The following is a 279,472-nucleotide window of genomic DNA, read 5'->3' on the forward strand; positions in this document are numbered from 1 at the left end:
CACTTTTTACTTTTTGTGTTTTTAATGTATCCTAAATCAGTTTAGTTTTTTTTGTTTCTTTTAAGTATGTTTTTTTATTAGTTTTTTATTTAGTTATTTTATTGTTTTGGTGATATGTTAAACAAAGTTAACTACCAATGTGAAGTTGGCATCGATAGAAATTTAAATATTGTACCTTATGTTTTAGATAAAATTTGAATATCTATGCTATTGTATACACCTCTGCTCAATTAATTATTATTAATTATTAATTGTTATTTAGAAACTGAGGTTCATAATCACATGAAGAATGTAGATTAAAGAATTTTACTTTTGGCTTTAACATTTCAATACTCTTTTTTAAAACTAGGATTGGCTAGCTCATTAAGGCTTTTGTATCCCTAATTGTAAGTACGTCACGGGTTTTTGTCTGTACTTAATCTAGCGAAGTGTTAATAAATAAATATAAGTCCTTTGATAAACAGAACATTTCTTTTATTTAATAGGCATACATGTGTTTGTTCGTTTTGTTTTGTTTTGACTCAAGAATAAAATTCGTCAATTGTATTTGTATATCTATAACTATCTATATATTATATACTCCAACCAACACGAAAATAAGATGTGGTTAAGACATCAAATCAATTATTGGTTTCCGAGTGGAGTCATCTTTAGAGTTATTTTACCATTATGATTTCAATCAAAAAAGGAATAAAAGTCGGAATAACTTATTTATCGGGTGCAAGGGAGAAACGGCCTTATGGTATAGAAAGAGGTTCACAAATCAGATACACATTGCTCATGTGGTGCTTGGAGCGATTTCGAATAACGCTGAGACCACACTGCCGGTTTAGCCGCCGCGTTTGCACAAAATTATTCAGGCGGTCGTCAATACCTTTCGGGTCGAATTTTACTGTGATAGAAAATTGTGTCTGGCCGTGTTATAGGACTTCAGAACAAAGGAATTATTAAAGGTTTTAGTACAGAACAGAAGCTAATTTTTTTTAGTGTATAAAGGCGTTTGACCACACCAAGTCTAATCCACACCACCAAATCAAATTTCATCCGCATCGCCTTGATGGCTGGAGCTCTTCCATGGTCCGTTTCAAAAGTCATTTTGAACTGTGGAATTGATGAGTGGTGGTTCCCTGGAGATACGACCTGCAACTGTTCAGATACATAGCATACTTTTCCCTCAAAGGCCGGCAACTCAGCCACTAGAATGCACTTCCATGGGATGTGATGGGCCCTTTTTGGGCGTCCTGTCAGATTGTTTGACCCTATGCTATAAAAAAAAATAACCGTCATTTTTTTAATAAGCAAAAACTTATCCGATAGCACGTTTTTAATGAGGCTTGTGAAGACGAGCTAAGGAACCGTAGGATCTGAGCGTGCGGCCTGGCGTTTATTCGCGGGTAATCACCGCAGTGCGGCCATCCTCTAAGGATATATGAATGCGTGCAAAGGATTTGGACTGTTTACGACTTCGTGGGTGGTTATGGGCGTGGTGTCTTCTATCCCTTTCCCGCAAATGGACCCTGGGTATAGGCGTTTCAACTGTGGCCGCTCCCACAGGACCCCTCGTTAACTTTTTGCCCCTCACGCTTTAAGACGTGGTCACGCAGGCAAATATTTACTCACGATTTTGGAAATCTTATTATCGAACGTACTACCGCATTTACATCTAAAGAAGATTATAGCATATATATAAATTTAGATTTACTTGACATTTTTCAAATCTTTAGTTGAAATTTGTACGTTCGACCCCGGACTACGCACTAATAAATTATCGTTACACATTACAAGTAGTAAAAATAAACTTACTAATATTTCATTTTCTAGAATTAAATAAGAAGAATATCCTAATAATTTAAGATGGTGTAATATGAATGACTGATTAGTTTTTATTATTATTCAATTCGACTAGGGTTCTTAAAGCAAACAAATTCTTAAAAGGACAGCAACGCACTCGAGCTATCTGCCATTGACAGTGTCTTTATCACTTACGATGTGAGCCTCTTGCCCGTTTGACCCCAGTTATAAAAAAGTTGGAATATTGATGCAACTGTAAATTGTAATTTCTATATCCTCATAATTCATGTCAATTCGTGTCATATTTACTTGTATTTTCTAGGTACATTGTTCTAGAACCTTATAAATAAACAAACAAATCCGCAGCAGGTAGTCATCTGCATCATCTACTCATAACAAGTAGTTTTTGCTACTTTGCCTATATTTCTGTTCCTAGCTTGTAGTTTCTATATCCTAATAATTAATGTGAATTTGTGTCATATAGTCTTGTATTATATATAACTTATAAATAAACAAACAAATACTTAACCAAAAAATCCTCAGCGGGTATTACATTCATTCTAACAAGTTTAATTATTAGAAACTATGAATCCGACATACTTATGAACCTACCTATGTAAAGTTACAAATCAATAAAAATTTCATATGGAATGTATATTTATAGTTTTTAGTCTGTCGGCATGTAAACGTGAGGACCTCACACAGGACTACACAGATAAAGAAATTATCTTTTTTCAAACTAACGAGTTCTCATCTTCACGTATCTAATTGGTGCCTGCCGAACTCTGATTCATTTTATGCCTTCCACTTTAGACTATAATAAAAGGGTTGTTCGTTTGAGTAACAGTAGGTGTATTGGAAATCGGGGCGAGGTTATTTAATAGTAGATATAAAATTTATTTCTTACATGATGATTGTTTCCGAGTTATTAAAATGGCAAAGAACGCTCGCATTTAAGGGTAAACTCCACTCAGAAAGTATGTGTACATATAATCGGCATGACTTGTATTCTTTGGTGACTAAGTAAGTAATATAATACATATTGTAAAAAGTTGTGTAGGGTTGTACATTTGGACTATATATGTGTTTGCTAATAACTCCAAAATTGAGAAACAAATTTATGGTACCACAGATACTTAATTAACTTAAGAAATTAATTAAAAATAAATTTAAACTCTCCATGCTACGCGAACCGATCCATAAAAAATGTATGTAATAAATAACGCGTATTACAAAATTTATCGAGAACCGATATATTCCTGTGATTTTTGCGATTCGATCTTTGTTTTTAAGATTAGAATTACCTTCTATGCCAATCTAAAACATTCTTCTCCGGGTGCCAAGACAACTAGGATACGTGGCACGTAGAAGTAATCCGAAAAGGTGCTTCAAAAATTAATCAATTTTACGTGTTATCCTTTGTTTAGTAGATAACTGCTAGCGGCATCCGTGAAGGTGCCTCTTCTCACAAATTATCTCGCTAAAAGGAATCTGTTAAGGGTCTTAAAGTATAAAAAGTCGTGAGTCATCCGAGTATGAATCATGAACACCGCTACCTTCTAACGTTTCACTGATAAGACTAATGCAAAGAAAACTATACCTTTTATTTAGCCCTATTAAATCCGGCCAAATTTAAGAGTCATAGCACAGTTGGTATGGTTTTAATTATGTTATAATAAATAGGTATGCAAGCGAGCCGCAAGAAAAAAGCGTGCCGAGTACATTTTGAGTGTATCTAATACTAGAGTCATAAAATATAAAAAAATACGTTTATTTTGGAACATAAGATCATCAAGGTATAACTTATTCCACGTCATTAAATTTGAACCTGTAGGTATCCCATATTGGCAACATTGGTACAATATTGGACTATCCAAACTAATTTATATTCTCTTGTTTAAAATCATATCGTTTAACACGTCCACGTTCTGAGTCAAATTTATTGAATCGTAATGGTTAATGGTTGGTGGACTCAGTTTCTGTATTTAGACTCTCATTTAGCGTGAAAAAGACCAATAATTTAATATTGCGTACGCTGCGAAAACTATTGACAATAGAGCGAATTGATTTTGACTACATTTTTATAGAGTACATCAATAGCTACATCGAAGTACGCGATTCCATATGTCTAAAACAACAGTTTTGCGTCTCGTCACTTAGATCAATTGTTCAAATTTTTGTTCATAAACAATGAACCGTAAAAATCCATATCGCTAAAACATCGTATATTGAAAGTGACATTGTACATCAAACACAAGAATTCGAAGCATCTCAACAAGGATTTGGACATTGTGAATAAACAATTGTAAATGATTCCAAGTACAGAAGCGGTGCTCTGTGATAGATGCCGCTGGCGCTAGCAGTACAATGGCGATTAAGCGCAGACAGACCAACAAACACTGTTCGTCATTACACCAGTGAAAAAGTGACACTCGAAAGTCTCAGGGTTTTAAGATAAAGTATATTACGGTACGTATTGTTTAATGAAACAGTTGTTAAGTATACAGTTATACTTTTTTCGATTAGAAATTTTAGTTGAATGTAATCTGAGATTGTCTTGCAGTTAACATTGGGAAATGAATTGTTTTAACCGTTAAGCTTTTCATTATCTCATATGGGGCCAAGGATTGCTGGGATTCATCATTTGAACCACATATTTAAGATATAACTGTTCCGTTATCTTTTTAAAGGGCGGGAATCATTATGTTAAGTATTAGCTATTTTTAACTTATGTAGTATCTTTTTGCTAATATTGAAAATAGATTATTAGTGATAAGATCTTGATAAATCTGAAGGTAAGAAATATGATTTTAACTCTTATTATAAAGAGGTAAGATTTGATTCCTTGCATTGAATAGGCTCCAAAGCTACACGACTGATTTGAGAAATTATTCAAAAAGAACCATACGTCCCTGGTGAACATAGGCTATGGAATATTTTTGCTAGGGTATCAAAGAGACAAATATTTCTAAATCGCGTACTCTGTGGAAACTATTGACAATAGAGCAAAGTGATGTTGACTATAGTTTTGAAGAAGACGTCAATATCTAATAAAAGGCGACATCTCTAACAAAACAATGTTTTTTTCATTTTAAGGTGTATTTTATCATTCAATAGTCTATTAACTGAGATAAGCTATTGAAGATCGGAATAATTGATGGCAAACCACAAGGCACACATAGACATTCGACGTTCAAATTGTTTTACACTCTCTAATAAGTTTCCGTTGACGCAGTTGTTATATTTTAAAGGATTTACTTCGATTCTTGAATTAAATATGTTCTATAATACAGAAGTATTTCTGTTCTGCAGTGTGCGATATAATAAACGCGCCATGTTAAAGCCACTTGGTCCTTAATATAAATTATACTCATAAACAAATGAGGTAACATAATCCTCAATCTGATAATTTTAATATCGTTTGATTAAAGTCATATAATTAATTCACAGCTGCGAGTGGCATAAATAATATGATATACCTATATTTTCCATTGTGTGAATTCATGAATACAGCCGATAAACATAGTAATAAATTAATTGGTATTCATTATACTGTGAATTCCAACATAGTGTCATAGAGTAATTTCCATGAATGAACTATTCATGTTTTCCTTGATAATCAAGCGCAGTACACCCAGAGCAAAGATTCCACTAGACACTACTTGTTTATTGCATCACAAGCATTTCGAGTATTGGGAGAATTTGTAAGAACGCAAAACGTACACGAAGCAAATATGTCTTCATAATATAAATTACATTACAGTAAAACAATTTTTATAGAACGAGGCAAACGGCAGGAGGCTCATCTGATGTTAATTGATAAAGCTGCCCATTACCAGGTCAATACCAGGATTCGAAGGCTTCTTATAGAATAATAACCATTGCGTTATCAATGGTCAATCAATTGACAACAACGAAATCTTTGAAAATACATGTATATAGATATTTTATCTACGCATAGCAAAGTTTTAAATGCATAAATTCATTTAGAACTAAAAATTAATTTAGTTACAATCTATATAATGTGGAATTAGACCAAAATACTACGACAGCATTACGTAGCATTGAAAAGTAGAAAGTTCCCAAAATGGCTAGCTTTTTCTCCTACAAGGTGCGGATTTTTTGATTGCAAGCGACGCCAACGTCAACACTGAAGCAACACATCTTTATAAAGGGAACTCTAAAAAGTGTTACTAGATTGTCAGAGACATTTAGGTTACTAAATACTACGAAAAACAAGGTAGCCGAAATTAAAAATCTAACTATACATAGATTGTTATACTATGCAAATAATTTTACATACATATTACACATCTACCCTTCAATTAGTTTTCTTAATTAAATTGTGTTGCGCAGTTTAAAAATCTACACAAATCAACATTGTTTTATAAAGATTTCGAGACTATTGTTTCAGAATAACTGAAACAAATTAAACAAAGGTTACGCAATCAAAAGTTTGTATGACGAACGTTTTAGCACATCCATAAAAACAAACGAAACGGTCAATAAATTAATAACTCATCGTCAAATGCCTCCAATTACCGAACAATATAAAGCAAAGTCAAGCAGGTAAACAAAATAGAGCTGTTATAAATTTTACAAGAGCGCTCGAAGCCCACACTGCCTCTCGACCGCATTATGCAGTTTTTTTCTTTGATTTTTTGCTCGCTGGCATTCGCATTGTAGGCCTACTTCCGTCGGTACGGTTTTTATGGTGGCGCTTAGCTTGGACAAAGGCTAAACCAAATAGTGCACACTTGATGGAGATGTGACATGAGTGCGTCATCGCGTTGGCATTTGTTTTACTTTATTATATAAACTAATAAGGATGGAAAACAGTTTTCTTGTAACGATAATAATTTTACATTTTACATATATCGCTTTCAAAATTATCATTGAAAAAAAAAGTCAGTGGCGTTACAACCTCTTTAGGCCTCAGATTTCTGAATCTGTTTCATGACCGTTTTTTAAATCTAATAGGCAAGTAGGATCAGCCTCCAGTGCCTGACACACGCCGTCGACGTTTTGGGTCTAAGACATATCGGTTTTATCACGATGTTTTCCTTCACCGTTCTAGCGAATTGTAAATGCGCATACAGAAAGAAAGTCCATTGGTGCACAGCCGGGGATCGAACCTACGACCTCAAGGACTTTTCGACCTTGGATTTTATTAATTCAAGTACTCTATAGGGGCATTTTTTGCACATTTGAGTGTCCGTTTTATTTATACTTAATGAGACATCAGACTTCATTCAGTACCTTCATCTCAATATTTGATCAAATGATCTTCAAGAGATTATCCTATTTTTAGTCTTATAGAATGATGCAGAATTTATTCTTTATATTTTACAGTTAAGCGATGGATTCAATTGGAATGTGTAGCAGGAAACGAAACTGTTATTTGTTATATTACAATATAATATTGTTAAGTAAAACAATATTATATTTATTTGTTCGAGAAATTCAGAACGTGTAGCAAATGGGAAACAATGTATGAAAAAAGGCCCTGGGTTATAAAAAGATCAGTGTAATGGACAAGGTTATTGCGTATAAAACAGATTTAAATGTCTATTGAACTATTTTTTTAGCATCAAATTTTACAGAACATTAACACTGAGAATTGGAAGCGTCTATAGCGTGTAAGCGATCTAAGCGATCTATAGCGTGAACCACTGATCTACGTCTATAAAAGTGTCTAGTATTCGGCTGTGTTTATCTTGTAACAAAACATACGTGATTGATTTCAGGGGGGTAGGGGGGTGATGCTTAGCGGCAGTGACCGCTGCAGCCAGGTGCGTCCGGCCATCGACACCATAAAATTAATAACCCGTCGAGCCTCCTAACCGATGCACTCTTGAATCATGACCACTTCATATAAGTGCACTTGGACGCTGCGTTTGTAATAAGCGTTAGGTTAGATAGTATGATTTTCAAATAATTACGTTTCAGTTGTCTATGATATATCAAGCGGTTAATTCTGGAATATCAATATAAATATTTAGCAATTCTAATTACTAAAATATAATGTAGGCCTGAAAGCGTATTTTTAAAGCGAAATACGTAAAAATGTGTCGTGTTTTTGCCTCAGTATGTTTCGTAACGTCCAAACGTTTATTTAGTGTGAAGCAACTTTAACTCTCATCGAATTGAATATGTTACGGCGTTCCCAGAGTTATGTCTCGGTATCATACGGAATGTAATTGAATTTTTTCTACATTTTAAATTCCTCTTATAGGTAGCTACCGGCTACCTAGCCAGTGAATGAACAACATTACACAGTATTGAAACATCAATGGTATTATCTCTTATGGCTGTTTGTAATAGCCCTTTCATAACTTGTTAATAGAATTAACGGCGTACAATAAAATGTTCCATTTGTTAAGTCGCATCAAAAATCGGAAATGAACCTTTTCAACGCCACGCTCCATTCAACTTTGGTTTTGTATTTAATTTTATACTTAATGGCTGTTGTGGATTGATGTGATCCAGCGAGGCCGCGGGGAGGGGCAAGGGGCAAGGGGCACGAACGTATTCCACCGAGACGGTGAGTCTGTCTGATAAAAGAGGATTTTATCCGCCCGATTTAGCATGAAATTGGACTACAAAGTGAATAAAGCTACATGATTGTAAACATTATGTGTATCCTCTTTTTTACAGCGGACATTCGGCTTATTTAGGTACGGTTTTTTTGACTATATTCGTTACGAAGTCTCTGTTTAATACCTTGTTAACCCTAGTTAACGAAATGAGGTTTCTTTCAGGTTCGGTGAGCGATCACGCCGGTAAGTTTATTGCTTTTGCCTTCAAGTATAATTGATTTGCGGTATTCAAGATTACAAAGACGATTCGTGTGGTTCACTCCTAATCGGCGCGACTCAAAAGGATAACGTAAGTACTTCGGAGGGAATTTTAAAAGCTCGTAAAGACATCGTGGGTGTAACGCATGAGAGGCGCGCGTTCCCACGCGAGAGCGTCGCAGCAGCAGAATGAATGACTCACTGAACTCGAAGCTCCATTTCCACAAGTCATAGTGCAATTAATAATATACGGCATCCTGTCGAATTATCTCTCGTCGTGGCAGGGGTCCGGGCGGCTTTAATTTACCACAATGGATGATGGTTCTGAGAAGCGTCGGTCGGCTAGGCGGGCCGATTCTTCGACGAAAACAAACAGAAAATAATTATCATAAAGATGAAGAGCGGCCGCGAGGCTCGCTGCTAATGGGAGCCCACCTGGCACACTCGCGCACACTCGCGCAACGCGTACACTCGCGCAACGCGCACACTCGCGCAACGCGTACACTCACACATTCCACGCCACATGTAACCTGCCAGATACAACCGTCATCCCGACAAGTCATCTCCGCTTTGCCTACGTGATTGACTTTTGATACAGGATTTTTACTACACTAATCCAATGTTAACACTGCCGCTGTCGGTAATTAGAAACTTAACAAAGCCCATAAATTTAAGGGTTTAATCTTGTTTATAGACAAAAAATGCACTGGAAATTCAATTGTTTCTAAACGCGCATCCGAGATATGATTAGGAATATATGTATTTAAAGATGGCGATCGTGTAGGTTTCTACAATAAAAAATGATGAAATACACATCTTAGTTAAAAACTTTAAGTATGGAACAAGTTTTATTTTCAATCGAATTCTACGCAGGTTAATTTTTTTAAGCATATAATTAAGTCGGCTCGCCGATACGTCATCTCAACAACTTAATCCATAATTTTTCATAGGCATGTGGAAAATTCTACGCCTTAGGTAATTAACAGCGATCGTGTTTATCAAAAGAATGCGTAATGCGTACAATTAAAGGTCTACAGAGAAGCTTACGGTGTCTTTACTGTTATTGAATTAGTAGTGACTTACTTTTCTAGACGTGAGCAAAAGTAAACAAATTTAATTATTATCGTGAGTTATGTAAACTAGTATAGTTAAGTTGCATATATATTATATATATTTTATTTCACAATTAGAATTGCAAACCAAATGTTGGCAATTAACTTACTCTAGCAGCGAAATTATTTTAATATCAATTAAGTAGTTTTTCATACATTGTAAAATTGTAATATAACATTCCCGTTTTCGATAATGACCTAGGTTTCTATTAATTAATTATTAATATCTCATAAATTCTTAATGAGTAACAGATTTCAAATCAAATCAAGAATCATTTATTTATATAGGTAACATAATGTACACTTATGAACGTCAAAAAAAAAGAAAGAATACTTAAGAATCCTTAAAGAAGTTATATTAGTTTGTTCATAGCAACCACACAACCTCTCATTTTATTTTAGGTAAAAGTTCATGTTGTAAACGATTAGAACCAGTTGACATCTAGCTTCAAAGAGTTTGTTTAATTTGAACATCCCTCCAACAACAGACAATTAACTTATCTCGCGTTAGCAACAAAATTATTTAAAGCATTGAAAATAATAGAATTCAGAAATTTATCTTGGAACTATGTGTGATAGCTCCTAGCGAATCATTTCAAACAATTGCATTCCATACAAAAATAGTTACATTCGCCGCCAAATGAAATTTAAGTATTGTCCTGTAAAACATAGCTGGTCAAGGAATGTCTTTCTACGTTCATCTTAATCAGTTAAGCCCTTTGTAATGAACTTAAAACAGTTCTAATTGTTATGTTTCGAAGTTTTGAAAGGGTCTCACTTTAGCGATAAGGCTGTGTTGTCAACGATTTAACACTGCGGCCGCTATCATACTGTGAAAGCCGAAGATAACTTGAGGAATTCGAGGGTCCGAGTCGGAATACGGTTTTTCTCATTCTTTTTTCGGCATCCACATTTCAGACGTTTTTGCGAAGATTCCAAATATCGGGTGGTCCATTAATGTTGGAACAATGGCTCGCTCAGTTTCTATTATCGTTTTTTTTTACATTCGACCGCTACAAAAATTAGTCTATTTAATTGCAGATTTAATGTGTCGGGGCTAATTGTTGACAAATGGTAGTTCTGTGATAGATAAAATAAAAATCTATGTCAAATGTCACTTAAGGGGTTTAACGTGACTCGAATATGGATTGTAGAGAGGACAGTGCAATATAATCAACCTTAATATAGGTTAGAAATTACGGCATTATAGGACGTACGCAGATAATAAAATTAAAGAGTAAATAACAGAATAATTTGAATTGGATCAACATACAAGGTTATTGGGAATTCGAGCTGCTGTCGTATTTTTCTAAGGGGAGGTAACTGTTGCTAATCATAGATCATAGAGGTGTGTAATGTGTCTATTTAGCAACACTCTATAGATATCTGTTAGCGATATGCAACTCTTGACACAAATGAAAAATATAGAAATCTTAGTTATTTTAATAGAAAGTGATAACCTAAGTGAATTTTTCTATTCAACATTTTTATGTCAGATTTTTTATTTATAGCTAAAGAACAATTGTTCATTATTATGTTTGTTTTTTTTGTTTAGGTGTCTTATATCACTCCATATCGAAAGTTTGGCCTTCTATTTTGGACTGCGGCACCTTTAACATTATGAGCAAAATTAAGACAAATTATTGGAAATAATTCTTTCCAAATACAACCAGTTAACCTAATAAAATTAGAACAAAACATCAAAATTCACGCGATGATATAATATCTCAGAGAATGCCTTTATGGGGCGTATTTCAAATTTTTATCAATTATGATATTCCATAGCCGCAGGCACACTCAACGGGGAGTCGGGCAGGTTAACATGAAAACAGTTTCTATACCTACATTTATAAATGTAAATGCTTACACGTCTTTGTAATTATTATTTTTATGACTTTCAAGATCGGAATACAGATATCAAATGGTTAATAACGATATCCTTTCGCCGATACATTCGGGACTGTTTGAATGAAATTTTAATATTTTAGAACCGACGAACCGATGAGAACTCGAATCCTTTAATATGTCCTATATGTTGAATGGAATTAATATCGATTCGAAAGATTATTAGTAGATTACTGTGATTCTAGATTTTTTAGACAATATAGGTGTGAAAGTCTGGGTCGCTTTTTTAACCAAAATAAGCTACCATCACTGATTATTCAAATGCTCTGTTAAGTTATATACAAAACTATACACGCATAAAGGAAAAAAACACTACATAACTACACACAAATATATAAAAAAGACTATTTCTTACAGTAGAAATTGCGAACGAGACTTTTGATAGTTCACTCAACGGAAAATTTAAATCAAACAAATTAATTTATTAATATAAATTTCCATACATTGTGTGATGTGTATATGTAAGACTAGAGGACGGAGAAGAGAATGTAAGGAACGTAGTGAGTGGTGGTTTGTCGTCTATTAATCCACTCAGTCTTAGTCTTAAAGACTTTGGGAAACGTGATTTATAGGAACGAATAAAGTAAATAAAAAATCCTTATTTCTGACAGATTTGATTACAAACTCTTTGGTACATTCGATTTTCAAATTAAAATTTAAAATAAAAAATTCTGTAAAATACTGCCACAAACGGAGAAAAACTTTATGATTTTGTTGATTTGAAGAAAATACTTTTTGCTTACATTTTGTCTAGACTGCCAGAGACTAAAAATAAAATAAACAAACCCATCACTGTCAAACAAAACTAAGTAATTAAGTAAACCTGCGCACGCAAAGCTGCAGTATATTGTTGCTGATATAATATACCCCTGCTTATATATTTTATTATAATAGTTTCCTGATTACAGTTAGACAATATTAATTTAATCATACAGTAAACTGTCCCTCAGGCGAATTATACCAAGCGAAAACTGGAAATTATACTTCACTCTTATCTAGGCGTTGTTTTTAACCTAGATAACCTATTTCTTAAACATTCTAACTTTACTATAAGCGTAGTAGTAATGTTTTCCAATACAAAACTATCACGATGTTTTTAAAGGCATTAATTTTTTAATTTAGTATGGAGTAGAACTAGAGGACTTAATTCCAGTTTTTGCAAATTAATTGTCTTTGGGTAATCGACACACACATACAACAGTACAATCGTTTAAATAAAGCTGTTTCAGTGAACACCAAATATTTATTTGCTACTAATCAAGAGAAACCGCGTTATGAATACACAACCACAGAATTACCACACAAAGTAAATCTCGGTTATGAATTGCGGCATAATGTTTATTTTCAATAATATTATTTAATGTTACGTGCGAAACGAAAAACAGTGTTATGTTTGTAAACGAAACGGAAAACGGCCAGAGCCTTGAGAAGTGCAGCTAACATATTCCATCTTAACCCATTTACGAGGTGAATTAAGCTTTCATCACACCACGATAAACTCAAACTTCAAAAGCAGTTTTGTGGCAATTGATAATCCGTACATAGATACATTAACGTGCGAATATAAACTCTAATTACTTTTAATAAGGATTAAAATTTTATTTTATTGGCAACTATACACAAACATGCCCCTGGAAGCTTCGATCTGTTTACTCGTAAATCACGCTCATTGTTTAATTAATAATAATAATAATAATAATAATAATAATTTATTTATTGCACGAATATGGTATAAAATGTCAAGGTGGTACAATTGTCAGTCGTTCGCATATTCTGCCACACACAGTGGCGCGCAAATTAATCTTAGTTTAGATTTTACATTATTAGTCAGATTCATATAAATTAAGTCAATTATCATACATAATTAAATTTATATAAATTACCATGTCTCACACAAATAATCGTTTATTGAGTAGTACGTTTTTTCTAAAAGTAATGCACTAAGTCGCTTTTTAAAGATTCTTGTCGGAAGATCTTTAAGTTCTTTCGGTAATCTATTGTAAATTTTAATTGCCATACAGAAGGCGTTTTTCCGAAATAATTCTAAATTTATTTTTGGCACAGCCAATTTCTCCCCATGTCTACTACTTACTACATTCGATTTAAAAATATGTATATTTCTGTGTACGAACAGGGACATTTCTAATATATAAATACATGGAAGAGATAACACTTTGAGTCTCTTAAATAGAGGCACGCAACTATCGATGCAATTTGCTCCACAAATTGCTCTAATACATTTTTTTTGGGCCTTAAATACCCTATTCACTTCGACTGAATTTCCCCAAATTATAATTCCATATCTAATTATAGATGCAATATATGCATGATAAGCAGCTAATACCGCAGCATGGTTAACAGTTTCCCTTAGTCGTTTTAACACAAAAACAAAACGGTCTATTTTGTTCTGTAATTTTTCAATATGTGATTTCCAATTACAAAATTTATCTATCGTTATACCTAAAAATACACACTCGTTCATTATGTCCAGTTTATTGTGTTTATATTGTACGTCTATTAGTGTTTTAGAGTTATATGTCTGAAAATGAATTATGTTAGTTTTGGTCATGTTTATTTGTAGGTTATTTGAATTCATCCAGTTGATGGCGTCGTCTAGAGATTTAATTAAGTTGTTTTTTAAATCTTGGTCGTTTTTGCCTTTTATTATAAGTGTAGTGTCATCAGCGAATAGTATACAGTTCTGGTGTATAGCATCTGGGAGGTCATTTATGTATGTTAGAAAGAGTAGTGGGGCCAAAATACTGCCCTGAGGTGTTCCGTACTCATTTTTCTTATAGTTGGATCTATAGGTTTTTTGTTTTAGTTTACAAATCTTTGTTATTTCCACATATTGCATTCTATTTTCAAGGTAACTTTTCACCCAGTTATAGGCATTACCTCTTATTCCGTAGCATTCTAATTTTTTTAAAAGTCTTTCATGGCATACAAAGTCAAAAGCCTTTGTCATGTCTAAAAAGATGCAACCTACAAGCATTTTATGATTTAAGCATTCAGTAATTTGTTTAACTAGGGTAAAGCACGCAAGGGTAGTGGAACGATTTTTCCTGAAGCCAAATTGTTCTTTTTTTAGAATATCGTATGATAAAAAGAAATTAAACTTCTATTTCGAAGCGTTGGCTTGAAGTCGGAGGATTCGCGCTAATTTTAATAATTTCACGTAAAGTGTGGGATGTAACTGCGCATTTAACTTTCGAATAATAACACGTTGCATTGTAATATATTGTTGGCGTGGCACGTGATTGTTATAATTTTGACTTTTGACAAAATGCAGAAGCGAATTTAGCGAGACTAAAATAAGTGTTGGTCTTATTACTTTATCACAATCAAATTTTTTTTCGGAAAAATTATTATCCAATGCAGAAATGTCATATCCTGTTTAGAGCAGGCTTGAGCGAGCGACTCTCATCATTGTACGTAGGTTCGAATCCAACTTTGCACAAATGGTTATTTTTTGTGCGCAATCGTACGATGACCTATTAGAAAAAAACAAATCGATCACGAAACAGATACAAACAATCTGGGACCCAAACCTAAACACCCCTGGATTTTATTTTTATAGTTTTTTTTTAAATTAAATTGGAAGAATAAAAGTCTGTTATGTTATGATTCTTTTATTTAATTTTTTAATACACTTATATAATATATTTTTTGTCTACTTATTTTTCTATACGTACGTTATATACGTATATTTTTTTGGTATCGCTGAAACAGTTCTAGGATATAATACAGATTGAGGAATTTTTTTTCGTTTCATTATCTACTTTAATATAAAGTTAGTTTCAGTCTTGCTCAACCGTTCATTTTTGTTGAAGAAAATTTGCAAAATAATATGCAGTGTTCACGGTCTTTTCTTAATTAAAATTGAAGAATGTTTTGACTACTTTTTTTTACACGAAATTCAATTTTTATACTTTAAATTCTAAAAATGGTTCATTGACTGAAAAGTTTCATCTGTCAATTTACGTTTCAAATATAAATTAAACATTTTTTATGCTCACACACTAAAAACATAGAATATAGGTGAAATGAAACAAATAGATTTTATATTAATATTTAATACTTACTACAGATAACTTGACTTCATTATAATTTGGTATATCAGTATGTTTCTTCTATTAAAAATTCTTTGAGTACTTTATCGTATCTTTGTGGCAAAAATTCACTCATTTCATTCCTCGTCAACCATTTTGATTTTGTGTTTTTACTAACGGTGCCATCTTTGAAATTTGCGTAATAGAAGAAAACCTAAAATACACATTGTATGTAGCGACATCTATTGAAGGCTTAAAGAAACATTTTTGAAGCAGGAACATCTGCGGTTACAAAAATTACTGTTCAAAATACATATATGTATGTAATAATTGGCACTATAGATCTTTATATAGATAAGATCGAATTCACTTATGGCAGAATAACACTATATATAGGCAAAACCATTTATTTGTATTAAGAATGCACAGCCTCAACCCCAACATTTATTATTCTAAAGAAACAACAATTAAACAGTGTAATCTTTCATAAATTGTTCAGTTAAAATGATAAAAAATGACAGTTTTTTCACATGAGGCATAGAGAAACTTCTACTGTAGCAATCTTATTACACATTAGCGCCTGGCACAAAAATGGGTAACAGATTGTATTGTCTTTTATTAACATAACTTCTACACATTTAAAGAAAACACTTTTTTTCGTATTAAAGTTATGTATTATTGTATTTAAACTTATAATTATTATACGCACGCTGTAAAGCACGCGAAACGTCGGTTTAAATTTAAAATTATGTCTAAATAATTATAAGTTTAAATACAATAACACATAACTATAATCCGTAAAAAAGTGTTTTCTTTAAATGGGTAACAGATTAGTAAAGTATGAAAGAAGTTTTTAAAAAAAGATGGAGTTGCAAGCAATAGCTGTGCTGATTTTCTATAACTGTTGTCTTTGAAAATTAATAGTATTTCTGTTTAAATGATACTACTAAAAGTTTATTCCGAGAAGATATTCTATATAATAATTTTACCTTAGCTCCAACCTTGCCATCTAATTCAGAAGGATATTTGTATTTATAAAAACCGCAAGGTGCATTTGATAGGAATGTAACTTTTAATTCTTGTCCACATTGCTCTTGCAACACTCGTTCAGCTGTCTAAAAATTAAAGAAATATGCTTATCACACCACATATTCTGACTAGGATATTGTATATTATTTTTATATTAAATTAATTAAAGATTCAAAGAAGTTCTTTTATTTTTTATTGTCCCTCATTGTTGATTTTTGTATATAAGCCTTGTAAACTTTGGAAGCATGAAGAATGAAGATACACAGTCTGAAATGTGCAGGGCATATCCCATTGGTACGACGAGAGCAGTTATATGAATAAGTTTTGTCTTAATTATTTTTATCTATATATAATTTTTTTAATAATTTTAAGTGCAAAAGTGAAAATAAATACTATGTATTCACTTGTCTTAAAGTCTCTCCCTCTTTCCAATGACCTTGAGGCAAGATAGTCTTTATATCATTGCCTAATTTCTGTTCAGTGACAAGAACAAGATGGCGCTGCAAACATCGATCTGAAGTTGTGTTATCTCCCTTTTTATCTGCATCTGTAATGTTAAATTTAATAAATGGTTTGCTTACTATATTTAATATTTACTTTCGAAATGATTGCTAGAGATTATTTATAAGAAACACTGAAAACATAAAAATTTATGTATAATGTGTAATGTGTACTATGTAGCTAAATCAAATGTTTTATTATTTACAGTCACCACAGAAGTTACTTGTAATGATTACCTATTCTTTTAATATTTAGGAACATATTTACGTAAGCTGGTTAATGATTTTTCACATACTATTTTAACTTAAGGTAGTAATAGTTTACCTGTTTCAATGGGGGCAAATGGAAACTTAGCCAATTCTTCATTTGCTGCATCTTCATAATCTTGGGCAGTTATTTTACTTACAGTATCCAAATCTACTTCTACTGAGTCATTTTTAAGGAGCTCTGCCTGTTTTCTACACACAAGAGATTGTAGAAGTAAGCATATTTATTAAAAAATGTAACATTAAAAATATAATTGATTAGACTACTAATAAATTATATAACTTAATTTTTCTTTTGTTTAATTATATTAGAATTACAGTTATTAAAAAGTTTCTTACTTATCATTTTCATGTCTTAATTCATGATCTGATTTTAAACTGTTTTCTACTTCTACAGTCCATAAGAGGTCCTTGAATTTCTGTTGTATTTCATTTAAAGGTGGTGAAACTATGGGTAAGCGTTCAACACAAACACTTGCAACAATATTCCATGATGAGTTAGCTGAAATATAACGATCATAAATGAATAAGTAGCTCTGTTCTTTAGTATTTTTTTAAATAAAGAATAAATTATTTTTTAACTCATTAAGAAATTAGTTAATAGGAAAACCTGGCGGCATTAAATGTTTAATGCCGTGTTATATATGTATATAACACTTTGGTTGGGTTAAAAAAATATACAAACATTTAATTTCTTTTAATATTATGATAAAACTACACTTATTTATAAATAGGTTATTCAAAATATACACAAACCTCGAGTTAGAATTCTGTGACAAATATACTTTTCTGAGCGTAGAATGTTCTTTAAAAACATTGTCTTAGTCTCTTCGTCTTTTTCTATTGATGCAATTACTGAATAATGCTTTAGTATAATTTAAAGTTATTTTAAATAATCAGTTTTTAAAAATGTTATTTGTAATGGAATCAATCTGTCAATTGTCAACTGTCAACTATAAAAGGATAAGTGTCAAAAATTCGTCCACACCACTAAAAACCACTGACTATTATCCACATAAATGATCAAAGACTTGAGACAAAATCACTTTACAACAGGCGTGACCCACTACCGATGAAATGAAGAATTTGTATAAGAATGACATTATCTCACGGCCGATTACCCTATGACCAGGATTTCCTTATACTTACCTTTCTTTTGGTCAATAGCTTAAGGACAAGAATTAGCATACAGAGCTAAAATACCAAATGAAAGTATTAATTAATTCTTTATTTCCTACCACCATCCAAGGAGTAAAATTAAAATTAAACTAATATATTTTGTCATATTTTATTCTAAGATAGAAACGTGAACTAGGATAAAAAAGTCACAAAAAAAATATGAATTTGTAATAATTAGATTTTTTAAATAAACACACTTATGCGTAAAATGATATCAAACTATACATTTTGTCTTAAATAGATTTCCATCATATTTATATATTATGATGAAATAATAAAAAACTGCTAATGTTTTCAGTGAAATCAAGTATAGCTTATATCGACTTTATTTGACAATGGGGTTTGTTTGTTATTATTTATTCGAACTCTTTATTAAACAAGCATAGCATATTTGTGGTTTTTAAGAAAATACTTCACTACATCAAATGCATGACCTCTTTTTTATTTATAGAATACCAATAAAATGACAAAAACGTAAAGACACATTCTTTTTCTTTATTCGTAAGTTGACTTTTTTTTCTTTACAACATGTTATGGGATTTCCGTCTAATTACACACCTTATCAAATTTTACCTAAAAGTATAACGAACAAAGATTATTTTTACTTTGTATGGGTTAAATAAATACATTTAAAAAGTAGTTTCGAAAATTATCTTATTATTATGATGTGATTAACTAACACTCGTAATTTAAAATGCTCAAAAGCATTAAGAATACAGAATAATAAATGACGATATTACTACCAATCAATAAAACACATGAGTAAGGCGACTCGTTCACCTATACAGATACGTCATAATATTTCGAGCTAAGTAGCTTATTTAGAGTTTTAAAGTTTTATCTCTTTGCTAATTTATTTAAATTGTGCTACAACTTACTCTACAATATGTAATTTATAATTATCTAATTATTAATTAAATTTAATCAGTGTTCTTTCGTAATGTAGAGACTAGAGCCACAGTCCATACCATAAATTAAATTTGACATATGCATAATGCAATGCTTCGACGCATTTGTCTACAGTCTACACTTTAATAAGAATCCAACAATATTTAATCTCTTGTTTCGTCGTCAAAATTCTCATAATTTATTTTTTATTTACCGCAAGTTGTCGTAATTCGTAAATAATCGGTGTCAATTAATATTTTATTTTAAAATTATTATCAAATTTTACGTAAGATTTTTTTTGTGTATTGAATTTATTTTTTATTAATTATAAACTACTTTATGTTAAGAAAAAATATAAGTATGAATTATATGATTCGGATTATGTTTAAAATGCGAATATGTAAAATTGATACAGCGTATCCGTTTATTATTAAATCAGGCTAAACAATTTTGTTGTATTTTAAACTCTTACAGACTTGCTAGGAATGGAAGCAACAGGGGATAGCACCTTGGATCTTGATGAACCATCAAAATGGGGACTGAAATTGCTTCTCAATCATGAATATCCTCTGCAGACAAAACAGCTACTTATACCAAAACCAAATCAGATTCTTGATTTGGTGCCGCTTTCTGCAAGGTCTGTATAAAGGTTATACACTAGAGATCTGTACTATTTCTTTAAATCTATAATTTGTTTTAATAAAAGAAAATTGTAGATATGTGAAGTATTACTGTGCAAAAAGAATGCAAAAGAAGCGGCCCATAATGGATTATTTTAATACCATTAATGCTCAAAGGATACATGGTAAGCCATATAAAGCAATTTGTTGTATAGAAATCATTCAAAATAATTAATTATATTTTTTTTTATTTATTTATATTTCTTTCCATTTTAAATAAATTTCTATTATATTTCTAGGTTGCCCTATTGGTGGAATTGGTGGTGGAACTATAGGTAGAGGATTCAAAGGAGAATTCTGTAGATTTCAGTTGTATCCCGGTATATATGAATACATAACTATACCAGAATGCCAGTTTATAGTAAATATAAGAAATGAACAGAATGTAACAATATTTCAGTCAGTTTTGTCTACATATAAGTAAGTAACAATATTTTTACATTTATGAAATTAGTAATGTTACATTAAATACAATTGACTTTAACAAAATGTTATAAACCATATAACATTTTGTTAAAGTCAAATATATAGTGATAACAAAAGAACAATAGTTACTATGTGCCCTGATATTTAACAGAAATATCAGGGAAATTTTTAGGAAATTTTTATAATTTTCCTAAAAATTTCTTCAGTATTTATGAAAGTTTCCTCTGGAAATCACAGTAATGTAAGCCAATGTATCAAGAATTATCTGATATATTTAGGGTTGATTTGCTAACATAATAAATAAAACATGATAAATGAATTAGATATGTTTCACCATTCTCAGTAGAAAATTTACAAAAGTTAATAAATCTTCAATGTTTATAGCAAACCAAAGAAAGCACCGACGTCTTGGGAATGGAATCTAGACAGTTCTCAATGTGAATATACTGCATTGTATCCAAGAGCGTGGACCACTTATGACCTTTCCAAATATGGAATAAAATTAGTCTGTCGCCAAATATCACCGATTATACCTCATAACTATAAGGTGAGTATGTTATAGAATTTTATTATTGTCTTTTGTATGATCTTAAATGCAGACAGATACATTTTATTAATTACATAATACAGCATACTATTGTCTCTTGACCACCATTGTCGAAAAGCATCATAATGTTGTTTTCAGTAAATAACGTATGTATTTTTAAGCCTCAAATTTCGGTTTACATGCATGAATGAAGGCATATAAGTTCTTAAATTGAAAGTTTGACGGGTTTAGTGATACCAGCTTAAAAACAAAAATTGTTATAATTGAATCTCTAAGCTTAAATTTTACAAAAATGCAAGCGAAAATATACTTGATGTAATATGGAACTATCCATTTACTCATAATTTTAATGTCTGGCAAGGAATATATTTCCGATGCCCTAGTTCTTCTGTAACCTATCCATTTACAATCTAATTAAAGAATTTTATAAAATTTTATTTTATAATAATCGTAATTGCTAATTCTTCATCATACACACTAAGAACATAACAAGCTTATGAGATTACCTTTGTCTTATATTTAATTGGTATTTATAGTCATATTATCAGTAATAAATTGAACGCAACAAATAGAAGTCAAGATACTTACGTCCCTGTGCCCTTTTAAAAATTATATACATATATAGAATTATAGTCATAAAATCTAATTTAAAGCGATAACAATTGAAATCTTAAAATGAAGATAATCGAGCTTTAGGATTATCTTGATAAGGAAGTGTAACAATGTGTCATAAAATCAATGTATATCATCAATTACAGTTATAAAAACTCAAAGATTCACTGCATTGATATGATGAATTATTCAATTCAATCAAGGATGTCAATTTTTTAAAGAATTCATTGAATACAAAAATTTTCAATAAGGCAAAAGAGAATGATATAATAAAAACAGAAAGCCACGAATGTTTTTGTTAATATGTACCACTCGTTTAACACACACAAAAAAATTCGTCAAAATCGGTCCAGTCGTTTGAAAGAAGTTCAGTGACATACACACTCACAGAAGATTATATATATAAAGATTTATTCCAGGACTCGAGTCTACCCTGTGCAGTTTTCGTTTTTACCGCCAAAAATGTGTGTAAGGAACGTCGCACAGTAAATATAACGTTTACATGGACCGAAATACCAGTTGGTTTAAATAAACGCAAAAATAATGGTAAGTTATATAATTTGTAGCTTAATACGTGTCACTTAAAGGTCCTCGGTTCGAAGTCAGACGAAAATGTAATTTTTAGCATTAAATTGTCGCTAAACTTTGTATCACGTAGTAAGCTGTCAGAACACTGCCCGTGAGAGTGGATTTGATCTCTCATATTCCCTAAAGGAGGGAAAGAATAACGCAGCTGCAATAACTGTTTATTTCTGAAATGCTTTCGAATTATACACACACACATAAATTGTGCATCACAGATTCGAAATTGCGTTTGAATACTGAAATTTGAAATAAATGTGACAAATTCTGTTGATCTATTGTGTTTACTCGATCACCATATTAATTATGGTTACGAATGATGCTGAGGAAACAATAATTTTCTAACTACCAATCGAAATACAACATATTTCGCGATTGCTAAGCCCAAAACTCAAAGACGGCTAGACTAATTACAGTATTTTTTTTAAATTTATTCCTTAAACTCTGAAGTAATTTTCAAAGAATATTTATTATTTAGGTGTTTATTCCGTAAAAGCGACCAGTCTCTATGGAATAGCATAGCAAAATATTCCATACGCAGCTACTAAAAAGATAGGCTAAGTAAAAAAAATATAGGCAAAACGAAGTTCGCTGGCGCAGCTAGGATTTAATAAATATCAATCTACCTCTGTATAGCCTTAAAGTAATAAACAGGCTTCTTAATTGATATAGCTTTAGTAGTCGAATTTCCATTGTTATTTGACGAGTGATATTTAATATCAATCGAGTTACAACGCGTTCTTCTATTGTTTTTTTTAAACATTTTATCTATTAACACTACGATAAAATGATTTACACGATTGATGAAGATAATTAATACGTTAATTAATGGTTGTACGGACCATTGTTACTATAATGTTGATCAAGGCCATTTGAATCAATCAATCTTTATCGTGGCGTATATTTGTTACTAGCGGCCTGATCACTTCTTTGATATTTGTGAATATTATTGTATTCGAGATATACAATTAATTGATTCAATCTGTTCAAAACGAATTTTTTCAAATCTACAAAAGGACAAGTATTTTTTCTTCATGAGTTTCATTAGCGGCTAAGCATTTAACTAAAACCTCTTTGCCTAAATAAAAATGTATGTAAGAGCAGTGTTGGCCTAGTGGCTTCAGCGGCTACATCGTCAACCGACAACTGCTGCATTGCATGTCGGGAAGCGGTAAGGCTCTGCTGTTAACGCATCCCGCATAAGGCGATTGTTGATGGGGCCTTGGGGATTTAGTGGGTATGCGCATAACCCTTCCGCATCAAGCCTAGTGTTGCCCAAATGCAAGACCAAGACGAGACTTAGACCAGTCTTGGTATTGGTCTTGCGTCAATACACCTGGTCTTGATCTTGGTATTGGTATTGCGCTCTCAGTCTTGGTCTTGGTCTTGATCTTGCAGCAAGAGTCTCGCAAGTCTCGCAAGACTTGTAAATACCTATTAGCCTATTGCTATTTGTTCGTCACTCATGTCAAATTGTAAACATTCACTCCGAAAGCAATAAGAATTTAGAGTACCTAGCTAGGTAAATGGGCGAGAATAATAAATAAGATAGACTCGAAGCGGATCTCAATTAGAAATGACTGAAATTGAAATAAAAACTCATATTTATAAGCACACAAGCCGAAGACCGACAAAGAAAAATGCGGCATTCTTTGATAGATAGAATAAATCTTTGAAAGATTAAAAAACAGAAGTATCAGAATGAAAATCAAATTGGTTTTGTGCCTACGCAAAAATAAAGTGTAGATAATTATGCAAATAATATTGTTTATTATGTTCCTTTTTTATTGGAACTATACGTTGCCTGCTGTTTTTATGGAGGTTACTAGCTACTAGAGTAGATACGATAGAAGTTGATAAACCGACACTGCAAATCTCGATTTTTGGAAATGTGTGATTTTAAAACCAAATGCGTAAAGCAATATGACGTCGCTCATATTTGGAGTTTTTCCACGTTTCAAATTTGTTTAAATCACCCACTATCGAGACAGCGTGTCAAATGCTGTGATACACTTGTTCAAACCGCGGCGTCTTTGTCGGTAAATTATCAAATATGTAGGTATATAATACACCGACCGACCAACAGTTTATTCGCAGAACGTCACATTTTCCCAATCAACCTTGAACCTTATTTCTCTAGTGATAAAGTTGAAAATTTGATAACGCCCAAATCTCAGTTTGTCCTAACTGCAAGACGCAAGAGTATTGCAGGCTTAAGTATTGTCTTGCTCAAGTCTTGCAGGCTTCAGTCTTGGTATTGGTCTTGCTACGATAAGGCGGTCTTGGTATTGGTATTGGTCTTGCAAAAATGCAAGAACAAGACCGAGACTGCAAGACCAAGACCGATTTTGGGCAACACTAATCAAGCCGTCGTGCCGCGGAATGCGCAATGCATTTCCCCAAGTAAAAAAAAAAAAAAGTGGCTTCAGCGTGCGACTCTCATCCCTCAAGTAGGTTCGATCCCCGGCTGTGCACCAATGGACTTTCTGTCTATGTCCGCATTTAACATTTGCTCGTACGGTGATCGGAAACGTGAGGAACATGTATTAGACCCAAAATGTCTACAGCGTGCCAGATACAGGATGCTCATCACCTACTACTATTTTTCTACGTTGCAATGTCTTCGTATATTTTTTTACATTTTAGTTTCTAAGGAATTTGTACTGTAGTGTAATCTTTTACACACAAAACGCATAGTGATTTTTGGGTTTTATGTATTTATCCTTATAATTAAAAATAAATTTACTTTCAGGAAAGCTAGACTTGGAGAGATATTCAGAAGATAATACGTGCGGTGTGACATTAGAACAAAGAGTGTCAGACACTCCACTAACGTTCACAATAGCCAAGAATAAATCGGAGAACGAGACAATACACGAGGGTTACTGCTTGTGGAATTCGTTGAAGACGTCCAGTTATGTATGGGATTGTATTAAGAAGAAAGGCAAACTTGAACCAGATCCTAGTCAAACTGCAACTCCTCCCAAAGGCGAAAATAAAATTGATGACAGCGATAAACCAAAGAAAATATATAAAAGTAAGTTGTAGTCTTCTTCTGCCACTTTATTACTATTGGTTGGTTGGGTATCCTACGCTTAACAGTAACTCGGTGGATTTGATGGGTTTCTGTATTTTCCGCAACCACGATTTCTACCAGTCCGACTATTGCATTAAATTTTGCCCATAATTATGTGCTGCAACAAGTCGTTTTTAGGATCAAACTGAGTCAGTATGCAACAGATTTTAACAGTTTCCATAAGCTATCGTGTCGTTCGTTCAAAGACTCTATCATTGGGTACAGCTAATGCGAAATTAGTAGTAACAGTTCATACTTGTATGTGTTAATTTTGAAAGTTGGACAAATGAAAGGATTTAGAGGAGGCCTTCACTCCACTGTATCATAAAAAAAAAACAAAATGTTTTGTCTAGAAAATGAAAAATAAAATAAATTTATCACATATCACAATTATCACTTCATGTTGAAATCCTTATGTTCTACACTGTAATACAGGGTACTAATATAGGGTCTTTTTTATTAAAGTTTAATGTTAGTTTTCTTCATTCATCGTATTTAGTGAGTCAAATCGTAAATTGGCATATGTAGTTAAAAATTTTAACTTAGATTCATTCGTTGTAGTGCCATTCATTTATTGGCAATGAAACAGCAAATATCGGTGTCATTGTGGATTTGTTCGCGTACCAGCGCTATATGGACCAGTCCGAACCAATTCGACTTAGGGTCGTATAAAAAAAAATGTGAGCCGTCACGGGACGCCTGGTAGATGTGAAACATCGACATTATTTTGTAAAAGTAATGTGCAGAAAAGAACAGACTGATAGGAACTAAATATGTCATAATGATAAAATAAAATATTATGATTTTTTTTCCAGATAACGATGACTATTGTAAACATTATTTTCATTAAATATTTTTAATGTGAAATTTACTGCTGCATTTAGAATTAATATCGTATAGCGTGGCGACGCGTCGCCACGGCATGCGTCGCCACGCCAGAAATCGGTTTTACGTGCGGCTATATGATGTTTCACATCAAAAAGAACGTGCCACTTCATAAAATCCTGGCAACTTGCCAGCAAAGCAAATACCGTCACTTAAATGATGCTTTCTGCACATTTGCCATTCGCTCTATATATTTTTTAACAATAATTTAATTTAAAAGTTTTTCTGGTTTTACAAATGGCGGAAATTGATTGAATTTGAATTGCAGATGATTCCATTGGTCTGTCGAACTCCATATCATTGGATCCTGGTGGATGTGACGTTGCAGAGTTCTGCCTTGTTTGGGATATGCCTACAATAAAATACAAGAAAGACAGAAAGGTGCATAAACGGTTAGTATTTAAAAATATATAATTATGTTTTCAAAGTACATATATATATTACGAATTGAAGATTCTGTGGAAAAAATTGTGTCATTTGACGATGAATAAGTATGTCTTTAATTGTTAAAAGGCCGGCAACGCACTTATCACTGACTGCTTTTCCCTTGTTCTGTAAAAAATGTTGCTGTGTTTATGTTGAATGATGTACATACTTTCTAATTATTTTTTATTTTGGATCTAATCAGAATTTTTGTGAAGATCTGGTATGTACTTATTGAGGTACTCAACAGGCTATTTGATTGTATGAAAAATAAAGAGTTATTCTGAGTTATCTATAATAATAAATTAATAAAATAATCTATAATTTAAAATATTATAATAATTTTTATACGTGAGTCAGTGACCGGTCACAGATTATCGACGGTGACGTAGAATGTTAATAATGTCTTAGTCAATCCTATCCTGCAGTGTTTTAGTCGTAAAATAATATTCATTTATTTGTAAGTAATTACAGCTACACATTTACATATTACATATAAAAAAATTAATTACAAAATACACGTAACAGAAAATATGTCAATGTTAAATACGAGAAATAATGAAAACTGAAATTAAACATTAAACAAAGTATAATAATTAAAATGTATCAACAATGTGGACGAATAAATACATTTTAATTTAAAATTATCAAGATAGTTTGCTCCACAAATTGCTCTAATCATTAAAGTTATTAGAAAAGATCGTAATTCACATTTAATTTTAGTTTAATACAAAATTTTCAGATTTTACACAAAGTATTTCGGTAGTGACGGCATAGCGGGTGCGAGCATTGCTGCATACGCGCTTCGGAATTATAGGAGCTGGGAGAAGCAACTCGCAGAGTGGCAGGACCCAATTCTTAATAACAGGTAAGGTTTCTTAATTATAAGTACTCGATTATATCTTTTTAAAGATTTAATCTTGGGAAATATTAACAGCTATAAAAATAGTTTAGTAAGAAGTTTTTACTTCAAACAGTATTTTTATATGTGATGAAATTAAATAAAATTTATTGATCTAATTTTATAATTTAATTAAATTATTCTCTTATTATTTTTTTGCATATATATTTAATTCAGAAAATGATCAAATACACACTAATTTAAAGTTTACATGAAATCATTTAGGTAGTACAATGTACACTTATGAACGTCAAAAAAGAAATACATATTAAATGCTTTTAATTTTGCATTTACTGATAATAAATCAAGGGCGTAGAACGAAAGAGTATTGTATCATATGTTATTTTCACCCACGTTAAGTATTATATTTATGTGTCTGTCTCTCACTTCGTTTTAGTGATTTTTCCTAGGTTTATAAGCTTTATTTTTAAGGTTTAGGTAGGTTTTTTAGTTTATAGTGTACAGAAACTCTTGCTTAAAACCAACTATAGTAAATACGATTATTTACATCCTATTAAATTTCAAAATGTAAATAAATAGGAAATATATTAAAAATCGGAGTTAATTACGGCATACTTTATGATAAACACGAAAATACTAGAAGCACAATAAATATCTTAAATTATCTTTAAATTGGAAAACACAAAAGAATATATTTTTGAAACAATTTCAGCGTCATGTATGGTTTAAAACGCGTTAGAAGCATGTTGAATCAATTAGTTAAGCATATTACATGGGTAATTAAACCTTCGCCGCATGAAAGTGTATCAGGGCCATTGTCGAACAGCACTAGCATATCACTAGTCTGGCCATAAATACTGTTACATAAAAACTTTTATTTTTTCAACTTTTTAATTATTTTAAATTTGGAACACATATATTATTTTGATAACGTCTTTCTAGTACGAGATCCGGCTGCGGGATTAGCGCGTTCATCGGTTATTTGCAATTTTGATTTATATTTATAATTAAGAGAATATATATCAACCGGCCGCTAGTATTTTTAATTTATTTTTGGGAAAAAATTTCGTTCACTTGTACAATGTACATATCACGGTAGATTTATACGTTTATACGTCATCGATACGTTTATTTATTAATTATATATCAAATTGAAGTTATTTTTTTGTATTCAGTATCATATATGATTGCCAAGATTTATAGAATTCTAGAAAAATACCAAGAACAGATACTTAAGTGCGGATATAGTTCAATAAGAATTTATTTGACAAAGATTGAATACAAGTTTAAAAAAAAAATGCCGATGGACGAAAGTATTTAATGGAAAGAGCGGATATAGTTTGTGCCAGAGTCTATTAATACATCATTTATTATATCGATTGTACCTATCCCGTTATGTATATGCACCCCTGCAATTCTTACCTCTCCAAAAGACCTATAAGTGCGAGCGAGACAGACAGATACATAGACTTATGACCCGAAGCCTCAGTTCATAATGCGTCGTACTACATATTATTTTTATTTGCAGCAATATACCGGATTGGTTAAAAAGTGCCTTAATGAATGAGCTTTACTTTGTGGCGGACGGTGGGACTATTTGGTTTGACGTCAGCGAAGACTTTCCTGAGACTGATCCTAGGTTAATAATCTGCATATATAATATAGTACCTTTAAGTCATATAACAAGCACGGATAATTGTGGATAATAAATAAATAAATAGATATAAGTAGAGAAAAAAAATCTCTATTCGTCTCTTCTCTCGGCGGGATCTAACGCCAAAGGAATTTGTATGAGAAAGATATTAAATTGGTTTTATTTCAAGTACCTGAACATTACTCAACTGTCATTTGTGAATTATTAACCTATAGTCTATGTCCTGAAATATATTCCTTTATATATATATTTTTTTTAATTAATTTTTGACGTTTTCAGACATGATTTCGGTGTATTTGGTTATTTGGAGGGTCATGAATATAGAATGTATAATACATACGATGTACATTTCTATGCTTCGTTTGCCTTAGCACAATTGTGGCCTAATTTACAAGTAAGTATATTTACGTATTCAATATTCATTTAAATTTGAAACACTTTGATATTTATTGTGTCAGATGATCACGCATGGTTTTACAACTAATTAATTATGCAGGAATTGGTGTTGCCAGCTACATTTTATTATTTATGACTAATTGTTGTATGGGTAAATAATGAATATGAATATAATATGTTGAGCTAGTGGTTTTGTGTTTGAACCCTGGCTAAGCACCAATGGACGAAGAATTATGAATGTAGTTTCCTTCATGAGACAATCGGGGAATGCTAAGGGTGTGTCCACATCTGGCGAATATGCCGCGAAAGTGCAGCTTGCTCGCGCGCGTGTTTTTTTGTTCGTGCGCCGCTACTGCGCCGCCCGCGCGCACGTGTGGACGCACCCTTAGACCCGGAAAGTCGACCGCGTGTTTCAGGCACAAAAGCCTGATCACTTACCTATTATAAAAAATCACGAAATAGATCAAATATGCGTGACGAACTTCAACATTTTTTTTAATTGACAGTAAAATCTTTACCTATGTTTTTGTAGGTTGTATTACAATATATGTATCGAGACGCGATAGCTCTGGAGACCACTCAATGCCGACAATCTCTATATGATGGGAAATATGTAAAATTCAAAATAAAGGAATCCATTCCGCATGATTTGGGCGATCCAGGTCAGTCTTAAAAGTCTACAAATATAACGCCCAAACCCAATAACCTATCTCAATCAGTTTTTGACCATCTGAGATATACATCTTAATCCAAATATTGATAAAAGTATGCCAATAACCAATCGACGGATTTTAATAGTAGATAGACCTTTGTATGGAAATGACAGTTCAAGTGTGCCAATATCCTATCTTAAAATAATTAAAAAGCCATTTGATATGTTTTAAACATAGACATGTATATTTTAATATTATTTGTACGGTTTTATTTACTTTATTTGGTTTATATTGATTATCAAATATGAGTGTAAAGAGCGAAGAGATTGCATTCTATCCGTCGCCAAAAATGCTTTGTCTTCGTAGGGTTTGGTTATTGGGATGCAGATAGGAGATCGAGCGACTGTCACAGTCTGATTGGAAACAATCTGAGATTGTGGATTAATTATTGGGTTCGGGCGTAAGTCGTCACGCTCAAAAGATTTTTGCATATTAAGATTATCGTAGCAGAACTATATAATATTTCAATAACTAAATTTTCTAGGCGTTTAAAATGTTTGAATAAAACTTCTTCAACGAATCAAAATAGGTATTTCTACATTATTTTTATAGTACTTAACCATAGACAATATTACAGAGGACATCCCATTCACGAACATAAACGCGTACAACATACATGACGTGTCCGAATGGCGCGATCTAAATCTCAAATACATCCTTCAAGTCATGCGTGATTATCGTCTCTTAAGGGCCTATAGTGCCCCATTCCCCAACGAGCGTTACTATTCCATGGCGTACATTGATGACGTCAGAGAAGGCACAGAAAACGATCTCTACACACGATCAACGGAACAACCGGATGAGAAATCACCGGATCTATCCGTCGACTTATCTCTAGACCCTTCACCCGTACCCAACAAGGAGGTCCCTGACATTCTGGACCTCCTTTATCGCAGCTCAGAAGTGGTGCAAGAGTGTCAGGAGATAGAAGATCCCAAAGAAACGGTTACGACTTGGAATGCTAAGCAGTATTTGATGGATATGTACCCGTCGTGTGCGGCGTTGCTTAGGAAGGGATTGTTGTGGGACAAGGATGGTGATGGGTTGATTGAAAATGGTGGATTCCCCGATCAGACCTATGATGCGTGGGTTATGTCTGGACCTAGGTGAGTTTTAATTTCGGATTGATAATGGAGGATTTTTTTTATAAATATATTTTAAGTTTCATTCGTAAATGGAAGCTGAGATATTAGACATATTCTGACGAAATATTAACCGACTAGATCTTTATCTATTCTTTAATATGAGACAAAAATTCAGGAGGTATTTTAGACATTACAAATAACAATATGCAGATTGGATACGGGGTAACGAATTTTCAACAGAGTATATAAATCTGTTATAAAAACTGTTTTTAGTGCTTATTGTGGTAGTCTCTGGGTGGCTTCAATAAGTGTAGTCCGAGCGATGGCACACATACTCGGACAAGAAGAAGATGAAAGAGAGTTCTCGAAACTTCTGGAACAGGCCAAAACGTCGTTTGGTGATAAATTGTGGAATGGAAGCTTCTACAAGTTCGATACTAAGCCCTCGAATAAGAATGTCGTGATGGCGGACCAGTTGGCTGGACAGTGGTATGTGTTTACTGTTTGATTACCCTAACTTTTTACAGAAAATCATTGTCGCTTTGGCGAGCCTTTTAATCCTGTCATTGCTAGAATTTTATTTAGGCAAGTAGGTGATCAGTCTCTGCTTGTCACACTTTTGGGCCAAAAGAAATAACGTACCTCGGAATCTCTCTCCTAACAATTAATTCTGCAGAGGAATTACTATATCTTTTGACATGACTTTCCAAAAGCTACCAAGGTTACAGCGCACGCGTATGACATCTCTCAGCCACACCCAAATACAGAGATTATTATAGAGACACCTATTCACATACTAATTCACACATACTTAAGATCATTGTACGACTTTTGTTTGATTAGATGAAAAACTTTTTCTTTATACAAAGTGCAATTTTTTTTTACATTTATTCCGTATACGCATTACCCTCACGCACCTAAAGGAGATTCACTTCAAAAATAGTTTTGAATTATACCTTAACACAAAATAAATTAATAATGTAACAGGTTCCTGCGCGCGTCTGACTGGAACGAGGAAGTGTTCCCCGAAGCAAACGTACGGAAGGCACTTCAGACCATATACGACAATAATTGCCAGAAATTCTTGAATGGAAGATGTGGGGCTGTCAACGGATTCGTGACGGGTCGTCGGAGTAGAATTGATACCACAGCGCTGCAGAGTATGGAAGTGTGGCCTGGTGTCACATTTGGGCTTGCCTCGCTCATGATATATGAAGGTATTTGGCATTTATATATTATAGACATCGGCGTGTTATGCAAACTTCAAATAATAGGCGACATTTTATTGATTCACAAATTTTTTTTTCATATTAAGTATTAAATTAAGGTTACTCTTGAACAGATAATGACGTTATTTCAACATATTTTTTGTATTTATTAAAGTAAATATGTTACAATCTAACTCTTCATCTATATATGTAAATATATATGTGTGGTGAACGTATACTTTACAAAAAAAAAATAAACATGTACTTCCAATCTCAAATTATAATGGTCGTAATAACCTTTTTTCGGGTGACACTTACCCGGTCTCAAAACTTTTATTACAATGTACAAACAAAAAAATCGCTAGCATAAAAATTTATTTTTCAGAATTTCTTGACTATGTCAGCTCTATGTAGAATTTGGGGATTCCCGCACAAGAGCCAAACGCTGTCGAGGGGGATTCCCCGTCCCATACTCGGCATCTTTAAATAAATTATCCATGTCCTTTATCATATAAAATTTATTCCTCACCTGGTGCCACCCAAGGTAGAGCTACGCGACTGTACATAGGTCCAGACCTGATTAAATGACTTTATTATTCCAGGTATGCATGAACAAGCATTTGCAATGGCCGGTGGACTCTACAACACATTAACTAAAATGGGCTTAGCGTTCGAGACACCCGAAGCTTTATATGAAAATGGTAACCACAGGTCCATAGCGTATATGCGACCTCTTTCGATATGGTCAATGTATCAGGCGATAATTGCTAGGCCGCCGCGAATCAACCACATTAATGGTCAAATACATGGAAAACATTTATAGTGATGCCACGGTAAAGGCGGATGATTTTGCAAAAAATAATGCTTTTCGGAAAATAGTTTTGCTCGAAAGTGGATAAAATTATCGACAATAGCTTTAATGTCACGCGATGAGTCATAGACAATTGTTTTTGTGCAATATTGATTTGCGATGGTCACACCTGTCGCAGAGTTTGTATTGTCTAGACTCTAGAGGACCTGGTCCTAGACATGTGTAAGCAGCGACATTTGATATGTCGCTTGCATTGGGTTCGTGATGCCTATAATAAAAAAGTGCCTAAAGGATACATCGATTTAATTAAAATTAATAATAATATTTAAAGTCATCCGCCTTTGTGACATTGTCGTGGAATGTTTTACTCTAAGTGAATGTTACCCACGTGTCAAAATGTGTAATTTATTAACACTTGTTTAGCACTGCACAAAGATATTTTAAACAAATCACTTATGAGCATTCTTTACGTTTGATATTAATAATTGTTTACGGTAAATAATATATTCATATGTAATTAAAATTGATAATAGTCAACTACTTACTAACATAACTACTTACTAGTCCACAAATTCTGCAAACGAATTAAAAAAAAAAAACTCACTATCGTTTCTAGACTAGTATTTTGTAAACCGATTACCAAAACTATGTTTTATCGATGACTCCTCAGTTAGTCGATAAATATATCGAACATGAAAATCATAAATTGAATTAAATATCGATCGTGAAGTTTGCTCCATACTAAATGCAATAAAATTGCGAGTTGACATTACCACTTATTGTGCCATTAAAAATGTTATCTACGTGCTACAGCGAGCTTACCATGCAACTTCAATACAGCTTTCACTGCTTGACTGCATAATTTATTAAATCTTTTGATTAGATCATCTTGGCGTTAGTAACAATACTCATTATTGAAATCGTTATTAAACTCGGTAAGAGTTACAACTATTGCCATTAAAAAAAAACTTGGTAAGCTTGCAGTTTTTTGCATATCTAAAGTGTTTAATTAAATCTATAGTTTTCGAAAAGTTGGAACGGAGCTGTGTATTTCCAAAGATAATATAATCAATTATTTATTTAAATAAAACGCGCAAAAATTATCCTAAAAAGGCGGCAAATTGAAGATTTTACTGATATTTTATGCATGCAATGCGCATTCAATATAATTGAACTATATCCATCCTAAATGGTCAATCACGGTTCTTGATCTAGTAAAATATTTTTATCAATATATACCACACCGAACACTACCTGTAAACGGCATTAGTTTAGTTCCATCCTAAGTAGGCACATTGATAGCGTCTTATTATATTTCAGTAATTAATTTAATACCCGTAGCACAAAAAAACGTAAATCTAAAAGTATTATAAGATTTTGTAACTTGTTGAAATCACAAATATCCTTCAAAAGGTATTCGTTTTATATCAAATGTGATTTGTCAGAAACTGACATAATCGTATTGACGTATACTTGACAAATGAAAGGTTTGTGCTAAGGGTAACAACATTTGAAAGTCGAATCGGCTGATGGAGTTTGCTTAGCCTGGCTTTCGACCAATCATAATCGAGCTGAGAGATTTGATGTTTTTTTTTATTAAGCTCAGGTAGATGTATATTACCACCATTTCTATAATCTATAATTTTTTTTAAATATAATTTCTACAATTCTAAATAAACTTCGATTATATCTGCATCCAATTTCGCAATACTACGGCACGATAATTTTGACTTTATATGTAAAAATATATGGGCTAATCAAACATCACGGTAATGTTTGTTGATTGGCCCAAGTATTAATAACGAGGCTTTTGTATATTAATTTCTTAACTTTGACATCTACACAAAGTCTTGCTCTCTTAAAAAGTATAAAAATTGTATTGAAATACTAATTAAACTATACTCCTGTGTTAAAATATTTTATAAAATATGCAGCATATATGTAATCAATTTACATTTTTTTACGACTATCATAATATTAACGTACCAGTGCAATAGGATTAAACATAATCTATGAATTGAGGTCTATGGTTAGATTCAGAAACGAGACGCATATGACTGACGTATGTCATAATTCAATATGTTTTTGACATATGAGGGTCACACTTGGCGCTCATTTCTATTTCCTTAGACCGCATTCACAGACTTAAAGTTATTTGGGATAGTTCTTAGCCTCTTATGAAAGAGGTCATTAAAAAGATAGAAGTAGTTTATTTTATAGAAAATATATGCTTAACTATTTTGCAATTTTAACTTTACATAATGCTGGTCACTAACAATTATGATGTAATAAGGATTATTTTGAAGTTATATAACTTTGAATAGCATTTTATTTGGAGTAATTTATAAATAAAATTTTATTTAATAAAGGAATTTTTAAATGCAGGAGAAATGAATAAATTCCTTGCTTAATTAAATTAATGGTAAGCAGCCAATATGCAACAGTGTTTTACGATATAGTCGATGTTTTATAAAAGCCCATACGTTAAACAAAGATCAAGTGACGAATTTGTATAAGTGGAGGGTATATTAAAAGACGACTATCATTTATTTATACGTATATTTGTATCATAAATGCATTTTGGGAAAGTTATTATAAAAGTATGAATAAAATATTTTGTTTTTATTTATTCCTAAAATCCTAATGGTATAAAGTAACTATTATTTTGTACCGTAAAAGCATTCCAAATAAATAAAAATTTCACTAACAGTAGTTATTTACAAGTATTTACATTGTTGTAATTTTCAGTCTTGATTTAAAAAATGAATCAAATCGGGCGTTAAAGGAAACAATTTTCAATAATCTGTAGCTCTAACAATTACTCTATGTCAAATATATTTAGTTTTCTTACGAAAAGGTGCACAGACTAGTGCTTGAGACAAAATCACGCCAAATTTTAATAAAATTGGTCACATGACGAATCGTGAGCGAATGTAAATTGTCATATACATTCTTTTGCCGGTAGTGGGTCACGCCTGTCGTTAAGTGATTTTGTCTCAAGCCCCTGGTTTTTATAAAATAAGATGTTATCTTTGTTAGAGTTGCTCTGTAATCAATACATTTTCATAGCCCTCGAAGCATAAATCTTAACTATTATAATAATGCCCAAATGTCTCTTAAACTAATTGACACTCGCTGTGGCAGCCCAATTTATTTTCATCAATGTCCAATATTTTGTTACAGGCCTCAGAAGGAATATGATTTTCCTTTAAATATGTTTACCAGGAAAAACAATACAAAATGCAACTAAGCCTCTTAAGGCTCTAGTAAATTTGTTTTCTGGAAACAATCAAACTCTACCATACACAACATCTCAACACATCTCTTAATGATTAGGTGGGGACATAATTATTAAGTGGTTGGCAGAAAACATTTTACCTCGTAGCAATATTAATGTATCATTATTTTTAATAAGTTTGATAAATGTTCCTAATAACTGTTTAAGAATGAGTAGCAGATATATTCATGTACATGTGGGCCCCATCGCGGTCGTCACAACGAAGTCGGTCGCGGGCACCAAACGTCATTCGTAAGTGCGTCGCATCTGAGTCGCAGTCAAGTCGCTCGCGGGACGCAGATGTCTCCCTTTCTACTATTGTAGCCATGTGTGTTCTGTGGAATAATGTAAAGATATAGTATTGTTGTATTTATGTCCTAGACAATCTAATATCAAAATATTTGAAATCTTCATAAATTAGAAACGTCAACACAGACTACGTAGATAACCGGTTTTGTGCTTGTCTATTCATCCTATAAAATTGGGTGTAACATAGAGAAATTCAAAATAAAAACTTGTATAAATATATATAGCACTGTCTCTAGTTAGTCATCGAACCGACATAATACAAAAAAAGATAATTATATTCCACATTTGCTTACTGTTACGTAGTGTTACTAAGAATAGACGTGTTAACTAGCTTGTTAAAATTGAGTTAAATTAGTGAATTCCTGTAGTTAATGACAATTACATGTGCTTTACCTATCTTGTTTGGGATGTCCAAATGTTGTGAATTGAGTACATCCGTTGACAGGGCGAGGTGGGGGCGGAATCAGATAATCATCTAAGCGATTGTCGCCGTCGCAAGAGTTCATTGTTAGTGTACTTGACGATATCTGAAATACAATATTTATTAATCCTATATATAAAATTTTTTTGACACAACGTTAGTTACTCCTCCGAAACGGTTTTACAGATTTTTATCAAATTTTATAAGCGTATGCAGTAGGTCTGAGAATAGGCTACTATCTATTTTTTCATACCCCTAAGATCGATAGGGCGTTCACCTCAAGATTTTTTTTGTTTTTTTTATGATGCAACCCTTAATTTTCACCCTCTACAATTAAACCCTATTTTTTATTTGATACTTAAGGATTTTGAGGTTTGTCGCTAGGTTAGCGTAGCAAAATGTTCCATTTTGGTGTGTACTAAAAGCCAGACTAGGCATAAAGGAGAAACAAAGTTCGCGGGGGCAGCTACTTAGTAGCTTTTTAGTCGATGTGAAACAGTTTTGGATGCCTTTGAAAAGTAGTCTAGGTTTTAGGGTTTGTCTAGGCGCGTTATTTAATCCTTAAAAATCCTTAAAATATAGAACATATGGAGGGTGCTTGCTACATTTGCAAAATTTGTACAGTGTATGTAGACCACAGGCTAGGCGTTGTTTGTTTCTAAATTGATTTCTGAATGCTCGTAAACATTTGCGCTAACACAACTTCTAGGGTACTTACAATAGATCTGGCCTTATCATCATGGCATTCTGATTGCACACTATTAGTCTCTCCTACACTTCCGCCGCTCACTGTGCTCAGACGACCTGATGATGATGAACCTAAAAAGAAAACTCTTTAAAAAAACTGTATATTCATAATTGAATTCAAAACTTTAAAAAAACAATCTCATTTATGTGTCTACAGATATAAAAGCTTTATACTTTGAGACATTGCTAAGAAAATAGCTAAAAGTACGTCCAACATAAGTTAGACAATGTATTAAATATATTCCATAGCTTTTGTAACTGTAGTCATGAAAAATTTGTATGAAATATCTTACAACATCCACAAATGGTAACGCGTAAAAATAAGACGCAACGCATCATAATATATAATGACCAAAGCGGACTTACTTTCACTCAGGCTACTGTTAGGTCTAGTACTCCCATTTCGTTTCTCAATAGTGCCTGTATTACTGTTACTCCCATCGTTATCTAAAAAATAATTAATATATTTATTTGGTTTCACTTGACTTACATTATTTAGAAGTTCATAATATATATACGTACGTTTATTTTTACTCTTAGAAAACATCTTTTTAACTCTCTCGAATGGTGTAGGCCTTTTAAGCTTATCTTTTATTTTCTGTTGAATCTTATCGTATTCCTCACGCATTTTATTTAACTGTTCTTGCTTTTCTTTAAGTGACTGTTGCGTTTCGTTTCTATTCCGCCATTCCATGACTAGCTTTTCCACTTCGGATATTGAGAAAACGTTGTTTTTGAAATCATTGATTATTTCAGCTAATTCTTCTTGTCCAGTTGCATCTTTACCGGATTTTACTGAATTACCACTATTGCGGTTATCTTTGGTACTCAATGTAATCTGACTTATATCAGATGTTGGAGTCTCTATCAGAAATGATTTGCACTCTTCGGTGGGAGAGTATAAGAATATATCTGATTGGTGGGGGATTAATCTCGAGCTGTTCGCGTACAAGTTGTTTGGACGAAATTTGGGACTTTCTACTTTGATGTTCGATGGTTGTACTAAATAGTCGTGTTCGATTGCTTGTTGGATTCGGTCTGCAGTGTCGTCGCGAAGTTGGAAATCGTTTTGGTATAATTGCTCGCTAGGTTTGGGTATTTTGAGGCTTGGTCGTCTTTTCTTTGTGATATCGTCTGGTTTTTCGAAGTTATCCTCCAAATTTTGTGTACACGTCTCGCTGAATGGATCGGAGCCATTGACAGCGGTTTCACGCGTTGGTGAATCGATGACGTCAGTGGACTCAACGATTTGTAGTTCTTGTTTGCCCTCTTCCTGCCCTTCCTTATCGGGGTCAGACATGTTTTTAAGATAGTAGTACATGTTCGAGAATTCGTTTATTTTCTGAAAGAGAAATGTTCATTAGAATTGATGAACTTTGGATTTGTTATAAATGCTTTGTAAATGATTGGCTGGTGAAAGTTTTATTCATTAATTTTTTTTCTTAGACAAACACATGCATTACAGCTACGAATTGTTCTATTTAAATAGTAAAATTAAATTATTGGTTATGCTAATTGAATCTAATTGAAGTAGATGTTTTTTTTTCAGTTCTTGAAAAAATATTTTGGAATATCAATATTATAATGACTTACGAGATGATCAGCTAACATATCAGCTAGTTTGTAATGTTTATGGTCGCGTGCAAGGTCCGCTGGTGTGCGTCTACGTGCGTTCATCAATGCCACCGCAGCCCCACCACCGGGACATTCGAGGAGTTGCCAACAAACTCTTTCTAGACCGAACCGAGCTGCCCAGTGGAGTAACGTTGGGTATTCTTCACCACCTAGTAATGTCAGTAGACTATAAATGTATGAACTTATTATATACATATTTAAAATATACTGGCGCATTTGCAGTGCGCTCAATGTTAGGTCGTGAATTGGAACTGTGACAGGATTGGTTTTTCTTTACGTAGGAAAAGTTTAAGCCAGTATGGATAAAGGAAATAGATAAAAGATAACCAAAGAGAAAGAGAAAAGATAACCAATGATGCACTTTAAAAGTAAGTAAATATAATATATTTTAATGAATAGTCTTAGAATTTTTGGATACCTTTTGGTATGTTATTTTATTTTTAGTAATTATAAGAGATACTTACTCGATACATCAGCTTTCGGATTGTACTGTTCAGTGGATGACAGAAGATTGAAATGAGGCGGAATATTCTTCTGAAAGGCATTGAGCATCCAACTATCCAGTTGTTCTTTGCTAGTTGTCTTAAAACCTAATGTCTAAAACAAAATAACATTTTAATTTAATATGAAGTTTTTTACAAGTAGTTACAAACCTCAGTACTTCAACCAAACAATTCTAGAATTAAACTTAACTTACAAAATGATCAATTTCACATCTTACACAAATATTTGCTGGAATTGCATTATTAAACGCAAAACGCTATCCGATGGGCCCGATAAATTTATTAATTTTACGATAAAATTCTTAAAATGTGAATATGAATTATGATGCAAACCTACCTGGCACATAAATTCTAAAGGATGGTCGGAAGCACGAAGCAACTGGTCCAATTCTCTGAGTCGACTCTCGCATTTGATTTGTCTTCGGCCTAAGGATTGTCCGTTCTTGCTTACACGCACCCAAACTAACATAGACACTTCCAAGCATGACTCTGTAAAAAGTTTTCTAGTTACAAACTACGATAAAAACCAATTAAATGTAATCACAGGACGCTTTTCAAATATTCTTTTTGGGGGATTGGGAGACGCCAACCCTCTATGTTAATAATGTAAGTACCTTTTTAGGAAAGGGGAGATTTCGAATAGGCTAGGATGTAGGGGGCCCTCAAGAAAAAAATAAATTTTTTATTACAATTAAGTTTATTACTTATCGCTTCATATGAAATGTATATAATAAGGGTGTAGTTCAGAAACGAAAGTAAGCATCATAACTCCAGTATGTCAAAATCCAAAATCCAAGAACATAGCACTAAGTCTCGTTTCATCACAAGAAATAGTATCTCTCTCTCAAAAAGACAAACATAGTAAGTATAGTCGAAAAATTTTTGTTTACCCGCTAAATTACTGATAATTTAAGCAGGTAGAACGTTCCGGAATTTTTTGGTATGCTTCGTACAAACTTGTACTAGTGATCAACAATCACTACAATTTGGGTTACGCATATAAATTATATTAAATAAATATTATTGTTATTCATATACCTGGTATATCAAATTGTAATGTATAAGGGTTCCTCTTCTTGAAAGTAGGTATATGAATGACCTCGCCTTTCTTGTCGACCATTATCTTGATACTGTCTTCCTCTCTAATGGGGTCGTTCAGTAGCGCTATCACTCGACTTTGACCCTACGAAAATGATAGTTATTAGGGAAATTCTTTGTTTAGATGATGACGGTGTGTGGTACATAAATGTTTGTCAGAGTTTCGCACTACATTGTACAAGATGTATTTTTTTAAAATTAATTATGTTTCTTTAGTCATTACTAATAAAATATTTTTAAATTAAAACGTCTATAAGATTTGAATATTGTCTATAGATAGATCCATAGACTAAAAGAGCAAAAAGTTTTCATGAGCTTACAGATGACATTTCGTAACATTTAAACGAATTTAACTGTCTAAAAATTACAGCAGTCGTCAAATGGTCTCTTGAATTGTAATTCATTAATAGTTGAATAGTTTATTTTGAATAGGTATATAATTACACCCACTTACAATTTTAACTTTCTTTGGCACAATGGAGAAGCTTGTTCTGTCTGTGGCTGTGTCTTTGCAGTCCTTTGTACGGAGTATACCCACTGCTGCTGTCAGGAATGTGTCCACAAATGACGTGTCCTTCTCCCGAACTGACATCATCTGCCATTCGTCCACGGTTGGATAGTCTGTGTTAAAAAACGTAGCTATAGAAATACATCAATCCTCAAGAGAATATTTTGCATAATATAGTGTATGAAATACATTTAGAGCTGTGTTGGCTTAGTGGCGTCAGTGTGGACTCAGATCCCTAATGTGGTAGGTTCGATCCCCGGCTGTGCCATAATGGACTTACTTTTTATGTGCGCATTTAACATTCGCTTGAATGGTGAAGAAAAACTTCGTGAAGAAACCATGCATTACACCCAAAGAGTTGACGGCGTCTGTCAGACACAATAGATTGATCACCTACATGCATATTAGATTGACAAATGATCATGACACAGATAAGGATATCTGGGCCCTAAAATATTTGATTTTTATTTTATACTGTATTTGTACTGTTTTATAATACCGCAAAATGTAGAGATCAGTGTGTCGAGACTGAAATATTATAATAATAATAAAAAAATAATTACCATCACAATTTTGCGCGATAACACTGTTCCTTTCTACTCCCAGCAGCATGACAAGAACTTTCTCGGACTTAAATATGTCATCACAGTGGAGGTCCCGCTTTAAATCTGCCATTTTTGTCGCAAGTATCGGACATAGAATAACGATTTGCAACTGAGCTTTTGCCAACTTATCCAATTTTTCTTGAGAGTCTGGTGACATCAATTCTTCAGCCTTTATTGGTGTTACTCTGAAAGAAAATATTTTTTAGTCTATAGTAGTGTCAATACCGCGCATTCGTCGAAACGTAATTAATTGTTCGATGTCTAGCAATACGAATTCGAAAAACTATACAAACGCGCACTTGTCTGACCTTTTTTTTAATAATAGCATCACATTAATTTTTGTTTTCCCGAGAATGCAACTAAGCATCGCCGTTTTGACCAAAATTACAGTTAACTTCTCTACCAATTAACCTATTAATTAAATAAATAACAAATTACCTGTAATGGTGCCTTGCTCTTTGTGACATGATTTTGTCAAAGCTGGCCACCAGATAATTGGACCATAATGCGCTCTCAGGTGAACCCGAACTCCACAGGATCGCGATATCTTCCATTTCTAAAAAAATATTATGACATTTCATTTAAAAGAATATACAAATCCGTACTAAAGCTTTATCAAGAACTAATTAAACCGACAACCATACTCATTGTCGTCCTTAAAATTATCTTTATTTAAGAGTGTGCACCAATCGTTAATGTCTAATTAGTTAACGATTGATTTAAGGTTATTGGTCAGTAAAGCCTTATTGGTATACGATTGGTGGAAATCTTTACTAATTGGCTAGTTACCGTTTAATCTAATGAAAGACTCTGAGTATATAAAAATAACTGTATACTTATACAATTTTGAATTTTGGATTGTATAAACAAACCATTCCATTTCTACTCAGTTATATACAGTCCCAGATTTACAAGAAGGCAACCGACAGCCACGGGGCATCAACAAAAGAGGTCCTCTTGAGACATCTCCATTTTTCTACCGTTAATTTTCTAAGAAAAATTTCAGAGCTAGGTGTAGCAATGGCTTAAAATTGCTTTGCGAATTTCATTGTTTTTGATGGTATCATCAATTGCATTAGTGATCGCAAATTTTCCAAAAATAAAATCATATAAATGGTCTTCGAACCAAGGTTGGGACAAAACCCGACTATCAAAGCTTTGTCTCCTAAGCATTGAAAGTAATTTACTTCAGGAAAAAGAGTCGACGAAATCATCAAGGATAGTTCGGTGCTCAGAAAGTTACATTCGTTAATTCTAAAATTTAATTTCAGATAATTGGAAATAAAACAAGTAACATTCATGCAGTGTCGAGTTGCTAATCTCAATGAAGATTAAAACTGAAAGGAAGTGGAGGGATAATCAAGGCATAAGCGATGGTCACCCGATATCCCATAGGTCATTGGCTGGACCAAAGTTCACGGATTCAGTCATAAACGCTCGGCGTTACTACTGAGCTTTATGTACGAAATGGACATATGGTAACTATTTAAAGTCATTGTTGTTCTTGAACTTGTTGTTAATGTTAGTGCGAGTTCTTTTACGTGTAAACTAAAACGCGTAGTTATATATCAAATTGTCTATAAAAATACCATGTGGAATTTATGCTCGATAGCAGAGAACTGTCTGAGAACTACTGTCATAATTAATTTAATTCTTATATTCTTCTATATGAAGCCAACCGCTATAAGTCATACCAAGATGATCTTATATTCCAAATAAACGTATATTCGAAGACAGCTGAAACAATTCGAGTACTTTTTTATAAATTAGTTGAACTTTGAGGATGGTTTTAATGGAGAGATTATTATATATATTAAGGGGACGTATTAACTAATATTATAATGTACCTACTGCATTGCTAAAATACGTTTATTATGGAACATAAGATATACAGGTATCACTTATTCCACGTCATGAAATTTGAACCTGTAGGCATCCCTACTCATCGGCAAAGAAGACAGAGTTGTAGGCCAAGAGAAAAATCCGACGTAAAAAACTCTCGGCACTCTTTTAAAAGCAAATCTTCAAACAATACTTATTATATAGCAAATTAATTAGGTAAAAAATAAGCTAGCGTGTTACTTTAATGGATCAACAGATGGCATTCAAGTAAACCTCAACCGGCCAGCTCTTGTCTGTCCATTAACCAATCTTAAATGGTACTTGAAATCAATTAAACAGAATTTAAGTCAGACATATTGCACTTAAAAGATAAGGATTCATTTACTCATACTGAAATAATTAAAGAACAATTAAAAAGAATGTTGTCGAACCTTTTGTGTTCAGTTCTCTGAGTACTATGCCGATTTTAAAAAGGATCAATTAATGAAGTTCTTTGACGTTATTTTGTATAATGCATATATGACATACTGCCGATTCTAACACTATTATTATCTAAACCATGTGCAAATTCAAAAATCATTTATTCATGTAGGTAACATATTGTACACTTATGAACGTCAAAAAAGAAATATGTATATATTAAATGCTTCAAATTTTACATTTACTGCCAGTTCTTAAATCAAGGGCGTAGAACGGAAGAGAATAACTGGCAATAAACTCTCAGTACAAGCCACTAGTAAGAACGAAAAAAAAAATAGCCTCCTATCAAAATATGGCAAGTCCAAAAAAGTACGGATGGCCTAAAAACACATTTCCAAGTGTTAAAGAAAACAAACGAGTGTTTAAGATTTTATTGCAGGGTGCGCTGTGCTTACAAAATATTCTATGCATCGCGCGCGCCGGAAACCGTACGGATTTATATATACCTTTGCCGCCAAATGAAGACTAAATGTAATATCCGTTTCCTAAATAGACAAACGTCTATCAGAAACGCCCGGAATAACTTATGCATCTGTGTTTTTAGCCCATCAGCTGTGTATGGATAACAATTATTTACAGATAAGCTTTTAATCTATTGTTTATTAAAATAGAATTTATATGAATAATAAGTTTCAATATCGGATGACCATGCGATGAGGATTTTAATTTTCATGTCGTGGATGAAACAATTTATCGAAAACACCAGCCTTCAGGATCCGTGTTAAATGTAATAGGCCACCTACGCTACGCGATATTACACTCACAGTTAAAAGTATTAGTTTAAAAATTTAAATACAGATAAAAATTTTCAGACCAAGCATTATCATATAACAATTAATGTTATGGAACAAATGCATTATGAAACATCTATTTTCGGAATAAAAATACTCAGGAGCATCCCGCCCCGTAATGCATTTCCATGTAATTCAATTACTCCAAGTACCTACAAACTAATTGTAAATCATTCCTGCTCAGTCGAAATTTAGGACGGAGGGCTTTAGTTTTCAGTTCATTAACCTCTCGCTTTGAAGTACCGAATGAGATATTGCAGTTTCCTACCAGTCAGGTGGCTTTTGATCTATTCGATTGGGAATAGGTCATCATTTGTTTATGCACATTTCCTTAAAAACTGGAACAATATAACCACATCCGGTTGCTTCTAGTAAATTGTATTACGAACTTTATCTATCAAGTTACTGAACTCCATTTAAAGTTAAGGCATTTCCCGTGAATATTTAACATGACCGAGATCTGCAGATACATTTCTGCGTTACTATAGGAGTTTAAAAAACTCGAAGCTTAGTAAACAAATAAGTGTTTTAGTCAGTTTTTTTTTACGAATTTAGTATATTCTAGAAATACGACAAATCCTAACGAGTAGAAAACTCGTGCACAAGAAGAGAAGTAAAGAATCATATGACTCTTATTTTATACGTAGTGGTACGTATGCGTTACGTATGTACGTAATAGCGATATGGAAATCTAGCGAAATTTGTTTTGTCACTTTTCGTTTGAAAGATAAATCGTTGTTCGATTAAATTCATGTTCTTTATAATTTAAAAATTTCTGTATGTCTCAACAAACAAATGACAATGTTGACTCTCGAGTAATTTACTACACAAATAAATTATTGTAGCCCCGGGAATCGAAGCTGGGATTTGGATATACGCCCTATGATGAGATGACGTCATGAGGTTAATGATTAAGCCGGTAAGGCGGTCATGTTTTCATATTTAGTTGATTCTAAAAACAATGAGTTTAGTGAGAAGTGTGAGCTGGCCGTCATGATTCATCATGTTAAAATAAACATCCCTCTTTTTACCACTTTCTGTCTGCTAAATCATTTTTAGGTCGCGTTAATATTGTACTCATATTAATTAGAAAATTACCAAATTTTAGTTAATCATACTAATTTGTGAAATTATAAATAGGTCCAAAAAATTGATATATATTGTATTATTAAAATGAGTCACCTAAATAATTTTAAATCATTTTAGTTATAGTAGTTAGTTAATAGTGTACCATATATTTGGTATATAAAAATATATTAAAACAAATATAGCAATAGGAAAATAAATATGAAATCTGTTTAATCATAATTAAGAGACGTTTAAAACTTACAAAAAACAAACATTGACTTAAATTTGGGTGAATTCAAATTCAAACAATGTTCACTCAATAGCGATAAAAATTACGATAATTTTATTGAACAAAACATCAAAAGCTTTAAGTAGCACCATTAAAGGAAATATGCGATAATGTGGCGCTACTTGCGTATGGCGACGTCTGGCACATATTAATTAGCTGGCTATTTAGCACGAGTAAACAGTTAAATCAGTTAAGAGTCCTCTTGATAAAGTTGATGTCCTGTTCAATAATACTATCATACAATATTGAGAAATTTATGAAGTGCAAACTGTGAGTCATCAGAACCAGTACAAAGTAATTTTTGTTCTAAATTCAATTTTCTTAAAACCGAAACTTATTCGGTAGAGAAAAAAAATCTAATTCCGTTCGGAACTGTGAACCATTTGTAAAAACTAGAACCAGTACAAAATATTTTTTGTTCTTAATTCAAATTATTAAACCGAAACTTATTCGGTAGAGAAAATAATTCTAATTCCGTGGAAGTAGTATTTTAATACACCAATTTTAAGTGTTTGACATTGGGGAAACCTGGCAGATATCTGTAGCAAATCGAAAGAAATTATTTTTTTAAATCATTATTTAATAAACGAATTTCTTCCCTAAAATCCTCTGCGCTAGAAATATCACAATAGGTCACAAAGGAAATATAATGTATGCAGTCAAGGAGTAAGTATCTCGTGATGTTAAGACAAAATAGGCGTCGGTGCATTTACATTCCCACAGCGAGTACATTACGAGAGACGCTCTTATGCATGTAAAGTACACCATGTTTATTCTGCTGGTCTTGCTACCCTGCATAACTAATGTGCCCTCAGAGAAGTTCTTAATATTGTCACGCAATTATTAGCCTTATGTCTAGTAGCATAAGGTTGTTATTTTCATAATACGGCGGTTAAAAAGATAGGTTGAGCTACTCTTTGACATTGATTTGGGCGGTCTTCGGATTTCAAGAAGGACTAAGGTCGTCTCATCTGTTTCAAATGTTTCTTAGAATTAATATTTATGAACGTATTTTTAAGTCCTACGCCGCATAATTTTCGCAAAAACTTAACAATAGTTTAAATAATAATGATATATGTATATTATATATTATTTAGGTTTGAAATATATTGGTAAATATGTAATAATAATTTTAATTTAGCAATTTAAAAGTGCAATGAAACGTATGTTTTTAGTCATTTCCAAAATATAAACAATCGTAATAATAAATAATGCTAAATTTTTTTAATGTTCTAATGGCAAATTGAACCCAAATAACTCACTCATATTAAGATCCGCCATTGTCCTCAAATTGATCAGACCGATTCACTTATAAAACTTAAAGATACATTGCACTGAAATGCATCTAAGCACTACAAATTATATGTTCGAAGGCTGCGAAGAGCAGTTCAAAGTGTCGGTCGGAACTCCGGCGCAATGTTCACTGGCGTCAGCCAACTCACGCGCACGCACTTCGCATACTAAAAGCGCTAAAACGCAAGCTCGCGAACACTATCGCAACTCCTCTAATCTTATTTGTCAAGACCCAACGTAAATATTCCCGAAACGTTATCGACCATCAAATAGACTCTAAACACGTATTGATTGTCATGAGGAAAAAAATCGTCTCCGTCGATAAGCTTTATTAGAATCGATATTTTGCTTATTTTGTCACTAGATTAAATTGTCGTTTTAAGATAACACTTTTAACACTAACAAAACATGTCACGCGTATTTCTGTAGGTGTAGAATTATTTACTAATTACATATTCAATAATTTATTACGGTCATATGTTGACTACCAAGTGATATTTAGTTCTCATAGCGAAGGTTCACATAAAAAGGTTAATATATGCACGGATATCGATGCACGCTTATGCAATAGTAATGTCGGTGTTCCTATAAAGAGTGATATCTATTGCGAAACGCTAAAAACAAAAGCGCCGACCGCTTTCTAATATTTAGGGAGAGACGTTTATCAAAATGGGTTCGAAGGGCCTGAGTGCAACGCTCTTAGATAATGTGTATGTTCCCTACGTCTTCGTATTGTTTATGACCATTTATCAGTCGTGTGTACATAAATTATCTTATAATAGAATTAAATTATGTCATGTTCCTGGAATCACAATAAAATTGCCCTTCCAATCACTATTGATTCTGTATACATAGCTTGTATAATTAGGGACTGTTGAACGAGCTGTGATTTCCATTGTTACATTTTTTGGATGATTCTATGTAATTTGGTAAAATAACTAACCTTTAAATGAGAAATTTCTTGGACGTCTTCTCCTAACTTCATCGTCCTGTTGATTGAATCTTGGAGGTGGCATTTTGGGGACTTCACTAGGCACAGTTGTAACTTCACCCGCACCGCTTGCGCCTGTGGCAAGATAGCCCCCAACTGAGTGTCGCCGGCGGCCTTGTTGGGGTACAGTATAGAAAACCTCTTCATGCTCCTTTGTCCCATCTAATGTGACTATAGTTGTACTGATTTTGCCTTTCCTGTGCGACAAAAGGACATATTACAAATTTGAATATTTTGCATTATTATAAACAAAAGTGACCACAGTATAATACTTTAATACCTATTATATATTTGTTAGTTTAAGGCATTTAACCTGATTTTGATGATTTGAAATAATAGCTAGTACTTTGTCTTATTCAGAAGACAAAACAAAGGGGTCTAGTCAAGACAGCTTAACAGTACAGACCCCAAGGTCATTAACAAAAAGTGTTACACTTACTTTATCCTTGGCGCAGTAAATGTATGTCTCATGTCACCAGGGGCACAGTCCCCAGGTCTTGGCTGTCCTTTGAGAAAAGCTTCTGCCTTCTCAGGTTCCTTCGCTGACAGCGACCTAAGCAGAGCCCTGAACTCCTTTCTTCTTGGGCTTTCGGGCTCTCTTCTCCTTGGTGATTGAAGTGGTCTTCCACCATCTGCCCATGCTCGTGCAGGAGCAGAACGGGAATACTGCTCGGGCCCACTGACCGTTGAACTGGCATTGTCTGGGACATCTTTTTCCGGAAATGCAAAGTATGATGGATTATCTAGAAAAAAGAGAATTCAAATTTGGAATCAGGAATATAAAACATACATTCATTAGTCAATTACAATACTCGTTTGGATTCTTACCGACGGTCATAATATATAGGAAGAGTATCGCACGATGGCTACCGCCGTCCGAGGCAGACTGCGCCTTGAGGGAATTATTCAATAACGACAATGAAGTAACGGCTCTCGATTACGACCAGTATGGGCGCGGAGAGCAACCTACTTTTGTACCTAAGCCGGAAAATGCGAATTGAAAGCAATCTTCATCCAGCACCGTGATACTTAAACCACTGTTCTCGTATGTTGATGATATGGTTAGATAAGAGAAGCTAATGTTGTGACCTATTTTAAAGAAGGATTTTATTGTTCCTGTTTTGAATGAATGACTCAGTAGCTTTATATGGAATTTAACAGTTAATGAGTTTAATTCGGCGAATTAATTTGTACTAGAATTGACGTGTTGTTTAGTTGTGATCAAATATAAAACAGATACGTTTTTATTATAAATTTTAATTTCCATTATGTTTATAAATTAAACTCTACTTCGAAAACATTATAGCAGAAAATAATTTGCTTTCTGATAATCAATAAATATATTTTCGTTGTGTTTGATTCTTTTTTAATTTGGCGGATGTATGCTGTAAATAAATATGAAGCTACACTCGGCATCTGTTTTAATACAAAGACGAACTTATTCACATAGGAAATCACTTAAGTAATTTAATTTTAAAAATCTCTAGTATCCTGCACTAAAGGTTTTTTGTGGACCCGCATGCTGGGCGTATCCCATTCATCTCTAAGGGGCGGAAAGAATGCACCCTGAGGACACATGGTGCTCATCAGGTCTCTGTACTCACAAATTAGTATACAATCGTATCTAATCTTAATGTTTTTACACATCAAGTACCGTGAGAACTACAAAATAACAACAAAATATATATATATACATAATATGTATAGTAGTTATTAATATTCAATTAATCATTAACATTAGGACAGTTCATTACATATAAAATACCTTTCTAAGCATCTAATGGTGTTGAATTAGTAACTAATTATAGGAATATTTGAATAACAAAATCAACGATTCGATCGTTAGAGATGAATCAATCTAATTTCTTGGAAATTTTGTTAACTGATTCGTAGAATATGTACATATTGTTAGAAAAACAAATGAAAATTTCAGTGAATGCTGAATAATTATTTTTAGACGAACACATCAATAACTAATTAGGTATCATTTAAATTACCTCGACATTGGCGGAATTATACAGCAGTGTGTACTGTGTAGTATAACAAATTCATATATAAAATATACAATAATAAAATCACGTTATATATTCGCGCTTTCCTTTAATAATAGGAATTTCATATACATTAAAAAATATAATAATACATATATATTTTCGTTTGGTATTAACGTAATCTTCAATCAAAAATTCAATAAGATATAAACTTGTGAACGCGGTGCATCGAATATTAAAAAACACTTACTTGTCGCTCGTAAACAAAAATCGAACTGGGGTCCCATGATTGTACGATAAACGTTAAGCACGACACATCCCGTCGACAGCGTAGCGGGCTCTGCGCTATCACAAACTTAAAGCAACGCTTGCGCAGGTGGAAGCTTCAGCACACGTGCGAGCTTTTAGGAAGGGAAGCTTTCTTAGCACGCGCGAACAGGAAACGAACCCCAACATACGTTTATGAAGGGGCCTGCGAGATTTAATTTTGGTCGGCGTCCGTTTTGGTAGCACACGCCACGCTTCAATGTTTGTAAATATAATTGTTGACGTTTCATATTTGAACCAATCGTATTTGATTAATTCTATAATTATAAGTCAAGCTTACTTCCTGGTGTCGACATATGTGAGATGGAGACAATGATTATTTGTAGTAGATTATATAACTTAGTACCAAAATTGTTGCGCGTGACATACATATACAGTCCAAATCTCAGCATTTCACTGGAGACGTTTGTAAAACGAGAAGTGTTGGGGGCGACATCTTGCAATCGTTTGCAGCTGTTGCATGCAAAATATTAATAACCGAATTCCTCTTGAATGTTACTACAATTTTGAGTAAATGTGAGATTTGTTTTAAAGTATATTGACTCGGTTTTTAGCAAGTCTTATTAAGAAAAGTTTCCCCAATAAAGTTAAACATTAAAAACAAACAGTACTGTAAAATCCTCGGAGTAGGTATAATAAATTACCACGTTTTCTGTGATGTAATTAAATCAGATAAAAATAAAACAATACAGATTTCTACAAAACAGGTATCGTTGCAAAGGTATAGCAGAATATATTTGACAGCGACTAAGATTTCAACATTAACAGTTTTATATAAAGGGCTGGATGCTCATCCGATGTAAAGTGATAGACCATAGACATAGTCACATCACATTGCTAGAAGGTTCCCAAGTGCGTTGCCGGAATTTTAAGATTTTCATGAAGGACCCTACGCCTAATAGGTTTGTATATCGGTGAGCAGCTGTTTCCACATATTGGTGGTGCGTGACATAGTCGACAAAATCAGTTATGCCGAAACGACAATGTGATACGGGTGACATTTCGTATTCTGCCTCGACGACCGATGATGAAACTCAGCTGCAGTATTAATCTGTACAAATCCTAAACTAAAATTTAACAATAGACAAATCTTAATTGCTGGGGTCTGCTATCGGCTGCTACGCTTCGTAGACGCTAAAATACTTAGAATAATATTGATACATTTAACATTCGAAGCCTAAAGCGAAATTCGTTCTTGTTAATACCTAATACATACAGACATGTAACTTAATACTATACGAAGTCTTCAAATGTAAAAAGATCTAGGTAAAGCGTCTTAAATCTGTTGTTTTATCACTGACCGCTGCGACAAAAAAAACCTAAACCAGATGTGGATGCGACTGTGTTTACAGATGCATCTGTTTTTAAATAAAGGTCACTTTTGTCTTAACGCATTTACAAAGAATCGACACAGAATGACACTTGACAGTAATTTATTTTTAACACTATTAATCAATTTAACTTTATCTGTATTGAATCCTACTAATTGAATGAAAAAGAGTTTATTGGCGTATTCCGTTCTACGCTTTTGATTTGAGAACTGGCAGTAAATGTAAAATTAGAATTCATTCAATGTATATTTATTTTTTGACATTCATAAGTGTACATTGTGTTACCTATATGAATAAATGATTTTTATTTTATTTAGGTTGCACCAGTTTGTATAATTTATTTAATCGAAAAATAATAATATGTAAGATGTGTCCCTCAAATATAACAAGTAGTTGAGGTTTAAAAGGCAAATAAGAATGTCAAATAATGAATAAAAATTAATTCTTATTATTTTAATAAAAAATTTGTACTTACAAATTTCAACTCAATCAAAACTTTTTCGTTTAAATATACCGGTAAGCAATACAGCAGAAGCAATCTATAGACCTTGAATATTTTTTTTATTTCTTATATTTCTATAAAACTCTTATACTATAACTTTTTCAGGAATCGCATTTTCTATATTGTATGCTTAATTCGATGGGTGTATGTTCCAAATCAGTTTGTTATTTATGGAATGCACACTCGGGTTTATTTAAGTGCAATGCGCTAACGCACCTACGAAACAAAACGAGATTAAATCGCGCATTACTCACCAACTTGTACATCATTAATATAAATGTTAAGAGATGACTTTATTTAAATTGATATGCTCCATTTATTATCTTTATATACAAGTTGTGACTTACACATCTGCCAAATTACTCGTGTTACCAAGTTATTTTGGTCTTACTTAGTCATACATAAAAGTTCTTAATTTAAAATGTATAGTGTTTCTTTAATGAAGACATCCATAGAATACAGAATAAGGGTCAATAGACAAAGATGGGCATTATGGGATAGACGTCGCGACATGCGCCGTCCACAGCTTAGATACAATTGGCTACTTCCGTTTGTATCGAATTAATTCAAAGTGCTCACATAGAATATATGTATACATCCGCGACTCCCTTTCATAACTATATTGTTTATTTCTTACGACGTTCTTCTGTCAGCTGCTTTAATAGTAGGTATTATTTTTTTCTTATAGACGTTTAGTTTTTGAGTTTTACAGATTTGGATCTATCAATTTTGGAAACCAATTATCGACAGCTATACTCAGTACTAATACAGTACCCAATAAAATATTAATCAAGCAAATTTATTAATATATACCGTGGCTAAGTTCAAGCATACGACGACTGGAATAAAATATATATTTCCCTAAATTAATTTTCCGTTCTATTTATTAGCAGGTACAAAGTTCAACGACCACTCCAGTTTATTAGAGAGATTCCAGAAGCACGCATGTTTTAGATCATCGCGGCAATATAAAGACACACGGTCCGAGGTAGAACACAAAACCCGTGAACTAATTTGAATTTCTCAGTAATGACTAAAATAATTTAACGAGAAATACTTTACAGTGACATCACTATGAATTTAAAATTTTGTTTAAATTACTCTTATTTATCATAATGAATCTTGCATATATTCTTGTTAACGTACAAAAACATACCTCAATCCGTTAAACACCATGCACCGTTTTAACTAAACTCTCTCTCTTTCCAACGAAAACACGACGAAGACAAAGAGAAGAAAGAGTATTTTAGTTCAGAATTCAATTAAGCTGATCTAGTATTGGGTTCTAGTCTTCTATGAAGGGGGGTCTTATACTGTTTATTTATATAAATAAAATAGTTCTAAATAGAACTTCGAGGATTCGTCCTGGGTTCAATAATCGATTCACGTGAGCTTAATAAACTCAAACTCAAAAATATCTTTATTCATATAGGTAAACATGTACACTTATGAACGTCAAAAAAACAAATAAAATGAATTGTAAATTTACATTTACTACCAATTCGCAAGTCAAGGGCGAAGAGCGGGTAAGAAGAACTGGCACGAAAGTTTCCGCCAATCTTTTCAATCGCCAACTTTTTAATACAAATTATTTGATCTGGAGCAAATCAATCCCAAGGATTAGGATCATTTAAGTATTCGTCACATTTATAAAAGGCTTTATTAATTAATTTACTTTTAACGAGGGCTTTGAATTTATTTAGTGATAATTCTCTAATTTCGCTTCGGAGTTTGTTGCAATATATCTTAATGGTCCTTTTGGAAAAGGGTGACGTAACTTTAATTATTACAAGCTAGTAGCTAAAATTACTCACACCCTTCAATTTCCCTTACATTTTATTACAGATAAAATATTTTATGTCACAAGGCAGCGAAACCAGATCTTTTCCTGAACACATCTGAAGCTTTGAACTAACCAAGTATTTGTACTGAGTTACGGAGGGTGGTAGTTGGAATATAAATGGAAAATTTGTTTCCTCGATAAATTTATTCATCAAATCTAAATAGGTAATTGCTAGTAGTTTTAGTAGTTTTAATTAAAACCTTTTCCCCACAGCGTAAACTCTATTTCATCATAATTTGATAAAAATACTTATCTTTACAAATTATTTGTGTATCTTTGATTCATTTTTAGTTTAGTTTTTTTATCAAGACTGTTTTGTATTTAAAAATAAATCGTTTATTTGCAAAGAAAGTGGTCATTTAGATCGATTAATCGTAAAAAATCGCACAATCCATAATATGAAAGTAGGCAAATGTCATAATTATAAGAACACTAACTTATGGTCTAAATACTCGCCCACGCAATAAAGGCACCTTGCCTTTTAAACAATTATAAATCTTAATTTGTATAATTATTTACTCGTAGTTTTGAGCCTTATAAGTATATATTATAAATACATAAGCAATATTGTAAAAACAGTGTAATAATAAACCATTATATAATCCTTTTTATAAGTTCCTTCACAAGCGTTTTCTCATTACATATATTCTGGTATTAAACTAAGATCGTCTCCAGACAAAGAATAATAACGAATAATCGTTGCATTGTTGTAACCGAGACTCCAAGTGTGATATATGTTTGGCACGCATACCTAACAGTACCTAAGTTATTCAATGTCACAAAATTAGTAGGCTAATGGTATACAAAGTATAATTAATTAGGCGTTTGCATGCTTATCATCTTAACGTATTAGTTTAGCTGAATTATGGACATGTTATTCTTAACGGAGAAAGCATAGCTACTTTTCTTTCAGGACAATGATGTATTACTTCTATACATTGTAATTCAAGAGACGATTGACTAAAATTCAAGAGACTGCTATTGAAAATGAAATGTAGCTAATTATTTAGTTATTTTACACATTTGTTTACATAATTAATCTACTAATGAATTATATTGACGCTAATGGTAAATGTATATGTAGATTTATATATTTATGTAGATTTCTCATATGTATGCAAATCAAGTCTTGGTAGCACGTATGTGTTGATTTAATTACGCTGTTAATAATAATTATTATATGTGGATACTATGATGTAACACAGAAACAAAAACTTAAAATCCACTATAAAACAATAGACACTTATGTATAAACATTTACGTTGTAGCGTTTGTTATGATTCAAATTTCATAGGCCATAACATCTATTTTCGTACGAACAAAATCCAGAAGAACGAGAGCTACGTGTATAGATAATTAAAATAAACACCACCATACACATATTAAACGCATCTCGACAAAAAATTAAAGGTTGAACAAACTTTTGGCGGGACACGGGGCGCATAGAGAATGTGGGAACGAGGCGATTGTTGTTAAGCATTCATATGGTACTCTACTCACCCATGCCGGGACATCCGCCGCTACTTCCGCTGCCAAAGATGGTGGATCTTCGAACGACTAGTTCGTTGACGCGCGATGGCCCCGATAACAGCTCATAACAACGGCATCGCGATTATTTACGAGTAACAAATACGCGCGCACGTCTCGGAAAACTCATGGCAAGGTTATATTAATTTTCACAAGCGTAGCACACAGCCGCTGCGGCCGATGAGCTGCGTAAACTTGCGTTTAGAACGTCTTGGGGAGCTATTTTTGATGCAAAATCGATGTGTGTTTGTTGAAACACCAATGTCTAGAGCATGCACGGAATATGCAATGTCGTCAGCCTTGATGTTTATATTGAGTGTACGATTCCCTACCCTTTTATATTTTTTGTAGAATTGTTGAGATTTATTGTTTAATTTTTTTATTCTTCGTTGTATGCGATACGTGTAGCATCCCACATGAGGAGCATAATATCCAAGATGGTTTTCTTATTTTATTTATGTTGCGAGTATGTTACTCAAACAATTCATTGTTTTGGAGCTTGCACCTCAGTAACCTTTGTCCTTGAATTCGTAACATACTTTAGAGTAGCACGATAGGTACTTGTATTTAAAAGATCTATACATATATTTATTGTATATAGCTTTGATCTGTTCTTATTGTTGACTATATACTCTTATTATTTTTAAGATTGTTTTTTGTAACTTTTCCCTATAATACATTATTATATTATTTACATATAGTTTATAATATAAAATAAATATTTTCTGATAATACTGGCTCTTAAAAGTAGGGGATACCACGATGCTAAATGGGGATTTACTCGAGCTTATTAGAGACCTATTGAGTTGTGAAGCTAAGATAATAATAAGGATAATTAATGTATAGGTTTTTACATCGGTGGGGGGAGCGACTATAGATTTTCAAAAATGTAAAAAAAGAACTGTGCCATGGACATACTCGAGTGCGTCAGATATTGATAGCATCCATATCCTACGTATGTATTTAGAATAATGTACTTATGTGAATCAGATTTTTTGCATGGCGGGGGTGGTCGTATGTAAGGGTCGAAAATGAAAAAAAAAATAATCGAGCGTGTCAGATTTAGCCATTCTGAAATACTCAAGCGCGTCAGATTAAGATATACATAGATACCTATATGGTTCATATTTATATGTGTATACGTAATGTTACTGACATTTAATTTTACTTGTATCTGGCGATTATCTGGATTTGGATCGGATCCTTTATCCCTGACGGGCGGCCTCTACCAAATATGACCCCCATATATCTACCGTATTTAACCGGGTACAAGGTGTCCCCCTGTATATTAATCTGCCACGTAACAGCGTGTTAGAGTTTAGTACACTGAATCCCAGAATCCCCACTCGGGATCCCTCTATAAGATTATGTCGGTTCCGCTTTTGTTTATCAATCTATTAATTGACTTTTTATGCATATACCATTAAATATAAAACGAAGTACATATCATATTGCGTGTGGTGCGCGCAAAATAATAGAAACCAAAAAAAAAAATGTATTGTATTGAATTGCAAGGACAAGCTGCCTCGTAAGTTTTTCTTTGCTCTAGTGATCGCCACTATATATTTTTGTGTGCAATTTGATGTAGTTCTCTATTAAGAGAAGAGACGGATATTATCCGTAGCTCTGATATAGCAACTCGCAATCTTGGTATTGCTCAAAAACTTTACAACATTTAAACATTAAAATCGGTATCGCTATTGAAAAATACAGGGCGCCGGTGTTGATTCTATACTTATATTTATACACAAAGGAAGCCCCGGTCAATAGTTATGTAGTTAGATATATGTACTTACAAGATTATTAACACGAATGAGTAGCAAACCGCTCAGGTTTAGTTTGGGTGCAAGGTTTTGTCGATAACTTAAAATATCAAAATCCAAGACATTTGTTGTCTCGTACGATATAGTCAGACTACGACGTATGTATATAGTAGACTTAACGCTATCGATTCTGAATCTTAGCCTTAGAAGTAAATAAAAAAACTCCAAACTCGCATTACCTAATTTGAGCGACATTCACTTTTCGATTAGGACTTGGGCAAACTTTGACGAAATGACTGTAGTCACCAAGGTCAGGTCACCAAAGAATTAAGAAAGGACAAAGATGGGATATTTTTTTTTGCATAAAAATAAAGGCTCTATTTGTTGTCAATCTAGTCAGAGGTTAAAGTAAGCTGTCACGAGAAAATGTCAGTTATCAAAGTCGTACATGTTGACGTCAATTATCACTTTTGACTTAGCACTTTACAGTCACAACAATCATGATTCAATACAAAAAAGGGAAATCCCAAATCCCAATGTCCAAACAAATAGGTAAGAATAAAAATTCTATAAAAGGAAATGTGCAAATTGAATATGGGAAAATCTTGTGATTAACAAAATGTTATATACAGCTTTATATAAGTAACCTACCCTAGAAGCATGCGCAAGGAATCAGAACTCGGAGTAAAATCATTTGCTTCTTTCCTATATCCAGTTAGAGTCGAAAGTTGTTTGTAGTGTTCAAACACTAATGTAATTCGCACAATCAGTAGCGTGCTGTATCACAATATTCAACAATCAATTACAGGTTCAACGTAGAACGTATAAAGCCAGTTTCCGCTAGGGTGTTGTAAGGGTGGGTTGTTACGATGACTGGAGTGGATGAAATCCTGAATTATCAAAAAAACCCGGACGACGATTTTTACGGGCTGCTAGGATGCGACGAAAGCTCCACGGTAAGTTGGTTTTTCGCTAATTTACAAGAAATCACGAACTATTGATTTGCTGTTTGACCTTAATCTCACGTCATAAATTGACCTACATTCTGTAGTTACATACTTTTATATTGTAATAGCCTAGACTTGAGTAATGAGAACCATTCTTATTATGAGGTCTTAATATATTCTTGGTAGTTTACCTAATTGCTAAACTGCTAATAATGAATGAATCAGATCTGTGTCAGAAAACCAAATAATTTATTTTCTCATAGAAACTTAAACCTTACAGGTTGAACAAATAAATGCAGAATATAAAGTGCGAGCCTTGCAATACCACCCTGACAAAAATGCTGGAGATAAAGATGCTGAGGCCAAATTTCAAAAACTGAAGGTAATTTATTTATTATCCAATAAAGTAATGAAGTTACAACTTTTTTTTTGACATTTACATCTATAATGATCTGTGTGTTATTTTAAGTTTGTCACACATCCATGATTTATGCAAAAGTTATAAATAAGTATGTGTTTCTTTAGGAAGCAAAGGAGACCCTTTGTGACCCCTCAAAGAGGGCCTTGTATGACAAGTGGAGGATGAGTGGAATATCAATGGGATATAAACAGTGGTTTGGGATGAAAGACCACATTCAACAGTCTATGCATTGGTCCAAGCCTAACACCAAGGATCGTATGTTGGAAGATGACTCTGGTCGTGCCTCAGGACCTTCCAGCCTAGGGCCAACCAATGCTGCAGCCAGACGAGCATCTGAAGGAGGAGCTAATCTTTGGGGACGATGGGGAGGTGGAAACCAAGAACCACCAACTGAAGTTATCTCCAAATTCCGCAATTATGAAATCTAAATATTACCAGTTTGATGATGATAGTACCTATTACCAACGGTATTTCTTCAACACAATATGGCTTGCCATTTTAACTTTTGTTTAATATAAGTAGAGATAGTGAACAACCTTAGTATATTTATCAGGTCAGCTCAATAATTAAGTGTTCTCGAATGTAACTCGATTATTGGTGTTTAATGTTTTATTAAATGTCGGTGTTAGCTGGCCCCATTAAATGTTAAATGTAGACTTCCTTTAGCTTTAATCTGTGCACATTCCTAACAAATATGAGTCTGAGAATGACATTTCAGATATAGTACAATATGTATTCTAAGAATCTATTTTATATTTTGAGATCTTATATTTTTGATCCTCTTTTTATCGCTGCAATGTTTTTATTGTATATTCCTACTGATTGTGAGGGTGGGATCAAGCGAGTTGTGACTACAGGGTATTGTTTGGATGAAAGGATGGATTTTGTTTACAAATTTTTACATAACCTAAGTATTTACATCTACATATTCCTGTTTTCTTCTTATACCTATTGATGTTGTGTTACCCGGTAGGGATAATTAGATTAATATGTTACAATTTTAATCAGTATTTATTGATGTTTTAAATGTTCTATAAATGTTATTTACATAGAGTAGTAATTTTATGTCTACAAGAATCTCAATATGGAATTGTAATTTAATTTTGATGTAAAATCTGCGATTAAATAAAGGATATAAACTGTGTTTTTATGTTACCTGCATATTTAAGTTACATAAATCAAAAGCAAGGCTAATTGTTGGAAAGTTCCGGAACCACCTGGACAAACTCATTTCTGCATCTTTGATTATTATGGGGACTTCTGTGCCTCTGTTCTCTTTGATTCTAAAACATAAACAATGTGTTGTCGTGTGTTAATTAAACCACAGATTCACAGTTAATGCATAGCCCTAAGAGTGACTCAAGGATGTCAAAAACATATTATTGTATTTGACGTACCGGAGTCGTACTTTGCGTGCTAAGTCTTTCCTGAATCTTACCCTAAGATAACCCAACTAAAACTAGACTCAAAATGTAATCGCAGGAAATAGAAAGGTTCTCTATAACCACAATAAGGTTTAGGGCCTGTTTTACAATGTCCGGATAAGTTCGAAATAAGCTATTTATTACTTATTGGTAGGATAAATAATATTTTTCCGTTTCACGACTGTCAGATAGCGCTATACGTCATGAAATTCGAAGTATCTTATTTGGAACTTTTATCTTTCGAATAATTTATGTGTTGCATAGCTATTTGGCACTTTATCCATACATTGTGAAACAGGCCCTTAATCTTACATAATTATTAAATTCTTCAGTTCTACTAAACATTTTAAGCCCCTTGGTCAGTAAATGTAAGGCAGAACAGTTTTATCGAATTACGAACTGAGCACTTTCCGTAATTGATAACATAACTGCATACTAGGCAGGCATGAGTAATTGATAGACCTATAAAGAATAGTACGTATTTTGCTAATAGCGTATCTGAAGTTGTTTTTTACTAGTTGTCTTCGGCCTCAATGTTGTTGTTGTGTATTGAAACGCCTATATGATTATTACTACATATTTTGATTCTATTAGGTACCTGCTGAAAATAAATAAGGAATATAATAGAAATCTAGCGGCCTATTTTAAGCCAAACAAAATTGTAAATATACATAAACGTTGCTACCATGTTGATTAATTCCAAAGATATTTGGCGGAAAATGCGCGCGTGCCGTTAACATCAACATCTTTTGTGAAAAAATGTCAAACAGGATAAGGCACAAATAACTTAGTTAAACACATGGTGTTTCGTAAAATGCGGTGAAATATATTGTATCTATCGTAGCCCTCCTCCTAAGTTTGATTTGTCTAAAAGACTGGCCAGTATCAGAATTTGGTGCCTTTACTAGAAGCAAAATTTTCGAAGTCATTATTTATACTTAAAGATAATGTTATTAGGCCATCACCACCTGACATGCGTTAATTTTTCCTAGCGCAATATATAATTTTTAGGATAAACATCTAATCTCAACACAATATGTTTTATAGTAAGTACTTAGCAATAATAATCCTTACTCATGGTACAAATCGCAAAAAAATAAGTATGTACTATAATGGTAAACGTAAGTCTAAACTGAAATCTACATTTAGAAGCTGACATTGTTTGTTCTATGTAAAGTACTATTGATAAGGCTTAATAGTAACATGTTTTACAAATATACCTATTCTAATAAAGTAAACTGATTCAAAATAAGATTCCCTATAATTACTAAGGAATTAGCGTAAATGTTATCTAATCAAATCAAATTAAAATATCTTTATTCATATAGGTAAACATGTACACTTATGAACTTAATGAAGAAAGACAGGTCAGGGAAATAGTTCTATAATTACTTTAAAGACCTCACCTTAATTATCAAAACGAAAATAAATTGTTTATGTTTCTAAGCTCAAAAAAGTTACGAATGTTTTATTTTTTTTAAGTTAACAAGACCTCCATGAAGGTCTTGTTAATTTATGGGTCAAGCACTTGGATATACGAGAATTTAAATGCCCTATGCTTGGATTCCAGTCAGTGGATGTTTATACTGCAAGCTCCGGTTTCATTGACGACAACTCATTTGCTACCATCAGTGTCTTGGTGGCTCTTTTAAAAGAAAGTGTGTGATGTGGTTTAGTTTTGTGTATTTTCAGATTGGTTTAATGCTATTATTTAGACCCAAAAGGAAGCTGGAAAATATAATGGCAATCAATAAATATAGGCCAATACGGTAGTAATTAATTTTTAACAAAATTTGTTTAGAGTTTTCAATGATTTTTTCAACTAAAATTGTGGTTACGAAACATGTTCGTTATTAGAAAACCCACTATTTTATAAATGCTAAGTCAACTAAGTAAAAGGTAAGTTTATAGATATTTATAAATGCAAATTACGTGTTTTAATCTGGCACAAAAGTCTACAGGCTGTTTAAATTCTGACACGCTTGGACAATCATTTTTTAAATAGTAATCAGATAGAGATCATATTATTTAGAAATACATTTTAAAATCCTATCATACAAACGTTTTTTTTACAAATCGTTAAGAGAAGTGTATCTCAGTAAGTAGAAGTCCACGTATTTATTTGCAACGTTACATTTCCCAGTTCAGGCCTTACATCCTTTTAGCCTTTCCATGAATAATGTTTTAAGGGTTACATAGGATATAAAGATGTAAAAGGAAATGAAAAAATCTCTCCTATACGACTGTATCTTTAGCTAATTTAAATATATACTAATTTATTTTTAATCTTGGGTACTAAGCAATTTATGCAAAAAATATTTATTTACTAACACTTCGTTGCAGAAACATTATACAACTGACACAAAACTGAAAAGGAGGGCAACTGGCGGGATTATCACTTTGAGCGACCTATTTCAGGCAACCATGACTCACAATTAATCAGCGACAATTTAATTATCGAATCGAACCTTTTAATCCAGATAGCACACGTATTTAAATTGATAGCATTAGACATTTAGAATAGAAATTATTTAAAGTCAAATTCGCTTTCAACGGATTCCTATAGGCTTTTGTTACTGATAACGACGTATGAAGCATCATATGGGGCTTTCCGTGAAAATGTATTGAAGTAACTCGAGATACGATCGCACTTCCTGACCTCGAAACAAAGAGTCATTATGCATTTTGCATAGCTTTTTCAGTATTCGTAATTTGCGATTCTTTATCTATTACGCAGAAAGCATTTATTGTTGCCTGTTAATTAATTTAAAGAATTCTTTCGAATGCGCGCGTTTTATCCTTTTCGGCTCTTTTCATAGTATTCGCCACATGTAGAATTATTTAGATTTGGCGATAATGTTACATAAGATATTCATTATGTAGCATTGATCTATTTTTATAATAAATTACACATCTACATAGGAGTGTATTGTGCACGTCATTGATATGATAAGGTGAGGTCGTTGCTTCGTTTGAATCACTGCTTAAGCGAAATATATTTCGAGAGCTTTCATAATTGTCGTATCAGCAAAAAGAATTGTTTGGTTTAATGTTTTAATGCTATCTCTACATCACCACCAATAGTTTTTAATTTTTAACTCCGGTAAACAATTGCGTCTACTTCCTTTTGCCACAATGATTGGGTTTGTGTTTTAAACAATCGCACAGGAATTGTTATGACATATATATACAATCCAAGGGGGAATACCTTGGGTTATACGCTATATGCGTGTCACGATAGCATTATTGGTAGATATTTTATATTATACAACTTCTTCTTATCTATTAAGTATCAAGACGAGAAGAACTATTTGAGTGTCTCATAGCAAACAAAGTAATGTGCAATGCTAAAGTTCCATGCATGTACTTACTTTATTTGTTCTGAAACACCCAAACTATCAACAGTGTTTTAAAACGATGAAAGAAGACATTGAGTAATGTATAACAACAGGAATCTTATGTACAGTATACTATTTATTCTATATGTAACATTTTTGTTGTCTTAAATTACTCTACAATCGATCTTTGAGTTGAAATTTGGATTTTCATGTGTTATTTTTAGATTATCTATAAATCGTAGCGTTACATACGAGACAAACTATTATTGGTTTTTAAATTGACCTAAAAAGTTGTGTCGACAGTCAGGGGCGGTCCAGCTTTGGCGCCAGGATGGGGTCAAATAGTCGTTGTCAAGTCAAGAACTTATACGTTTGACATCATACAAAGTTATTATATTAATTAAATATTGAAGGTATGGAGTTACATAAAAATGGTGACAAAATATTGAAATAAAATCATTATGTTCAATTAGTGGTCCAAAGTTTTGGAACCAGCTCAGAGGGGGGTCCTGACCCCATGCCATGGATACACCGTTGTCGACAGTTGATGCCTAAAAACTGACGAGTTTATTGAAGGAATAAGCGATGGAGGTTAGTATCAGGTTGTCAATAGTCCCACACGAGGTCACGCCCAGGTAAGATTTTAGATTGTTTCCCTTTCCAAGATACCCCCTGTTCAGATGCAGACTGATCCCTCATGCATACAGCGTCGCAACTTAAAAACACTATACTAATGACTTGTTGAACCATCTAATAAATAAAAATGTAAAGTAAATCCAACCAGAAATAGGGAGCATAGTTATCAATAGAAACCAGTAAAATTTAGTTGTAAATAATAATTAAAAAGAGAAATAATAATTTTTATATTGATATTCCACGGCCGGAGATGACCTCGTCCGGGGGGTAGGCCAAGTAGGGAAAAAAATAAAAATAAATAAAAATAAATTTATTGATATAAAGGTTAAAATAAAAGATATTTTTATTCTCATTATATTTTTTATTCTTATTATTATTACATTATCATTTTCATTAGTAGATTCATTTGAACACAATACAACACTGGAATACAAATATTTTAAAAATAACATAATCTTTTCAATCAATGAAAAAAGCAATATTCAATATATTAATTCGTTTAATTATCACATATCCTAATCAAATAAATGCTTTAATATGGCTTTAAAAATATTCTTGAAATATATGTAAAGCCTCATTTTATATACTAATTGAGGCAAGAAATTTGTATTATTCAGTTTTTATGTGTTTCAAACCTAACTATCAGATAGATTAAGATACCAAATATTAATCCATATAATAATTAGGTAATTTTTTATGTATGGCTTTCTTAATAAACTTTGTAATTATATATTTTTTTCTTTAAGAATATACAGGGCGTAAGACGTGGGACGCCTTGTAGAGCACATGACAAAATGTCAGTCAGTAATCAGTTAGTTTGATAAATCATAGATACAATCACACAGATAAAACATAGGACGACGAAAAAATAGTAGATAATAAAAACTTTTTGTTACATAAATGCTAATTTGAACTCATACTTTGTATAATTACGTATAGTATTGTCGTTTTGATATGACAACATTGACACCCCCAACAACCATTTCCCCAGTAAAATGTTTTAATTAAAGCACTAACGACATGGAATCGGGCGGACAACACACTGAGGGATTCAAGTCACATTGCCAGCTTTCCACTGGAATAACCAGACATGAAGAATCGGAGAAATCCAAAACAGACTAAAGAAGCTAGAATGACCTTTACTTCTACGATGGAAACATTCCCCGCATAGGACTTGTAAGTCAAGTGACAACCAAATTTCAGTACTTTAATTAAACCAGTTTAACTGATTTAATTGATTTACTTATTTTTGTATTCATTAAATATAAAGTAATAAAGCTACGTTCATACTTGTTGCCCTCTGCTAACTAATGACTAAAATAGTACAATAACATATAAAATAATTTGTGTTTATTAATCTAAATATTTGTATCAGTTCTGCTAATAGTTAAACTAAGACTGTCAAGTATATGTCGGCAATTAGTGTGGGAGACACTCAAATGTCAAAAGTTTTGGAAAGTCTTATAAGTAGGGATGCATCCAATACCGATACGGATATATCGGCGATACTTTGGGTTTGCCGATATCCATCGTTAAATTTCGCACTTTAAAAAATTAATATAAAACTATATATATATACTAGCTTGTACAAAAACCTTTATTTGCAACAATGCTACAGGAATTATTATATCCAGCAAATGTCTTGTAAACTACGCTGTGGGACTCATGTCGATAAACTTTTGTTGACGCCAATACAAAGACGAACTATTCAATACGCACATTAACTTGACAAAATTATATGTATTTTGGGTTGTAATTAGACGAAAAAGACAGAAAATGTTTGCTTTTGCATTTAGGTCGATCTTATTCGTATATTAGAACTATCATAAAAGCGAAGTTAACATCAAAACAGCTATTTTCTTTATATAATAAACCGAAAAATGATAACATAAACAAGATTTTTTGCAGTCATGTTATAAAACATTTAAAAATGGCGTCTTATTGCTGTATCCTTAATACTTACAGTTCTTATATAAATCTTATGTTTTTATGTTAAGGAAACAACAAAGTATAAAATCGCGAATGGCGCAGAGCAGGGTCTGAATGTAGTTTTACCTATCTCGATGATTTTGGAATCGGTCGCGGGATTTTACGTCGCATACTTTCGGGTTGGTACTCCAGATTGCATGGATGTATTAATTCCTGACCACCTTGGTGAATCCATTTGTTGCACACTGAAAGAGGTTTGATATATTAAACTTATTAAAGTCTATCGCTATTTCAATTTGTATGACCTAGTTTGTTTGTGCTTCTGCCTGGAAAATTGAGATCAGTAACAGAAAAGAAAGATATCAAGAAATTCTACTTCTAGATGGGAAAACTAAATTACTACGGGATTACAACGTCGTTTTTCGAACGAATTTTTAAAATTATTAGTTCTAACTGAAAATATAAAATATGTTTTTACTATGAATTCACATATTTGGATTACATATACACAGATGATATTTATATATGTAATTATATTCATATCAATAGTACCAGTAAGATAACACACAGATTTGCAAAAAACCAGCAAGATACAAATATTAGAATAGTTTTTTTTTCTTAACTTTCTAATACTTAGTTTAATGAAATCTATGTTTATATGTGTACCTAAAGAGTTGTACTGAATAAAAGGCTATATTATATAATTACAGTACACATAAAAGTATGTACAAAAAAAGTATACTTAAACATCACACGCTGTACCAAAAAAGGGGATAATAATAAATATTGTGTAAAAAACATTACCCCATTTAGATCCAGTGAGGACGGGACAAGCTGCGTGGCGTGTTGCCAGATCCCCTTCACCAGACGGATGCAAGTTGAGCCAGTAAACAGCAGCGCCCCGGACGGGGAAAACGCTAAGACCCAGTTCCGTGAAGACTGTGGCGCCACCTTGAGCCACGTTCGACATCTGGAGAAAAAGTTTATTCTCAAATTTCTTCACTAAACTATATTTCCTAATCTTTTTATTATATATTAATAAATAGGAAATAATAATAATAAATTAACGCTAGACGCATATAGTAGTCGAAAAAGTTAAGTTACTGGTTAAAACTAAATAATCGAGATAATTACGAAATTATATTAAACTATTTCAGATTTAAACGTCTTTTCCTTTCTAGAATGTTCTAGAATTTACCATTGGTAAACGATATTGTTATAGTGTAACAATCAAGAAGCCTGTCATGAGGTTTTTATGTTATCTCTCAAAAAGGAAAAATAATATTTCATAACAGTAAATTATTATCTGTTGCTCTATAGCTTCTGATGGTCTGTGTAACCTCAAATCGAAACATAATAATAATTAAATTTTAATGTTAGTTATTAGATATATTTTTATGTATTATGTTATTTCTGTATTAAATATATTCTTTTTAATAATTATGTAGGCTAAGATTATACATTATCTAAATTAGCTTTTATCTATTCACTTCATATGTAAGTCAAAGCATTATATTTGTAGCTCTGTTTTTATAAAATAGCTTATTAATAATAATAACGATTATACAATAACTTACATAGAATAAAACTGTAGCAATTCTATTCCCATTGGCCTTTCCAAATGCAGTTTCTTGTTTCTGAAAAAAAAAAAAACAATTTATACGAGTACATGCGTTAATGTGATAAGGATAATTAATACGTACAAACGTAGACGTACACATTTTATTTAATAAAATTTTGGTTCGTTGTATGAGTAGGTCATAATATCTATCTATATATATATATATATATAAAAGAAAGTCGTGTTAGTTACACCACTTATAACTCAAGAACGGCAGAACAGATTTGGGTGAAAATTGGTATGGAGGTAGCTTAGAGCCAGGAGACGGACATAAGATAATTTTTAACCCGTTCGACAGCGTTCCCGTGTGACTTGACATGAAACGTCAGTCAGTAAAACGTGGTATAACAAAAAAGAATCAGACTTGGAATAACAAAACGCAAATGATAGCTATGTAATTGACATATAGATGACTATTTGATATTTGTAAGAAATCAATATTCAAACTATTTCTATTAAATAAATAATAAATAATTATAATGTAATGATAATGCCATTGCCCATTCGTATAATGAATGATTAATGTAGGTATTTAATTTTTTTGTATTTTTTCCAATAAAAAAACAATGCTTATTAATTGCCATTATGGCGGAACAATGTTCGCCGGGTCAGCTAGTTTATATATAAAAGAAAAACAGGATAGCAAAAGAATAACATATATTAATTAAAACTTTGTAATATATCTATGACTATGTCTTTAAATGTACAATACTATGTTCTGTTATGAACAATATTGTAGATTTGTTTTTATGAAAATTAAAAAAATTGTAATTTAATCTTGCTATTATTTTAAATACCCTAGTTAACTTTTGTACTATATTATTAACACAAAACATTTTTATTCTATTTTAAAATCTTGACCCTAGTTACAAATGCCTAATAACAATATAAATATAATTTTATTTTGCTAATTTATATAAACTTACCCTCGCAAAATCGAAATGGGGTTCATAATGTCCCCCAATCCCATAGTTAACGACCTGAAGTTCTTCAGCAGACGTCATATCGAGTCCTGTGAAGTGAGCCACGCGGCGGGACACGCGAGCCACTATGGAAGACTCTTCATCCTTCAGCCACCCCGACTTGCTGATGCGGTAATGGGCTGGAACTAGTTCACCCGTTTTTGGATCGTGGACCGTAGCACGTTTGAACTGTTGAGAAATTTTACATAAAAAAAAATCCTCTCAATTTTCAATTTAAATTTTTTATTCAAAGTATATCTTTTATTATTATAATATAAACCTTAATAAAATACAAAATACTTTTTTTCTATTGTTGGTTTTTTTTACAAACAGAATGAAATTTTTAGAATGATTTTATCTTCTCCCGCCTGACGCTTGTACATAGTACAAACACATTTTTTTGAATATATGTATACCAAAATAAATTTTAAAACAAAATATTCACCCTTGGCTTAGCCATCCTCTTGATATGATCTATTTCCTGGTCGCTGAGTACGTCATAGAAAACAACAATATCGGGATTCCGATACATATATTCCATCTTCACGGCTGCCAATTGCAAGAACGGGTGGGCTTCTGTTAAATATCTGCAGGTTAGCCTGAAAGTATTTGAACGTTTCATTAAAATTATAATTTCTGAAACGTCAATCAAAGTTAATCTTTAAAGAATTTTATTTCTCATTACAATTTTTTTATTTACATGAGAAACTTAATATGTACGTACATGTAATATGTACGAGCGAGATAGAAGTCGCCATTAGTCGGCACAAATTTAGTCTACTATGTTTACTCTAACATGCATCTTAATGCGTTTTTGAATTTGTCCATCGCACCGATATTGCGAATTTCAGATGGTAATTGATTAAATAATTGCACACCTCATACCTAATAGACTTCTTCAAATAATTCGAAATTTAAATCTACTTTCAAGAACTGTCGTTTTTTATGCATGAAGTTTGACAATTGACAGCGCTTAAGACGACATTGTATCTCGTGATACGAATTTGAATATGGAATATTACGATGGCAACATTTATTCCTACCAAGCGATTTCTTTAAGGCAATCTTTCTAAGATGAACAAAATAGAATCTCATTAGCTTCTATTTCTAAGGATGGAAAAATTATTATTCATAAAAACAAAATCAGTGTTATTGCACTATTCGAAAGATAGCTTTTGTCTCTTTTTGTCAAATTGTGTTTTTGCTTTGTTTTAAATTTTATTTTAAAGCATAGTTAACTTAAACCGACATTTTATAGTTTGGTTGTTAAAGCATAGTTATATTATATCCATTTTTTGAAAACATATGCCTCTAATACACATTTTGCTTACGTTTTAGTTATTTCTTGTGGAATGTCCACTTCGCCACGGCAGAGTTTTTCATAAACCTTTCTCTCTTTCGCGTATGGAGTGAGTGTTGGCGGCTTATTTGTGGTTTCTTCCTCTAATTCTTTCCCAACGTCCTAAAAATTGTATTATGTAAGTAACAAGAAGTTATACGCAATCAATACACACAATACAAAAACAAATATTGTTTTTTTTGTCAAGGTCTTACTAATAACTAAAGTCAAAACAGGGTTAGACTATTATTAATTACGCCATTATCATCGTTTTGAATGGATGAAATGGAAATCACAATAACATTGTTCCAGTTACATTCATTTGTACGCATAAATACAATTATGTCAATTTTTAACGAACACTTTGTCGCTCGTTCCACGCCCTCGCTTGCACTTTAAGCTTTAAATGGAACGCCTCAGATCGAAGTAACGCCGCATGCGTTTTGTTTTTTGGTGCTTGCTGCTGGCTCCATCGAATTATAAGACGTTGTCACGTCAAAAAATATAATAATTTAAAATATAAATTATAGTTTTAGCGTACATTAATACCTACCCCGCGCCTTCGTCTACGTAGTTTTTCTTCATCTTCTGATATAATTTTGTTGTAATGAGGAACATTACCGCGTGCGCGCTCGTGTTTCGGATCCAGAGCTATCATCTTTTTTGTCCATTCTAGTGCAGACTTGACATCACCTATAAATATTTTTAATTTTAGGAAATGATTCGAAATTTAATAAGGTGTATTATAAAAAGTCTTCATTCTGTCTTTGACCAAGTTGCCGTTTCAAACATATATTTACTTTTACTTTATTTTTTTCCGAGTTTGTACACATTTTTTTAATTTTATGGCAATAACTTTATGCCACTTTCAAGTAAAGAGTAGGGAAACTACAAATATATCAAAAGGAAACAAAGGGATAAGCTAGTAATAATACATATTAATATTTACATAAATATTATTATTGATTATGAAAGAAGATAATACATTAAAATACAATAAAGGATAAACCAAAAGGCAGAAGATTCAGTCGGAAACTACACAAATTTTAAATATACCTTTAAAATTATTCGAAACTAAAAAAAAAGGAATTTTAAATAGTTGACACTATTAAATTTTGTCTTTGACGGGGTTGTCACGTCAAAAAATGTAATTACTGTTTTAATTTGTTTTACATATTTTTTGCGAGATCATCATCATTTATTACATGAGGTTGATATGCAACCCTAACCCATCATAGAAAGTTATCTAGATATGTTTTATACTACAAATTATACGTATAAATTTACCTAATAAATAGTGAGCGAATCCAATATATTCCATGATATCGATTTCTTTAAACAAATAAGGCTGGTTTTCCTCTTTATATTTTCGCATAGCCTGTGTCATCCATGCGAGAGCGTTTGTGTAATCTTTCTCGTTGTAGAGAGCTTTACCAAGTTCATAACAATCGCCCGCACTCATTGGTGCACTGTAATTTAAATATTTTATACATTACTGAAGTAATATGTTGGTAAAAAAAAAACATTTATGGTTGGGTAAATTAATTAAAACATTTATCAGGTGTAATCATTCTTAATAAATCTGAAAAAGAACTGAAATAGGTTCTAAAATGAAGTTCAAAACTATAAAAATTCTTTTAAATATATTTTTCTTTCTTATTTTTTATAATGTATTTGTCACCTTAAACAATATTCAAACAATTACACTACACACAAAAGCCAAAACGGAATACACATTGAAACAGAAACATAAAGCACGGTTTTACAAAGATTTCTAAGTTAAGTGCAATTCTAAGATTGATTGATTGGTAGATTATAATATATATTTAATATGAAAGAACAAATAAAGCCATTATTAGTTTGGGTTTTTTAATTTTTTTTAGTCACAATAAATATATCGATTTGCTGGTAATAACCGAGTTTCGTAAATAGTTGGTCTTAGATCGATGATTTTCGAATAATATAAAGAACATAAATTGTTGGAATTTTCTAGTCCAATCATTTGTTCTTTAATAGATTTTCGATTTAGCAAACGTAAACGTTTAATAGTAAACATTCGACGTTCCTTGCACCATCGTGTAACGACTTACGCAACATTATATAGACCATGTGATGATACGTCTTTGTAAAACAGAGAGAGAACGGTAAAATTTGTGTATTAGAGCGAGATAAACATATGGCGTTACCTTCCCTTTGTGGTATGTGAACGCTCTACTCACAGGAGGAACATAAACTAAGCAAAACGAACTACGACCTCTAGTCCAAAATATGGTCAAGTTGAAAAAACATAAGACTGTATAAACATTTAAAACTTAATAGATTAATCATATTTGCAATAACTGTAATTTAAATGAACACGAGTCGTAGCGTATTGCATTATACAAGTGACACGCAAATGTAAATAAAAAGGACCTTGATTACGATGGAAATAAAACGAAAGCATAAAAAATATCTTTGGACCTTCGTTACTAACATATCGGTCGATCAATTCTCAGTAAAATACTTGTTTTACTTTCAATAGCGATTTTACCTATGAAGAGCATAAAAAATTGGTGATTAAAAAGATTGGGGTAGAGTTTATTGCCAGTTCTCTTCCGTTCTACACCTTTGATTTGAGAACTGGCAGTAAATGTAAAATTAGAAGCATTTAATGTTTTATTTGAACACTCACTTCTACTTAACTTTGAGAATTACGAAAACCACATATTGTCCTAATTGATCAATAGATTTAAATATCAGCTGAGAAATATGCTTACGAGGCTAAAATTCTTTTCAGACAAAATAACTAACTAATAAATAAAAATTAAAGTTCGAGAATTTTCTACACAAGTTTGCATATTTAATCTACGCGATTGATTTTTGTTATACCTGTAGTTGACTCCATTAAGTCTTCCTTCAGCCAATTCAGAGACTTCGAGATGGTACGTTTCTTGTAATCTCGTGAGAGCTTGGGCGGCGCCGGCAAGGTCTTCCAACGTTGGGTATTTAACATCAGCATGGTTCACTGTCAAGTTCTTTATATAATCTGAAATTGCAGTAATGATTTTTAATTATTTATATTTTGGCAGACAAGTAACCCGGTAATAATTACACACGGGAATAAAAAAAAAGCTGAGACAACTGGTAACCTGTGTCAAAAGAGAGTTAAGGGTGTTAAGGGAAAAAAGGGAGAATCGACTAAAGAGTAACCGGAAGTGGAAAAAAAATAACCTAAATAATTATAACCTACTACCATAGAAAACTTTCAAGGACGCAAGTTTCAGGGCGCAATTCCTGTGCGCGGAATTGAAAAAATGCGGGGAATTGCACCCTGGCTCGCCCATGAATATTGTAAATAAAAATATTACTGATGTTACCGGGGAGTATTTCCCGACGCGTAGCACGTCATTCGTGAAATAGTGTATTGGAAGCAATGATATGTATAATTTTTTTTGAAAATAAATATAAATAATATAAATATAAATTCGCACGTTCATACAAGGCGATGAATATTCTTCGTAATAACATCATGTATGACAAAATTACGTCAATATTTGAATTCTCCGGTACAACAGTTATGCTAAAAATGCGTATTTTTTCAACAATTTTGCTACCGGATCTAAAGCAAATATCGTGATGTGCTAATCACTGCATCATATGTTTCGTAAGTTATGTTTGCCTAGAACTCATTGACATTTATTACCCAATTGACATTTAGCTAATAACTTTGCATGCGTTTGTTATCTTAAGTTTTAATATAAGTTGCGAGGTACAACTTAGTGATTATTTTACGATGAATTGAATATTTAAGATTTATTTTAGTATGATTTTTGATTAAGTGATGGCTTATTGGTTTCAGCTACTCTCTAGCTACTCAAAGGTTATCTTATGATTTTTAAATTTTCGGTTAAATATAAAAAAGGATATCTTTTTTCGTATAAAGGATGCGTTTCTGATAGTTATAACACTAGATAGATAATACTCCATTTGGTATTTATTGAGAGAAATAATTTATAAAAGAAATAGTGAAAGCATTTAAGATTTGATAGTAAAACTTAAATAACTAACTTCATGAAATATCTTTTTTTGCTTAAAATTCAAAGTATTTGTGTTACTTCGTGTTATTAATGTAATAATAAATTACTTAAATCCAAGTATATTTAGGTATCATAAATGTAAAACAATAAACAATATTAGTCGCTCTTACCTAACTTAGAAAATGTATGATAATTAAATGTGAGTAAATTGTGTAAATAAAATCTTTTAACATCGTAAGTTAGGATAATACGTTATTAACAAGCCAAATAACTTAAAACTCACAAAAGAACGGGACAACATCACCTCGCCGTTATGAATAAAAATTTACATAAGTTATAAATTGTTTATCGACAGGGACGTGTATCTTTGGGTTAGTTGGTCGCAAATTTACTCAATTTTGCCCGAGTTTGGAGGAAAAATGACTTCTAGTCTTAATGACGGGAAATGAGGCAGACACATTTCTACATAAGGTGTTCAACCTTCTTTCAACTTCAGTCAACGACGTCGACTTTCGGCAGAAACAAGATGGTATTTTGCTTCACCATACCTTCTAAGCGGTTGTGAAATAGCAATAGAAAAAATCCATTGGAGCAGTCAGTCTGCTCAGGATTAATGTAGAGTACCTAAGCTAAGACCATTTCCTTTTAGACATACAGTCACCATAATTATTAATAAGTCTCGACTTATTAATATTGTAATCTAATTATGTATATAGTGGTTTTCATTTTTGCTATAGTTTTTTTTTATAGAACAGCGGGCAAACGGGCAGGAGGCTCACCTCATGTTAAGTGATTCCGCCGCCCATGGACAATCTCAATGCCAAAGACTCGCGAGTGCGTTGCCGGCCCTTTAAGAATTGGTACGCTCTTTTCTTGAAGGACCCTAAGTAATTAGTATAATTGTTTTTTGGTCTTTATAATTTAACTTAAGGAGTAGGATACTAATTAATTTATAAATACTCATACTAAACCAATAGCAATGCTTTAAATACTATATCCTATTGAATGTTACATGATTTTCATATGTCCGAGCAATCGTTTTGGAACCAGCTGCCATTGTCATTATAATTTCCAAAACACTAATTCAAAACATTTGTGGTTTACTTGATTTGCCAATATTAATAGATCAACAAATTAACAGACCATTTGATAGTCTGTAGTAATATCATAATCTTTATTAATGTAGGAGCAATGGTGTTAGTATCAGCTGCTATTCTTCCGATATGTAGTATGTATTATAACAGTTAATAACATACCTGTTCCGATCTCAATGCTGTGCTCGATATGATCCAAATCAGACGTCAATCGCTTGATAAGTGTGAACGCATTAATGGGATTTCCTAAGTAGTTGGGAATATCCTCCATTGCTATTTTATGTTCTCTTTTATATATGTTCAGATGTCTGAAATACAATAATAGACATTGTTGTTACTAAAGTACTTTTCTTAATTTATAACGCACGGACCTAACGATTCTAGAACCTTAGACCCTATAATATAGCTTATATATAATAGCTTTATAAATCAGAATAAACTTAAATATAGTTTCAAGAGCTGTCAAACCATTTTTTTCTGTTTGAGGTTTGACACATTTGAGAGCTTTTAGGGTTTGAACTAGAGTTCACAGCGCGAAATATGATAACAACATGTCAAAAACGTATCTACTAAATTGAAGTTCGATTATAAATTCACACAGACAGTATACAAATATTTACAATAAAAATAATACAATTTGTGTATCAGTAACCGTAACTAATTGTTTGCATGGTTTTGAATTTATACAATATATACATTAAAACAAACATAATGACTACAAAAACACTTAATTTTGTATTTTTTTGTTTTTTAATTTAAATATAAATAACGTTAATTTGGAAACGTTTGAGGTAAGGTAAAGTTTCCATTAGCTTTAGTTTTGCTAATTGGCGAACATTTAATTACAAGAAATATGATTTACTCACTTATTACTTAGAAATTGTGATATTTCAAATCCTACCTTTTCAAGACAACCAATCTTTCTTCTTCCTTAGAGATATATTCGTCCAGGTCATCTATGATCCTTTTGTGTGTCTCCAAAAGAGGTTCGACGTCTGATATGGCAGTGAACAATTCCGCATTGGTCCATGACCAGTGGCACGATAAGAGAAAACAGGAGATAGTAAAGCGTAGGAGAAACGCCATCTTTCTCGGTTCTTGAGGATAAACAAATGAAAGAAAAGGTTGGAATTAAATTCAGATGAAGTGGTTTCTCAATTTCAATTTCATTTTAAAGTCTTACTTCGTGATTTTAATATGTAACTAGGCGTATGTGTATCTATGATAATAATAATCCAATGGCTCTGCAACCCTATATAATGAGTCATGGCCTCAGATTGCATCAGTTTCTTTGAATTTTTTTACAAGGAATCGAACCCAAGATCTCAGGGATGGAGTTTCACGCAGCTGTTTACTTCGATTTACACGAATACTGCATATCACTAGATATAAACTATACGATAGAAAAGTTTACTCTCGAAAGATCTAGTTTGTTCACGTTCTGGAACAAGGCGCCATGGTTCCGGCATAATTTTCCCTTTATTGCTATTTAACTATTATAACAATCACAGCGTGTTTTCAGCTACGTGGCACTTCAATTTAATGTCAACGAATAAGCAATAGAAGGGGCAAATGAATGAGTATTGAGTAGCTAAACTAATAAGTGGGACATACTACAGCAAATATGTCGGACACCGCACAAAGATTCCACGTTGTAATCTAACAAATGCCGGCATATTTCATTTATACCAAGAGGAATATATTAGGATAAAACAGGCATTTAATTATTCAGATATGATTATAAAAGTTCGTAGAATAATTCTTAGTACCTGCTTATTTGATTCAGTAGCAAATTTATCTTTGTTTCTAGAATGTATGTATTAGATTTTATATTAGATTTCTTAACAACAAATGTTATCTTTTTCGGAGGTGGAATATATCATTTAAATCTATGACGTTTATTCAAACATAAGAAGGAATAAGAGATTATATTACACAACAATTAAAGCACGATACGTACCGGATTCACGAGGCGGACTCAAAAAAACAACATACAAATATAAATCACAGTTGCTAGCTACTATCACGCTCTACCTACAGCTATCACCACACATTAGCGAAAAATTCACATATATCGCAATTCCTTTAACTTTTTCTCGCGGCACAAATACGTGCTCCGGCGCACCACCCGGCCGGGTCAACGAACAAATTAAAACTTCGTCGAAGCTAGCGAGAAGCCGGTGACCTTATCATTGTGGTGACGATATCTGTTTTATAAATAATAATAAATATTTATCTGTCGGTGACAATACTGTTTGGATGATAAATTACATCCCATTCATAGGCCCCAATTATTAATGTAAATATGAAGCTTTTTACATAATGGGTCGATAGTCTAAATTAGCAGACAATTGGTCAGAATTAAGTTATACGATGCAAAATAGTTTGTCTAGTGTGATTTTTTTTCAAACTTCATTATTTTTGTATAAGTTTCTATATAAAATATTAAGCTGTTCTACTATAACATGTCGCGTTACTTATGGCAATTTTTAATTATGAACCAATAAACTATTTTAGCCTTTTAAATTTATACATATCCTATTTTAGATTCGATGAAGATATAAGCAAAATAGTTCGTTGAGTTAAATAAAATAATCCCTTCTTTTTACAATTATGTTGCATAATTTAAATTTGTAAAAGTAATTATGTGTCTCACTTGACAAATGTATAAATTCTCAAAATGTAAGTGTTTTTCATTAGTTTTCTAATAACAATGTGTCGTGGCAAACATGTGTGTGAAGAGCTTCGAAAGCAAATAGTTTAGTGGGGTCGATGCTGGCAAATCAAGTTACCAAATATCTACAGACTTGATACTTCCCAGGTCCAATCATTCAGCACTATAAAAAGAATAGAACGACTTCTTGTTTGAAAAAAAACTGGCCGACCACACATCACAAGTGCAGTAGAAAACAGAATTCTGAAGAGAATTGAAAAATAATCGTGCTCGTACTGGAGAACTCACGGTGCAATGATAGGACATGACAAAGACGTCTCAATTGATACTTGGAAGAGTATAAATATAAAGAAGAATATAGTATAAAGAAGAGTCCTAAAAAGAATGTGTTACGGATTTTACACCCCTAAGAAGAAACCACTGTTGACTGCTGTACAAAAGAAAAAGGGGTTAAAGTTTGCTCGTGATCATTTAAATTGGACTTCCGATCACTGGCGTAGTATCAATTGGAGTGACAGTCGGCGATGAAAGGAAAAAGTGATACGGAACGAAAATGAAGCATTTCATTGTCTTAAATACAAAGTGAAGTTTCCGACGTCTCTTATAATATGGGGCTGCATTCCTTCATTTTTTAACAGGATGGTGCTTCCTGCCATACTGCAAGGACAACAAAGACGTGGCTGCTGGCGAAAAGCATCCCTACAATTGAATGGCCACCTAACAGCCCGGACTTGCCGCCGATCGAAACCCTATGGTGGAAAATGAAAAAAGTTCTGCCTAAAAATTCATCAAGGTTGCAGAGCGACTTTAAGGCTAAACTCTTGGCTGTCTGGGAGTTAATTACGCCTGAGGAGCGTGAAGTTGGTTGCAACCATACCCCTTCGCATTAAAGCTATCATTGAGAGCAAAGCCAAGTGGTAGACGAACTATTTTGTTACACGAATACTTTTGTGTCATGTTTTTTAGAATATTTTTTTAATTTTTTCATGTTATGTAAAGTCATGAAAGAATATCAGTTATGGAAAAATAAACTTTAAAATGTTCCTCAAATTGTGGTTTACATTTTATTAAACATTCTTGATTCTTAAACCATTATTTACTTTCTATATTTTATGCTTTGCACTACTTTCCATACTAGAAGTTTGTCTATTATTTTGCATCGGGACTCGTAATTGGGTGATTTTTGAGAGGACATTTTTTGTACATAATAAAACTGTCCATATAATCGTTAGGCAGACTGAAAAATCAATTAATTGGGAGTTTACATGGTTATTCAGGTACTATTATATGGCAAAAGGATAAAATATTTTTTTTTTACTGATAAATTAGACTTGTAGTCTAGTAATGGGCAACCATCAAAGATGACCATTGAACCGTACCTAAATATTCTATAGAATTGGATTAGTTGAAGATTCTTCTCTTTTATTTTCATAAAATTTGCCATTTCAATGTTGCAGTGTCCAATACTCATTTCCAAACCTTAAAAGTTTCTAGCCAAAAACTTGATGACGTCGTTAATTACAGTTTAAATTAATTCCTAACTGTTTATTAGAACCAACTTTAAAGAATAGCACAATCCAATTTATTTTGTATTAACATACTTACACACACTTAAACAATTTTAAGATCAATAAACCAGAATATAAGAGAGTGCTTAATAGGCTTTGATGTGTAAAATGTATTTTTACCAGCACCAGAAATTTTTCCTCATAGGTGTCTAGAATTTATAGAAGAGCCATGTTTTATTTTCCTTATTTGTAACATAAATAGCTTCTTTATTTACTTATTGCTTTATTGGAGGACTACATGGAGAACACTGCACAGCTGTTTAACTTTTTTTTAAATTATACTTACAATATTTCATATACAAACCATTATATTATATAACAAAATTAAAAATGACACGATAATATAAACACATTAAAAGGATCAATAGAATTCAATACACAAAATAAATTGCCAATCTTTAAAATTATCATATATAAATATTTATGCAGTGTTTATCAGTGACGAAGTTCCGCTTGGTAAATAATTTTAACGCAAATTGCAACAAGGTAAAACATAATCTTAACATTCGAGTTCGACGAACACTTCGACAAACACATCAGAATTAATAAAAATGTTTAAAAAAATCAATCAGATTTTATACTCACTCTATTTATTCAGCCACAACTTTCAAGTTATGTAGTTAATAAATAAGCCGGCACATCAGTAATTTTTAATATTTATATTAGTATGTAACATAAATCCAATCCAAAAGCATACACTTTAAAATAACGCTTATTAATGTTTATACGAATTACGAAATATTAACTTTGGCAGAGCTTAAGAAATATTGGACGATCGAGCTTTCCACTTTTGTTGTGCCTTTTACAGCATAGTCCATACTCCATAGACTAAGATAAAGTCACAGGACAAAGGAAGAAAGTTGAAGTTGTCTTCTGTGAATTGTCAATCAGCTTCTATCATCCTATGGTATTTTATTCTCTAAACAGTCTGTGACAATTTTTTAGGGTTACAATCTTTAGGTTAATCCTTTACAAATGATGGGTAATTTTAACTTAGGAGTTTATGTTAGAAATTTATATGTTCATATGGGGTAAGTTTCATCAAGAGCCTCATAACTATTTAAGTTATTAAGTTTTCTCAAGAGCTCATATGTTTAAAATGGTATTTTTTCTCAGTAAAAAAAAACCAAGAAAAATTACTTTAGTTTCGGAATATGTGGGTAATTGGTCAATATTTTTTTGGTCACCCTTTGAGTCTTGACGTTTAATTATACTATATAGGTTAGAATCATGTGTATTTTGTTGTTTTCTTCATGCACTAATGAATAATGATAAACTAAACATTCGTATTAATTTTAATTCGACTCTGAACTTTTCAGTTATTCTATAACGATTTTGTGTTTATTTTATAATAAGCTTGCGCTATAATTTTAAACAAACTAATGCAAAATGTCTGGGCTGAAAATTAAAGTTATTAGTCGAAATCCTGAAGACTATTTACGTGCCACTAAAAAGGATATTCACAAAAGTAAGTTTTTCCTGTAATATATAGTAATTCTGCATGCTCATTATGTGGTAATATAAAAGATCCTTTTACAAAAACTATCAATAACCAAATATTTACAGTTCAAAGAAATTATGATCCATCACTTCATCCTTTGGAGGCCCCACGCGAATATGTTCGTGCGTTAAATGCTGTTAAATTGGAAAGAGTGTTTGCCAAGCCCTTTTTGGGTAGTCTAGATGGTCATTCAGATGGGGTATCCAGCATGGCCAAGCATCCACAAAGACTTGCAGTATTAGCAAGTGGTGCATTTGATGGAGAAATTAGATTATGGGACTTGGCTTCTAGAAAATGCACACGGAACTTTATTGCTCATGAGGGATGGGTTCGTGCTATTTGTTATACACCTGATGGGGATTCATTCACTAGTGTTGGTGATGATAAAACCATAAAAACATGGAAGTCTGAAGTTTGTGATGCTGAAGATGAAGAGCCTGTCAATACCTTGTTAAGCATGTCAGTAGTATCTGGTATTTCACATCACAGAAATAAGCCTATATTTGCTACTTGTGGAGAAAATTGTCAGTTATGGGAAAATACTAGAAATGAACCTGTTAAAGTATTTAAATGGGGTGTAGATAGTCTACATCATGTTGCATTTAATCAGGTAATAGCTTATGTTTTTGTCTTTTGATAATACTAAACATTAAAAACTAAAACCAATGATTTTATTATACATCAAAATCTAAAGAAAATATTGAGTCTACTAAATAAAAAAAACAACAATAATAATTTATATGTTTCAGGTAGAAACAAATTTACTAGCCTCTTGTGCTAGTGATAGAAGTATAATTTTGTATGACTGTAGAGAAACTGGCCCACTTAGGAAAGTTGTTCTAGAACTGAGATCAAATGCACTGGCATGGAATCCTATGGAGGCCTTCATGTTTACTGTAGCAAATGAAGATTATAAGTGAGTATTTCATGATATATTTATAAAAATGGATATTGTTTATGTTCTCACCTCTTTTTAATGAGCTTTTTGAAAACCACTTCAGTGACAATTGTTAAGTATTCTAATATTGCATTTATGCTTACTTGGTAATTGAAAATATTAGTTTGAACAATTAAGTTGTGTAGGCAATTTACATATTATATATGTAAATTGCCTATACTCATATCACCATCCAAGAGTTACCAAAAACTATATATAGCACTCATTCTAATTAGCTATCTAGCTATTTTATTTTATGACAGGCTATTAATTCTGCATTAAAAGTATTTATGACATTGTATTTAGTAAAAATTGGTATATAAATCTTTTGTGGATACCCCTAGATAGTGGTAAATGTTTAGGGACTCTTGGTGTAAAGTTTTTTTTTAAATAAATATGTACTTTATAGGTTTATTATCAAATTCTGATTACAGTTTATACACATTTGATGTTCGAAAGTTAAAACAACCAGTAAATATCCATTTTGACCACACTTCTGCAGTGGTAGATGTTGACTATGCACCAACAGGAAGAGAGTTGGTAGCTGGAAGCTATGATAAGACTGTTAGGATCTTTGAAACACTCAAAGGCCATTCAAGAGATGTCTACCATACAAAGAGAATGCAAAGGCTGACATGCGTCAAATGGTCTTTGGATAATAAATACATTTTGTCAGGTTCAGATGAAATGAATATTAGAATGTGGAAGGCTAGAGCATCAGAAAAGCTAGGTGTTGTAAGTATTTATTTAAGTTTTTTATGTTTTTTTTAAATAATCAATGTGTTTAAATGGGTGATCCTGGGCTGTCATTTGCAACTCAACATGAGAAGACTGACTCTACTATTACAGCATAAACACACATAATAAATATTTGTGAATGTCATTTTTCTCTTTATTACATGTATTTTTATTTCGTTTTGGAATACATTCTATTGACATAAATTTATTTAATATCAGTTCAATATAGAGCGGGAGTTTATTAGTAATACAAAATATTATTTCTAATTAAAACATTGCATTTGTCATTTGACTGTGTATTATTGTATGGGGACATTTATAATAATTTTTCTATTGCAATATCTAAATGTTGTGTATGTTCAAACCATATCTTAGATGTTGTGAGTTACAACTAGATAATAACTGTTGCTTGCATTTTTTAATACACTTTTCCACCCATTACTTATTTCATGATTTACAGCATAACAATGCTACAATATCTCTAAGTAACAAAGGCTATATAGTGAGCGATTATCTAGTTGATAAAAGGGCCTGGGACTAGGGCTACTTCTAATTAATTTGATATAGTTGTTTTAAATATTGTAGTATGGTTTGATGATTTGCTTTTTTTAAAAGAGTACCGAGAGTTTTTTACGCCGGCTTTTTTTCTCGGCCTACACCCTCTGTCTTCTTTGCTGATGAGTAGGGGTGCCTACAAGTTCGAATTGATTGACGTGGAATAAGTGATACCTTGATGATCTTATGTTCCAAAATAAACGTGTTTTTTTTTACTAAAATTTTATTAAAAAAAATCAAATGCATGCTAGAAATTTCTAGAATTTCATTGTTGGTTATGAAATTAATAAATACGAAACTTATTTCAGTTAAAACCACGTGAACGCACCGCCCTAAACTACGCAGATGCTCTCAAAGAGAAGTTTGCAAGTCATCCACAGATAAAAAGAATAGCGCGTCATAGACATGTACCAAAACACATACTAAACGCTCAGAAGGAATTAAGGACTATTCGGGAGAAGACCAAAAGAAAAGATGCGAATAGACGGGTTCATAGCAAGCCTGGTACAGTACCCCATGTACCGGAAAGACAAAAACATGTTGTTAAGGAAGATGAATAAATTGTTTAAAACTATTATGGATTTTTATTATTATTATTTTTATAGTGTTGAACAGTAATTTCATAGTTGTAATACCGCAAGCCAAGGACGTCATTGAGTAGGGAGAGCTGCACTAATGAATGAAAAATATTAATATATTATATATTTTTTTTATAATTGGTCAAACTTTAAAATTATTCCTTTCATTACTAAACCATATGTTTACATGTTTTATACATTGTACCAATTTACATGTGTTGTATACTATGTTGTCTTGATGTTAAAGTTTTCACTTGCATACTTTTCACACCCTCTCTACATACTTCTACTGGCCATTACAGGTAATGGGTGAATGTGCTGGAGACTACCCCCTTAATTATATATATATTTATCAATAATCATGTCCATTTGTTATAATATGTTCAAGAAGTATATTTATAAGTCGATACTTTAACACCCACTCGTACGGTACATAACACATACAGTTATGTAACACAAATAGTATTTGTACTTTCGTTTGTTGTCACGATATCGATGTAGGATGTCGAAATGTGATATTTCACCAATCATTTTGCACTTTGAGTGAACTAATGGTTCTTTTTTTCATCAGTAAAACGGCAATAGGCGTGATCTTTCAACGCCAGACGGCGTTAGGGCGCGAATCATTTGTTATTATTTCTATCACGCGTCGAGTTTCCAAACAAATTGTATTGTAACTGACAATATGAGCGATTATTGTTCGATTCAAAGTTTTATTCGAAGATATCTCAAAGAAAAAAGGCAGTGTTTATTACATTAAACTTTAACAAGGCTTCCCCTAATAATTGAGATAGGTATTCAGCTAACGTCCGAACCCAATAATTAATCCACAATCAGACCATGACAGTCGATCGATCTCCTATCTGCATCCCAATAACAAAACCCAACAAAGACAATCCATTTTTGGCGACAGATAGGATGCAATGCGCTTCGGTCTTTACACTGATATTTGATAATCAATATAAACCAAATAAAGTACCTAAAACCGTACAAATAATATTAAATTATTTGTACATGTCTATGTTTAAAACATACCAAATAGCTTTTTAATATTTTTTAAACTGGTCTAAGTTAAAATCTTAAGATTTATCTTAATCATTTTTATATAAAGGTTTATCCACATACATCGATTCGATCTACCATAAATAACTTGTATCGAGAGATGGTTATTACAATCCGTGGATTGGTTATTGGCCCATTTTTATCCATATTTGGATTAAGATGCCTATCTCAGATGGTCAAAATGGATTAAACTCAAAATATCTTTATTCATATAGGTAAACATGTACACTTATGAACGTCAAAAAAAATCTATATTAAGATAGGTTATTGGATTTGGGCGTAAGTTTAAACTTCCAGACGGTCGCACTTATTTTCTTTTTAAAATCGCTACCTTTTATTGTTTACGCTATATTTAAAATCAAACTGGTGTGTCTCAGTAATAACTTTAACTAAATTGCGTTTAATATGAAAATATTGTGTTAAGGCTTTTATAATATTTTATACTAAGTTAATTTAATGCGGTTTAGTACCTACATACCTATATGTGACAAGTGTTTAATACATATGTATGAATTTTAAACTTGTAAAAAGATTGTAAAATTTTATTTCAATAAAATGTACGTCCTAATATTGTGAGTTTAATTTTTATTATACTTGTAAATAACAATTAACAGTGTTTTGTTATAGAAGAGTTCAGAACTCTTTTACTTAAAAAGTAAACAATCGTATTTCATTTGTTTACTTCACGATAAAACACTATTATATATTTTTACACACATAATGCCGCAAGGCGTCAAAAAAACTACAAGTAAATAAACATTTCGAAAAAAATTGAATCTTTGAAACAATTTTACTTAGTTTGACTAATTGCTGCAAGATGAATTAACCAGCTAGATTATTATTCATCGTAACATTAAACCTTCGTCTTAAAACATCCGTACGACAAAACCGTTATAATACACAAGATTCAACATAACCTATAAATATCCGATATAAATCGACACGGTTGCGTATTTTTCTTCGTTTTCCCCATGGCCCAGCGGTGACACGTTTGTGACGTATAGAAAGCGTATTGCCAATGACGGCCGGTCTATAAATCATATTTTGTATCCATCGCCCATCCTCCCGTCTCCTCAATTTTTCCCGTTTTTTGTCTGAATCAAAACCTACGTAGCATCTGCTACGCGAGTATGAATCGTTGGGGTCGTCTGAAATTAAATGCGTACAATTATGAAGTAGTATAAATATTAAATTGCATGAAATTTTCGTAAACTGTGGTTGTATGGGCACTCTAGTGAATATAACCACAGTTTACCAAAACAAAAAAATTAGGTTTTTAATTTATTTCTTAACTCTTTGTAGCAGAAACATAATACAATTGACATAATTAAATTAAAAGTAGGGAATTGCGGAGATATACCATTTTCTCTTTCAATGGAGTATCCAAAGCAAAAGAATATCTTTTAAAATATAGAACCCAATTAGAACCGAGAGTTCGTAGTAGTGCGTTCAACCAAAAAAAACTAGCTTATAATTTTAGTAGATTATATTACAAAATCACTATAAAATACGACTTTAGTTTGCAATATTTTCATGAATATTTATTATTATCATGCGTAATATCGCAGAACTTCAAAATATTAAAGTCGTATTTACTTCACATTTTCTCTCTTGTAAGTTTAATGATAATTTGAATGAATACAATAAATTAGTATTTAAACATCCTAACTGTATTTTGATACTAGACGTGGATGATAAATTAAATCGAATCGAAGTCGAATTTCCAGCACGATTTGCCAAATTTTCGGGTTTTATCGAACTATGACATCAATTATCAGGATATTGATCATTTCCACCTCAAAAAGTACTTGAAGACGGTAGTACGGGACTACTGATTTTGTTTAAGTAGTAATTTTAAATTCTAAGTATTATTTGTTGTTTTTAAATGTTAAATTTCAGTTTACTATAGTTTTTTTTAATGTATCTTTGTCTATTAATGCACTTGCTTGTTTTCTGTTTTATATACATATATTATCTATTGTTTATCTATGTAATCTGTTTTGGCTTTCTATATTGTCTTAGTGTTTTGTCTTATAATTTGTATAAGTATAAGCTGTTAGAATACTCATAATTAAATAAATAAATATGCGTTTTTGTCTGTAAGCTTTTTACTTAAATTTTGTCGTTGGGGGCAAACGAGCACTCACATGTGTCACTCGCTAAAAACATCCAACATATTGATATCTCTATGGCCGTGTTTGCGTATATTGCTTATTAGTTTTTATACATAACATACATAACCTAACAACTAACTATACGAAGCATCGTTACCACTTTTATTTCGTAAATTCAAAGTGGCTATTAAGATACGTTTCACGCACCATCCGTTAGCATATCCATTGGTAACATTTATCATCGAAATCCTATAAAAAGTAAACCGGAACTAATCCTACGCTACGTGTGCACCCCACCCTAATCTGCATACACCAAGGAAAATAATTTCACGCCCTCACAACACTGGAATGATGCTCTTTGTTGTGATTTAGCGATAAACATTGCGCACCAGTGCGGTAATACCTTTATATTCAACGTAAGGTAATCTACAGTGTTATTAAACGACTTTGGTTTTAAATTAGTCAATACTTTGTGTTATTTACATACCAAAAAATTAAATTAAATTATAGTTTATAATAAGTATGAAGGAATAAAGAAATAGAGCACAAAAATAAATTTAAAAACGAGTAAATTTTACAAACGGAAGTAAACGAGATTTTCATATATAGTTATGGATGAGTTTAATGTCATCAAAGTCAAAGAAAAATTATTTTAATTACTTTAAACTTAACAAGTAATAACCTTTTTTTTTCAACGGGAAAAACTGCTAAGAGACAAGGATTGGTACGCTTTTTACTTGAACCGAAATCAAAATCAAACATTTAAATGGTTTTAGGATGAATGACTTTGAGCTAAAAAAATGCTAATTTATTATTATTCATTATATTGAGTGAGATTGATTAAGATTATTGAAGTAAAAGTTTTAAGTCTAGATTTGCAACCTTGTTCAAATCATCAATCCATATTATCAAAGCTTATTAGTACAAAATTATGCAAACCGTATTTTATCATAATTTGGTGACGAGTGCAATTCAAGATTGATCACCTACTTGTCAATAATAAAATATCTTTTATTTAAAGCCTCTAAGAGGCTTTCGACGTGCTTTCTGAATGACAATAAATTATAGATTTGTGTGTTATATGTTAAATTATTTTTATTTATTATTCATAGCTGTTTCTTTGTATCTTGTTCTTTTTTGTATTGTGTAAATATATAATCATCTTTAAATCATATTATTATATGACCTATATAAATGTTACTGTGTAAAAAATAAAGTTGTCACGGAAATAAATATTATATAACTACTGTAGGAGCAAATGCTTATTGTGTATGTGGAATAAAGTTTCATAGATTAAAAGCCGTGATTTGAACTCAGGGAGGAGGGTCGCACGCTCAAGCCACTAAGCCAATACTGCTCAAACTAATGCTAGTATTCAATATTATTATTATTTTTAACAGAGAAAGACTACAACGTAAGTCAAGGTCCATAAATGTTTGTGTGTATGCTGGGTAAATACATATAAAGTTTGTTATGTCTGCTTGACGCCGCGGTTGTCGTTATTGAAACACGGAAAAGATTTCTCTTTGATAGTTGAGGTCGATGCGATTTGACGCCTCCCGGACGTAACTATCGGTGACGTTAGGGTTGGGATAAGTTTTATCGATAATTCATATATTGGAACGGTTTTTAGTTACGCATTCAAAGCATGTTTTAAATGTGATTACAGATTTGTAATGCTTTATCTTTTCAAGGTTGTAGTTTTCGCTTGAAATTTCTCAAGTCCGCAAGAAAATTTTCCTCTTGTCCTGCCTTAATCATAAACAGAGCTACAAATATAACATGATTCAAGCATTTCCTGCGGTTAAATAAAAGCGGTACATTGTGGGAAGAATAAGGAAAGATGTATTATTCATAATGTTATCACATCCACACCGCGCCAGCAAAACCGTAATATTGCAGAATAAAATTAAAAAAAAATAGTTTATCTTTCGAAAATATAAAAGTTTCATTAGCCTCTATGTTGTCTGTGATATAATATAAAAATGTATTGACACCAAGCCTAGATTTACTACTTTTGAAGGGTTTAAAGTTAAAATAACTTGCGAGTTTGTATTATGGTTTAGCTTAAAGTAGTGAGTGTGAGTGTGGAGAAGATATTATTGACCTCGACCATACTTTCTTTTTGGTTTCCAATATGACCGCATCTCTTTTCCGAATTCCTTATAATCAGTACATGTACGCTTCCGACTAAAAAGCCTGTCCTTTGCTTTATGCTTGATTGTACTATACTGTATTATCTTCTATCATAATAATAGTATTAAGATTTATATAAATATGTTCATGTTCATATTTCGCTTTTGACTAGATTATCCCTTTGTTTCCTTTTGATGTATTTCTTTATGCCTATGTTCTCGCGCAATATTCTCCCTTTTAGTTGTAAGTTAAAACTGTTACCAAGAAAAGTACCATCGTAATGATAATTTTTCCTTTTAGAAACTTGATTAAAGATGGACAAACTAAATCACGCTATTGTTTAATTCTGTTTATTTGAAAGGTCACAAAAATAATTCAACAAAATGCTTTTGTATTAAGTTAACATAATATTTATTTGTGATCTATGTAATATACTAATCGAAACAATTAACACAAACATATACAAATATGACTGTTATAATCGATGTTGCATTTCTAGTCACAATATGTTCTGTGAATGAAAAATAATTTGCGCTGAGTAAAAATTGTACTAATCGATAATCCAACCATCGCTATCGAAAATATTTAAAATGAAAGCCACAACTATCGATAACTCGAAAATGTCCCAACCCTAGCATAGACGTAAAACTCCCCACACAGTGCTACATTTATTGATGGACTTTGGAAGTTTTCAATATTATGACTGCTATTTTACATGCGACATGGACTTTTTATTACGATTTCGCATTTGCCGCCCGATGTGAAAAAAACTTATGCCCATAAGGAAAATATTGATACTTCGTGGAGGTAATTTGCGATATGTTCCTAAATATCCTCAAATACGACAAACAGCCGTCTTTGGAAGAGGTGAACGAAGGTCCTTGCCGAACTGGTAGAAGATAAGAATTATAATAATATTGAATAAATCCTGAGACTCATCTCTGAGGTTCGAACCCCGGCTATGCACAAATGAACTTTCTATGCGGGTAGTTAGTACTCGCCCGTAATGTGAAGCAAAATATCGCGAGAAAACCGTTATAGACACAAAGTCAATCGCATGACGGGCAAAAACAAAAGGAAAGAAACGAGATAAAAACCAGAACAACGTGTAAGAAAGAAAAATAATGTGAAAATTTTTTCATCTTATCTGCGTGAACTTACGCCCGAACCCACAATCCACAATCTAAGATTGAAAGCAGTCTGAGATCAGACCGTGACAGTCGATCGATTCACATTTGATAATCAATATAAACCAAATAAAGTAAATAAAACCGTACAAATAATATTAAAAAATACATGTCTATGTTTAAAATAAATCAAATAGCTTCTTAATTATTTTAAAAACTGGTGTAACTTAAAATCTTGATATAGGATATTGGCCACATACACCGATCCCTTTTACCAAGGATAGCTTGTATCGACAGATGGCTATACAATCCGTCGATTGGTTATTGGCATACTTTTATCAACATTTGGATTAAGAAGTCTATCTCAGATGATCAAAAATGGATTCAGATAGGTTATTGGGTTTACGCGTTAGATAAGATATTACGTAACCATAGATCTTTTATGATTAGCAACAATGAGGTTTCATATGCCACATTAAATATAAAATCGCACAGAATATGACAAGTGAAAAGCTTAAAAGTCGCGGTCTATTTTTCCATTGAAACCGTATGTCATTTTTATGTGGCCACTTTTCGACAATATATTCTTTCCTATTGTCAGCGAGGTGCTCAAAGGGATAAGGGCTTTAATATACGATTATAGGTGACACCCACTATTGTGCTTGACCCGTTCCTTGAGTTATTGACGTTATCGCTCGTAATGGGACAATTTGGAGATTCTTTTGCGGCCTATGTATTTGATGTTATTAATTTACGCAATAGAAATATCAAAAATTGCGGCCTAAATTCACAATGATACAAGTAATCTGGCAGAAAGCAAACTATTCATTAGTAATAATTATATTAATATTTTTATCATATTACCACTGTAGAGGAAAGGGCAGACTGAAGCAGATCCAGAAAACTTAGGAGATTGGCTGAAACGAAAAATATTAAAAATACGGTATATTTAGTATATTATTATTATTTATTTTTTTATAGAACAGGGGGCAAACGGGCAGGAGGCTCACCTGATGTTAAGTGATACCGCCGCCCATGGACACTCTCAATGCCAATATATTAGAAGCGTTTAAGTCATTTCCCTTATAATACGTGAAAACTTACCTAATAGTTCTATGCCCTTGATTTGAGAACTGGCAGTAAATGTTAAATTAGAAGCATTTAAACTATATTTCTTTTTTGACTTTCATAAGTGTACATTGTGTTACGTATATAGATAAATGATGACAAAGGAAAGAAGTTTTGGTTGTACCTGAAAACTCTTTTTTCTTACTATGGTTGCCTGCCTTGCCTTATCGCTTGTAAGCGTCGTGATAGGGCCGTTGCATCTCTTGATTGTATGTAACTTATTTTGATTTGTAATAAAAAAATATTACTTAATATTATATAAAAAATATTATAAAATAGAATCGTAGGCTTCTTGCGTAAAAAAAAAATTGCAGCTTAAAACGCGTAACGACAAGGTATCTAAAGAATTGCGATATTTGAAGAACTCATAAAAAGCAGACATCGTTTTTCTTTTAAAAAAACTCTCTCATTTGCCTATCAATAGTGGTTCGAGCAGATCTGACCGTAATAAATGTCATACTTTATGGCACTTAGGGAAATATGCTAGGGAACGATTTTTATATTTTACGCGGTGACCGGGGGTACGTTTGGTTCCTTGAAACTTTAAAATTATTCTTAAGAGAAAGAAAGTTATTTGAATGATATATACAATTGTTAAATGTATAGCAGCTAGCGGACCAGACAGACATTGTCCTGTATGATATAAAAGCGATTAGAACACTAAACATAGTATGAAAGTACAGACTGCAGTGTCATCAAAAAATCATACAAATAGGTGTAGCCGTTTAAGACGAGTTCAGTTACATATACCTACTCATACAATAGAATTGTATATATATGTAAGCTATCTTTTCTTTTAGGTTCGATCAAACTACACACGATGTGCTACCTTGATTAAATTGGTTAAGTAGTTTAGGACAAAAAACGTGACGCGTAATTTGTATATATATATATATATATATGTAAGATAGGAATATATTAGGAATTCTATCCATTCCCTAACGTTACGCAGCCATATTTTTTTTCTACCAACAAGCCCATTACTTTGGATTTTAGCCATCATAACTAATTAAAAAGCAATCATGGCCCAATACATAACCAGGTCAACAATACATCGTTGCTGGATAGATAATGTCGTTTCGAGTCCTAAGTATTCCTTTTATCAGTAAAACGTACCCTTATTAAAAAGAAACAAATTGTGTTGTTACATTGAATATTACATATTGCGGTACTGTCCTGGCATATTTTGACCCAAAAGTCGATGTGTCCGGCACAGCTGCATATTAAGTAAACAATATTTATTATCGCTTAGTCGCAAGTATTTAGAAACATTAATAAAATTAAAATAATTAAATGAGAAGGCAAAACCGCCAGTTGCCCGGCGGTTTTGTTGCTGTCTAACTTTTTCTGTCTTTCTTGTTCTTGCCACAATTGTCTATATGCGAAAACTTCTAATTATTTGTAATTATAATAATTATAATTTTTCTGTAACCCCAACCATAGAAGTGATCGATCAGGTCGAAAAGTGAGATTAAGCAAAATTTTAATTCACAATATGAGAACGTGTTTAAAATAAAATTATATGGATTATCTGTGGTTTGGGTAAAGAATATTTGAACATGAGAATAAGGGGACGATATGCAATGTATTGTTTTTCTTATAACACACATGCATTCACAATTTTTAACCTATACATTAAAATTACTTAATTTTTTTAAATAGAAGATTTAAACAAATTATCCGTATAAGTAGAGTCACTGCGGCAGTATATCTCTAACTGCTGTATTGCGATACTGATTCATTGAGCTAGGAAAGCTCTGGGGTCTGGGGGTTAGTACTGGACTAAATACCAGGCGCCAACAAAAGCCTTTAATTACAGCCTATCATATATCATAATCTACTCCAAAGGGAACGAGTTCGAAGTTGGAGGAAATGCTAAAATTAGCTACATACCATAAAATTCTGATATTAAAGAGTACTTACTTTAACTTCATTTTATTATATAATTCCAATATTCAACAAAAACGCTCCAACGCAATATTTGCGTATAGGGTCTGCGAATGTTTGATAATATTTCTCCTATTTATAACCACGAATAAGCCCAAGACGTTTAAAATGCGTCACGCATTGACATCCGACTCCGCTAAGATGTAGGGCTGTGGCAAAATATTTCTCGCAAGCTAAAAAATAATACTTAAAAGTTATGAAACATATTTATAGAACTGCTCTCAGTACAGCCCTTATCTCTACTGGTTTAAGTAAATAAAGTGTTTATCTAGGAACAGTTTTCTTTCTGCCAGTTTGTGATTGTGTTTTTTTTGTAACATTTTTTAAAAGATAAGTTAAAAGAGGACTTGATGTCAAGGCAAGGAAAGGGACTGCTTCGGTGGTTTGGCCTTGTAGAACAGATGAATGAGAAGCGCTTAATAAATAGAATATACAACTGTGGATGGACAAAATTGGTTAGGTAGGCCGTACGTACATACACCAAGACAAATTCAGCAGGAGATAGGTAAGTTCAAAGTACCCATAACCGACGAGTATATCTGACGATATTTGCATCGTGAATGTCATGGATGTGAAGGATATTATATACCTATGGAATATTCTTTATTTAACCAAACTACTATGAAGTCTCGTAACTGTAATAGACTTAGATAGACATATTTCTGTGTCTGTTTATATATCTGTCACATGACTAAGACCTAAGAACACTGTGTGGAAACTGTTATGAGTTTCCACACAGTGTTCAATGATGAGTGTAATGCGCCACCTAAAATCAAGGGTATATAATATCACCATGAGATTAATTTTGTTCGGAACTTCAGTCGATATAAATAATTGGAAATAAAATTCATTTTACGACAAGTGACAACCCTATGAAAATTTTCGCGGGATCACACGACACCCCCGTCAATATGTGTAATGTCAATACTGTCGTGTGAATAATTTTTCATCCATTCCTATTCCCATTTAATGTGTCAACCCACTATCAGCACCCGTACAGCATAAACTTTTCACTTTGAAAAAGATCATCCAAATAGGTTATGAAAAGCTGTGTGTGTAAGTTATTGCGTCGCGGGATTTCGTTTATGTACAACGGAGAGACACAAATAATAGATACACATAAATAAACTGTTTTATTTCATCAGTGTCGCATTAACATTTTCTATCATTTTTTGAGCATCAAGACAATTTTTGCCGCGCACCACCGCTTTGTGGAACCAGCTGCCCACTGAAGTATTTCCGAACCAATTCGACTTAGGGAAAAGAGAGAACCAATTTCTAAAACGCCGGCAATGCACTTGCAAGGCCTTTTGGCAATGAGAGTGTCTATGGGCGGCGGTATCACTTAACATCGGGTGAGCCTAATGCCCGTTTGCCCCCTGTTCTATAAAAATAAATATTATTAAGAAACAATTTATTTTACTGCTGTCAGCTACCTCGGACAAAGAATTAGTCTAGCTATTCAAAGGGGGATCGCAACCTAAAGGGACTCCTTTTATAATATATTTTAGGTTTTTAAGTTATAAAAAAAAATTTATTTATTCAAAGAATGTTATTTTTCATTGCTTAATTTGAATGTTCTAATAACCATGTGGAATTTTTTTTTATTCCGATTATAAATACCAGATATGTTTGAGTAAAGCTTTTACGATGTAAATTATTTTTAAATCGTTTAAAAAAAAGGTATTGTTAAATCAAATAGTTATTTGCAATAATGGGTCTTACTTTCAGTTGGAATACACAGAAATAAATCCTTAACACAAAAAATAGCGAAAGTCATAGAAATTCCCATGCCCTGTGGGTCTTTATATATCAAGTCCGTAGACGACAGATTTGTATACAGTGAACATTAAATAGCTTTCGAAAATTGCGTTCCTTTAGCAAAGCGTGCATTCCTTTGCATACGGCTAACATTCTATTCAGGTTGGAACTATCATTCATTCCATACTGCGGTCAGCATCGAAGCCAGTCAAAAGAGCTTTGGCCTCAAAGCGCCCGGGAATCATCTAACATCAAGAGAATACAAAATAAACTCGCAAAGAAAGAGTGCAAAATAAATGCGGCAACACCACATTACACAGCCATTGAATCAAAAGACAGACAGAGCGTGAAGTGATGAAAACTGGAAAAAATAATAAAGTCCCTTTTTACTTGTGACACTAGTACTATTCTGGGAGCAGTGTTCACTTGAGGGAGATGAATTCCTAACACAGGCTTCAAGGATCTTAAGGGGTATAGTTAATTATAGCATTGCAGACGAAAACAAGCAATAGGTATTAAATTTTAAGATATTCCTATACATTATTAAGTTTTGTTTGGAGTAGAGACTTGGACCGGGTCAAGTGCACAGTACTGGTGACCAGAGCTGGTGTTTTCCTCGAACGAATAAGTATCACAAAATAGCGAGGAAATTCTGCCAGCATTAAAGTACAAACATTTTAAGCTATTGCATAGATTTTATCGCGAGCCGTGAGCGCGGCGGTCGAATCAAAAAATTCCGTAACGAAAAAACCTAACACACGATGACGTACAAGTGCTTAGACGTGTTAGTCTGAGTGGTAGATTGAATTAATATAGAAGAAAATAACATACTCCATAAATAGAAAAATAATAAATGCTTATAATTGCATAAGTTTAAAAATAAAAAAGCTTTACCGCGGCAGTCCCCGAGTGCCACATGTTTTATTTTTTTAAATTTTATATTATGAATATTTAATTACTATTACTGTTGTAGGTTAAGAATATTGTAAATACTGTATATTTGTGTGTTGGGTATAAATTTTACTTATTACTTTTTAGTAATTATTTAATTTATATTATTCATATAGAAGACATTTATGTTTTCTATAATTAATTTTAAATTGAGTTTTTATGGCTTTCCGTACGTTGCTCTTTTGTTTTGTTGATGTAAGTATACTATGTACAATTTATATCTGAGTCTGACTGACTTTAACACTCATCAGTTGGATGAATTTGAACGAGCGTAGAGGATGATTTCTAGTATTTTTAAAATTTATTTATTTGCATCTTACAGCTAATATATAAATCTATTATAAAACGAAACACTTAAACAATATACATGTAGAAAAAAATATTAAACCTAAAACATATCTAAGTACATTAATACAAAACACGTAAAAAAGTGAAAGAAAACTGAAATTTAACATGAAACAAATGACAATTATTACTTAATATTTCAAAAAAAAACTAGATTGTTACTACAAAAACAAATCCAAAGTTTTACTTTACGTATCATTTGGATACCAGAAAACGCAAATTTAACGTCTAAATGTAATAATAATAAAGAGCGAAGTCGAGTCAATCAAATCAAAACTTAATCCTAATATAATATAAAAAAAGTTAGACAGTAAAAAAAAAATGTCTGTACCAGGTAAAAAAATTAGAAATGCTCCTAAAACAGAAAATGTCATTTTTCAAATGTCAGAATAACCGCGTGTGTAATTGTGATTTCACTTCAGTAGTGTCAATATGAACTCTTGTAGGGACATGATTTTTACATCAAAAAGAGGCGGCAACTTGAATCATCTAGTAAACAACACGGAGTGTTTGAAAGACAGCTGAGGTTTGAAAATTTACACTTTAGTACGCACAGACGGAATTCTTAATCTGTTAGAGAAGAGTTTAAACATTTTTTAAATCTTTCTTTATGTGTGAATGCGTTTCAAAAGAAATAATTAAATGGGGAAATGAGACTTTCATGCTTATTAGTAAAACTGAAACAAATAATTGTTTGAAAAACCAATTAATTAACCAGGATTAAAAAACGATTACATAGTAATAGTTTTGTTTTTCTTCGTCTCAGTATATCTTACAAGTTCAAATAATAAGCAAAATAATGTTTATTAAAATAACTCTCTTTGTTATCAATAGTAACATTGCTTTTAAAAATATTATTGCAGTCATCGGCAATATTTTACTAAATATTTAGGATATTATGAAACAAAAAATATGAGCCTCATTACATATATAGAAGAAGAAACTTACAGCTAAATCTGTTCGTCAAAAGCTATAACAATAATTTAGCATTGAGTCTTCTCGTGTATAGAACTGGCTGAATATAACTAAAAATTTTAACTGTTTAAATTTACAATTACGTATTTTAATACATATAGTTTTATTTTTTACCAAAGCCATTTGAATTATTTTCGCTAACTAATAGACAAATCTCTGGTATCAGTATTAGCCTAAAAACCCACCTAAAGTTTCATATAAACTGTAACCGTATAATTAACACTATTACTATCTGTAATACATTAATAAAATTTCATACGAGGGATTACATTGAGAGCGGCGCAAAGTTACGGCTTTTAATACAAAAATAAAGTTTTACGAGGACATGCAGTCTGTTGCAGCAGTGTTGAGCCCGATTTATTGCCATGTAAAGACCATTTATTTCCGATAGTTTCTGCGGACTATAAAATCTCAATCATTTGTGCTTTTTTCGTAGTTTTTAAACGCCTGGTGTATTTTGTTGCGCAATTTCGATTGTTTCACATTTTTCATCGGTTCCTGGTATCGGTACCTTAACTCAAATAATAAGTAAAATGAAATCGCGATTGTTTGTTTGATTTATGTATCACACTCACATTTACAGAGGGATCGCGAGTGCGTTGCAGGCCTTTAACAAAGGATTCTATTAAGGCATTGAGAAGTTGATGGCATAGTGGTGGTGGTATGGTAAAAACTTTCTTAATGCTACCAGTTATCCCCACTGCTGCTTAGCAGCAGAACTTCGTTCATGGTTTCGATTCATGGTTTGAATCTTCATCTCAGCTCTCATACTGTTCGCTCCAGATTGTAATTGTCTGGTCTTATAAAATAGTGCCGTGTTGTGAAGAAGTGATCCTATTGGAGTCGACAAAGATGCAAATATAACGCTTATTTTTTATGACCCCATTTATTATGTCACATGGGTAAAGAACACTCTTAAGTGGAATGGCCCAGGGAGAACAAAAAGAGGACATCCACTAGAAACTTGCGAAGATGGAATAAAGAGGATAACGGGGCAGACTTGGCAAATTGTCGCGAAATGAAATGAAACAGAACGAATACACGTTTGAAACCTGAAAAGGTTGGGGCGCCTCTGTTTTTCTAATAAAATGCGTGGAAAAGGGGCACGATTCCCTCCAACGTCCGATGTTAAGCTTTACTGCCCTTCTTTCCGAAAAAAAAAAGTTTCAGACAGCTGCGCGTGAGTGCATTGCTAGAATCTTTTATGTTGAGGAAACAAGTATAAACTTATATCTATATATATAAAAGAAAGTCGTGTTAGTTACACCACTTATAACTCAAGAACGAAAGAACAGATTTGAGTGAAAATTGGTATGGAGGTAGCTTAGAGCCAGGAGACGGACATAGGATACTTTTTATCCCGTTCGACAGCGTTCCTGTGGGACTTGACATGAAACGTCAGTCACTATAAAAAGTGGTATAACAAATAAGAATCAGACTTGGAATAATAAAACGCAAATGATAGCTATGTAATTGACGTATAATGACAGCTATGTAATGACGTATATATGACAATTTGATATTTGTAAGAAATCAATATTCAAAATATTTCTATTAAATAAATACGTTTAATTATTTTTACAATTTACAATTTAATTATAATGATAGTGCTATTGCCCATTCGTATAAACAGTGAAGAGAACTATAAAACTCGGTATTGTCGTATGTATACAGTTCATCCAAAGAATGATGAATGTTTCTATTTGTTGTTGTTGTCGAATGACGCATTTAATCGAGTATTGGAACGGGAACGTGAATATGATCACCAGGAATTAGATTTAGTAGTTCAAACGAATGTACCCCTGTTGAAATACCAACAAAAGGAAGTTTATGATACTTTAATGAAGGCAAACGATGATGAAAATGGTGGTTTATATTTCCTAGATGCCCTTGGTGGAACTGGCAAGACATTCCTCATGTCATTAGTTTTAGCAACTGTTCGGGCGAGATCCAACATAGCGGTTGCAGTTGCTTCTTCTGAAATAGCAGCCACATTGTTAGAAAGATGCCGTACGGCTCATTCAGAATTAAAATTACCGTTAAATCTTCAAACTATTGGAGAACCAACGTGTAATATTGCAAAACACTCAGCAATGGCCAAAGTTTTAGCGGCATCGAAAATCATCATCTGGGACGAATGCACAATGGCGCATAAACGTGCATTGGAAGCACTTAACCGAACATTAAAAGATTTACGCAATGAATCGAGATGTTTTGGAGGAGCAATGATTTTACTGTCTGGCGATTTCCGCCAAATACTGCCAGTAATTCCAAGATCTACGGCTGTCGACGAAATAAACGCTTGCCTCAAATCGTCAAATCTATGGCGCTATGTGACGAAACTGCAGCTGACAACAAACATGAGAGTTACATTGCTTACTGATAAAAAAGAAGAAAAAGAATAAAGATGTAGATGACCTGAACTACATAATGGTATGCGTTTGGTGGTTAGAAAATTGAAAAACAATGTAATTTACGCTACGATAATGATAGGAAAATTCAAAGGTGAGGAAGTTCTTATTCCGAGGATCCCGATGATCCCAACCGATATGCCGTTTGAATTTAAAAGACTTCAATTTCCGATACGTCTTGCATTTGCCATGACCATCAACTAATCACAAGGCCAATCCTTAAAAGTTTGTGGTTTAAATCTAGAACATTCATGTTTTTCCCATGGTCAATTATACGTGGCATGTTCACGGGTCGGAAGACCATCAGCGTTGTTTGTTTTTGCGCCTGATAATAAAACAAAAAATGAAAAAATGTGTATCACAAGGTACTTAAGGGAAGAGCAACCTATGTACTAAAATACAGAAATAATAATGAATGATTAATGTAGGTATTTAATTTTTTTGTATTTTTTCCAATAAAAAAACCCAAACTGCTTTTTTATTGCCATTAAGGCGGAACAAAGTTCGCCGGGTCAGCTAGTTAGTCATAAATTAATGAGGTTTAACATTGTTGTGAAACCCGATAACAGAGCTGTAGCTGTTAATTTGTTTGTTTGTTGATAATGAGCAATGAAGATTATCTGACAGGTTAAAATATTCCGTACTTTTAATGCGACACAGATTTTATTAAGGTGACGCGATTTCTCACAAGTTTACGTATTTAAAGTAAACCAATTATATGTTATAATAATACCATGAGAAAGAAGTCTTATTGACTAAAGTTAATACTAGAGAACCCAGACGTAAAGAGAATTATCACTGAATAAATTCAAGCTCTCATTAAACGAAAAATTAAATTTGTTTTAATTTTCAATCCATCAATTTCAAACTATTATTGATTATATAGGTAGGCTAACAATATTGTAAATATTCTATATTTGTATAATGAAATAGATATAATACAAATTATTTTCTAATGTACAATTACAACGTGTAAATATTTTTTTTTGTTAATGTCTGGGTGATATCATACAGTATGCCGTGAATAGTAAATATCTATTATTTTTCACCAAAATCGTACCATATGACCATAGTTTAAATGAAGAAAAGGATTACTTTCATTCAAGTCTTTAATTCCCAAAATCAAGAACTTTACGCTGAGAGGTGCCGAAGGGCCGTAAAATTAAAATCGATTAATTCTAATTGTTATCTAACTGTACTTAACTCTCTCTACTCGATATTGCAAGGTATTGCCTTGCAATATCTATTTACATAAATAACTATCTAATACAATAAATTACAGGTCTCTTTAATATTTTTTACATTACATAATTTCTTGTTCAGGAAATTATTTGCGCCAAATCTATGGCTTCCTCTAAGACGCAGGTATTTATTAGCGTATTTGTATTACTTCAAGGCATACACATATATTAATTTTGTGTTACGTTTCATAAGGCTTCGGTGTGGTTAGCTAGAATTGTGTACGTAGATTTGAAGTTCGAAATGTGATTGGCAATTGTCACGAGCCGTTTGTATATAGACTGTCTAATGTCATTTAATATAACTTTTTGTTAGTCTGTGTATAAGCATATATATTTTTTATAAAAGCCTTTTTATAATCGTCTGTTAATGATATGTAATTAGAGTTTTCTTGATTAATCAATATGTAACCAACAAAATTTGTATTGCATATGAAAAAATGAGAAAGAATTAATAATAATAATAATCCAGTTGCTCTGTAACCATAAGGGGGTCTTAGATTACATCTCGATAATTTTTATTTCATAGACAAGAAGGTGATCAGCCTTCTGTATGACCTATGTATTAAGTTTTTGATTTGATAGGCATCACGATGTTTTCCTGCACCCTATGAGCGAGTGTAGGATGCGCACATAGAAAGCCCATTGGTGCCCAGTCCAGGAATGAACCAACCACTTCAGGGATGAAGCCTCTTAAGCCATTAGGCCAACACGTATGAATAAGTTGGTCGGGACTGAGCACTGGAATGACAATGAAAAATAAAAATGTTTTTAATATAATATTATATCGCATTTTTCTTCCGTCCATTCTTTCTTCTTTAGTAGGTGATCCGCCGTCTGCACCTATACATGCAATAAACAGTATTCATCAACAAGTATTTTATTATTATCGCTATCATGTCAAAACAAATGAATGTGACAAACCACTTTTACGTTTAGGGTTTTTTTTTATAAAAAGATTATTTTAAATTGAAATCCTGTTTTAGTAAAAAGATTGGCTTTAACAAGTTTAAAATGTGGTTTAAACAAATCGAAATCATTAGTTATTTCAGTAAATAGCTCGGCCTTAACAAATAAATAGTGGCCTCATGCTCATCTCAACCGTAATGATTTGCTATTTCAGTAAATAACTTGGCCTTAACAAATAAACGATGGCCTCTTGCATCTGAAACCGTAATCATTTGCTTTTTCAGTAAATAGCTTGGCCTTAACAAATAAATAGTGGCCTCATGCTCATCTCAACCGTAATGATTTGCTATTTCAGTAAATAGCTTGGCCTTAACAAATGAATGGTGGCCTCTTGCTCATCTGAAGCCGTAATGAATTACTGTTTCAGTAAATAAAGATAAGAGTTAGATTTTAATCTGACACGGTGATTTATCATTCATAGTTAATTTGTAAAGATATTTAGATTATCTTACGACTGTTTAAGCAGTGAGTGTTGGGTGACTTTCGATTCGGATCATGATTTTAAATCATTCAATTCGAAGACATTTAAAAAAAATTGTTGGCAAGAACAATTTTAAATTAAATTAGAAATTAAAACAATAATCTCGAAATGACAAAGAAGTTTGAGGCCAAAATAAACGTAATAAAAAGAAATTAGTCGGTGAAGATTTTTTAAAGCCAGAGATAGCCCGAAATTTTTTGTTTCATAAATAAAAAGTTCTACTAAATTACTATGTTCTAAATTTTTGGGAAGCAAAGCCTATTCGGTATTAACAGCAAACCACTTAAGAAAGAAACCCGTATTTCTTTGCTTTTTTTTAAGTCTATTAAAATGAATTATCCCTTCGATCACAATTGACATTATTTTTATCTTCACCGTTAAAAAATTAATGTTAAAATGTATTTCCTACTAATTCTTACTATAAAGTCTACTGTTACTGTAAAGGGTTTGAATATGTTTTGATATACAGACAGAAATTAATCGGTAGTATAAAGTAGGCATCAGGTCATTCACTCTAGAATCCTATATGTTGATATTGACCACATTTCAATAGACTTTTAAATGTATAATAAATATTTAAAAACAATACCGCACAATCAGGCATGTCAAACCAGCAAATGTCAAATTAAAAGCAATAAAATTAGTTATTATAAAAATGTATTCAGTTTGCATGGTCACGTGACAATAATGTCACAATGTAAATTAAACGTAATACATTGAGTGCCGTCTTTGAATTTTAAAAATGTCTTAAAACTTCCTAAGTGCTCGTACGCGGCTTGAAACTCGCTCTTATATTTTACAAAAGACTTATTACTATTGTAGACGTTCTTAGAATATTAAAGTAGGTAGCTTGCCATTGTTTTAACCCCTTATATTTGTTTTAATAAGTAACAGAACCGATATAAGTGTCTCTTTGTTAACTGTCGTTTACATTATATACACACATATGTTGGTCAGGATTTGTTTAAAAATATTGGGCGTATTTTTTACGCCTGTTCAACTCAAACATTTTTCGGTATTGTAATAGTCAGTCACTATTTGGCAACACTTAATTACGTAATGTAAACAAATTTATAAAGTTGTTTATAATTTTTAAGTTCACCATCGGAGGCTGTATCCGTCAAAAGTTTGATAACCTCCATTGGCCGTGACCTCCATTCGCGACCGATACCGATCGCTGCCAACACCACTTCGTACCTACTGCGATCAAACACGAATCTACATTAACCCCTGTTTCGGAAGCCCTACTCTATCCAAACATTCTTCTATAATTTCTTATTTTATACCAAGGTTAGACAAAGATAATTGAAGTGACTATGAAGATCATTGCAGATATTAGATTATTGTTTTCAATTTGATTTATAATCAAGTTTCATTGAGAAATTTTAATCAAGAAATATATGTTATAAGTGCTCATTCGCGCTTCCGCGGCATCCAGGCTCATATTGATTACCGTTGACATTCTTATCAATACACCCCCGGCGCGACCGCTCCACTCGCCACCCAAAAGAAACAGGAACGTTTCTTCGCGCGCTCGCAATACAACGGAAAAAAGGGCGGAGACAGCGTCGCGGCTGCGGCGGCCAATCGCGTCGCAGCGACTCCGGCGGGCGGCCAATGGCGCGCGAGAACCGGGGCGGGCGCGCGCACGCGGCCGCGCCCTCGTTTCGCTCTGGGTTTTTATTTATTGTTGCGCGAAACACCGCGCGCGACGGGTGTGTGATGCGCGTATAGACGTCTCTGAGCATGGAGTCCGCCGTGGACTCAGCGTCGACCGCGAGTGAGGTTAGCGGTTCATCCGGGGGTTCGCCGAGGGTTAAGGCCGCTTCTCCAGCGCGCGCTGTCAGCCCGCCACAACTGCTGCAGCACAGAATGCAGCTCCCGCCGCCCGGTCTGGGCCTGTTGGGCTCATTGCAAATGATGCACCATTCGCCTCTCGAGCTGATGGCGGCGGCCCATCACCACGGCCCGCCACGGTACGGCAGCCCTCCGCCTATTTCCACGTCCGACCCGTCAGCTAACGAATGCAAGCTGGTTGACTACCGCGGTCAGAAGGTCGCCGCGTTCATAATTCAGGGCGATACGATGTTGTGCTTGCCTCAGGCGTTCGAACTGTTCTTGAAACACTTGGTGGGCGGGCTACACACGGTGTACACGAAACTAAAAAGACTGGACATAGTGCCGCTGGTGTGCAATGTAGAGCAGGTGCGGATCTTGCGTGGCCTCGGTGCCATCCAGCCCGGCGTCAACCGCTGCAAGCTGCTGTCCTGCAAGGATTTCGACGTCCTCTACCGCGACTGCACCACAGCAAGGTACGTTTCTCTTAATATAGCTCGTTTATATTTCTACACACTCTTATTTGAAGTAGTTTTATTTTGTTAAAAAAACGAACGAATGTTTTTAAGTTTTCTTTTATTTGCTGCAAACATTAAGTCATTAGAACCTTTTGTATCGTTTTTAGGTGTTACACGCATTTCTTTTATTGTTTTAATTTTATAATCTCTTCTTTATAATAAAACGTCGACTTAAGTTAAAATAAAAAACTGTTTAATTGATACACTGTAAGATTACTTCTACAAGTAATTACTTAGAACTAGAATTTAACGACAAACATCTCAACGGGAAGGGTCGCGTCGCATTAATTTTTCACATTTTAATACGCGCCAAATATTTCCACCGGGCTAAATATTAAAGCATTCCGGCGACGGAAGGGTTAAAATCTCTGTTAATTAGCGGTCGGTTATACATTTTTAAATAGTAATTTTTACAAACGCCAAAGTTAGATTAAAAAATCTTGTGTTGTTCGACGGGCTCCGTTAGGCCTATATCTCTTTCCCTGAATGCGTTTTTAAAAATGTAATGTGCGCGGAAACTGGGCTTTTGGGAGATATAAAATTGTTTTTTTTTTATTTGGCGTTTTGTTTTTGTATTTTATGTTTGTTTAATGAACAGAGGGACTGGGACACGGCGGACTTTGACTAACTTTTATTTGAATTTTATGAAATCATTTATGTTTAGGGTAAATTGACGCGATTTATATTCACGTGTTCATGCAATTAGAATTTATTGTTTTGTTATTTGTATGAATGTGTGATTATTTAATTCTTATTAACTTTGTTATGGAATTAAGTATTAAACTGGGAACACTGACAGAGGTTTTTTACTTAAAAGGGTTTCCCTTGACAGACTGCATTTTTTAATTTTATTGTATTTCGTGTTTCTTCTTTATTATTTAACAAGCTGGTTGGTATGAAAATGTGATTAGAATAAAAAACACTTTAATACAAAATAATGATTAGCAAATATTGAAAGAAAAATATATTACGGTTTACAGTCACAAATACATTTAAATTCTTAGTTAAAAATTGATGATTAACTCCTATTAAAAACGGAAAGTTTTTCAACGCGCGTTGATTTAACATTATCAATAATAATCTAATATTTCCGCACGGTTGCGTTCGCGCGTCTTTTTCTCGTTTGACGAGCCGTGTCTTTGGTTAATTAATATCGGTTATTTTTAACACTTTTCAAATTCTTCTTCATATATTTTTAAATTCACATTTGGTCTAATACAAAACAATAAATAAAAAAGCTATACATTATTCTAGTACATATTTATAGTTATGACATGACGCTGACAAATGGATAATTAAAATGGCCATAATAAAGAATAAATAACTTCTATAACAATAAGTTATGGTATGAAAAATCTAAAGTCCCTGACGGTAAATTAATTAATACGATAAAGGTCTAAATATCTTATAATTTTCTAGAACTAGTAGGCGATAAAGTATGGGTTTATAATAATGCAACTTTATAATAAGTTTAGTTAAGTATACAAATGGCGGAAATTCCACTAATAATTAACATAACTTTGATGATGATTATATAATATTATATAGGTTTAAAATCCACTATGTCCACTATGTGCTATAAAAAACAATAAGGATAATAATAACGAATTGGATAAACTCATGAAATAGTCAAAATAATTATCGTCGTTGGAAAGACTCAAATTTCATTTCGAACACAAAATGGCCGCCAATAATTCGTGCAACGTATCACGATAAATTGTATTGACATGTTTCCACTATTACGATTTCAGTGATTCCATCGACAAAGAATTATAGATTACAAAACGTTTTTTATTACAAAAGCTTCGTGTGTGGACTTTTGATGGCAAAAATAGATTTAATTTTAATTAATATTAAGTTTTTAATTTATACACTGTATATAACTGTAACGAAGGGAAAGGTCGCAACGCATATTTTTTTTAATTAGATATATTATTAGGTCATTAATAGACATATTATTTTGGTCTACATGTTGAGGTTAATTTAAAACTGACGTTAAAAAAGAGATATTTTTTAACTTTCTATGTTCGAAATTTTTACTTTAGGTATTCTGAATGTGAATCAAGCGTCCCAAATTAATATCTTCAAATAACTTCAGTTTTAATCTGTTAAATTTTGTACTTCATTCATATTTGATACGGCATATGGGCCTCTACGAAACGGGATATTTTTAAGAACGCATCGCCCGCATTACAAAACGTGTACAATAGTGGACGTTCCTTTTCACGCTTCAATAATTGCTCGACAGCAGATAAACGAGATCGTGTCGGATTTCATTCGCTCAACGGAACCCCAACTTATAACTCTTTCATACATAGCCTATACCTATTAATACAATCTGTGACAATGAGGCTTCTAAAATTTGAATATTTAAATATGGAACTTACCTTTTACCGCCGTTTTTTGTAGTTAACCACCTAAGGCTTTTTCGGTTAATCAAAATTGTTTGTAATTAGAACGTTCCTAAAAGGACTAGTAATAGACAAAATACAATAAAACCTTTTTTCTAGTTATTTGTATGTGGCCAATTTGAATAACAATGTTTTTTTTATAGATGTTTAGACATTACTAAAATAGGATAATTATTGCTTATAGAGAAACATAAATAATAAAACGTTCACATATTAGTACTTTATCTTAATACTAAGGGGATGAATCAATGAATTACAATAACACTTAAACCCAATTAATCGGGTACTATTAATTAAGACTTAACACGATAATCCAATACATCCTAATTCGATTTGTATTCGGAATGTAATAGATCTTCCGTCTATTGTCTCTGCTTCACAATTAGGGGGTCATCAACACGACTTCTTATGGAATTTTCAGTTTAACGACTCATTTGATGGTCCGCCTTCAAACGGAGTGATATTTTGTAAATAAACAAAGAACTGAAATAACCGGCTCATTACCTTTGAGCGGTAGCCGGTAGTAGGTGTGACGGAACTTTGGGACCATTTTTTGTCGGATTTGGGACAAAAAGGGGTTAAACAAGTTTGTTTTAGATGTCTTCGGATATATTTTGGACGCTTTAGTTGTTTAATTTAAGTTTTCTTACATTTAGAGGTTAGAATACATATTTCTTAACGAATCTTTTTCTTCAATGAAATTGGTTGTAAATTAGTTTATCATCACGCTGTTAAATATAAATTATATATGTGTAAATCTAGTATAATTAACAGTTTTTTCTTCATCTCTGCTTTGGTTTCCTTTTGAGTGGACTCTTTGGCCGCAGGGTTCAAACGCTGATTAAGTTGGTGCCTGGTAGATGCTACCGCTGACCCCAGAGCCGATGCTTTCCTAAACGAAAAAGTACTGCAGCGAGAAAATACTCTGCTATGCAGGGACCTTCTTAATTTATCGAAGTTTTCTAATTCCCTATTTTTAATTATTATTACTAAGTAGGTGAATACTCTTTCGTGAGTTACTTTTATTTTCTCTGGTTAAAATTAAATAAAATAAGTAGTTCTGTCTATTAACATCGCTTTTACACATTTTACCGGATTTAAGCTATGTATTATAAACTTATAATTATTTAATATATTTTTTTTCTGACTTGAATGTCAAAAATTATCACATCTGAAGAAGTTTACAAAAAAAATATGTTAAAAAATTATAAGTAGGTACATATCTTTAATACGATAAAAAAGCGTTTTCTTTAAAATGTTTTTTTAATTTAATTTCTTGAATTAATTATGGTACATATATTTTTTCTTAACAGTTATATGTTTATTTCTTATAGACGAATAACTTTGTGTGTACTTTATCTCATAGTCTTTCTAACTTCTAAGATCGTGGTTTCCATCCTCGGCTAATCACCCATCTGTCTGTCTAACTGTGTAATCGCTCATACAGTGAACACATAACCATGCCTTAGACCTAGTTGCCTATAATGACCAGGCCAAGATGAAGGATTCTAGCCTCTAGTTTTCTTACACACGAATATATTGAATGACCGAACTGTGGCATGTGTTTCACTGTTATGAATGATATACTAATACTGGCGGAGATCCAAGGCGAGGTTCTCATTGAAATATTAAACCAAGATGCTGTCTCAGACACATGCTCAGTACTAAATTATAAGCGTCTTCATTGCTTGTTCAGCGAAGATATTGTTTATTAAAAGCAAAGATAAGTTTACATAGGAGTGTGTTTTGTTAGCAAAGCCTCATTCGAGGTTTTGCCTTTGACTTTAAGGAGATTTAAATGTATAGGTTATTACTGATTAAGTTCAAATTAAATTTTTATTTTTTTTTAATTTTAAGTGCTCTTAAACTTTACTAAATTTATGGTCCTGGGTTCTATACCTGCTGAAACAAAGTATAGAGGACTAGAAGGCACCAAAGAGTTAAAGATGTAACGCTTTATACTTCATTGTTACGAGTTTAGAAGAGAATACAACGATTCTAATTAATCCGATTTCACATATGTACTTATTTAATTTAATTTGCACACGCGTCAATTACAAATAAATGATTTCTTTCTTTTATATAGAATAAATATTAAACCTAAATCGTGCCCTCATACCTACTTAGTATTTACAAATCTACTTTGTAATTCATCGAATGATCAAATTATTAAGAAATCTTCACATTCTAAATTCAAATTCTAGCGTACGTGTGTGTTTACAAAAATCGTTCCACACATTTCCATGAAAGCGTCGAAATCCATTCAAATCTAACCATGAATGAATGAAAAAGGGACGGAGATAGCTTTCAGTACACGTGCGAGCGAGATGGAATTTCAATAGTACGTTACGGAAATAGAGAATGATAACTCCGTCTAGCCGGAGGGATTCCCTCGTGTCATTTGTGTGCGTTTTTCGAATTACGCTTTTCGAGTGTGCGTTACGACTGTTATTTTCCCGAGTTTCCGGCTTCTTTCCTCCCCAGCTACTTGTTGATCAATCGTAATAAATTGCCTCCATTCCCATTGTGGAACAGTTTGTCGCTTTACTGCGTTTGAGGAAATCGCGTTTATTCGGTTTATTTGTCGCGAAACTGCCTAATAGCTCGCATTTTGTTTCGTTATGACTAAGAAGTTTCTTGTCACTGAATATTGGTTAGGGACTACAATATTTGTATTGGGGAATCGTGTTTTATTAAAAATATATAAAAGTATGCGTATTACATCTTGCTAGCATCAAATTGTTGCTTATATAAAAGTAATAAAATGGGACATCTTCGCCTGTGTTAGTTTCATCTATCTTTGCGACCTAAAAATAAAAAAAATAAAAAATTCGTTAAATGTTAGTAAATTCTACTATCTGTGAAAAGCATACAATAATCAATAAGCTTCATAATAGTCTAAGATCCGGGATTAGAAAAATATACCCTCATCTGTTATTTAGATAAAACAATTTTTTATCAGGTGATTTCTCATGTTAGTTACATGTAGTAAGTTAAAACCGTCAATATTTTATATTATATACCTCACTGTAGTAGGCACCCATCTCTATGATTGCTATACTTACCTGCGGCCAGGTGAGAAAAGGTAAATACATGTAGCTTATTTCCCTCACACGTTAATTAAAAAATCTAAGTACAATAATAAACGGCGTAACTTACTACATGTAACTAACATGAGAAAGTAAAACTTAAAAATAAATTAGTTGATTAATAGATGAGAGATTAGGCAGAGGTTGTTTTTATAAGTTTATCATAGTCAAATCAGCTTATAAAAAATTGTTTCATCTAAATAACAGATGAGGGTATATTTTTCTAATCCCGGATCTTAGGCTATAAAGACTATATGTAAGGATGTAAAGTTATTTTTACAAAACATAAACAAAAATATTTGATTAGCAAACAAAGAAACGCTTCTTGGGTTCAAAATGTTTTTAAACAAGTATGAAAAGATAATCTATGTAAAAATTCTCTTCCGTGCCAGATATTGAATATCGCATGTAACTCGGTAGCCATATAATTGCACTGTGTTGAGCTCTAATCATGTTTAATTATAGAGTCATTGCTGGTTATCATGAGATGAACGGTTTCACAGACTAGAGAATTGATTGAATAGATACGGATTCCGTATTGAGGATACCTATGTGAAAAACAAAAGACAATCAGGCGTTTCGTCTGTGATATGTCAATTCATTAGTCCACAGATACGCGGTCTGTCGTCCCGTTTGACACACATCTAAGAACACACAACACAACACAAAAGACGCCATACTGAAAAATTTAAATTCACTTATTAAGTATTAAGTTACAATAAATTTTAATTTAACAATAAAACTGTCATAACTTTTTTGCACGCACTCTTTGGATAATTTTAAAATGATTGCAGATAAAAAAATATTACTTTATCCGTTTATTTATTTAATCTGTTCATTCATATAACTTTATTTATATTTTTCATTCACGTACAGTTTAAGAGCAATCTTGTTGATGCTTTGTTAATTATAGTAAAGCAGATCTTGCTATAATTAGATTTTTCTGACTCTTAATTTGCAGATGTTTTATAGCTGGGACAAGGCCGCGGCGGATTAATTTCAAGGTTATCTTAGGGATTTATTCATTTAATTATAAGTAATTTAAAACACCTTTATTATGACGGCTTTTGTTATTTTTACATATACAATCTTGCCTTATAATGAAACGTTTCAGTTCAAGCTTCAAAACGCTAAATGCTGAAAGAAATTTTTAAAATCGGCAACGAACGAGGTCTCTGGCAATGGTAAAAACGCCTATTATTTATCCAAACACCGTTTCACATGTCACCATTTCAGCTTATACCAGTTAAAACTAGTTTATTAACTAAAACTCTCACACCTTAATCAAGTGTTTAGGCTGTTTTTATAACTTTATCACTAATGAATATGAAAAACAATAACACGAATAATCTGGCATATATAAATTGCATGTAAATAGATTGTTTTGATCCACAGAAGATACACAGTTATTAACAGAGATGCATATCAAAACAATAGTTGAGGAAATGCAGCGCAATGACGTTTTTGCCCGATGCGCTTGGTTCACCTTTGTGAGAATAAGCTTATCTTTTGACCGTAAAAATCATTAATTGCATACAGTTAGTTGTACGGTAACCTAGAGTAACTTTCTTCATTAATTGGATGATAGATTTCTATGGATAATCTTTGCATTAGAGGCTTCATATAAAGTGATTTGTAATGTGTATTAAATAATCACATATATACACTATACACAATATTTTTTTCTGTTTATACGTATGTGTCGTATTTTACTAGAATAGTCGGTTCATGGCAATTTTACAAACCCAAGGCTAGTTAGGTTTTGTATATTTTATAAATAATATTTCAGATACTTGTACACTTAAACACATTTATATGTTTATCTGATTCTTTCTATATATCTGTATGTCTTCTTTGGCAAGAGCCTTCTCAAAACCTCAAAGACCAATTCCATAAATAAATAAACATTTAAGTTATATATTTGTTTCATAGTCATATTTAACTTTGTGGAATGAGGATTTTAGAATGATTCAAAATATTCAACATATTATTTTGCTTAATTTATTTTCATATATTTTTACTTCTCATAAGTATTTTAACCACTTCCTTTATATAATGTCTTATGTCATGTAACCCCAACATGGTGCAGAGAGAGACCACAGTGAGTGTCCGTCGCGATCGGTCTCTCTATCGATCGGAGCCTCGTGTCGCCCTTCTTCTCTCTCTTTGAAGTCTTTCTGTCTGTCTTTGCTTCATCTGCAACTGTATGACATTAGGTTTGGGACATTCACGCTTCCGCTTTCCTTGCGGGTTCCAATCAAGCGCCAACACCAGCAGAGTCTCTGAAGTATTTGGCCCATCTATTTCCAGTTTCGTAGCTTGATCTGCTGGCTAATCAGTGGTTCTTGTAAACGCGTATTTTAACAGCTACCAATTAATTATTGGGTAAGAAAATTTAGTGGCGCTGTATCTGTTTCATGACCAATCGTGCATCTAATAGGCAAGTAGGTGATCAGCCTCCTGGGTCTGACAAGAAGCGCCAGTTTCTTCACGATGTTTTCTTCACTGTTAGAGCGACTGTTAATTGCGCACATGGAAAGATAGTCCATTGGTGCACAGCCCGGGATAGAACTTACAACGATCACTGCTCTTATGTATCACTGAGGTAAATAAAGACGATCCGAGTCGATAATTACGATACTGTCATAGACGTAATAACTAACCACTTATTTTTGTTACCCCAAGTTAACAAGCAGCACAAACTGAAAAAGACAACCAAACCTCGTTAAATTCTGATATACGATCTATAAAAAGTAATAAAACATTCGCAACAATTTAAAAGAGAATCGATAAAAAGTTATATCAAATCTTCCAGTCGGTGATAGTAAATTACTATTTATAGCATCAATATTGTGTCTGTTACACTGCTTTTATTGTTATAGTCTTACAATGTAGGAAGATAATTAGAAAATAAAATCATGAGTGAATATGAACGGGCCGTAAATAGTAGTATAACATTTATACCTGCCGCTGAGTTTCGTCAAGGCAGAATACCAAAATTCACCTGTATCTCGACGTCTGAGTGATTTTAGGGCTACCACCAACACTTTATACCAATTCATAAGGAAGCACCAATCTTCAAAGCCCTTTCGCATTGAAATTGTCTACGGGCATATCACTTAACATCAGGCAAAACTTCTGCGTGCCAAGTGTTTTATAAATAAATTATAAAAATAATAAATGGATTAATAAAAAAAAGCTTTAATCAATATCAATATAGTTTTCTTAGAAACTTTTATAGTTACATAAAATTACTTTCTATACGATATATAATTCATATATTGTATACGTTGTTATACGAGTATAAAACATCTAACAAATATCTTATATATAAAATACTTTTTTCAGTAAGCTTACAAAGTAAAAGAGCGAAGGCATCGGAATTTCTGTTTAATCTAGAGAATTTACGATCGATATAAATTTATTTTTATATCTACAAGAGACACATTTAAAATAATTATAGTCGCCTCACGTGGAATAACTTTGTTTCTATTTTACAACCGCGCCGACCCCCGTTGCGTATTCTTACTCGTACTTCGCACTTTCCGTTTTTACGAGTTTTGTTTATGCGATCCTTGATTTGTATTAATTGACTTCGCTTGATTATAGTGTGATAAAGGGCACAAAGTAACGCATTGCAATTCGAATTCCATTGCCTGTGAAGTGTGTGTTTTAAATTATTTAAATTTCAACAGCTTCACAAGAACGAAAATGTATTTAAAACATTTTCCGTGTTTTTTTAACTTTGTTTACGAGTCTAAAAATCGATAGTTTGTAAAAGTGTAAAATCAATAGTGGTCCAGATGTACAAAAATGGGGCACAGGAATCGATTTGTCCCACATTTTGGCGGTCTAGCGACCGCGCCGTCGAGGGTAACGCTCGCGATAAGGGATAGTGCCCCCCTACAGGGGCGGGGGTACACCCTGCCCCCCTCTATAATATTTGCCGCCCCCGGGCCATACTTACGCCCCTCAGTATTTACGGGTTAGAGAAAAACAAGGGTACTCGAGCTTCGGAAGGTGCAACGCGGATTTTAATCCTTTCTGATGTTTTATGATTGATGACGGATTTCGCGATCGGCGTTACTCTGATGTTGATGGATTCTTTATGATTCCTGCTATTGCGATCGTGTGTGGGACCCGAATGCTGTGATTAAATTTGCAAGCGCAAATAGATTACGTACGCGTGTACATTTCGGATCGGGTGAAAAAATGCGGGGTAAAGTCAAGTTAGAACGTGAAAGCGTGGTTTCGCATATAAATCTAGTTCGTGATGCCGCAAAACATCTCTTCTTTACAACACAAATTAGTCTCACGAGCTTCAAGCGTTTCGTCCAGTTGTAGATATGCATTAATAAATTCATTAAAATTCAAATAGGTTCTGTTAGCATGCACCATTTATTCTAAGTGACGTATTCATTTTAAATTGCCGCTAGCGCCATCTGCCAATCAACAAGAGTTAAATATTCTAAAAAACTTAATTAGTCTACTTTCAAAGACAGAGCATTGACGTCTGGAGGGACGTGCTTTTAGATTTGTGACCTTGTGTCGTCTGTATAGAGTCGACGTTGCTGTCGTCAATGTTAGATTGGTTTAGTCATGACAATATAATGTAGTGATGACGAGTGAAGATGTCCATCAAATATTGACGCGTGCGCGATCCCGATCACAATATACTGTCAGGGCCAAATGGCTAATTATTATTTTAGTCGTTATAAAACAGCTGATGGGACTATTTTTAAACAATTACACCGTGCCATTTTATTAAAGGTCACGCATACATCAACAACACATTGTTACAATTTACATTTTTTGCTTACAATCGATTCCGAGAAAATGCGCTATTTGGTTTTAGTGTCTACTAGAATCGTCTGGGAGTAAAATTATTACACAGCGACTTAGAAATTTCTTTTAATTAGGAAGTCGGTTAAAAAGCAAAGCCAAAAATAATTTATTAATATAGGTATCATGACAGGATCGACAGAACAGGATCGGAGGAAGCAAACTTTACTATAAAAATTCAATATATTCAATATCTTCTGTCCACCTATTTTAAGGCCTACTTTTCCTTCTACCCTTTGGTTCTTTCCATAACGTTGTCTATTTGATAAAAATATCCTAATTTTTTAAATGAAAACCGCTTTTTTGCGCCAGTTCTTCTCTTTTGTTCTACGCCTCTGATTTGAGAACTGGCAGTCAATGTAAAATGGAAGCATTCAATGTATATTTCTTTTTTGACGTTCATAAGTGTACTTGTATACCTATATGAATAAATATATTTTGAGTTTGTTCCGTACATTTGTAAAGAGAATTAAACGGCCTACATTATTATTGATTTCAAAGATCTTTGAGCCACAGGATTAAATGTATTTCATTTGAATATATTTTACTCGTCAGTTCAGTTTTTGTGTACAATGGTCCAACCGTCAGACACGTTTCTATCGAAAATTAAGTTTTCGGATTGATAGCATTCATTGTTCTTTTAATTGGGGTCATTCGTCGCGTTCTAGACGAAATACGCTGGTCATCTTACATTTTCTTTATTCAACTTAAAGGAAATTTAATTATCAAGGCAATAATGTCTTGTTATAAATAAATAGATCTTTTAAAGAAAACACTGTTTTGCTTTGAAGCTATGTATTTTTATTGTAAACTTAATTATTTAACATAATTTTAAATTTATGCTACGTTTCCCGTGGTCACGCTGTAAAGGGTCAAAAAGTGTTTTCTTTAAAAGATCTATTTACTTATAACAAGACACGGGTGGTACTTTATAACAAATTATTTCTTGTATTAGTTGTCCTTTGATTAGCTGGATTTTATGGCATGCCGAACCACCAAGCTGTCTATTTCTAAAACGTCATTAAAACAAATGAATACATTCAGAATTTTGGATTTTTCGAATACATTATAAAAAAATGTTTTATCACACATCTATGTTATGTATATGTTAAATACCGAAGTGTGTGTTATGGCGTCTTATGATCAAGAAAAGAGCGTACTAATTTTTAAAAAGCCGGCAACTCACTCGCAATCCTTCTGACATTGAGAGTGTCCATAGGTGGTATCACTTAACATCAGATAAGCCTCCTGGCCGTTTGCCCCTAAAAAAATGGCATCAGTAAAAAAATCGTCAAAAAAATAGTTTGGTTATGGTCTGTGGTTGTAGTAGGTACATAAGAAGATACGAGTAAGATCACAAACGGCGGGACTATTTAAGTTACGATAGTATATTCATAATATACATTTAAAAGGTAAATAGTGCTTAAAAGCATTTTATCTCATTTAATTTCATAGATATCAAAAGGGTTGCACAGTGGGCCGAGTGCTGACTCGCACAAAACGTTCTGCATATCCTTGATTGATGTGCCCTGTAATTATTTAGACACGTTAATAACACAGCTTTCTGATGACTTAAGACGAATGAGAAACTTTATCGGACTCTTAATAGACTTGATTAACGAATTCGCGTTTTAATTTCTATTTTTAATTAAGGAAATGCAGTGTTTTGGTCTGGACTTACTTTTTTTTATTTTACAAAATAATGATAAAAAACCTGTGGTTCGTACAAATGTTACTTAAATTTGTGAAACAACTGGTATCACCGAATAATGACTTCACTTTTCAAACGAGGCAATAGTTTTTTTTATTGTCTTTGGCTGCTTTTTAAAACTGTAGGTTTAAAATATAACCAAAGAGACGTAGAATAAAAAACAAACTTTATATAGACCTAAAACATTTATGAATCCATAGATGTGTAATAGGTAAATCATAATTTTTAAAAATTGAATTTCGAACACTGGGTGACTAATAGTTATTCATCAAACTCCACCCAGAGATTTACGTAAACACAGGGCCACACCTTTCGTACAATTTTCATAATTCCATACCGTAGATATTTACATAAATGGCGTACGTACAGATTGTCTTTATGTTTGTTGTGCGTGCGACCCCCGCTCAAACATTTGGAATTAGTAAATAGTTATGGCGGAAAAAAAAAGCAATTATGCAAATGAAACATTTTGAAGCAAATAGTTAGTGAATTTTATCGTTTCTATGAAATACATAAATTTGTATGTATTAACGCGTTAACGGAATTAAAGGATATGCGTCTAAGCACAATAGTCAATAGTATAAAAACCAAGATCAAAATCAAAAACCAAAATCAAAATATCTTTATTCATATAGGTAAACAAGTACACTTATGAACGTCAAAAAATTAAATTAATTGTAAATTTACATTTACTACCAGTTCGCAAGTCAAGCGTAGAGCGAGCAAGAAGAACTGGCAAGAAACTATGGCAAGATCTATTGAGGTCTATTTATTTTGTTTATTTTTTAACCACATCATGTATATAACCATAACTACATTATATGTTGCAAAATATTTGACAGCTACAGTAAACATAAATGTTACAAAAAAATTAATAATAAAAATATTACGGGTATCGTCCGTAAGCCAAACAAACTCAGGAAAAAGAAAGAGTGTGTGTGTACATGCCTTGTCATTGAATAAATTATAACTCAAATTGCACGAAAGAAGAACATGTTACAAAGAAAATAATGAAATTGGCATATCCATTCAGATTGTAGATATGAATACGTTATGATATACATTATTAGGTTTAATAACAAATGTTAAAAGTGCCCCGTCAGAGGCTCAATAGAGTACGTAGCGTTTAACGCACCCTCGAAAATTGAAATAAAAAAAGCATTCGAGATGTAACAGCGATATGATTTGGCATTTTTTATTCCACTCAACACTCATTCAATTCGAACATAAATAGCCTAAAAATTGGTGTAAGGTTTAATTATATCCATATAACTATTATTGTAGATACAGCATTCTGTTTTAATATTATTAATTTAATATGTAAATATAATATATTACATTTATAATAATGTTTTATATGGAACATAAATTTAATTTATAAAGCATACTCTGCTTTTAGAAAAACTAGATTTATAAACAATCGCTTAAAATTTCAAAATGTTTAGTCGATTTTGTTAATTGAATAAAGCGACATCTGTTGACATTGATCAAACTATATTTTATAACAAGTATCAATATTTTTGATTCGGTTCCGACAATTTAAAATGCAATTGGGGTACCTCCCTAATAATTATTTTTAACATAATTATAAGCAAGATTGTAGCAAAGTGACTTGTACTTTTAACCCCTGTTTTTAGGTATAAAAAAAACGTTATTACTCTTACCTTCTTAAATTTTAACTGGTATCACAATTTTCATAATTATTATTCGTTTATATATTATACGTTCTTGCCACAAGTTTTAAAATTTGTCAAACATTTATTTATAATCAATTTGTATATTTGTAATTCAATAAAAAAAAATCATTTTGTATATATTTACATAGCCAAAGTCCTATACTACGTCAATATTTGATTGCTTGATATATTTTTCAGCTTTATAATATTTTGAATTAGAATTGTCACAATAGTGCTACGTACAACTATGTTCAATAAACGAAGAGAATAAAAAAAGGTTTCAATTGCACAGTACAGGTCAACAGAATTTTGCTTTTCATTTAAATGTTTTTTAATTTAGTATGGACAATAAATCCCTCGTATTATTCGGAGTATTCCAACATTCGGACAGACCCCAGTCATAAGAATGTGATTAATTAAATAAATGAAAGAGAAAGAAATTCGACAACCCTTGGCCTTGTTTTTTTATCAGAAATTCCATTTTGTTCAATTATTCAATTGAAGTTATTCAAAATTATATCTAGGGGCATTTAAACTGGTAGACGCATTGGTTTGGTTTAGAATTCAGTGCAGATAGGTCTTGCCTTTACAGCTAGCACACAGCACAATGGAACAGTAGTAACACATTAAGATTTTTTATATAATCAATGGCCTGGCCTTCCAGCAAGACAAGCCTCCGATGAGCATGTTTAAAAGGCAGTCGAGGGTGCTCCGAAGTCGGATATCCGTCTCATCGAGCTGTGAATTATGGAAAAGAGAGTGCAGGTGTCCGCGCACGCTATAAACATATAGATAGATAGTAACAGGAAACTCCGAGTCTCAAAAGAGATTAGTGGCCGGATCGTTTAAGAACAATAGGAAAATATGCCAATTTGGGATTCAGCCGATATAAAATTATATAAAAAAAATTAGACAGAAAACTTATGAAAAAACAAAACACTCAAAATAATCTCCTGTTTCCATGATTGTAATTTGTTAATTATTGGTTGTAGTAAACAGACTTTGAAATCTAATTTAATTACGCAACCACTGTCATAATATTATATAACTCTTGAAATAAAAGTAAGTGTATATCTATAATAACACGTATAATGTACATCTAGTGAATAAAGCCTACCGTATGGCCTGTATGAATGTTAGAAACGATCACATTTCATATTAAAATTCCTACTAATCTGATGGCACTATTGTTATTGAGTTCATTATCCTATTCTAGCGATTGTTAGGTGTAAACATCATAGAATGTGATCTATCGGATTTCAGCAAAGTTCATTGAATTGTGGCTTATATTACTTAGGTATTTAATGACTGAACCATTTATGTATGTCTGTATGTCGTCGCTTTTGAATTTTTATCTGTAGACTGACATATTTGTAGCTTATTTTTATAATAATAATACATTCATACTTTTCAATATCAAAGGGAAGCACTAAAATAAGTGTTGTAAAATAATTTATTGTCATAAATTAGAAATAATATGCTGGCTGAGTCGGTGCAAGGTCTGCCAAAAAATCTAATTAGCACAAACAGTGCGTATATATAAACAAAATAAATATCGGTGACCCCTGCGACAATCGCAATGACGCGAGTTTATTATCATAAAGATAAATTTTGATTACGAAGATTCTAAATGCCGATTTCAGACCGATCCACCATATTCTTAAATAACATTGGCTTAAATTATATTAATACTAACTCGAGCCGAGAGATTTTGTATCAATGTTAACATTTAAATTTTCGAATTTCTTTGATGGCTGAAGTCGCTTGTGTGGTTAGAAATTCTTTCACGGCACTGATAAGCTACAATTTTATCAGTAATAGAACTTTAATAGCGTTCATATAGTTACTCAATTCGGTAAACAAGATTAAACGCATCCTGCTACCCGGTGGCCCAATCTGTTATCACGGAAATTTATGAATAGAATCTGTGTAATTGTTTGTAGGAGACAAAAGCTCCTTTGAGCATTTTACTATCGCTTTATCTATGGGAGAATCTATGTTCATATAAAATTGTTTATTACTTTTTTATACAACAGATAACGCATATAAAGACGTGTTCTATATTTCATAAATCAAAGACAAGGCGACACACTAAATAGCTACAATTTATTAATTTAGAAAATTTATATAGCTAATCATATATTAATTGAAAATTAAAAATACTTAAAATTTACGTTTAGACATTTAATAACAATAAATAAGGATTAAGTATTAACTGAATTGTGGTTTTTGTTGATCACGATTGGTAGAGCAATAACAACTACGCTGCTCTGTGGTCGCAATAACCTTCATACTGCACTGACCACAGACTATACTAATGTGCTATATTGATTTCGTTTATGGCTCTTTTAGATATACCTATACTCTATTTATTGTTATAGCCAGCCTTGTTCGTTCGATTTTCAAAATGTTTCTCAGACAATGTTTATGCCATGATGCATATTTTTTAAATAGGTAACTAACGGTAATAAATTATTTGATACCTTTTCTGAATGTGAATACAATATTTTATTTGTAAAAAGTGTTATGTTACGTTAAAAAGGGAAGTGATAATAAAGTACATAAGAGTATTCTACACTTTGATAGTATATTTTATTTCTTTTTTTAGTGCTTCTAAGGTATGGATAAAACCTATGCCTGCTTGGGGTCGATTGTAAAGGGTTTAAATACAGGGTTATAATATGTATTTACTAATGCTGTATCATACAAAAAATTAAAAATTTGTTTTTTATCTAAAATTGAAAAAAAAAATTAGTAGTGGATTACATAGATGTTGTCCGATTCTCAAACCTACCCAATATGCACACAAAATTTCATGAGAATCGGGAAAGCCGTGTCGGAGGAATTTAACCACAAACACCGCGACACGAGAATTTTATTTATAAGATTACATTATATATAGTAGGAATATACACACATATAGTAGGAAATGCTATCTTCAATTAAACCGCTTCGGTCAAGCATGTAAGTCTTATCGGCGTTGCATGTTTTTTCAATATGCAATCCCGACAATCGTGCTTATCCGACAATCAGAATTCTCAAGTTTTTCACATTCGTTAACTGTTTTAATTGAGTTTCATAACTAGCTTCGTGTCAATCGAGCATCAACATATGACGATAGATAATTTGTATTATCTGCATACCATCGATGTACAATAATAACGAACTAGCGACACGCCCCGGCTTTGCGCGTACTTTGAACATTTAGCATCCTCATGAATAGAAGAGATAGATAGACGCGGTGTTAGGCGGGACTTTTTGAATTTATACTTCTTTTGGCGCGATGGAGAAAAATGATGAGAGTGAATTTTTACGATGCGCGCGCACACCAACATCTAAATACGACATCGTAAAGTTAGATCTAGGTGGCGTGGCAATCGATAACTATGCTCAAGTTGTATATTCTTGTATTTTTATATTTTATGTTTTGTAACAGTGCAATTAAACAGTGTGAATAAAGAAATATTATTTGAATCAATTTCATATACCACAGTATTTACTAATCATTTATTTATTTAAATAAAATCTTTTTGATTAAATTTAATATTTATCGTTAATCACTACTGCATTTTAGTTATTTCTTTCCATACGCCAAAAAGTATAACTTCTAACACGTTTACATAAGTACACACACTCTTTTTCTTTGCAAATCTCCGTCTACCATGAAAAAGCCTTTACATATTTGGGTCTATAACACATAAGTAACGTGGTCGATCCATCGGTAAATAATTTTTCACCTCTTTGCAATATAAATACAGATTAGAAATAAAAAAATATCAAAGTGTGAGTGTATCTTCGTGTCTGTGTTTCACAGTTGTTAATTGATTTGAGTGATTGATTAACTCATAACGAAATTACTAAGTTATGAAAATAGTTAAGCAATAATCCTAGCGTGCTATTACACATAAGATAATCTAGAAGATTAGTGGCGTGCTCTATTTGTGTGATTTTACGTAAAAACGATTTCCGGAAAGCGCCGGCGATGTCTTAATATGTCCGAATGATGTATGCTCGCCGGAAATGAGAGAGGTTATGGTGGAAAATATGGGGATTGTATGGAAATGTGGAAATACACGAAAACGATTTGTTCTCGTTTAAATGCCCCACCCTTTTGTTTAGTTTTAGAATAATGTAGCTATAAGGTTCAGATCTATTTATCTGAAAATGTATCATATTTTATATTAAAATATGAATACTATACATTTACATTACGCATTATATATGGTTCTGTTGAACTTTGCTAGCTCGCTGCGTGGATAGCCTGCCTTAACGTGTTTGGTAAGAATCCGTTAATTTTAAATTTCTTTGACGAAGCTTTTCTTAGGCCCGATATTTCGTCAGAATTCTTTGTCTATAAGATCACCTACAGATATGAAAAAAACCAACAACCAAGAACCAAAAAAAAAGTGTACATTAATATGTTTTGGTGATTATTTCTTTTAAATTTTCAGGTCTAGCATTTTTAGGTCTGAGGATATCGTAGTACAGTAATGTATAATGTTTATTGGCTATTGAAATTGTTAGAAATGATGCTATCTTATTTAAAATTGGTTGCATGCCGTGAGGTTTGTGAATTATTGTTGTCAGTATAACAACATAATACTCCTTTATGATCGTTGTACCGTGTGTACTAAAGAAATATTTGCTAGACAATTACTTCGTAAATTTTATACCCACTTTGTACATCGTTATGTCCTCAACGAACGCGAGATTCAAATAAAAATAATGCCGTCACCCAATACCAGTAATTTTAAACTATATCAAAGAGTCGTCAAAGAAAATAAATAGATAGAAAATAAATGATTCTTACTCTGTGTTTATTTCACTTTAGCATTATGTATCTGTGCAGTTTCGAATACAATGTTTAAAATTTAAACCAAGTGTACAAGTAAAATGGGTTACAATATTAGTATTATGCTAACAAATTCCCGCTGATACATTCATTGTTAGACATACTATATACCACTTTCCAGTCGCATTATTCAGTGAATTTGTCGAATACAACATGATGCGATAAAAGCGAGATATTCCAAGCTCATACGAGGAACAGGTTTTAGCTTCAACCCATTTGACTGCGATCTTTCGCTAAGTAACCTTACGTAGTGGTAATAGAGAAGCACCATTACTATTGTAACATTGTATGGCATAAATCGTGAATGTCAGTCGCCTGCGGGTAATCGCTCCTGTTGGCTCTTTGCTTTCTGATCTAGGTAATATGCTACATACTGCTGTGGATGTATAGACCTAAGAAAGAATTATGAAAACAAAAACAGCTGAAGTTGTGTCGTCGTGTTTTGTTTTTGTAACTTTTATTGTTTTCAAATATTTTGTTGTAATAGTAATCTGTGTAAGCAAAGTTACCTATATTAATTTCGTAAACGTATAATTTATCTTATTATTAGTTATATTTTACCAATAATAACTTTGTTGTTAAGTGTTTACAATGATTTTGACATTGACAATTGACTCGGATGCTATTCACAGAATAGATGATTAAATATTGTTATATTATGTATAGTCAATTATAAATTTGTTCACAGTAAAACAAACCATAAAAAATGTCTTGAGAAAATATTTTTTTCAATTAATTGTTTCCAAAGTAACCCTTTTAATTAGCCGTGTTTGAATTACAAGCAGAGTCTTAAACGATTCAGATATAATATTTCTTCTGAGTGCAATAAATTATGAAGACATAGGATTTTGTTTGTAAAGAGGGAGATATTCAAAGTGTAGGAATTGTGGGATTACTAAATAGAAACTACTTATAATTACGATTTATTTTATGAGATATGTTGTTAAATACGTCTTTACGCTTTGGTTGATTGTTAGTTATCTTTGGAAAACCTTTTTTAAATCTTTTTATTATAATGTATCATGTATTCCGTTTGTGGCTATGTTTTTGGTGTATTTGTTTGTTATTATATGTATTTTGTGTTAGCTGTTGGAGTACTATATAAATAAATAAATAAATAAATAATAGAAAAAAAAAACATTTATCAGGAACATCTGTTTTATTGATTCAACTTCTTTAGATATTATATATATATATATATATATATCTCTCTTCGAATTAACTTTCTTTCCACGGAAATCGAAGGGATCACTACTAAGTCATAGATGCTCAATACAGAGTCTATATATAGTTTAGCAATACGGAGTAAATTTACTGAACTTAAATTAATAATTAATATTGATTTAGAAATTAGGTGATTTGCACTACATTTCCACCTGATTTGTTTATTTCTAAAGAGTATCAAGAAATAAATACTTTCATTGTGAAATCCTTTGCTTAATCAGATTTCTAAGACGAAATAATGTACTAATTGGGTTGGTTTTAATCCGAATTGCGGATGAAGGGAAATTAATGCCCTCCGGTGAATAAACGAGCAATTATTTTTCTTAAAAATGTTTGTTACGTCAAAACTTTTTCCTTAGGGCAGGTGTGCTAAAGAGTTCTCCCTTAGTTTTATATCTACTGTTTATCTTTTTTTATTGCTTTTGAAACAAAACCTCTACAACATTTTTGTTCGAATTTTGAATTAGTTGATAGGCTTTGAAAAAGTAAAATGAGATTATTCCTTGTCTATTGAGCCGGAATTTTGCTAGTTATCGACGAAATTTGAATAAAGAATATGTTAGGTCGAAAGTCTTTAGCCTGCCCGTAATTATTACAATAATGACATAACGATGACATTCGGATTACAAAATAAAACCTAGAAGCTCACATATTCAAATGTCACTCACATAGTCTAAGTACGATTCATAATGGAAAGCGTTGAGTCTATAATTGAAATTGTACATTTTGATTACTCAGATTAACAAAGCAAATAATATAAAACAGATCAACGCAATAATTTGTTTGATTTACAAAAGGGGCGGAAAATAATAAGGCACCGTTTAATTGAGAGCTTAGAAATTTCTAGCCCCTTGAGTTTCTCATGAAGAGTGTTTACTTTCTGCGTATCCTTCTTTATTATACTTCAAAAATTAGGATATTAATTTGAAAGTGTACTTGTATAAATTTGACTAATATTACAGTAATTGTTGTATGATATTTAAGATTAAAACCCGTAATAAAAAATATGATTAATCACACCAAATAGGCTGGATTAAGGTGGATAGAGTTTTCCTTAGATATAGATTATAGAAAGAAACGTTATCGTGATATAAATAACCTTCTAACAATAGTATACAGGACATAGCATAGGTATGCCTTAAATAGGCTGCTAGACCCCCACATCCCGACACATCACAATCAATTGATACCTAAAACATGTCAATCTAATTTGAACCTATCAAATATAATTTGCTATGATCTCACTTCACTTGTATCGTTTAAATATAGAATTTATTGTCTATGCTCCAACTTTTAGTGTTGTACCTGCTTAAGTTTAGACTATGTACATTTAAAAAAAAGATTTTGCAGTGCGTGGTTCTGCATAGCATATGCTGGTAAATTTTGATTTAAGAACATTGTATAGTGTTTTGTAAATACTTTTTTTTCTTTCGAAGGTTTTTCAAATTTGTTTCTACTAATGACTTCTAAGTTTGAAATATTCGAAATTCATTCGAAAACAATCAACGATCAAAGGAAGTTATGTCGGTCAATTTGTTTACTAGTGATTTGTTTCGCTTTGGGCGGATACTTGCTTCGATGATAAATTGCAGTCGCTCAAATCAATTAAAGAAATTTGAACCTTATTGTCCTTAAAAAAATGTCTACCTTCGCTTTATCTATGTCTCATTACAGATGGTTTCTTTCATCTTTCGGATTCTTGTCGCCAATGACTCTGCATATCTACGATTGCATACTGACAAATGTATACCAGTTATTTCGTGAATTGAAACAAATCTATTGTAAAGATCGATCTTAGTTTGTCTATACTAAACTGTATACTAACAATACTCCTTGAATAGAAGGGAAAAATTAATGCTAAATTGCACTTATTTACAGCGTTGCGACGATCAATCATGGCAGCCAAGTCATCAGGCGGTTCAAATGTCAAACCTAGGGTGGCGGTAAAAAAAGAAAAACTGAATTGCCATTATTAAAAAAGTGACTGTGACTTTATTTCCATTGTCGAATGTCGATTCGGGATTATTAACTGACTTGCATTATTTTTTGTGTTATAATATTGATAGATTGGTTTTTTTAGTAGGATTTTGAATTGTTATGAGCTGGCAGTGGTAAGTGTAGATTTTATCCACACACTTATAGCTTATTGGCGACTAGAAATATCGCAGTCATTGCAATTAAACGAATTAAATTAACAATAACAATTGGTTGTTTATTTAATCCACGCATATTCACACCTATAATTTGTGGTATCCAAATATTATCTATGGAAATATAATTCTTATATATATAAATATAAATAATTATTTAATCAATTACCATCTCAAATTCGCAATATTGGAGTGTTTGACAAATTCAAAAAGGCATTAAAGATGCATGTTAGAATGAACATAGCTGACTAAAATTGTTACGGCTAATGGCGACGTGTATCTCGCTCGTATATAATATATACATATTAATATTAAGTTTCTCATGTAAATAAAATATTTCTGTTTTGTAATGAGAAGTAAAGTTCTTTAAACAATAATCTATGTTTTTGTGCACTTCGTGTCTTACGTCTTTTAGTTATTTAGCCAAAAGTAATACAATCGAATAGAAAGGAAATTTGATGGAATTAGATTCAATTTAACCAAATTGACTTCCTACGAATTTACGATTTCGTTTGCGTGATCTCGTCCAGTAATAATCTAATAAATTCGTCCATTGGGATAGGGCAGTCAATATCGTAATGACTCAATATTAATCGGTGTATTAGGTTTCATTTATTGGAATTATATTTCTACATCTATGTATTTAACGATTTCATACATGTCAGTTCCGATTGTAATGAACATTGAATAACTAGCTTATATAAAGCCAATTATAAGATGTAATCAATAAATAACTCGTTACAACAAACGCGATGAAACCGCGGGTGTTGTGTAGAGCGATTGGCGACACGAACTAATCCGCGAATTAGTCTGTAGCGATTTAAGACTCGTGGGTAGCTAACAGTAGCTGATAAGATCGACTGGCGTCTAGGTCTATTGGCTAGTCTATCATAGACTATCGGTCAGAGACTAGAGCTCTATGGCGGTATTGCAAACATGCCGGCATCGCGTGCGAGCGCACAATATCATCGGAGTCAAGCCGCGTTACGCTACCCCATATTTTAACAACTGTCCTAATACATCTTGCAATGTTGTTTTTAAATGTTTTTGCCACATTATTGTTTGATCTTTTTGAATGTTTACTTTTAATTTTTGTATCATACATTTTGTTGCCTATATTGATTCGTGGTAATACGAATAGCTGTCACTATATGCAACAATTTACGTGCATGTAAATTTATCTGTGTTAATTCGAGGAAGAGTATTGTTTTTTAAATTTGAAATTTTCAACGAATTGGATCGAATTTTTTCTTCATTTCAGGTGCCTGTCAATGAAAGCGCCAGACAGGTATGTGCCTAAGTTGGTCGCGCGTTCGGTTCCGTTTGAAAACGTTCGGGCAGGCTTGTCCCTCGACTGGTCTCTCGGGCCCCGGTGTAGCTTGGACCACAGATGACAGAACCACGACGCGGGATAACAGTATTATTTTTCCACCAAAATTGCTTTAATGTGTGTTAAATTAAATGTGTTTATTTTTTCACAAATTCCATTTACCACCTCTCATTTATCGGAATTTGGAATCATTGAATGCTTGATTGGCTCTTGGAATTCTAGTACAGACCCTATATGTATCGGTGGTGTGATTTATTTTAAATGTCGAACAAATTGTGGTTTAATTAGTTGTCGTTGTAATGCTTCCAGGTTACACCCTTGTAATTTGATAGGTTTTAATTCCTGAACACAGATAAATTTACCAATTGTAGAGTATTGCCTGTTTGTTTAAGCATGGTTGTGTTTTGTTTTGGCGTACTAGAAACAGCTGCTTGAACTGGTAAGTTTAGAAGATTTGTATGTAAATTTAAGGTCTTCCGCGCCGGTTGCATCATTCGAAATTTATCCGATGACAAACGATGACGATAATCATCAAATCGTAAGGGATTTAACGCCTCCGTTGGCACGCTTCTTTTGTTGGCATCATAAAGCCAGCCATTAACATGTTTGATAAAATGCTGGCCGCACAAAAAAGACCGTACTGCTACCGTGGACTCCCCACTGAGACATCTCATTGAGGTTGGATGCTATACCGTGGAGCACAATGCGAACACAAAGATGCATGTTATATTATTGTTCGTTGTGGATGATGAGTGGCTCTAAACTCGAACTTTAATACTTGCATGCTTACATTGCTGTTTTTTTAATGAGGCTCCGTGAGAAATATTTAAAATTACTGTCAATGTATTCGTAATTATTTAGTGTTACTTTGGGACATTTTGATTTATAAACAAGGACGTTTTTAGGTTTGAATTTACTACACGATCTCTTAAAGAAATATCTTATTATATTATAAGTATATTTAAGTTCTTCATATCACTACAGATTTATATTTAAATTCCATTAACAGTCGCTTATTTCAAAGGAGGATATTTTTTATCTGTCTAATGGAATTGGAATCAAATGTCAATAATATAATCCTATGATGGAATGAGAATTAGGATAAGAGCAAGGTCTATATTAATTGATTATAAAAGGATAGAAGGAAATCATGTTTTATTATTAGGCAATAGTAATTTATTAGATTCAAACACAACTTTATCCTATTAATTTTAAATAAAGGAAAATGTATTGTAGGAATATAAATAGGATATAAGTAATTTTTAATAAATAGATATTATAAGAAAGAATTGTTTTAGTCTAACAATTCAAAACGTTATATTACTCTCATTATCGCTTCAATTAAATAATTGTTTTTAATACATCCAAACTGAAACTAATTTATTAACTTTGGTAAGACAATGTCCACATGAACGTCAATAAAGAAATACATAATAAATGCTTCTAATAATACATTTACTGCTAGAAAACCCTCTCAAATCAAGGGCGTAGGATGGACGAGAAGAACTGGCAATAAACTCTTCGCCACTCTTTTTAATAGCCAATTTTTTTGTTATTTCAAAATGTTTGTAAGGAGCTGCAACCATTACACCATCCTCCATACGATTTCTTTAAGTAATTAATAGTTAATTTATAACAAAAAACAAAGATTTTTATTCTATACTTCAATTAATTATAATTATTTTTCACTTACATTCTCGCGGGGACAACACGCAAATACATAGTCGAAATAACTACAATAACATATATAAACCCCAACCTTTTCTTACGTTTTTAATAATCTTTAAATTATTAAACCCATACGATGACTTTTGTGTTTGAAACCTAAATAATAGCAAAATTAACAGGAAAATCAAAACAAAAGATCCGTTTACATTTTAACACCTTTACTAACAAAGGCCGATTTGGAATAAACACAACTCCCCTTTGACCGTCGGAAGGTAATTTTCACTTTGGAAAACGGAATGGAAATGATTTTATAAAGGGTTTACAGTTGTCACCCTTCGGGTGTTCACACATTTCTAATTGAATAATTGAGTTCTGCGCATTCTTTCTCCATATATTATTACAAGATATTCCGATACTTTACAAAATATTTTAAAGTTTACATTTCGTGCTTATTATTATTGTAATTAACAATATTTAATTAAATAATTAAATGAGTTAAAAATATAATTGTAGTTAATTCTAATATACCTAATAACTAACCTTAAAATTTAATAATTAAAATATATTATTAAAAGGAGTCTAGGAGAGTAGTAGTTTAGGCAAGGTTCCGAAGATACTGACAGCGTTCCCCATTTGAATAGCTAAATTATACTAAATTGTATAACATATAACATTGAATATATAATACTAGCGGATCCGACAGACGTTGTCCTGCATCAAATTTCAAGCGATTAGGATATTTGACAAAATATGAAAGTTACGACTGCAGCGCCATCTGCCGGGCTGATTTGTGAATCTTAACCATTCATGGATCCACCCGAACGCATTAAAACAACTCATTCAAGTCCAGCCTTTAAAAAGGAGTTCAGAGACATACACACGTACATATTTATAATATATAAGCTATCCTATATTTTAAGTAAGATCAACTGCACACGGTGTGCAAATTTGATTGAAATCGGTTTAGTAGTTTAGAAGTCCAAAAAGAACAAACAACGTGACGCGTGAATTTATTTATAGTTAGATTGTTTTTATCTGAACTATAAGTCTTTAATTTCGTCAGTTAAGATTAACGAATTTGTATAATTCGTAATAAAGACTTGTGCTGAAAATTTCACAAATGAATTAAACATAAGTTGTATGTAAACTTTCCCAGGCATATTTAGCTTGAAATATGCAATTAAGCGCTCAGTAATATTCGAGTATTCCTCGTGTACACAATGATACCGCAAAGAGCTTGTAAGACGGATTAGCAGCTGAGAAGCTACTGAACCTTATATGAACTCTAGTTGAACCTATAAAAATATATCTAATACAGCGTTAACCTCAAAACTCAAAACTCGTCTTGTCTTGAAATTTTTTTAATCAAATTGGTGTGTTGGTTCGGTTCTGGACTTTCTGTGATTTAAGGTATAAAGAAATTTATAAAAAATAAAATAAATCAGTGGCGCTACAACCTTTGTCTTGGCCTCAGATTTCTGAATCTGGTTCATGATCATTTTTAAATCTAATAGGTGATCAGCCTCCAGTGCACACCGTCGACTTTTTAGGTTTATGACATGTCAGTTTTCTCACGATGTTTTCCTTCACCGTTCAAGCAAATATTAAATGCGTACATAGAAAGAAACTCCATTGGTGCACAGCCGGGGATCGAACCTACGACCTCAGGTATGAGAGTCGCACGCTGAAGCCACTAGGCCAACACTGCTAAAAAAAATTATAATTCATACTTAAACAAAAAACATACTAAAAAAATTATATTATCAAAAACATACGAAAGTAATATGTATTTTTCACACACGCAGTTATTGCACTAATCAAAGTCAAACTTCGCAGACGTATTCGAAACTGATTTTTCGAAGGACCGCAGTAACAGTCTTATAGATGTTTATCTGGTTATATATATGGTTAGCTGGCCTTATAGATATAAGGCTTGTTCATGCCGCTTACTTGTGCATACCGATTACCGTTAATATAAATAAAGTAAATGTGAAAATTCCGCACACCTCAGAGGGCTGTTGCGAATTATGTCACGAATGGCCGGTGCGTTGGTCTTCACTCACCGCACTCACCCAGTTGTGCGTATAGGCGTGAGGACCACGGAACTTTCCCTCTCGTTATCCCCTCACTGATAAGGGCTACATTATCAGTAATAAAACACCATCACAATTTACCTTGTCTAAGTAAACTAATTCCAAAGAGATATTATTGTCACTCGTTTGATACTGTTAAACGTAGAACGATGTTAAGATGTTAATAAGAGATGTTTTCAAGGTTAACTCTATCTCTCTCCCTCTCTCTCTCTCACATCTGAGCGATATGTTTCTATCGGTTCCTGTACAGTGAATCTCTTATAACATTGTAATGTGGACGATTATCTTTCACCTGTTCGGTCGATCAGTGAACAGCCAATCTCTCCAAGTTCTTATCGTTTCTGCGCATTGTTATAATTCGCTATCGACATATAGTAGATAGGTAGGACTATAAATTTGTATTAATATATGGAAAAAATCCTCTGGTAGAAAATTAATATCAAACAATTTATATCGCAGAATAATAAATGGAGACAATCGAAAGCTCACTGAAAACATGTTACATAGCAAATGAATCTATAAAATTAATTGGACAAGTAATCGAAAACTCTGAAAGAATTTCTTCATCTCACTGATAGGGGAGCGGGAAACAAATGAGGGGCGGACATTGAATAATTCGATTTCCTTATTTGCACCAATCAATATCTTATAAGGGAATCCGATATCTTTGAACAAGTTATTGACATTGTATGAAGAATCTAAAACATTTTTCATACAGCTATACCAGCCATGACTGCCACGCGAACAATGCCACCGATGTTATTAAATACTTCATCTCCATAGAATTTGATAGGTTTAATCTTAGTAATGTATCATAAGATATCTAATTGTAAACTCAGGTGCAACAGTATAATAATTAACTTGCGAATGATCCCCTCGTAATGGTTAAAGGGTGGTATCGCTTGAGGAAGGCGGCGTCGGTCGCAGACGGCATATTAGTAGATATAATTGCATTTGCTACCGACCTTCTGACGTTTCCTACAACAGGATTGCAACTTGCGACCCGATCTTATAGACAATTGAGTTACACAAACCACCCTCCGGAATGACTACCGCTGATGGGAATATTTTACTTATTGATTAAAGCCTTAAACTTGAAATAAGTTTACGACTCGCAACGTCAACGGTTCAAGATAAATTCCGGATATAATAAGGGTAACTTCGTTTTTGATTAATTAAGTCGGTTGCTTCGTTTCATGAGCTGATATTAAATTTGGCCAGTACAGGCTACTTATTTAATTCCGGATATAAAATTTCTGTGATTGAGTCCCAGCGGGTGGAGTTGAGGGGCGTGAATTCCAACAAAATTAGCACCAGGGGTCGAAATAAAAAAGCGAAGGAAAAATTTAATGAACAGGAAAATGCTCCTTTTGCAGCTATTCCATCTATTTATCTACATCGGGATGCCCATTACCTTGCTAAGAGAAAAGTTTACATTTTTAATTTAATGATTCCACTTTGTGGAAGTTGGGCGGGTTTCGGCGAGTTCTTAATTTGGGGATTTCTGAGGCGTCTCGTTTTGTAAATATTATTCCTTTAATAAGACCTCACGTCTAGGGGGTCCCACTGAAGTCCGTGATTACGACTCTCTTTGCCAGCTTCATTTTCGTCATTTTGATTGGCGCTAATGAAATTTTTCCTACTCCACCATTTCCTTGTTCCTGACAGACTAATTTCAAGAGTCCCGAGAAATCTTATGTTGTCATCAACACACCCTATAAACTGTTATTGAAGGCAATTTCAGTACAGCTGAGCCTCGGGTTGATGCTATTTAAATTTTCACTTTTGTTAATGCGATTTCTTGCTTTATCTCTGTTGTTCCCGCGAAGTATGTGTCCCATCTGTAGCGAAATTTTTAAATTGTCGCGGCCCATCTGTGTCTGCCGACGATGACACTTCGCTTTTAGCGGCTGTTTTAAAATTGAATATTTGATGATCTCTCTCCCTTATGACGTGTTCGCGGTGAGTGGGCCAATTCTGTATGAGATAATATCTTTTCTTAACGTTGGCATCAATTACAAGAACAGTGGATCGTTGGTATATTTTATTTATATTGTTATTATTAGATTTATGTGAGGCATAGGTTTTTATTATTCAGCTATTTATAACGACAAAGACTTGGAGCAGCTGCGAGATGTCATCTAAGTCTTTGTCAACCGCTGTCTTCGCCGTATTCTGGGTATGGCCCGAGAAGATCTCTAACAAGCAGCTTTGGGAATGCTGCCAAGAAACGAAGTGTTTTGAAGGTCATACATCCTCAAGAGATACCAATTCTATCCCCAAGCAGACGCTTGATTGGTAGCCGATTCAGGATGTGCCCTGGCGTCATACAGTTACAGATGAGGCAGAGACATGGAGAGAGGTGTAATATGAGGCTCAAGAACGGGTTATATCAAATAATTACATATAACGCCTGTATATTTTTGATTTGTTATCAACAACTGTACGGCACTCCAAGGTTCCCATTATAAACGTAAATTATTAGAGCTTAGTAGCTTTGTAATTACAATGATAAGCAACTTCAATAAGGGCGCTTTTATCAAGTCCGTACTTTTGGAATCTAATTTGAATTTTGCTTGATATGTGGACTCTTTATTAGTTGATATTGTGTTTGCTATCCGTTATCAATGTTTGTTATTCGATTGAGTGAGCGGTTACAACTCAAATGATATTCAGGTGTTAATTGATATAAAATAATATATCGTTCCCAATATCGACATGTTGATAAACATTTATCATAGAGGGAATAGTAATCACCTGCTTAGTTTCATGTATAAAAACGTAGGAAATTAATTATCAAGAATGTGCACCAATTTGTCATAATTATGACCGAATTAATATATCAGAATGCCGAATTTGCATTTAAACGCTTACGACATCAGACAATTTAGAAAATTACAGTTATTTTAATAGAAATTATGGATAGTGAGCGAGGGTTGTTGGGGTCGGGTTTTTTACGAAAACATCTGTTGTGTACGACGAATGATTTTTGTTATTTTAAAAAGAGACATGATGGATCAGTTTCAACACGTATCTATAGGCCGGTCTCTTTGTTGCTTGGTTTATGGCTTTGTAATGTGTTTCTTTGTTTGTTCAGTACGGAGCAGTTGCTACTTAAATTATTTGAAATTTTCTCTTTTGATTAAAGGGCCGACTACAAACAGGAGTAATTTGATGAACCCTTAAAAGTAGTTACATATTTTTAATTAAATATAACTAAATTACGATATATAAACTTTAAGCTTTCTCAGTGGTACTTAGTGGTAGGTACTCGGTGGGTTCTTCACACAAAAAATGTATTCTATTATTATTTTCCTAAGTCTTCATACACAGATGCTGCTAATCTTACTAAGATGGTTTCCTCAATTCAAGATTAGTATTGAATTTGGGCGCCAAAGCATAAAAAAGGCCAAATGCATTACGAGTGTCATCGGAATCTTTTGTGAGTGTGGGAGTGTCTTAAGTATTTTAAAGTATGCTTTTCGAAACCGATGTTGCGTGTTTTTTAATAGGATTTAGCGATTGCTATCCGAAAATCTTATCTTGTAAAGATTTTTTAATATTAACATGTGCTGAAGTTTTTTCAAAGCATCACTCCACTTTCAATATACGTTCGAAACTCAAATTTCTGCTTAAGATATTATTTAAGACTTTTATTAAAAAAATTTGATGCCAGCCTTGCACTGGAGAGCCCTCTAGCATTTAGTGTCCATAGGCATTGTCAATTAAAAGGTGAGCCTCATGCACGTATCTTCTATGAATATATAAAATAAATAAAATAAATAAAAATAGCCTTTATTACTGATTAACCTGATACAAATATACATTAGATTTATTTCAATTTTCGGTATCAGTTTGCCTTTTGGCATAGGCCTCCCCTAGGCTTTCCCATCCTTGAAGAATTTAGGTTTATTTGACAATATGAAATCTATCTCATTTTTCACGTTCCCGTCTGGAGAAATCCAGGTCCATTTTTTATTTTTGTTTTTCAATGAATATATACAGTTCTTAATTTAAATTTCTACTCGTGATTGTGAATATAAAATACTTTTACTAAAATATTTTTCTGATTTTAGCGAGTCACTAAAATAACAGTGCCAAACTGCCCGTCCAAAAAAAAATACATTTATTAACACATTGAATACTTAACAATACATACAAAGTAATAGCCGAAAACCAAAACTTTTTATAACTATTTATTCTTTAGTGATGCAATATGATGGTTAAGTACATATATTATATCTGAATATATCTGAGCAGTGTAAGCTTAGTGGATTCAGCGTGCGACTCCCATTCCATTCTCGTAGGTTCGATTCCCGGCTGAGCACCAATGGGTATTCTGTATGTATAATACAGAATACCCATTGTATTCTGTATTACAATGGGTGTCGAATTCGAATGTCGAGGTTCGAATTCGACATTCGAACAGAGAAGGAAAACATCGTGAGGAAAAATTTGAAGGCGTGTGTTAGGTACAGGTTGATAACTGCTTATTAGATTGACAAATAAACAGAAATAGAAATCTGAGGCAGAAACCTAAAAGGTTGTAGCGCCACCGATTAATTTTTTACTAAGCTAATTTAATTAGAGATTAATGTAAAGACAGTGAAATGAAAGTGTAATCACTATTTGCGTCATATCAACATGATCACGCTATCTTAGTAAAAGTTTAATATGACTGATTTATTAATCATCTTTTTGTGTCATAGGAAATAGGCCGTATAGGAAATTATGGAAATATGTATTTTAAACATATTCCATTCCCGATGATTTTAAATATTTTCTATGTTATCTATGGGAGCGTGTTCTGATCTGTGTTTTCCAATAGGACGACAAAGATTTTTTAAAAGTACAGAGTACTTAATAAGAGTCTCTCCATTCATAAATAAAAAAATTAGTGTAATTATCGCGGCTGCTAATGGAAAAATGGAACGTAACTTCGAAAAAAAATATTGAAGTTTATTAATCCCATGATGGGAAATATTTACGTATATAGTTTTTAATATAATGGGGCAAACGGGCAGGAGGCTCATCTGATGTGATACCGCCGCCCATGGGCACTCACATAGCCAAAAGGCACGCAAGTCCCTAGCCCATTTAATAATTGGAAGGAGAAAATAATAAAACGCAAAAAGCTTTATATATAAAAAGTTTATTCCAAAGACTCGTAATTGTGACTTTCCAAATTAATCCATAAAATAATTACCGTAATAAATCATCCCGAACAAAAATCCATCAAACTAATTTAATTCAAAATGTATCCATTTCCTTTTTGCAAACAAAATAAAGGCACATTCACATCGGTTACTGAAAGTACTGCAGTGAAGTTAGAAAAAAGAAACGAGAAATATGATTGATCACCAAGTTGATTTTTTGCGTGAAATTAAAAACACGACTCGACGCGTTAAGGAATTTCCGAGGGAATGTGTTGTTTTAATTGTTTTTGTGCATTTTGTTTATTGTTTAAGCGTGGTTTGTTCATGTGTTCGAATTTCGGTGATAACACATTTATTACCGTATTTACCGTAATTATAAATTTGTTTAAGTGACACGGAAATAAACAAGGCCATTGACGGTTATGATGTTATTTAAATAATGCATATTCAGTTCATCGGTGATTCTTGAATTAATTATTTAGTCGATTGAGTTAGGTGAGGCGCTTAGATTGCTGATGGATTGGGATGAGATAAGATGGATTTTAATAATAATTTTGTATTTGAATCTGGTAAAAGTTTTAATATTATTCAAAATTTGATTCATATATAAAAAATGTATGAGGGTTGCATCCCTTGAGCGGACTTATCGCTAACAAGCAATCACTTCCAGGCAGCTAGTAAGATAAAACATAAGTTTAGTTTTAGTTAATAAATAAGTTTGATCTATAAAATACAAAAAGTGCATAACCAAATCTTTAAAAAAAATATAGAATCTTAATCTAAAATAATACAAAAAAAATATAATTAAAACAAATTAAAAATCTAATCTCACGGGTTCGTGAATTGCATTATTTTACAAAAATATGTATTATATTCTATATATATATATATAAATAAATGAATTTTATATACATATTTTGTATATATTTTCTATGACGTCAAATCTATATCAAAAATTTAAGAATTATCGATTTAGCAACATTAAGTCTCTTAAAAACAAAAGCTTTAATACCTAAGGAGTTACGGAATAGGTCGGGGGAGTAACAATGGCTATGGTGATACGTAATTATAGTAGCTGTTTCGAGCTTTATGAACGATCAAAATTGCATGGGCACGTGTATAAAATACACTTTGCAAAGTAGATTTAAATTTTAATACAAAGCTTTCAGTTGAGGGTTGTAGACGCGATGGAAATGTGTGGATACGCCACGCATCTACCCACATTTCGTATTTATAAGGTTGGTGCAAAATAAGCTAAAATATACTTTAATCTCAAATACTTTTTATTTGATTATTAAACAGGTTTTTTTATGTATAAGCCACACATTTACTTCCACAGAAACGGTCAAAACAATCAGGAACAAAACATATATCACCGTTTTAAATGCTTCAATATCTTTTATTTTAATGCTTTAAGAGATAATAAATAGTAAAAATATAGCATTATAAGCACTAAATATAGATGTACAAACAGATTTTAAACCTCATCCCTCTCTGCGTAAAGCTTCAACTATACACAACATGACGATCTAGCCTTATTTAAGACTAATAAATCATTTAAAACTATCCTACTTTACACAAATTGATATTTAACATGAAAAACTGTCCAATAACGTATAGCCTTTATTAAAGTAAAATACAATGTTATTATCATCATTAAATAATAAAAAAAATATTAACAACGGAATATCCATATTAAACTTTCACATCCGGAGACTCAGGTGTCGACTGCGGCCGATTTCACAAGACAATGCTTAATAATTTCATTTCACCATTACGGCGGCCATCTTTACTCGTAGTTAGAGGGCATCGCAACCCCCCGCAATTTGCATTACTCGGACCGCGTAGAACACAACACCTTGAATATATAATTTTGTTGTACTAACAGCAAGTTCGCGTGGGAATTCTTTATTGATGAAAATGCTAAGGCCTATTATGATAGGAATGAGTTAAGGACTCCTCAGAAAAAGGTTATAAATGTAGTCTAAGATAAAATTTTGTTTGGTTTGTTAACGGTGTTCAGGCACACTCAATGTCAGAGGCCAAGTGCGTTATTAAGAATTTCACCTTTCTCGAAGGATACTAAGTCGAATTGGTTTCATAAGGCGTAGGTTGGAGAGTAAAGTAAATATTTCTTATTTAAATAGTCGTATTTTAATAGGATAAAAAATACTGTCCAATGGTTCAAGGTTTAAAAAAACGAATTGATGATGTCTTATGGATGTGAAATAATTTCTTCATGCATTAATGACATGTTTTTTTAAAAACACAGATTAAATTAGACTATTTACTATAAAATCAGTAATAGCTCATGTTATGAATTGAATTGTTTAATATAAATTTCGATCCATACTTGTTAAATATGCATATTTATAATATAGTAGATCAAAGACCAAATTAAATAAAAAAAATTAACACATAACTCGTGGAATACCGCAACTTGCATAGATTTATTTTAGCTTCAATTTAGCTTACTTTATGCTACTAATAAAGGCGTTCAGTAGAATGTTTTTGTTTCAATACATTGTTGCGGAATGTATTGGGCTATAAAAATTAAATTGTAGCCGCGATACAACATTGACGTAATTAGTGCTCTTTGGTATTTTTTTAAATTTGCTAATTGGAAGCTTTAAACCATGACTGGTCAATCATGGTCATCAAACAGAAGCAAATTACAAAAACTTGTGAAACGTGACAAATTCTAGAAACATTTGAGTGACATCTATAACGATTGACTCGCACTCGCGAGCCCTCTGGCATTGAGTGTCCATGGGCGGCGGTATCACTTTACATCAGGTGAGCCTCCTGCCCGTTTGCCCCCAGTAAAAAAAAAAGAAGACTGTATGGACGGCCATGACGCAGCAATATTCTTCTGGGTAGACGGGAAATAAATCTTCTTTAAAAAAAAAAATATGTGATATAAATTACGGGCAATCTAGATTCTTTTTTTTTTTAAATCCGGATGTAAAAATGATTTGTCGGGCATACACTACAAGAAATCAAGATTCCTTTTTTAAATTGAAACTATTAAAAATTTTGATAGCTTGGGAATATAAATATTACGCGAAAACAAAATGTAAAGAATTATATCAATAATAAAGTGTGATCGTAATAGCCTCCTTCGCCCCCGCTAATGTAAAAGTTACGAAGCGTTATGGACTTACGAGTTTGTTTGGGTTGCTATAAATTAATGTGTTGTCTTCGGTAAGATCATTTCAAACAATAAGAATTTATATTTTATAATAACTACGCATTTTGATTTACGTAAAAGTTCATTTCATAATTGTTTTCAATATTATTAACTTCAAATCGGCCGTCTGCTTCCCTAACGGTATCAAATGATAAAAAGATTAGCCTCTACTTTCGCTTTTAAGATACAATATAAGTTAAAAATTCTTAAATAATTCTCTCCCTTTGGCAATTATTGGCAAATTCCAATTGGAAACGATCATGGCTTGGAATTAGGCAAAAGTTCAACCCTACTGCGGCATAACTTGCACCTCAAATACTTATTACGACTTCCAGGGGAACGGATAATTCCATTTCGTGTTTCCAACTCTTTAAGGCATTAATAGAATAAAAGCACAGTAAAAGGTTCCAAATTTGAATTTCACCAAGTTTGTCTTTGGTTATAAACTGTAATTAATGTCTGTGGATTTGTAGATGTGTTACCATGAATATAACTGCCTAAAGTCACATTTTACTACGAATTTATATTTCGTCAATTTTTCTCAGCTAACATATAAACATCTAGTAAGAATTTGAAAATCGAATAAGTATAATTTTTCGATAGGATTTTTTTTTAAAATTAGTGATGAAGTCACAGGCATAGGCTATAAAATTTGCGTCTAACATTCCCACAGATAAGTGCCATTATGCGGTATGAATGGGCTATAGGGGCATCTTATACTTCAGGATATTGACACTTGTTCTGTCATCAGCTTTTGTTCTATCACGTGTTAGGTTACATGAATACAAACGTACACGTGTTGGAGCTTCTACAATTAAATGAAGAGATGATTTTTTTGATCCCTTTACTAGATTACCCACGAGTCTAGATATATCGCAAGTTCTGTGGGGGTGATGTTCTGGAATTCCATATAAACATATGAATTTACTTCGGATTCGTATCTATCTGTAGCATGTACTATAATACTTTTCATTTTTAATTAACCACATTCTGTGGAAATCAAAAAAGTTTCTATATTGTTTATTTCGTGTTTTAATAATTTCATTCAACGTCATTTATATAAGTCATTTTAATAGCACCATTTTGCAAGTCAATGCGAATGTAATGTCAATTCAAGTTTACAAGTTATTGCTATAAATGGAATAATTCAAATGAATAAAAATGGGGAATTAATGTATTATGCAGTTTTTAAACATCACAAGATGTCAACTTTCAAAGATTGATAGCCGTTATGAATGGTTGTTTTAAAAGTTTTTTGTTTTCGTAATTACGAATACAGTTACATAGATTAGCTATTGCAGATATTCTAAGTGAAAGATAATCGCATCTAGCGTCGTTCGCGCGTTATAATTAGTACAAATCGTCTGCTTCCAACGCGATGTAGACTTATGAATCGTATAGACTGGCATTTGTTTTATTTAATATACTACTTTATTAATATAAATAGGAAGCTATTGACAATGCTCCAAAATTACCTATTCAAAAATTTTGGTACTGTATCATGTGCCCGTGTAACATAGCACGGTAATTTATTATTCTACAGTTTACGACTAATTTCAAGATTATATTCTCATATTTGTTGTAAGATATTCTTGTTTATAAAATTTTTGTTTTGCTCTATGGCTAACTCACTCACTAAATAACTCACCATTCCTACATCCCTGATGAACATGCAATAGTTAAAAAAAATTTAATAACGGAAGTTAAAAAACATTGAGAAAAGAGCAAAGTATTAAATACGACATGTAATATTTATTACATACATGATATATCTTGTATATAATAAGTTTATTGTTATTAACATTACTAAAACTGGTATAATATGGTTCAAATATTTAATTTTCAATAAGAACATAAAAACATTCACTTACATGATAAAATATAATAATAAATTACGCTTATTAATTAATAGTATATTACTACAGTTAAGAAACTGTAATTGCAATTTTACTTAGAGTAAAATTAAAAAGGAAACAAGATAAAAACAGGAACAAAAACAAATAAATAGATCTAATGTAACAAATAACACACAAATCTATATTTTAGATATACTAGTTAAATATACATATTTAATATAAAGAAAAAAGGCGATTCTAATGTCTATAAATTTATACTTTTATCTATTCTCTACATAGTAATAATTTATAAATAAAAAAATTAAAACAAATGTTAAAAGTTTGATCCTTGTTTGGTATAATGCTTAGTTGTTTTTTTCACATTCAAGTAAATGTGACTATAGCAAATACTTTCACAGGTACTCTATCCGTTTTACATCTGGTAATCCTTGCCGGAATGGTGGAGCTGTGAGAGTTAATAGATTCAATAATTTATCGAGATGCGAAAAGCAATAGATAGGACGATTGATGGCACTTGTATCGAGTCAGGAGAAATTTACGACATCGCAAACACTAATTATAGCAATCTCGGAGTTGTCTCTGCTATATATCGATTTCACCTTGCAACAATGAGTCTATGCTTTTCACAGTTAAATTTCACAAAAGTAACTGTTACTGAATGTTTACTTTTAACATTCCACTGAATACCGTTTCATTTATTAGATGGCCCGATTTTTTACGCCACTCTCGCAATCAGAAACGAGTAACAGATTTCGTCGATTCGATTCGCCTTCGAATTGTAAGTGACAAATTTTATGAGAAATATCTATTGGGAATTCCTTTGATCGCTTCACTGACTACAATTTAACAAGTCAAATCAAGATTGATTTTTTACAAAACCAACGTAGTCTTTTTGGTTTTTGCGAACCATTATTTACGCTTGTGGTTGATAACGTGGCGTCAAATCATCGGCCGTTTGGAGCTTAATCGCCTTGAACTCAAAAGTGCCCTTTTTAGGGACAATGCGAACAACAGAACTAATTTATTTTGGAAAGTGGTAGCTACCGAAGTCGCAGACGAATATTCGGAATTAACGCGCCGTTACTAATTATTTATCCTTAAAAAACTGTTGAAATTGAATCTAAACATTTGTCTCTTAACGAATCGTGTCGCGGCGGCGTCTACTCAAAGCGGGATGATTCGGCGATTCCGTTCCATTTTCAAATGCTCGCTGCCCATTCGTTCCCTCGGCTACGCCTACCCAATAAATTAGATGCCTCGCCTAGAACGCATAGTTACAAAGTACAAACTAACGATATCCCGAAAAGATCTCAACCCATTTTCTTAACAACTTTTCCGAGAGAACAGTCGCCTTCAAAGATTTTACCCTAAGAAATAATTCCGTTAATAACGCTCAGCGCTCGAGCGGGTATGTTATGCAACCATAGGAATTTCATTAGATACACACGCGTCTGTTTGTTAAGGCGTTTTCCATTGCTAAAAGTTTCTTGAGGCGGGTATAATTCCTTTGTTTGTTCTCGGGGTGGCGCTCCCACCTCACCCACTACGTTTTCTAAGTCATCGGCTCCAATTATGCCCCTTTGTAGGTTTTGATATGTAAATTCGCGATTTTATTAAACAAACCATGATGCCATTGGAGGGCAGCGAAGCGGATTAATAGCTTCTCAGATTTGTGTAATCGCTTTCTCCTTAGATAAGATCAAGACGCGAGGGATCTATTTGTTGTTCAGTTCACCTTCTAAGTAAATGCGATTGTTTCATACTTAATTAAATTCTCAATTGGGATGATCCTTTCTGTTATTCAAATTTTATTGATACTCGCTAAGCCACTTAAGCAAGAGCAACATAATCATGAACACGACCATCTAACAGCAACTAATGTGATATTATAATATTGTCATAGGTACTGTATCAAAAAAGTTTTTACTCAAAATTTAATCTCCATTAAAGACATGAAAAAAGTACTGGTTTAAAAGTATTTAAATAAAATACTTAAAAATTACACTATGCCAAAGTCAGCGAAAGGAAATTATATAACAGGTGTACCTACAGTAACCTACCAAAAAAAGTAATCCATCGTAAATTACTTTTCATCTTCATCGCTTTAAATCCCAATGAATACAAGGAAATCTGCACCTCTTCATATTTAGTATTTTCTATTCTTAGGGATTTAAACTAGCAACATTGAATAAAATTCACATATAAACAATATAAGCAGGAGTGCTATAAACAGGCGTTATTCGATAGGTCTAATTAAAGTAGTAATTTCGTTGAATGTTATGACTCTCCAAATTGATCCGCACATAGATACATAAAACGGACATTACTATACAAACTACCCATTCGATTTAAGCTTAATTTTTACCCCAGCACTATTAATATTTTACCGAGCATCCAGCGAACGTTTGCGCCATATTACATCGCATAAATTAATAATGTCGTTCGCTTGTTTAACTGCGAATCAGATGAGTTTTATTGACAATTTGTTGGGAAAGTGCAATTTGCGGAATGGGCAGCGAGTGGCCGCGAGAGGTCGCTATGGGGGAGACTAAACTGTTAACAATTTGAATTAGCTTTAATTAATCAAAGTTTTTCATATGAGTACATATTACATACGAGAATCGCACTACTGACTTGTACATTACAACTATTTCCTATATTTTAAAATAAAAAAAGAAAATATTTGTCAGCGGAGTTCTTGATTATTTTCATAATTAGTTCTTCAGAATTTTAATACATATATCTTTTTCTTCTTACTACTCCTAAAAATTCAGGGTTATTAAAGATTTGTTTGTTCTATAATAATTGGAACGATGTTCCTTATAACAAATACTGCTAGACACCTACCACTATCCCTTCATCGTTTGCACGTATGCCATACTAAAATCAATTAAGCTCCATAAATTGAGTAAGACAATAGTTAACTGCTCCATCGGCTGTCAGTAGATGCAAATGTTTCCATCGCATTACTGTAACTCAATAGTCGCACGAATGTACACAATTGCATTTGGGGTTGCATTGAGAACTATTGTGCAAACAGGGGCCTCTGTGCCTGCATGATCTATGGCATATACATTTACGCTTATTAACTTAGGTAATTTAGTGGCCTAATGGAGCACTATCGACTAGTTCTCTTCGTGTGTTTTGAAATAATTATTTGATATTATAGACTTCTGATAACGATGAATCATTCGGTGATATCATCCAATTTTATTTTCGTGCTCGTTCTAAGATAAGAGGTGAATTTCTTTTCCTTATTTGCTAACAAAAAATTAGGCTTTGAATAAAGGCAATTAATAATAAATATTGTTTATGTACGTCAGAAAAAAGTTGACTCTTAATTTAAATTTACTGCCAGTTCTTACTCAAAGGGCGTAGAAGTGACGAGAAAAATAATAAATATTAGTTGTTCAGATGTATTATATATTCCAGAATTTTTATTACACACCTGTATTTGTTTTTAATCCATTAAGAATTGTATAGAACAAATAAAATAAATTAGTGGCGCCGTCCTTTTTAGTCTGGACTTCAGATTTCTGTATCGGTTTCATGATCATTTGTTAATTTAATAGGCAAGTAGGTGATCACCCCGTGCCTGACGCCGTCGACCTTTTGGGTCTAAGACAAGTGGTCTCCTCACGATGTTTTCTTACATCGTTCGAGTGAATGTCAAATCCGTATAGAGAAATAAAGTCACAGCCGGGGATCAAAAAAAAATCCTTTAAAATCAAAAGACGTTTATTCAGTTTAAAGTTTGTGCTTAGCTGCATTCGGTATGTCAAAAACCTATTTGACATACATAAGTCATTCACTTTGAATCTTACCCTCATACCAGTATCGTCTCTCGGTCGAACTCACCTTTATATTTACCTTCTTATATAAGAAATTGCTCGTCTATGACGTATTTGTCACCTTGTGTGTGTTTAACATATGTATGAGTGGAACTCACTGTCGCCTCGAATTAACACACGCTTTTGTTATTGTTCAATTTGATTTCGCCGCTGGCTGCTTTATTATTTTAATGAGACTCAATTTTCAGGGATAATTGAATGGACGTTGCACAGCCCTGATTATTATTATTTCATTTGATATCTAGCTTTGGTGTCTATCGGTATATTAAAACTATAGAAGCCACTTTATTATATTTTACTAAAGCGATTAAAAATTGAATTTTTATTATATCAGTAGACAAACAGGTTCCAAACTCTTAAACATGTACCGTGTTTGAATGTATTTATCTACAAAGTCTCCAATTATGGTCCTTCAAGAAAAGAGCGTACTAAATCTTAAAATGCCGGCAACGCACTCGCGAGCCCTCTGGCATTGAGTACATTTAAACATCCGGCGAACATCCTAACCGTTCGCCCCCTGTTCTATAAAAAAAAGAATTTTAATTTACAATTATTAAGACACTCATACCAGCTGGCTGAAAAAGAAACTTAAAAATGTATGTAATGAATAGTAAAATTCTAAATTCAGCGTAGTAATAAAGCAATACTAAAACTTAGCGAAATAAAAAACTTAAAGTTCCCACCGTAGTATGACTAATTCGTAAAAAGACAAAACAAGTAAAACCGCCAATTTGATCCATTTATTTGTCATCTAATAGCTATAGTTTTGTGTATAGTTGAAGTTGACACAGTGCCGCAACTTAATTAAAAGGGTGCGCTTTGATTTGCAGCCATTCGAATGAAAGTAATTATGGAATTGCTTGATTATAATCTATATTTTAGCAACAAAAAGTATTGTTTTTATTGAATTGGCGTTCTTAATTAAAGAGCAGTGATTTCAACAGGTTAGACTCCGGCTTTGCCCATTGAACATTTGAACTGTGTAAAAAGACATGGTGAGAAAACCGACTTGTCTTAGACTCAAAAAGTCGACTGCGTCAAACGATCATGACACAGATACACAAATCTGAGGCTCAGACCTAACATGTTTTTTTTATTAATTAAAGTAGTGCTAAATTGAATTGAATGTATCGTATATACCGATTATATAAGTATTAACCGTACATTAGGTAAAAAAGGACATTGGATACATAATCCCTGAAACAAAATCTAGACTTTAAAGTCGATTTCTAGTTAATGAGTCGATAAAACAGAATTATGAGTAACACGAGCGACCGCAGACCGCGGCACGCGACTTAAGGTCTGGCAGTGTCGTCTCCTATCACATCAATGTAGGTAAATATTATCAGCCTATACTTAAAACTGGAGATTGTTTAAAGTTACAACATCTGCGTCAATAGATGGCGTGATTTTAAATTATGTAATAATAGACATTTTTATATATGTCAACTTTTTTTAAATAGGATTAATTAATTATCAGGACGAATGGGACATTAAATTAGACTTTTTTTAATTCTTTAAATTGAGTTAAGAAATCGGTTTAAATATCTACAAAGTTTCATATCGAGTAAATACGGAACAATGGTACAAACGGAAAATATAATGTTGTCAAACTTACGTGTTAAATATAACAAACAATTCTTAGTTCTGACAGCTATTGCGTGACTAGTCTGCCTAATTAGCTTTTTTACCTTTAATTTCAAATAAATTGGTTATTTCTATTAAACTGTTATTGCTCTATTTATTTATGACTTCGAATATTATTACAAATATACTTATAAATACTTTAATTAGAACGGGACTGTGTAATATTGCGTTTACCAAATTTACAACAATTTAATTATTACCAACAATTTACTGAATATGACGTCACCTTAGATTAGTGCGTATATGACGTATGACTGTTGTTCTCTGATGACAGCCGACACATTACTTGCGAACTCTTGCATATTACTCTATGTTATCTATTTGTAAAAAAAAAAATATATTGACATTGTCAAATCCACATATTGATAGTGACTTTGTATTTAATTAGTGTCTATGTCGCTTTAATCAACATTTACATAGCTCTAGCAAGAACCATAGACTCAGTCCCCCCACGTAGTTGCTTAAAGTTCACCATAGTCTTCAAATACATAAGATTTTATTTTCAATTAAGATAAGACAAAATCGCAGATACTATTTATTAACATATTATTAACAGAGATTTTGTTTTCCTAAACATTCCATGTCCGAACATTGTCAGGTTTATTTACGTAAAAAGTCGTTTAATTTGTTATATTTGCTGAAGATAAGGTGCTCTGATGCTGGGAACGGAAGTTGATGGCGTGACGTTCGAGATAATGGTGTATTTAATTACTTAAAATATCCCGTAGACTAATCTAATACAATTTTATGAAGTAACCTTTGTCATTGAAAAAGTTATTCAAATTTAGAAGATTTTTTACAACCAACATTTTGATATTTATTCAAATAATAAAACAATTTTTAGTTACAAAAATAAGTCAGTGGCGCTACAACCTCTTTAGGTCTTGGCCTTAAATTTTTGAATCTGTTTCATGACCATTTTTAAAGCTAAGAGGTAAGTAGGTGATCAGCCTCCAGTGTCGACTTTTTCTTCACCGTTCGAGCAAATGTTAAATGCGCACATAGAAAGAAAGTCCATTGGGGCACAGCCGGGGATCGAAACTACGACCTCAGGTATGAGAATCGCACGCTGAAGCCACTAGACCCACAGTGCTCTCTTTAACATTTTTTTATGTTTTTACAATTTTGATCTTATTGGTTTAATGAAAAAAAAAACTACCTTTGAAACTCTAGGCGAGGCCTCTAACACGAGGCATGTAAACAAGAGAACTTGAAATTAAAGAATTTTTATATATTAAATATTAACCATAGAGTTTGTTTAAATTTAAAGAAATAGGTGATCATACCCGGATGTGGATGTAGAACAATTGATTCCCACATGTTTTAACAAAACAAAACAAAGCTAGAACACTGAAATAACAAATCGATTATGAAACGATGATAACGGTACAAGTTACACGCTACAGAGGTTTCAACTCGCCCAAGAGCCATGATGTTAGTTTAGAGTAATTTTGATATAACAAAAAACGTTTTATATATTAATAGATGCTTTGTTTATTGTTTAAATGGAGTTTTATGTATACAGAGACGTATCCGCTCATCGTCTATCCCTTGGACGGATATAAGTCCGGATAGTTTCACTCAACGATCTAATATTTAATAGTTTTATGATGTATTATCAAAACAAATCTTTGTTACCGAAGTACATTTCGGATGCAGTTGTTGATTACACGGTTTTGATACTTTACACTTTAAAGTCTTAATACTTGACGTAGCTTTTTAACCTGGAGTAGTTTTACGCCAGATTTGTACTTGTACTGAATAATTATTTCCGAACCAATTCCACTTGAAGAAAAGAGCGTACAATTCTTAAAAGGCCGGCAACTCACTCTCACTCAGGCACTCCTGCGCATGTTCCTCCTCTAAATAAACATGTCGGTGTGTAGGTAGAATGTAACAAAAATATTGGTAAGCAGTTTTCGAGAGGCTTTGTGGGTATCACGAGAACGAGAATTAATAGGATTAACGGAATATCAGATTCACTTCAGATTTGTCTAGGAAGCATGGTGAACCGAAAACTCCAATCTGCCCGGCCCGAAATTGGCGAGAAGTTGTTTATCCTAAGTGGTCGGAATAACTTCGCTAGCGTGTTTCATGACGTATGACGTCATCACAGAATTCACAAGTGTGAGACGAAAAAACCTGAAATAAGTTTTCAATAAAATTATCAATAAGTGTTAGTACTTATTGATATTTGCCAAAACCTTCGAGGTTCCTGTAAAGCTACACGCTTACAAAAAAAAATTAAAATATCAAAACTATTCGATCGTCCTATAACACAAATATACTCGATACAAAAGGACTTAGCGTGTTTTTTCTAGATATTTTATTATGAACTTCTGTTCAACATCCAGATGTTTGAGTCTGATCAAACAAAAGATTTTTCATTACGTCGTGTCAGATTGTAACTATTACGTGTTTGATTTATGAATAATGGCTGTTTACTTTAAGATTCTTTAGATTTGATATTCTACAATATTCTATTTTTATTGGTGACTATATAGGTTTTGAATTCAATAATATTTTTTTCTTTGAGATTTTATTTTGCATTTATTCGTGTACTAAATACAACATTATTATAGCAAATATATACCTACAGAAATATTCAGTACTAGGAGTCTAAAACGGCAACAAATGCTTATTTACGTACAAGCCTTTTTACGTATTATAAATAAATGTGTATAGTACTAAGTAATTCGATAACAATCACATTCGATTTGCGAACCAATTTTTGGTTTACTTATAACAATACAGTTATAAATAACTATATATAGGATATTCGTAGTTTGAGAACATATTAAAAACTAACATTTATGCATAATAAATATATATATATATATATACTTGGGAAGCCTATTTATGAAAATAAAATATAAAAAATACATACAATATAGGGTTCCAAGCTGTTCTATAACTGAGGTATTTTTTTTAAATAACAGTTTTCATTTGTTTTTAAACTGCTTACAACAAATTTCTTTCTGATGTATTGTTTATTATTTATGTTCATTAAGTGGTTAGAAGTTTAAACTAAAATATTTTATTTTGAATGAAACCGATGAAGTATTAGCCATATGTGAATAACTATTTTGAATATACAAATAACCTTTTAAATTTACAATTTAAGTTTCACGTGTTAATGGTTGGTGTTGAAAAACAAGACTTTTTTGTGTTGTGACTCAGCGGTATTAGAATTAATTTTGAAATCGTCTATGGCAGGTAATTTTTAAATTCCAAAAAGGCTTCAAAACGGTAGCAAACCCCAAATACCGTAACAAATATACAATTGTTGGTTTGGAGGCGGCGAAGCTTGGTGGCGCCATCTGCAATTTTTACACCAATTTGCGGAATGATTAGTTTTCGCTTTGACCTATTGTCATATGTAGGAACGGTTATTTATTCTATTTTTCTAATTAGTAACAAACTCTTGGGAGGATGGGTTATTTATGCATTGACCGTATCGATGATTGAATTTAATAATTGAGCGTTTTTAAAAGCACCATTACTATGTGAAACCAGCTAGCCATAGTGTTTTTTTTTAAATACGGTTCTTGAAGAAAAGAGCGTACCAAAGCATAAAAGGCCGGCAACGCACTCTTGAGCATTGAGTGTGCATAGACGGCGATATCACTTAACATGACGTATGCCTCCTGCCCGTTTGTCTGTACTATAAAATTGGAACAAATGGAATCTTGAATAATTATTTATGTATTTATAATTAAAACTTCAGCTTACAACTTATATAGAATAGTAAAGACATTAAAACTACTATTAATCTTGGCTATGATAATCATAATATCTCATGTGATCTGAGTTTTTAAGCTGATACAATGTTAGTTTTGCCGTATAATATGCTAAATATATCATCCCGATTTTAAAATACTTTAATTCAAATCTACTTCAATAACCAATCTATATCTGGCTTTTTTAGACTAACATAAAATCCCCAATACTGTTGGAAAGTAATTTCTTTTCAATTCGAAATTAAGGGCGCATAGGGGCGTAACGGTCAGTCGTCCAGAAATTGTACAATTTCATTTAACAAAACAGTGCGTCGATTTACAATGGCGACGTCCGAACCATGGTCGTCAAAGTGAACAAAACGTGCCAAACGCAAACGAAAAGTGGAAAATGAAACGTCACAAAGAGAAATTAATATTTTTTCCCGATACAATTTTAAATGTGCAAATGTCGTATTAATAACAGTTGTACACGGCTTCAAAAATATATTGAATTACTACAACAAAAGGTAGAAATAATATTATAATCGTGCCTCGTATTAATACTTGTATTAGATTGTTTTTATGTATCGAAGCACAAGGGCTTACCGGTAGTTATATTCCCAGAAGGCTTGCAATTGCGTTGCCGTCTTTTTTTTAAATATTATAATCTTAAGTTAATATGGACGATTGTTTGAAGAATAGTCTATGTTATTAATTAATATAATATTTTTGACATCGTAAACTTTGTGATGTGCGCAGTCGTAGTACAAAGACATGTATGTATTACCTAGTATTTGTTTAGAAATCGTAGAATTTTAAAACCCAGATAAAAATAATATGTCAGACCCTATTACCGACAACAATGGGATAACGACAAAGGAAAATTGTACGATGGCTCTTTCGCAGAGCAGATAATGTTACATTGATATCACGCTAATAGAAATTTAAACACAAATTCTGTTAAAAGTAATAAAAACAACAAGTAATTTTCCCTACATTTCAACGTAAATTGAATAAGTCTAATATTGTTTTGTCATATTTTAGTTTCAGGCAATCCATTAATATAAAATTCAATAAAAAATTACGCTTTTTGAATGGATTGGCAATTGTTTTTTTTGATAATTTCAATGTTGTCAACGATATTTATTGTATAATAAACACACATTTAGTTAAAATTAAAAAAATACATAAAATACATATTAAATAATTTACATTTACAATAAGATAAATTCAATTCTAATGTAATAACTAACCTTAGAATGTAATAATTTAAATATATTATTAAAAAGAGTCCCTTTAGGCAAGGTTCCGAAGATACTGGTAGCGTTCCGCCTTTGAATAGCTAACCTAATTCTTTGTCCGAGGAAGCTGTCAGCTCTTCGGTCTCCAGTGATGTCTAACCTGTTTCATATATCCTATTGTATAATGTATATTATGATTATTTTTACAGCTTAGATTTGTTTAACGTTAACCAACATAAAAACAATATAATTACAATACTACAAACACCAGTGGTGTTCAGTACCTATTATTAAAATTGTATTATTCTGTAAATTAAATAAATGCAATAAATTTTAGTTAAGTAAAACAAAATGTTTCTCGTATATCCAAAAGCAATGTTAGCTACATATCAAAATATTAAGTACGTAAAAGACTTTAGAAGCCAAAATGTAATTTATAACTCTTTGATATCAAACCTTTGATACAAAACAATGAAGTATCGAAACAACCAAACGTAAAATCCACTCTTTCTGACGGTGACGTCTTTTAGTCGAGTTTCCTTTGTAATTAAATATTGAAATTAAGAAATGAACAGCCGCTAATTACAAGAGCTTGTCCCTTGGGGGCTGATTATTTTGCCCCACCATTCGCAGAAAGGGCTCCCTTGTAATATTATATTAAGAGGTTATGCTTGTTACATTTCTATGTAGTTTTAAAATATTTTTACGATTTAGGCAATGTTTTTACAAAAGAATTCGAATTTATATATTTTTATACAACCAGGCTGCCCACTGAAGTATTTTCGGACCTATTCGACTTAGTGTATTTCAATTAAAGAGCGTACCAATTCTTAAAAGGCCGGCAACGCCCTCGCGAACCCACGTCAGTCAGAGTATCCTTATCTTCTTGCCCGTTTGCCCTTTCTTCTTACATGAAACAAAAACTAGAATACTATATATAAAACACCTAAAGCTTAACGTAAATTATTTATGTGTACGTCAAATAGAAAATATCGTATGTTGTCGATGCGCAAAGTTTGTTAAAAATATTTCTCTATGGGTAGAAGCAATAAAAATGTAGTCACCATAGAGGCCACATAAATCCAATATTTGGACATTTCAATTATCAAGTGGCGTGTTCGCGTTCGTGCCAGCAGTAATAAAAATGTTAAAAAATAATTATCGCCCATTTCATCTTATATAGTAAAAGACTCTCGATACAATCGATGATAAAAAACGGTTGTAATACGTAGATGTAATAAGCTGATCTCAAAATGTCTGTATTAACTGTCTCGAATCAAATGAGTTTAATATCAAATATAATTAGTTTTGTAAAGTGCTTCGAATAAATTGAAATGTTGCTACCGATGAATACAATGGATGGAAAAAAGCCTATTGAAACGAGCCGGCTGAGCTACGCTCGCCAAAACAGTCCGATAGCTGTAAAGGCCAACAGTAAGGTTCCATAAAAAAAGAGATATGTACAGTAGGATATTTTAGTACCACGTCTTGCGTTCGTTCAAAAAATGATATGCTTTATAGAAAGATATTTTTCGAACTGAGAACTTATTAGTAAAAACGATAAATATAATTATATATGCATCATGTTAATCGGTTTTGGATAATGATTTTCTTTAAGTTGAATGCAGACGAAAGTTTCGTTATAAGGATTCAGTATTGATATAGAATCCTTACATCACCCATTTACAATTCCTCGTCGAAATAGGATTAACAGTGATGCATATTCATAATTGATTTGCGTAAAACGAAACGTATAGGGCTGCACAGCACTGAAAATATTCTGAGTTACCCCAGGGACAGGTAACATTAGGAGAACATCTTGCTCCATCAGAACAAGATATAATTGTAAAGCCAAATTACGGTCACAAAACTTTTCCACCCCAAAGAATTTTTTATTTAATTTTTATTTTTACGACATGCTTACGCGGCTTTGCTTTCTCATTTTATTATTATGTCCGATGTGCCCTCTAATTTTTGGCTTCAATTAAATTTTTGTTTCGCTTTATTAGAACATTGTTTTTAATGATTCTGTGTTCTAAATGTTCAAACTGAATTAACGTATCTCTCTTTCTTCCTCAGGTACTTCTCTAAGTAGGTATTGTATTAATCGAGGAATGAAACCCGCTTGAACCGGAACTCGTTTTGAAAATAGAACAACGCTTTTTATAACCGAATTCATTTATCATGTTTGTAGTGAACCCAAGACAAACTGCTACTGCGTTTGAGTTTACCATAGATAAGATTAGGTGCGTTTGTTTTACCTTGTCTACCGAATCCTGAGCCATTTTTAAGACAGAGCTCCATTGTTTGACGTGCTTCCTACTTCACCGAAATTCATATTTAAATCCTTCTCACCGGTTTCCTGTCGCCATGTTATTAAAAATACAGTCGCGATAATGAAAGCTATCATTAAAATCGATACAGTAAACAATCGTAAATGAATTTGAAAATAGAACACCTTAATATTTGTCTCATCTTTCAGCTTTATTAACATCGTGTCCATAGACAGGATGTACTTCACTAACTGATTTAAAGTCTAATTTAATGCGTAAACATTCCCAGACGGTAGTGCACCGTAAATAATTACATGAAACGGGAACAAAAAATTTATAAACATATTATGACTATTAGGTAGATAGGCTGTCAACACCTCGTGTTTGGACTTTTACAAGCATGTGTTTAATTATGGAAACGCTTGACTTGGCTTTACCGCTGGGTAGTATATTCTGTGGGGAAATATCCGAAATCTTTTGCGATTCGATCTGTGACATGAATGATGAATATTGCTTAGCAAATATAACAAAAAGCAAAACTATCGGCGGTGTCTATTTCACTAGGGTTGGGTTTGATATGCCAATACTATTTTGGGTGCGATTTATTGTGTCTTTGAAAAAATGTTTCATGGAATAAATATATCAATTTAGTATTATTTAAGAGAGGCGTTGTATGAAAACCGGTAAAAACTTCGGTCCACTTCAGATGTTTTCTTACCACTTCGCTCAGATATGAACTACTGAAGAGACTCCGGTGTTTATTAAATTATGTAGTTAATTCTGTTAAATAAACCGCTAGTTTTTTTTATAAATATATTTGATTCAGTATTATTAATATTTAAAAATAATTACCATATAAAATAGTAAAAATAAATAGTAAATACTCATATTTTAAAAGCACCTTCGAAGTGGGACGCATCTTATCAATAATTCCACATTGTCTTTAAGTAAATGGCTTACAGAAACATAATGGAAGGTTTGCGTGTTAAATTTCGATAGTATGCGAATAAATCGTTTGAAATCGTTCAGTAATAAATCGACTTTTTAATGGCAATTTATCTGAATGAGCTTCGGTGTTCCGATTACGGCTAAGTGGCGACAGGCGATGTCGGGAGGCACGCGTTATCGTTGACACTTTCTGTTTTGTTTTTTTTTCCTCTGTTTATTATGGTACTGATGTGGCATTGTTCCATGACGGCGCAAGTAAATAAAATCTTTTGTATGAATACGCTAATCTGTGCCCGTGTAACTTCCGGTAGCGGTTGAGTTTATGGTAGCGACATTAGCTCTATGGATATTGAGAGAATTACATAGAAATGTAATGTAATACATGCATTTATTAAATTAATCAAAAGTGAGAGAGTGCAGGAGCTGTTGTGATAAGAAAAACTTTCCAATTGCATAGTTTGTAGGGGACAGCTGTTTTAGAGTTAATATGAGTAGAATTCGCAGTTATTTTTCATACAAATATTACTATAATGTTATTTATTAGAAAGACGACAACTACACGCACTTATAAGGTATCCAAAATTTCCAACAAAATTATTTAAACTAACGAAATTTAAATACATATCACAACTTCAATTGAGGTCAGTGATGTTAACTATAAAACTAAGCAACCTTGTAAGCTATTGTCCACTATTACCAATATAACATTTCTGATAAGCCCCTTATCACTTGCAACGGAAAAAGAATCGTCAAAAGCAGACACGCCCTAAGCGTAACCGAAAACGAGTCGCACCGCAATCCAAGCTAATGGAGTGTCTCATAATGACGGTTGCTGACATAAAAATAAATAGCCGAGAGTCAGTTTCTGCGTAAGCCGATACTATGATAACAGCATCGCTCCCTCGATAATTGCCAAACTTGTTCCTCTGTACACGCGTTAACTTCGATATGTCATTACGGGATACCAATGTAATTGATCATGTAGCTGCTTTATCGTATTTGAATTTCGAAGAAATTTTGTTTTATAAGATATTTTAATAATGGATATGGCATGATGGCATAGACTATATTGTTTAATGAATAGTAAATAAATCTATAAATTTATTTTTGTTGCATCATTTACTCTGTAATTTATGTATGTGAACGTTATCAATACGTTAACAAAAATAAAAATCGTTCCAAATTCAAAATGCTTTGCGCGACGTGTATTAACTTCGGAATTTAAAAACATGTAATAGAGTCTCACTTGCAAAGATAAACCTATGTGTACGTAGTTAATTGTCACATAGGAGCGATGTTAGGCACAATAGGCTTAAGCGCAAAGATTTAGGTGGTCATATATTGCGTTGACCATAGACTATTACATGTCCATAAATCACGGATGGGAAAACAATAAGCGTGAAATTGTGGAAACGGAAGATGCATTAAATCTTAGGGGAGTGAAATAAATAAAAATAAATCTGATGCTACCCTCGCGAGAACTTGATTTATTAGATAAGTCCGTTAAGAAATGTTTGAGATACTGTAAAATGCAATTTATGTTATTAATTAACGTTTTGTTTTAAATGATAATTTTATTGGACTGTAGCTTTTGCGATTATTTATTGTTTAAGCTTTTTAGCTCGTATTCTTAAACGTATCTCAAGTCACGATCATGTCTATAGCACAAACATGTTAAACATGGCCGATTCAAGATTATTTTGAGTTGGATGTGTTTGAGAATACGGATTTAGTGGCATTTATAACAAATCAATTTTTAAACAACTTAAATAAGCTATACAAATCTTAATTGTTTTGCATGTGTATGTTAGTATGTATGAAAAGTGTACCGTCTTAAACGGCAGTAACGTGCTACTATGTCCGCAGCTCCAGACCGGGTCGACCACCGAAACGAGCCTCCGGAGTTGGTCTTTCGCTGGCCGCTTCGCCCTTCCCAGGACACCCATTCAAGAAGCATCGTCTAGAGAATGGAGACTATTCGCCTTATGAAAATGGTCACATGAGTGGTAAGTCGATAAAACATACAAATGTTTTTATTGAATTTTTTTAAATTTGGAAAATAGGATTTTTTTTAATATACACATGGCTCAGGACCCAATCGCAAGTTAACGAATGTCACAGCTTACACAGTTTTCGAAACAAAAATTGTTTCGTTATTATCTGTGTAAAAAAACCCGAGGTAGGACTTAATCTGTATCTGTTCTTATAATAAATATCTGTTCTTATGTTTTTTTCTTATGTTATAGAAGCCACCTCTCATAGTTTAATGTTTGCTTTAATTTACATGAATTCCTCCCAACTCATCTATGGACCTGTCACTTTAATTTAATTGACATTAATTCTTCCTATGGACCTGTCATTAACAAACGCATTTTTATTACTTAAATGAAGCCTGTCGTATAACAAGATAACATCGTATTTCAACACGCCCCGATAGGCTTTGGATCATCGTAGGCCGAAACCCCGTATACAAATTACACAAATACAAAATTATCCCAAACGCAGAAAAGGGAATAAAGTGATTAAATAGAGCTCAGTGCAAGACGGCTGGCAATCAATCATTTTTGTCGCTCATGCTTTGTTTATCATTTGTTTATGTCCCGTTTTCTCCTATGGGTTACAATTGTGCCCTCTCCCTCTAGTGAAGTGTCGTGCCAGACAAGGGAGCAATTACATTCGTGATCTTGCATAAGCGGCACTTGCTTATCACGCTCTGCCGCATTTGACTTTGAGTATCGCTTTTTTTTTCCCTAAAATTTGCAATTCGAAACACTCTCGCAAGTGAAAAAATGATTTTTCCCTGTTCCATGCATTTCAAGTGTGAATGTAATTTTGTACAGGTTTTGTTTAAGCAGGGTTGGCAGGCTCGTAAGAGTCTCATTTCTTTACAACCATATGATATTCGATGGTTTGATGGATTTTAAATGAAACAAATTCTATCAAAATAACACATGTCAGAGGTGAAACTTTTTTGTAAATTAAATATTATTAGGGTAAAAAGCCCCAATAGATGATCATGTATCAGAACCACTGTTTTCACACTGTATACGTGCTAATTAGAATATAAATTAATAAAAATCTGCGTTTACTGCACAAGATGTTACGCGACGAAAATTTGCATCTTAAGTTCTAATAAGTAACTATAAACGAATTCATCAACCAATAGCGTGTATTTTTTCTTAATCTCCCTTTCTCTCAAACGGTCTCAATCCCTCTCTCTCTTTTGTTCGACAAAACGCTGCACATCTTCGTGACGATCAGTAAGAATTTTACCCTTATGCGCCTAAAGAAGTTTCACTTTTTTTCTATTACAATATATCAAATATTTTCACTGACATAAAACAACATATAAGAAATTTCGTATGAATCCAATTACAAAAACAATAACGTAGCCTATAATATTAATTTATAATTAAATTCGTGCTCGATTCAAATTCCTACTTTACGGAGCTGACGTTAAGCCAATATTATTTTGACGAGTCGTTGACAGTGGTTCACAGTTGATGAAACACATGGAACAAACACGCCAAGAAAATCCCTGTAGGCACAACACACACGCGTAGGCGGTGAGTGTGTGGGTGGCCCATTTTCACCCCGTGAAATAATAGGATAGGAAAACATCGGAGAATATAATCCTTCGAAGTTGGAGCGGAATAGGAATATGAAAGGGACGCGTTAGCCCACGTGCGTTGAAAGGGTTATCTGTAGATGTTAAATCAAAATTGTTCATTCCGTTTCGAAAAGATCGAATAAATGTTAATGAGAGCTTTAGGAACACATTTCCGCGGATTCGTTGACATTTGATTTAGATTACTACGTCATACTAAATACTTTAATTATTTTATAATAATAATAAATTATAATAGAAAAGACAAATAAAATAATTAACAACTGTGTTTTTGTCTTAGGTCCGCGTGGAAACGTTAAAAAGGATTCATCCAATTCTGAGCTAAAGTAAATTTATTAAAAAAAAAACAATACTTAACTCACTTAATAATTTAGTCGGGAATCGCCTACAGGCAGATTATTTCTCAATAAAACGGTAGTTCTATGTGAAGGGAAATTAAAATAAATTTAAATTTGGCTGGCAGTATTTCCCCGCTTTATTACGTATGGTTTAAGCGAGGAAACACCAGCTCTAGGGACACCGGTACTATTTTCCAGGCGGCAACTTAAACCTTTAATTTGCGCTTGTGTGTATTAGATCAAAGTTGGAGAAAAGATTCTTATATTAGCATATAATTTATTATACTCCATAAATATAATTATCATTATTATAGATGTGCAAACAAATTTTATAAGAGATCAATTTAATTCAATTATAAAATTATTTATACAGCGTATAATTCTCTTTTTTTCACTGTTTCGCTACATCGACTTTCAAAACTTTATTATAGTTTTTATCAAAATTAAACATTGCTATGATTTTGATTGATTGAAAAAAATTATTTAAAGAAAAGTCTAATACTATATTTAGATATTGAAAATCAGTCTAATGTACACATATTTATATATCACAATTACATATAGCATTGATGTCTTGCAGACGAATCAATGGAAATGACGTGTTGATTATAATTACAGGCTGGTACATTATTTTCCGTTACACAACGGGGGATAATGTACGCATTATAACATTAACAGGGGTTATTGAATTCTGCTACTGATGTAAGGATTTGCCTGTTTGTTAGGGGTGATGGATCAGTCAATTTATGGATTCACGCCGTTTTGAGACGACGTGATTTCTCACAATAACTTGACAATTCGTTTTAGCGTGGTTTAACTGGAGACAATGAATTGAAAAAAAATGTGAAGGGAATTACGTTTAATTTCTTAAAACTTAGTATAAAGCAAATAACAAGTAACAAAGTATTATTGCTAACAAGTGATCCCTTGCAGGTAATTCTAGTAAAATGTAAAACAAAAGAATAAGAAAATACATGAATTTCAAAAATCAGGTTGGGTAGGATAGGATTTAAGAAGTGTTTATAACGCAAAATGATTTTATGTAACACATTACATTTTTAGTCCAGAAACCTACATTGTTGATAAAAAAATCCTAATTAAAAGTATAAATACGAAGGTAGTAACAAATAAAATTCATATTTCAAAAAAATACATGAGAAATTTATGTTAATTAATATTTCCTAAAATAATTTTTATTATTCATATTGTGTGTTTAATAAAACTGAAAATAGTATATTATGTAATTAACAGGATAAAACATACCCAACATAACATGTAAAAAAGACATACCCTCATTTTAGAAAAATAGTCGTCAACAATAAAATTACTTTGCAGATAAAAATATTGTTACTTGACAGTCTATCTACTATGTATATTGAAAATTTTCCATAACCTAAGATATAATTAAACAAGACATCCGTGTTCGTGAGGGTAGTCATTGTATCGAAATAGTTTTTATTCGTGAACAAAATAATACATATTGAAGTCAGCATACAATGATTTAAACATCAAGCAATTGCTGGTAATCAAACAAATTACTAAATACCATATGAGGAAACGGCAACAATGAGCGTGGTGGCAACAATAATTAAACGCCCAAGTGATTTGGAACGACGTATAGTCTAGGAGCTGATGGACAATTGCTTGCATCACTTATGAAATATTGTTTAAACGGAGTTTGACGTTCGTTCTCTATATGTCATTTTGTCTTTGTTAATTTTGTCGAGATATCTTTTCTTATTTATTTACAACCATATTAGGTCTGGGTCTCAGATTTCTGTATCTGTTTCATGATCTCTTGTAAATCACCCTTCTGTGTCTGACACACCCTGTGCAGTTCGGGTCTGAAGCGAGCTGGTTTATTCACGTTGTTTTCCTCCAAGAATATATTTAACATTTAGAAATAAAGTTTACTGGTCACGGGGATGGAAACTAAGACCTCAGGAATACAAGTGGTACGCTGAAGCCACTTGGCCAATACTGAGGCACCATACACAACGATTGCATTTTAATTTATTCAGGCCTTATTAGCGTCGCAAATATACTTAAACTTAAATATATCTGTTTGAAACGATGAATAATATTATAAAAGCAGTAGTGTCAGCACTATAAAATATCGTCGTATCTAAAAAAAATATCTCTCATACTGACTGACTTAAAGATTCATTATGGATGCATAACATTATTGTTACATTGTATACAAGCAAACCATTGCATTAAGGTAATCTTAAATGTCAATCAAGGCAGTAATGTAACTATTATTTTAATGTACTGACAGCAGATGACGTCACAAATGTGTAGATATGTTAGCTCTTAAACTAAAAACCACAGATCCAAATCATTTGTGGAGACAACGATTTTTTAACGTTTAGAATAGTATCGATACGTACTAGACAAGAGTAAAAAACCACACATTAATTACAAATATTATGCACTCTTAACAAAAGTACTCTTTTGTCTCTATCTGTCAGATGGTTTTTCAGCGCGAGGAAAAGAGACAGTAATACGAAACGGTGCAATTTTTTAAATGAAAATATGGTGGAGCTACTTATTTCAGAAGAGGGCAATTTAAAGCCATTTCCCTTATATAATGATTATCATGTCTAGTGTAAGAATTATAATAAAATTGCTTTGCCTTAACATATTACTCACACCTTTGCACTTCAGGGTCGAGACATTCATTTTATTTTTTGCGATGTTCAAGCATAACAGAGGAATTTCTTTTAATTAGCAATACCGGCGCATTTGAATGCCAACACCCTCGACATTTTTGGTATGTAATTGTTTGTAATTTTTAAACAAGGTAAAATATTTTTAGTACCTTACAAGCCGCGTTTAATAAAACGATCCAGTTCTTAATTCAAATTATTAAAAGTAATTAATGCCACGAAACTGCTTCTATTTTCTTATCTGTTAAAATATTATGGTTAATAATTGATTTAATTTTGAGTAATTTTTTAATACACTTTGACTTTTTAACACACTCTCAGTTCGAAATTTGAAATGTGGCACCATACCACAGAGTCGATAGATTATAGAAATAACTCGAATTGTATTCGTTAAGTACTCATTTGAACTTCGAACATTTCGCATTTCTGCCATTCGAATACTTTCAGCCAGTACTACTTGTCTTGACCATAAAGTAGGACTAACGAGACTCTGTTGCGCATGTTCAAGTGTGAAGATAGCGATCTCAGTTCACGGGCTAATGCTATTACCTTTCTTCTCCTAATGTAAGCTTAGATCCTAACGATATTTATTCGACAACTTTGCGTTGTGCATTCACAATTCACTTGGTATTTATTATTAATGAAGAATTTTAAACATAATAATAAATGATAGATAATATACGATTGTATTTCTTATGAAAACTAAATTTAAAATGTATTTATCACGGTTATGTGCCAGTGCATATTACGTAACACCTGAATGTCTTGAGTTTGATTTCCATTGAAAATAATTGTTTTGTACTGGCTGACAATTGTGCTACATACGTGTATTAGTCAATAACAACATGTATCCCGCTTGGTATTAACATATAGAGGACAATTTTATAACATAATGAGTTTTAGTTATAATTTATTTATATCATCAATCATTATAACTACGTAAGTATATTTTATAAAACAAATGGATAGTTACCAGTTAATAATGCATTTCTTTGCTCCAGTGCAGTTGGCTTCAACAAGTAATGACACGGAATTATTACCTCTACATAATACATGTATAATGTGTATAATTGTGCGATAAGTTCACGCTAACTGCAATTACACAGTTGCCTTTAGAATTTACAAAAACACGTCTACAACTCGAACCGTAATTGCTCTATAAAATTGAATTATTGAATTAATTAAGTTAATCGTCAAATTAACGTTACGTCACTTTTTATAATAAGAACAAACTAACCTAGCATATTTTAAACTTTTCCTATCCGCGGCTGAATTACTTATATATTCTTAATTCAAAAGTTTTAGATAGACTATAAATTTGTCTTTAGAATATAGACCTCTTTAACTGGAATTAATTATAGTCTTTGGTGCAAGAGCATAGAGTAGATGCAAGAAAATACTCTATATTATCTTTCAATATGATACGAGAGTCAGTTATTTTACATAATCTAAATTCAAAACTTTAAGGTTGACTGTCTAAATTTGTCTTTAGAATATAGACATTATTTTTTGAATAAATTAGGTATAGTCTTTACGTTACAGCATCGATGCAAGAAAATCCTCTTACTATGTTTAAGTATTATCTATTACGAAAGTTGTTTTGCATATTTGAAATTCGAAAGATAACTACTGTGGCCAAATCAAATAAGAGGCATCATCAAAAAGCAACATTGAAATATTGAATAGCCGCAGCTGCCGGTAAAAACTCCCGACAGATAATCTCTCTTTTGTGCAAAGATATTAATAAAAATATGGTTCAATATTACTGTATCTTTGATATGCAACAATGGCATCGATTCCTTTGTGAAAATTTACGCATGACTTCTTAACAAGTGATACATGTGTAATTGTAATATTTAATGTACTTCGTGGAATGTTAAGCCCCCATAAAAACATATTAAACAGTTTTAACTGAAATAATCTGTTGTAAATTTACGTCATCAGTGGCGCTGCTTCAGGATCATATATATATATATATAAATCTAATAGGTAAGTAGGTATCAGCCTCCCGTGCCTGACAGTCGCCGTCGACTTTTTGGTATCCTCACGATGTTTTCCTTCACCCTTAGAGCAAATGTTAAATACGCACATAGAAAGAAAGTTCATTAGTACATGGGGGATCAAACCTACGACCTCAGGGATGAATATCGCTTAAGCCTGGACAACACTGACACAAAAATAAACTTTTAACAAAGCTGTTTAGTGATCTTTACATATAGACTGTTTCTCAGACAGTGTTATGCAGTTATCGTAAAAAGTTTCTATATCTTTTTGTGTCCGAAACAAATGCGCTACAAATAATTATTTAAAACTGATATGAAAATTTAATTTTAAAAATCAAGTAATAATATCACAAAACATAATTCTCGGAACATCATTAAACCTCCGGCGTTTAACGTCTTTAATTAAATACGTATAATAACGAGCATGACACATACTAATCCACACATTTATATTTATCAGGGATAAAACTGTATCCCGGTCAATTTACGAGTAATTAAGCCTGACCCTCTTTCGCACATTGAGGGAGTTTTATTTGGTCGGAATAGTCCTGCTAAACTCATTTAACATTGGCTAACATCGTGTTTAGATAAACGTTTTGCTGTCAATCTTCTGAGGATTTTATCTTTGATGAACTTTTTGTATGAATGATTCTTCATAAAACTTGTAAGTAACATGTAACTCACCTGTCCCTTATCGTCACAGTTAAACATTATTTGAATGAAAGAGACAAAACAGTACGTCCTTAATAATAATAAATCCCTATGTGAACAGTTGGGTCTTACAATTAATTCTGGGTACGATATTTTATTTCTTATGCTTATTTGTCCTTTTCTATCACTGGGTTGACATACTAAGTCAGAAAGAGACAAATTAATACTTTAATACGTAATTAGACTGAGGTTAGTAAAAATAGACTGGATCCGCATCGTTTCGTCGTAATATAGAGATCGCTAGGATCTATAGGAAATCATCAATAGTTGACAATATACATTAATCATAATAAACGTAGAAGCATAATTGCGCAGACGCATTATAAAAAGATCACAATAAATTATTTAGTGATTTTCCATGAAACGTATTTTTAATAGTTGATAATTTCCGTTCGTTTGTTTTATTATGTTTACACAATGATTGTTCGGACCGGTGCGTTTACCAAAGTACACGAACAGTTTAATAAAGATATATCGCAACGTTCTTGAGACTATAACTTCTCAAATTGCCTTCGTAAGTAAGGGACATGGATTAGCGAGTGCTAGGGCAAATATTTTATTACAGACGAAATCTCCAGCCCTCAACGTTTTATTGTTCATAAGGCTCGTCCGAGCCAAATGAAAGACTTTATAGCTGAGATACAGAGACTGCGTACCGTTTAGAAGATATGGATAAATTGCTTCTTGATTTGGAAAACAACACTCAATAAGAAATTGTACAAAGTTGTGTTCTAAATTTAAAATTTGAATCGTGTTATAAAGATGGTTCTCTTTGATTTAAGAATAACACAAAAAAACTCATTCGTGCCATTTGGAATTGTGTTCTATATTTAAAATGTAATTTTAAAAAGGTTTTTTGTAATAATCTTCCAAATTTAATTTGAGGTGTTCTAACATTAAAGTGGTTTATAGAAAGTAAATTCAACGCGTACAACAATTTATTCAAATCTATTCAATTCTAAACTGAAAAACAAGTCCCATACGAATACTGTAAACAGAAAAATATACTTCACTTTTCTGGCAGTCGTATGGCAATCAAGATAAAACAGCTCCATAGAATATTTTGTCTTTGGAATGTCGTACAAGCTTTACTGTTGACTCACTTTATTGACCGCTCGCATTTTCACGATTGTGTATTATTGATTGTAGTTCGCACGTGACCGTCGCCGAGAGTAATAGTGCTTTGTCGGCAAATATATTTGTGTAGATGTTTGATGGATTGATCTTTTGTTAACGTATTCCCTTATTTGACAAAGAGATTGGATATCACATTGTCTTGTTAGAATCTTTTCTACGGGATAAGGAAATGTATGAAATCATTTTATTTAAATAGGCCGCGAATTGCCAGGTAGCTCACCCAATTTTAAGTGATGCCATGGCGAGTGCGTTGTCGGCTTTTTAGTTTTGTACTCTCTTTTCTTGAAGGAATCTAAGTGGAATAGGTTTGCAAATAGTTAAGCGAATTTGCATATGAAATTGATTCAGTAACGGGTGCCCTCGATAGCGAAAAGTAGCAGTTCCCAGTTAAATATAATATTTATACTATAATCGCTGCGCTTGCGAGCGACAACGAGCGATTTATTCACTAAATTACAGTCAGTTATTTTAGCCAATCGTATATGCCATTGGTGATCTGACCGTACAATTATGTGTTTATTGTAAATGCTACGATTGCCGGCTGACTGTAATTTTCATTTAATTCGCCTTGTTTTGTATCATTTTCAAGATTTTTGTTTCATTTGCAATTCCATTTTTAAAATTTACACCGTTTATTGTTTTAAAATTCGAATTTTTTGATATTGTATTACCTACATTTTGCTCGTGGAATTAATGAATATGCTTGGCGGTTTAAAACTGTGATTTAATATACTTAATAGATATTGTATATATTTCAATAGTCAAAATGCCACTCGTTCTGGTGCCAAACATTTCCACACCACCACTATGTGGAGCCAGCTGCTTTCGCGCCCTCGAGCTCTCTGCTATCGAAAGTGCACGCTGCGGTGCAGGTGAGCCTCTTGCCTGTTTGCCTGTTTGCCCCTGTGTGTGTGTACTTATGTACATGCGTTAGAAGTGATACTTCTTTGGCGTAAAAAGATCAAAATATTTTTAAAAATTACATCTTTCGCATTATTCTACTTTTGTAGAAAAAACTACAGTAACAATAGAAAAAACAAAAATGTTGACGATACCTAACTTAATGGTGTCGGATTTTGTGACGCTACGCGAGCATCGTAAAACTTTTATAATTTTTCCCTTACACGCCAAAATAAACATCAAAAAGATTATCTTGCTCATGGATAAATGAAAAGGACGGAAGGCAATCGTGTCAATTATGAAACATACTGTGATTATCTTAATATTATATAGATATACCTATTACAATAGTCAACCACTCGATCTAGTACTCAACTTTCAACTACAAGCCCTTTATAATGTCTTCTTACTTCTCAGTCTCTTCAAAATCAAGGAGAATTTTGAAGATAAATAGTATGCAATTTGGGTGCATTTTTCCCAGTATTAGGGTTGGGATCACAATCGTTGACGATATAGCGTTCATCGGTGCTGATATCTATGTCTACTCTGTAGTTTATTGTTCCGAGAGATTTTTAATGGATTAAATGCGACTCTTTGTATTTCGTTGTTTGTTTACTTATAATTATGACTAACCAGTTTTTGCGCAGCTTGTATCAGTGCAATTACCTCCAACTTTGTATTTTATAACCCTTTATTCCCTAGCTTTATGAATATATTTTTCTTGATTTACAAGCCTTAAAACTTTATACGTCATAATAAATGTGCTATTTATGACATTAGGTCCATAAGTTATAGATAATAAATAACGAGGTGGGATCTAAAATAGGCTTTAAATAAACATTTAATAAATATGTACATGAATGTGAAAATGTGATCTATAAGTCAAAGATACATATGCAGGGATTTTGTTCGTGATTATTTACTTAAAAAACAGTTAAACAATGGACGTAAAAATAAATCGGTTTTTCTATTTAGACCAGTTCCTTACAGACAGTCCCGAAGAAAATTAACTAAGAATTTTCTACTTAAAGCATTATTGTAATAAAGTATCAGACACCTCATTTCGTAGATACCACAGTTTCTACAGATCGAGCCTAAAAATATTTCCAGCTTAACAAACAAAAGGGGGTTAATTTTTCGTCTAATTTTCAGATCATATCCATCTTCTATTAAGCACCAAGTTGATAAACTTTACAACTATCTCAGCGTTCAGGCACATAGAGTCTATGTGTTCCGAGCTTCTTCCCTCCTAAAAAATATAATTTCAGCTGCCCACTGAAGTATTTCCGAACCAATTCGACTTAGGGTCCTTCAAGAAAAGAGCGTACAAATTCTTAAAAGGCCGGCAACGCACTCGCGAGCCCTCTAGCATCGAGAGTATCACTCAACATCAGGTGAGCCTCCTGCTCGTTTGCCCCCTGTTCTATAAAAAAAATATATATCTATATTATCTATACTAATATTATAAAGAGGAAAGGTTTGATTTTTTGTTTGTTTGTATGAATTGAATAGGCTCCGAAACTACTTGGCAGATTTGAAAAATTCTTTCACTGTTGGAAAGCTACATCATTCCTGAGTGACATAGGCTATATTTCATTTTCAAAAAAATAGGCATCCTTACTAAAATTACGATAACATTAACATTTGTTTATTATTTGATACAATTCTAACAGATGGCGCTGAGTTAAAGGTAGTAGTTTGGCAAGACGACGTTTGCCAGGTCAGCTAGTTTATAATAAACAAAAGGAGGTCATTTATCGTCTAATTTTCGGATCATATCCATCCTCTTTTAAACACATAAGTGATATAATTAAGTTGAATTCTATCGAATCTAGTTCAAAATAATGGCCCGTAATTTGGTGCGATTGTTGAGGACAATCGATATTCGACCAATCGATATAATAATGGGGTAGTTAATCGACGTTTTATTTCTTTAAATGTCCGATCAGTGGATGGGTTTAATCATAGTTATGATATCAAGGGGCATTTTGTGGCCCGGGGCGTTAGCCTTTTTGTTAAATTTTGGTGGAGAAATTACTTGGAGAATGCGAAATGTTAATTTTATATAAAATATTTGGGGTTTTGTGTGTTTTCCTAATGTATAATATTGCTAAGTTTTACCTTATAAATAACTGATTACAATCTAATATAAGTTTCGGATTACGAAATAGTATTTTTTGTAAATAACTGAAATCGTTTATTTCAGTTACAATCCTGGATAAAATCTTTGTAATTGAAAGTAATCTAAGAAATGAACAAAAAAGTATTAAATATTTATTAAAAAAAATATTTCATTCGATGCCAAATATAAAATCACAATTATGACCTAATTTTCTACGAATGCCGGACGGTCCCAATTAGACAAGGATAGCGATACAAAAAACGGAAAGAAAGTAAGAGATGAAGAGTAAGGGTTGCTAACCGCAGGTTATTATGAGATTTAACACGTATTTAGTTAATTAGTAAGTGCGGTTGACCGATGCGGTTGTTGGGTTATACTTTGAGCCCTGGGAATCACTTGTTGCCGATAAAAGTTATATTTATTTATGCGACACATTACGGCTTCTTTAAGCTTAGTAAAAGTAAGTCCCTCATTATCAGCATCGAAACGGCTCAGGATTTTAGGTTATAAAAAGTACACTAACTTCATGGCAATAAAGTTGAAATTTCCATGATGTGTAATCGTAGTAACAAAAATACCGCTTCGGTAAGATTGAGGCTGCATCGGCAGCTTTGAGACTGCTTCGGGATACTTCGAGATCCTTCAGTACGCACGGTGCCGAGGCAACACTCGGGGATAGCTAGGACGGTGCGGCATGCTTAAGGACGCCTCATCATCCCTAAGAACGTTGCAGCATGCCAAGACATAGTTTCCGACAGTGTGCGCTTGCATGTAGGAATGCCGAAGGATCGCTTTTCATGCCGATGCCGATAATGAGTGCCGGGCCTATAGGCTCCGATTCTAGACGCAATACAATTTGTTGTATTAAAAAATAGTGGCGCTACAGCCTTTTAAGGTTTGGGCATCAGATTTCTGTTACATGATCATTTGAAAAACTTTTAGGCAAGTAAATCGACTATTTGGGTCTAAGGCAAGCAAGGCGGTTTCCTCACGATCTGGGATAACTCTGTCCTTTTTTTAAATACCATGAGATGTGAGAGAGGCATGTCAGGACCCTAGCAAATGGTTTAAGGCGAATCAACTGTTGAAGTCACAGCTAGGTATGATATGTGCATTTAACACTTGCTCATGCGGTGTTCATCGTCTTAGACCCAAAGTCGACATGTGTCATACTGCTCGTTGTCTAATATGAATGACATATGTAAAAATATATCAAAGATATGAATGCAATACAAAATAGCTGAATTATTTTACTAGGAAAATAGTGAGCAATAGATAAAATATTAAATATGGAAATAAGTTTTAACGGATTATAGAGAAACAAACATTACGTACCCTGAATTAATTGGGCAGGTCTATTTACTTAGTTCACCGAGTGGTTATCTCCTCAACCATACGCCGTAAAATGTATTTGTTTGAGTTACGTAGTTTTGTTATTACTATTTTGGTTTAAAGGTTTTGGTCAGAAACTTGACGCTCGTAAAAACCTGCGAGCTTACCACGCTATTTCAACTGTAATTTTAATGATTGCGTACAATAATTAGTAATCGCTGACAAAATTTAAAAATTGATAGGCTACTATCTAATATGTTTTTATTGTTATTAATTTATTGTATATCTTATGTATGTGTTCTTGCGTTTACCGTATTTTTTTTAATTTAAAGTTGCCAAGAAGCGATCACTCAATAGCAATAAGGCCGCCCATTTTCATCTTCTAAATTATTATATTTTGAACAGATTTTTTCAATAAAGTGGTAAATTAATAAATACATAAATTTGGCAATCCCAATAAAGAACCTTATTAACCACCTTCTAACTACTTGTATGCTTTCAAAAATTCGTAGATTTAATTATACACATAGGTTCAAACATATGATTTCAGGCTTAAGAATCCCACGCTTAACCAATAGACTACCACTGCTTGTGTGAATAAAAGACAATATTATCTTAATGTTATCAAAGCCTGCATCGCGGAGCTCTAAGTATGAATGAACTTATCTGCAGCTTAAATACACAGAGCCATACAAATAATAGTTATATGAACGTTAGAAATTCAAATATTTAATTCAAACACCATTCTTATTCGAAAATAAAGCGAAACTAGACGTTCGAAATTCAAATATTATCAGAAATACCTTTCTAATTGGAAAACAAAGCGGAACACATATTTAATACTCAGCAATCCCAAAATCCTTTGTTCAATGGAAAAGGTTTTCCTTTACCCAAACGTTAATTCGTGTTTAATTCGACACCATGTTAATTGTTTCCTACACCCTGCTTGGTGACCTCGGGGTGACTGTGTCCAAAAGACACCCTGTGGGGTACAGGGGGTCATTTTAAGAATATTTGCGTTACCCCCAATGTTTACACGGGATGTTTGTGGTACAGAAAACAATAGTCTCGAAATTCATTGCTCATTTTATTATTGTTGATACACCGTTTTACGGGCGATTCGATTATTGGAACGAGTAATTAAATGATAATACTGGGTATTAATTGGATTTTACCTGAGTAGGTACGTGATTACTTTTGAGTGGGCCGCTATTTATGAATGTCGTGAATTATTCAGGAATGTTTATAGGAACAAATTGTTTAAGCCTTTTGTGATTTAATTTGCTGTTTATACAATTTTATACTAGTTCACTGAACTCCAAACCTGCTTTTATTACAATTCTTTTTGCGTATGAAGTTTGGTCCATGGGTGGTATTTATTTCAAACGCTGTTGCTAGCTTACCAGTATGGTATACGTCATATCATACGGCACGACATAATTTCTGTGTATTTTTTTAAATATTGGTCCATCGCGAAATAATTATTTTTCCGTCTATTAGACATATTATCCTGAAACACAAGATTAAAATGTTTGTTAAATGTATATTTATGTCAAAAACATCGTATATTCTCAAGAATAAATACTTAACAGAAAACAAAAGAAGTAACGATGTATTGTTTTTTTTTACAGAAATGGCCAGAATGGAGAAGTCACCACTACTCGCAAATGGGTATAATGCACCCCCCACTCACCTTGGTCCTATGGGCTTCATGCACCAACATGCTCTGATGTCACCGGGTATGCCCCACCATGGTGTACCGCGGCCTGACGGGTCCATCATAAAGGGACAACCAATGCACAACATGGAAGCACTGGCTAGGTGAGTAAATAGTTTGTATGGGATCCTAGGTACAATCCTACTCTTACTAAAGTCTGGTAGGACTCAGTCAATCGCGTGCCATTTTTATTGACCGTTCAACAGTCAACCATAAAGATTTTCGAATACACCAAAACACTTCTATGAACACAATATAAATATAAACACAATTGTGTGTGCCTTAAATGTCAAAAAAATATCCAGACAGTAATGAAAATAATCGAAATAAAAAACGCTAACTTACAATAAATTTCCGTCTCCGAAAATACCATTAGCAGGGATATACTTATAAAATAACTAAAACCAGCGTAAGTAACAAATTAAAGGAAATTGTAACAGCTCTCGAACAAAAGCAAGCTACTATGGCTTATCCAGCTACGTCTAAGATTAGTCGGATAAGCTTAGCATGAGTCTAGCCACATTTCTAAGCTGCGAATGCTCAAGACTTCATAATACCACGTAATTTAAAATTGCTTTTAACGCCATCTAGTTACTGGAATCAAAACTATCATTAAAAAAAAGCATATGCAATATTTACTGTATAAATTTATACTTGAGATACGTCAAATGTCAAACTTGGCACAGACTAAATGTGAAAAACTTATGTTTACTATAGACTAAAATGTTAATTCGTACCATGAAGCTCCTTAACACTTTTGAATGTAATACATAATATACTCATTCAGTTGTTTACTTATAAGTCTATTTACATGATATACAAAAATCGTCATTATTGCTTCGTCCGGATATTGGTGACGTAAAACTGTGGCTTCCCTTACATGGTACAGAAGTAATATTTTATTTATAATAAAATGTACATGGCAGGGGTGACGTTATTTTTGTCTTCATAACAACAAAGAATGACCGCAATGTAGGTTACAAATGCGTCTTAATGACTTTAAAATTTTCTAACTTTCTCAACTAAAGAAAGACAGCAGTTATTGTATAGGCTCAAAGACAGTTCTGGTCTATACTTTATACGTACACAAAGAAATCCGTAAAATGTAGTATAATTAGTTCGTAATCAGATTACTTGTAAATGAGTCCAAAGAAACCTACCGGGTCACAAGTGATACAGGTTAAATGTCTAAGCGAGTTAAGCTAATAAGAAAAGTACAAACATCGAATGCCCTCACTTCCGGGGAAGACCCGCAAAGCCACTTGACTCGACTTACCCCAGTGTCTTACTGCCACTTTCGTGATTAACTTACCGACATATGTCCCTTTACGTAATGCGATGGAAAAGGGAGGAAACGAAAAAAATATAGATTTTTTGTACGTTTAACATTTTATTCTAGCTTGCTTATTAGACCTTCAACCGGTATTAATCAAATGATTTTTTTGAAATGAATAATGAAACTTTTTCTTCAATATTAGTCTTTATTAGGTTATGTTATATAGCTTTTCCAAGTACATGAAATATCTTCCATTTCGTCAATATTCAGTCTCAATTATTAAAAATACAAGTTTAAAAATTCTCTTATAGAAATTTTAACAAAATAAAATTAATTAATAAAAATTGATGCAGTTGGTTAGTTATACATTTCGGCGATTAAGTCTGATTTACTTACATTTCTTTGTACTGCTATAATTAAAAATTTTATTAAAATAATTTTCATTAAGTTTAATAAATTGGGTCCTTTTTCGCACGTTCATCGCATTTAGGCTTAACATAATATGTTCTCTGCGAGTATTATGCAAACGTACCAAGAAAATTGCTTAAGTGTATGTAGAAATAACCTTTACTAATATATACTACTGTGCTTTATTTAAATTGGCACATCTAGATATACCTAGTCTGTACGCTGTCCATGGGCGGTATCACTTAACATCAGGTGGGGTATAAAAAAAAACTCAAAAAAGCTACTTGTTCTATCTTCATTTACTGAACTGTGAAATTAACTAATTATTGACAAAGCCTCCAGTGTTACGCTCGTTAATAACGTATTTATAACGAACATAATAATTATATATCTTAATGAACAAGCATGTGAAATAAAAACTAGATGTGTATTACTATAGAATATTGCTAGGACTTAAATACATACCCATTTGCATAGAAAGTAAATTACTGAATAGTTTTTTATCAATTCATTTGTTTCTTTCTGTTAAATTTGCCAGAACATGTAAACTATTTTTCTACGATTTTGACCTAGAATTAACTCATAGCCTCTTTTTCTATACGCTGTATTCAACTGCAATTTTTTTTAATTTAAAATAAGAACATCTTTCGATCCAAAAAAGCCGTGAGAGGTTTTAGTACTTGTTACTGAATTTATGTCATTTTTTACTTCGATGTGTATGAATGAAAAATTTAAATAATTTTAAGTTTTGTAATACCCTACTTATAAGTTTCACTTAAGGATGGCATCTAACCCTTCAATATTGTAAGAAATATTCGAGAAGTTTACAAACAAAGTGCTCAAGTAATTCAGAAACAATTTCAACGATCACGCATGAGTTGTTCCAACACAAATATAAGCGATTGTTTTAAAAACATAATTAATTTCGACCCCTCGACCAGTCTAACGGAACATTTAATATTGAGTGCTCATAATTATTCCTTTCACATTCAAACCCTTTTCATTTGCAAACTTTTATTTTCAATACTTTGTTGCAAGTTTTTGTCTTTCGCACTTATTAAGATTCTTTACATTTTAAATGTTCAATTTCGGTTCTTTTATAGTCTCACTAGGAGAATAAAGCGGTCATTTTTGTTTTTTTTTATTTTTTTTTATAGAACAGGGTGCAAACGGGCAGGAGGCTCACCTGATGTTAAGTGATACCGCCGCCCATGGACACTCTCGATGCTAGAGGGCTCGCGAGTGCGTTGCCGGCCTTTTAAAAATTTGTACGCTCTTTTCTTGAAATGGTTCATATGTTCAAGAATAAACTCGTATTGTCAGTCACATAACCCAGCATTGGACCATGGGACAGACACATTTCTACGTTTGTTTTATTGACAATTTTTCGACCTTAAGATGCGTTTAAACTTCTTTTATTAACACTATAGAAAGTTTTTCTGAATTTGACTCAAGAAAGCATCTTAAAAGGCCGGCAACGCACTAGCAAGCCCACTGGTAGTTTGAGTGACCTTGGATTGTTTAGAACACTTGACATCAGATGAGCCACCAATTAGCCGGTTCTTAAACAGCGTTGAGTATATTTGTTTTAGGATTTCCACTTACAAACCGCTTTCTTCTGCTAATATGACTCTTACTGTTTTATTTCCCGTTTTTCTTATTTCACTTTCTGTCAACAGATCGGGCATATGGGAAAATTGTAGAGCCGCATACGAAGATATCGTCAAACATCTCGAGAGGTAAGATTATTTTTATTTTGGTTTATTTTCCATCTTTCTTAATTGGTAGATTTTACCATCATACATAATGGAACATTGTTCACACGCGTATAATAACTAAGATTTAATTAAAACAAACTTCGATTTTGTTCTCTTTGGAGTAGAGATTCTTGGGCATTGGGGTTCAAGTGCACAGCCGATTTAAGTTGGCACCAGAGCTGGCTGGATCAACTAAAACATTTAAATTTGTTTTGATTTTCTATTTAACAATTTTAACTATTACTTTGTAGGCTTAAAAATGTTAATACTGCATATTTGATTGTTATGATAGCAATAAAAATCTTTTTTAAGCATCTATTTACTAAAAGGAAGAACATAAATTTAATTAATTTGAATTGTATTGCTGTTTTAAACGCACTTGCATCCTCTGGCAATGTGATTGTCTATGGGTGGCTGTATCACTTAACAACAGACGAGCTCGTTCTGGTTAAAAAAAAATCATCTAAAGTTTAATAATAGGTGTATGTAGGGACTCCGGTTTGCACTTACTCTCAATAGATCCGTTCTGCGTGACGTGAAAAATGGGTGATAATTAATACTTAATTATAAATGTATACTTGATTGTAATCAATAAAATTAAAACAAAAACATTGTATAAATCAAACAACAAATTCGTAATTTAAATGATAGGGTGTGAAATAAGAGAAGACAATTAGCTGGATCGGGTGTATTTTTAACAAATGACCGGTTGTAGGGACGACTCGGGGGTAAAAACAATTCATCAAACTCATTCAGAGCTAATCTCGATGCGAGGAAAAAGCGGCTCTCATGTAAATTGGGCCGATTCGAGGGCCAATGGTTGGGGGAAAGCGCTTTTCTTTTCTTGTTTAATGGATGGTGATTGATCGGTGGTTCGCTTGAACGATACTCGCGGTTTCGACTTCATTTTCAAATGCTTCAATTGAATGTTGCAATCTGATGTTGATTGAAGAGATTTATGAGAGGTTTACGGGATAATTTATTTAAATTGATAAGAGTGTTTTTATAACACCGCTGCTTTAATTTGTATTGATTACAGAAATACTTGTTATAGTTGCTTATATAAAAAGCTCCTTACAATTTGAATATTCAATCTTTAAAATTGTATTTTAAATCTGGAATAACTATTGTATAATATGCCCTTTGGGACAGAAAAGAGTGGCGAAAAAGAATGGCGGAGAGTTTATTGCCAGTTCTTCTCTTTCGTTCTACGCCCTTGATTTGAGAACTGGCAGTAAATGGAAGAAGCATTTAATGTATATTTCTTTTTTGGACGTTCATAAGTGTTCATTATGTTACCTACATGAATAAATGATTTTCGAGTTTTGACACCAATAAACTATTCTTAACTTAGTAATAATATTTAAATATGATTAAATAGAAAATCAAACAAATTTAAAAAGTTTTGTCCGTGTACTCTAAATGCTGGCAGCATTCCTCAACTTTATTTTACTTATATTCCTATTCCTATTAATATTTTTTTAATATGAAATAAGACCGTACTTAATAAAGGGCAATTTTATTAATTCCTCTTAATTAATTTAGTAGATTGAAAATAAAACACGTCCCTCTCGACCAGTTGGGTAGAATTACAGTCGGACAGCGTGCCTTGTACCGATGTGTCAATGTCACTCGTGGGCCCGGATTAAGGCTGTTTTTTTTAAAGAATTTTAAATTTACTTTGCAAATATCCAGTACAAAATCCTTTTATAAAAAGCGTGATAGAAATTTTAATCTAAGATATAATGTAGGTTAAATTATTACTATCTTCCTAATTATTATTTATGTAATATTTAACTATAATCTTAATTAATATAAAACTTGTAAATAAAAAATAAAACATAATATTAAGTTCTCTAATGCCAAGAGAATCTCTGTATTTTTGCCAAGTATATTGTGTTATGAAACAGCGAAAATACGAGGCAAATTAAAAACCCATGAGGATTTTTATGCGAAGTGGCTCTAAGGATAATACTTAGTTTATACTTAATTTGTAATAAAAACAAAGAAAGTACTTCATATGATCCAATAATCAAAACCATTTTCTCACTCTAATGTTCTTAACTCAAACATCAAGTCAAAGAAACTCATTTTTTTTTCTTTAAGTCTTCCAAGGTTTGAATATTTTAAATGAGTCGAATACCTATTAATTGTAAATCCTTGAGTTTCCTTGTGAGCACATTATCTCGGTCGGTTTGATTCGCGCATGCGTCGAGACCGGTTTTCATCTTAACTCCAATTAATTGACAGGATTATCTCTGTTTTAATATAATTTGTAATGTTTGTTTTGTTTCCTTTATGCATCCAACCGTACTGATTTGATTTAATGACGATTATCTTGGGTATTTTCATAATTAAACGTTGTTTAATAATAGTCACAATTATTACGATTTTCCCAACTCTAGTAATGAAAACTTTTACATAAAGTTCTTTACTACCAATTGTTCAAAACAAAAACTAATGCAAATTAAAAATTACTCTTTTTCCGCTTAATTAACCAAAATATACATTTTTTATATAAAAATACGTTATACATGTCTTTCTGTTAACAAGAAGACATGTTAAATATTTACCAAAAGAAATGCACTATACAAAACAAATACACTGTTTTATACGGATTGAACATAGACAATTGGCAGTAAATCAAACGTCGACTCAATTAGCAGTCAACAAATCGTTGGGATCTATGCATTCGTCCGGTTTAATTCCGTTTCGGATCGAATTAGCAGCGATTAATCGGCGTGCGGCGGGTTAAGCCAGGAGGGCAGACTCGGGCACACATCGTTTTGACATCAATCGTTATTCATTCCACTGTTTCTACTACCGGAGATCTTCCATCTGCTAACCCTTATGTATCTCTTTATTAGGCATTTTAGTCTAAGCAAGAAGACTACTCTAGGGTCATGTAAGGCTTAACAAAGAAGCTAATGTATAGTGTATAGAAATTAAGTGATGATAAAGCTAGATTTCTATATTTGTTTCGAGATCTTTTCTAATAGGCAAATAGGCGATTAATCTTAAAAATAGAAACACACTGTCGACTTGGGTCCAGGGCATGTCGGTTTCTTTGTTGTTTTCTTCACAGGACGAGCGAGTGTTAAATGCGTACATAGAATGTCCATTTGTGGCGATCGAACCCATGACCACAAGGATGAGATTCGCGTGGTAAAACCATTAGGCCAACACTGATAAAACATGATAAAGTTATATTTAAATATATTTTTGCAGTTCATCTGGCTTCAAATGTGAAACGCCGTCGTTACATATTATGTAACCACCTGACACATCCCCGCCTTTCTTCCGGCATATTGTCTTTGGTAAATGCAGGCATTCTAAGTAGCTTGCATTAAAGGCCTAACACGAGATAAAAATTCAATATTTACGTAAGAAAATGCCTTAAGAACATTTATGTGATTGAATCTTCCACCATTAATTTCAGTGAAGATCAAACGAAGACCGAGGGTGATATTTATCAAGGATATTGCGAATTATTTTAATCAAATCAAATTCCCTCCATTGTAAACAAATGCTTTTGATTAATGAGACGCGCGACAGAGCTTCTCGCTGTGATAAAACACCCGAGCAAAAGGCAAAATTAATGGTCATAAAATGAACTCTTGTATCCGCGAGATAAAGATGCTGAATGCTTATATAATTTTTCTTGCTTCCGATTTGAAATATGATTGCGTTGATCGCATCTGGTGACTCTACATTTACTCAGCAGCTTCTGTTCGCATCTCTGTTGACGCTTAGAGATATTTTGATTGTCATCGCGCAATGCCATTAATAATGGCGACTTTTGATTTTCAGGCTAATATGCGAAGGGCGTTGTTAAAGGGTGCCGAGGCAGGCCCTCGGAATACCTCCCGAGTTTGTCACCGATGTGGTCGTACTGGCATTTTATGAAGCTCTTTGTACTTTGCCCTTTTACGGTTGAAACTATTCGGATAGTTCCGTTGGTGAACCGAACTATGTATTGCATTTGCTTTGTCTTGTTGGAATTTGGTTTTAGTTTTAAAATACAGCCTAAAATATAAAATCCATTTTTGAATTATAAAAGTTTTGTTCTAAATTCAAAATCCGCACAATGTGATTGCTTTCTGGATAGGGAGGCGTCTAACATTGTTATACAAGTTGCAGAGTCAGCCTATATTAATCTGGATCCGGCGCCTGACAGCACAAGTCAAATTTCTCATCAAAAATAAGAATTAATGGTGAACAGCATTAATCATTAGCTCGCAAACGGCACGAGGTGTCTGTATCCCATTATTTTGCATTACTAATGATATGTACACAACGATAAGGGATGCTTTATAAAAACTCACGATGTATCGCTTATCTCCATCGATTTTATGTCTTACATTGCGCCTGTAATGAGGTCTTTTTTGTGATTTTTGAAACTTGTTTAACGTGTTCATTGTACTACTAGTTGAATAACATGTAGCACTGATATTTACCGTGAATTTAATTAGAATTATATCTACGTTAGTTGCCAGAATACACTTACAAAACTTTTTAATTCAATTATTTAATCGATTTAAATGTTCTTTTCCGGTATGAATAAACAAAAACTTTAATCCTGTAATTAGATAAGTCAGTAGTAGGTAATAATCCTCAACAAATAAGCTCATCTTATTAGAACTTGTCAATCAGGTAGCACATGCGATCCACAAATTGGGTAAGGTAATCAATTAGGATCCTTCACTCAATAATTTTTAATAAGTTTGTAAACTAATTACTTCCTCTCCAATAGGCGTGACTAGGCTATTTCTAGAAGTCCACAAAAGTGGTTGACAGAAGGTGTCACCTCTCCTTTAATTACACACTGGCCTCATTCCTTCGCGCCCTATTAGTACGCATCAATCAATGTTGCCAATACCTATTTTTTACCCCGGCTCGAGTGTTTTTCCCTTGCCTTTTTGTTTACGGAGATTTTTTAAGTGGGGAATAATTTGATGAGGTCTGCCACCCGACTGCGTTGGACGCGGGCGATACTCATTTGTCATCGTCTTGTCATTTATGCATTTCTTTTGAACAGTTGTATCGCTAAAGTAATTATGTAAGTTTTTAGCCGGCTTTTTCCATTTGCTCGAGAACTCTTCGGTATATTGATCAACTCGGATGCTTTTTATTTGGTGATTACATTCCACCATATTAATTACCTTAGTTTTTTGCGACTTTAATTACAGTTAAATCTGTGTATTAAGACGGGCCGTTTTTTCATGAAAATGTATAGCTGCAAGGGTGTGGCAGCATCGGCTGGAATTTAAAATAGAATATTATGCAATACTCGGCAATATTTTTTGTATATCCGATGAATGTTTAGTCTTCCAGCCGAATTGGTGAAACGATCGCTTTGCAATCTAAAATACTACGATATTTCTAAGCCATATTATTGCCACGATTCGTTCGAGTAGCGCTATTTCGTTTTTTGGTTTCGGTTTATTTTGATTATAAGTATTAGCGAAGCTTTGTATGTAGACTGGGTAAAGTCAAAATAATGAGCCATATACAGTTGCAGAAATATTGTCGAAATACAAATATTTCAGCTTTTTTATGTTATATTTTCTGAATATAGTCGGCAATTATCTAGCCACGTATTTCATCATAAGTATATCCCGTGTAAGGCTGTTATAAGAGTTCACTAAATTATATGTATTAATTTGTAAATGATACTTGAATTAAACATCAACTTTACCTTTCTTTAAGCCATTTTATTAGTACATAAATTACTTTATAACAAAAAGGTACAATATTTTAACATAATTTTGATTCATTTGATTACCGAAACCGCAAAACTATGAATATGAAATCAGCACGTCATAATAATGAACATCGATGGGGTAAATCAAATATGTGAATGTACAGATCAAAAGAATTCATTACAATGTGTAAATCACAATTTGCATGTGGCGCATATCATGAATATGCATTTGAAGCTCGAGTTTGAACATTCAGTGCCTTGTTTACTGCGAACTGTGCACTCGAACGAAGGAACAGTCTGTAGTTTAGAAAATAGGGTGAATATCTATCTGTACCACAATTTCTATATTTTTTATCTCCGCATTCAGGATTAATTATTATATAACTGTTTAAAAAATACATTAATAATTCTATTTATGTTATAAATGTTCTACATGGTAAAGTTTCTATGTTTTATTCACAGAAGTTAATTTAAATAAACTTGAGATTTGTTAATTTTTAAAGATATAAAAATAGTAAATTACAAATTAAATTAATGTTTAGCAAAAAAATCGCCCCTTTACGAAAAAAATAAGCCTTAGATGTCTGTATGTTTCATGATCATTAACAATCTAATATGCAAGGTCGACCTCCTTCGGTCTCGGTGCTGGAAATACACCGTCGACTTCTTGGGTCTAAGGCAAGCGGTTTCCCTCATTATGATTTCCTTCACCGTTCTAGCGAATGTCAAGCACATAGACAGAAAGTCCATTGGTGCACAGCCGGGGATCAAACCTACGATGAAAGTCGCACGCTGAAACATAGGCTAACATAGAACTTTAATACCAATTACAATGATAAATTGTGTGACAAATATTACCATTTAACTTCGTATTTTTAACATATCCTATATTAATTAGATAGATGTACATTCCAGTAGGTGTAAGCGGTCGTATATCAATCGCTGACTGCGCAAACTGGACACTTGTATTCGCTTTCTGACCTTTCCCCGGTCTGTTATGCAAATCTCGGCGGGAATTAAACGCGAATAAAAAGTATTACTCTGTGTTTACTCGCTGACTTTGCGCCAGTTGTGAGTCGAGTGTGAGCGCGCATAAATTCGCTTTTAAAATTGTTAGACGTTAATATTTAAAGTAATCCCACCAAAAATTGGTTTAATCGTTTTAGTGTGACCATTTTCGCGGGATGATACAACCTCCTTCGTTTTTGATTGATAAAAAAAATCTGTGCAAACACAATAAAAAGTATTTTAGCTAAGTGATGAACTAAATTTTCCTATATTATATATATCTTATATATAATTAAAAACAAGAATGAATTTGAGTAACCTTCAAATACGAGTAAACAAATATCCTAGCCATGTGATAATCGTAAAAACTACCAAAAGAATTTTTGTACACTTTCACATGTACATAGGGACATTACTGAGAAAGGCTTAAGTGTATATTTTATTCAACTTTTATATAAATTGACTCAAATATTATGTTGCAATAAATGTTTCCGTTGCTGAAGCTAGTTTACTCCATATTTGCAGATGCAATGCCCTTCTTTTTTTAAATAATTATAAGGAGACCGGTATATTTGCCTGTTTTCTTGACAAGGCTACAGACAACGGAGTAGGTATAGATAATTAAATGGATTTACGATTGAAGCTCATATAATCTGTATAATTGAATTAAGCTAATTTTCATACGTGTAAGTCACATCCACAGACTTCATTGTAACTATGCTTACGAATGCCACTTCTTTGCGTAAGTAAGACAAAATCGCATTATGGAAAAACTAGAACAAGCTAATAAGGGTTAATGGTTTTAAATAGAAATATTCCTTTAATATTTTCTTGTATAACTAGATTTAGTTATATTTATCTTTGTATGAACGTAAAGTAAGAAAACAAAAATGTTAAAGAAAATTCATGACATATCACGCAAGGGTATATTCACATTCATACAAACTTTTTATGTCTAGACCTCAGACTTTTGTACCATGATCATTGCCATTGTCTGTCAGTCAATCTAATAGGCAAGTAGGTAATCAGCCTTCTGTGCACGCCGTCGACTTTTTGGGTCTTAGGCAAGCCGGTTTCTAACGATGTTTTCTTCACCGTTTGAGCAAGTGTCACTGTTCGTCGATCGTCGTTCCTCTTTATGTTCCTATTACAGTCGAAATATTAATTTACGTCCATAAACTCGATTGCGATTCGCTCATCAACGTAAAAGGTTATACAAGTAAAAAAGTTGAAAATTGAAATAAATAATTGATCGTAGATAAATAAGGGTCATATTCGCATCGTACGGGTTAAATAACCATTCAACCCTACAACCACAAATCAAATGTTTTGATAGCGCGGTATTAACGAGACAATTTGATTGCGGACATATCCGCGGCAAATTGCTTCTAAATTATATTTTCTGTTTACTTTCTGCCAAACCCGTGATGATACAGACATGATGTTCACAACGTTAATTGTCTTAATCAATGTGTTTATTCATATTGTGTAAACAAATATGTTAAAATAATAGATTTTGACTTATGCTGTATCATTAGAGGGAAGGAATTGTGTTAAATATCGATTTCATCCACAACTCGCAACACTAAGCTCTAGTGGTTAATAACTAGAAAACTTATACAAAATGTTCTGGTCACTATGTCACAGAGTATATAGAAAAAAAGTGCTTGCGTACAAAGTAGGTACACATATCAGAAGTGAAACTTCTTTGTAAATTAATTATTACTAAAGTAATTGCTCCAATAGATGATAATGTGTATATAATCACTCCATGTATTTGCGTATCTATATTCACACTGTATACGTGCTAATGATTATATAAAATATAAATAAAAAAAATATCCTTTTACTGCACAAGACGTTGTGCGACAGAATTGCCATCTAAAGTTATAATATGTAACTAATAAACGAATACCTGTATCTACTTTTATTTAATAGACACCAAAGAGTTAACTCAAACAACCGATATTTGTGCAGCTTTTAATACATACTTTTCTACCATAGGGCTGAAACTAGCTAATGAAATACCAACACAATTTCACACTAATTTTACATTAGCACTTCCTCAAAGTCTTAATGCTGAATTATCTAACTTCAGTCCATGCACAACACTTGAAATAACAAATATAATAAAAACACTAGACGCAAATTGCAGTACTGGAATAGATGGAATCAATACTAAAACCATAAAATGCATTATCAATGATCTCTCTGAATATCTCTCGGTCTGCTTTAATAAGCTGCTGCATAAAGGTGAATTTCCGGATTCTCTAAAGAAAGCCAAAGTTACTCCTATTTATAAATCAGGCAGTAAAACTGACCCCGGCAATTACAGACCAATATCCATTCTACCTTCAATTTCAAAAATATTAGAAAAAATTATTTATTCAAGACTTGATACTTACTTACAAACTAACAATTTTATTTTTAAACGCCAATATGGTTTTAGATCAAAAAGCAGCACTTTATCAGCCACAGTCGATCTTATCAGTCATATAAAGGAAAACATTGACTCTAAAAAAATGGCGCTGGGTGTCTTTATAGATTTGAAAAAAGCGTTTGATACCGTAAGCCACAATCTATTGCTTAAAAAATTAGATCGTATAGGAATAAAAGGTTGTGCGCTAAAATTATTCAAATCTTATCTATCAAACAGAACCCAGATAGTCAAAATAGGTAATGCTCAAAGCTCAGAAATACCAGTAACATGCGGCGTCCCACAAGGGTCTATACTGGGTCCACTGTTATTTTTAATATATATTAATAACATTCACGAGCTCGGTTTACATGGCCAAATCACTCTCTACGCTGATGACACCTGCTTATTTTATTTCGGTATAAATATCCAGACTATGGTTGCTCGAGCTCAGTCAGACCTAAATTCTCTATATTCTTGGTTTCAACAAAATCTGCTAACCATAAATATCTCAAAAACATCTTATGTAATATTCAGAGCAAAAAATAAAATCATTCCTATGTTTCAACCGTTAAAAGTTCAAGACGTTGAAATCACTAACAAAAAATGGGAAAAATATCTGGGTCTTAGAATAGATACATATTTAAAGTGGAACTTTCATATATCACACATAATTACCAAACTAAAATCACTTATAGGCAGATTTTGGTCAATATCAAAATGTATTCCTCAATCCGTACGTCATTTAATTTATAATTGTTTAGTCAAGCCACATTTCATATATCTAATTGAAATATGGGGTACGGCATGTAAAAACATAATTTCTAACTTACAAACACTACAAAATAAATTAATAAAATCATTATTTAGATACAATTTTTTAACACCGACTAATAAAATCTACCAAGAAACCAAAATTATGACAATTAAACAACTGTATGTATATAGCACCTGTATTTTGATAAAAAAAATTTTAAATAACTCTATCCATAGTTGCTTGTCGTTTAAAAAAAATCAAACACACAACGACACGCAATACTCGTCGAGCGAGTTTGCTTATCTTACCGAAGCCGCGTACAAATTATTTGAAGAAATCTATTAGGTATGAGGGTGTGCAATTATTTAACCAATTACCATCTCAAATTCGCAATATTGGAGTGTTTGACAAATTCAAAAAGGCATTAAAGATGCATGTTAGAATGAACATAGCTGACTAAAATTGTTACGGCTAATGGCGACGTGTATCTCGCTCGTATATAATATATACATATTAATATTAAGTTTCTCATGTAAATAAAATATTTCTGTTTTGTAATGAGAAATAAAGTTCTTTAAACATTACTTTTATCGAAAAGAAAGCTGCACATCTTCCTGACGCTTATATTATTATATATATATATGTATATTTGATCCGTAAAAAAATTACCCTCATGCGCCTAAAGAAGTTTCACAAAAATATGGGTGAGCTGATGTTGGCGTGGAATTCAAATATTATCTACATTTAACAAGAGGTTGTTATACAGAACAATGTAATGCCCATAAAAAATATAAATTTAGATAATCAATGAAAATGAATGTATTTATATCGTCAATTCAAAAGCGTAACTGTGTTGAGTACGGTTTTTTTAAATCAAAAGCATGTTGCGTTATTGACGTTCGAAATTTAAAAACTCGTGAGTGAATTGGAATCTGTCATCTTAACAATCGAATAGTTGAATCATTAAACTGATAAAACGAATTTTTATATGTATTATATGTAAAAACATCGAAAATCATAGGTAATCTTCGTTTCTTAACGCGGTATATTTAAAGGCCCAAAAATTTATAAAAGTAATGATATCTACGAGTATTCATTAAAGTCATTGTCAAAGACTTTTATAGCTGATCCGATATTATCAATAGGTGTTAGTTTTATCAATGCATTGAACAATACTATGATGGATGGGCTGCGGGACTCTGACATAATGATGGGACATCTGAGAGTTATTATCTTTTTTCTCGTCTTTTTGTCTTAATGATTTTGAATATTAAAAATAATTTAGTTAAAATTTATCTTGGCTAAGTTTGGTTTAAAAAAATAGTTTAATCGTATATATATATCTTATATAGGGATTTAGCTTTACAGTTTAGTAGTAGCGTCCTGGCTTGGATTTTTCGTACTCTTGGCTTTGACGGCATATTTCCACCATTATCAATCGGCCTATCTCCAACCAACCACAACAACAACTGTGGTGCGACAGTGACAATTACAGCAAGAGTTAGAAGTGTAATATAATTTATAGTCAGAAACTCAGGACTGAACCCACTAGAACAAAAATCACTCAAGAATGTTTTTCGGTGCTACACATTAGAATTCTAAGAATATCCAGCAACAATGTAATAACATAATACATCAAATTAAAATCAGTGTCTAAACGTCATCTGGCTGCGCCTGGTCCACGACAGACACAAGTGGAACCGGATGGAAGAGGCTTAGTTCAACGGTGGACAAACGAAAACCTGACAATGTAATATATATTAATTAAATAAATAAATGATGGTTATTTTTTAGGATTCATATAAATGCATCCATATAAACTTCAATGTTTTTTTCAATTCAATTCAAATTCAATCCATATAAAATTCAACTTCATAATAAAGTTCTGCAAAGCTTAAAAAATATTAAAGCCTTTCTGAGCCTTACCTTAAGCCTTTATGAATAACATTATATTCGTTTGTTCGATATTAAATAACACACAAATAAAATAGTTCTACTTATTAATAGACACACTATTTCTACGCAAAGATTGTGGTTACAAGAAATGACATCCACTACAATGATGTGACTAGACCCACCGAAAGAAACCGCTAAACAAAATAAATTTGATTTACTTTGACGAGCACCACTCATGCAGCTTACGGATAAGGAAGGGTTTGTCTCTTTGTATTATCGAAGGAATTGGACTGGAAGCCTGCTGATGCATGTAAATTCTCTGTGGTTATCACATGCCGAAGCCGTATTTATGCAATCTGTGGTCACTATCGTTCTAGTGTTACATCGCAAAAAATCTACTCCCCAGGTATCAGTGAAATTAAACATTATCAAAAAACATTACTATTACACTTAATTGTGTCCCTAAAAAGTTCGGGGCTACGAATCGTAGAAGCAATTTTGCATAATTATCCAACATTGCGCCGGGAGACAGGCGACGCGATGGCGCTTAAATCCTAATAACATCGTACGGGCCCAATCGGAATCTCGTTACCGTAGTGTAATCTGCTTTCAACAAATACGACGTTATTTCATTAAATTTTAGAACTACCCGCTATAATTAATTCGCTTTGTTTCAAACACTTTTCGGAAAACCTGACCTAAACTTCGTAGCCATTGTAACAAAATGAACAAGCAATCAAATAAAAAATCATTTATTTCATTACATGAATAAATATGAACAAAAAAAAAATATTTACATTAAATGATTCTAATTTTACATTTACTGCCAGTTCTCAAATCAAGGGCGTAGAACGGATGAGAAGAACTGGCGATATACTTTTACCACAATGTTTGTAAGGAGCTGCAGCCATTACACCATGTTCCATATGACATCTTCATAATAAAGAATAATAAAATAAATTTAAAACAAAGATTTGTCCTCTATCAGCAGGAGGCATGGTGAAATAGTAACACGCAAGTCGTTCATCATCACAGATTCACCAGCGACAACTTAAATCTCCTCACGTACTTCTAATATCGTAATGAGCTTCGGAGACATATTTTATTTTCTTCCCGACAGATTTTATATTTCATTTCACGTTTCATAAGCGAAATTTGCGTGTCCCTCTTTGCATTTGGCAAGCGTAATGCCTCGGTCGCTTAGTGCACTTTTATTACGGTATTAAGTGACGTAATTTTTCCATATTATATTATTCAAATTTAAATAACTGTCTCCGGTTTCCCCCGCGAGGTCCCGCTGCCGATTTCTTTGTCGCCCCTGAATTTGGTTGTTTACGATTTCTCTTTTGTTCAAGAACAACATGTCTATAGAGTCTCTTTATTGAGGTATCTTATTTTTCTCTTTCTTCTCTTTCTCTTTATTCTGTCATGATTAATGAAATCATAGATTGTAAACTAATATATAATAACAAATATAAATGAAAAATGTTGAATACGTTTATTGTTTAAATAAATATTAATATATAAGTCATTTGGTATATTTAGACTCCAACCTTTATATTAGTATACCTTTATGTAGATAAATACAGTTAAGACTAAAATAATAATATTTAAACGACGGAAAGCCGTACAAAAAAATAATAACAATTTCATGACGACTCCTTGCATTTACTATTCTGAAACTGAAGAAGTTAGTAGGCCGCAATTTTTACAAATGACATCGTGACGTTTATGCGAAGGGTGCGCCCAACAAGTCATCATGTTACTTTTTTCCCATTATTCCGCGATTTTATTTTTGATGCTACTTAAATCGAGACAAAACTTTTACAAATTTGACATCTTAAGGGACAAGCAGTCCCTTATATATAACATATTTATTATATATTATTTTTTTAATCATCTATCATATATTATATATGAGATCAATTTCCTAATTATAATATATTGTTGAAACAACTGGTGTCTAGAAATCACGTCCCCTTTAGATGTATTCGAATTAAGACAAAACATAAAGTAAGAAACTTGTTGTTTTGCGAAATCCCCTTACCATGTTGTTTTCTTTATAATTTATTCTATTCCTCCCCTACACATTGGCCGCTGATATTTTTTATTCGATTAGTAAACCCCTAAGGTGTTTTTAGCCTTTTTTCGCTCGATTTTCTTCGAAGCTTTGTTGACTATTCGAGGGTTACTTTCTTACTGTGGATGAAAAGTTTATTTGTTTTTGATATTGCATATTTTTCGGCAGTCTCAACGTTTCTTATGATGTTTCATTAAACTGTTTGGTACCTTTTATTTAAGTTACATTATCGATTGTACGTTTAATTTTCTTATGTATCAAAATACAGTTACATTATTTATGTTTAAATGTATTTAATTTGTTAAGTTATGTATCAAATCAAATACTCAATTAAAAATATAGTATTGTCTTTTACTAACATAATTTTTACACATTTAAAGAAAACTTATTTTAATGGATCGAATTTATGTATCATTATAAACTTATAATTACTTTACATAATTTTTTCCCGACGTTACGCGTGTTTTGTGAGTGGTCACGGTGTCTGAAGACAAAGGGCGTTGAATGTCAAAAAGTATCACAGATGTAGAAAAAGATATATTAACTGTATTTATTCCCGCGAAGTTTATGATATTACATAGATTCAATCCGTTAAAAATATCTAAAACCTATAATTAGAACACTGCAAAACGTCATAATTAAAATTAATGAATGTTTCACTCGTAAGCAATATTAGATTTCTTAGGGAGAAACACAAATTGGGATGAGATCGAATCCTCAAACCGCTACTTACACACTCGATTTGTTCGTAAAGGTGGCGGGGGAAGAACTTTTTGATGGATCGGACGGAGTTTGTTTTGCATGTGAGTGATATGTCTGAAATAATAAATGTTGAGGCGTCGACGTCCCCATCACCCCCGGGAGGGGCTAAAGCGATTTTTGATTTGGGTGTCAAGCAAATGTTTTACGCTGGGAGTGGATTTCATTTTCTTGATACGCGTTTTGATACATAATAACGGCAGTGCTATCAAAAGCTTCGTTTAATACTTCCTCTAATCAGATTATGCATACAAGAATGGTTCGTAGCGTTAGTGCGGTATTAGGCTGTATGAGCGGTTCAGAATTAACTAATCAGCGTACATTGGCTCGATGGTAGATTGCATCGTATTGTCCGAGCTCGTGGCCCCGGAATATCTGTTTAGGCCACTGCTCGTCCTGTAATGGCAGTGGTTTACGTTAACTAAGTTAACTTTCATTATCCATACACATTCATGTTGATAGTTAATGATATCGATTCATTATGGCTTTTGTAATTTGAAAATGGAATAGCTACGTGTTCCGATAAAAAGGTGTTGCGTTCGGCGTATTACTGCTTAATAATAATAATAATTTATTTCAAGAATATGGTACAAAATGTTAAGGTGGTACAATCGTAAGTCGTTCGCATATTCTGCCACACACAGTGGTGCGCAAATTTACCTTAGTTTACATTTTACATTATCAGTTACTTTATTAAATTTGTATCAATTACAATGTCTCACGCAAATAATCATTTATTGATTGGTACATTTTTTCCAAAAGTAATGCACTAAGTCGCTTTTTAAAGACTCTAGTCGGAAGATCTTTTAATTCTTTCGGTAATTTATTAAAAACTTTAATTGCCATACAAAAGGTGTTTTTCCGAAACAGTTCTAAATTCATTTTTGGCACAGCCAATTTCTCCCCATGTCTGCTTCTAACTTCGACTTAAAAATATGTATATTTCTTTGCATGAATAAGGATATAATGATTGTATAGCATTGCTTTCGTTCTAGGGATGATAAAATTAGGTAATCATTAAATAATGTAAGAATCATAAACCAGGGACGGATTTACATAAAGAGCCGCTCTCCCCAAGTGGCCGTCGCGATTTTTTCTTCGTCAAGCGACGTTTCTACACCAATTTACAATTTGACAAGTAAATGAATAATATTTCCCGATATCTGACTGCTGCTCCTGGCAGTTGGGGAGAATATTCATTAATTTTCCAGGAAAATCAGTGTATCATTTCCATTAATTAACCTACATCTAATAAACCGAAACCCCACCGGTTTACGCGTATCGTGTGGTGGTTGCGATTTCGTTTTTATCCCGGGTTCAATTGGCGAGTATTTTTTATAATCGTGATTTTCAACTAAATTTCCAGCGAATATAATAAAACTTATAATAAAGCTGCGAGAGCAGTGTTTGCTTAATGGTTTCAGCGTGCCACTCTTATCCCTGAGATCGTTGGTTCGATCCTCGGCTGTGCACCAATTTAATTTCTATGAGCGCATTTTTGCAGTGCGCAACGTTCTTTCAAACAGTTAATACTTTTAAACATCGTGAGGAAACTGACATACCACAGCTGATCACCTTTTTGCCTATTAAATTCTATGATAAAACACATACAGAAATCTGAGGCTAAGCACTAAAAAAAAGGTTGGGGCTACACTGATTCATTCAACACAAAAACTATTGTTATCTTATATTTATCCAGAAAAACTATATTTTATCGTTTATAAAATAGGAAATGAGTGTAATAAAAACACGAAACAATTATAATGATTAATCTTTGAAGCCATCTCCATTTTTAATATAACACATTGTGAATGTCATCCATCACATTAACGGTATAATGATAAAAATAAAAGGAAGATGAAATAATTTATTGCTTTATTGATATAGGCGTTATCTTTTGTCCGATCGTAATGATTTAGTTTCTTTTGAATGCCTGAGCTCATTAAAATTCGATTCAAAACGAATTGATTTGTCAAATAAATAATTTAAACTTTTTTTCTTTGACGCTTTGATCTTGCCAATTTGTGGGAAAGATATCAAAGATATAAAGTATTATTAACATATTAATAGCGGCGGAAATGAAAAATATATTAAATTCAGTCGGAGCTCCGTGACTCGTCAAAGTACGAAACGACTCCATTTTGAGGGTTCAAATGTAGTGTAATTTTCAAGTAGAGCTTTTTAATAATATTAAAAACAGGTGGTATTTCTGATGATTATATTAACATAGTATATAATAATGTAATGTTTATAAAACATTACAATCAAATATTCCTTACAGAAGATTAGCTTAACTTATATTATAAATAGAAGAAAATTGTTAATTTGAAATGTAAAAACCATTTTTTTATATACCGTATAGGCTTTTTTGAATAATTAACAACAAATTTTAAAATATATTATATTTTTTACTATATATATATGTATATAAATAACGATTTGAAAGTATCTTTGGCCTTTAAGTGAACTAACTTATAATATTACATTTCATATCAATAGGTGAAAGTATTTTTTTATTATGATATCATACACCACTACCAGAAATAGAATAAATCTTGACTCTCTGTTTGTCACATTACTCTGTAATCCACAAAAGGGTTCCAAGGCTTAAAACAGCCACTTATTATGTATGTTACATTTCACTTTCAGACGTCATTTATATTCAAATGCTCAAAAGGCATTACTGGGCAAAAATTCTAGAATTAACCCCTTTGAAATGAGCGAAATTGGTTGCGGAAAAATTTTCATCTCTCATATATTAAACTTTTATGTGTAATAATGAATTATTCATTACCTTAGAAGACAATTAGAAATTGCACTCAGGTTATTGAGAGTGTCAGTAATTTTATATTTGACGATGGTCGATATTCAAGAAGAAAACTAGTATAGTAAGAAACGTAGTGTTTTATAAAACATTGTATGGTCATAGAAACAAAAAGGCTTTAATTATAAAACAAGTATTTTATTCTATTAGACTGAAATAATTTACGTAACATATCATAATGTATGTAATCAATTATTTTCATAGGTTTATAATATATTACCGTGTTTTATTAATTTACACTGGCATTAAAATACGAATGAGCATAAAATACTAAAATTAGGACCACTGTCTGATAGCGACGTGCATCTTGAACGTATATTAAGTTTCTTACGTAAAAAAATATTTTGTAATGAGAAATAGACGTTGTTATTAAGTACCTAATACAATAGAATCCAGCTGGGACCTTTGATTTTGGTCAATATAACCGGTTGGTTTAAACGATGTCGTAAACGGTATTGACAAATTCTTACTAAACTTAACTCATTTATTAATAGACCTAAACATATTTAAAAGGCCGGCAACGCACTCGCGAGCCCTCTAGCATCGAGAGTGTCCATGGGCGGCGGTATCACTTAACATCAGATGAGCCTCCTGGCCGTTTGCCCCCTGTTCTATAAAAAAAAATATTTCGTTACGATATGATACGGTAGCTAATAATTCATAATCAAAAGAATTAGGGTCCGCATCCGAACAAAATTACATGCAGCGTCTTCAACAAAGAAACTCAGCGGGGTTCTATGATATTATACTTTTTCCTTTGACTTGCACAGTAGGCAGTATGCTTTATGGTTTTCAAATGATACTGTTAGCATTGAGATTTGCGTGGTAGCGTGACCGATTTATTGCCGATGCAACATAACGAGATCCTGACATATCCATTCATTAATAATATCAATTAATGTTTGCGTGTTTCATAGTTTTTTATCCGTTGATCGGCGGGTGTTTATTGATTAAAAATTATTGTTGAAATGTGAGTATGTTTAATTTATGAGTTTCACTTTAAATGTGGAAAGTTATGTTATGGATGTTGAGATCTTGTTGAAGTTAATTTTCTGTTTAATGTTGTTAGTAGTGTTTTGTTGTCGACTTTAGGCATTATTACACAGATGTTAATGATAACTGATATTTGAGTCGTAAATCGGGATATAAAATTTGGCGGAATAATTTTGCTCTACTAATAAACCATTAAAACAAAAAATAAAAACCACGGTCTGATCGCGCGGAGTTTTTAATGTATTTAAAAAATGAGTATTATTACTATCACAAAAACTATATAACGAAAAAACGTACTTTATTTTTATTACCATTCAACGCAAAAAATATTTTCGGAAAAAAAAATCTGAGTATGATTATGCTTTCATAAATATGACACTGACACAAAGTTATTTGGCGTCGACCAATCGCTTTAAAAAACGGTTAATAATTTGATGTATTTTATTATCATCATATAAAGTTTTAATAATTTAAAACTGTCTTTTGTTACAGGCTACGAGACGAGCGAGGCGACATTGAACGCGTTATTGCGATGGACAAAGCCCGCGAAGGTTCACATAATGGTGAGTAACAACATCAAGCTGTAATAGTACATACGTCCTTATATATAAAGAGAAATCAATAATAATATTTTTATAGATTGACTACAATATTCACCGGACGTTTAGGTAAAATACAAAATTCCACCTCGACATCCGGCGTTCCATTTCTAAGTGTTTTAAATGCAGTTTTTGTCACGCAACAATTAGGGTATTGGTTTTTCTATAAAAAAAACTAATAACATTTATGTTTCATACAGGTATAAAGGTTTTTAATGATATAATTAGACAGACTGGCGCCGTAACGCGTTACGTAACGAAGCGGTTTACCCTCGGAACTTATCACTTCAAAAGTACAATGTCATAACCCTAAATGTTGCATACCACAAAAATATAATTTTCTCCCTGGATTTACTGTTATTTTACGCAAATAATCAGGACGGGAAGAATTTACTTCCCATTCCTAGACAAGACTACTTAAACAAGCCAACAATTGTAACAGGTTCATCGCCAGGCCATAGTCCTGTTCTCAACCTATCAAAGTCAGGCTCCGGGGACCGGGAAAGGTCTGACCGTGAACGGGGTGAGAGGGGCGAAGGCTCAGCTAGTGGCAGGAGCTCAGCTGCTTCCCGCCGGACGCCTCAGCCTCCCCGGCTCTCTTCTGCAGCTACAGCACCATCTCCAAGATCACATACGGACGAGAGCGATGCTGCCCTTTCTGACCAGGACGACCATAACGTTAAAGACGAAGACGAAGGTATGTTTTCAAAGTGGTTGCGTTTGTAAGATAACAATTACCCTTGTAAGCTATCTTTTTTAATAAAAAAAATTTGACCAGTGTTGGTTACTTGAGCTTGACCTTACAACATCGCTGAGGTTGCTGTACCGATAGATTTTTAAATATTGAATTGGGTTGTGCGGTAAAGAAATTAGTATTCTTTAGGTCCAAAATTCGAGCATTGAAAGGCACAAAAGGCTGACTACCCATATTAAGATAATAAAGAACATGAAATATATTGAAATCAAATTCCAAGGTCGTAGCGCCTTTTTTATTTTTTACTAAGAATATGCTAGATTACAAAGTCAATGTATAGTATAAAATCTCATCAGGTTTTCAATAACATGTAAGTGAAATTACTGCGTAAACGCTTTAAAATTCTCAAGCAATTGTAGTAAGAAAATTATCAACCATAAAACTTCTCTCTCTTTTATTTTAGAACGCAACATTGCAATATAAGTTTATGTCTATCGCTTCAATTAAAACGGTGACTGATCGTTCCGTTTCTCTGTTAAAAAGCTACTGAAGCATAATATGGGAAATGGAAGAAACAATCGTGATTATAGAGTAATAAAAATATTCCCATGTCTATTTTTACACTTCACGTATATTTTAATGGCTCCAATGACTTAGACCGAGGTCTATTATCTACTTAATCTATGTTTTTTTTGGCGTAAATTTGTCCGTAAAGATGACACTGTCAACTTGTACGAGCATAGAGTATAAACTTTAGTTAGCAAGGGAAATTTTAAATTTCAATTACGAAGAGCTGAGGTTTGACAGAAGGCTAATTAAAAAAATATATTATTACTTAAACTGATACAGAAAGTTTAACTATAGTTATAATATATAATAATATATAATATATATATAGAAAAATAAGTTTTGCTATAGCAAAACTTTTTTTTCTATATCGCGTTTCTTCTTTCAGTGAAATGCTGCTATGGTAGTTAAAAATTGGTTAGGCAGACATGACCAACGTTATTATCCTTACCCATCAAGTAAAATCATCGAACATTATATTAAATTACTAAAACATTTAGCTTTCTATAAGTTTTTGCAGATTTAGACTTAAATACTAGTTATCACTTAGATCATCAATCAAAAGATTTAATGCAACGTCACGAATTCATCAGATAGTAATTTAAAGTGTTATTAATGTAAAATGTTATGATTAAAGAAAGTAATAATATTGCGAGTGTTATTGAAAATTCACTTTTAACAATTTAACAAAATATTAACTACTACCGTCCTAAATCTAAATATTTTATATCGTCCTTAGACGCGTTTTTTACTTCCGTATGTCAAAATCATTTGACAATCAGACTTAACGATAATCTCGTAAAATTGTACCCACATATTTTAATTACAAAAGCGTCACTAAGAGGTACATGTTTAACAATTTAAAAAGGATTAGAAGCCCGTCCCGCCGTAGCTACTTCTATAAATTAAATGTTGCATTAAACGCGTTTTAATAGTTATCTATTTTAATAATAAATTACGGAATTCATCGTTGTAATGCAAAACAATGATCGATGAGTGTAAATACTCGAAGAGTACAATAGGTAAATTAAGTGAAACAATAACGTTTGTGTACTCAAGTTATTGCAGATTGTACACAAAATACTTGAAAACGTGGGAACTACTTAACGGTCACTGGGGTTAGATTCTTATTTTAAAAATTATTCATTAATGACATTGATATAAATTATGCATACATTTTACAAACATTAAAATTCTTCTTTTAAAAAGTATTCATGATTTAAAGATCATTGTAACATCTATAATGATATTGTGGAGAAATTCTTTTCAATAATTGAATGTTATTAAAAAATTGTTAATGAATCATTAATGAAACAAGGACAAAATTATATGTTTAAATTTTTAATCTCACTTGAGTTATGACAATTCGTGAATTTTATATGATTATGTAATTAATATAATATGACTTTAAAAATAACCGTTTAATCAAAGTCGCGGGAATAAAATAACGTTTAGACGATGGTTATTTCGAAAACCTAATTAAAAAATAGGGCGAAATAATAATTAAAGACGAGTGAAATGCTAAAATCATATTTATTTATAATTAATTTCAATCCGTGCGCGATGATCACGATGTAAAATAAAAAAGCTTTTCGACCGTGTCATTCAACTTTGATCTCTGTCTGGACCTATATTAACTCCTTCTTTCAACCACACCTTTCCAAACTTAATCACACCTAAGATTATAAAGGCGTACATTTCATTTTCAACTCAATATTAATCACAATAGAGTTCATTTTCCAAGTATTGGGTTAGTCGGAATTTTGTTAATTGGTCTTATTAGGCAGAATATGTTGTGACAACTGGGAAAGTGCTATCGTGAACATCGACAATGACGAAACGATGTTGTCTTCATTATATGATGAGCGTTCACTATCTTGTCAGTTAAATTAAATGTATCGATAGATTACTTTTGACCGTGAGAGAATTCAATTGGTTTTTTGTATGCTTTGTATTTACACTTCTCAGACGCGGTTCTATTTATTTCTAAAGAGTATACAAAAGTTAACCGCCATTTCTAATATACTCAATGTAAACTACGCCTTATTAAATTTACAAGCAGATTTAAAATTATCCCTTATTTCTAAGTATTTTTCATATGGAATCAATGTAAATATATTTAATCGAATCATGTTGGAAACAATTTCTTTATCGTAGATCATTCATTATATTGGAATAATGTACTATCAGAAAACACTATATTAAAAAAAATAAAACCTAACATTTTTTTGTTAAAAATACATAATTTTTTCAACAAAAAAAAATTCAGTTCATTTAGGTTTTTATTCTTTTTCATACTCTTATGGAATATACTAAGCAAGTTATTAAATAAATGAATCTTAACAGCTAAATTACATATTGAATGTTCTGTCCTTATCGCTCAGCATCATTTTGAATCTAAAGAAACAAGAAAATATTTGTCATCGTATGGACTTACACGATACGTAGATAAAATGAAGATATACCTTGCCATTGATTTTGCTGATGGTACATGCAAATGGGCTCGCATCAAAGCCTAGAGCCACGCGATTACCATGTTCAGTGCAGTTATAATTGCAATATGAATGTATGCAACGAGCTCCTAATGGCTGTGCACAGTTCTATTATAATACAAGATTCATACAATAAGAAGAAGAATGTCTTAGGTTTTGTTTGAAATGTGACGCCTGGAACTTACCGGATGGCCACTTCCTCCTTGTGACCTGTTGAGGTTTCTATATAACATAATTGTTTAGCTTATAAGCTCATCCAAGACACACGCCACTTAGAATAAAAAAAAACTTACCAGACGAGGCTAGTCTATGGCACCGGCGTGGATTTCTTTTCTCACATAAATATGATTACTGTCAAATGTAATAATGTTGTCAAGATAAAAAAGATAATTTGCACAGTGATCCCACGATGGTTCATTCGCAGACTCTATTACCTTATGAAAAATTATATACTTTTTACTAATCTAAAATGATACTTGAAAATGCAATATTATCATTATTATAGTAAAAGCAATTTCACTATCAAGGTGTCGTTTAAGCTCGGGGTATTAAAATTTCATTTAAGATAGATGACTAATGTCCAAACATATAATTGGACACAAAATAAACACTTTCTATGTGAATTCTTGTGCCATTAGCAGACATATTTCTGTGTTACACTGTCAGTTCTCACTCAGTTTTATTATGAATCAAACGTTCTTTGAAAATAAAAATCTTTTATCCAGGAGGCGATATAAGCGACGGAGAAAGAGATCTACAATCGGCGAATTCACCAGCCCCAGTGAGCTATGCACCTCAATCAGGCTCCCCACCTTCGGTGCCGGTAGACCCATCAGCAGACACCCTGGTCTCATCGACAGAAACCCTCCTAAGAAACATACAAGGGCTTCTTAAAGTTGCTGCTGACAATGCCCGCCAACAGGAGAGACAAATTAGTTATGAGAAAGGTAAGCCCCAAACTGATCAATTATTATTTAATGATTTATCGTCGAATAAATGAATCATTAACACTTTTCTTTTCATTAAGCTTTTACAAGAATTCAAATAAATTTATTTTTGGATAAAATCTTTTAAATGTATGCGAAATGTATGTATTAGTTAATTCCTATAATTAAAATGTAACTTGTACAAAATATGATAGGACTTTATTATGTTCTGAACAAAAATAACTAAAACTCTATAAACGGTATAAGTGTTGTATTTTCTTAAATTATTTTTAATTAGCACACCAAGGAAACAAGTTTCTAATAAATGCACAGATAAATCATAAATGACACAAAATCATAGGCTTACAGCTATATTTTGCATATTTTGTTTAGTATAAACTGTCGTCAAATCTTATCTTCTAAGTACGTATTTAGTACGTAGTACATTGATATTACCTCTTTACCTACAATGAATACATTGGTTGCCATAGTTACGGATTCAAGTCAATGTCATTCTTTTTCACAGAAATTTTGAATTCAGTATTTGGTATGGAATGTATGGAGGCTTAGGCGTTGATTATAAAAAGACTAGTTTAACAATATAAAGTATGGAGACAGTGTGAATTCAAATAAGCACAGCACAGCTTCGTGCCTTTTGCAAATATCCGTAGAACAGATGCGTCTGAGTTATAGCCCAGCCCACTATCATTACATACGATTCCATTCGGACAGCATAATTGTTTAATTGATATTTCTGCGAGTTATTTATACACGTCATTCCGTTTTCCCCACGAGAAATCTTCGTGCGCTATGCCTGTCGAAACTGTACCTCGTTGAGACCCCCATTACTATCTCAACAACAGCTATGATTGTTACCTGCAATCTAAACCATTGTTAAATCCTCGCAGCTTATAATATTCCAATATTAAAATAACACCTGCACGAATTCAAGCACGCCCAAAGAAAAACGAAACACAATTCTTATAAAATTCATAAAAATACAGAGGAGAAAACTCGCGGTTGGAGTCATCATCTAAACTTGAATATCAATATTGCGCCTCAAGCCAATTGTATTAATAAACAAAACAAAATGGGAAATAATAATGCTATGGGCCAACAAAAGGTTCCATTTCTCCCCTGACATGTTAGCGAATGCTAAACGAATAACCCTCTAAGCATACTGTTTTAAGATTGTAAATCGCCTGTCTTTAGACAAAACCCGTAATTTTGTTATTACGATAATAAAATCATTGTTGATGAAACATTTTTACAAATTCATGTATCTGCTGATCCATACCGTTGATTTTTATAGAAATTACAGCAATCACTCTTGTGGTTCGCTTAGCTGAATTGATAGGTTTAGCCAGTGCTTTTTTGTTGGCGCTCACGCCAGTCTTATATATGGCAAGGTCATTGGAACGATGAGGTCAACTTTTTTCTCCAACAACTGTCGACCGTCATGAAACGTTTCTGAACAAACATCATATCATCGCCCTCCTGTTGCTAGCAAATAGGAGATCACTATCTAGACACATTCGCTGGCAATTTTTACACTAGACATGCAGAGTGGGTGTCGTACAGACAAATGTGTCTCGCATTCACTGCGTTATCAGATAACCGCGAGGAGGGTTGTTTGAAAGGCATTCTATGATAAAACTTGTCGATTTGAAAGTGTCAACAGACTCACAATGAATTGTAAATTGCGCCCATTTCGACTAGACTTCAGAAAATTTGAAAAAGATCTCGCATTTTTATATCCAAACTGAATCTGGATTCCACTAAATAACCTTGCAGTCTGATTGGAAATGGTCTTAAAGTATCGATATCTCGTGCGATACGATGCATTTCTTCGACTTAAAATGTTCACCCCTGAAAAAAGTAAACACAGGTAACACACAGAATCGTTCCGATTGCAATCATCGCGACATAAATCTGCTTCGGCTTCTCTTTAATCCTTTATCCCTGTTAACTCTTACCGCTTAGTTTATTTCTGAACCGTTCTGGTCTTGTTACGCTTTTATACACCTCTTTTGTTTTACAACTATCAGTTTTTGTTAAGCTAAGTGCTGTTCAATGGACAAATGGCACATGCGCAAGTAGATACGGCAGTATTTTATGGGGTCGGTAATAAAGGGAATTCCACTTCCATATCAAGAGATAGCCAGCGTAGCTCGTAGTAGGCAGACGCGATTATATTACTACGTTAGTTTCCTTTTAGCGCATTAAATACAAATAATTAATAGAAGCTTATTTTAGTCCAACCAATTTAGACTTTTCACCTTTAGGTGGAGTTTACGCTTGATTATTAATAGTTGTTATAAATATGTATGGTACTGTTATGATTCGAGAGAATCGCAATGTTGCGGGGGAAACAAGCCATCAATAATATGGAAGTGACCGATCGAACAAACACAAACTGGTCAATGATAAAAACTGATGAGCAAATAAACAGACAGGACTTGTGTACTCAGCTAATGGATTCAATTGATATGAAAGCTTTTACAATACTGACGGGACAGACGCTATTACGTTGTGGTGAAATTAAATTAGTGACAATTTGCGATTCCCTTTTTATTTAACGTAAAGCGGTATTGCTTCATAAGTTAATATGATTAAAGGCTTCCTCTTCCTATTATTGCATAAATTATGCGTAGCTTCGAAGAAAGTAAAGGAATGGTTCTATTGTAATGCTGTGCTATATCGTAAGTTAGGTGCGCAATGCAAACAACCGCCTCCAGGCAACTAACGAGCCACTGCGCTCACTAAAGATGCCTGCGCGCAGATAGACCGAACGATGCATTGTTGCCGCTCCGCGCTAGCTTTCGCACCATTGTGCTTTAGGTGTTCCACAAAAATCACTTTATTCAATCTCTGTTTGTTTACCTCAAGTCGACGAGATGAGTTATTGCTTTTACGTGCTATCAGAAATATAGCTATATTCAAGAGCTGTCCATACAATGTGATGATCATTCAAGACGACAAGTCTTTTCAATAGGCTATAAGTGATGTGTGGTTTACGTACCACTTGTTCATACGTAAACAATAAGTGACATTAAACACCATTAGCGTAAGGATATTAAAATGCCATTCCTGCAAAGTAGATAGGTGACATCAGACGGCCATATTGGATTACTTGCGCGTGTTGCTCGGGTTACAGTGCGCACGCGACTCGACCACACGCATGCCACGCCATCTAGTGGCCTCGGTATGAACACTGAACATGACATACTGTGTATGTCGACAGCCCCTGTTTGAATAATCATTGTTGAGTTCGAGTCTAGTTTCATAAGCAATGCTAAAATGATTATTGAAATGTTCTATGAAATACGATCAACGTATTCAAATCTCTCGTTACACAACCATAAATTTTCTAAGGTAGCTCAAATATGAATCCTGTGAGCAACAACCTAAGAAACTCCCTGAGGATCTCGGAGTGAACACCAAGAGCAGTGTCATATGTGCGAATTACCGAAATTTTGATTTTGCACTTTGCTGTGTTACAATAAGGCAACATATCCATTGCGTCATCGCGAGTTACGTCGTTATCAAATTCCGATTATAACAAAGGGGTAAAGTGAGACAATCGTAAAGTTTAATAATAATTACATTCTCAACTCTCCTCCCAGTTTGTGCACAATAATTAACCGCTCGGAATTACTTAGTCGAAATAATTCAATATGACGTACGCCGAATTACTCGTAATGTGAAATGACTTTATTGAATAGTGACTGAGATTTATACGTATAAAAAATTGAAATATACTTGTTCCTAACAGTTTTTGAAGGAACATAAATAAAAACTAATCAACTTTTTATAATAAAATAATCCTCTCAACCAACAAAGTAATAAAAATATAGAAAACTAAACAAAAATTAAAAAGTTTCGTTCATATTGCCTTTAATGCTGGCAGAGAGAGAAAAACACCAACTTACCTGTATTGTCTACCAAACCCCTTACATATTTAAATATAGGGTTACTGTCTATACATTAGAATATGAACACTACCACTAAAAAAATACTCTTGTGTATCTTAATCGCTAGCAGCACTTCTTCGTTGATCCATTCTAGACTTTACAGGTCTTAGGTCTATGGGCCCCAAAAGTTCTAATATTGTTTCGCTTTTTTTAAACTTGCCTTATAAATTCGATCTTACAACTTCTTGTGGCCTAAGTTTACTTGATTCGACTCCCATTTTATTGTATCTCCTTGTACTTATCACGATTATTTCCATGGATTTGATCATCGTTAATATTTAAGCGACATAAACCTCGGTTAAGGAGTTATTTCAGGACAAACGTAACTAGGCCTATGAATGCAAAATATTTGTATACCGGAAGAGGTCTTTTAGTATGGTTTTATACGTCTCTTTGGGGTGAAACAAGACCCTTGTAATTTACATACGGAATTACTATCCCCAGTGATATGCTTGTTACATGTGTTTATTATATTATGAAATTATGAGTACCCGCGCCTTTATATGTTCATGTTTTTTGATATGTGATCGCTTTTTCGTACCGGTTTTAGTATAGAGTTGTTCAGTGGTTAACCGGTATGTTTCAGACTAAGATTCTTTACAATTGAACTGCATTTTCAAAGACCGATAACACACCTGCGAGTTCAATAGGATTATAGGTGTCCAGAGATGCCAATCATTCTTTTAAGCACTAATAATATATTACAGAACGACTTTGCAACAACCAAAAAACGCTATTCCAAATACTTTCTATACTAAATATTGCCCTCTTTATTTATTGCCCCCCCCCCCCTAAAGATTCTCTTGTTCAAATACAAGATATAACCATTAAAACACCACCTCACATTATTTTTCATTAAACCGTATTCCTAATTTCAATACAGAGGGAAAAATCGTAATATAAGTCATAGCATGCAGCTGGACCACCGTGGGAATATAAATCTGTTTTATATGCAGTTAAATTTTAAGCTAATAAGAGAAAAAAATTACCAGAACCGCAGAACATAACACAAGGAACAACTAATGAAAGCTTAGAAGCATTCGCATAAATCTCTTTTACATTTTTAATACCAATATCCGAGGGGAAAAATGAAACGACACAGATCTTATTTGAATGCGGGTCTGTGGATATTTTTGTATTATCTATGGTCCTGGAGCTGTTAATGAGTTCAAAGTATGGCTATGTAACAATGGATTTATCTATATAGCGTTACAACCCTAAAAATACGACATATGTCAGAAGGCTGAGCTACTAAAAGAATGCATTCTGTGGCCAAGGCCCATATAGGGTTGTAGCCATTGTAATCTATGGTCTTGGATACGGACTTAGATTTAAACAACGAAATGGCTCGCATTGCAGGCTTTGATATCTCTTTTGTAGCTATGCCTTTTCGTATCGTATCGAATCTGAAGGAGTCGTGTATACTCATTAAAATAATACACGGCTACCGGATAATCTTATCCACTGTGTTTCGATCGCAGATTGGGTGCGCGTGCGTCGATAACATAGAGTTATTTCGTTGCACGCTCGCTTTTATTTTTATATTCGAATTCTTGGCGACATCTTCATTATTTGTTCTTAAAGTATGGCCGTAAAGATTCTATTTATCTTTTAAGAATAATTTTTAAAAAGTTGTGATAAAATAGTTTTTAGGCGTAAACTATTGTTATACTATTCTTTATATTTATCACATAGGATCTGCACATAAACAATAATATTCAAATAAATTAAACAGAGTTTATATTAATAAGCATCGACAGTTACATTATACAGATAACGCAAATTGTAGCGTAGATAATAAACAACATATTTTTACCTTACAACCACTTTCCATGAGAGATGAAATCTCCATAAAATGTATGCGAAGAACGTTCTAAATTTCACACATAATAAAGTGGAACAATTCTTATGATTATTAGCGTAGAGACTGCGGGAATAATCCTCCGCAGTGACATCCTGTGACATAAGCCGGAAAAATCTAATAACAATAAAATAAAATTGCCAGTTTGTAAATTTAAAAGCAAAGGGAAGAAAATTCGTTTTTCCGTGCCATGACAGCCATTATCGTTACTTTGAATTTCCCTCACAAGCACGTGAATTAACTTGATGGATTTACAATATACATTTATGTTTATTTCATTTTAGATATTTCGAAATTTGTCGCTTGTTAATGTGTCGCGTTAATCTTAATACAGGAATAAATGATGTGTAGAAAGATATTAAAATATTTTTGCCAGCAAATTTTGAATAATTGCGTGATTAAAATTTATCAAAAACTTTTACTGCATTTTAATGGTGCTACTATTATTGAAAGCGAAAAAACTGTGTTAAATGTAAGTTAATACATGTTTTATATGTTTTACTAAACAGTAATTCATATATTACTTCGAACACAGTTATTCGTATTACAAGTCACAAAAATCATTTGATTATTTGTATGTAGAATCCGTCCAAGCCAAACTTTAAAGGAAACCTGAAAAGTTTATTCGAGGGTCCTTCAAGAAAAGAGCGTACCAATTCTTAAAAGGCCGGCAACGCACTCGCGAGCCTTCTGGCATTGAGTGTCCATGGGCGGCAGTATCACTTAACATCAGATGAGCCTCCTGCCCGTTTGCTATTCTATAAAAAAGTTATACAATCCAATATTTTTACTAATTAAATTCACATCGCCCATAACTTCCTTATCCGTATTTTAAACGTCTCAACAGGAACCGAGGGGATACCATTGTTTTCAATTTCAAATGGTCGCATTCACCTTAACGCGCTTAAATTATTTTGTCAGTTTTGAGTCGTAAATTTTACGCAGACTTTAATTGTAATTTTAACTGCTCAACTTACAGGCGGGAAAATATGTCTTAATTCGCCAGTGACTTATGTTCAATGTGCATAATATCTGGGGGAATGGTATTGTTTATAGCTTTTTATTGTAAAATGGCTACAATTATTTATTTAAATTTATCAATATAGTTTTTCCTTTCCCTTACGTGTAAATAGCGTAAATTAGATCATATTTGATGGTAATGTATCTGTTTTGAATCTTTAGATTTTACTTTATTTTATATTTTTTATAGTAACGTGTTATGTTGAGTTTTTTTGTTCATTATTTTTCATTTATTGTATTCCTCACTCTGTTGGTATTTCTTTTTCTTTGTTTAACGTAGGGGTTGCCTGGAAGAAATTCCTTGTAAGCTATAAGGCCGCCCGTGGCCTTTAACTTTTATAACCTGTTTTTTTTGTTATGTGTGTGTTTTTGAATAAGGTGATACAGTATAAATAAATGTATGGATCATAAATTAGTACCACTAGTAGTTCTTAAGTTAAAAATGTAATAATTAATATTATCTACGTATCTATACAAACAAAGTCTTTTAAATTAAATATGGACTGAATAACATAAAAAGTGCACCCGAACAAGAGATATAGGGTGTGACGGATAAATTTAAATATTGTTGCTTTTATTGAGTGCGTGAAATTGAAGAGAAATAAAATTTTCTCGCTACCCTCAGGGAGTCAAATCGTATTCCTTCCAAAAATAACAAATGGAATGACTTTAACAGTCGAGAGCACAATCTAACTTCGTTATAGCTGAGTTTTTTCATTTTTACATTTAAATCGTTTAAATGTATGTTTTCTACATAAGTATTGACACAGTAAAATTCATAATATATATTAAAGATTTCTTTACATAAGCTTATTATACATATATTTCCTTTTTGGTAAAATAAATACAAGTGGATATATTTAATTGATGTGAGTACGTCGAAAAATATATTGTTATGCAATAGTTACTGGTTACGTTGTTAAGATCACAAATAATATGAAAGCTCATTAAAGCTCTATGAAAGGTACAAACAAAAATTAAATAGTTTAGTTTAGCCAATATTGAAAAACGCTTTAATGTGACTCCTAAAAAAAGCTTACAATTTTTTCCTAAAGTCCCGATCATCGGTTCGAGAAGCGATATCAGTTAATTATTCGAGGCCATCACTAAATTGCGTAACCAAAATCGATTCTTTTGTTTATGGGTTTCGATCCTTTCAATCATCTATCGACCATTCAGCGGTATCATAATAATTGTCCATAATTACACATTCCCTGAACGGCGCATCACTTTTATTGTTATTTTATTTATAAAGTAATATTCTTCAAATTTAATTCGATACATCGATTTAGTTATAATCGAATTTAATGCTTGATAACAATCATTTAATGCGGTGATAAATTTGTCAGTAATTTCAGTTCGGACTTCGGTAACAACTTTTTTATGCATACATTTAAACGGATGTATTTTATATGTAAACTAAATTGTAGGTTTGATGAATAGATAAGGTTCTGTTCAGTAAACGCGAACTAATGTGTATATTCAGATTGATATAGAAATAGGCATACAAATGTCATATTAATTATCATAATGAAATAATAATAAGAATAGTTAAGTTCCTAATATTTTTTGTCAAACATTATAGTAAATATTCTCACGTGCTATAAAGGTGGGAGACTGATTTTTAGAATGTAAAAATATATTATAAGTAAGAGTTTCTTGGCCGTAGACGCACGTCTTGGTTGACGAATCTTAGGCATGGTTTGATTATAGTACCAAGTCATTGTTCAGGAGTGCGACATCCAAAATTAAAGTATAATGATGTCAAACTTTCAAAAAGATATGATTTAACAAGCACACTTTTGGAAAAGATGTTTTAACGCACCCCTGCGTCGATGTCAATAGATTTCACTAAAATGCCGTGAGCAGCAAAGATTCGTTCGAACTTCTTCAATCAGACTTGGCCTTTTGGCCTTCAAAATCAGAATAGATTTCGAACAGATCAAACAGTAGAGAGATAGATCGCCACTTAATACTCAAAGACCACCGGGAGCATCTTTTGTTGCGACGCAACTCGCGAGATGTGGAGATATGCCGCATACCGGGTCTTAATGGGCGTCCCTTGGTAATTTAAGTCTCATGTGCGAAACCTTTCTTAACTAAAAGCCTTTTAAATTATAGCATACATCGATTGATTTGAAATTAATCTCGATCAGAGCGCTTTTGTAAAATTAGTGCAATCTTGCAAATTGCCGTTTATTTTACCTTTATCTATAAAGGGTTTTGAAGGTTTCAATTCCAAATACATTTATTTTCTAAGGTGTCTAAGCATATTGCGCATAGTTTGATTGTTAGAGGTAAAAAGTTCGACACCCAAATAAAAATTTTACAGTATCAAGAGTTATAAGATATGTTTATCTTTGTATTTGCTGAATCTATTATAAAACCTAAATAGAATAGAAATAGGAATTAGTAGGCTAAGCGCCTGTTTCACAATGTATGGATAAAGTACCAAATAGCTATGCAACACATAAATTATTCGGAAGATAACAGTTCCGAATAAGATACTTCGCGTTTCATGACGAATAGCGCTATCTGACAGTCGTGAAACGAACGATAGTGTTTATCCTACCAATAACTAATAAATAGCTTATTTGGAACTTATCCGGACATTGTGAAACAGACCCTTAGTATAAGATTATTTTTTATGATTACTATCTTAAACCTTTGAAATTATATTTTCTTAAGGATTATTAGTGAGCTATTTAAGTGATATATGAAAAACAAACAATAGCGAGGCAACATTTCAATTTACAAGATCCAAAGTGTAGATAGCCCGTGCAAGCCTTATTCTCAAGACTTATCACATGGCATAATAAAAGCAAGTTAGCTTGTGAATTATCTTGGAGATTATTGAACAACGATATGGTCCAGTCTTCTTTACATTGTTAAAACTTTATACATTTTGCCCTCATTATCGCATGAAGAATTTCAATAGTAATCTATAACCTAGTTAAGATGGAATATAATATTTAATTTATACGACAAATTTACATAAATGTATGTCTATGTCGCCATCACTAGTGCTGCGGATAGACACTAAACGGTTTTATCTTTACGATTAATTGCTTCAATTTAGTGTCGTGTGGAGTGTAGTGTAGTGGTAAGTAAATTACGAGTAACTTGTGAAACAAATCAAGGTGATATTGGCATAATGATTTTAAAGTAGAGTTAGCCTAGTGGCTTTTACGCGCGAATTCATAAGGTCCTAGGTTCGTTTCACGGCTTTACACCAAAGGTGTTACTGTCTATACAATTGTTAAACTCGCATGTATAGTAAAGACAAACGTGAGGAACACACATTCTTTAGACGCAAAAAGTTGACGGCGTGTGTGACACATACAGAAATCTGGTTGTAGTGAATAAGCGAATTATGTTATACTTTTTGTCGAAACCGTTATTACTACTCTTCGTTATTATCATACGTTTATGACTTAGGTCATAATAAATCATTTGACAATTTGACTCCACAATAATCATGTTCATTGTGTTTTCGATAACATTGTAATTATTTCAACCGACACTCGATAGTACAATCAATACTCCCAGACCGTAATTATAGATGCCAACTCGCTAACTTTAGTGAAACTGTATGCTAGACAAGTTATTTGTGTACCTACATAGTGAAATTATTCTCGACTGCTCAAGAACTTTAAAGCTAGAATATTTGTTTTTTTTTGGTTTTTATTAAATACTTTTTTCTAAATTATTTGTTATCTATATCTTTTTAACTAAACCTTTAAAATCATTTCAGAGTTTAAACATAGACAAAAATTTATAAATTTAACATGTTTGATAAAAATTGTTTATGTAATTTAACAAACTACATAAATCCAAAGAGAAAGAATTCTAATGTATGTCTGGTGTGTTTGTCTTTTGCATTTTTTTTGTAAATTATGTATCCACACTTTTACGGGTATTTTAGTAGGAATCTTGAAATAACATAATTTTCTGACAAAAACCCTTCACGGTGGTATAAGTTTCTATTACCAATTAACTGCTTTGGTTTTAACATGGTTTAAAGGTAGCAGCTCCTTTTCGGACGTTTTTTGTTTCACAAAATGTTCGTCGTCAAAAACGTAGATTTAAAAAAATGGCGAAGAGTTTATTGCCAGTTCTTCTTTTCCGTTCTACGCCCTTAATCTGAGAACAGACTGGATTTGAATGTTTAATTCTTTATTGACGTTCATACATATTGTACACACATTGTTTTACCTAAATTAATAAATGATTAATAATTTGAAATTGAATTAGTTGCCATCACTTTCGAATCACTTTGCATATGCAACAGGATACCAAACTAATACATTTCTTTTATTAAATACCAAAGAGGCCGTATATGTTAAAGTAGTACTTTTATAATCTGTGGAATTTCACATGTCTACCACAAATTCACTAACGTCTCGGGGCTCCCCAATCACTTCCGGCAGGTTAGGTTAATTGAAAGTTATGCAAATCTCTCGATTCTCCTTAACAATAGTACCGGGATTCCGAATGAGTTAATCTCTGTTTATGTTCCTAATCGGCCCCTCGCTAACGGCCTTGTTGCCGGTTTAACTCACTGTTAAATTTATACAAAGCCTTTTGTGTACCGAGAAACATTTATAAGTTTAAATGTTGTTTATTCTGAATTTAATAGAAATAATAGGATTGCAATCGGATTTAATTGTATCTAATCATAATATATTTATTAAAAAATCATTGACAGAAAATAGTTTGTCCACTGTACTGTAAAGAAACGTGTTATTTAAGTAGTAACAAGTACGTTTTAATAGTAAAAGCCGCAATGCCCCAGTGGCTACGGAACGACTTTAATATCTCAAGTCTTTTGTTTCAGCTGAACTGAAGATGGACGTTTTGAGAGAGCGAGAGGTGAAAGATAATTTAGAGAGACAACTAGTGGATGAGCAGAAAATGAGAGGTAAGTACATAATTTAATGGTACAATACAAATCTATTCAAGCCCACGATGTGTATGCTGAGAATCACTCTAAAGAATAAACCTTAATTTCATTGCTATACATAACCCAAAGTATCGTGAAGCATCGCATACGTAACATTACCCTCGATAAGACTCCATTTGCCACAATAATTAACTATAGATCAAATTACACACCTATTGTTTGCAATATCATTTATATCCGGTGTATATTGTGTTATTCAATAACTAATTTAGTAGTTCCGAAGTTTTTGCAGCAATACAATTCCCGTAGGGCGATTCTCTTATATTTTAACATTAACCATAAAGACAATATCAATTTTTATTGGACCTCTTAAATTGACTAATACGCAATTTATATTAGAATTAAGTTTTGGACTTTCCTGACCAAGTACATGGTAAAACGTAGGTGCACAATTTTCTATTCTACCAGTAAATCATCTTCTGTTTTTTTAACGTCATTACTTTGAAGTTCTCGACCGATCACGGAAGTTAAGCAACCTCGGCCGAGGTCAGTACTTGGATGGGTCTTGTGATAGCTTCTGTACTTCACTACCTGACTTAATACTTTCATAAATTATTAATAAAAGTACATGGCTCGCGTTAACAAAATCTGATCACTGCGTGACTTTAGGAAATAAATAAAACATTTAATTGAATTCGCATTATATGGCGTCATAAATCAATAAAAAGAGTTATCTGCCATTTATTAATCGTTATTATTTTCACGCAACTTCGCTCCTTCACACGTTATGATGTAGGTCTTATTGTCAGCGCGCGCACATAAATCCTGCTGATTTCTCAAGCATTGTTTAATGTTTTCATCGATTTATTGATATGTTCACACTAACACATTACGATTGCGTTTCTACAATTACCACAATTGTTTCTAACTAGCAAGAAACACCTTGTTGATTGGCTATGATGATACAATTTTTGTCATGAAAAAACCTTTGAGCGCTATTTGAGAAAAAGCATTTTATATTACCATTTGCATAGATTTAATTTAAATTTATTAATAAATAGAATTGCGTAAAATCTTTTTTGTTTCAAATAAAGGAAAATATGACTATAATATAAATGCAGAGTAGTTTACAGTCAATCATTTAACAGCGTTCATATTTCCAGTCCGCCTTGAATTTGAATACGCAAATTCGTATAACTAGTATTTCCCATCATTAATATTATTGTAATATATTATTAACAAAATACTAACTTTTATATTGTATATAAATCATTCGCATTTATTTCCCTGGCAATTACAAAGGCCACAATAGAATACCACCCCTTTTGTAAAAGTGTTAGCAAAGAAAACGAGAACGGAAAGGTAACCTTTGTAAATGTCAAGTGACACCATATCGACCTAAGACAAAGGGTTTATGTCTTTTGAAACAGATATTAGTTTAACCTTTTAATACCCCTTAGGTATTTGATTTGATTAAAATTGTTAAAAGTTTGACGTGAGGTATTAGTGACGTCTACACACAAGTAGGTTATTTTTGCGACTCTTAGGGCCTGTTTCACATTGTATGGATAAAGTACCAAATAGCTATGTACATAAATTATTCGGAAGACAAAATTTCCGAAGGAATTTTGTGCTACCTGACAGTCGTGAAACGCAAAAATAGTGTGTATCCTACCAATAAGTAATAAATAGCTTCTTTGGAACTTATCCGGACATGGTGAAACAGACCCTTAGCTTGCTAACGTAAACTAAAAGTAACATTTTCAATTGGAGGGTCTTCCACTTCCCTATGAACAAATCGAACGTTGTATATGTACTATCTAGATCTAGATTCGTAGAACAGTTTTTATACAGAATTTTTTTTTTAACAAATAAATAAGATAATTCATTAACGTATGACCATAATTGCCTTTGATGTCTCCAGCGCCATGTAATTGTTTTAATAATGAATTTAAGTCGTCTGAAGCTTAACTAAAAAGCCGGCAACGGATCTTAGTTTAGCTTTAGACGTGGCATTGAGAGTGTTCATAGGTGGCGGTATCACTTAGCCCCCTGCCCACTGTACTATAAAACAATAATATATTATTACTATATTAGCTATAATATATATAAACTAACGATTTAATATTTTATATGATTAGTTTTATAATTTTCTAGTCAATTTATTTATGTAGTGTTATTAAAGAAAACAATCGTTAGTGCTATTAAAACCGCAATCGAAATAAATTAAAACGTGAATATGGTCACCAAAATAAGGCTACTTCAGTTTGGTAAAACAATGTTGCCATGTAATATAATGACGTTTAAACCTGCTACGTTAGACATTTGAAACCTTTGAAATTTGCATACATTTCTATATGAATGCAGTATGCAACAAAGAGGGAAATGCAGATCCCATACATATTTCACACGGTGAATGAACCCGATTGCGACGTGAGCAATACTGTTAATTGCCAAAAACCAATCATCAGATAGCGCTCTGTGGACAGTATGAAATACGCCTTTACACAAAAGCTTTCAACAGCATTGTGCCCGTGAAATTTTAACTCAATCAACAAACAATTGCATATGTTTTGAATCGCTTTAATTGAATAGACGACTTTAAGTCTTTAAGAAAGCTTTTTAGCAGCTTTTAAAGGCTTGCAACTGTTTATACAGAATATGCCAAGTTACGTAGCTTGCGTTTATTAAAATTCTTAGGATCAATTTCGTTTAATATAAAAAACTAATTTTCTGTCAATAAAAACATACGACAGATAGATAGGCCATCTTTTGTTTTTCATTTAATCCATACGATGTTAAGATATTTAAATACGTTTTACAATACATATTTTAATTTATATAAGGGACATTAGGATTGTTATTGGGTAAAGTTGTAACATAAGTTTATCCCGCGTTATACTCGGCCCAACAATCAATCAGGGCTGCCATGAAATTGGAATAGGTTTAATGTATGTAAATCTAATCAATGTCAAGACCCAGAGACCCGGCAACATTGAAGATTTTTTTGAGTTTTCATTTTAACAGTAGATAATAATTTAACTAAATTGAGTGTCAAATGCTGAAAATGGGGTATGGGCCATATACGTCTATATTGTTATACGTATGTGTATTTCTACAGTTTTAAACGAGTTTCAATCTACGTAGAAACGTAAAGGAACTTTTAAATTTAAATTTGGAACACAATTTACAGCATACAGTATAATTTGTTTCCCTAACCAAATTCATAGTAGATATATCTCAATTATACGAAATAACTCGATCATTTTGATTTATTCGTTTATAATTGAGACAGACCTTTCCTGTAAGGGATGACTTACAAGGGTTTCCATAGAATCTTACGGGACAAGGGACCAGGATGTCATAGGTCAGTACTTTGAGATTGTAGGGCTACCATAATCTGCATCTCCCATGAATAGTTCATTCGAAGTTCTATCGAATTTCGGCGAAACATTATAACTTGTCTCTTTGCCTCTGTATTTGAATAAATGCCCAGATTAATTTTAAATATTCTTTAAGGATGTTATTGATCCATACATTTGATTAGAATTTAAAAAAAACACGTATTATTCAAGTATTTTTCTATTTACAAAAAGATAGGCAATTGTTAGAGGAGGCCTTTGCCAAGAGGCACACTGAACTAAGAGATATTTTATAAATAAACAGACTCCACTATACAAAGAAAGAAGAAAACAGTTCAGGATAAGAGACTTATTATATTATTATATTACTTTTTAAATAAAAATAAATATTACTAGGAATCGGTGGTTATATAAAAGACAAACCTAGTACGTACTGAGTACATATAACATGTAATTAACACATTAAAAATGATGATCAAATATAATATAAATTAACGTTCAAAATTTTCATATATCATTCGCGAGACTGTAATTTTGATTAAATTTTCCTTATGATTCTATATTTAATAGGAGTGGAGTATTCTCATTGTACTTGAGAATCCGTAATTAAATAACATGTAGGCAACATTACTGTCTTGAAAGGGTTGGGGAAATGTAACGCCAATTATGCGAGCATAATGTTAGGAATGAAGGGATATTGATGTACTATTGAAGATATATCAAGAAATAATTGTGTCATTGTATCGCATCGCATAGCTTATTATTAATGAATATATTTTTAATAAATTGGTACCTTTGGCTTATTTTATTATTGTTTATTTTTATATTATTGAACGTATACTGTCATGTTAAATATTAAAAGAAAACATAATTTTAATTTACTATACTAACCAAACTTAGAGCTTTCTTCAATTGATGAGTTAAATTTAATATCATTTAATCGAAGAGGTAACTAAATGTGCACTTGTGAAAGACAGTAAAATAATGCTTCTAAATGTATCTATTGAATAACTATAGAACACTATTTGAATGGGTAAGCTAAACAAAAGTAAGCTCCATAGATAAATTCAATCATTGACTATTATTAGATCGGATTCAACCAAATTGAATTTGGTCAAATTTTATCTTCATTTGCACAGCCCACTGCATCAAATGAACAATTGTAAAAACAATGCCCTAGGATTAGTTCATTTCTATTAGTTTCGGCTGTGATTTTGAAGTTTAATAGATAACCAGTGCGAAATTAAATATTATGTTTATATAACTGAATCACTACGATTTATATATCCTATTCAGTTATATATTTTATTATATATCTGATTTGCAAATACACATTACTTTGGTTTAGCCCTACTTAAATAAAAATTTGGGGGCACGATCCCAATTTTTCTTATAGTCAAGACTTATGTCGTGGTGTACAATACTCAAAACAACCTCGTTTTGTGCCAACGTCTCAAAAATTAGAGTTATTAAAATAATAACATACTGGGTCCATTGAACGAGCCTTTTTTCTGCTTTTTTGTTTTCTGCTGTTTTTCCCTTTAGGGCAAAGGCCTCCTCCAGAAGTTTCCAGTGGGATCTGTTGTTACCTTCCTTCTAAAGCTTAACTATGTTTTCGACCAATCACTTTCTTTTTCTGGTGGTTTCGGCGGACCAACTTCTATTCCACTGAATTAATACCACCGCGTAATTAATGCTTAGATGTACAATCCTCAATCCTGGGTTCGACCCTGGATGAATTGTTTTGACTTTGTAGACGTTAAGTACTTGAAACAAAAAAGAGCCTGCCCAAAATCCCTCGTAATCTAACAGATCACTAAAGCCCAAAATTTGTGATCTGTAAATCGTTTACAAAAATACCGACGATTCCTCAAACTCGTGAGGAGATATCAAAAAATATTTCGGATACTTGCTAAATCCTGACCGCGTCATGTTCGTGCGGTGAATTTTGGACGAGCGCCGTGTACAGAATCCAATTATAGACGATAACCTCTTTTGTACTTTTGGCAAAATAAATATCGTTGACATTGTGTACTCTTTGATTTATGGTCGGGTTGTTTTATCTATTGCCTTATGCTCTGTATGCGTATGGATATTAGTAGGAAGTTTTGTAGTATCAAGACAACTTTATTTGTAAAATATCGATGTTACATCGTTAGTAGCACTATTTTAAATACAGTCATTTTTAGTCTCTTTCTGACGAATTATTTTAACGCAATGGTGAAAAGAGACAGCACTTTAGTTAAATCGGTGCAAGTAGAATATTTATTATGAACTAGCTGCCCCTCGATCTTCGTTTCGCCTAATTATTATTCTTCACACCAACACATATAATATTTATAATCTACTCCATAGAGTCTGTTTGCTTTTTTTTAACCTAAGTACTAAATAAAACGAAATTAGTCTATATTTTTATGGATTTTGTTTGTTGTATACCGATAATGATATCGCGATATTATGCATGAAAGTTAAGGCAAAAATAGTAACAATATTGTTAAATATTAAATAAAAATATTAAGACTTGTTGAGCGTTGCAATAAGTAAAGTAATTAAATCGTTAACTTTTTTGTGGCAAAACTTCCTGAGGTGAATTCGCAAAAGTCTGGCAAATATTTGCGCCTGAACGTTGCATTAGCGGTTTCTCCTTTTGTCGGTTTAACACGATTGTTGCTTTAAAATTTTATATTACTTTGCTTTTCTTGATAACAATCATACACATTAATTATTGTAGTCAAAATATTTTTTTACGCACAAATGAATAAATGTAAAAATAATTTATATCAATTATAGATCCTTGTGGGTATATTTTACAAGCCTTCTAACTGAAATTTAGGAAACCACATATTAATTGCATTTTACCGCAACCATTATGAGCATCTCGTTCGAGCGAAATCCATCGTCCAATTTCCTGCTAAAAGAAAATTTCAATAAAAGGAAAGCAACAAACGCACAAATCGGATCAATGTCGGATGTTCTCGTGAAATGAAGCGCAGTATGAGCTTCGGTGGCGCATCACTAATGCAAATGATTAGATTTAACCGACTGGTCAGAGCCCTAATGCCTAAATTTAGTGTATTATACATAGATTATGCGGTAATATGACAATTGACAATGACATCACTAATAGACGAAAATTGTTTATTCTTATTTGGTTTTTATTTGAATTCAAGCTTGTCCTTAAAACCTCTTTAGAGAACTTATGAAACAATATTTATTGTTGTTTATTAACAACGTAATTTTAACAACAATTATAATTGTTCCTTTTTCAAATGATGATATATTCGAAATTCAAACTGTTTATGTTGCTTTTCGTTTTTTAACAGATAATTCTGACGTAAATATAGAAGAATGCAAAATTCTTTGCGGTTTTAAATGGGCAGTAAATAACTACCGACCACTTGTTGAATTAAAAGTCAAGCCGTGTTAAGGGGCGGCAAGAAAACGGATCCGAATGAATCTCGCATTACACAATTCACAGCTAAGTAGAATACCCTGTTTAACCTCTGAACACAAATGGACTACCTTATACGAAGAATGGTTTTTAAACATTATCTTATCTATAAATCGCTTTTCATTTATATCAAATCACTTCTGTAGTAGTCGATTCTATTAGGATCAAAATTATATTAAAAATAACATTAGTTTAAAAATATATATATAGCTACAAACTTGACTCTATAATCAAAAACAAACCAACGCATACAGGTATTATTAAACATTAACTCTATTTTAATTAGAATAGTAAATAAGATTAAGTTTAATTTAACCAGGCATCAGTCGAGTTCACAATGTACCTTACCTTGTAATTACAACTTCTATAATTACGAACTTGTACTGAAGATTACATACGCTAATCAAGTCCCTATTCATAGCAATAAATATAAAGCATAATAAAATCTCAGTAGCGGAAATAAATATTAGAAGACCCTATGTCTAATTAATTTTGTATACGCGGGGCTGCAATGTCTTGGGAGTAACATACAAAGAGATGGTGGTAACTTGATCTACAAGTACGCTAAATTAGAATTTATGAATGTATGGGATATTGTTAAAATACGCAAATTATGTTACGTGGGAAGAAAATTAATTTTGGAAGTATTTTTGAAATCGATTTGTCTATATCGGGGCTTCTTGTTAATTTTCTTTGCTTAAATAATTATTAAATATAAAATATTGTTCGTCTTTCGAAAAGTTGTATGACTTCTGTATTTACGCAAATTCACAGTATGAAATCTAGACCTTATTCGCGTTCTTGAATAATGAAATCATATATTGTTTAGAGTTGGTGTTACATAATGAACACAGATACAAAATGATGTTAAAACCTTTTAAAAGTGTTAGAATATTATATATTATAATAAAATAGTCGTGTCGATTTTGCTACGACCGAATTGTCGATTTGTATCCAACCGAATGAGCGCGCCATGTGTTCAACGTATCATATTTGTAATCTGATATCTTAATTTGCTTTACATAATATCATAGAGAAATTAATTCTACCAATGGACCAGTCAACCACCGTGACGAGCAGTCATGTGCTTTTTATAATATCCTTTGAAATATCTGTCCACGTGTTCTTAAAATCATTGCAAACATTTTAATATTACACGAGAATTATATCGATTTTATAATTCAGAAATAAATTATTGAATTTTAAAATTTCCGAAATGCTAAAAGAATTGAACATATTCATAAGTATCTTGTTGAAACAGTTCTTTGCACGTTAGATTTCAGAACCTTCAAACTATTCAATATCAAAACAGAACATAGCTCTAGAATTTGTTCAATAGACTGAGTAAACGTATTGCGTGTTCAGTGTCTTAACTAAATGAGTCAACCACTGGTAAAGCCTATTCTTTCGATCTATTGAGTTCCTCTGACATTATTTCACTACAGGAACTCTACTATCCGTATTTGAAGTTTGTTCACCGCTTTTTGCTTTTCACGTTTAGGAAATAGTGCAACCGAGGTAACCTATAGATGGATGGCAGGTGGCAGATATTAATTTAAGTCATACTGGAGAAATGGTTGAGTGCGTTTCTCAGGCCAATGGGACAGCTTTTCTTATATATATATATCTGCTAGAAATCCTTTATTAAAACCTAAACATTAAATATACAGTATTTACAATTTTCTTAACCTTATGTAGGTTAAGATAATTTTTTTCTTAATTTAATAATAAAAATATTGCGATACTTGTTGAGCCAGGAAAGTGTTCTGGCGTCACTGGTACCATTTACCAGGCGCCAATATAAATCTTTAGTTAGCGCCTGTGTACTTGTACCCTACGGCCGAAAAGCCTATACTTATATTATTTTAATTTTATGACTTGATAAGTCTTACTTAGGTCTTTTGGAAGTAACCTATTTGTTAAGCGATATACATAAAGAACAAGCCAAAACCTCGGGATAAGATTTTATGACACAACAAAAAACTATTTCTTTTTTTCAATTATAAATATTTAAATCTTGAAAAACATTTGTTTCTTTAAATCTCATTAAAAAACTTTGACAATGACAGACGACCCGAAAACCCTTTTAATTTGTAAAGCGCAAGAACAACAAGGACTCGTATAATTATTATTGAAGAAGTTTTACCAATTAATTATAGAAACAAACGAAGCACGGAATTAGTGTCATGGCTTTTGGAAGTTAAAATCAATTTACAACTTAAATGCTATTTGAACGGACTTCTTACATAAAGTTTTATTAGCAAAATTATTATTTTTTCACATATGGATTTCTATTTGACAATATTTTTAGCCAGACAAGTACTCGTAGAATAGTTTGTCGTGCAATACAAAAATGAAAAATGTATCTTTTAACTGAATTCTTCATGTGAACTGTTAGTAGTAATAATTATCTTCTTCCCATAAATATCGCAATTGCAAATATAACATATAAAAAGGTGTTACAGATAAAAAGGTGTTTTTTATTGTTATCATCATAAGAGAAGACTTACGCCCGAACCCAATAATTAATCCACAACCTCAGATTGACATCAATCTGATATCAGACCGTCACAGTCTATAGATCTCTAAAGTAAATAAAACCGTAAAATAATATTAAAATATACATGTTTTGTTTAAAACATATCAAATAGCTTTTTAATTATTTAAAAACTGGTGTAAGATAAAATCTTAAGATAGGACATTAGCACAGTTGAACTGTCATTTTCATACAAAGGTCTACACATACATATAGCTTGTATCGACAGATGGCTATTACAATCTTTGATATCATTTAATTGATTTTTGGCATACTTTTATTAATGTTTGGATTAAGATGTCAATCTCAATTGGTCAAAAATGGATTGAGATAGGTTAGGGTTTGGGCGTTAGTCGCTTAAGCATGCGATTGTCATTCCTAAGGCCGTGTGTTCGAAGCACCGATAAATTTTCTTTATATATTATGTTCAAATAGCATTTGCTTCTACGGTAAAACAATATAGGGTTTTAGCGCTTGATTATAAATATTATCATAAAATAACTATTAAGTTCGTTTAAAAGAGAATTGTATTGTTTTCCTTAATTAAAGAAAAAAAATCCATATTTACGAATACACTACTAAACAGAATATTATGCACATACGCGATAAATCCATAATTTTAAAGGAATTACGCCCTGTTTTTGCCTCCTCCCAGCCGGGCATAGGAAATTCAATAATAATTGAACTTGTGTTCGCTAGACCGCATCCGGTGTCTCGGCGAAATTACTTATTGATCTCAACGGCATGCACTTAATAATTAAAATATCGCCTCTACATTTGATATCCTAGTTTATGGTATTAACAATTCTGTCAAAGATGATCAAAGACATCTTAAATAATAAAACAATTTAAATCAGTTATTTCTGTTGAAGTAATAGAAACAGCGGATTTATATTTATATGAATATACGTTCGTATATTGTAGTATTACTATATGTTATACATAAAGAGAATATTACTAATATACACGTTAATATTACTTACACAACTGCCGCAGTAAAGAAAATATATTTATCTCCATCGCACCCGTAAAAATGGCTATTTAGTTTATACATTAAACAAGATAAATAAAGCGTAAAAACTATTATTCATATTCACTGAGGCTATCGTATTTAATAGTTAGACATAATCCATAATTTTAATTTTGGAATATCCGAAATGTGTGATTCGAATTTCAAATTTCTACCCGATTTTCTTCTCATGAATCAAGTCAAGTTTAAATATTTCTAGACGAATATAACAGTTTGCGAACCAATAAATGTTGTTAGACGTTAAAATTGTGTTTACGGGACCACACACGATCAACAGACTTGGTGAAGCCATACTGAATTGATTGCAGGATATCGTATTTATGTTTCAAATATCATATTTAGCTCTCAGATCAATTTTGCATTATGACAGGATGCGTTTAGGTTTACAGTTTCCATTTGTGGTTTATGCTGTAATTGTAAAGTACTTATTAATTAAATTGTTGCGTTTTAAATTAAAAGGCTTAAGAACAACAATGTACGTATCTTACTTACTTCGTTTTTTAATTGTGAATGCATTTATTATAATTATGCATTGATTATATAGTAAAATTATATTTCATGTTTCGTACTTCACAACAGTCAAGTTCAAAACTATTACATCAAATGGAACGTGTTGTGATTTTTTAAAATTAATTAGTTCATTCTTTTTTATAAATTCCATTTTCAAAATGAGTATAAATATGTCACACCAGCTGTACTCCCAGGTTCACCTATTCAGTGTTAGCGTGATGTTATATCTATGGCTTTTAACGTAGCACTGTAAACTTGGAATCGTTACAAGAAAGTCGACACTTGACAGTCAATAAAATCGATATCGTGTTCTAGTAGCGAGTCGTGAAAGGCGATTCCGTTAAAATCGTTAAATACCCGGTAGCGAGACGTTTACGCTATAACGGTTTATCGACTTATTGCTACGAGAATTGTTTATCCATAGCTATTATGCTATTGCCCAGTTGAAATGTTTAGTATGATTGGTATTAGTTTAAATTGTATGTAGTGTTAGGCGGTAGGAAACTGGCGTGTCTTAGATGTCGCGTGTCAGGCACCGAAGTCTGATAATATACTTGTCTATTAAGAAAAACTGTTCTAAAAGCAGATACAAAAATTTCGCACGGACAAAGGGTTGAGTAGTGCAAATTTTATTTAATTAATAAATTAACTTTTTGTGACATTTTTCTTAGATAGCGTTTTTTGGACATAACATTATTGTTATTATTATTATTTTTTAATTATTTTTTTTTCGTAGATTGTTCTTTTCATCCACTTTTGCGTGTCCGTTTGCCAGGTGGCAATGGTCTCCTCCAATCTTCTCAATTCTGGCCATTCTATGGCCACTGTACCCCATGTTGTTCCCGCGACTTGTCTAATGTCGTCGTCCCACCTTTTTTGTGATCTACCTCTCTTTCTCTTTCCATCTCTTGCGTAGCATTGTGTGATTATTTTACTCCACTTTTGTAACTGTACATTTATAAAAAGATACCTCTCAATACGAGCACTCCATTCGCTCAATTGATTCATAAAAAATTAAACTACAAAATGCTTTTTATTTAATTGAAACGGTGAAATTTCGAATATTGCAAAATATTCGCTGCAAAACTTTATAGTCAATTAATGGCTTCTTTGAAATCATATAAAGCATTTATTAAACTGTCAACACCCGTTAGTTCAAATGGACCGGACATACGTTTCCCGCCTTGGTTTCCCGACTAGGGGCGCCGATTCGCACCCCCATGATGAATTTACCTTTTATTTTGTCCCACTTGACTCGATTGAGAGTGATTTTTGAGCGTGAATGGGCAGCCAGTGTAATTTGCCACTGACAGGGCGAAATGTACATTAAAAGCTATAAAGGACCGGATGAAACTCAATTAGAACTCTTATTGTAAGATAAAAACTTTGCAATTCGCTCGAAACGTATCACTTTGCAAACGGAGAGTATTGCTTGACTGAAGTGAATCTCAAATGTAATTAGTTTGACGGCACTCGCCGTCCACCTCGATACAATCGCCGTGCGAATTCATTTAACTTTCATAGACAAAGTTTACACCAGATTTATACCGCAACAAAACTTAACAGAATCTTAGTGGTACACTCTAACTGCGCCCCTCTCGAATAGTTGTTAGACAATAAATTATTTAATAACCCCTCGGTCGTGGACCCGACCTGTACACTTAATCAAGGAATATATTCGACGGAATCACCTCTTTAGAAACAATTAATTCCGTCTTGATTAGAACCCTTGCACTTAGATGTCTTTGAGCCGCTCATAATGGTCACGGCCTTGCGAACAATACCTCACCAATTACCCTTTAACTTGCATATACGAATTTAAAATAAGAATAAATACTTTAAAATTCATTCGTTGAACTTCAGCGTAAACATATATATTGGCTAATATCGACATGCACCAAACTAATCAAGTGTTTAAGCTTTGAATATTGTAGCTAAACACTTGAGTGGTCCTCGAAAGTTTCTCTAATTCGTTCGCTTCGTGTTACAAAGCTGTGCAGAACTCATCTGTAATTATTCATCCCGAGTGACCGACGCCGACCGGTATCGGGTTATTGCTAAGGCACTTCGTAACTCATGAGCAAATCGTGTCCCGTTACACACTTACTTGAGCATTACCTACTACAGACATTGCAATGATGGTCTAAAATAACGCTTGATGCATTTGATTTCGGACCCTTCCATAAATTGATATTAAAAACGTCGATTTAGTTTTGATACAAATTCTTCTAACATTATTCTTACTGAGCCGAACATTCGTAAAGTTTTAATTTTCTGCACAAAACGTTTAAGGGGTCGTCTATTTGATGTCCAGGGTTGGCGAAGTTCGAACGCTTTATTACTGTGTCCGGCTTTAAGTGGGTGTAAAGTTTCAACACCCTTTGATTTACTTGCGAAGCGGGGAATTTGTATGCGAGGAATCGAACGATTTATTCTTTCGCATTTGTTTTTATTAGATTTGCGTTTACGCTCTTCCAGCGTACACCTCACATATATTTGTATCCGATTGGAATTACTTAATAGTTTCCAAGGGAATACTAACCACATAATGGTACCCGCAATTATTACACTAATACCCTAAAAGGACTCACCTTAATCCCTTAATCGGAAGCCAAACTAACGCGATGCCGTTCCGCATAGAAATATCTTAAATTGGCAACACGGTCCGATGGGTCGACCATAAAACATCTTAATGAGTACACCGGCAGCTGCGGAGCTCTATATTGCCTCTCATATCCATGCAAACTACCCGCCGATGTCTTAGCGGCGTTACTTTCCTCCTACGTGTTTACAAGTAGACAACTAATTTGTTGCAATATGTGCATAGGACAACATTATGAGCGCTATCTGCTCAGTGCGTGTCTTGCATATATTACTGCCAAACCACTAGGTGTCTCAACGTGACCCTTCCTTGATACCCTTTATATTCAAATTCAGCCCCGACCGGCCATTTGGACACGGATTTGTTATAAGATTAAAGGAAGATTTCACTTGTGAAACAATATGGCTAACGATTTACATATTTCGTTTCCTTATTAGTTTCGGGATATTTGTTTTGGGGCCGATAAATTTACATCCACTGACCGATTAAATAACCTTTAGGCATCTTTAATGGGGGTGCCGCGTGGTCGCTGTTGGCCTTAGCAAATGTGTGCCTGTGCGTAATTGAATATTTTATGTAGTGACGCAAATTTAGTGAGGGAAACCTATTGATTTCTCTCGGCGAATTATTCTTAGAAACAACTACAGCTCTTACTAATAAAACGTCAACATTGACGTCTCGTTTCTCCTCAACTCTCGTGTGTTTATCGTTTGCATTTATCTGTTGACTGTTTTTATTCCGCAGTTGACATTTGCCCTCTGTTTCAACAAACTCATCCTATTTCACATCGAGTTTCTTTCATTCGCGTACAAGTGTTCGCGTTACATTACCTCTATTCATCTCGAGATAGCTTCACTTAGTTTCCTCTTTTTCAGTGCTCGGGTTAATTTCTGCATCTTTATTATTCGAGTGGCCGGTGTAGTGTAGTCTGGCAGGGTAGATTGTGTGGCGGAAAGCAAACTTGAATTGTTGGGTCGCGTGGAGGTAATGAACGTGCGGGTGGGACATGGCTGCTGGAGGCGTCTAGGTGCCTCACCGCGGGAGGATGGGGGGGCATCGAGGAGTGGAAAGGGGGGATGCAACGCGTCCTGTATGCACAGTGCCGCTTCCGCATTCGTTAATGCAAAAGCGAGCACAGACTTCAGGTGTACATTTTCAGCGCATGTATGCTTTATACTCGATTCTAAGGCATACGACTTTGTGCAATGTTAAACCTTAATTATTATTACATTTTATCTTGTACACGTCTTCAGTAATATGCTTCGAGAAAGCAATTTCATGAAAGCCCTTATCTTCCTTACATGTAGTTATTGTGTTTTGCGTTTAATTAAGAGACAGTAATAACATTGTATTAACGGAGATTAATTTAATAATTTAACTTCTAATGCGTATAAAACTTGTGAAGGACAATTCTTATTCTTATTTTCATATTATGCCTACACAAAAGCTATCTGAAGACTTAACAATTCATTATTACATTCATTCATTTCGAGTTCATTAAAATCGCATTAGGATTAATTTTTCTCGTCCCCATTTTAATTCGCAGTTTGCCAAGGGGATCTGGCTGGACGGCTGCAATCATCCACTGTAAATATTTGTTAAAATTTACCTGCGCCTTGTTCATGATATTACACAAGTTGAGCTAGACTCCACTGTCAATCGAAAAGCTTTTAACGCAAATTCTATTATAGTAAAAAACATATTGTATTAAATACGTGAGAATTAATACATATCTTATAATAGAATTCTATTTAAGTTCACGTGTTGCAAAGCGTCATTAAATGCAATTTTCTTGCACTATACATTATTAGCTGATCGATACCATTAGTCTTCGTATAAATTGATTTTAACACGACCAAAGATACATAACACATAACCTTTACGTACGTCATACTTATGTCATTATTGTCATAAATTAATGTCCGTCATAAATAATGATTAAGGTTTTTTGCCTTAACGACGTCGACGATTCCAGTTATGTATCATAAATATAATTAAGGAAAAACATGTAGTTTGGCAATCGTAGGTTACTATGACGTCTTCATTTATAGCGTTTAGCCCGGACGTCTTGTTGAACAAAAGATTTGTATTCAGCAAGACGCCACAAAAACAAAGTAGGCAATCACTAATAAGTGTCAGCGCCACTTGTGTTTGTTTTGTCTTAGCATAATATGTTTTACTTACTACTTAGCATAATATGTTTTGACTTAGGGTCCTTCAAGAAAAGAGCGTACCAATTCTTAAAAGGCCAGGAACGCACTCGCGAGCCCTCTTGCATTGAGAGTGTCCATGGGCAGCGGTATCATCAGGTGAGCCTCCTGCCCGTTTGCCCCATAAAAAAAAGAAGAAAAAGAATGGACAAATGTGCCACTTTTGTTTTTTTATAAGACTAAATTTTATTACACGTAAATTAATATTTTGTATGCAGCGAAGCCTCATGAATTCATTTGCACGCGATATGGCCCTCCGACGAATATCTACAATATTATTAAGTCAGGCATATTAATAAAGGTGTCGTGTTTCGACCACACTCACTTCGCAGGAAGCATGGCCCGATGGCCATTCCAACGAAAACAATGTTCATTCTGATTCAATTGCCCTTTCTACCTGTGTCTTTATTTAGTGTTTCATTTGTTTTTACAATACGATGTTATGTAAAATGTAACCACAATACATTATTTTCTTAAAATAAAGGTGATTTTGACATGAATTATTTATGTTAATGCCCATATAAAAGACAAACCAAATATTATATTTTTGTATATGTATTCGAAACTATTTCTAGAAGGACTATGTATGCCTATTAATAATTATTTTATAACTGTGTCGTAATAGTTCTAAATGTTGGAGTAATCACAAATTTTACGAAGCATAAAATTTATGGCCGAACACCCTTATGTTATAGGACAAATTTATGAAAAACAATCATCATTAATAGTTCGTATATCTGAGTAAACTTAAGATAAAACTTATTTTATAAATATCTGATATGTAGAATTTAAATAAAAAACTTTCACCTTTCTTTTTCATTGCGTATATATATTTCTAACTTGGTACTCAAATTACAATTATATCAATATAATTCTATATTTTTAGAAAATAGTCCAAACAAATCAATAACTGATATAGGTAGGTAGGTAGGTATCAATAACTGATATAGGTATATTAAATTTGTAGTACCCAAAGAAACTCACTCAAGGTATTACATCTGTTAAAAAGATTTAAACCAAAATATTTTTATAATTAGGGAAATAAAGATTATCTTAACACTAAAATGGCGTTTTGCCGGGGGCTGCAATATCGTACATTTCACGGTCCGTAATTCGGCTGTATCGACACGGATATAATAACCAGTGGAATGGTCACTATAAAGAGAGATTGTATTTTTTACTAACGTCGTAAGAAGTTGGAATGTCCGACCGGCCCTTTGATCGGTTTGATAAAAGTGCTTTCAATTTTCTCTCCTTTTTCATAAGAAATTTCCCTTACCTTTATTGTAAATATGGAATGTAACGTTATGGAATATTATAAGTCATAATACGCGTGGTATTGACAGTTGACAGCTAAAAACGCTACACAGATTATCTATATACATCTAATGAAAAAAGAAATTCGAATGGCCCTTAACAAAATTCAAATTTGGAAGTTTTTCTTATATTCGGTTCGCGCGTATCTTTGAGTTTAGTTAGGGTGTTTTTTAAGACATAAGTGAAAAGATAAAAGATATTTGTGTAGTTAAGGTCATTCGTAGCACATAACTCAGAGTCCCCACTTCGCCGACAAGAACAATAATCCGCGCAATTTTGAGGAAAATTGTTATCGCGAGAGCCACTCGCCTCATAAATTTTGTCCAAATAAAACAGAGGAAACAGATAAAAAGCTAAACTGCTGTCAGCAAATAGTTTACGGATATTGTCGCGGACACTTTGGGAGGACACTGGTGATGTACGATCGTTGCCTTTTTATACGCACTACTTTCTTTACATATTCACATACAGGCATACAGTTATTTATTGACACTCTATTGCTCATAATACAATTCAAAAATTCATACTTATAGTGCAACGAAAGAGGTAGTACTATACTATATACTAGGACCTATATAAAAAATCAAAATCAAATTACCATCAAGCAAATATACAAGTCTTAAATCAATATTAATTATAACAATAATTTATTTGTATGCTCTAAAGTATTTTATAAATTTCGAATGTAGTCATGTTGAAGTCTGTGTTTGTTTAAATTTAAATAGGCATAAATGTCAAAACCTGTAATTGACATGAACAATTTAGTGAGACATTCTATATTCAAATAGAATCCATAGATAAATATTATATTTCAAATATGGAATATAAAACGTAAGTCATTCCAATCAATACCGTCACTGAACCGAGCATACGCCACGATAAGTGACTCATCTTATCTGACAAACATTATTTCATACACATCTATCGGAAAGCCATTCCGACTGTGTCTGATTTTATTCTAGGCAATTTATTTTCAATAAAGAACTATAAAAAAGACTTATCTAAATGGCTTCGTGCGACTGAGAGGGGAGGCTGTCATAAAAATAGATTCATATTTACTTTTCATCATACTTGGTGAGTGTGAGTAGTTAAGATACACGTAACTATTTTATTAAACTTATAAACTTAACTTAATTTACATGAACTCTTAAAAAAATCACTTTTTTTACAAACACATTATATTTCTTTTAAGAAATCAAATTTATTATATGTATCTAATTTCGCTCAAAGATCCTACTCATTTACATATTATTTGAACAAAGCACCCAAGGGGACCGTTTCAAGCATTTATGAGTCGAAAGTATTAAAGAAAAACCGGATATGAATAAGATAGATACGAAATAAGCAAGTAAAGCGTGCAAGAAAATCGCTCGCGGCGAATGAGCCCCGCGGAAGGCAGCATTGTTCCGCGACTTTTAAAAACGAAACAAAATGAACGAGGGGAAGGAAATCGGATGAAAATATGAATAGAGTTCACCTATACATATAACGAAACGTTGGAGATCGGGTCTCAACCGCGGCGGTCCGCAAATATAATTTGCATAGTCAAGTAGCCGAACTTTTGTCTGCAACGGATGTTCGCAGCCATATTCGTTCGTTGCTTTTTAACCACACTCCCATTCTGTATCGGTATGGACTTTTTATTGCATTTTTTCCCCTTTGAACGGATTCCTTCAATATTTCGCCGGTTTGTTTTTATTCATACTACTACACACTCGTTCGTCGAATTGTTTCGTTACATATTGCGTGCTTAACATTAAAAGAAATAAAACATTACCAATATGTAATTAAATTATTAACACAAAGCGAATAGCGCTTTGATTCAGGCACTATTGTCGAGAACAAAGGATAAGAACTTTTTATTAAAAACCTCTTTGGTGCCGAAAAGAAATAATCTATTGAAGAATTATTACGATTCATCTTTGCTCATGATTTTATGTTGGAGCAAGCGCCGCATCACAAAGCGCCGCCGATCCGTAACCAAATATTGACTTATAAAAACAATAGACCCATATTGCTACTCCGCCTTATTCAATTCAATGAATGGCTAATACTTCTAGAGCTTTAATATTTAAACCGTATAATTACATTTTTCTTCAAAAGGGGCAAAAAACGTTGCTGGGCCATTAGTTCTTAATGCGTTAATAAACAAATGAGCTGAGATAAAAAGGTCCAAAAATAAACGTCATCGAAGTGAGAAACTGTTTTTCAGAGGTGTTAGACTGTACCGGTGTTCATAGTCGCCGGGCCGTTGAATTTTCCAATGACTGGCCGTTCGGATGAACACATTCGAAAAGACCGAACCTTTTCATATATGAAGCTCATATCTGGAAATTAACCTTAACACCGTCCCTAATCTCTATTTGTACTACTTTGTTACCTTTTAAGTAGAAAATAACTTAATTAAGTAGGGAGAGATGTGGAATGAGAATAAAAACTCTAGGCGACGGGTAGATTATTATGTACCATGTCAGGGGTCGTGAGACAAATGATGCGTAGGAGTCGATCACTATTGAACCTCGACCGATTCATTAGCAACAACATTAATTACTAGCGAATGCTAATGAGAAATTATGCTTTCTAGTTTATGATTTACTTTAAAGTTGTGTATACAAAATCAGTATTGTACAGAAATAGTATTTAAATTTGATTAATCTCCTAAAGAAGAGTTCAATCCAATGATTTGAAATTAGAAACATTGTATTGATTACAGGAAAACTAACTCCATTTGCGCTTAAACTTGAAATACCCAATCTAACCTTAATACTTTTCTTTTTAGTAATGTACCAGAAACGATTGAAAAAAGAACGAAAGCAAAGACAACAGATACAAGAACAGCTGGAGCTGGAATTCAAGAGGCGGCAGAAGATAGAAGAGGCACTCAAACAATCTGGGGCGCCTTCCGAAATACTTAGAATAGTTACTGGTTAGTATAACGTTACTATTTAAACTAAATGCAATCTTTTGTTTAAGTCTCTTATTTAATTTTTAAAAATGGTCTTGCGAGGCTAAATATTACGCTTTTGGACAAGCTTATGTTGTTAAGTTTGATTCAGAACAGCATATTGAAAAAAAATATGTGCGTGTTAAATGCCCTAATAAATTGATGGGTGAAGCTTGCCACTCTCGCATACATCGAACTGAAGTTAGCTACATTAAGAATTAGTTATGCTTCACTGATAATCCAACTAGGTCTCATTACGGCCTTTTGTTTGTGAAATATTATTTGATTTTGGAACTTAATTTTTCCCACATAGTTGTTGTACACTTGGAACCAACATTATCTAATCGTAAACCTATCGTGTCTCAATGACAGGCCGTTGTCTTCCTTGTAATGTTGCTCGTATTAGCCGTATTTCCTTGTCAAATCACCCGTAACTATTCAACAAGTAACGTCGAGTGCTCCTGACATGTTAACTTACCGTCTGTCAAAGTATCTGCAGGCGATTCTGACAGCGGCAAACAAATTTCAACTATATTGATTGTTTGATTAGAACTATTTCAGTATATTTGCGTTCTAACATTCGCAGTTGATGAGTGCGTGACGTAAGAAGGGTGGTAAACGCTAGTGATGGTGTGTACTAATCTCCGTGTCAGGAAATCGTTCCGTAGGCCATTTGAAACGAGGGCCTATAAGCTAACATGCATTTGAGTTCGATTGCATAATCTTGATTTCATTTTACTTCACAAATCCTTCAATTAAATTCTCTCACGAATTTCATGTAAACCGTCTAGTGATTTAAAAAGTATCTATTCGATATTAGGAAATAATTCTGTAAGTGTGGCTGAATTTTGTACTTTTTACGAAAATATATATTTAGATGTCACAAGAAAATAAGTCTACATTTTTTTAAATGATATATTATTGTTTTGTGGCCCTAGTATATTCAAAATTTGATATAAATTTTCATGTGACTTCACAAATCCTTCAATTAAATTCTCTCACGAATTTCATGTAAACCGTCTAGTGATTTAATAAGTATCTATTCGATATTAGGAAATAATTCTGTAAGTGTGGCTGAATTTTGTACTTTTTACGAAAATATATATTTAGATGTCACAAGAAAATAAGTCTACATTTTTTTAAATGATATATTATTGCTTGGTGGCCCTGGTATATTCAAAATTTGATATAAATTTTCATGTGACAAAAAAAAATTACAAATTTTTGACCAGTGTAATTTATGACTTTCACCTTTGAATTGAATTGCTTATATAACTTAATATGTCTTAAAGACTATGATAGAGGCAAAATAATTAAGATTATCAATTAGGAAAAAATTAATTTATAAATAAAATCGTATGTGTCTTTCAGAGAACCTAACGCCGCAGACGCAAGAAAATCGGCCGGAGAGAGAAAATGGCACAGAGAGTAAGCCGCCAAGCACTGAACCGCCAACCACCTCACCACCATTCCAGCGGGAGCCACCGAGAACACCAGACAAGCCCCAATGGAACTATCCCCCACCACCAGTTGACATTATGAGCGGGGGAGCCGCTTTCTGGCAGAATTACTCTGGTAAGAATATGTCCCAGTATTGATCTGATAACTGTTATTTATCGGAAATATAATAATAATAAGATAATTAACTAAATTAAATTAATCAACATATTAGGTGGAACACTCTCAATTTTGTTTAATATAAATATGACTTTTTTTTCAACTGTAACATTTTTATACAGTATTTTAGTTTTACCTATATATAAGTCCTAAAACAACATGTATGCTTAAAATATACAAGAAAATATGATTTCACACACTTACACATAATTATATTAGAACATAAAATAGTTATCCATAGGTGCCATAAATCAAACTATTGGTAATATAAATAATCTGTTTAGTACTCTTTGAATGAATAAACATAAATAAAAGGCATTTCTAAAGGAAATCATAGCATGAGGGTTGTAAAAGGAAATTCAACATCAAAATTTTATACTCATACCATACAGAATTGAAAATGTCAAGTATTTTAAAAGCACAAAATGAACGATACATGCACAATGTAATTTTATTGGGGCTTTTTGATTCGAATTGTGAATTGAAAAGCCCCTGGAATGCTGTTATTGGTTTTTGGGCATCGATGGCTTTCGGAAAGAAAATTCATAAAACCCATACAATAAATTAAATTATTTTTTTGTTTAATTTTTGTAATATTAGTATTTTCACTCAAATTTTTAAAGCCTGATGACTTCTGTTCGCGTCCACATGTTTTAGGGGCGACACCGTTTTTTATATTTTTGTTTGTATGTTAATTTTGACACGTGTTTATCCTAATTTTGTGGTCCAAATAAAAAAAAAACATCCTATATTTGATGAAATAAAAAGTTCTCAGGATTGTTCATTCTGTTACTTTCGCTGCCCAAAATCCCAAGATGTTACTACCTATACTCAAACCGATTTTATTTATGTGTGATTTTATGTATATGATATGCAATTTATATTTACTCCCTACTTTTTGATGTCAAAAGGAGTTTCATAGAAAGGTGACAGTGTTCCATAAACAATAACTTTTTTTTAATGTTAATCAACAAAAATAATTTATTTATTTGAGATGTATATTTTATTATATAGAATTCCTCTCATCATTATAAACTTTAATCAAAATAGGGCGATGGTAATTAACTTAATATCAATTGTACTTTGCCATTTGACATTTGCATATTTATGGAGTCAAAATGTTTACGTGTATACAACAAACGATTTCCCCCATTGAAACGAGTGCTTTCCGAGTTGAAATTGCAACCAATTTAAGTGCTGCCCCAGTGTCTAATACACGCTAACACGCGAATCAAAGTATTTTGCAAGTGTGATTCTACATTGGAGATATTTTAAATATTAAATTTATTCGTAACAATCTGACCTGGTTTACTTCGCACAACTTAACAGTGCTTTTAAACCCGTGAGCTATTTATTTTAATTTTCAAATATTTTTTTGACATTTGAGACGAAGACAAATACAACAAATAAAACCATAAAATCAAGATATTTCTCATTACTCGTAGAAGTTCTATAAAAAAATCGAATAGGCCTGAAATTTTTAACACTAATACAAAAAAAATATTTTGAAATGTGTTTCTATGGAAAATTTAAAACGAAAGAGCGACTCAACATTATTGATTCCATTCCAAAACAATTTTCGAATTACAATTTGAATTTTGATTGGATTACATAATATAAAACCTCATTTTTTTTATAATTTACTAAGACTTAACTTAAAATATACATATATACTATTTGTTCCAGTTTTGCTAAGCTGTTATTTAACTCTAATATATACAAATTTTAGAGCTGTAAATAAATTAAAAAAACATTGTATATTATATTTTTAAGTACAAAGGCAATATTGTGTACATATATGCCATCGAACCATGGAAATTTTGAAAACCATACATTATATTTTGTATAACAAACCATACATTATATACCTTAACATTGTGTATACCATACGAATGAAACAACGGATGCTAAGTAATACAAAGTTGAAAAATTAATAAAGAGGCAACTTCGGGCGTTTTTAGGTGCGCTTGTAAAATGAATGGAAATAAAATGTACCGCACAGGTGCGCCCGAAACCTTTGACGATATTAACTTTTTGTTCATAATGTAAAATATGTAATATATATACTAATTCAATTTGAGAACCAGAAACATTTATTTTTAAACGTATTTTAATTGTCATGAAATTGATTCTTTGAAAAAGTCTTGATACGATAATAGAAATTCAATCAGTTTAATTTGATACGCATCAGTACTACAAGGGTCAACTCGCTTCCTATAAATGCTTTTCGTCTCATACACTGCATTTATATTGTGTAAAATTTATATATATGTAAAATTTCCGAGCTTCAGATTTCTGTATCCGTATCATTTGTTTTCAAACAGGCAAGTCATAAGCATTTTGTGCCCGAAATACGACTTCGATTGAATGCCGGATTCCTTACGATTTTTTTATTTACATTACGAGGGAGTGTTTAATGCGCACATGGACAGAATTTCCATAAGAGCAAAACCGTGGATCGAACATACGCCCTTACGTTTATAATTACTTACTTCATTTTGTAGTCAAAAATTCTACTTCTTTTCTATGTGACCTTTAGACCTAATGATTATTACTTATTAGTTTTCCTTTAAAACTATAAGACAGTACGGCAGTTATTTGAAATATGTAACTTCTCAATATCTCTCGCACTTAAGCTTTGCTATCTATTTATATAGTCGTTTAAAGTATAACGCGTATTGACTTTCTATTTTGTCCAAAAAATTTAAATTTAATATTCCAAAGTTCAAAGCTCCAAGTTTGTAAAAAATACCCTTTGAAACAAATATAATTATTTTTCTAACAATAATTAATACACCCGTGTCAAATACCGTGTTACGTTTTTTACAAAGCGATTGAGTTACAAAAAGTTTCAAAGCCTTCGAAAAAGTTTCGAACAATGACATTTATGTTTAAAATTAAACAACTGAAAAAGTCAAGTTTTTGTGAGAACAAAGCGAGAAAATTATTATCTTTAGAATCGATAAAACATCGGTGACGCAATTTATTGCTCGGCAAATCTATTTAATTACATAATCGATTCGTTACCCTATAGATTGAACTTTTTACCACTTAGAGGGTAATGCTACCAAATCAAACAAAACATATAATTTTTCAGTAATGAAAAACAATTACTTAGCCTTTTGAAGTACATCTAATTATATTATAACTTCACCAGACGGTTCACGGAAAACTCTTTACGAGAGCGCTCAGGCATAACTGTTATTTCAAAGAACAAATAGATTATAGCACTCAAAGGAACCGGCAATCTTATTTTAAAAGCAGCAAATGCAAAAATATTACGTATTCAAACAGACCTAATGGGACATTTAGGGGTGGTAGCGAAGTGAAACGGCAAAGGCCGAAGCTTTTAAGTGTATAATATTTAATTGTGACGCCCTAGGCGAATAATCTCGCCCGGGATAATAGGTTTCTGTTTCGGGACAACCCTCGATGAGCGACACTTGTGAGTGTGACGCCCTGGAGCCAGTCTACACTGAACAAATCGGATTATAATTGAGTTTTTTCAACTGACAAATTAATCTTGCACAAAACAAATGCTATAAACACAGAGTTTGTATCACGCAAGTATCAAGTTTGGGGCCTGTTAGTTTCTTAAGCTTTTGATTCGGTAAGTTCGAAACAGTGAAACGATTTTGCCAAATTACTATTTTGATTTTAATCAAATTTCGTTTCGAAAATACAAGAAAAAACAGAATACCAGATATGTTTTGGATAATTTCCAATGTGAAATGCACGCAGTATTGAAATTCATGAATATAGCAAAATTGTTAAACTCGTTGGATCCATTTAATAAATCGCACAAAGACACCTAAATAACTTAACAATCATTTTCGTTTGAATTGAATATTCTCCTCTTTTAAGAAGTAAGCAAAAAAGATTCCGTTTATATCTTTTATATCTCGTAAATTGCAGGAGGCGACAAGCGTTGCATGAAATTGAATAAGCATATTTCGTAAAATACGACGTTTTGAGAGACAATTGGCTTACCTCACCTATTTGGGCCTTTTTAAACTTTGTCAATTTGTTTTAAATCTTGTAAGAATATTTGATGGTGTTTCACTTTGTCTTAGTCTGTGACTTACGTTTAGCAGATTAGGATTGTTCATAAATGTAATATCGTCCAAGTTTGTTGTATGCCTATCGACCAAGACTTTTCAAATATCATTTGTTTATTTTTTCTTATTCTGTAATAGACTTTAATAATGAGTCACATTTTTAAAAGACTTCCATCATTCCTTGTGTCTAATAGCGATTACAATTTACATTAAATAGAATTAAAAGTTGTTGTGTATGTGAAAATTACATTCACATCGTGTCGAACGCAGAGCAAATGAGTATCAACCCTTTCACAATTTAATAAACGATTCTAATATGGCAAGTGTACGTTTTTACCGAAGGGAATATCGAATATTAAATTAGGAAGTGCCATGGAGATGCGGACTCCGTTTGATGTCAGATTTTCCCAACGTTAATGACATTTTCCATGGTACATGTATGTGTTATATGACAATCGTCGACTCTGTAATTAAAATTACGTACTTGAAATATTAACGATTTTATGTATATCTAAAATTATGTTTTGTAAAGAAAGTCTCTTAAGCCATAGAGTGGTTATTTCTATTTGTATTGATATTTTAAGGCTATTTTCATTCAGTATCTATGGAACAGAAATAATTATGTGATTACCTGACATAGAGACGACAATCCGGTATAAAAAAGTCCCAATTCAAATTGTACTAAACTTTATCTTGGAGATGTAGTAAATTACGTTCTAGTTGTTAATACAAATCCAATACCAACAATTATTTTATAAAAATTATGTAGTGTTGCTGGGTTTTATAAAAATTATGGGCTGTTGTATCAGCCAGGAAAATGGAGTTGTCATCAAGGTCGGGGCAACACATAAAGCAATATTAAGAAATTTATATTAAACATATAATTTTTGTTTGTCAACAGAATCCTTGGCTCAGGAGTTAGAAATGGAGCGCAAATCACGGCAGCATGCCCTCGAAAGAGATGTGAAGAGTCCCTTATCCGACCGTGCTGCTTACTACAAGAACTCAGTGCTATTCAGCTCAGCCACTTAGCTGTCGAGCACCGGGGTCCCCGAATACCCCGACAACCAAGAGTGCGATAAAGATAACGACGATACGAGAAAACCTATGATTAGTGTCAAACCTGAGTTTAGAGAAAAATGAATCCAAAGATTGTTATTGGTACAGTTCAAGTAGTCGATCCTAACGGATGTTACTGAAAATAAATCGATCATTGTTCATGTATATTGAAATCAATTCGTAATATTTAACATTTCAATGTATAAGATCTCGATTCGAGATTAGTGTAAATAATGTAAGCGTGTAGTTATTGCATAAGTCGAGGTTACGATAACATTTCTTCCATAGTGAAATTTGTAAATATTTCTTTATATGTTAGTCTTAAGATCGATTCATGTTATTTATTCACGAACATATTTTAATCTTTAATGTACCTTGAAACATTTACGAATGCCATATTTACGTTTAAGACTCTAATCAGCATTAACGTTTTCTGGAAGATCTTACGTCGATAGCGAATAAAATTTTGTGAAACCATTGGAATTGATAGAAGACTGTTTTATCTATCTATTTTCAGTTTAAATTGTTTTTATTCAGGCTTCATCATCTTTCTTAGACCATAGCTTGTTCGGAATTTAAAATTTTATCAATTCGAAAAGGACATGTGATCTTCATGTAATTTATTAAAATTTAGTGCAATGATTAGCTGTAACTGATACTAGAAATACCTTATAGTGTACGTATAATTACTTTAAGATAGCAGTTAAACAGTTCTTTGACTTACAATAATAATGACTGAATAAAAGTTGTTCACTGACAGCGTTTCAACAATTGCTTAGTAGATATTGTATAATAGTAACACATCCCATATCTACAAGAGTACGAGAGTAATTATAAGTTAGGTTTATAGATGAAAGATAGCATTATCGGTACATAGATTACGAAGCGAATATAACGTCATTAGAACATAGAATCGATCGGCGTTTGACTATTCAATATGATTCAAGGATTTGAAATGTAGTCAGGCGCCGATGGATCGAAGCTTGTCGATTTACATATTATCTGTATGGGTAATGAGTAATGGATAATCTAGTTGTTATTATAAATGTTTAGCTGAATGAACTTGTGTGGCTGTACAGCGCGTGAATGTGGTTCCCGATATGGTAACTTTATTTTCCAACAAGTGCGTTTTATTAAATTCTTTTGGCATACACTTGTGGTAATTTTTGTCAATTCATGGACGCTTCACACTTTCGTTCTTGTATGCAAGCATTATTTATTAATTTTATTGTAATAATATTTTACTTAAATTGTGTGTGTGCCTTGTATCGTAGAGAAAATATCAAGATTAAAAGGGAAAACTGTCAGTTTGTGTTTGATTTATCCTAAAAAAACCTTAATATTTCATTAAAATGAACTTTTAAAACCTATTTAAATTATTGGAAAAGCATTCTACATACACCAAAATGTTGGTATACAAAAGGTTAGAAAATTTGGCATCTCAAAACATTACATTTATAACTTATATGATATTCTCATAAAACAATAGAATTTATAAGTCTAATTTTCATAGCAAAATAATAAACATATATAATAACTTGAATATATGCCATACATGCAATCAGTATAGAGATTCCCATCTTGAGCTTTATTATCTCAGCCAATAACTTTCCGTTAAATCAAATCAAATCAAATCAAAAATATCTTTATTCATATAGGTAAACATGTACACTTATGAACGTCAAGATAAACGTTCGCAAGTCAAGGGCGTAGAGCGGGTAAGAAGAACTGGCAAGAAACTTTCCGCCACTCTTTTCAATCGCCAAGTTTTTAATATAATATAATTTATAAAAGGCTTTATTAATTAATTTACTTTTAACAAGGGCTTTGAATTTATTTAGTGACAGTTCTCTAATTTCGGGGATCTTGGGAGTTAGTTGTAAAAACGAATACAATTTCCATACAAGGAGTGGTTTATCTTCTGGAGCCTGGTTGGTCGCACACTCAAATTAGTTCTATTGCGCGTATTATACTAGTGAAAGTCACCATTTGTTTTAAAATCGTTTAAGTTTTTTTGTACACACAACAAGGCTTCAAGAATATGTTGACCGGATAATGTCATAATATTTAGTTCCTTAAATCTATTTCGTAAAAACCGTTAAAAGCTGTATGTCCTAGTGTAATTTTAAAAGCATACAAATCGCTCCCTTATAATAGAAGGCCCAATAAGAAATAAGGATGTTGTCGACCAGTACTGAAGGACTGACCGGACGTCATATTCAAGCAGACTATAACAATAATATATTAAATAGACTTCATAATATCTAACCCCTCATCTACAATCAAAAAAACGTTTAGATGTCTATCTTATGGACACACCTTGCAGTGTTGGAGATGCTGCACATTCATTCAGTCACTCACTTACATGCACCCACACACTAACTTTTCAAATGATTGAACTCATTTTGATTTATCATTAGAATAATTTAAAGAACAGAAGAATTTTGTTAAAAAGTGATAATTTCACGGTTAGGTTCAAGGTTATGAAGCTGTTTCGTTTTAGTCACCTACCCACTACAACCCAACAGCTACATCTGTTCGCTATAGGAATGGGTAACACATTCCATTCATTTCCCTCCACAGCTCAATGCTGGAAAAAAACGTGTTGCAAAAAGTCGTGCGAAACAACACGAACACTATCACACAAGTAAGGTGTCCCTAGAAACATCCATGGCCTATGAAGACCTGAACGAATCGGTAGAAGAGCGCCCCCTATCTTCTACTTACCATCAATTTGAGAACTGGACATGTACTGGGTCGAAAGTTATCACAACTCAAAAACTACCGTCACATAAAACACTAACAAGAAAGTTAAATTTGATCACAGTTCTACTGCTATCCGGTTAAATCGGAAAAGTTCATATTTATTGCTAATAGATTTCCGGTGGATGAACACGAGGTTATTTGGGATGCAATTTTATTTTGTCCATATGAATGATTTTTGTATTTGCCCCGAGGCGGCCGGACGCTTCGATGCGTCGATCACCCTTCCGATTTCGGACCTCGAATCATATATTGAGGTCTATCCCGAACACATTTTTGCTCGATTAATGCTAAAGATGGGGTTTTGTTATATTACAGTATTTTAGATACGCCCAAGGCGATGTTTATGTTTTAAATTTCGGACCTTGATATTTGAATCGGGTAAAACAGATTAAATGGTAAGCAACTGGTAAAATATAAATACTGTCACAGGACAAGACTATACATACAAATACATGAAAATGTGAGTTTTATGTTTTAAAATATATCGGCCTTTTTATCAAAGACAATATAAGTTTCTACTTTGAAAACATTTCTTATGAAATCATATTTTATTTATCATGGATTCGTTTATAATTTTTTTGCGAACAGCCCCCCTCTAACACAGTCATTTCTCAACACAAGTGGGGGGATTGTGATACAGTCAGCTGTAATCTAGTAAACTAAACTCAATACAATATATCATTAAATTACGTATTTATTACTATCATAACATTTTCGTAAATATGTTGACGCTTTTAACTAATTAATGAATTAACGTTTTTTTTAATTGTAATGAAAAATCGTAACCTACTTAAAATTATGTATCCCTTAAGAAAATTTTGGTAACAATTCCAAGTAAATTCTTGTCTCATGGCAGTTAATATTGCGGGCATAAATATTGTCGCACACGACAGGGCCTCGCCGCCTTTAGTCTCTATTGAAGTATGACTTATACAGGCTGTTCATTTTTAAACTTAAATTAAAATCTGTTTTTTTTTATCTTGTCGATTACTCTTATCAGAAACTGGCTGAGCTTAAAATAAACAAAATTATAACAGTAACTATTATTATTTTCTAACATCAAGTGATTTACAAAAGTGTTTACACTTTTTAAAAATAGAATTGTAATAATTAATTAGATGGTATTTGATAACCTTTTATAATATATTCATTTTTATTTGCAAGTCTAAAACTATCACAAACATCGAGTGATTTCCAACGTTCTTTCGTAATGTGTTCATTACGTTTGTTAGTTAGATTAAAAATTAAAAATTAGATGTTTTATTTTGATATATTGAATTTTTATTTGTAAGTCTGAAAGTGTCACAAATGATGTACCTATGTGATGTAAGACAACAATTATACTTATAAAATATATGTGATTTTTTGTTTGTCATAGTCTACGATACGCATTAAAATGAACACCCTATACAATCCACGCACACGCATATCACCTGCCGACGCGCGTAATTTTCGCTCTCTACGGATTAGTTTTTCTTACGATAATTAAATAACTTTGAGCTACGTTCGTTGCGTGATGTATGGGCTTGTTTATTGTCTTGTAAACTGCTATATTCGTTAGAGGGTGAGATGTATGCCTTGTGTAATTGCCTCGGCAATGTTTTATTGCGCAACGAGCTTGTACCGAGTTTCCAGGTTATAAGGTATATGAAATATAAACAGTTACTTGTTTTAACAGAATATTCGTTTGTTCCTCGACGATGGACGATAGTTTGTTCTCACGTTGAATAACTGTGTAGGTATCGATCAAGTGTGTACAAAAACACTGCATTGAATGAAGATACCATACCAGTCATTTCTATTGCTGACAGCATTTCCTTGCCATAATACGATTTACATAATTTCCAATGTCTACTATTATAGCTAAATGAAGATCGTTTTTCGCTCTTCAATTTACTATGTCTAATACATTAAGAAACAAGTGGAATGTAAAGGTAGTTGTATCATTTCTTTAATATGTTTGAATTACTCAAAGGGAATAAAGATTTACGATTACTTAATCTGTAGGTGCTTTTTGTTTAAATTTCCATATTATATGTACATAAAACAACCTACACAATAATATTAAACTTTCATTTATTTTAAGTTGTCTATGGTTTATAATAAACACTATTTTCTGTTTATCGAATTCGTGCTAACTATATTTTCTCTATTGAAATGAAACACGCGTTTGAGATTAAATTTTGTGACAAAAAAAAATGTAGTTCCTTACCAATTTATTTGACTTGGACGGTCTTTCGGAAATCTATCGTCTACCATCAGGATGAGAGCAAAGACAAAACCATTTTAATTAAATCCCTTCTTTGTTGCTTTCAAAAATAGCCCTATATACCCTTTTATAATTACAATCGCATAATTTCTATGAATTCATGTTGCCATTAAAAATTACATTGTAATATCTAAAGACATAAATCGTTGCTTTCATCTTCTAAAATAATAATCTTTATTCATTTTCATTTAACGGGCCAAAGACGATTACTTTACAATGAAAGGTGGCAACAAAATCCGCTGTAATAACAACTTACCAACTTTGCGGGAAAGGGTTCTTGTAAGGGTGGAATTAAATGCAATTTCTATAGTACTTATAACAATAGACAATTATAGTTATATTTTTAGACTGATTTTATATCATCAATTCTCAAGTATCAATTCCTCTGTGCTAAGAAGCTAAAACCACATTTTCACAACCTTCGTGGTTTGAACAAAAATTATAAGTTGATACAGCGCGGAAAAGCTGCGAGCTTTAAAGGTACACTGCCGCAGGGATCAACTTTTTAATATTTTATATTTTCCATTTATACTTTTTAAATTAATATTATTATTACTTATATAAGAATATTGCAGATTATATATTTGCGTGTTAATTTATGGTAGTCATAACTTAATTTTACTATTGTAGGATCTTAGATTTTCATACTGACTGAGCCTGACACTTTTCTTTATAATAATAATTATTTATTTATTTTTCCTCCCATACACATTAAAAAAAATAAGATATAGACCAATAGGCATCTGTAATTGCCACGTGTCTTTAGTTTTTTGGTTTAGAAACACGGATATCACGATATTTACGTTTACCGTATAAGCGACCGAGCAGTGTTGACCAAATGGTGTCAAGGTTCGATCCCCGGTGAAAGAAAAGATCAAAAGCATCTGGTCTGGGCACGTATTAGATCAAAAAAGTCGACCGTCTATTACATACTTGCCTATTAGAAATTATCACGGAACCGATGAAGTTCTAAGTCCCAGATCTAAAAGGTGGTTCGAACGACATAATTGCGAACTTATAAAGCTTAACCCAGATTCAAACGCAACACCACAGGATAAGGAATCAAGGCAGTACTACTAAGCCGTTAGAAAAGCGTCTAATTGATGGTGAGGTCTAGAATCAGCTCTTTACTTGGCCCAGTTAGAAGAGTTATGGCAATATCAATCTCCTCTTATTGAATTATATAGCGGTTAACATTAAACTAATGGAGTTTAAGATCCATTTTATACCGATGCAGCATTTTCTTTGATAAAGGTTGCCTGTATCGCATAGTTCACTGTGCGTGATACTATCACACGCTGCTCTTCTGATTACTAGCAGTCAATGTAATGCACTCTATCTGGTGGGTCGAAATCCTGTACTGCGTCTACCGTATCTAAGTCAGCATAGAAATTTGACTCTACTATTCTTGATTGTGAATCATATGAATTGTAATATTCGCGTGTTACATTATATTTATAAAATTCCCTTTAACTGTATCCTTGATGACTTTAAATGTAGAAATATGCTAATGAATTATGTTTAATTTTTGAGTCAACTTTCTTCTTAAATGTGTTGTAATTTATAACGCATAGGCTTTAAAGCACTTAACATCAGATGAGCCTCCTGCCCGTTTGCCCCCTGTTCTATAAAAAAAAGCATAATGAAAGTCATTATGCTTTTTTTTATAGAACATCATTTGAAACGCCATCTTTTTATTTTGTTTCAAAATAACTGTATGTAAATAGCTCTATTATTAGTCAGCAAAAGATATTTTGCAGCAAACTCAGACAAAGCATTTGCCGACGTCTTTCACTGTAGCGATAAGGGTTTCTGTAATCGTCGTTAGCTATTAACTCTCGCAAAACTTGCGATTGGAAACTTCAGAATTATACGAAAGCATCGATAAAATGGCGTCGGTCGATGAAGGCGGCACAGAGACACAATAATAAATTGTAATTACAATTTAAAATGAGCAGGCGTCGCTGTGGGTGTGGCCTCCCGTGAACCACCTCGCTCTCACCTGTGTGCACTTTTTACACACATGCAAGTAATTAGTGCATATGTGTGCACTTAATAAGAAAAACTTCTTAGGTATGAATCGATAATCTGGAATACATAAGGCAATTGTTGAAATAATAATAATAAATAAGTCTTTATTCATTTTAAGTTGGTACATCTTTCTTTTCATAGTGTAAGATTTGGGAACCCTTTTAAGTAAATATAATAACTGAATGCATAACAGATGTCAGCCGAATTATTTTAATAACATTCGGCTTCGTAGTTAAAGAGTTGATAATAATAGTCCAGTGGCGCTACAACCCAATGGGCCTCTGATGGCATCCGTTTTTTTGATCATTTTTATATATATAGACTCGTAGGTGATCAGCATGTCTGATACATACAAGCAAGTGCTAGATACGACATAGACAGTCACAGTCAGTCAATATAGACAGTCGATAGGATAGCCGGGGAACGAACCTACGACCTCAAGTTTAAGCCAAATTGCTTTACACAGCTGAACGGTGCATCATCATCGACAATAGCCTATTGTCCATTTCTGGGCGAAGGTCTCCTCCATCTATCTCCAATAGGCCCTGAACTGGCCTCTTTGCATCTATTATGAGACAACTTCCTTGACGAGTGTCGTCCGTCCGTCCACCCAGCCGGGGAATAACCATGTGGTTCCGCCAAAGTCTCCTGGAGAGAAGTTAAAGAGAGTTGATGAATAATCACTCATATATATTATATTTATGTTTCATATGATTCCCGGAAATTAAACTACGCAAATATCTCAATTCCCATAAAAGCAATGAAACATATTATTATTATTAATCCTTTATTGCTGACACCCAGTATAATATATGAACACTTATTTAAGTTACATAAAATAAATTCTAATACATTAATAAAACTCGATCTAATACAGCATTTAAGCCGTTTTGGCCAATCACCGTGTCCTGTGACACACAGGCCTCTTCCAGCTGTTTCCATTCCATTTCTTTTGTTGGCTCTTCTTGTCTAAGTTGTGCCTCCAAATCTGTTTATATCGTCTGCCCATCTCTTGCTCTGCTTCCTCTTTTCCCTTTTCTATCGCGTGGTTGCCATTCTGTAATTATTTTTGTCCATTTCAAACTGCTATCTCTAGTCATGTGCCCGGTCTGTCTCTCTTCTGCTCTTTTCGATGTCTCAGTGTTACACACACCATGCTTCTTTCCATTCATCTTTGGCATGTTCTCAACTATAGAAGATATTTCTGAGATAATACCCAAGTCTGGCAGCCATATGTGGGATACATATATTGAAAACCTTTTTTTTAGCTACCAAAACCTCTTCCAGGCGCAAGATACCCTTTTTCTTTGTCCAGATCAAGAAATATATTCAAATGTACATTTATTATATACATATATTTTACAGTAAAAATCAGTTAGCAGTAAATAATAGAACGGTATAGAACATAGTATATTATTTCCACAGCCAAAAAGCTGTATTGAAACAAAACCGTAGTAGCTTTTTGTTACTAAAACGATTTGATTCGTATCAAATGGCTATTTACCAAAATTATATGTTTCAAAACTACTTGTTCTTGTTTTCCCTTCCCCTACATTCGAATATGATTTTAATTAAAAAGATGACTACAATGCTTCATAACATAATGTGGTTCCGTATATTTACAAGTATCAGCAACTTCTTCGTAACCAGATATGAATAGTGTGTACGGGCTGATATGTACAAAATTGTTTTATTATATATATAATAATAGCTTTTGTTTATACTTTGGGAACACGCTTGTCTGTGATATTTATCCATAAATATATGCATAACTTATACAATGAATAGTTATTTCTAACACACAAATATACATTATTTACTGTATTCATAACCTATATAGTAATAATAATAATAATTAAAAGTAGAAAATTTAAACACATTCAAAATGTTTGGTCCCTGTAACGGTACACTTTAATGCTGGAATTCCCAGATGTATTGCGATAATTATATTGTATCTGATTTGTAAATTGTAATTTCATGATATCTTTTGTTATATTATGAATTCTAGATAAAATGTAACGACAACATATATATTCGCTGGATATATAGTACAACTACCAATATTTCAAAGACAATCTAAATTGCCTTAAGGAACCCTAAAAAAAGGATAGAGATCATAATCGGAAAGGTTTGGGTTCGAGCCCGAATTAAATGGGAATACATTTTAATGATTATTATGGCCATAAATGAATTGCTGTAGCATCAAATGTTCACATCGTAAAATTGAACGCTTTTCACCTTTTCAATAATTTATGGGTTCAACCAATCAATCATAGGAAAGCCATGGCGTTGTTTGATCTAAATATATAATCAAATATTTTATTCTTTCTTCTCAATTTTTTTATTTTTATTTTTTGTGTTTCTTTAGTAATAAATTTTAAATATTTACATATAGCCTAATTTCATTTAATATAGTTTATTTCAGTTATTTTAATATATAATTAGTTGTTTTTAATTTTTAAGCAAATTATTATAATTAAAATTAGTTTTTTATGTATTACCACATTTATAATGATTGAATGTTAACATTATATCACCTAATCAATAGCTTAACCTCTCAAGATTTTTACTTTTTAATTAATGAGTTTGTAATAAGTAGATATAACGAATTATTTATCAAACCTATAAAGAGTATATCGGTATAAAACTGGTTCGACTATCGTAATATTTCTATGAAATTTTGTTTGTTGACACCAATTTTATTTAAATTCCTATGACTCCCGTGTATTATATAGCCGTGTACAGACGGCATATAGCGTGGCACACCAGCGGTCGGGAAGCCTTCTTTCGCCTTTGCTTCGTTGTAAGTTCTGTTAATATTTTGTATGTTTACGCTGCTTTGCGACGCGTAATTACGATTAAATTGTTCGGAATTTTCAAGTAAAATTAAATTCAGTTACCCAAAATAAAGGTGCACTTACTTAATCAAAAGACCACGGGTAGCAAACCTAACAATATAACATATTCCATTTGTATGGCTTAATTTATAAGATTCGTCCTTGTCATGTTTTAAAAAATTACATGACCATACCAGCGTGTCTCCGTCGATTGATCTTATCTAGAATAGTTTTGATTCTTCAATCTTCATCAACTTTGAAGACGAGATCGCTATTTGGAGTGACAGAAGATCACAACTGTTATAGTAAAACCTTTCACTAAAGTTGCCTTATGTGCCAACAAAATTGAGTGGCAACATAGAAAAGGACATGGCAACAAATTGACATGGTAGCATTAGAAAGTAGCCGCTGTAGATTGAACTCCTGCTAAATTAAAATAGTTATTAATGTAAAAAAAAAACCCCATACTTAGCCGTAATGCTGATTAAAGACGCTTATTTAATTAATTTATTAATTTAAGTTAGTAACGTAAGGCAAAGACGATGCTTAGTTTAGGTTTATGTTTTGATTAAGGGTGGCTAATACACGAATACATAAACATAATATTAGCATATTTTATAACTAATAGGCAAACAGGCAAAAGGCTAACTGTTAAGTTATTAGCATGGACATTCACATTCCCAGAACGTTCATAAATACATTTCGTGCGTTTAAGAGTTGGTACTTTTCTTATAACACACGAGAAGATTTTATTGTTTTTTGAGGCGAGACTTTCATAGAGATTTTTTTTATGCATTACGGCCAGAATTTTGCTACCTTATTTCAGCTGAAATAAAGCTTAATAAACTTGATTAATGAGCTTTTAACTTGGACTAAGCCACCAGAAAAGCGTAGAGAGCACTCTTCGTGCGGCACACAATGCCGGCATGTTTGTCCCTTCTGTTTGTCGTGCTCGCACCAGCTCACTGAAATAGAGAAATTATAACTAAATTTTCAAACCACATCGAAAAGTTGGTTATAATTTATCACATGTTAGCTATTCCGTTTGGAAATATTTGCACGTCCATTGTGTAGCTGAGAGCAAATTGAGCACGATAAACATTGCAATTTGTGACAGAATTGAATAATTGAACGTTTAATTTGTTACTTTAATGAGGCGTAAGGGAACAAATATAAGTTACAAATTAAATTTGGAACATTTTCTAATTAAAAAATTATGGCCTTTTCAATCGCTATTTGATAACTTATTACTTATTCGGATTGATAACTTATTCGGGACCAGCAAGAGAGACTGACGGCATTTCATTATCAATTTTCAGCCGGGAATCAAACCCGACTTCATTTTGCAACATCGACGAACTATAATTGATTAATTTTGTATTATATAGCCATTTATGTCATGTTTAATTAAATCCTTTAATTTTAGTTTAATTCACACACCCACAACCGCTCATGATTTAGTTTTATTTTGTTTTGTTTAGTCATAGTACGTAGTCATCTCATCGCTTTGTATATCTTCAGTCCGCGTTGGAAATTTGGCACCAGCCCCCAACATGAACATTCAAAATCTCGTAAGAAAGGCGGCATGCCTTAGACTCAAAGGTATTAACCACCATACCTGCAGCATGTACTCGTCATGCTGTGAAGAGAAAAATAAATGTTATTATTATTATTATGACATTATACACTACAGAATATATATGATATAGTTTTTGTTTGAGAATGTTTGTCAATGGACATTACAATAAAATCTTACATATGGGCATTTAAAAAACAACAACTGGCAGATCGAACCTTGGTTTCATATTTGTGTTTTTGTTTCGTGATCCTTCTGTGCCTGACACACGCCGTGGCCTCTTTGGTACTAAGGCATTCCGCATTTCTTACGAGATTATCCTACACAGTACAAAAAGTGTTAAAGTCAACTGATATATAGCTAGGAATCAAACCTACGACCTCACTAGGCCAACACTGGTTTATTCGAGAGAAAAATAAATTTTAAAACGAAATGCAGTCTGATTAACAATAACACACAGTATAAGACTGACATGAACATACACTTGAAATAAAAAATAACCTTATTCATAGTCTTATTAAAATATTACTTATCGTTTAATTATGCAAAATAAACTAGTTTACAAATGTACTACGTTATAAATTTACGACAAAATGGCCTCCATCATCACTTATTAGAAAAACTTAAAACCCCGTGCGGTAATTGAATAAGTTGCAATTTTAATTATCTAAGTTAATTAAATGCATTCCCTTCATGCCTTAATTGTAATAGAATAATTATATATAATTCCCTATAAGTATAGGGAACAGGTAGAAAGCTAATAGAGTTATTTATTTAGCAAGAGACATGTCCTATTTTGCCACACGCGAAATTGCAATTTTATAAAAAATAGGTGCAACGTGCGTGATACAAAGAGCTGATTTTTTTAATTCACAAATGGAATAGTTTTATAGAATCGGCCATTGAATGCGATTTTTTCTTTCAACTATAATTATACTATCTTTTATACTTTAATAGAATTTTTATTAATTAGACATTGACGTGTGTGAGCTTGATTTTAAAATTCCATCCAAGTTTTGAAAGTTTTGAATCGTTTGTCAACATTAAATATGCTCAGAGTTTTGTTAATATTCTTTGGAATTCCTTCAAAGGTGTATGCAAAATATAAAATAAATTTGATATATTTTAGATAGCAACTGTCCGACCGCTCTCTTAAATATTAAATAGTTTAGGAAATCTACAATAACATGAACCACTGACATTTATTCAAAATATATTTTTTACTTCATTTTAATTGAACATAATTAGGACACATCATTCTGTTCTGTGGGCGGATTGCCATTAACAATATTAATAATAATCAAATAAAATTACTGGCCACTAATATAACAAAATTTAAATGGTAATGCGACATTTTTACGCCGCCATTGCAGTGATAGAAAGATAAGCGTAAAATAAATCAGTTCCTTGGTTAGTGACCAATTGCGTTTTGTAGGAGTGGATAAAGTCGCGTGCTGCCTTCCATTAGCCCGCCTTTCTGGGCCAAGTGCCAATCTTATTACGTATTCTAATCTCTATGGACTTTTATCCAGTGATTTGCAAATATTTTGTTTCACACCGCATATAGCCTTTTTGGATATTTGACTTTTTTGGTGGTAAAATCAAGTAAGTTTTGATGTGATCTGATAATTAACTTTATCTATCAACTATTTTGTTAGAATCCAGTGTAACGTACAATATTATTTTATGGGGTTATACAAATGTTAGTGAACGATTAGGGAACTATTTATTTTAGATATTTTATTTATAAAATCACAATGAGTTTCTTGTTTGCAGTTTGTATATAAAAATAATTTTTAATTCGACGCGCCAATAAAAGATATATAATCTTGTATTTCTTAAATATATTTTTAAAACCTTTCACATATCATTGTAATAATATTACCAACATCGCTTACCGACTTTATTCATAATTTATTAAATGAAGACATTTACAAAATGAAGACTGAAATTTCTTAGAATTATTCTTAAAAGTCTACTTATCTAAAATATATCTTAAAATTCGTAAATAGCTGAACGTTGAAAACATCACCATTAGTAAGAACGCGTAAAGCGAGATGCGAGCAATAACTCAATTACTGGGGAGGCTGGGGTATGGGGTGAAGACGTCGGAGGATTATAAGAACTTCGTTAGTCTCACGTAGGTGTCTAACTCAGGTCTCAGACGACAGGGATTATCGCTTTTGCCCTTAGCGTTGCATTTTGTAAAACTATTTACATCGAACCAAGTGATTTAGTACATCAGACTGTTAAATAGCATGCCATAGTATAGTCCTGGCATGGCTGGATAATTAGTTAAAATATTTTGGAAATACACATGCCTATGTAATATGTAGAATCATTTCTCTACAACATAAATATAAATCTTTCCTCATCCTTACTAGATGACGTTAAGGTATTATTTGTGATTGGAGGTGGAAATTAATTTGGTGTCGCCACCGACTTCTATGGGTCTATGGCGTTGATGTACTTTGATATAGATAGAGAGACGGTAAGTTTCTAACACAGTCGAATTTTGGATGTATGAAATGCCAATTTCCCAAATAATTAACAAAAAGTTTTATTTTATTTCATCAATTTATAAATATTTATGTACGATAGTGATTCTAAATTTGAATATTTTAAGCAATTGCGAAGGTGGTCCAGCTATCATGCCGCTTGACACTCGTAATGCGGACAGACAGACAAATATTTGCCTATATTTATTATATATATATATATTTACGTCTTAGTAGCCAGGCTAAACTCTACATAAAAACCTGTGGTTCTAGGTTCTAACCATTTCATAAGTATCAGAAATAGAGGATTTGTTTACTATGTCTTTAATCTGTGTGTTAAATGCGCACATATGAACTCATATGATGTTCAACTTACGGATTCAGATAGAGAGAATAGAAATCTCTAAAGTCAAAATCAAATCATTTATTTTCTATACTATATCTTTTAAAATAGTTTTTACAATTAGTCACTGCCACCAAACTTCCAAAAGTTTTGATATGTTTTGATATGTAGGCTATGTAGGTTAAGAAAATTAAATACTGTATAATAAATAGAAATATTAATTTCGTTTTTACAATACTTTCTAAACATAGACTTATTGATTCTATGTGATTCTAAGATTCTATTTAAGTACCTAGAACAAAAAAAAACTAGTATACTAATTAAATACTTTTTGTTTGTTTGTTCCCTTTTGTAAATCTTTTTGCAGTAAAATGTATCATGTATTATTACATCTTTGGCTATATTAATAAATAACGATCCGATAGTGGTACAACTAGCCTTTAATATATACAGTCGCAAGTATATATTAAATCTATTAGATAGTCTTCGCTAAAACTAATTTAACTCCCGTACGAGCATCTATGAATACGAACAGGCAATTTTCGTACTTTTACATATAAAATCGCTTCAAACTCTGCAATCTAACTTTGTGGAAATTGTTACATATAATGCAAGTCACAGTCGTACAAATACAGTTTTCAATATTGCATTTTATGACTTCGTGCGCTTGTATGACTTCGTTTTAAGTCTAGATAATCTAGAAATCAGGTGAGTCTACTCCCACTTACCTAGATTATGATACCTCATAGGGTTTTCCTAGTGTTTACAATACCTTCCAACGAAGGAGTTATAACAAAGCTTTCTAGTCTGAAATAATATTCAAATTCTCTATTCAAATATATTAAAACAAAGTACTGTCAGGTAATGACCGTCCCAAGCAAACCTGGCGCCGTACAATAGCGGATGAGGCAAAGAGAGCTGGTAAGACTTGGAGCGAGGTGAAATACGAGGCCCAAGACCGAACGCGATGGAGACTCGCTGTGGACGCCCTCTGCCCCACCTCTGTCAGTTATTAAGTAAAAGTATTAAAGAAAAATTCAATACTGACCAACTTTGTTGAAGCTGTGACTTTCCCAAAGTTGGAGTATTTAAATCCAAACAATGTTCAATATCACTTCAGGTTTCCAAAAAATTTTTGGACAAACAAATATAAAATTTTGCACATGTGTCTGCTAACCATTCTCAATCGGTAAAAAGCTGAAAAGTCTGTATTTAGTCTCCCTCTTAGTCTTTGGTCTAACTTTCAATATCAAACATATACATCTTGATTTTTTTACGTTTTTGCGCCGTCAATATTTTGATTTGAATTTGATTGATTCGTCGCTAGATCATAATCCTTAAGTCAGTCTTATAACGTTTTAACATACCTAACATAAGTATTTCCGAACCAATTCAACTTAGGGTCCTTCAAGAAAAGAGCGTACCAATTCTTAAAAGGCCGGCAACGCACTCGCGAGCCCTCTGGCTTTGAGAGTGTCCATGGGCGGTGGTATAACTTGACATCAGGTGAGCCTCCGTAGTTTCCTAGAATCCTGCCCGTTTGCTACAGAGGCAAAAAGGATAATTTAAAAGCTTGTGTGTTTTTTACTTTATTTTTATGACCTTTCTATATGTCAAGTGAAGCATGGCGTAATGGTTGCAATTCTTTTCAACTGTATTATTATTATTAATTCCCTTAAAACTTGGGGATTAAAAAGAGTGAAGGAGTTTCTTGTCAGTTCTTCTAGTCTGTCCCTTGATTTGGGAACAGGTAGTTAATGTAGGTTTTAAACTATTATTTAAAATACCAACGTTCATAATTAGTGTACTTAGTTATTTATTTAATTAATTTTGATTTAATTTATGAATAAAAACTAAAACAGTTTAATTTTCTTTTTCTGTCAAATTCATTTTTTTTTACAAATAACGCGGTATCTACGTAGAAAAGCCTAGAATTTTCTTATAAACCGATCCAACCCTTTATTGATTTAACTATAGACCAAAGTACAATTTCATATAATGGAGGGTAACGGAAGATACGACCACATCCTGTTTAATGATGTTTCTAGAATTATTAACTAAGATTTGACGTAGGTGAATTCTAAGTTTCGAACCCTCCCAAGTTCCGGTCCATGGATAGCTATTGTTTAAAAGCGAATCTGTATTCTGCTAATCATATTAACAAGTTAAATTCCTCAATTGCAATAGCACCCTTATGTCTTTGTTTTAATGACGTCTCATTATTACATTGTTGGTCATTAGTAAAACCTCTTTCACAATTTCGCAAATTCGTATATGTCAATACGAAACTGTCAGTTTGACAGCTCGAATAACTCATTTTTTTTTGAACATGGGGCAAACGAGCAGGAGGAAGCTGATGTTAAGTGATACCGCCGCCCATGGACACTCTCAATGCCCGAGGGCTCGCGAGTGCGTTGCCGGCCTTTTAAGAATTGGTACGCTCTTTTCTTGAAGGACCCATACAATACAGAACACTGTTTCTGTTAAGTATGTTTTTTTCTTCTTATTGTATTTGTAATATGTATTTTTGCACTTCTTGCCTATCTTATGTATTTTAAACCATGTTTTTTTTTTCCTTTACTCACAGTGTATGTCTGTAAGAAATCGCTCGAAAGCGATAAGGCCACCAGTTGTTTTTCATTAAATTATGTTTCATTTTTTTTTGTGTGCAACGAAGTGTTAATAAATAAAAAATAAATAAATAAACACTGTAAGTTGCTTTTCAATACGATTGCTAAGCATTCCATTTTACGCATTGACATGCACTGACTATATTTCCTCTACACACAATATGCCGTACTATTTTTAATCAAACTGACATTTATTCCAAAACTTAGAAGATGACTGCCCAAAACACAATTCAATCGATCTAAGTTGGTAAGTTAACCCTTTGACGGGCGGGAACTTCCGTTCGCCTCTCATTTTAACGTTTCACCCACTCATACGATATTAAAGATTGCTATCAAGGAAGGTGCTCTAAATCGCTTCGTTTTCATTAAAACATCCATAGCTCCAAATTAATTTGCCTATAGCTTAGTCATGTTAAATACAAAACGTATATTTTTTAACTAGTTTTTTACCTATGTGAGGAAAATATCTGTAATTATCTTAATGTATAGTGTGAAAACTTCAGTCAATAGTGTCACAAACTTCAGTGTCTAGAATCTAGATATATGTTTACTTAAAGGTTTATCTACATTTCTATTTATCGCGTAGTATTTGAGCTGAACCAAAAATACGAAGTAGTTTTTCGGTTTAAAGACTTCTCACAGTGTTTACTTTTTTTTTTTTACTAAACAAGGGGCAATCTCCGCTCGCCCATGGACACCCTCAAGACCAGAGGGCTGCGAGGGCCTTGCCGTCCTTTGAGGAATTGGTACGCTCTTTTCTTGAAGAATCTAAGTCGAATCGCTTTGGAATAACTTCTATGGTGAGTAGAACGACGGACGTCGAGGTGATATGGGTGAAATTTCGATGTTTGAAAAAAATTCTGCCTCATGCCGATAATCAAACTCACATGTAGAAAATATATTGGTATATTTGGTTCATACGCAGAGTCATATTGTTTAGAATTGCATATATTATGTTCAATGTTTATATAAACAAGTTGAAACTTATTTTTTGTTTTTGTCTTGAGGTAGATGCGTTCGAATCACGTCCGTGCAGCTATGCACCTATCTATATAGATATATATATACATATACATATATGTGCGCTTACAGCTCGCTAGTGCGATGCAAAACGTTGTAAGGCACCCTTAAATGTAAAATTTGACGATGTATGGGACTGATCACCTAGTTCCTAATTAAGAAAAATCATCACGAAACATACAGCTAGTACCACCAATACAAAAGGTATCTCTCTAACACAAAACTTGGTTAAAAGTATTGATTCTTTTAACAATAATATAATGACACTGTTGGGAAAACAACTAATAAAACGCTAATACTTGAAATGACACATCAATTCTTAATAAATGTCATGACATGTATTATGCCTTATATCATATCTCGTTGCAGAATTAAAATCAGAGTATGGTCCAGTAATATTTTGCCCCAGTCTCCCAACCCCGTCCAATCACATTATCCGAGCCACCATCGAAGCAGTAAATTAAGAATTAGCACCGAACTTGATTATTTTAAACATGCATCGCGTACTTTCTAATAAGTCTGAAACATAGGCGAAAATATATGAAAGCTTGTAAAAAAAATCCTACTAAAAAAATAATCTATATATATTATATTTCTTTTGAAATCTAAACTACATTTGAGGAATACTTAGTAAATAGTCACAAAAGGGCAGTGATAGTCTATTGGCGACTGTCATCCCTGAAGTCATAGGTTCGTTCCGCCGCAGAGCACCAGTGGTATTTCTATGTGTGCATTACATCCTCGCTACGAACAAAAAAAAAATAGAGAAATCAGCATGTCTTAGAACTATACTGTCGACGGCGTATGTGCATTTAGCTGATAACACGAAACCCATACGAAAATCTAAGAATGTAAGAGGCTGTAGCACCGGCAACGTCTTATTTTAAAAGCTATAGATCCACCATTTAATAGAAAAAGCAAAACTTTACTAAACAGCCTATTTTTTCTAACGTCACCGACAAATATGTTTTTGTTGAAAAAATCGCGATCAAAACGGGTATAGGAAATGGTATCGTGACAAAGTCCCATACCTCACACGGGCGCAGTACATCATCGCTCAAATAAAAACCAATTACGATCACAAAAACCATACACTACAATACATGCACACATTTTCCTTATGGAATTTTCTGATCGCATTTGCTTTTAATTATTGCTGTAATTCCATATAGTTTAATTAAAATATTTTTATCTTAGTAATGTCTTTTGGCTACGTGCCACAATTACGTTTTGTTGCTTCACCTGATACTTTATATATGTTTTGGTTACATTTAGTTTTGTTTTGATAAATTTGGTTGATTGCAAGCAACAGTTTGAACCTAGTTTAGTGATAGTATTATCTCAAAACTCTTTTTTACGGATTATAGTTATTTATAACTAAAATCCGTAAAAAAATATTATTAAAATTATTTAACATTTAATTTTGTTAAATAAATATAAGTTTAATGTATTTAAACTTATAATTATTTAACATAATTTTAAATTTAACCGACGTTTCGCGTGCTTTACAGCGTGCGTGGTCACGGTGACTGAAAACAAAGTTGTTAAATGTCAAAAAGTATCACAGCTGTAGAAAATATTGTATTATCTGTATTTATTGCCCGGATACCATCTCCGGGGAAATAAATACGTAAAAAAGTGTTTTTCTTTAGTTTAGTGATTTTAAACCCTGAGAAAGCATTCAATAACGATTATTATTCTTGACCTATTATTGAACTCTATTGATTGTATTAATGTATCGTATATGTACTAAATAAATCGTTCTAGAAAAAGCTCTTAAAAGTCGCTATAATATAACACAAAATTTCTTTATGTGAATTACATAAATTACCATAAATTGTTTCTATATTCCATCAAGCAATTAATTCGATTTATTTACCTGTCGGTTTTTATAAGTTGCAATCAAATTTCCGTCATCCATGGATATAACAAAAAGTACAAATAACAAAATTATTGAATTTTGCAATTTAATATCAGCAAGCGAGCCCACTGCTGTCGGTAATTACCAATGCGGGCCCAATTCATCATTCTTTATTACAAGTACAAAATTCCATGTAAATTTCATGCACGATCAATGGAACAACTTGAATATATCGCAGAATCTCTGTTTTTGCATATACATTTGATTGGAATTATAATAACGAAGTTAATTTGATCATTGCTGCCAATTTTGAAAATTTATGATAATTTTTAAAATGCTTCTACTAATAAGATCTTGTTTACTAGGGAGCTGATAACTTAGGTATATGGTCGTCGTTGATACAAAGACGTAATGCTGACTGCAACTGTTTGAATCGGAACAATCAGTGGCGAGATCGCGTAGGTCTTATTTGTAAACTGTAAAAATTACATATCAAAGCTGGCATACATTTAAAACTCTGATTCACGACATAATTCGTCTATAATACATCATTTTAAATAAGTTTTTATTAAATGAAGACTCGAACAATATTAACGAATACATTTGTATATCAAGAAACAAAAACAGAATGAGAACTTCCGAAATACCATTGTTTAGTAATATATTGTTATATTTCAAAACACGTTTTAAGGTTATATAATATATATTAATTACATCGCGAAGTTTAAATCTGAATGATTATCACGAAATGACTTTCAAAATTATTGTCACAACATTGCGTAGCGACAAAGCCCTCGTACCAAGTGAAAATGTCATTAATGCCTGAGTGAAAATTGGGGTCTAATCTCGTCTCGGCAAAGCTTATTACATTTATACAACGAAGTAATCTTCGAATAAACTTTTCAATGGAAACTGTCGATTCATTGAGACTAACCCTTCCTTAAGGAACACTCAGATTAGTTACCTAATTTAAACTTAAAATATTGTACCACAGTATTGTAGTATGCTTAACTTATACAATGAAAGCTAAAGAGATTTTTCTCCACCAACTGTCTCTTAAAGAGGTGGTAAGTAGAGAGTAAGAGTCTCGTACGATAGCTAATCGGCCTTTAAATTTGAAAAGAAATAAAAGATCAAATGAAGACATAGTTTTAAAAATATGCTTAGTAAAAACCTTATAATTAAGGTAAATTATATTAATACAGGTTAATTACTATCGCTGGTCGCTAATTAAGTGGGTCATTCACAGAAAAGTCACTTATATGTCACAAAGTTACTTGTATTAGAAATACATTCAAATTAATTGTGTTTCACTTTACATATATTCTTACTAAGAAAATAAACAATTTCATGTGAATAAGCTAAAAAATAATGTACATGTAATCCTTTTCATCATCGGCAAACATGGCGGGGCCTTCGCAAACCGCAGAGTCATTGCAACGCAATAACCAATTGTGACCATATTACGTCCTATCACAAAGACTTGCTTCACCACTGATATATGTTGACTGGAAAGGAATTCGTTAAAAACTTTATAAACACACAATTATGCCAATACACACAATTTGATATTGTCTAACACTCTGTGGTGTACCCTTCGCAATGTGATGTATTGCGATACTTATACGTTGCTCGAGGAAAGCACCAGTTTGAGTAAGTGGTACTACCAGGTGTACCAACACAACAAAAGTCGATGTATATTTATCTAAAATGAAAACACAAGCATATATAACTTTTAACATATACCGTAAATGGACTCAAAATTGTTTATATTTTATTATTGTGTTCGAGACAATATCACCTTGAATTATTTCACTAGATAGAATATAAATAAAATAAAACTAGTTTTAATATATTTTGTAATTTATAGATAGTAGAGATAAATAAAAAAAAATAAAGAAAATTAGTAAAGATAGTAGATATAAGATAGATAGCTAGTTTTTTACACATAAATTTGCTTGTTAAGTCTCATATTATATTCAAATATCTTATAGTAATTAGTAGTAGTAATTAATAGTATTAAAATAGTAATATTAATTTTTTAATTCTCTTGCGGGGCATTGACGATACACCGGCTGTACGGTAGGTTTAAAAAAAAACCTTCTGAAGTTTATTTGTGTTAAGGTCACTTCTAGAACTATGTGTGCGGACTTTTTATGGGTTTGACTGTGATGCGACAAAGTTCGTTCGTTTTTGCGCAAACATATCGGCGACAATGGAAGACCGTCTTTTGTATTTTTTCGTTTGATTGATGATTTTAATTTCCTTCTCCGATATTGAAATATGTAGCAACAGTGAAGATTACATTAATCTCCTAAAATAAAGATTCAGATCTATATTAAAATATAGATTTATAATAAATAGAATTGTTAAAAACTATAATATATGTATGTATTTAAAAGGCATCCAATTTATCGGCTATATAACATCGAGTTTTTTTAATAATCTTTTTGAATAGATTTTGTATAACGGTCGCCCAGAAAAGTTACTATACTTATTATACTACAGCCTAAATCTAGTCGACTGTTTAATGTACGCGTTGCCAGCCCTTAAGAAAGGCTAAAACAAAACGTGTTTAAAATGTGAAAAGGAAATGTAGAAACTTATTCTCAAACACAGATAATGGATTAAAAAAACCAATTATCCACATGACAATCATTTTACGTGCAATTTTTTTATTCATAAATTATTTTGAACACCTATTCTTTGAATTTATTTATCACTAATCATTGTTTTAACGATTAACATCAGCCCTGGGTGCGATTACCTACAACTCTACAATAATTTGCATTGTTGATTGAATTAACAATTTATTCATAAAAAAAAACAATTAAAGAATGAACCATACATACCCCTCACTCACTGTTCACTCTCTTCGGATATGAGAGCGAACTATAGGAAAAATAAACAAACCTATTGGTAATATAGGACGGAACAGAAACCTATTCCGGGAACCGCGGATGTGACGTCGCATTTAAATATGGCGCCCACATCATCCCAGTGACGTTGTGACCGACCATTTATCACTCGGTAAGCCTCCGTCGATATTATGATCAATTCCATTCACCCTCCCAGGTCCCTATTACATGTATTCTAGAATATCCACTCATATATGTCTATGGGCAGAGTAGATTTTTGGTATCGTACCAATATTAAAAGGGCCGACAACATACTCTCGAGCCCTCTGATGTTGTGAGTGTCCATGGGTATCATTTAAGCTAGTCTGCCTTCAGGTGTATAAAAAAAAGATTTCTCCTTCAAAGTTCGTGTAAATGAAAAAATAATTTTAGAAATGTCCTTAAATAATTAGGAAATCTACCAAAGAAATTATTACTTAAAAATCACTACTAAAAAGTAGTAGTAAACATTCTTACATTATAGTTAATAAACATATATTTTTATGTAAAATTGTTTAATTTGACTTATATCTATATATATCACACAAAAATAGAGAAATTTTATATACTATTTATTTTATATGTATTATTTACTTTTTATTATGAAATCAATTTCACGAAAATACATACAACGGCACAGTATCCTAAAAATATTATACTAAAAATATTATACATGTAATATTTCAGTGTTTATTACATGCAATAGTTCGTTATAGGAATCGGCCGTATTGAGTACTTTATATTGTGATAGTCACCACCTGGAATAGTGACTTTAAAATCACCATTTTATCGTATAACGACTAAAATGGAAAATCCAGTTTAAGGTTAAGACGAAAGATTTACCGGCGCAAAATGCAATCTTAAAATTCGAAGCATATCTAAACTATAAGATTGGTGAAGGAAAACATTGTACATCACGGTAAGACTCAAATCCAAAAATCATGTGACAAACAGAAGGCTGATCAGCTACTTGTCTATGAAGTAAAAATTATCGCCGATCTGAGCTCTACGACCCATATAGAGTTCTAACGCCACTAATTACGTGCGCGTTGTTTGTCCGCTATGGACTCCTAAACTACCGAACCGATATCAATCAAAATTGCACACCGTGTGCAGGTTGATCTAACTTTAAAGATAGGATAGCTTACATCTCAATTTATACCCGCAATATTATTTTATTGCAAATATTTGTTTATTATTTGATACAATTCTAACAGATGGCGCTGTGTTAAAAGTACCAACATTTCACATAAGCTAGTTACCTTTCACATAAATTCTCCTACCGTTTCCCTTGAATAGTTTACTACTCTGTAATATAACAAAAATCTTAGCCACAACAACGCTTGGCCGAGTCTCCTAGTTAATATATAAAATAAGTTAACATATTTTTTATTGTATCGGTTGATTTTAAATAAACTTTGACTATATAGAAAAATCAGTCCGGAAAAGTGCAAAATTCAAAGACTATTCTCGATTGAGTGTAGCCATATCCAATCACTTATCACAGACAATGTAACAAAGACGGTGTCGGTTATCAAGTATGGCAACTCAAAGTGCGCCTCACAAAAGATATAACCGGAAAGAGAGCTACTCGACTGGTCCCTAGTTTGATCTGAGTGCCATCTCAGGAATCTGCGTGATCAATTGATATCGGCACGGAGTAACACTTGTAATTTTGATCCTTGTAATTCACTTTTTATTGTGGGGTTGTTCGTTAAATTTTTGGGAACATTTTAATTAAATAAAATTATTATTAAATATATATATATAAAATAGCTATTGAATATTTTGTCGTTTTCTCCCTCTTGTTTCAAGAAAACACGTAATCTAATAAGTGCGTGATTTTTTTTTTTATATAATCTAGTAAAGTATACTGCAAGACTAATAAAGTTTAGTTAATCTAACTCCTTATAATTTTGTCGAAGCAATTCAATCTAATTACGTATCTACATATTGTTGAAGACAGTCAGAGAAATGATCGCATATTGTAAGAGCTGTAAGAGAACCAAGGTTGCTTCTTTTTCATTTTACAAAAGCAATGAAGTTTGATTAATCAATCACTCATTCCGCCCAACTTCACGTATCTATGCCGAGAAGAAATTAATAAAATAAAAATCATTTATTTCAGACCAATTAATAAGTCCATATATTGTAGTATAGTAAGACTTATAAATATGTTAGAAAAGTTATTAAAAATATTTAATTAATTAGTCTACGTTGATTTAAATATTGAGCAGAACAAAAAATGACGTTTATTCCACATTCGTCATTGATATTCAAATTGCAAAAGTTGAGGTCAATGAAATAAAACTTACTCCATCATAATTTTAAGAAACTTACAAACTCATAAAAGTAAATCGCACTCAATTATTCACCGTCCCCTCGGCAAGCACTTGAAAAAATCCAATCAGCATAACTCGTCACTTTATCGATCCTCAATTTGCGAACACTTTTCATTTTATGCATAGATAAAACAATATGCAATTCTGAGCTTTATTACTTGAGCAATAATTTGTTTTATTGATATGAACGAAGTTTAAAATATTCATAGCTTGTACTGGATCGTATTTAAATATTTACATAAGTGTCACGCAGCGGTTGACGCTTGTCGATAAAATGAGTGGAGCTGTCGGGAATTGGCTTAAGGGGAAAAGTGGAAACGTATTAGATTATCTCTCTTATTTTTAAACTTCGTTGATGCAAATATATTTTGACATTAGTTATTATCATGTCCTGTCAAATCTTGTTATTGTAGTTATTGAAATATTTAAAAAAATATTGTGAGCGTGGCTAAAAATTTTCTTTTTGCTAGTTAGTTATCTTCAACATAACTACGTATAGTATACCAGACAGCTTATACGATCACATATATCACTTGAAATGTAGCCATTTTTTACTATAGGGAGATTATTATTTACCGGACTATTTCTGCCAGTTAAAATCTCTCACTAAATACTCATGAACATTTTTTTCTTTCATTTGATTTGTTATTTTTGTAATATATATCCTACGCTGTTAGGCAATCCATACAGCCACACCATACACTTACAAATCGTCTATTACTACTGAAAATTATGTCAGCTAGTCAATATAGTATATCTAAAATATACAGTATGGGTACATGCAATACGTAAATTTATTGTTTGTATGAAAAGTCTTTCATTGTCAAAGTTTATTTATTCTCATCATGTTATCTTAACATTTCTAAACATTTATTTACAGACACATAGGAACGTAAACAGAAAATAATGTAATTTATTAAATTCTGATAATTGATCATCACTCGACTCTAAAAAGCTAATCTTTTCTTAATATTTACGATGGCACCTCATAACAGTTTAATTCCGATAAATGTTTAAAAAAATATTATTTAAAAAAATAAAATTTAATGCGCGTACATATTTTTATTGTATCAACAATTAACTACCAACTGAAATTTTATCCAAAATATACCCCTCTGCCAGCAGGGGTGACATGTACTAAGCATCTTATACTTTAGCTATAAAAAATAATGTATTTGTGAATCGTCGCGATATGCGTGGAAATATGGAGTGAGGTGAGCGCTCGAAATCGTAATGGCATCGCGAAAATGGGGATTAGAAAACGATCGAGTGGAAATCGATCGGGGGTATGCAAATGGCTAAGATAGCTGTTGATGTTGCGAGGGAACACAATATTTGAGTACATATGTTTTAAACGCGGACAAATCATGGAAACTAAGGCAATCCAATATGTTGTAATAACATTATTTTATTAATTATTTGTTACATTTTATTGAGGCTTTGATGTAAATTACATAACAGCGGAGTGCTAAGGACTATCAATGAAGACAACATTGAATTCAATAGAAGTGCACATTAAACGTGAACGAAGATTAAGTTGAATATGAAAATGAGTATGTCTACTTAGGAAATCAAATAGATAATAAAGAATAAATTGGCAAAGAACTGGACGGTAGAGTTACAAATACTTGGAAAAGATACTGGTCACTGTCAGAAGTAATGAAAAACAGAAACTTGAAAAGTTTTTACAAGAGAAAAGTCATTGAATACGCATGTCGAACTTGGTAAATCAAAGATAAAGGTGAAAACAAACTTACTTACTTAACGTAAAGCTAAACCCCGACAAGAGTGGAAGCTCTTAAAGAAGCCCTATGTTCAAGGACAAACTGCAAAACAGCAACAATTCGACTTAGGGTTCCGCCCTTGTCTTTTGTAGTATAAAAAAAAGTTTTATCAATCGATCATCTTTAATTGAAGATCTTCGTCACTGCAGTCCAGAGGCGTTTTCAGGTGAGGTGGGACCTTCCAAAAGGGCTTTTCTGTTATTTTTTATAAAGCTAGGTTTTCATCGTCTAGGCATTTGTATGCAGTAGCCTGCTCTGTAACCATATTACTACTGGCTACAGTGTCATAGGTAATATGGTTTTTACGTTTTCAGTTTAGTCAAATATAACTCTGTATGATAGAATATCATCTTATCTTTTATTAAAATCACGGTCCTAATATATTAAAAACATATCTAATTATCTAAACGCATATCGTCCGTCGTATTTCGTGTAAATAACAACATAAAACACTACCCTTATTCCAGGTAATCGTGTTTGTTCGCCGCAAGTAAACATATTCTCCTGTAAATGACGGTATTCCTTTGCGAAAACACACTCGTATACGCTTTACGAGCCACCTGTCACACCTAATATGATTTTAAATTAGGTTTAAAAAATATTTATTAGTTTAATATTTTCAGCATTGCAATTATAGGGTCTCAGATTACTTTTCAGTCAAGTATCACAAACCTAGAACCCTAGTTCTAGACATATCTAGTGGTAGGCGTGCGTCGACTCGCGCACCGAACACCAACAATTTTAAATTAATTTCGTTGCACACACACTCGTAAATATTGTGAACCCATGACTTGAATCTGAAATTGACGGCCGGATCGACACAGATATAGAAATCTAAGGTAAAAGGTTTGATCACTTAGGACTTTTATAAAGCTTTGAGATTTTTACAGTTGAACTTAAATTTTTATTTCAATTAATTCAATCACATTTAATGCGATTTTCTTCTTCGATTAGGACAAGTTGACTTTACAGACAACTGATTTTTATAGTATCTAATTGTCATCATTTCTACATGTGACGTTTGGAAATAAAATAAAATAAAAGAATATTTTGGTATTATCGTAATCGATTTTCACAAAAGACAAATTGAAAGTATGGTAACACACAAGTATGGTAATACCACTATAATGTCCAAGTAATTCGTCTCAAGTTATCGGCAAGTAAACAAAGTTGCGGCCGCCGGGGAGCGTACCCAATTACCTCTAATGAAGACAATGATATAAGCGCGGTTATTGATCTAGATTTAAATTTCATGACGGGTCAGTCCCTGCTATGCCCTTAATGCTTCTTGCTAAGTTTCTTATACCGCGACTATATAGTTTTGATTCTTTAAGACGTCATAGTTTTAATGGTTCCCTAATATAGCAAGTTATATTTATGTAAAACATCGAAGCAAAGCCACAGTCAATCAGGAACAAATCTTATAATAAGCATCTGAAATCACCTTTCTGATTTAGGAAGAAGGGATTAAGAGAAAATTTGATTGAAACCTATAAAATCCACTGACCACACACACTGAGCGCTATAATTTTATAGGAATTGAGAAGCTCTTTATTTTAAGTGACAATAATACACAATTGAGGGGTAGTTCTTTAAAACTTAAGACCACTCCACATAACACAAATTCCCAAAAGAACTTTCTCCCAAAGCGGGTAGTGGCCGACTGGAATAGGCTTCCAGAAAGTGTAAGCAGTGCATGGTGCATTGAACTCTTTTAAAAATAAATTGGATATTTTATATAAATTTATATAAAAATATACGCGTGCATTAGCTTATTAGGCTGTTAGTGTGTTTATATACATAATAATAATAATAATCAAACAAAATCATCTTAGTTTGATGTTTTTTGGATTAAAATTAGATTTTTGTATTAAAACAACAGATAAAATACTGTCCAAATTTTACAAATAGTAATCATTTAACTATTTTAATTAACTACGTTATAAATCAAAGTCACCGGGTTAAATATTACATACACACATAAAGTAGAATTATTTATATATGTAAATAGGCAACAAATAGGGACGCACATGGCGTAATATTCAAAATCACTACTGGGAAAAATATCTAACAGGTATTTTTCAATGCGATAAATTTCAGCTCAGTCACTAATCACTATGTTACAGGAGATTTTTCGTAATAAATTCTTGCACACTAAAGTATCAAAAGTGTCCATCCAAGACTATTCAAGTTTGATGTCCACTAACTAATTTCTTATCCCCAAAACATAATATTGTGAACACACATACACATAAACGTCTGAAATTATGATTAACGACCGTACGCATACATAGACACCAATCGTTAACCATTGTTCACACAAGATACCTTGCGATATTAGATTGATTAATTTCATTATGCGCATGAGTTATGGAATCTTCGCCAAATTTGAATTCAATATGAATTATAAAACTTCTTGGATATTCAAGTTCCAGAAAGTTCTTAATGATAAGCTACCTACATAAGACAAACAAATTGTTCACGTTATTTATTATATTTAGCGCGTAGTGTCTAAGTTCTAAGGAAATGCCGGTTTAAAGGTACAACCAAAAGGCTTTTGTAAATATATTTTGTGTTTTATTTATTTTTATGGACAGTTTTGGTTAAGATTATTTAATTTTTAATCACAAAATATCTTGATAATGTAAATATTTTTTATATGCTCTCAGACCATGATAGCACACAATACGTTAGAAGTATACAAATATAACACACAACTGTGCCCTGAGCATATAACGCGGCCATGTATTTAATTAAAAAAAATCAACACTGTTGGTGGTTTCGATAGCAGGAAGACGCTGAACAAATCTTAATTCAGAAGGTAAATTTGCAGATGAGCATGGGGACATTCATCTGCAAATTTAATGAATATTTTTAATTCTAATTATCCTATATTACTATTATATTATTTAATTTATCAACTGCATATTTTATGACGTAAAATATTGAAGTCACGCTCATTTTAAAATCTAAAGAATATTAAACTTTTGTTTTTCAGTAGATTCTTTCAAATATATTTCTAGTTTGCATAAGCCATGAAAACCTCATTGTCATTCAGTAAAGAGTATAATCAAGGGCACTTCATCGGCCGTTCGCACATACGGGATTGTTATCGGAACACAGGTGTTGCAGGCTTATCGCTAGGATTTTATAGATTTATATACTTACTGCTTTAAAGTTTAACGACCTTAAACCGTTGATAGAAGAAACAACTATTTTATGAATTGGTATATTTATCGAATACACTACAGTTTGGAGTATTTTATTATATTTTTTACTATAGGCCAAAGTTTTTCATTTTTTATATGACACGTCGTCAACTTCAGAACTAAGCAGTGATGTTGGACAGAAGGAGTATATTGAACACTAAAAATCGTACATCTAATGTAGGCTAACACTTATTATAATACCTAATAATCATGATCATTTAAAGAAAACACTCAATCATTCTCTATGGATGTTGGCATAAGACAGGATCTACTTTTTTAAATCATTTTTTCATAGCCCACCCAAAATCACCTACATTATAAGCACACCCCACATACGTACATACCCACACTTTTACACCATCACACAACACAACCAATTTAGGCTTAGTTAATTAAATTAAATTACAATTAGTTAAATGTATTAAATACTTTGTGTTTGTTTGTTCCCTTTTATAAATCTTTTTGTTGTAAAATGTATCATGTATTCCATCTTTGGCTATATTCTCAGTGTATTTGTTTATAATTATATATAATTTATGTTAGCTGTAGGAGCACTAAATAAATAAATAGTCAAGTGATCGGGCTTTGAGGTATGCCGGTAACCTAACAATGTCTTCCTTCATTGTACGCGTAGCGTGTGTTACAGTCGTTAGACAGTCCGTTGGTACACATCCGGGGTTCGAACCTACGACGTCAAGAATGAGAGTTGTAACACTTATTGTATTATTAGCATACAAGTTTTACAAATTATTAAATAAATTCAAAGTCTAAAATGTCGCATAAACCACCAGCTTCTGTAAAATATTATTATTAATTTTTAAAAAGATGTTTTCCTCGAAGCAACGTCGTCTATTTGAAAGTTGTGAAAACTACATTAAAAGTTCTGGGAGACTGTGTAGGACTGCGGCATAGACCAAATGAATTGAAAAATCTTTTTTAAAGCCGGTACTAATCATTTTTAAAACAGTATAATGCGGAACTATTTTATTTTTGTATTTTTTTTACATAGGGAATAAATGAGTATGAGGAAGCCATCGGCCTTTGTGGAATCAGATTTCTCTGTTTAGAGATAATGCTACTGGACTGTTTTCAGAAATGCTATTAATATGAGATTGCTACATAACATAGGCTATATTTATATTTTGAAAAACTAAAGAAAAATGTCCAGCCTCGCGCAGTTAGTAATGGGTGCTAGTAAAAAATATATTAAAGTTTTTATGGATTACTATATAACTACGAAAAAACTACGATATCAGTACCCTTGCTCTAAACATTACTTTTCTTGATAATGTTACCAAGAATGTTCGTATGTTCGTTCATGTAACTAATATATTAAAAATATATATATAAAAACTTTAAATCATAATACAATATTAATCTATCATAATGTACACTTATAAACGTCAGATAAGCTTATGTTTAAAAATATACATTCACTGCCAGTTTTAAGATCAATCCCTAGTATTGACGACAACTTACCGTCACTCACTTAAATGGCCAAGATTTTCTTTACTTACAAGATTGACATACAATTGTGATAAATATTCTTTGGTTTGCACGTGAAGTATAAAAAATAGATTCCTTTTTAATAATTAATTTTGTCCCAAATGAAATTTGATAAAAATACATAGGCGAATTAATGTATCACAAAACATATCTTTGTCATTCGTTAACATCGCAATTGATCTATTTTTTGCATTAACATCGTTAAACCACACTAACTGTTAATGATTAAATTTAATACAGTACATATATAAACTTATTACACAAACAACGAAGCAATTTTTTCATAATGTATAAATATTGATTTAATAACTGGGATATAAATGGTAATTTAAAAAGAAATAACTACAGTAGATTATCGTGACCTTTTATTACAAACACTTCTATTAGTACGCATATATTGAAATCATTTTTTCATTTATAGGCAATAAAAGTCCTATTCCAGAAAGATTGTTTCATACTAAATTCGCATTTTATCACACTTCCTACGTGATGAACTCCATAACAAAACAAGAGAATAACATTTGAAAATACATCAAAGATAAATCATATAGTAACAATTATATAATTTTTGTGAGAGATATATATAGGGGCACAAAGGAGGTGTTTGTGTGAAATGTATCGGCCTGGCGGTGACCCCCGACCGAGCGGCACTTTCTCAAACGATCCTATCTCTAACTTTTACCCATTTTTATGGGCTTATATTTCTCGTCTTACTATTACGCGTTCTTATAAGATTCTAATCTACGTAAGTATCTTCTATTTCCCAAGTCAAACTCAAACTAACTTTATTCACATATATGTACGTCAAGAGAAAATATCTTTATTTACATTTAATAGGAACTTATTCCTAAGCCAAGGGCGTAGAGCGGACAAGAAAAACTGGCAGGAAACTCGTTGTAATTGCTAAATTGTGTCATACAAATTGTTTGAACTGGAAAAATACAATCCTAAGGATAAGGATTATTTTTATTTTTATTGGAACTTTAGATACAGAAACAGAAAACAGATTGATTAGATTACAGTTATTACATACTAAAAAACATTTGAAAATCTGAAACCCAATTACATCTGTACACAGAATTTTACACTAAATATCAACCACACTATGACAACTTAATGACAAAAAATAAGAAAATAATATATTATTATATAGAAAAATATATACTTATATATTAATTAGGATCATTTAAATATTCATCAAATTTCTTCTACGTATCTTAAAATGGTGGTTTTCTTCCCTTATTTGGGAAAAATTCCAATGATGATGATTGAAATATTATTGCTAATTCTAAAATATAACATATGCATAACTCCGATGAATATAAGCTTTTATGAAACCTGTGGAGAATGAAGACAAACGTTTGAAGAGCTCAAAATGTTTTTTTCGTGAAACTTTTTCAATAAAAAACAAATTAGAATGGCTGTTTGATATTTAAACTTAATTATTCACACTCATACCCCAGTAGAGCTATAAAATTCCTTATTTATATTTCGTGTGTACGAAAAGCAACCATCTATTTTAATTTTCAATTTTCTTAGTTTTCTTTGCACTTAGAAATAATTTAACATTCCGATCTAGACTCACTAAAGACAGATAAGTAATTTAAGTCTAACCCAATTAACTAAAAAGGATATTTTACATAAGTAAGTGTCTAATAACACTACTTACAATCTCTATTACGGGTTAGGAGACTGTGTTCTTGTGTACTATTTTTGCACTTACTGTTTAGCATTTAAGATGTACACTAGCACTAATTATTAGATCTTTGTAAGTAAAAAATCTTAAAAGGCCGGCAACGCACTGGCGAGCTCTCGGGCGTTGAAAGTGTCCATGGGCGGCGGTACCACTTAACATCAAGTGAGCCGCACGCCCGTTTGCAATTGTCTATTAAAAAAATAATAATAATAGGTAAAATTAAGACAATATAAATAATCCTTAAGCGTATACACACGTTATTATACATAAAGTATGTATTCGAACACAGGACTTTCATGTGAGAGTCACGCACTCAGCCACTAGCTAAAGTTCTCCCAAATGATAAAAATAAACCGTAATTAATTTAAAAATAACTAAAAACTCTTCATACCTCTCCAATTAATTAACGCTCATTTATATTGCTTCTTAATCGAAATCGTAATAGCACTGAAAGGAACACAAAATATCAAAGTGAACAAATTCTTTGCCACAAAATAATTAATTAAAGATGAACAAGTTATCTCGGAGCGACACCTAGCGGCAACCTTTTCTTTGTATAGCCATCTTTTCATCGTCAAAACTCATTTCAATTAATTTTCTTTAAAGTAAATGATGTACCCTCTAAAAGCGAGATATCATTAACACCGAAGGGAGGTAATGCCGCTACTCTGTTAGAAAATCATATTGCAATTTTTCAACTGATATTGGCGGCAATGTGTGTTTGTTTTTTATCTGTCTGGCCATTTTCTTCTGAGGTTTATATAATGAATTATATATCTAATTTAAGATCTGTCCCGACTTCACTCAGCTGGACTATTTATATTTTGGAAATACATATTTAGTGCTTAAGTATACTCAAGCAGTATTTTTTTTCGTAACAAACATACAAAAAACATCTTTGTAATATTAGTAGAGATATAGAAGTAAAATGCAAATTAATTTAATTAATTATCCAATTAAAAAAAGTTAAATTAATTAAAAAAAGCTAAAGTACGTACCTTTTTTTTGTTGCCTTCCGTTGGCTTCCATTACCGTTAACACTTAGTGGACGTCAAATTTCATTACTTAATTATCATATAACCACATTTGGCCATTCCTAAATAATTTAGGCACGTACGCACACCAACATCCAGTAAAGCATGTTTGTTTTTGTAATATACTTAAATATGAACAAAAAACTGAATAACGCTGTTGCTGGTGGCCTCTTTATTATCAGAAAAACACAAATACAACAAAAACTTCAGGGTCCACCCCCTGTCACCCGCCCCCCGCCCCGTCCCACGGGAGAATCATTAGGAAAAAATCGTGTTGATGGATTTAATTACAAAAAATAATTATTCGTAAGAAAGTTGGCTGAATAAACTCGGACGGAGCGGGTTCTTCGATTCCCCCCTTAATCGGATTAATTTACTTTTAAAAAGCGGGGGGCGGTTGTTGTAATTAATGGAATGATAACATTACCCACCTCGCGGTTGACGCCTTTGGAAACACAATAACCTTTTATTCTAAAATAATAATTAATACCCGATTTTAATTATGGCGGGTAAAAATTTTGCGTTATTACCGAAAGGTGCCTTGGTTGTATATTTCTTTAATTTAGCGTTACGCAACGTTTGGGGGATATCTGGAACCCGATGAGAAGCGATTTTTCCACTCGGTTACCGTTGGGTGATCTATTTTAAACGCATCTCCACTGACGCAAATCATATTGTATGGAAGGGTTCGGATTTTGCTCAGTACGGGGGCACGATCACCCAAGTACTCTTATACAAGAGTCTATACAAAACATAGATTGACTATCATTACGAAATAACATACAGAATATTTTCTAGCTATGACAGCTTTGCTTCGATTTAAATGCCAAAGGTTATACGGCTGAAGATTTGAAAAGTATTAAGGGTCAGCAACTGAGGTACCTTGTTGGTTTTTGTTTAGCTTATGTTTTGTGAGCTAATGAAAGATAATTAGTAATAATACTTATTTATTACGCACGGCGAGAATATCGCAGCTGAATTGTACGCAACATGGTACACATTTTTTATTGGTTGCAACACCCCCACAAACAATTTAGCCTTAAGACTTTATTTAATTAGTTATGATATCAGTATTATCAACACTATAAAACTGCAATTTTAATTTTAATTTATTTATAAGTATATTGCCCACATTTTTGGAATTGTATCTAATACTTAAAATATTAATGTTTTATTATTTTAAATAATCAATAAGTTATAATGGATAATAAAATCAAAAGTTAATAAAAATTTCGAACGTCTATTACTAGTTTAAATACAAAATAGAATTAGCAACATTAATGTCTTCATAAATTGGCATGTCATTCTCACTGATTTTTGTAATCTCCGCGACCCTTCAACCAAATGGTTTCTTCGAGTCATTTGCTTCGTACGAGTTTCACCATTACAATTATAAACAATGTGTTTTTTACGTAAATAATAAACATATTGCTATTACATTACTTAACAGTCTTTCTAAGATTAAAAGACGAACATAATTTAAACATAGAATACATACATATAAATCTGTTAAAGGATAACATTGCAAGACGAAAATTGTCGGGTATTAAACAGATTTTTTTATTGTAAATCAGTTGTTGACTATACATTATTTGTATTTAGAAGAAATCATTGTTTCGTGAAGGCTATTTGCACCGGAAATCAGACAGATATTCAGTTGACACATATACAATATCTATTAGAGGAGTTATACGAACAATTTCCGAAAATGGAACAAGAAACGAAACTATTTTTTACCCATTTCAATCGGTGACTCGGAACTTTCGCAGCCTATACGTAAAAATAAAAGCAATTTAATCCTAAATCGAGTAAGAAACTCTTCTACGTACACAATGAGGGAATGGCGTCATTTTTCTTCCAAGTGCTGTCTCATCACAGGATCATTCTTTAGCATTTTGTTTATATGCTATGTACATGTTGGTAATCTATTGAGATTCCTACGTTGTTGGTTTATTGATCAAAATTGGATCGTATTTACCGGTAAACCGCAAATAGGGTTTGACTCCAAGCGATATTTTAACGGGTTGTAAATCACAGAGTCACTCAGTCGTAAAAATCAATTTAATTACTATATCCTAGGCTCTATTGAGAAACTTAATACAAATATGTTCATTAAAAAGTTAAGGTAAGGTTGTATACATAGTAAAAGTATTTAAAAATCGAATAAAAACGAATGAGTATAACGCAGCCATTCACCGTTATTTGAATTTCGAATGTTTAGTTTTTAAAACTATATGAACTATATGAAATAAATGAGTTTGTGATGAGTGAGAACTCATCACAAACTCATTTATTTCATAGATATTTGTTAGTAATAAACTATTTAAAAATGTGAGGCAAACGAGAATAAATTAATATTATGTTAAGTGGCATTGCGCAGCATAAGATTCACTCAATGACGCTGTTCGCATAATTTGATATCGCACGTATAACATACAACGCAGCAAAATTATTAATTAACGGAAGTGTTTTACCTTTCAAGTTGTATATTAAGAATCCTTTTACTCACCTAGTTATTTGTGTTTTTATCGATGCTCGCGCCTTTAGCGGGTGACTGTTCCTATTATGATTGCTTGCCGTCCGCTCCTTTGTTCTCGGTGCTATAATACCCTATTTTTAATTTTATTTTTATAATTATACCCTATTTTTATTGTTAGTTATAATTCATTATTTAGTTAAATCTAGATATGTCAAAAATCGCAAATCTCAGCTAAAGATTGCATAGTTTACCTCATTATCAATGCCAAACCTCGAATTATTATATCTTTAGTTTTTATCTGTTCCTTCTCATAAGTTTTTTTAAAAAAAGCAATACGGCTTTTAATAAAACGTGTTAGTTATAAGTTTGCTACATTCCAGGAATTAATGTACACTGGACATGTAGCACTTTTAATTTTTACTGAACATTAAATAAAGAATTTTTGAAATTGAAAAAAAAAAATTGAGTTATTTGTGTTATTCAGTGTTATAGATGTCGCCTGTAAGTGGGAGTCTCTATGTATGCCATGATTTTAAAATCCACGTCAGATTATATAAAATGATGATGATGATAATAATAGCCTTTATTCAGATACATTTTATATGTGTATCTGTGTGCCCATTTTAGGCAAAGGCCTCCTCCAAATCTCGCCATTTCTCTCTGTACTGTGCCACTCTCTGCCATGTACCACCTGCTGCTGCTGTTTCTTTAATGTGGTCAATCCACCTTCTCAGTTGTCTCCCTCTTTTGCGTTTGCTGTCAGGCTTGGGCCTTGTGCAGTAAGCAGTTTAAGCAACTATAGAATATATAAATTGTTTTTTTTAATTCGGTTAGTATTGGTTTCAAAATTTCAAATTAAACATTCGAAATTTGAAAATTCCGCCATGACGATTCTCTAGACAAGATGGCATTGCATCAGCTATGACGTAAACTCATCATCTCAAACACGTAATAAAAGTGTTAGTTGGTCATTCTTAAACAGTACCCGACGAAATTATACATAGTTTTTTTTTTTTTTTTTTTTTTTTTTTTTTTTTTTTTTTTTTTTAAAACAAGCACTACACACAAAACTTGTTCACAAGCACTCTATATCATCGTCGAATCGACTAAATTGTTACACTATTGTGTCATGTGACCGACGTTTAATAACAATATTTTGTTCTTAGATTTTTTTGCGAAATGAGTTGAATTATTTCCAATTTGTTCTTCTGAACAACGTTTTAAACCATCCTTTATTCTGATTAGTAATTATAAAACATTTACTGGGGTTCAGTCCGTGGCAGGGCTTTTCCTACGGCAGGCACTGAAGGTTTTATTAGCTCAAAAATAAATGACACCAACACATAAATGTTCTTGTCAGGTTACAATGGACTGGCCAGTTAGAAACATTGCTAATGAAACCATTTTTGAATTTCAATTTTAGAACTCTTTAGTAACCTAATGTAGTATACTGTAAGCATTTGTCATTTGTTTTTGTGAATTGGCAGCAAATCTAAAACTCTTGTTACACGTGAAAATGAACCTAACGCGAAAAAATGTTTCGGTCAGTGATTTATAATGACTTGTTCGTTGTGAGGTTACTAAACAACAAAGCCATGACACGATTAGTATTTCTATTTCGATTAATGAAGCCCGATCTCGTGCCACTACACTACACTACATTTACAATTGGTTTAACGAGTATTCAACTTAGCAATCTCATTTACTGAAGATAGCGTCAGTGCTGAACAACGCATGATAGAGGAAGATAAGAGAGTGACCTATCAGCTGATACAGGCAAGCCTAGGCATTTGTATGAGTTAAGTTCACAAAAATGAGCAGTGTTAGCCTAGTGGCTTCAGCGTGCGACTCTCATCCCGGAGGTCGTAGGTTCGATCCCCGGCTGTGCATCAATGGACTTTCTTTCTATGTGCGCATTTAACATTTGCTTGAACGGTGAGGGTAAACATCGTGAGGAAACCAACATGTCTTAGACCCAAAGAGTCGACGACGTGTGTCAGGCACTGGAGGCTGATCACCTCAAACACAAAATATCTTTATTCATATAGGTAAACATCAAAAATTAAAAGGCAACACCTACTTGCCTATTAGATTTTTTTTTAAATTATCACGAAACCGATTCAAAAACTGAGGCCAAGAGCTAAAGAGGTTGTAGCGCCACTGTTTTTTTTTTAAGTTCCCAAAATATTAAACAAACATTTTGGCGTCAGAAAGCTTTGTACCAAATGGTTTTCCCATCTTTAACCAAAAACTAGAAAACCTTCAAAACATTTGGGGACACCAGTCCATGGACTGGTGTCGCCAAATGTTGGACAAGTTCAACGGCGGTGATTCAAATGCTATATTTACATCGTCACAGGTGATGAAACTGGATATATTGCTACGAAGCCGAAACCAAAAGACAATCAGCTTCCTTTCGAGGATTGGCAAACGAAGGTAAAAAAAGGAAGAAGTCAAAAAAAAAAACATGATTGCCTCATTCTTTGGTCGGCAAGGTCAATCAATCTCTGTTTGCCTTGTTGTCTTGGAAAATAAATCGACAGCAGCGCCCTCGAAGCAGGATCCTCCTCCACAACAACAATGCTTCAGCGCACTCCGCAAAACGGACTGTTGACTATGGCAAGTGTCGAGATAATGAGTCATCTAGCATGCAGTCCTGACCTAGTGACATGCGACTTTCATTTATTCCCAAGAACTGAAGATAGAATTTGAGGTTTCGCTTTAAGAGCCCTTAAGATGCGGTGAAAGCTACGACAATGCCATAGAACATAATATCAGTGCTGTGCAACGTATGACAGAGGATGATAAAGCCAAAGAAGAATGGGCCCACTACTTTTCTTAGTGGTTCTATCGAAGGCGACGATGTGTAGATTAGGTTAAACGAGGATAACTTCGAGAAACAATAAAATTATTAGCAACTTTCTAAACTAAGCCGTTTTTCATTTTCTAAACATTTTCACTGTTACCTAGGTATTACAACATGCAATCATCAATTGCAACATTATAAAAATCAACCCGACAATAGCTGATAGCTAAACAAAATCACAAACTCGTTTAAAAGAATTTAATTAATTACATAGTATAATTGACATAAATCAACTATAACATGTTTCATCGTGCCATAAGGAAAAAACAAATACGTGATCGTTACAAATGCGAAAATTCATTCGTGACACTAAGGGCCTGTTTCACAATGTCCGGATAAGTTCCAAATAAGCTATTTGTTACTTATTGGTAGGATAAATAGTATTTTTGCGTTTCACGACTGTCAAATAGCGCTACACGTCATGAAATTCGAAGTATCTTATTTGGAACTTTTATCTTTCGAAAAATTTATGTGTTGTATAGCTATTTGGCACTTTATCCATACATTGTGAAACAGGCCCTTAGACCTTCAGTAAAGAGACATTATGCTAATAATTTTTATTGTACACAAATGTTTTAAGAACATGGTATTTTGTTTTGTTAATTCAAAACATTTAAAGACTGTATTGAAATACTAGCTACGTTCACTAACGTGTAATGCCTTCAAGGGCAAGGTGACCAGATTTTGCAAGACTACTTCTATAATTCGAGTGAGTTCTTAGATAAGTTTTGACCAAGTAGAAACCTGAGGCATACGTCCAAACTTACCACGCGCACATTCCAACTTGGTTAGCAAAGCGCCACTCACGCGAGTAATACAAATAATTAACGAAATTT

The 279,472-nt window shown here is 32.6% G+C and overlaps 7 protein-coding genes across 15 annotated transcripts; 4 read left to right on the forward strand and 3 right to left on the reverse strand.

The window, feature by feature from the left end:
• Positions 1 to 15,667: 15,667 nt before the first annotated feature.
• Positions 15,668 to 18,386, reverse strand: LOC111000986 (39S ribosomal protein L46, mitochondrial). Its single transcript, XM_022270626.2, has 6 exons — positions 18,210 to 18,386; positions 17,793 to 17,955; positions 17,512 to 17,645; positions 17,091 to 17,233; positions 16,647 to 16,772; positions 15,668 to 15,871 (listed from the first exon to the last, which is right to left on the reverse strand). The coding sequence occupies exons 1-6, from the start codon at positions 18,268 to 18,270 to the stop codon at positions 15,725 to 15,727; spliced, it is 774 nt and encodes a 257-aa protein (XP_022126318.2). The 5' UTR covers positions 18,271 to 18,386; the 3' UTR covers positions 15,668 to 15,724.
• A 1,276-nt stretch (positions 18,387 to 19,662) lies between these two features.
• Positions 19,663 to 35,124, forward strand: LOC111000987 (non-lysosomal glucosylceramidase). The gene is made up of 16 exons (XM_045631440.1): positions 19,663 to 19,806; positions 19,995 to 20,157; positions 20,237 to 20,325; positions 20,440 to 20,620; positions 21,011 to 21,173; positions 22,205 to 22,331; positions 25,120 to 25,404; positions 26,597 to 26,720; positions 27,494 to 27,619; positions 29,142 to 29,252; positions 29,547 to 29,661; positions 30,196 to 30,325; positions 30,954 to 31,482; positions 31,735 to 31,950; positions 32,449 to 32,678; positions 33,272 to 35,124. Exons 2-16 carry the CDS (start codon positions 20,006 to 20,008, stop codon positions 33,490 to 33,492), a joined length of 2,799 nt encoding a protein of 932 aa, XP_045487396.1. The 5' UTR covers positions 19,663 to 19,806; positions 19,995 to 20,005; the 3' UTR covers positions 33,493 to 35,124.
• A 1,414-nt stretch (positions 35,125 to 36,538) lies between these two features.
• On the reverse strand, positions 36,539 to 57,115 carry LOC110992263 (phosphoinositide 3-kinase adapter protein 1). Of its 4 annotated transcripts, none has more exons than XM_022258005.2 (15): positions 56,832 to 57,115; positions 49,777 to 50,080; positions 49,290 to 49,534; positions 43,022 to 43,139; positions 42,542 to 42,768; positions 41,925 to 42,091; positions 41,411 to 41,555; positions 40,710 to 40,861; positions 40,334 to 40,466; positions 39,828 to 40,018; positions 38,757 to 39,576; positions 38,601 to 38,681; positions 38,206 to 38,306; positions 37,460 to 37,593; positions 36,539 to 37,092 (listed from the first exon to the last, which is right to left on the reverse strand). In XM_022258005.2, the coding sequence occupies exons 1-15, from the start codon at positions 56,833 to 56,835 to the stop codon at positions 36,921 to 36,923; spliced, it is 2,994 nt and encodes a 997-aa protein (XP_022113697.2). In that variant the 5' UTR covers positions 56,836 to 57,115; the 3' UTR covers positions 36,539 to 36,920. The 4 variants fall into 4 exon arrangements, with proteins under 4 accessions (XP_022113697.2, XP_022113694.2, XP_022113695.2 ...); XM_022258002.2 differs by lacking the exon at positions 56,832 to 57,115 and adding an exon at positions 51,579 to 51,677; XM_022258003.2 differs by lacking the exon at positions 56,832 to 57,115 and adding an exon at positions 50,166 to 50,259.
• Positions 57,116 to 59,043: 1,928 nt separating this feature from the next.
• LOC110992269 (J domain-containing protein) lies at positions 59,044 to 61,144 on the forward strand. Its single transcript, XM_022258017.2, has 4 exons — positions 59,044 to 59,173; positions 59,430 to 59,577; positions 59,849 to 59,950; positions 60,094 to 61,144. Exons 2-4 carry the CDS (start codon positions 59,491 to 59,493, stop codon positions 60,415 to 60,417), a joined length of 513 nt encoding a protein of 170 aa, XP_022113709.1. The 5' UTR covers positions 59,044 to 59,173; positions 59,430 to 59,490; the 3' UTR covers positions 60,418 to 61,144.
• Positions 61,145 to 65,759: 4,615 nt separating this feature from the next.
• LOC110992264 (prolyl 4-hydroxylase subunit alpha-1) lies at positions 65,760 to 81,403 on the reverse strand. 3 transcript variants are annotated; one of them, XM_045631433.1, is made up of 12 exons: positions 81,176 to 81,403; positions 77,250 to 77,445; positions 76,511 to 76,656; positions 74,107 to 74,263; positions 72,526 to 72,707; positions 71,792 to 71,931; positions 71,231 to 71,361; positions 70,345 to 70,498; positions 69,864 to 70,088; positions 68,894 to 68,953; positions 68,121 to 68,286; positions 65,760 to 67,561 (listed from the first exon to the last, which is right to left on the reverse strand). In XM_045631433.1, exons 2-12 carry the CDS (start codon positions 77,432 to 77,434, stop codon positions 67,443 to 67,445), a joined length of 1,665 nt encoding a protein of 554 aa, XP_045487389.1. In that variant the 5' UTR covers positions 77,435 to 77,445; positions 81,176 to 81,403; the 3' UTR covers positions 65,760 to 67,442. The 3 variants fall into 3 exon arrangements, with proteins under 3 accessions (XP_045487389.1, XP_045487387.1, XP_045487388.1); XM_045631431.1 differs by having other exon boundaries at positions 71,780 to 71,931; XM_045631432.1 differs by lacking the exon at positions 81,176 to 81,403 and adding an exon at positions 78,309 to 78,503 and having other exon boundaries at positions 71,780 to 71,931.
• Positions 81,404 to 81,797: 394 nt separating this feature from the next.
• On the forward strand, positions 81,798 to 84,895 carry LOC110992266 (DDB1- and CUL4-associated factor 13). Its single transcript, XM_022258012.2, has 5 exons — positions 81,798 to 82,058; positions 82,157 to 82,701; positions 82,841 to 83,007; positions 83,463 to 83,763; positions 84,630 to 84,895. Exons 1-5 carry the CDS (start codon positions 81,980 to 81,982, stop codon positions 84,879 to 84,881), a joined length of 1,344 nt encoding a protein of 447 aa, XP_022113704.2. The 5' UTR covers positions 81,798 to 81,979; the 3' UTR covers positions 84,882 to 84,895.
• Positions 84,896 to 105,246: 20,351 nt separating this feature from the next.
• On the forward strand, positions 105,247 to 240,299 carry LOC110992270 (dachshund homolog 2). Of its 4 annotated transcripts, none has more exons than XM_022258019.2 (12): positions 105,247 to 105,856; positions 129,115 to 129,141; positions 158,692 to 158,831; positions 173,297 to 173,486; positions 176,746 to 176,805; positions 195,753 to 195,823; positions 196,302 to 196,556; positions 200,338 to 200,559; positions 212,231 to 212,314; positions 232,094 to 232,240; positions 233,630 to 233,833; positions 238,835 to 240,299. In XM_022258019.2, the coding sequence occupies exons 1-12, from the start codon at positions 105,291 to 105,293 to the stop codon at positions 238,963 to 238,965; spliced, it is 2,097 nt and encodes a 698-aa protein (XP_022113711.2). In that variant the 5' UTR covers positions 105,247 to 105,290; the 3' UTR covers positions 238,966 to 240,299. The 4 variants fall into 4 exon arrangements, with proteins under 4 accessions (XP_022113711.2, XP_022113712.2, XP_022113713.2 ...); XM_022258020.2 differs by lacking the exon at positions 129,115 to 129,141 and adding an exon at positions 155,684 to 155,695; XM_022258021.2 differs by lacking the exon at positions 129,115 to 129,141.
• The last annotated feature ends 39,173 nt before the right edge of the window (positions 240,300 to 279,472 follow it).

Source organism: Pieris rapae, chromosome 15 (genome assembly GCF_905147795.1).
Source record: "Pieris rapae chromosome 15, ilPieRapa1.1, whole genome shotgun sequence".
Taxonomy (NCBI): domain Eukaryota; kingdom Metazoa; phylum Arthropoda; class Insecta; order Lepidoptera; family Pieridae; genus Pieris; species Pieris rapae.

Bases quoted from the DNA above. Each gene is read 5' to 3' on its own strand.
- LOC110992266 (XM_022258012.2), top strand. From the start codon at position 81,980: ATGTCTGGGCTGAAAATTAAAGTTATTAGTCGAAATCCTGAAGACTAT. The intron at 83,008-83,462 runs GTGAGTATTTCA...TTCTGATTACAG, and splicing joins GTAGCAAATGAAGATTATAA to TTTATACACATTTGATGTTC. The intron at 83,764-84,629 runs GTAAGTATTTAT...AACTTATTTCAG, and splicing joins CATCAGAAAAGCTAGGTGTT to TTAAAACCACGTGAACGCAC.
- LOC111000986 (XM_022270626.2), bottom strand. From the start codon at position 18,270: ATGTTTTTAAAGAACATTCTACGCTCAGAAAAGTATATTTGTCACAGA. The intron at 17,234-17,511 runs GTAAACTATTAC...TTAACATTACAG, and splicing joins ATTTGCCCCCATTGAAACAG to ATGCAGATAAAAAGGGAGAT. The intron at 16,773-17,090 runs GTGAATACATAG...TTTAATTTTTAG, and splicing joins AGGGAGAGACTTTAAGACAA to ACAGCTGAACGAGTGTTGCA.
- LOC110992264 (XM_045631431.1), bottom strand. From the start codon at position 77,434: ATGGCGTTTCTCCTACGCTTTACTATCTCCTGTTTTCTCTTATCGTGC. The intron at 70,089-70,344 runs GTGAATATTTTG...ATTTCTCAACAG, and splicing joins AGAGGATGGCTAAGCCAAGG to TTCAAACGTGCTACGGTCCA. The intron at 68,954-69,863 runs GTAAGTTTATAT...TTTTTTTTTCAG, and splicing joins CCCATTTCGATTTTGCGAGG to AAACAAGAAACTGCATTTGG.
- LOC111000987 (XM_045631440.1), top strand. From the start codon at position 20,006: ATGGAAGCAACAGGGGATAGCACCTTGGATCTTGATGAACCATCAAAA. The intron at 26,721-27,493 runs GTTAGTATTTAA...CAAAATTTTCAG, and splicing joins GACAGAAAGGTGCATAAACG to ATTTTACACAAAGTATTTCG. The intron at 31,483-31,734 runs GTGAGTTTTAAT...AACTGTTTTTAG, and splicing joins TGGGTTATGTCTGGACCTAG to TGCTTATTGTGGTAGTCTCT.
- LOC110992263 (XM_022258002.2), bottom strand. From the start codon at position 51,615: ATGGGACCCCAGTTCGATTTTTGTTTACGAGCGACAA. The intron at 40,467-40,709 runs GTAGGTTTGCAT...ATTTTGTTTTAG, and splicing joins CTTTAGAATTTATGTGCCAG to ACATTAGGTTTTAAGACAAC. The intron at 39,577-39,827 runs GTAAGTCATTAT...TTTCTCTTTCAG, and splicing joins ATATGTTAGCTGATCATCTC to AAAATAAACGAATTCTCGAA.
- LOC110992270 (XM_022258019.2), top strand. From the start codon at position 105,291: ATGGAGTCCGCCGTGGACTCAGCGTCGACCGCGAGTGAGGTTAGCGGT. The intron at 176,806-195,752 runs GTAAGATTATTT...CTTTTGTTACAG, and splicing joins ATCGTCAAACATCTCGAGAG to GCTACGAGACGAGCGAGGCG. The intron at 200,560-212,230 runs GTAAGCCCCAAA...CTTTTGTTTCAG, and splicing joins ACAAATTAGTTATGAGAAAG to CTGAACTGAAGATGGACGTT.
- LOC110992269 (XM_022258017.2), top strand. From the start codon at position 59,491: ATGACTGGAGTGGATGAAATCCTGAATTATCAAAAAAACCCGGACGAC. The intron at 59,578-59,848 runs GTAAGTTGGTTT...TAAACCTTACAG, and splicing joins GATGCGACGAAAGCTCCACG to GTTGAACAAATAAATGCAGA. The intron at 59,951-60,093 runs GTAATTTATTTA...GTGTTTCTTTAG, and splicing joins CCAAATTTCAAAAACTGAAG to GAAGCAAAGGAGACCCTTTG.